Source organism: Heptranchias perlo, chromosome 2 (genome assembly GCF_035084215.1).
Source record: "Heptranchias perlo isolate sHepPer1 chromosome 2, sHepPer1.hap1, whole genome shotgun sequence".
Taxonomy (NCBI): domain Eukaryota; kingdom Metazoa; phylum Chordata; class Chondrichthyes; order Hexanchiformes; family Hexanchidae; genus Heptranchias; species Heptranchias perlo.
In genome coordinates this window covers 63,589,544-63,800,245 of record NC_090326.1, presented here as the reverse complement: position 1 = coordinate 63,800,245, position 210,702 = coordinate 63,589,544, and the positions used below count along the sequence as shown (strand labels likewise).

Here is a 210,702-nt window from a genome sequence, read left to right as displayed (position 1 = left end):
AGAGGTACTGAAATCTGCTCCTGCAGGGATTGTGGTGGAAGCAGCGCATGTTTTTTTTTCTGCATGGCAGACCCGCGTTACAGCAACACTTATCCATTTTGATTACCTTTCACGTATTCTGACACAGCGAATTCTGAAATAAATACAACTCCACACATGTTTAAAAAGGTCTGCAATCTTGCCTCATTTTTTTGTGTACGTGATAACATTTCAACCCACGTTGATGACGACTCTGCAAATTGCTTGTGAAACTGTACAGTTTAGAAAGGTGGGGGAAAAAAACTTTCCTCCCCCGCACTTTCCAAAATAGTGCCAGTTTTTAGGTGGTTTATTTATTCTAATTGCATTTCGTAATTCAGTTTGAAATTCTACCAAAAAAAATGCTTCTTGACAACAGTGAGTCCATGTCCTCGGGGGAAACTGGTGCCAAACTGACTCATTTAAGTTTCCAAATTTAAACGTCTGGAAATAATTTTTATATTACAGATCTGTGACAGAATCCCAACACCATCATTTTTGATGAGGCGTCCCACCTTCTCTTCAATGGCCTGTGTCTTTCTGCATTTTTGATTTTATTTTAGCATCTGAGTTTTTGCCTCTTCAGGCTAAATTTGAAAGTTTTGTGTGCAGTGCCATGATCAGTGATTCAGCAGCACAAGAAATGTGGCGAACATTAGGGCCAATTCCAGGATTTGGAGTAGGTGGGAAAGGGGTCATAAACCCATGCAAACAAAAATGGGGTGGAGAAACATCTGGGTCGTTCCTCCATTCCAGTGGTTCCTTTGTAGTTTGTGTCACTGATTATGTCTTTCCCTTTATATTTGCAAAGTTTAAGAAACAAGCGGGGTTAATGTGGCCTGCGACAGTCCAGGACGCTATTCTGGCTCTTATCTCAGTGCATATTATTAGTTCTTTGATTTTCTCATGAGATTTCCAAGATTGTCTTTTTTTCATGGAACATTGAATGTTGCGAGATTGGGACAATACTTTAGTGTACCTGCTTTATTCCTGGTTCTTCATATTTACTACTTGGTGCTCTCTGCCCAGTGATTTTCCATTAAAAGTATTGACTTTTTAAACTCTTCTCGTTTTTTTCTGCTCTCTCAATCTTGCCGCCAAACCCTCCTGCCCTGTTGCCGCCGAACCCTCCCATCTTGTTACTGCCCCACCAGCCTTGTAACTGCCTAGCTTGCCTTGCTTCCATTTTCTTTGCCGCTAACGTTCCTAAATAAATCTGCCCTAGACCAAAGTCTTTATGGGTTAGGATTAGGGTTGGATTGATGGTTAAAGTAGACTGAGGGTTAGGGTTGGCCTAAGGCTAGAATTGGACTGAAGACTACGGTTTTACCTTAGGATTAGGATTTGGGTGAGAGCTCTGGGCTGGAGGTCAGAGTTGAGCTGAGGGTCAGAACTGAGCCAAAGGTTAAGGTAGCCCTGCCCTAGCCCAGAACTTGCATCGTTCTCTAGTTTCTCTCCTATCTCCCCTCATGCCCTCTCCGAACCCATCTTGTCCATGAGACCCACCTCCTGCTCTCTCGTCCTATTCCCACCCAACTTCCCTTCCTGGCCCCCACACTAGCTGATATTGGTAATGGTTTCCTCTCCTCTGGTACTGTCCCCTTTCAAATCTGCTGTTATCACCCCCTCAAAAAAAACCACCCTTGATCCTCCTGTCCTTGCAAAGTACCGCCCCATCTCCAACCTCCCTTTCCTCTCCTAAGTCCTTGTATGTGTTGTCGCCTCCCAAATCCGTTGTCATCACTCCCGCAACTCTATGTTTGAACCTTTCCAAATCAGGTTTCCGCCCCTGCCGTAGCATTGAAACGGTCCTTATCAAAGTCACAAATGACATCCTATGTGTCTATGACTGTGGTGCACTATCCCTCTTCATTCTTCTTGACCTGTCTGCAGTCGTTTGACACGGTTGATAACATCATGCTCCTCCAACGGCTCTTCTCCGTTATCCAGCTGAGTGGGACTGCCCTCGGCTGGTTCCATTCTCATCTATCCAGTTGTAGCCAGAGAATCTCCTGCAATGGATTCTCTTCCCACTCCCGCATCGTTACCTCCGGAGTCCTCCAAGGAGCTATCATTGGCCCCCTCCTATTTCTCATCTGCATGCTGCCCCTTGGCGATATCAGCCGAAAACACATCAGATTCCACATGTATGCTGATGACACCCAGCTCTACCTCACAACCACCTCCCCCGGCCTCTCCACTACCTCTGATTTGTCACACTGCTTGTCCAACATACGGTATTGGATGAGCAGAAATTTCCTTCATTTAAATATTGGGAAGACCGAAGCCATTATGTTCAGTCCCCTCCACAAACTCGGTTTCCTAGCCATCATTTCCATCCCCCTTGCTGGCCAATGTCTGAGGCCAAACCAGACCGTTCGCAACCTCGGCGTCCCATTTGATCCTGAGTTGAGCTTCTGACCACATATCCGCTCCATCACCGAGACCACCTACTTCCACCTCTGTATTATTGTCCATCTCCATCCCTGCCTCTGCCCATCTGCTGCTGAAACCCATATCCATGCTTTAGTTACCTTCAGACTTGACTATTCCCATGCTCTCCTAGCCGGCCTTCCATCTCTCACCCAAAACTCTGCTACCCATATCCTGACTCATACCAAATCCCATTCATGCATTACCCCTGTGTTCACTGATCTATATTAGCTCCCAGTCCAGCAACGCCTCAAATTTAAAATTCTTATTGTGTACAAAATCCTCCATGGCCTTGCCCCACCTCCAGTCCTACAACCTTCCAAGAAAACCGCGTTCTTCCAATTCTGGCCTGTTGCGCATCCCCGATTTCTTTCGCCCCTCCACTGGCAGCCGTGTCTTCAGCTGACTAGGCCCTAAGCTCTGGAATTCCATCCCTATACTTCTCCGTCTTCCTACCTCTCTGTCCTCCTTTAAGACGCTCGTTGAAACCTACCAAGCTTTTGGCCATCTGTCCTAATATCTCCTAATGTGGCTCGGTGTCAAATTTTGTTTGATAACATTTCTGTGAAGTGCCTTGGGACATTTTCTACATTAAAGGCACCATATAAACGCAAGTTGTTGTTGTTGTTGTGGGGCTGACGGCTACTGTTGGCTAAAGCCAAGGCTAATCTTAGGGTAGGGTTGGACTTGCGTTATGGTACATTTGTTTCACGGGGCGATTTTATTTTGCTGAAGGGAATTTGTTATTTACACGGAGGAGACCCTGTACTAGTTGAATTTGCTGGACTGAGCAGGAATCCATTATAGGGACCAATATGTTTCCTAAAACTAGTTTTTATACTACTCCTGCTGGCCTTATTGCTGCCACCAGTCTCTCATTCCAGTTTATGCTTCCACTAACCCTTGGGGTCAAAGGTTGCAGGGATGAGGTGAAAAGTACCTAATAGATTAGGGGCATGGTGAGTACCACTTATTAACAAATTCCATTTTAATCACTGGATACAAGTAATCAAGAAAACACACTTGAGACTCCCACAGTTAGCAACATCTGCTACAGCACACATTTCCCAACAAATGGCTAGTATGGCAGAGTTCTTGAAGCATGCCGTTTATAATTGTTCTAGGAACTTGTTATTCTTTGAAAACTGCACAATGTGGCACTAATGCCTTTTAAACAATGCAACATCTGTCAAAGGCATTGCTTATTTAGAGTCCACAGAAGAGATCCTTGTACTCAAACCTGCAGCTGTTCGACAGTACAAGGAGCAGGACAAGGACTTGAGTGTGTGTCAGTAGTGGTACTTCAGTGATGATAGCCCACTGAGAGCTGGAGCTAGACACTAGCAATACCAGTATTCATCCATCCAGAGCCTGGGAGCACTAATAAGAGAGCCCAAGAATTGTGGCTGAGACCAGGGATTGAACAGTGGTGGCTATGATGCTAACAGCGATAACCTGTGAGGAGCTGCAACCAGAGAGCAGCAGCACCAGTGAATGCAATAAATGAGCAAGAGTCGGGGCTGGCGGCAGACACCTAAATGCAGCAGAAACACTCGTAATGGTGATAATCTGTAACCCACTGAGCTGGCAGTTTCCATGCAGAAGGCATCACTGCACTACCTCAGTTTAAGGGGTTGAGAATTGAAGAAGTTCAATCCTTTTCTTCAGTCCTAGCAATCTGGCTCCTGGAGGCTGTTTCTCTCCATCATTCAGTCAGTTGGGAAGGTGTAGTGGTATAGTGACAATTTTAGAAGAAGATAAATGGTACTTCATGGTTTATTTCACATGGGGAGGTTGAGGAAAATTTTGATTTTTGACACTTTATTTGGTGCATTTTCCAACATTTTAAAGTAAATTTTTTATACACATAAATACTTCATAATGTGTAAAAACACAACATACAATTAAAACATATAAAGCCTGCTCCCCTAATGTCACAGGGTGTTTATTCAGTGAGTCGCTGAGCCATACAGATCTAGAAGGCAAAACAATCTACCAGCCCACAATCAGCCTATCAGGCTTCAACCAGCCACCAGAAATCAGTCAGGAATCAACAGCCAGCATTAGAAACCACCCATCCAGTCATAACCAGAGCAGGTGAAGCAATAGTTTCTCTTTCCACCCCTTCACTATCACCTCAGAAGTCCACCCAAGGAACAATCCTTGGTCCTCTCCTCATCCACATGCTGTTCTTTGGCCACATCATCCAAAATCATGGGGTCAGGTTCCTCAGTAATGCCATTAACACCCAGCTCTACACCATCACTCTCTCTCCACCCCTCCACTGCCTCTGTGCTGTCAGATCACTTGTCTGATATTCAGTCTTGAATGAGCTGTAACTTTTTCCAGCTAAATATTGGGAAGATCAAAGCTGTCATCTATGGCCCCTGCCACAAACTCCATGCCCTAGCTACCAACTCCATCCCCCTCTCTAGCCACTGTCTCAGGCTGAACCAGACTGTTAGTGACTTCAGCATCCTGTTCAACCCCAATCTGAGCTTCTAATCGAATACATTCTCCATCTCAAAGACTGCCTATTTGATCTCCATAACACTGCCGAGCCCTGTTCCAACCTCAGTCCATCTGTTGCTGAAATCCTCATTCATGCCTTATCACTCAAGGTTACTCCAATGTTCTCTTGGCCAGCCTCCCATCATCCACCTGCTATAAACTTCAAATTGTTGTTGATCCTGCTGCCTGTTGTGGGTGACAGATTAAAAAAAAAATCTGGTGGAAAAAACAGCTTCAGCTCCGAACCCAAGCAAATACAGTGGAGCATGTGGTTTAGTGTTTGTGATTATACGGAACAATTTCACACTGGATTCAGACTGCTCTATTTAAACTGGGATTTAAATTCAGGTTCACATTTTTTATTACAATTTAAGCTTCCCTGAGGAGCATCCAGCTATGCTTGAACAGATGTCTGAAATACATCAGATCCCAATGCCCAACAGAAGGATTCAAGTTACAGCAACAGAATAGAAGGCAAAACCAAGGCCTCCGAGAGTGGGAAGGCCGGTGCGAGCGCAAGTTGTTGGAGCTGTTGGAAGATGGAAGTGGGTGAGTTTATTTGTAAGGTTTGTGATTGTTTTCATATTTGTTTTATTTTCTCTGTTTATTTATTGACAACATTATTTAAGGTGAATTGGGCAGTGTGGATGGAAAACCAAGATGACCACATAAAGGACTTTGTTTTTTCCAGATTTGATTAGTTGCTTTTATATGGCTATAGGTTGTTCATTGCTTGCTTTTTAGTGAATGAAAATTGTCATAAACATATTTAGTTCATAATTGTTTTTAATGAATGGGCCATTTGAACCAAATTATTATGCTTTGGTTATCAGAATGTGTTTTTTTGATTGAATCAAATGTTTTAGTCACTTAAATCTAACCAATCAATATGCTTTGCACCTTACGGACACTTTTGCCCGACTGATGTTTGCCAGAGACAAAGGGGTAAATTTTCTTTGTCACTGCATAGGCGGTAAGCTGGCAGAGCAGAGCACTCTTCCATTATAGAACCTACCCGGTTTTCAATCCAGGAATGAAAATTGGGCGGGTACTGTAACGGGCAGGCGATCGATTCAACCAGATTACCTCCCACCTGGTGAAGACTGAAAATTTACCCTAAATCCTTAATTACATAATTAATAAAACAAAAATAAAATATTTCATGCCACATGTGCAAAATTGATATCAATGGCTTATTTGTACAGGACTATTTCTAAATCATGTGGGCAATACATATGCATACCCAGTGATAGTAGCCCTTTACATTTTCTTCCAGTGCAACTTGGCACAAAGGGCTGAATGGCTGTCTTCTGTACCAAAATTTCTATGGTTCTGTGAATTATTCAATCTTTGCTACAACATTAATTTCTGGGAGGATGCTGTTATAAGTTAAAACTATGTGGTCTATGCCTATATTTTATTGCATGATATACACATTATTCAGTCTACCTCCACATTGAAGAACTTGATAGTCATCTGACTAAATCAGAGTACTTCTACACCGAATCAAGGAACATAAATCAGTCCTTTGTGATGGCATGTCCCCAAAGAAGAGGTATTAGTCCTAATTTTCTGATTATAGGAAAGATAGGATTGAAGTGACTCAATGCCCAGGCTCACCTGTACCTGCACTACACAGGGCAGACCTGGCCCAATTTAGAATTGGTTATAAGCACAGGAAAACCTTACACATAGAGCTTGGCCTCTAGCACACTTCGCTGGGGATCAGGAAATCCAAGGAGGCTTAAAGGGGAAGCTGTCGTGGGGACAGAAAAGTAAAGAAATTGATCACAGTAGTACTGTGGAGATATTTGGGCAACACTGCTCCATTTGATGGAGGTCCTGCTGCAGGAGATGCACCAAAGAAGCTTGCACCTGTTCTATAACTGGTGAGTGATCTTCAGCTTGAAGCAAGCCACGCTGTGAGAACCAGGAAATGAAGCTCATTCACAAACCACACAGACTAAGAACTGGGAAGAGTTAGATAAGATTAGTAATGCAAGTTGAAGACAACTCTCCTGTTATACAACAGGTGCAAGCGGCTTGGAGGGAGATTGTCGTCCAAGTCAATGAAATCACCCAGATCCCTTGCACCTCCCGACAAATGAGAGATGTTTACTGGTATCAGGAGGAAGGCGAAGATAAGTATTCTCCTCACTCTGGTAGGCCCATTGAAGCATGACACAAACCCATGTTGAAGACTCCCACACCCTCCGGGTGTTTGCATTGTGCACAAGCATTGGCCTGGAAATTGCTCAAGAAATAACAACGAGGCTAACAGGGCTCATCATTATTTCAGGGCAAATGGAAGAGCACGTTCTGGTAAGCGCGCATGCGCAGTCAAATGCGAAAATCCAGAAATTGCTCTTCCTGATTCCCTGCTGATCTAACAGTTTTGCGTTAGAGATATCGCAGGCTGGAATGAATGGACCAGCACGAACTTGCTCTCCTGCCCAACTGGAAACAAACTAATCTCGCCAGAAAAAAGGTACGCTGAGTTATATCAGATCTAAACTAACTTTGAATGGTGTGTTAAGTATTAAATCACTGTCAAACAACCTATTTGGCACTGAAAATTAACTTAAAAATGTGGCATCTCATTACTCATGATTTTAATAGCTTTTGGACATTTAAAAAAGTTATGTTAAAGAATTAAAAATTTTAATTTTAAAATTTTTTTCTTACTGTGTCTTTTATCTTACTCTTTTAATCTTACCCTCTCTTTATCTTGCGGTCTATTTACTAATCTTATCTAACTCTTCCCAGTTCTTAGTCTGCGCGGTTTGTGAATTAGCTTCACTTCCTGGTTCTCAGTGTGGCTTGCTTCAAGCTGATTGGTGGAGGAGAGAGAGATCCTTTCCCCGCTCTCACAGCTCAGATGGGCCCGGGAATGACCGCTGCAGCTCTCAATTAAAGCAAGTTGGCACCCAGAAGCCAGCAAGAAATGTGTGGGTGAGTTACTTATGAGCAGCGGGAGCGTCCATTCGCCACTCAGCAATTTCCAGCCCATTGTCTTTTTGCACACACTTCTTCATTGTGTCAAATCTGTAAGGCACACTTTTCTTGCAGTTGGAGGTGGCAAATATTGAACAGCCTTTTGGGGGGGGAAAAGAGAGTTCCAAATTTCTGACACCATTTGTGTGAGAAAGTGCTTCCTGATTTCTCTCCTGAATGGCCTAGCTCTAACTTTAAGATTATGTCATTGTAGAGTTGGACAAGATGTCAGAGGTTTAAGATAGCAAAAGGCGAATTTAGGACCAATATATCAGGAAATTATTCTTCACACAAAGAGTGATGAATACTGTTGGGATAATTCCTTATCCTTTTTAATAACAGATTTGAAAAGCTAGAGACAGTAATATTTCTGATAATTAACTTTGTTATTGTTTCAAAACATTAATCTTAAGACTACATAGACAGCAGTACATACAGACCAACGTCTAGAAACTTGTGTAAAAAAAAAAAATCTTCCTAGGAATTGTGTGCAATTGCCTGTCCAGGCCGTGCAAGGTACCTCGCCTTAAAAGGTGGCCAGAGTTCCTAACTAAAGTGAAGTTTTGTATCCCTCTTTGCACAACGTTAAAACAATCATACATTGTCCAATTCTTGCTGAGTTTTAACTTTGTTGGGCAGTTTATAACCCTTACAATAGATTGCTGAATGCACAATCATAAGGGGACTAATGTCTTGGTCAATATCCTGGTCAAAATCCTGTTTCATTATCATCTCAGCAACCTTTGCTTCCTATCTTTGCTCTTCCCGAACTGTACCTTTTGTCCTGGAGTATCATTGTGGTCAAAAGTTAAGATCTGCCAGTATACAGGTCAAACCAATTTTGATTTACTCATGTGGTTGAACCATAGTTGCTACATTAGCTGTTCTGTCTTTAAAAAAAATGTAAAAACATCTATATTCTTACAAAAATACATGGAAATGACTCCCAGATAGATTAGTAGAAGCAAAATCTATAGAATAATTTAAGAAAAAATTCGATGCTACAAAATGGGATTTTAGGATCTCTCGATGGATGGGCCAAGTAGCCTACTTATCTGTAATTATCTTATGATGTCAGACAGCGAGCTGCAGATGGCTCACTGCGTGAGTTGATACACACAGGGAAGATTCTGTATTTGATGGCATGCTGATGGTGGAAATGGGGAAGATGTACAAAAGACTGTTCATGCAGTGGCCAAGTTTGGCAATCAAGAAAAATCTTCTGTCTTAGTGTAGCACGAATGTGCCTTGCAGCCAGAAAACAGGTGCGGGGGAATATCAGCAGTTAGGCGCTATGCATCCCAGGTACATTCTCACCAACTTAGCCTCCCTCCATATGTTCCCTTTTCTACCAGAAAGAAAAAGTAGAGGTAATCCCTAGTGGGAAGCCATTTAATTCCCCGTATGAAGGTGGAGAGGTGGGGGTACACCCCACAATAAGTGACAGAAAGGCAGATGGCAAAAAAAAATGCAAAGATCGTCCAAAAATCAGTCGAGAAATCCAAGAATAGATTTCCTTCTGTGCCATCTGGTCGTAAAGCAATATCTGGGTGGTGCACAGGATGGAAAAACAGGTAGGGAGGTTCACACACCTATAACAAATCCCACCAGATTTTAGCCCCCATTTAATAGAAGGAAAATCAGGCAATCCTTCCTGCCTGATTTTCTTCCCTGTGTTCTGCCCATGTGATCATTCACTCACAGGTGGTACAGACAGAAATTTAGGATTCTTTACAATGTTCAAATATGTGTTTGGCTCTTCAAATTCTGGCTTTTCTCCATTTTCTAGCAACCCATCATATAAGGGCACGATTACCATCGAGTGTACATGTGGTAGTAATGACAGAAAAGTGGGGGGGGGGGGGGCGGGGGTGTCACAAGATAATTAAAGATGAGGAAGGCCATCCGGCCCATCTTAATTCATTCATCCAGAGAGATCCTAACACCTGCCTCCCCACTGTAGCATCCAATTGTTTCTTCAATGATTCCAGGGTTTTTGCCTCTGATACTCTAACTAGGAATTTATTCCACACGTTGATCACTCTGAAGAATTCCCTGATTTCAGTCCTAAAATTACCTTTTACTAGTTTGAACCTGTGTCCCCGAGATCTACTCCCACAGTTTAATTTAAAGTAATATTCCAGGTTAACTTTCTCGATACCTCTAACAATCTAAAATACCGCTATAAGATCAGCTCTCAGATGTCTTCGTTACAAGTTGAAAAGCCCAAGTCTATCCAGTCTTTCCTTATAACTCAGACTCCTGACACTGCGGGTCAAGTCTTGTGGCTTTTTTCTGCACTACCTCCAACGTTTGAATGTTTCTTTTTTTTTGGTGACCAGAACTGGATGTGGTATTCAAGGTGCATTCTGACCAGACCATTATACAGTTTGATCATTACCTCCTCTGCCTTATATTCTACTACGGTAGCATAGTGGTTATGTTACTGGACTAATAATCCAGAGGCCTGGACAAAAATCCAGAGTCATGAGTTCAAATCCCGCCACGGCAGCTGGGGAATTTAAATTCAATTAATTAATTAAAAAATTCAATTAATTAAATAAAAATCTGGAATTAAAATACTAGTATCAGTAATGATGGCCATGAAACTACCGGATTGTCGTAAAAACCCATCTGGTTCACTAATGTCCTTTAGGGAAGGAAACCTGCCGTCCTTGCCCAGTCTGGCCTATATGTGACTCCAGACCCACAGCAATGTGGTTGATTCTTAATTGCCCTCTGAAATGGCCAAGCAAGCCACTCAGTTGTAAAATCTCGCTACGAAAAGTCATAAGAAGAAAGCCGGACGGACCGCCCGGCATCGGACCACTAGGCACCGGACACGACAACGGCAAAACACCAAGCCCAGTTGACCCTGCAAGGTCTTCCTCACTAACATCTGGGGTCTTGTGCCAAAATTGGGAGAGCTGTCCCACAGACTAGTCAAGCAACAGCCTGACATAGCCATACTCACAGAATCATACCTTTCAGCCAACGTCCCAGACTCTTCCATCACCATCCCTGGGTATGTCCTGTCCCACCGGCAGGACAGACCCACCAGAGGTGGCGGTACAGTGATATACAGTCAGGAGGGAGTGGCCCTGGGAGTCATCAACATTGACTCTGGACCCCATGAAATCTCATGGCATCAGGTCAAACATGGGCAAGGAAACCTCCTGCTGATTACCACCTACCGTCCTCCCTCAGCTGATGAATCAGTCCTCCTCCATGTTGAGCACCACTTGGAGGAAGCACTGAGGGTAGCAAGGGCACAAAATGTACTCTGGGTGGGGGACTTCAATGTCCATCACCAAGAGTGGCTTGGTAGCACCACTACTGACCGAGCTGGCCGAGTCCTAAAGGACATAGCTGCTAGACTGGGCCTGCGGCAGGTGGTGAGCGAACCAACATGAGGGAAAAACTTACTTGACCTCGTCCTCACCAATCTACCTGTCGCAAATGCATCTGTCCATGACAGTATTGGTAGGAGTGACCACCGCACAGTCCTCGTGGAGACGAAGTCCCGTCTTCGCACTGAGGACACCATCCAACGTGTTGTGTGGCACTACCACCGTGCTAAATGGGATAGATTCAGAACAGACCTGGCAGCTCAAAACTGGGCATCCATGAGGCGCTGTGGGCCATCAGCAGCAGCAGAATTGTATTCCAGCACAATCTGTAATCTCATGGCCCGGCATATTCCTCACTGTACCATTACCAACAAGCCAGGGGATCAACCCTGATTCAATGAGGAGTGTAGAAGAGCATGCCAGGAGCAGCACCAGGCGTACCTAAAAATGAGGTGCCAACCTGGTGAAGCTACAACTCAGGACTACATGCATGCTAAACAGCGGAAACAACATGCTATAGACAGAGCTAAGCGATTCCACAACCAATCGATCAGATCAAAGCTCTGCAGTCCTGCCACATCCAGTCGTGAATGGTGGTGGACAATTAAACAACTAACGGGAGGAGGAGGCTCTGCAAACATCCCCATCCTCAATGATGGCGGAGTCCAGCACGTGAGTGCAAAAGACAAGGCTGAAGCGTTTGCAACAATCTTCAGCCAGAAGTGCCGAGTGGATGATCCATCTCGGCCTCCTCCCGATATCCCCAGCACCACGGAAGCCAGTCTTCGGCCAATTCGATTCACTCCACGTGATATCAAGAGACGGCCGAGTGCACTGGATACAGCAAAGGCTATGGGCCCTGACAACATCCCAGCTGTAGTGCTGAAAACTTGTGCTCCAGAACTAGCTGCGCCTCTAGCCAAGCTGTTCCAGTACAGCTACAACACTGGCATCTACCCGACAATGTGGAAAATTGCCCAGGTATGTCCTGTCCACAAAAAGCAGGACAAATCCAATCCGGCCAATTACCGCCCCATCAGTCTACTCTCAATCATCAGCAAAGTGATGGAAGGTGTCGTCGACAGTGCTATCAAGCGGCACTTACTCACCAATAACCTGCTCACCGATGCTCAGTTTGGGTTCCGCCAGGACCACTCGGCTCCAGACCTCATTACAGCCTTGGTCCAAACATGGACAAAAGAGCTGAATTCCAGAGGTGAGGTGAGAGTGACTGCCCTTGACATCAAGGCAGCATTTCACCGAGTGTGGCACCAAGGAGCCCCAGTAAAATTGAAGACGATGGGAATCAGGGGGAAAACTCTCCAGTGGCTGGAGTCATACCTAGCACAAAGGAAGATGGTAGTGGTTGTTGGAGGCCAATCATCTCAGCCCCAGGACATTGCTGCAGGAGTACCTCAGGGCAGTGTCCTAGGCCCAACCATCTTCAGCTGCTTCACCAATGACCTTCCCTCCATCAGAAGGTCAGAAATGGGGATGTTCGCTGATGACTGCACAGTGTTCAGTTCCATTCGCAACTCCTCAAATAATGAAGCAGTCCGAGCCCACATGCAGCAAGACCTGGACAACATCCAGGCTTGGGCTCATAAGTGGCAAGTAATATTCGCGCCAGATAAGTGCCAGGCAATGACCATCTCCAACAAGAGAGAGTCTAACCACCTCCCCTTGACATTCAACGGCATTACTATCGCCGAATCCCCCACCATCAACATCCTGGGGGTCACCATTGACCAGAAACTTAATTGGACCCGCCATATAAATACTGTGGCTACAAGAGCAGGTCAGAGGCTGGGTATTCTGCGGTGAGTGACTCACCTCCTGCCTCCCCAAAGCCTTTCCACCATCTACAAGGCACAAGTCAGGAGTGTGATGGAATACTCTCCACTTGCTTGGACGAGTGCAGCTCCAACAACACTCAAGAAGCTCGACACCATCCAAGATAAAGCAGCCCGCTTGATTGGTGGTGAAGCCCCCTTCACCACCGGCGCACTGTGGCTGCAGTGTGTACCATCCACAGGATGCACTGCAGCAACTCGCCAAGGCTTCTTCGACAGCACCTCCCAAACCCGCGACCTCTACCACCTAGAAGGACAAGAGCAGCAGGCACATGGGAACAACACCACCTGCACGTGCCCCTCCAAGTCACACACCATCCCGACTTGGAAATATATCGCCGTTCCTTCATCGTCGCTGGGTCAAAATCCTGGAACTCCCTTCCTAACAGCACTGTGGGAGAACAGTTACCACACGGACTGCAGCGGTTCAAGAAGGCGGCTCACCACCACCTTCTCGAGGGCAATTATGGATGGGCAATAAATGCCAGCGATGCCCACATCCCGTGAACGAATTTTTTTTTAAAAATTTTAGCTACGTAGTTCAACGTCCTAATAAATTTGTTGATTACTGTTCTGCATTGATTGGACATATTTAGCATTGACTCTTCTCTCAGCATTATCTTTGAATGTTTCAACACCACTCATGGAGTACGTGTGATGTCTATTTTTCCTTTCACTTTACACTTGTCTATATTAAATTTCATCTGCCATTGTTCTGTCCATGTGCATATTTTATCCAATTCATTCCGTAACTTCAGAGCCCCTCCTAGTTTGGTATCATCTGCAAATTTAACCACCTCGCATTGAGTTTCTGAATCCAGGTCATTTGTCAATTAGAAACAATAGTTGTCCCAGCACCGATCTCTGAGGTGTTCCACTCAATACCTCCCTCAATTCCAGCATAACTCCTTCAACAAGTATTCAATGTTTCCTACCCTTCAGCCAGTTTCTTACCCATTCCTAGAGTTTACTGTGAATCCGCAGTCACCACATAATTACCAACTGGTTTAAATACATCTGTCCATTTTATGATAGGTTCTTCCACCAAGTGCTAGAAATGACTGTAGAAATCTGGATAGGCACTAAATTGGCACAATTTTGGTATAAAAGGATTGCTGCTCCACTTCCTGCTCCTACCTGCCCACATACTGCCTGAAAGTCAGGCAGTCAGAAGAGAAAAATTCAAGTCTATTTGTATCTTTTTCCTGCCTGGCTGGAATAGTGAACGGGATGCAAGGACTTTAACTCCACGTGTTACACTTTTTCAATAGATTTATTTTTCATGTACAAAAGATGAACATAAAATCCTCTTATGGAAGCTTCTATGAAAATGAGGAAAAGTTGTAGATATTCACCATCAGGACGAGGGGTCAAATCATGCATGAACATGTTAGCAAGGATGCATCTTTGTCATACTTTGTTCTCATATTAAATATACAAACAAGTAGATTGAAGGTGAAACTCCTTTTTTTAAAAAAATGAGACACAAGAAACATCTGTGCTCGAAATTCCTAGGCCTGGGAAGTGGTATGATGCCGTACGTCGGTGGTGGTGGTGGGGGGGGGGGGGCGGGGGAGAGGAGAGGTGGCGGAGGGGTGCAGAACCTGGTTCCGCAGTGCCTCTGGCCCTTTTCCTCAATACGAAGAAATTCTGATGCAAGGGAGTGGGCCCACCTTCTTCCTACCTGACATCAGGAGAGAAATCCTGCCAGTTCACCCCATTTTCTACCCCATGGAAAGTATCATGCTGGCATAAATGAAACAATCTGGTGGATGTGGGACCCCAATGTCGCTTTTCTAACAGCAATTGATCCCAGAGTGACCAATTGTGGCTTAGAAAACTGAAAGTTGAAAATTGGCAGGTATTTGAAGGTTGGGAATTATCTTGGTGCCTAATGGCTCATCCCCCAAAGGAACAACAAGGTGCCACTTGAATATTCCTGGCCCCCTCAGGACAGATTCCCAGGGAGTGCTGGGAATGGTGTAGGCCCCTGCCTCTATATTAATGACCATGTCGTGGGATTTGAGATCAGGTTAATGCCACGCCATATTGGCGGTTAGACATCCTGCTCCACCACATTCCGCTGGCAGAGCAAAGGTTGAAGAATTCTGGCCCCCTGTATTTTTCTTCCCGGTTAACAAAATCACATCTCAGAAATTGCATGTTTTGAAGCAGTGCATTCCTATGATTTTGTTGGCCGATCGCTAAGTACAAGGTAAAATGGGATTTCCTTATTTATTTTGTTAAGAGTAATTTTACCCCATATATCTGTTTGATCCATTACAGAACTTGTACCATTCAATTGTCATTGAGCAAAGTGGGAACATGAGTTGGAGAAGAAAAAGTGCAAAAAAGAAAAAAAATCAGAATGATTCTAATAGGTCACCGTCACATGTTGAGTCAATCAAGCTGAAGGGTGATGACTACCTGCCAACATGGCTGGAACAATACTCCAGAAATGAGACCATACCTTCAGGAATTTCTTCAAATGAAGTTAGAGCAAATACATAATTCAATATGCATGTCCTTCTGGCACAGCCTCTGGATTCATGCAGGCCATATTGGCAAAGCTACCTGGCACAATAGAGCCAGGAAAGCATTTTTTAGCTGCATAAAGAGGGAGTCAGATTAATTTCCCCATGCTGAGATTCAGGGGACTTTTCACTGCAGCCCAAAATACAGTGAAGAGGGTTGTGGTCCAATTTGAAACTAATTATTTTTTTCATTCCTTTAAGGATCATGGCCCAGCACTGCTGATCCAATATGCAGGTCCGGAAGGTATATAAAAGTAGTCCAACTCCTCTATCTGCTCCAATAAATATGATTGGTTTCCAACAAAGAAGATGTACTGCAGTAAAACAAGTTGTGAGTAGAGCATGCCTGAATTTCTGATTTGTACAGTTAGCAGGCGACATTCCCCGCCAGCAGCGTGCACTTATAAAGTTACCCCCAGCAAGTAAAGCAGTCAAACCTAGACAGCAGTGCTTAATAAAAGTGCAAGGATTACTCCATTTATCAGCCTATAAATACTAACAATTGGAACCTGATTGGGAGAGGTCCAGGAAGCAGCTGCAGAATGCCCTGTGATTTTTTTTCTCTTTTCTCTATTGCTTGACCACCGGTTTACATTAGTTATTTCTTTCCTATGGCACAAAAACCTATCAAGATTTACAAAATTGAAAGACATAAGGGCAAGTTTTCTGATGGGCCGTAAACCTGGAGTGGGCAGGGTGGGGCGGGGGTTGGAAGTCAGGGCAGAGATCACACTTACCAAAATACATCACCTCTGTCCAAAATACATGTCAAGACAACTTCTCGTTGAGCAGGAAGTTCCTGCCAAAAACAGACAGGAGCAGCATTTAAATATTATAATTTTCATTTAAATACATTATAATAAATGAATGCACAGATTTTCATGTTTCATGCTGGGACTTGGATGTACCTTCATCACACCCACATAAAATGAGTTGCTATGTTTTTTCCTTAAGAGTTAAAAGCTGTACTGTCATTTTTCATCCACAGTTCTTGAGCCTGAAGTATAAGTCTATTGTTAGTGGTAGAGGTTGTTGCTGTTTATTAATAAAACTTTGTTAGGTTACATTTTGTGTCAAGGGTAGAAGCATATTGTTTGGTATCAGTTAAACTGACCATATGGATTTCCCAATGGGAATCCCTTTGTATTTATGTTATTTGGAGTAAGACTATACCAGAGGCAGATTTACCTGCTGTTACCCTCCAATTTGCATTTACTGATAGACATTTATATGGATTTCTCTCCATAGGATGCGACTGAGTTGCATTGCATCCAACCAGACTTCATCACAGGCAGGGTACTGCCAATGGCTGTCAAGGTCAATACAGCCCTGAATTTTCACATCTCAGGTTCCTTACAGAATGTCGCAGGGGACATCAGTTATAGAAATCACTCAGCAATGCACAGGTGTGTAAAGCAGGTGACCAATATGTTGTTTTGCAAGAACAGTTAATCTTATTCCCCATAGACAACCAAGAACTTAGCAAGAAGGCTAAGCTGTTTTTCCAGGTGACAGTATCCCCCAGAATCCAGGAGGTAATTGATGGCATCTATTTGGTCTTACGGACCCCTGCCCACAATTCCACCATCTTCACAAGCCACAACGACTGGCACCCCCTGAACATGCAGCTTTTTTGTAACTGTCAGCACAGAATAACACAGGTCTGCACACAGTTTTCCAGCAGCAGTTGCAATGCTTTTATCTTGAGGCAATCCATTTGAGTCTGACTTAGGAATTCAAGGTTCTCTGCTAAGTCACCAAGGTTACCCTCTGGAGCTATGACTCATAACATCGCTCAGACTGTTGCACAGTTGGATACATCATTAGAACACCAGTACAGTGAGGTCTGGCTACAAATATATTGTTTCAGTACATTGTTTCAACACATCACTATGTGCTGTATGCACAATTTTGCCACACAAGACATAAGCATGTAGCAGGTGAAGGATGACCAACCACAGCTAGGTCAGCATCATGAACAGGAAGAATCAGAGGATCTACCTGCTACATCTGTATGCCAGGCTCTCCCAGATGGAGCCTTCTCATAAATACCCATTCTACCTAAATCCTCAAGAGTCCCTGTTACATCTTCACAATGTCACGTCCGAATATACACTAACCTACATTGCTAGTTAATGCATCTAAACTCCCCCATGGATTCTATTATTGCCCTCTGCAGAACTATTATCCAACACCATAACAAAAACACCCTCTAAACACAGAATTTTCATGCAACCAAATTTTAATTCCCTCACAGTGATGTGTATGTGTGCGTGCACGTACCTATATGTGTGCTTGAGCGTCCTTTATATCACAATGCTTCCCTGTGATTTGTGTACTCCAGCTGCTAAGCTTTTGTTTCTTCTAAGTGCGCCCATGAGGTAGGAGTAAGTTAGGTTGCTGTGTGTTAATAGGAGCCTCTTGGGAGTGAGGTAGCCCTCTTCCTCCTTGAGCTGGAACTCAGCTACTACCCCTGCCACATCCACAACAATGGGATCTGCTTGGTCCTAGATGCTTTCATCCACATGTACAGGCGTTTGAGTTGGGATAGTGGGAAAGTCCAGATCCTCATCCTGAGAGATAACACTTTCATCCATACCAAACCCAGCTATGCTCCTGGGTAATGTCTCACCATGTCCACTGATCCGTATGACAGCAGACCTCCTGGCCCCAATGAGATCGGTGAAGGCCTAAATAATGTTTCATTCAATGCAATTGCCAAGCACTAGGAATTTGGTAGAGACAGCCTATTCAAGGTTGGAGCTCAAGGCTTTTATAGCAATAGTCTGAGCATTCACGAGAGATGCCATGACTGGTCATAGGACTCTGCCAGTGGAGCTCCATTGCCGGTGTCTGAGGTTGCTATGCACTCCATTGTGTGCTGTGAATCTGTCCATAATTACTTCACAGATGGGGGTAGTGGATGCTTCCTTACTTGCCTTCAACTATTGCAAGTGGTTTGGTACAATCTCCAATGACTCAATGAAGGTTCTGGACTCAAAGGACCCTTCTTTTAAAAGGAGGCTCCATGAGACCCACATGAGGATGGATGAGAGCTGGCCTTTCAAAAGTAGATTCTTATTCCTCCTGTGCTACTGCCATCTCCTCCTGCTTGACTGTTCCCTATGCACTCTCCTCTACCTCACAATCTAAATTACCCTTGAGGGTTTAAGTACTTGAGTTGTTGCTTCACGGGTAGCAATGAGTGACACTAGATGTGCTTAGCACACTTGGCCCTGACAGAGCTTACTTAGCACAGACCTGGAGAAACAGAATAGGAACTGTCTTTCAGAAGGATGTACAGCAATAGGCAAATACCATGAGCTATAGGTCCATCATGAGCTATTGAGATGGGTATAAATCCCTTCAAGGATGTAAGTGGAAGAATAGATAGAGCAGCTGGTCCAGATGATATCCACCCGAGGGTCCTCAGGGCGATGGGACACCTGCTGTGCGAGCCCCGTGCCCATATCTTTAATAGCTCATTGGGATGGTTCTCGTAGACTGGAGGAGGCTAATGAAGTCCCCATCTTTAAAAAAAGATAAGATGGACCTGGGTAGCTATAGGCCCATTAGTTTGACATCAGTAATAGGGAAAATGCTTGAGGGAATCATTAGGGTTGCAATATATGACTACTTAGATAGAGAGGGACATGTTAGGAACACCCAACATGGCTTAAAAAGGTCTTGCCTTACAAATTTGATTGTTTTTTGAAGAAGTCACCAAAATGGTGGATGAGGGAAGCCCAGTAGACATTATCTGCTTAGACTTTCAAAAGCTTTGAACAAGGTGCCACATAAGAAGCTTCTCTACAAGATCGAAGCCTATGGTATTAGTATTAATATTTTGAGCTGGATTGAGAACTGGCTGAAAGGCCATAGGCAAAGAATACTTCTAGATGGATTTGGATCTGCTTGGAGACTGGTCACCAGAGGTGTCCCAAAGGGATTGGTGTTAACACTATTGCTCTTCATTATTTTTATTAATGATCTAGATGTAGGTGTTGGGGGCATGATCTGCAAATTTGCAGATGATACTATGATTTGGGCAAGGGTCAGAACTGTAGATGATGCTTGACTGTTTTAGGCAGATCATGATGCATTGGGGGATAGGGCTTGTGACTAGCAAATGATGTTTAACTTAGAAAAGTGCAGTGTTATGCATGTGGGCAGGATGAATGCTGAACATACATACATCCTTCAGGGAAAAGCATTAAAGCAGGTGGAGAAAGAAAGAGCAGGGTGTTCTAGTGCATAGATCACTAAAGGTTCAAGACAATGCCATGAAGCAATAGATGGAGCAAATAGAGTGTTGGGGTGCATTTATAGGACAATTGACAATAGACAAAACATACTATTTTGTCTTTGTACAAGACCTTGGTCAGGCCTCAGTTAGAATACTGTGTCCAGTTTTTCATCTCACATGGTGGGCGATAGAGGTTTTGGAAAGGGTGCAGAGAAGGGCCACTAGATTAAATCCCAGTTTGCAGCATCTTAGTTATCAAGATAGGCTAAAAGAGCTAGGATGCTCACTTTAGAGAAGTGGTGATTTGATCAAGGTTTATAAGATGAAGAGAATAGATTGTGTTCGAGTAGGCCAGTGTGATTCTCTGGACTAGTTTCGATCACCTGAGGGGGTCGGAGAGAAATTTACTAGATTTTTTTTGAAATTGGCCTGGGTTTTTTAAAATCTGTTTTTTTCCCCCCCACCTCTCCCAGGAGATCACATGGTTGTGGGTGGGGTGGAGAATGTATATACACAAGCTATCACAATTGAGAGACAGGCTGGGTGGACCACAGTATCTTTTCCTGTCCATCACTATGTTCATAAGAGTTAGAAATGTAAGCACAAAGTGGCAATGCATGGTAAGTAAGGGGGTGAAACACTTTGTGCCATGCATAGTTTGGACAGCCACACCAAATAAGGCACTAATGTTATGTCCTAATTTGGCTGATCTGGTGAAGTCTCAAGTTTTAGAACAAATCAAAAGCAAAATACTGCAGATGCTGGAAATCTGAGATAAATGCTGGAAAAGCTCAGCAAGTGAGGCAACATTTGTTGAGAAAGAAAGAATGTTTCAGGTTGAAGACCTTGCATCAGAACTGGAAGATGTTAAAGAGTTAAAGTTTTTAAGCAAGTACAGAGCCAAGGAAAGGGAGGAACAAACAAAAGGGAAAGTCTGTGATAGGGTAGAGGGCAAGAACAATTAAATGACAAAAAGGGATGATGGTGCAAGACAAGGAGGATGTTGATGGGACAAGTTAAGAAACAAAAGATCAGTCTGGAGTAGCTGTAAACTTCTATCTATCTTGCAGCGCTTATGCTCAGCACTCTGTGCTACACTAAGTACTGGAATTTAAAAAAAACCCCTCTACTGCCACACTTGTTCCAATAAAACTGCCACCAAAATTTCTGGAAATGTTGGTGCTGCACCATCTCTCTCTCTCCTCCATGTGATACAAATAAACACCTCAAAAGTAGTTTTGAGTCACTTCACTAGGAGGCCAGTCTCCAACACTTGCACAAATTTTCTCCAAAACTTACGACATAGATTTCCTTTGTTAAACTTACGACACATGTTTCCTTTGTCATCTGTTGTATTTTCCTGCATTAGCATCTTAGCAACGCTATTAAATTTCAGTGTGCAGCTTCAGGAAGCAGAGGAGGGCTTTAAATTTCTTTTCTTTAAAAAAACTTCTTCAGTTGCCCCAGAGGCAGTTCACCGCGCTCCTCTGCTGCAGGCATACAACAGCAGCATTCCTCCTCCCGCACTGACAGACTCACGCTGGAAATCCGACCGGAGTCCGCTCAACAGTACTTAAATTAGCTGATGTTGAAAAATTGACCTGAATCTACATCACGGGCCACAGGCAAATACAAAGACCACCCACCACAGATCTAATGGGATTACTACCAGGATGGAAAATCTAGCCCCCCATATTATGCAGCAATGCAGGAAATCCCGCCCACAACCAGCGATGTTCCAATGGTAGACATTATTTATGGCTGGAGCTTGTTGAGAAAATTATAATAAAGTTCCAGCAGGATCAGCATCCAACCAATGCAGCAGGTGCAAAACCTGTTGCACCTGTCTCCCGCTCGGTCCGTACTCGGAGCGGAAAATTCACTGTTATAGTAACTATGAGCATCTACTTCGTGAAAATTTCTGTCCACTTCTGACTGGTGTGGTAGTGGATAAAATTATGGACAATAGTTTCTTGGCCCAAATGAAACTTAGAGGCAACTAGGGGGCATAGTCTCAGAATAAGGGGTCACCCATTTAAGACAGAAATGAGGAGGAATTTCTTCTCCCAGAGGGTCGTGAATCTTTGGAATTCTTTACCCCAAAAAGCTGTGGAGGCTGAGTCATTGAATACATTCAAGGCTGAGTTAGACACATTTTTGATCAGCAAGGGAGTCAAAGGATATGGGGAAAAGGCAGGAAAGTGGAGTTGAGGTAAAAATCAGATCAGCCATGATCTCATTGAAAGGCAGAGCAGGCTAGAGGGGCCGAATGGCCTACTCCTGCTCTTATGGTCTTATGGTAACATTTGGTCAGAATTCCAGGTGAGTCCTAAGGACTGCCCGGTGAGAATGCCAAATCAAATGGGTTTCATCTATAATAAGGGTCATTAACTGTGACACTACAAATAACAAAAGGGCAGTTTTCCACATAAGAAATTTGAGGCTAATTCTGCACCCCCATTGGACACCCATGCTCGTAGGAAGCCTGGGTCAGTGAATTTGAGCTACAATGTTGTAGCTCTATATCTGGTATAAATATTCTATATCTATTCTGTATCACTCTATATCCATATCTGATTTGTGGTCCTTCGAACATGGCTTTTTTCTTGGTCCACAGAATTGCCAAATTATTACTACAGTCATGTTTAACGAGTTTTGAAGTGGACACACATTAAGTTGCAGAGATCTGGATTAAGATCCCAATTGAAAACTAGTGATGGCCGCCTTGGGAAAAAATTCCAAGTTGCTTACATAAACCGCACGCTAACAGATGATCCTCTGATGAACGAAACTCAAATGATTCATGAAAAAGTGAAATAGCCACAATATAAAGCGAGTTGGTTTTAAACACACTCCACAAATACTAGAGATACAGATGATGGAGATGCTGCATATTGAGATACAGTGATCACAAACAAGCATTTTGTAAAAATCCTAGTTCTGAAAAGAAGTCAAAGAATTCTTTGTACTGACACTTGTGCCTTTTGAAATTCAATCTGAAAAAACATTCAATGGTACTCCAGTAAGGTGATATGGAAGTAGACATCATTCAGGTTTATGGCTGCTAGCCAGTCCACTGTATATGCCTGAATGGTCTGAGGAAGCGTGATCATCTTGAACTTTTCTTGTTTGCAGAACTGGTTTGGAAATCTGAAGTCTAGTATTGGATGGAAGCCCAGTCTTTTTAGGAACGAAGAAATATCTGAAATAATAGCCCTTTTTTTCCTGCTCTGAATGAACCATTTCTGTGGTGCCTGATACTAGCAATTTATTAAATTCAAAAGACGATGCCATTTTCATGATAAGATGCAAACAAATTACGCTGTGAAACCTTGGGGTGAAGAGGATAGTCTTCTCTGCCAATCTCTAGTACCCATGCAAATGTAATGTTATTCTCCATTTTGTCACAAATTGCTGCAGGTGTCCCATACTTGGGTCCCTGGTGAGTGGGAGTATCCAGTGTGAAAACATCCCATTGTTTCTCAATATTAAGACAACAATTTTAACGAGGAGATCGACAAAACCTGCTCACTCAAAAAGTTCAAAATAACCAAGTAGCCTGCTATCTCACGGCTCATATTGTGCCAGTTTTTTATGGCCTCTCAGCTGATCAAGAAACGTTCTTGGTAGAGGCATTTTCATAGGCATTCCTAAAATTGTCCACAAGCTCTGCTTAGGTGACCTACTTGATGCAGGTGTCCACTGAAAGCTGGGAGATGTAAAATAAATATCCCACACTTGCCTGGAAGAAATATACCTGTAAAAGTTCAAAAAACTGCACCTCATCAGCCAATGATAGATAATCCTGCACTGGAACACCTTCACATATCTACCTACAGGAATGTGTATAGTCCATTTATAGAGTCCTTTGGGAATCTCAGTCTGCGCAGGCAGCTGTCTTTGGACAGGTTCAGAAATGAGGGTCTGGCCTTGTACACATGAGTGATGGCGTAAGGACAAGTCTGAATGGAGCATCTAAACTGCAAATGCACCTGCCTGGCGTGCCTCCCATGATTGTCCTCCTCCTCCAGAACTTGCAAATAGAGAAGTATGCCTCGTTTTTATTCGTTCATGGGATGTGGGTGTTGCTGGCAAGGCCAGCATTTATTGCCCATCCCTAATTGCCCTTGAGAAGGTGGTGGTGAGCCGCCTTCTTGAACTGCTGCAGTCCGTGTGGTGAAGGTTCTCCCACATTGCTGTTAGGTAGGGAGTTCCAGGATTTTGACCCAGAGACGATGAAGGAACGGCGATATATTTCCAAGTCGGGATGGTGTGTGACTTGGAGGGGAATGTGCAGGTGGTGTTGTTCCCATGTGCCTGCTGCCCTTGTCCTTCTAGGTGGTAGAGGTTGCGGGTTTGGGAGGTGATGCCGAAGAAGCCTTGGCAAGTTGCTGCAGTGCATCCTGTAGAAGGTACACACTGCAGCCACGGTGCGCTGGTGGTGAAGGGAGTGAATGTTTAGGGTGGTGGACGGAGTGCCAATCAAGCGGGTTGCTTTGCCTGGATGGGTGTATTGTTGGAGCAGCACTCATTCAGGCACGTGGAGGGTATTCCATCACACTCACTACTTGTGACTTGTAGATGGTGGTAAGGCTTTGGGGAGTCAGGAGGCGAGTCACTTGCCACAGAATACCCAGCCTCTGACCTGCTCTTGTAGCCACAGTATTTATGTGGCTGGTCCAGTTAAGTTTCCGTTCAATGATGACCCCACAGGATGTTGATGGTTGGTGGATTCGGTGATGGTAATGCCGTTGAATGTCAAAGGGAGGTGGTTAGACTCTCTCTTTTTGGAGATGGTCATTGCCTGGCACTTGTCTGGCATGAATGTTGTCCAGGCCTTGCTGCGTGCGGGCACGGACTGCTTCATTATCTGAGGGGTTGCAAATGGAACTGAACACTGTTCAATTATCAGCGAACATCCCCATTTCTGACCTTATGATGGAGGGATGGTCATTGTTGAAGCAGCTGAAGATGGTTGGGCCCAGGACGCTGCCCTGAGGAACTCCTGCAGCAATGTCCTGGGGCTGAGATGATTGGCCTCCAATAACCACTACCTTCCTTTGTGCTAGGTATGACTTTAGCCACTGGAGAGTTTTCCCCCTGATTCCCATTGACTTCAATTTTACTAGGGCTCCTTGGTGCCACACTTGGTCAAATGCTGCCTTGATGTCAAGGGCAGTCATTCTCACCTCACCTCTAGAATTCAGCTCTTTTGTCCATGTTTGGACCAAGGCTGTAATGAGGTCTGGAGCCAAGTGGTCCTGACGGAACCCAAACTGAGCATCGGTGAGCAGGTTATTGGTGAGTAAGTGCCGTTTGATAGTACTGTCGATGACACCTTCCATCACTTTGCTGATGATTGAGAGTAGACTGATGGGGCGGTAATTGGCCAGATTGGATTTGTCCTGCTTTTTGTGGACAGGACATATCTGGGCAATTTTCCACATTGTCAGGTAGAAGCCAGTGTTGTAGCTGTACTGGAACAGCTTGGCTAGAGGCGCAGCTAGTTCTGGAGCACAAGTTTTCAGCACTACAGCCAGGATGTTGTCGGGGCCCATAGCCTTTGTTGTATCCAGTGCACTCAGCCATTTCTTGATATCACGTGGAGTGAATCCAATTGGCTGAAGACTGGCTTCTGTGATGGTGGGGATATCGGGAAGAGGCCGAGATGGATCATCCATTCGGCACTTCTGGCTGAAGATGGTTGCAAACGCTTCAGCCTTGTCTTTTGCACTCACGTGCTGGACTCTGCCATTATTGAGGATGGGGATGTTAGTTGTTTAATTGCCCAACAACATTCACGACTGGATGTGGCAGGACTGCAGAGCTTTGATCTGATCTGTTGGTTGTGGAATCTTAGCTCTGTCGATAGCATCTTGCTTCCGCTGTTTAACATGCATGTAGTCCTGTGTTGTAGCTTCACCAGGTTGGCGCCTCATTTTTAGGTACACCTGCTGCTGCTCCTGGCAGGCTCTTCTACACTCCTCATTGAACAGGGATACTCGTTGTTGCATGCAAATGAGTTAACTAACCGCTTCGGCTGTAGAAACAGACACAGATAACAGATGCACTACAGCTTTGAAAATCATTCAGGGAGGCTGCAAGGGTTTCCCCATACTTCCTTTGTCCAAGACCAAAATAGTGTTACAACAGTGAGTAGCTAAGAACTACAACAAAAACTTTAACACCAAGGACCTAGTTGAAGTGAACAGGCTGTCCAACCAGTGCCTGTTTTATTTGGGCACTTAGCCTATTTGATGTTGCTCAGGCATAGAGATCACATGATCATAACATGCATTTGTGTGTATTAGGTGCAAAGTAGATCTCAGTTCTTTTATTGTCTCAGCATCTATTTTTGTCTGATTACACCTCTGTGAAGAATCTTACAACACCAGGTTATAGTCCAACAGTTTTATTTGAAAATCACAAGCTTTCGGAGCTTTCCTCCTTCGTCAGGTGATTGAATGACGAATCACCTGACGAAGGAGGAAAGCTCCGAAAGCTTGTGATTTTCAAATAAAACTGTTGGACTATAACCTGGTGTTGTAAGATTCCTTACATTTGTCCATCCCAGTCCATCACCGGCATCTCCACATCACCTCTGTGAAGCACCTTGGAATATTTTTCAATGTTAAAGGCAGTATATAAATGTAAGTTGTTATTGTTGTCCAATAATATGAGGCTTTGTTGCCTGAAGCACGGGCTTTAGTTGACCCCATAGTCACACCATCCTGCAAAGCAAAATACCAAATCTTCCTTGCCACTCACAAGTCCAAGACGTAGGGGTGGAAATTTGCCAAATGGACGCTGCACATGGGGCACATGTTCCAATTCGGAGGCCTGAGCCATACCTGAAATTGGGTTTTGGGCCTCATTAACATTATTTGGATGAGTTTCTGATGCCTGTCATGCCTCCACAGGCAGCTCACCCATTTTAAAAAGATGAATGTCAGGCTACTTGCCTCGTTGGTAGTGGCCCGAAGATAATTTCCTGCAGGGGGGGGGGGGTGTAGCAGCATCAGGGAAGGGGCTGATTGTGAATATTGTGGAGTCAGGGCAGCACTTCTGCTCCTCCAGGCTCCACAGGAACGATTCTTGAAATTTAAAAAAATTACCTTTTGTTGGCAGCCACTGAAGAATCCCAAATGGAGCAGGCTCAACTGCTGCTCTGCTCATTGCACTCCAATTTCTGCAAGGGGGCCGAAAACAGGCATTAGTCTCCTCATTTACATATGTAAGGGGCTTAACGCCTGTTTTAGGCGGCCGCCAGAGACGCCTGAAAATGGCTCAATATCGGGTTGGACGTCATTCTGGTGTCCTATGGGTGGGAGATGTTGGTCTCTGAAATTGGCCACTGTTGCGCCCGTTTTATGCTCAGAAAACAGGCACGATGAGTGTCAATTTCTACCCCATGAAGTGCTGCTTGCTGATATAACACAGCAGCCTGTATTTAGTCTTCGATGATCACAGTGATTGACTGTGAGTGGGATTCAGGTCTGTTTTAACAACGTATATGAAATCTACAAAACTGACCAACAGCTTCAAAAAAGATGACAACCCAAAAAACAATGTCCAACTGATAAACAGCCCATGATATAGGCCTATGGCTGAAGCCACTGCTGTTGAATTCCTTTTCATTAAATTGTATTTCAGGATTTTTATTTTGGGATTATATTCTGCAATTCAGTTTGTTTTTCATAGAATCATGGAAATTTACGGCACAGAATGAGGCCATTCGGCCCATCGTGTATCCAGCCTAATCCCATTTTCCAGCTCTTGGTTCGTAGCCTTGTAGGTTATGACACTTCAAGTGCATATCCAAGTACAACAAGGGTTTCTGCCTCTACCACCCTTTCAGGCAGTGAGTTCCAGACCCCCACCACCCTCTGGGTGAAAAAATTTCTCTTCAACTCCCCTCTAATCCTTCTACCAATTACTTTAAATCTATGCCCCCTGATTATTGACCTTTCTGCTAAGGGAAATAGGTCCTTCCTGTACACTCTATCTAGTCCCGTCATAATTTTATACACCTCAATTAAATCTCCCCTCAGTCTCCTCTGTTCCAAAGAAAACAACTCCAGCCTATCCAATCTTTCCTCAAAGCTAAAATTCTCCAGTCCTGGCAACATCCTCGAAAATCTCCTCTGTACCCCCTCAAGTGCAATCACATCTTTCCTGGAATGTGACCAGAACTGTACACAGTACTCAAGCTGTGGCCTAACTAGTGTTTTATATAGTTCTAGCACAACCTCCCTGCTCTTATATTCTACGTCTTGGCTAATAAAGGAGAGTATCCCACATGCCTTCTTAACCACATTATCTACCTGTCCTGCTACCTTCAGGGATTGATGGACATGCACTCCAAGGTCCCTCTGTTCCTCGACACTTCTCAGTATCCTACCATTTATTGTGTATTCCCTTGCCTTGTTTGCCCTCCCCAAAGGTTATAAAAGGCACCGTATAAATGCAAGGTCTTTCTTTATATGTGTAGATTTAGTATAAACTAGATTCTGCAAATTTTATTGACTCCAAAATGTGTTGTGAAACCAGAAGCAGTGGAGCTGCTAAGGTCTGTCTCTGTAGAGCTAACACAAGTCCATAGTCAGATCTGTCTCTGGACACTCACCATCCATAGTCACAGTTTTCTCTGCAAGGTAAGTCTCTGCAGAATTAGTACCAGTCCACAATAAGGTCAATCTCCGCGGAACAGAATTTTTTTTTTATTCGTTCATGGGATGTGGGCGTCGCTAGCAAGGCCAGCATTTATTGCCCATCACTAATTGCCCTTGAGAAGGTGGTGGTGAGCCGCCTTCTTGAACCGCTGCAGTCCGGGTGGTGAAGGTTCTCTCACAGTGCTGTTAGGTAGGGAGTTCCAGGATTTTGACCCAGCGACGACGAAGGAACGGCGATATATTTCCAAGTCGGGATGGTGAGACATGGAGGGGAACGTGCAGGTGGTGTTGTTCCCATGTGCCTGCTGCCCTTGTCCTTCTAGGTGGTAGAGGTCGCGGGTTTGGGAGGTGCTGTCAAAGAAGCCTTGGCGAGTTGCTGCAGTTCATCCTGTGGATGGTACACACAACAGCCACTGTGCGCCGGTGATGGAGGGAATGAATGTTTAGGGTGGTGGATGGGGTGCCAATCAAGCGGGCTGCTTTGTCCTGGATGGTGTCGAGCTTCTTGAGTGTTGTTGCAGCTGCACTCATCTAGGCAAGTGGAGAGTATTCCATCACACTCCTGACTTGTGACTTGTAGATAGCGGAAAGGCTTTGGGGAGTCAGGAGGTGAGTCACTCGCCGCAGAATACCCAGCCTCTGACCTGCTCTTGTAGCCACAGTATTTATGTGGCTGGTCCAGTTAAGTTTCTGGTCAATGGTGACCCCCAGGATGTTGATGGTGGGGGATTCGGCAATGGTAATGCCGTTGAATGTCAAGGGGAGGTGGTTAGATTCTCTCTTTTTGGAGATGGTCATTGCCTGGCACTTGTGTGGCGTGAATGTTACTTGCCACTTATGAGCCCAAGCCTGGATGTTGTCTAGATCTTGCGGGCATGGACTGCTTCATTATTTGAGGGGTTGCGAATGGAACTGAACACTGTGCAATCGTCAGCGAACATCCCCATTTCTGACCTTATGATGGAGGGAAGGTCATTGATGAAGCAGCTGAAGATGGTTGGGCCTAGGACACTGCCCTGAGGAACTCCTGCAGCAATGTCATGGGGCTGAGATGATTGGCCTCCAACAACCACAACCATTTTCCTTTGTGCTGGGTATGATTTCATCCACTGGAGAGTTTTCCCCCTGATTCCCATTGACTTCAGTTTTACTAGGGCTCCTTGGTGCCACACTCGGTCAAATGCTGCCTTAATGTCAAGGCCAGTCACTCTCACCTCACCTCTGGAATTCAGCTCTTTTGTCCATGTTTGGACCAAGGCTGTAATGAGGTCTGGAGCCGAGTGGTCCTGGCGGAACCCAAACTGAGCGTCAGTGAGCAGATTATTGGTGAGTAAGTGCCACTTGATAGCACTGTTAACGAAACCTTCCATCACTTTGCTGATGATTGAGAGTAGACTGATGGGGCGGTAATTGGCCGGATTGGATTTGTCCTGCTTTTTGTGGACAGGACATACCTGGGCAATTTTCCACATTGTCAGGTAGATGCCAATGTTGTAGCTGTATTGGAACAGTTTGGCTAGAGGCATGGCTGGTTCTGGAGCACAAGTCTTCAGCACTACAGCCGGGATGTTGTGGATGCCCATAGCCTTTGTTGTACCCAGTGCACTCAGCTATTTCTTGATAGCATGTGGAGTGAATCAAATTGGCTGAAGACTGGCTTCTGTGATGGTGGGGATATCGGGTGGAGGCCAAGATGGATCTTCCACTTGGCACTTCTGCTGAAGATGGTTGCAAACGCTTCAGCCTTGTCTTTTGCACTCACGTGCTGGACTCTGCCATCATTGAGAATGGGGATGTTTACAGAGCATCCTCCTCCCGTTCGTTGTTTAACTTTCCACTACCATTTACGACTGGATGTGGCAGGACAGCAGAGCTTTGATCTGATCCGTTGGTTGTGGAATCGCTTAGCTCTGTCTGTAGCATATTGCTTCCGCTGTTTAGCATGCATGTAGTCCTGAGTTGTAGCTTCACCAGGTTGGCACCTCATTTTTAGGTACGCCTGGTGCTGCTCCTGGCATGCTCTTCTACACTCCTCATTGAATCAGGGTTGATCCCTTGGCTTGTTGGTAATGGTACAGTGAGGAATATGCCGGGCCATGAGGTTACAGATTGTGCTGGAATACAATTCTGCTGCTGCTGTTGGCCCACAGCATCTCATGGATGCCCAGTTTTGAGCTGCTAGATCTGTTCTGAATCTATCCCATTTAGCATGGTGGTAGTGCCACACAACATGTTGGATGGTGTCCTCATTGCGAAGACCGGACTTTGTCTCCATGAGGACTGTGTGGTGGTCACTCCTACCAATACTGTCATGGACAGATGCATCTGCGACAGGTAGATTGGTGAGGACGAAGTCAAGTAAGTTTTCCCTTGTGTTGGTTCGCTCACCACTTGCCGCAGGCCCAGTCTGGCTGCTATGTCCTTCAGGACTCGGCCAGCTTGGTCAGTCATGGTGCTACCGTGCCACTCTTGGTGATGGACATTGAAGTCCCCCACCCAGAATACATTGTGTGCCTTGCTACCCTCAGTGCTTCCTCCAAGTGGTGCTCAACTTGGAGGAAGACTGATTCATCATCTGAGGGAGGGCGGTAGGTGGTAATCAGCAGGAGGTTTCCTTGCCCATGTTTGACCTGATGCCATGAGATTTCATGGGGTGCAGAGTCAATATTGAGGACTCCCAGGGCCACTCCCTCCTGACTGTATATCACTGTACCGCCCCCTCTGGTAGGTCTGTCCTGCCAGTGGGACAGGACATACCCAGGGATGGTGATGGAAGAGTTTGGGATGTTGGCTGAAAGGTATGATTCTGTGAGTTATGTCTATGTCAGGCTGTTGCTTGACTGGTCTGTGGGACTGCTCTCACAATTTTGGCACAAGTCCCCAGATGTTGGTGAGGAGGACTTTGCAGGGTCGACTGTGCTTGGTTTGCCTTTGTCGTGTCCGATGCCTAGTGGTCCGTCCAGTTTTATTCTTATTATGACTTTTCGTAGCGAGATTTTACAACTGAGTGGCTTGCTCGGCCATTTCAGAGGGCAATTAAGAATCAACCACATTGCTGTGGGTCTGGAGTAAGGGTAAGGACGGCAGAGTTTCCTCCCCTAAAGGACATTAGTGAACCAGATGGGTTTTTACAACAATCCGGTAGTTTCATGGCCACCATTACTGATACTAGTTTTTTTTAATTCCAGAATTTTATTTAATTAATTGAATTTAAATTCCCCAGCTGCCGTGGCAGGATTTGAACTTATGACTCTGAATTATTAGTCTCGGCCGATTATTAGTTCAGTAACATAAACACTGTGCTACCATACCCAAATGAGAATTGTCTGTGCAGGATAAGCACCAGTCTAAGTGAGGACTATCCTCGACAATTTAAATTCTATTACCAAGGTTTGTTTTTCTCATCAAATTGCCTGAATCTCACACTGACACTGCACACATCTCTCTCTTTCTCTCTGCAGTTCCATGATTGTACATCCTCATTCCTACCTCTTGTGACTCTATTCATTGCTCTTTACCACTGTTCTGCCAGAACTTTGTCATCCGTCTTACGCAGAATTAAATGGCAACAGTCATGTGTGGAAATTAAGTCCAGTGCAGCTATCGTTGTGTCCTCACAGCATCAGCTGCTGCTCTCACTACTGCTACAGTCTCATGTTACACAGAAATCAGACTGAACTATTACATTATGATCTTCTCAAAAACAAGCCAATTGTTACCATCAGCATTTAAAATCCTGAAATAAAAATATCTATGACTAAGTTTTATAGTCTAGAATTTTCATGCTGTTTTTGGTGTAATTTCAGTGTACAATTGGGGAAAGTCGCTTTTTTGGCAGCATGATGGGACATAGTTCATTTATGCCAGTTTTCAGCTGCAAAATTGATCTCGCCCTGAATTCCTTTGTGATTTTTGGCTCTTCCCGCAATCCACCCGCTGAGTCCAGAGTAACCTCATTTAAATAAATTATAATGAAGGCCAATAGCATTATAGCTCTGAATTTCCTGCTTTTCTACGCAGCAAGCACTCAGGGTAAGTTAGACTGAGAATTCTAAGGTGCAGCTATTGCCAGGTTCGGCTGGGACATGTGAAAGTGAGGAGTTTCTGAAACTGAAGAGTGTGGAGGGTTTCAATAGCAATTTCTGCAGCTGGGAATAACTTTTTGCAGTGTTGTTTTTGGCATTCAGCCTACACAGATCTGGACTTGCTTCTTACTGCTTCCGATAGTGTGAAAACACTAGCAAATTTTCACCCCCAACCCTATTAAGGGCTTGTCAGGACTAGGTATGGGATTCCCAATGGACATATCTTTGAATGTAATTATGGAGAGGGAGGAGGAGTCACCCAATGCCACACCCTCACTATCTAATTTTCCCCGAGTGAAAATATCTGAGGTGGGGCATGTGACTGAGAAAGTAAGTGTTGCAGGGGGTGATAATGAGGAGTTGGAGCAGAGAGCAAAAAGCAGGATTCTGCTCCAGGGACTCCTCTGCAGACTTATCCTGAACATCCTCTTCCACATCATCATCCTCCTCTTCAAAATTGTCATTATCACAGACCAGAAGGAACATTTCCCTTTGCTCCTGCTCTTCCTAATTATAATAATTTTCCTCCTCCTCTTCTTCATTGTCTAACCCCCATTTCTGTGATGCATCTGCAGGACAGGAGGATACAAGGTAATTATGGGTAAGCATAATCTCCTTGGGATTAAGAGAAGGGTGTGGAAAGTTGTGGCTGTGTGCTGCTTCACAGGGATTGCATGGTGACTGTGCAGATAAGTACTCGCTAACCTGGTGCTAGCACTGTGTCACCCACCTCGCCACCTTCCACAGCTAGAGCAAAGTGCCTCCCTAGCAGTTTCATGGCCTGCTCTTCATAGTGGGTGACCCATTTAATGTTGGTGATGCCCCTTCCAGTGCCCTATCTCTCACAGGCACTGTGTGCCATTTTCTCCTGCAGCAAGATTGAATGAAATAGGGGAATGCCAACAATTGAGGAGTGTGTGCCAAAATACACGAGAGAGCTGAGGTAAGAGATGTGGGAGTATCACCATGTTAAAATGGAGGAAGGGTTTTTGGGGTTGTGCATGTAAGTCATTGCTGTTAAGGGAGATGGGTAACCATACTGCAAGAACGCAAGTTAGTACCCACCCCCCCCCCCTTAAGCAGAGTGCATTGTGTACAGCTTGTTACTTTTAGAGGGTGAAGAATGTGCTGGTGCCCAGGGTGCCCAAGGAAGAAAAGGGAGAATAGTCAATATGTTACCTTGCCTGCCTCAGTCAGGTCATTGAACTTTTGTAGCACCAATTTACAGCTCTGGGGTTGAGAGAGTTGGCACTCAGTGCCACCACCATCCGCATAGAAGGAGTGACATTTCTGGCAGGTTTCATGCCACAAATACCCAACGATCTGTTTCTACTGAGCTCAATTTCACCCAGGAGGGCTTGCGAATCAGACTGCATGAAATTGTGGCATTTTCTTCTCTGCCTCTGTGCCATGCCTTTGTCCCTCATTTGCTTGCCTCTGCCAATTGCTTCTGTGGTAGACATTCTTGAAAAATGGCACAAAAACATTCATGACAGTCAAGTAAGTGAGCCAAGCACTGTTTGTTACTTACCCACTGCTCCACCAGTCTGCTGCTGCAATCTTCAGCCAGAAATGGCTTTTTAAAGGCTGTGCTCTAATTTCTAAGCATCCTTGCAGGTTACTCCAATTTTACATGGGTTTTGTACCAATCACTACTCCAATGGATAAGCAAATGTGGTGACCCAGGAAATTCTTGTGTAAATACCTGCCCAGACCATAGGTAGGCACAGCCCTTGTTTCCTTGGCATAAAAGCATCAAAATTTGGTGCACAAATCTTGAAAGCATAGGGCGACAGTTTGGCGAGTAGTTTTCAATCACAGGTTGCTCCATCAGAACTACACTGAAGTGGATCTGCCTTTTTAAGGATAAGAGATATGGCTGAATCACATCGTACATTGGTGTTTTCATCTATGTCTGTCATATATCATGTCATATGCAAGTCAATTTTGGTGACAATTTTTGAAAGGACTCAAAAATTGTCATTGTTTTTTTCAAACTGAATTGAACTAGCAGATCAGTAATGCTCCTGTAAAGGGATGAAAGAGTCAAGCAAGTTGTCCGTATCAATGAACTGTGGGAGTGGAAGCTGACATCAATTGTATTGCTACTATTTTGTTAGTTATAGTTATTTCTTATTGACAAAGTCATAATGAACTGAATATTGTTACAGAACACGGGGCATTAATGGTTATTGGAAGAGATTGCTGTGTACAAGATGGACAATATGAAGCATTCTAAATGGAAATTTTCGAATGGCATGTGCACACTCTGTCTCATACGCAATGATAACTCTACTCCCCCCCTACCCTCCCCCTCCCTGGCTTGGTTGAGAATCAGGACTGTTATCATCGAGTAAGCTAGTTTTATACATTTTTGTGAATTAATAAATTATTTTACGTATTCAAGACTAATGTTATAAAGATATATTTCCAGCCAGAAGGTGAGAAGAAACAACAGGTAATAGAACTGATTTTAATTCATTCTGCCGGGTTTGAACACCCCAGCTTTGTGTTGTCTGCAAACTTGGGAATGTTACATTCAGTTCCCTCATCCAAATCATTGATATATATTGTGAATAGCTGGGGCCCAAGCACAGATCCCCACTAGTCACTGCCTGCCACCCGGAGAAAGACCCGTTTATTCCTACTCTCTGTTTCCTGTGTGTCAACCAATTCTCAATCCATGCCAGTATATTCCCCCCAATCCCACGTGTTTTAATTTTGTACACTAACCTCTTGTGTGGGACCTTATCAAAAGCCTTCTGAAAATCCAAATACACCACATCCACTGGTTCTCCCCTATCTATTCTACTAGTTACATCCTCAAAAAACTCCAGTAGATTTGTTAAGCATGATTTCTCTTTCATAAACCCATGCTGACTTTGTCCAATCCCATTAATGCCTTCCAAGTGTTCTGTTATCACATCTTTTATAATAGACTTTAGCATTTTCCCCACTACTGATGTTAGGCTAACTGGTCTGTAATTCCCTGTTTTTTCTCTCCCTCCTTTTTAAATAGTGGGGTTACATTTGCCGCCCTCCAATCTGTAGGAACTGATCCAGGGCCTACAGAATGTTGGAAGATGATCACCATTGCATCCACTATTTCCAGGGCCACTTCCTTTAGTACTCTGGGATGTAGATTATCAGGCCCTGGGAATTTGTCAGCCTTTAGCCCCATTAATTTCCCCAGCACTATTTTTTTACTAATACTGGTTTCCTTCAGTTCCTCCCTCTCACTAGACCCTTGGATCCCTAACATTTCTGGCAGGTTATTTGTGCCTTTCCTTGTGAAGACAGAACCAAAGTATGTGTTTAATTGTTCTGCCATTTCTTTGTTCCGCATTATAATTTCCCCCATTTCTGACTGTAAGGGACCTACATTTGTCTTCACTAATCTTTTTCTCTTGACATATTTATAGAAGCTTTTACAGTCAGTTTTTATGTTCCCTGCTAGTTTACTCTCATACTCTATTTTTCCCCTCTTAACCAATCTCTTTGTCCTCCTTTGCTGAATTCTGAACTGCTCCCAATCCTCAGGTTTGCCGCTTTTTCTGGCAATTTTATATGTCTCCTCTTTGGATCTAATACTATCCTTAATTTCTTTTGTAAGCCAAGGTTGAGCCACCTTTCCTGTTTTATTTTTGCGCCAGACAGGAATGAATAATTGTTGTAATTCCTGCACACGTTCTTTAAATATTAGCCATTGCCTATCCACCGTCATCCCTTTTAGTAAAGTTCCCCAATCTATCATAGCCAACTCGCATCTCATACTTTCGTAATTTCCTTTATTTAGATTCAGGACCCTGGTTTCGGATTCAACTACTTCACTCTCCATCTTAATGAGGAATTCTATCATGTTACGGTTGCTCTTCCCTAAGGGATCCCGCACAACAAGATTGTTGATTAATCCTTTCTCATTGCACAATACCCAGTCTAGGATCACCTGTTCTCGAGTTGGTTCCTCAACATATTGGTCTAGAAAACCATCACGTACACACTCCAGGAATTCCTCCCCCACAGTATTATTGCTAATTTGGTTTGACCAATCTATATGTAGATTAAAGCCACCCATGATTATAGTTGTACCCTTCTTGCATGCGTCTCTAATTTCCTGTTTAATGCCCTCCCCTACATCTCCACTATTGTTTGGGGGCCTATAGACAACCCCCACAAACGTTTTCTGCCCATTTGTGTTTCTTAGCTCCACCCATACAGATTCCACATCGTGATTTTCCGAGCCAATATCCTTCCTCACTATTGCATTGATTTCCTCCTTTACTAACAATGCTACCCCACCTCCTTCCCTTTTTGCCTGTCCTTCCTAAATATTGAATATCCCTGGATGTTCAGTTCCCATCCTTGGTCACCCTGCAGCCATGTCTCCCTAATCGCAACTATATCATAACCGTTAATATCTATCTGCGCTGGTAATTCATCTAGCTTATTGCGAATGCTCCGCGCATTAAGACACAATGCCTTTAGACTTGTCTTTTTAAGATTGCTAGTCATCTTAGTTTTATTTTGTACTATGGCCCTATTTGCTTTTCACCCTTGTTTTCTCTGCCTTCCACTATTGCTTCTTCCCTTTCTGTCTTTTGTTTCTATCCTTGTTTTCCCCTCCTCTGTCTCCCTGCTCAGGTTCCCATCCCCCTGCTATTCTAGTTTAAATCTTCCCCCACAGCACTAGCAAACACCCCCACGAGGCCATCGGTCCCAGTCCTGCTCCGCCCACTTGTGCTGAGCAATGAGCAGCCGAAGCAACAATCCTTAAAGTGACCGCTGCTGGCCGTTCAAAAAACAGCTCAGAATTCTTTTCATGTTATGTTTTTGTGGACCCAGAGTCCATCCTCTTGCTCCAGAAAAATACTACGGGTCACTCCTGTCCCGGCCTTGTGCCCCTTCCACATTCACCCCCCTCCCCCCCACCTTACCTGTGGGCCAGCTCATTGTCCGAGCCGCCCCATATTGTACCAGCCCGGAGCCGGCTGCCTGTTTGGAGTATGCAGGTCACTGGTGGATTGGAAATGAGGCCTGGGCTTCTAAATGGCTCAGGTCCTCCCTGGCAAGAACAGATAGGTGTTGGAGGTGCTCTGACTGCTGCCTGCCTGTTCTCTACTGGCAGATAAAATCAACCCTGATATGTCTCTGGTCTCTGGATCTCTCTTGCAAAATATTTATTACAGAAGGCAATATTCCCATCAGAAGTTATTATCATGTTGTAAAATGACTAAAGAAAAACTCCAGTCACCAAACAACTTGTATTCAATAAACAGAATGACCCTGCAAGAATTAATTCCTGCCACCAATTATGAATGTTATCATTTTTGTCTAGGCAGTAAAACACATTTCAAAACACGGTAAATATTTTCTACTCACCCAACAGCAGCATTAACTGTGTTAAAGAGATTGTTAGCAGTATTTTGTCACTGGTTGATGATGCCAAGGTGCCAGCTGACTGAAATAAATGGCAATGTAGAAATATTAATCTTTAAGCATTCCATAAGCCTGCTGAGTGAAAAGAAAATGATTAGTTTGGATACAGATACATACTGTAGACAGCAGCTGTGGGTCCCTGACATTGTCAGATGACAAAATTCTACCATCAATCTCTTCTCAGCAGATAATTTTTATTGTAAAGTAGGCAGAAAACATGCACTTTGAAACTAGTTTTCACTGTAAAGATTAAACAGTGACAATGAATCAATGCTTGGATCAGAGTATGGGAGGGACATTCTATGTATTAAATGTCCTTTGCTTTGACCTTAATTATTTCACTTCTGTTCTATTCTAATCACGTAATAGCAGAAAAATTGGAGCCGATATTTATAGGGAGGTGGAGAGGGAGCGGGCGAGTGGGTCAGTGACTGGGAAACCCGGAAATACTGGGAAGGAGGAGGTCCTGCTGAATTTAACGGTAGGACCTCATTCAAAATTTTTTACTCCGTTTCCTGCCTGGCCACTGGCCAGATTGAGAGGCTGGCCGGCTGCTGGGTGGGAAAGCCTGCTGTAGAGGGCAGCAGCCAGGGACTGCTGGCATTGGTCCCCGGAAATCGGAGAAGATTGGGGGTTGGTGGGGGGGTTCGGAGCGGGGCCGGGAGGGAGGGAGGGAGAGATAGCAGGGCGAGAGATCACAGTGGGGGGGGTAGCGATCGTGGGGAGGAGACATCGCGGGGGGAGAGATCGCAGCAGAAGATTTGCCTGAGGGGCCGCGGGGAAGCACTCCTGCTCCTTCTGGCCCACAAGCAGTGCTGGAAAAGCACTTACCTGCTGGATCTGGCAGTTCTCACCTCTCTTTAGCTGCCAGGTTTCCAGAGCCCTGGGAAACCTGGCCCGCAGACGTTAAATTCAAATGGCTCCCAAAATCTGAGGAACGGAGCCTCATTTAAATATTATAATCCCGGACCTGCATCTCCATAGTGGGTTACTTGGCCGCCCCCCCGAAAACTGCCACGCTTAAACCAGAAATAGGCGTGTTCATGGCGGGCTGGGGTCGGGTTTCACATTTTTACAAATTTAACCCCACCCCCACCCCCGACCCTCTCCCGCCGATCGTGGGGGAGGGGTTAAAATTCCTCCCTATTTCATATTGTTGGGTATTGGTTGTCTTTCAATAAAATTATAGTAAATTATTACTTATCATTTCTAAAAGGACAACTATCATGACTGTTTTTTTTTGCTTTTATGTAAGGACAGTGAACAAAGTATTGCTCAATTAGGGGAATCATCTAGGGATGAAACAATTTAAATTTAATTTTTATACAGCTGACTTTTGTTTACATTCAAAGAATTAATCAAATTGTTGTGCTAAGCTTTTAATCATCTAAAATTATTGAAAAGAAAATGAAGCTGTAATTGCAGGGTGACAGCCTGCAAAATACTCTTATCACGATTCTGTTATAGTCCAAGGAACAGACCCAGAGCATCAACTGAGTTCATTAGGGAATTTAAAATATGTGTTTATAAGCAAACAGCTGTTTGCTGCTGCTTGTGGAGAATACACGATTCCACTACCGCAAGCTAAGAGGAAGAGAAGTAATGGCAATGACTGTAATATTTTGTGCAAGAAGAAAAGTTTTCAAGAGAGGAAGGAAAGTAATTTTCTGAAGCAGCTTGGAGTTAGCAATTAAAGGGAAGGATAAAGAGGGCTCAGGTCAAGAAACATAAAAATGAGTAGACATCACAAATGGAGGCTGTAGGTTGGAAAGTAGTATTACAAAGGCTGGGAAAGCAGAGACCCTATGGGGTCGATTGTAACAGAGAGCAGTGGTGGGGGGGGGGGGGGGGAGCGGCAGAGGGTGGAGGGGAGTCGAGGCAGGCAACACATCCGAACAATGTCATGGGAGCAAGGCCTAACCAATTTTAATGGCCGGGCCTCATTTAATATGATTGGTGGGCTGGCCGGCTGATTGCAGCAGCAGCAGGCTGCCCACCCGCCTTCTTGCACAATTTCCTGTGGGAGTCCTGAGGCAGCATATTTAAAGGATGAATGCTCCTCTTAAAGGGAAGTTGTATTCATTGAATTTAGCACTGTATTCTGTTGTAGTTTTGATTCTGCTGGATTTTGGAGACGGCTGGAATGAGCAGAAAGGTTACCCCCAGGTTTTCAAATGCCTCCCAGGAGGTGTTACATAGGAACAGGAGTAGGCCATTCAGCCCCTCGTGCCTGCTCTGCCATTTGATAAGATCATGGCTGATCTGTGATCTAGCTCCATATACCTGCCTTTGGCCCATATCCCTTAATACCTTTGGTTGCCAAAAAACTATCCATCTCACATTTAAATTTAGCAATTGAGCTAGTATCATTGCCGTTTGCGGAAGAAAGTTCCAAACTTCTACCACCCTTTGTGTGTAGAAATGTTTTCTAATCTCACTCCTGAAAGGTCTGGCTCTAATTTAGAGACTGTGTCCCCTACTCCTAGAATCTCCAACCAGCGGAAATAGTTTCTTTCCATCCACCCTATCTGTTCCCCTTAATATCTTATAAACTTCGATCAGATCACCCCTTAACCTTCTAAATTCTAGAGAATACAACCCCAATTTATGTAATCTCTCCTCGTAACTGAACCCTTGAAGTCCAGGTATCATTCTAGTAAACCTACGCTGCACTCCCTCCAAGGCCAATATGTCCTTCCGAAGGTGCGGTGCCCAGAACTGCTCACAGTACTCCAGGTGCAGTCTAACCAGGGTTTTGTATAGCTGCAGCATAACTTCTGCCCCCTTGTACTCGAGTCCTCTAGATATAAAGGCCAGCATTCCATTAGCCTTATTGATTATTTTCTGCACCTGTTCATGACACTTCAATGATCTATGTACCTGAACCGTTAAGTCCCTTTGGACATCCACTGTTTTTAACTTTTTACCATTCAGAAAGTACCCTGTTCTATCCTTTTTTGATCCGAAGTGGATGACCTCACATTTGTCTACATTGAATTCATTTGCCACAGTTTTGCCCATTCACATAATCTATCAATATCCCTTTGTAATTTTATGTTTTCAGCTACACTGCTTACAATGCCACCAGTCTTTGTGTCATCGGCAAACTTAGATATGAGACTTTCTATGCCTTCATCTAAGTCATTAATAAATATTGTGAATAATTGAGGCCCCAAGACAGATCCCTGTGGGACTCCATTAGTCACATCCTGCCAATGTGAGTACTTACCCATTATCCCTACTCTCTGTCGCCTTTCGCTCAGCCAATTTCCTAACCAAGTCCGTACTTTTCCCTCGATTCCATGGGCTTCTATCTTAACAAACAGTCTCTTATGTGGGACCTTATCAAATGCCTTCTGGAAGTCCATATAAATAACATTCCCCTCACCACTACTTTAGTCACCTCTTCAAAAATTCAATCAGGTTTGTCAGGTACGACCTACCTTTCACAAATCCATGCTGGCTGTCTCTGATTAACTGAAAATTCTCGAGGTGTTCAGTCACCCTATCCTTAATTATAGACTCCAGCAATTTCCCCACAACAGATGTTAGACTAACTGGTCTATAATTCCCCGGTTTCCCTCTCTCTCCTTTCTTAAAAAGCGGAGTGACATATGCAATTTTCCAATCTAGAGGGACAGTTCCTGAATCTAGAGAACTTTGAAAGATTATAGTTAAGGCATCTGCAATCTGCTCACCTTCTTCCTTTAAAACCCTGGGATGGAAACCATCTGGTCCTGGGGATTTGTCACTCTTTAGTGCTATTACTTTCTTCATTACTGTAGCTTTACTTATGTTAATTTTATTGAGTCCCTGTCCCCGATTCAATATTAATTTTCTAGGGATTTCTGGCATGCTATCCGCTTTTTCTACTGTAAATACTGACGCAAAGTAATTATTCAACATGTCCACCATTTCCCCATTGTCAATGACAATATCCCCACTTTCAGTTTTTATGGGGCCAACACTGCTCCTGACCACCCTCTTTTTCCTAATATAACTATAAAAGTTCTTCGTATTGGTTTTGATATCCTTTGCAAGTTTCTTTTCATACTCTCTCTCTCTTACTATCTGTTTTGTGACCCTTTGTTGATCTTTGTATCTTTCCCATTCGCCAGGATCTGTGCCATTTTTTGCCTTTTTGTATGCCCTTTCCTTATGTCTTATACTGTCCCTTACCTCTTTAGTTGTCCATGGCTGTTTTTTATGGCAAGTAGAGTTCTTGCCCTTCAGGGATATAAACCGATTCTGTATCACATTAAATGTTTCTTTAAACATTTCCCACTGATCATCAATCGTTTTACCCATTAACAGATTTGCCCAGTTTACTGTGGACAGTCTCTGTCTCATCCCATTGAAGTCGGCCTTACCCAAGTCTAGAATCTTAGCAGCTGATTCACTTTTTTCCCTTTCAAACATTACATTGAACTCGATCATGTTATGATCACTATTGGATAGATGTTCACGCACCGTTAACTAAATCTGGTTCATTACTCATTACTAAATTTAGTATGGCTTGCCCTCTTGTTGCCTCTAGGACATACTGCTGTAGAAAACTATCCCGGACACACTCCAGAAATTCACTACCTTTCTGACATTGCTAGTCTGCTTTTCCCAATCCATGTGAAAGTTAAAGACTCCCATTAAGACCACTATGCCTTTGTTACATGCTTGTCTAATCTCTGCATTTATACAATCTAGCACTTCAGAGCTGCTGCCAGGGGTCCTATACACAACTCCCACTTAGTCTTAGATCCTTTCCTATTTCTCAATTCAACCCATAAGGTCTCTGTTGGCTGCTTACCTCTCGTTATATCCTCCTTTATCATTGAAGTGATTTCATCTCTAATCATTAAGGCTACTCCTCCCCCTCTTCCATTTTCTCTTTCTCTCCTGTAGACCTCATAACCCGATATATTTAGTTCCCAAACCTGACCATCCTGCAGCCATGTCTCAGTAATAGCTATCATGTCATACGCTCCAATTTGAATTTGAACCTGTAGTTCATTTAATTTATTCCTTATACTCCGTGCATTTGTATATAGAACTCTTAGTTGGGCCACACACCCTAACCTGACCTTCAGCTTTGATACTGGGTTAATCGCCTTACGCCTTCTAGTTTTCACTCTATCTGTATTGCCTAAAGTACACTTTCTTTCTGCTGCTCTACGCTTTTCCCTTCCACTTGTTCTTGAACAACTGTTTGTACTATTTGTATTATAAATTTCCCCTGGGTCTTCCCCTCTCTTGCTGCTCTCAACTTTACTCCCTTCTGACTCCTCGCTCAGGTTCCCAACCCCCTGCCACTCTAGTTTAAACCTTCCCCAACAGCACTAGCAAACACCCCCGCGAGGACATCGGTCTCGGTCCTGCTCGGGTGTAACCTGTCTCGCTTGTACAGGTCCCACCCTCCCCAGAACCGGTCCCAATGTCCCAGGAATCTACATCCCTCTGTCCTACACCATCCCTGCAGCCATGTATTCATCCTGTCTATTCTCCTGTTCCTATACTCACTAGCACGTGGCACTGGTGGTAATCCTGAGATCACCACCTTTGAGGTCCTGCTTTTTAATTTATCTCCTAACTCCTTGAATTCACCTTGCAGGACCTCATCCCTTTTTTTACCTATGTCGTTGGTACCGATATGGACCACGACTACTGGCTGTTCACCCTCCCCCTCCAGAATGCCGTGCAGCCGTTCCGTGACATCCTTGACCCTAGCACCAGGGAGGCAACATACCATCCTGGAGTCACGTTTACGGCCGCAGAAACGCCTATCTGTTCCCCTTACAATTGAATCCCCTATCACTATAGCCCTGCCACTCTTCTTCCTCCCCTCCTGGGCAGCAGAGCCACCTGTGGTGCCACGAACTTGGCTTTTGCTGCTTTCCCCTGATAAGCTCATGTAACACCCTTATTTAAAAAGGGTAGTAGGCAGAAGGCTGGAAATTATAGACCAGTTAGCCTAACATCTGTGGTGGGTAAAATTTTGGAGTCTGTTATTAAGGAGACAGTAGCGGAACATTTGGATAAACATAATTTAATAGGACAAAGTCAGCATGGCTTTACGAAGGGGAAGTCATGTCTGACAAATTTGCTTGAGTTCTTTGAGGACATAACGTACAGGGTGAATAAAGGGGAACCAGTGGATGTAGTGTATTTAGACTTCCAGAAGGCATTCGACAAGGTGCCACATAAAAGATTATTGCTCAAGATAAAGAATCACTGGATTGGGGGTAATATTCTGGCATGGGTGGAGGATTGGTTATCTAACAGGAAGCAGAGAGTTGGGATAAATGGTTAATTCTCGGACTGGCAACCAGTAGCCAGTGGTGTTCCGCAGGGGTCGGTGCTGGGTCCCCAACTCTTTACAATCTATATTAACGATTTGGAGGAGGGGACCGAGTGTAACATAACAAAGGTTGCAGATGATACAAAGATGGGAGGGAAAGTAGAGAGTGAGGAGGACATAAAAAACCTACAAGGGGATATAGACAGGTTGGGTGAGTGGGCGGAGATTTGGCAGATGCAATACAATATTGGAAAATGTGAGGTTATGCACTTTGGCAGGAAATATCAGAGAGCAAGTTATTATCTTAATGGCGAGAAACTGGAAAGTACTGCAGTACAAAGGGATCTGGGGGTCCTAGTGCAAGAAAATCAAAAGGTTAGTATGCAGGTGCAGCAGGTGATCAAGAAGGCCAACGGAATGTTGGCTTTTATTGCTAGGGGGATAGAATATAAAAACAGGGAGGTATTGCTGCAGTCATATAAGGTATTGGTGAGACCGCACCTGGAATACTGCATACAGTTTTGGTGTCCATACTTAAGAAAAGACATACTTGCTCTCGAGGCAGTACAAAGAAGGTTCACTCGGTTAATCCCGGGGATGAGGGGTGGACATATGAGGAGAGGTTGAGTAGATTGGGACTCTACTCATTGGAGTTCAGAAGAATGAGAGGCGATCTTATTGAAACATATAAGATTGTGAAGGGGCTTGATCGGGTGGATGCGGTAAGGATGTTCCCAAGGATGGGTGAAACTAGAGCTAGGGGGCATAATCTTAGAATAAGGGGCTGCTCTTTCAAAACTGAGATGAGGAGAAACTTCTTCACTCAGAGGGTAGTAGGTCTGTGGAATTTGCTGCCCCAGGAAGCTGTGGAAGCAACATCATTAAATAAATTTAAAACAGAAATAGACAGTTTCCTAGAAGTAAAGGGAATTAGGGGTTACGGGGAGCGGGCAGGAAATTGGACATGAATTTAGATTTGAGGTTAGGATCAGATCAGCCATGATCTTATCGAATGGCGGAGCAGGCTCGAGGGGCCGATTGGCCTACTCCTGCTCCTATTTCTTATGTTCTTATGTAAGCCATCTCCCCCAACAGTATCCAAAGCGGAATATCTCTTTGAGAGGGAGATGGCCCCAGGAGGCTCCTGCTCTACCTGCCTCGTCCTTTTACTCTGCCTGGCGGCCACCCATTTCCTTTCTGTCTGCGTAATCTTTACCTGCAGTGTGACCACCTCACTGAACATGCTATCCACGATAATCTCAGCATCGCGGATGCTCCACAGCGAATCCACCCGCAGCTCCAGCTCCGAAATGCGGTTAGCCAGTAGCTGCAGCTGGACACACTTCCTGCACACATGGTCACCAGGGACACTGGTAGTGTCCATGACTTCCCACATAGTGCAGGAGGAGCATATTACGGGTGCGAGCTCTGCTGCCATGACTTGCCTTAGCGTTACACTGCGTTCACCTCTCAGGCTCTCCTCCCGCTCTCGGTCTCTCCTTTTATACTGTGCTCACCTCTCGGACTCTCCTGCCTCACCTGCGACGTCGCACAGTAGTTTTCTCTTGTTGCTGGTCTGCTGCTGCTTTTATCCCCCACTCTCAGTCTTCTGCTGCTCAGGTCCGCCACCGCTCTGCGGAAAAAGTTAGGAAAAGCAAGGCAAAGCAGCACCTCCTTCCCCCACTTCACCGAAATCCCACACTCACCAAACTCTCAGCTGATCACTCTGTGCTCCGCTGCACTCTGTGCTTGGTTTGCACTAATAGGCCCCTGCTTTTCTACTGTTTGTGATTCAGATGAGTCAGGCCTGCTCCTCCTTCAGGAACCAGTTTAATCTAGCTAAACAATTAACTCACTACAGCAGCTCTCTCTGCTGAAGCCTGACAGAAACTTCAAAATTTAAACTTTAAAATTGAACTTAAACTTAAAATTGAACTTGAAATTCGTTGTCAGAGGTCAGAGCCAGGAGGGATGTGCTTTTCCCACAAAGTGGAAAAAAGATGCCCTACAGCCTTGATGGAGGTGGCAAATGAAGTGAGTTGCAGGAGCATCACCGCAAGGATCTGGATCCAGTACAGGAAGAAATTCAATGACCTCACAAGAACAGCCAAGGTGAGCGCAGCTGCTCCTTTCCCCATCTCTTGCATTGCACCTGGGGGTCACAGTCCCTCTCCTCCTTCCTCCAGCATTCAGAGCAATTATCACCTCGTATCACATCCCTCACCACCAATCACAATGGCACACTATGCTACCTCTCATTCTCACACCTAACACACACTCGCCGGCTGCTGCCTTCACTACTTTGCAGCATGCTCTCTCCTGGTGTCAATTACAGAACATGCATCTCCTCATAGGACTATTTCCTCAATTCACACAAGCCATTTCCCATTCAACAACACCGCATTCTCCTAGCATCTTGTTTCTTCTCTCTCTCAGCTTATGCACTGCATGCAGATGCCCCACACGTGTGCACTTGCCTTCTCAGTAGCCCCTCATAACTCTCTCCTTCACCTTCTGCAGGAGAAGACAGCGCACAACATGAGTGAGAGAGAAAAGATGGGGGGAGGAGCACCTGACATTATGGCCCTCACTCAGGTGGAGCAGGAAGCACTAGAAATCAGTGGGACAGCAAGAGCTAGAGGCATTGGACATGGCAAGGGTGGTAGCTTCTCTGGGCAGGGCAACTGCTTATTACTTGTACACCTTCATGTACCATAAACAATTCAACCTTCAGCCATAAAAAGTATGGCCAAACCTTTCATATGTTACTGTCCAGTCTTTCATTACCATCCTAACTCTTTTCCCTTTCCTCTTTCCTCCAGGTCCATCTCAGCAACAAGAACTCGCAAGGGGCTCCTGAAGAAGATACTTGAAGGAGGACAGCTCTCCTGAGGAACCATCATCAAGCGCTCGATCCTGCCCAAGTACCCGAGCAAAAATTGGCACCCCAGGTGGGATAGATAGAGAGTTAGAGGGGCCTGCACCTGGTGCAACACATCGTACAAGTGAGCAGGAGCAGGTAGTGGTGGCAGGGACAGTTCAGGAGATGACTCACCGGAGGGCAATGTGCGTTCCTAGTTCTGCTGAGCGGGATAGAGATCCGAACCTCCAGGGCCCAGCCATGAAAAGAAAAATGCTTGAAGCACACCAGTGATTATATGAGGTATTGGAAGACTATGAGCACCATATCTGAAAGTAAGTCTACTTCCAGCATGTGTGGAATTCTGTCGCATGGCATTTCCACCAAACAATCTACCTTGGAGCATGTGGCCACCTCAAGGGACACTGCAGCTGGGGCCTCACAATCTGTTGCTGCTTTGATGGAAGCTCAGATGGCTGCCAACCAGACTCTGGACTCCAACGTTTGCTCCACCTTGGAGGGACTAGTGTACTAGAAGGATAGACTGGTGGACCACATAAACAGGGGCTTTCAAGGCATCACTTATCTCCTGCAGTCCCCTCTCCCTCGGATCAGTGGAAGTAATGAGCCACAGCCCTTTGGGAGTGACGGTGGTGCTACAGAACAGGCAAGCATTGACCTCTCTCAGAATGGCAGCATGTCTGCTCCCTTGCTACCCCCCTCAGCCAATACCCGCCATGGTGCCTGAAAGCCAGCTCGGACAGACTGCCCTGGAGCAGCCGAGGAGCTACAGTCTGCAGCCATGCCCTTGTGGACTCGAGCTCCAAGAGATCATTGGCCACCAGCATCTCAAGGATCCCATCATCATCCACATCAGCCAAGAAACTGAACAAGGGAGCAACCAGGGAAATTAATGTTATAACTGGCCAAAAACCAGAAAGCTGAAATTGCCAATTTTTCTCCTTTTCTTGGTTACTCCCTATTTTCTGCTGAAAAAAGGAATGAAATTCATAATTTCTTTTTGGAATAATCTGCTATTTATTGTCAAGGACATTTTAATGAGCTTTAAGACATCAATACCACCCCCTCCCCCCAACTTCAACAGTTTTCTACTGTGAGAAAAGAAAATGGCCAGATAACAGCTCACCCACTTAACTGGAGTTAATTCAATAAAGGAGCAGCTAAACTTTTTTTTGGCAGAGTATCTGTTAGACATGGATTTGTTGCAATTATTAGATTACTGGTTCAGTGTTGTTGTTGGTGGGGTAGGGCTGCCTGGGAGTGCAGGTTCCACCAGAGAATAAGTATTCATTTTGCCGACTACCACTGGGGCTTTTAAACAGTTTGCTGCGGTTACCATACTTTAATCAAATAAGCAGTAATTTGCTTAAAAACCCAATTCATTGTCATACATTTCATTCACACTCATGGGAATTGAAAATCTCAAAAGTTTGTTTTAAATAACTCATTACAATTACAAATAGGCCAGAACTCACCAAGAATTAAGTTAAATACAATTTTTCAAATACACAAGTATTTTATGCACATCAATTTTAAGACTTGATTTGCAGTTAGGATCTTGGTTTTTCAAAACTCAAAAGTTGATTACACACACAGGAGCAAATACTTTGGTTCTAGTGTCTCTAGATTTATAAAACAGTGGAATTGGGATGTAATAGTTCACTGCTTTGCTTGTTTTTCACTCTCCAGAGTTATTTTTTGACTAGTTAAGGGCTACTAGGCTATTTGAGAGGCACAAAATGAATAATATTGCAGGTGACTCCTGATTGACCAGATTTCTGGTACTAAGGCTAATAAATACGATTCAATGAGCTCACCCCAAGACAGTTTATGTATTTAACATTTCTACTCATTCCCATTAAAAAAGTGTTTAAAGCAACATTAATCCCCTCCCCTCAAAAGCAGAAAATATAGCCCAGATTGGCAATTACAGGTGAAAAAAGAGTGATCTTGAAATTAGATAAGATTAAGAAGTAACAGAATATTTGTATAATGCCATTTGTCATGTTGCAGTAACTGTCACGCAATAATGTGTTACTTTCGTGGTACTTATTTGTTAATTGTTTGTGCTTTCTTGCAGTGTAGAAGATAATTGTCGTGTTTGCGTTTGCCTACATAGCGACAATAACTACGCTTCAAAGTAATTTATTGTATGTGAAGCGCTTTGGGATTTTTCTGAGAGCCACGATAAGGCACTACATAAATGCAAGGTCTTTTTCTTTCTTTAACTGGTTAAAAAAAAATAATAGTATTCGTATGGATGCCATTTAGCTCCTTGCATTTAGTAACTCGTGACAAAGCAGGATGGCTGATGGAGACTCGTATTAAGAATATTCCTATCTGAGAATAAATAATTAGTACAACAGCAGGATTTTTGAATTTACTTGCAGAGTTGCAGTTTTGACAGAGGGGGCCAAACGTACTAATTGAGCTTTACAGATATTGTTAGCAATGTAAGTGCTGAAACTGGCATTATAAGGGTTAGTTTAACTTTGTACTGAATTTGCAGCTGTTCTAGATTAAATAAGTGAAAGTTGGGAGGAAAAGCTATTCTGAGATGCATGGGAGAAACTGTACTATACACCAAGGCAGAGAACCAGAGGTGATTCAAGCACCATGTACTGAGTAAATGGTGGGAATTTGTTTACTGTACTCGTTCTGTGGAACAAAAATGTACACCTCCTGCTGCTAGTTCTAAATTGGCTCCAAATCAACATGATTTCCTATTGCTTTGTATGTACAGTGATGTTTGAATCATTCCTTGTTCTCTGCTCTGTTTTGCTGTACAACACAGCCCAGGTGCATGCATTTCATGGTAACTTTTTTACTTTTTATATTGACAAACGAATGTGAAGGGCCAAGGCCCAGAGTGGAGGACACCAACACTGAGGTTTAAAAGAGTGGGAAAAAAGGTAAGACAAATAAGTAGTGGTTAAATGATACCAAACTGGGCTTTCAAAGCCTGAAGTTTGTAGCAGAAAGGATAGACTAAGAAAGATAAAGGGCTAGATTTTCCTCTGCGGCAGGTTTACTGCTAGGAGTGCACCTGATCCCCCCTTCCGGACGCTGGTGTTACATTGCTGAGAACCAGACCAATTTTGATTGATGCACCTTCATTAAATATTCATGGTGGGCTCCCAGCAATACTTGTAACTTGTGCCTGGAGTCTGCAGGGGGTGGGTGGTGCGGGGTGGGGGTTGTGTAATCCGATGCTGCTCCTGCAGCTGAAAAGGCCAAAGCCACTTTGTGGCTGTAGTCACATAGCTCACTCCAGTGTCTTAAGTCTGGTGCTTCTTCAGAGCACTAAGCCTACAAATTTTAAAACTGTTCAGTTGTGGTGTTATTGTCTGTAAATTGGCAAAGGAAGATCCAGTGTTTTAGCCCTGAGGAAAGTAGACCCACGAAGGATATGATCTGGGTTTGTAGAAGGAGGTGGCCTTGACAGTGAGTCCCACTTCTAGCAACTCCCTCACAGCTATTCAATGCTGGAAGAAGTTCACTGACCTCTCCAGGGCAACCAAAGTCACAGTGGGCAATCATACCTTCTAACAATGCACCGTAATAAGCATCTTTCCCAGTGGCAGATACCTTGCAGTCATTGCATTGAACGCCAAATGCAACTTACCAGCAATATAGGAGGAGGTACCACTATACCCTTAGCACCCTTTTCCATCTGTAAGTGTTCAAGATTGAGAAGCAAGCGAGACTAGCCTGTGGGCTGCAGATTGTTCATCCCCACCACAAAGTATATAAGTTTGAAACCAAATGTGGCACATAAATTTTTTGGGAAAAGCAGTTTATTTGGCGATTCTGAGCTCCCAGCATGGAACCTGGCTAGATGGGAGTGCAGGTGGAAGATAGGGCTACAATGCTGTAGTCCCAATTCTCTGACATGCACTTCCATTTAGCAAGGCTCAGTGCTGGGAGCATGGGATTGCTGAATTTGCCTTTCCATTTCTTCAGTACAACAGTGACTACACTTCAAAAGTACTTAATTGGCTGTATAGCGCTTTGGGATGTCCTGGGGTCGTGAAAGGCGCTATATAAATTCAAGTCTTTCTTTTTCTTTTATAATGAACTTTAAACAGTCCCACCACCAGAAAACTTTAAAAATCAGTAACAAATAGATAAAAGATTTACATTCCTGAATAATTCTTTTGGTTATTTTTGACTTTTCTTTAAATACTGAGTAATGAGGACATAATTGGGGAACTCACTGGATAGAAATAATAGCTCAGATTTCCCAATGAATAGTGCTGGACTTTTGGGTGCTATTCGGGTGGCAGGGGCTGTAAAGGGGTGGGGGCCAATTACACCAAATCTCTGCCTATCTTAGTGCCTGCCCAATTTTCCATCAGCATTTCTGGCAAACAGAGAAAGGGGTGTCCCCTGAAATGTGTGGATGTTTTTAAAGGTGACATCATTTTCCATCATTACCACCTCATTTATGCTGAGCACCAATCATGCCTGAATAAAATGGGCAACCAACTTTCTACGTACAATGGTAGAGGCAGAACTAGATTTAAAGGACCCAGCAGGTACTTTACAATGATTCACATAAAACTCCTTTTTCAGCTGATTTTGTCTTTTTTTTCCGCTGTGGACAACTGGTTTACCTTCGGACTTTGTGACTTCTCCTGTGGGGCTCCCATTTCTCCCCTTCTGTATCTTTGTTGTTGGAAGAAGAAGAGGAGCAGTATTGGAGATAGGACAGACTAGCCAGGCACCCACCACCACAACAGAATATACAGTTTGAGGTGCTCCTGTCTCCAGTTCACCCAGCAACAGTACTTGTGGAGTCACAAAAGAAGCCATCAATGAGTTATGCCACATGTTTCACCTGATCCACCACAGGCACTGCACTGCCAGTGGATAAAAGGTCACAACCACTCTGAACTTTAAAAAAACAAGATCATTCCAGATTGCCACTGGGAACATTAGTAGCATCAGCCAATCGGCTGTGCAGAGATGCATAAAACGAGTTACAGATATTTGTTTTGCCAAAGAAAGCCAGTTCATCCACTTTGTCATAAATAACCAATAGCAACATGACAGGGCACTGCAATCTTACAGAGTGGCAGGATTTCCTAAGGTCCAAAGAGTCAGAGATTGCATATACATGGTCCGAAGTGCTCCTTCGATCGATGCCAGCAGTACCATATCACGAAACTGTATGCTCATGTCCCTGGAAGCTATCGTGACACTTTTATTTTAAGGCAGTCCACCATGCCAGGGCTCTTTGACCTAGAAAGGCAAGTCTCGGGCTGGTTCTTGAGCAATCAAGGCTACCTCTGCAGCAATGGCAGATGATACCTGCGTGGTATCCTAGGACATGGGCTGAGCACCATTATAATTGAGGACCAATCTTCCACTAGTCATCACAGAATACATAATTGGAGTATTGAAGGAATGTTTCATGTGCCTGGATCAGTCTGGGTTCGCTCTGCAATACAGTCCAACTACAGTCTGAAGGATCATTGATGTGTGCTGTCTGCTGCAGAACATTACCTTACAAAAAAAGTAGTAGCAGCAGCAGCCTAAAGAGCACGTGGAAGATAACCCATTGCCAATTACAAGGGATACCCGTGCCAATCTGATATGGGAGATCTTCTGTGATTACCATATCTGTCCAGTGCATGTGAAAGGTCCTGTCTACATCATTCCCCTTCCACCACAAATATGACACCATCTACAGACCTTCTCCATGTGCGTTAAAGTGGCACAGCTCCCATTCATCCTACCTCTTCAAAGCCATCTCTAAACCTTGCCGAACAAAATGTTTGCATGCACATTATTGCTATCATCATTTTATGTACACTCGATACTGTGTGTTTGTGTCTACTTTCTCTTACCACCATCTTCCCCTTGGTTCCAGTGTGCAGTGTTTAAACTCTTAAACCAAATCTGGTGCTCCTCCTAGGTGGGAAGTGCCTGATGGCCGTCTGCCTTGCTGCAACATGAATCTCTTGCAACTCAGGTGGCCCTCGTCAATGAAGTCTGTTTCAGGCTGCACTTCTTGTGCTGCAGCATGGGTCGCCCCACTCTGGCACCTTTCTCTGCCACACGTGCAGGCATCTGAGAGGACTGCTGAGAGGGAACATACATGCTGCTGTCCTGAGAAATGAACATTGTCATGTGAGCACATTTCTGCAATGCCATTAATTTCGGGCATTAGCTCTGCATGACCTCTGGTCTGTGGAAAAGTACATCTAACAGTATCAATGAGCTCAGTGAAGCTTATTGAGAGATACTGTCTGTATCCCAGCCCCAGTTGTTTCAAGGCTGAAGAGACAGCCCTCTACAATAGACACACCAAGCCTCTATGACAGCAGTCTGAGCATCTGTGACAGAAGCAGATGCTGCACATTGTCAGAGACAGTCCACAGTGCTTGATCCCTGGCTCACTCTCTAATGTCTAATGGATCTCTGGGCTTCTTCATGGGAGGGAGAGAGTGATTGACAGTGTCTACGATAAAGTGCTGGCAGGGCCAGAAATAGACCCTGGTTGTTCTTCTTCCTCTTCTGATTCACCTGACACCACTAGAGGAGGAGAAGATGAAGAAAAGCAGAATGTCAGAGTAAACCTGCAGCTGGCACCTGATCTTCTACATTCCCTTCTCCAACTCCTTCTATTGCCTGTCTCCCCAAGTGCTCCAAAGTTTCCCCTTTGTATGGGATGAGAGGGTGCAGAATGGGGGCGGGGCAGGTCCACCATCTGTTGTCAATCTCTCCCTCGGTTATGGACAGTCTTCGCCTTCAAAAAGAATACAACGTGTGAGAATGACTTCTGGGTGCCATGAGATGCAGTCAAACTCAAATGTCAGCGTGCAATACGAGTGATGCTTGTAATGCTGTGACTGAAGAATTATTTCCAGTGAAGGTTGTAGATGTAAAGGGCCCCACACTAGCTGCTGGGCTTTAATGGTAAAATCTTCTAACACTTTAACTCAGTGTGAGAGGAGGTCATTGTTAGTGGCAGACATTTGAAAGTATGGTTGGCTTCTCTTACCTTGACAGACTTGGTAAGGTCATTAAAATTTTTGTGACACTGAGTTGCTGTGCATGTGGTTGTGGAATTGCCACTGACTGACTGTTCTGGTCTCCTTCATCCACTGGGCGTTAGCAGATCCCTTTGGAAGCCTTTGACCCAAACAGAACCTCCCTCCTCTGTCTCGCTTAGTCCAGCAGCAACTCTGCTGCTGCATCGAAGAGTTTGATGGTTCTGTGACCTTCTGCAGAAATAACAAAACAATTTTCAGTATCAGTCTTTGCTCCCAAGCTGATCTTCGGCGTGCCTGGCCCTGTAAGCTGCTGCGGGCATTTAAAACCTACAGCAGCACATTATTTCCCAACCCAAAGGGGAAACTCCTAAGGAGAAGCATTTATAACGGTTGGAGCTCACCAGTCATGTTTTTATTAAGCTGATCACTGGTCAGCACGAGCGCAGTCAGGCAGATGGAATTACCGCTCTGCCACACTTCGATGGGGATTGCATCCATTGGAAAATCTGGGCTAATGAGTCCTGACATGGTGAGAAAGTTGAATTAATATGATCCAGTAAAATAATAAGATACCTCATGAGTTACTAACTGTAATAATATAAATCTAGCTGTCTCATAACTTCAGACTCAACAGTTCTTCTGAGAATGTTATTAACACTCAATTCAGAAAAACAGATCTTACAGTTAATTATAATCCTTTGTATCTGCTACATTTTTAAAAGAGGTGCTGATTGTGAAACCATCTTTCCCTAAAACTACATTGAGTTTATGGGTAAATCACAGCTTTAATGATGAGGTTTCTTTCTTTTTAAAAGTGAACTTTTGGAATGGACTTGTGTGAAGGGAGATTGCGTCAATATTTCCTTCTCCAGTCAAAACAATGGAAGCACTATGGTAAATGTGAAACTTATACAGCATGAAGTTTTGCTGCCCAGCTCGTGTTTCCATTCAATTTCAAAGTATTATAAGTGGGACTGATCTTAAATAAAATTGCTCTAAAGTGAATATAAATAATAGCACATTCACTGCACGATCATATAAATTATCCATTTTATTTTGCAATACACTAACTGGACCATCAGGCAGTCTGAGTGCAAACAGTTGCCTACCAACCAGATGGCTGTAGACTTGAGTCCTAGATTTACCGGTCAATCAGATTTATCTGCCTGAATTGAATGTTTTGTTTTTGAAAAAGAAATTACATTTTTTTCAGTATGTAAACTCAATCCAGTTTCCCATGACAGCTCAACAAGGACCAGCTCGACTACCTAGAAAGACATACATAATTCAACCTGCATGCACGAAAGCTGCATATTACTCTTATATCCTGCAGTCTATTCACAGCCTCCTCCCAAACTGCAGTAAAAGCAGCTATTCCTCACAATGCCTCTGGTGTCCCCATTGTGTCCACATTCTCCACCCAATGGTACAGGTTCATTCTTTGTGGTAGTCCTGATTTAAATAAGAGCGATATTGGCCAATTGTCTTGAGTTTCGAGTGCATTCATTCTAATACCTATCTGAATCCAAAACTGGAATTTTGATTTTAGGTTCCAACTGAAACTGCTGCAGTATTTACAGATTTAATGATGTATGCATGGATCTTGAAAATGACAATTATATATTAGAGAGAAAAAAGAGAAAAGCAACAAACGTGAGTCTGAGACATCGGGGGTTAAATTGGATAACCCCCAAAATCAGGCACGGGGGTCGCAGTGCACAATTAACCTGCACCCGGTCGTTGAGATGCAGGTGAGATTCGTGCTGCCTGGTGATTTACCTGATATCTGTGAGCAACCAGGCCTAGCTGCACTGTTGACTGGCTGTTCATCAGCAGGGGGCCCCAATATCGTGCAAGTGGCTAGCACCACTTAAAGGCAGCCTGCACCTCTTCTTTGAAAAATATAAGATACGGGTCTGCACAGAATCTGAATGGAGGATCAGACATCGGACATATAGAAACATAGAAAAAAGGGATAAGAGTAGGCCATTTGGCCCTTCGGGCCTGCTCCGCCATTCAAAATGATCATGGCTGATCGTCTAACTCAGTACCCTGTTCCCGCTTTTTCCCCATATCCATTGAACCCTTTAGCATTAAGAAATATATCTATCTCCTTCTTGAATATATTTAATGACTTGGCCTCCACTGCCTTCTGTGGTAGAGAATTCCATAGGTTCACCACCCTCTGAATGAAGAAGTTTCTCCTCATCTCGGTTCTAAATGGCATACCCCGTATCCTGAGACTGTGACCCCTGGTTCTGGACTCCCCAGCAATCGGGAACATCCTCCCTGAATCTAGTCTGTCTAGTCCTGTTAGAATTTTATATGTTTCGATGAGGTCACCTCTCATTCTTCTAAACTCGAGTGAATATAGGCCTAGTCGACCCAATCTCTCCTCATATGTCAGTCCTGCCATCCCAGGAATCAGTCTGGTAAACCTTCATTGCACTCCCTCCATGGCAAGGACATCCTTCCTCGGATAAGGAGACCAAAACTGCACACAATACTCTATAAAACACAGATGCAGGTCCTGTCCCTATGTTTACAAACTGTTGAGTCATGTTAAAATATTGAATAAAGGTTGCGCACTACTAAATCGCACATCCTCCAATCTGCACGCCAGACTTCACCAATCTGCCGATCTGAGTTTGTACCAGGCCTGCGAGAGAGCGTGCACCATGGTTCTCTGCTAATGCACTAGAGATTTTGGTGCAAGGGGTGGACAGAAGGAGGGACATCCTATATCCGCAGAGGGAGCATGAGGCCCCCCAAACATATGCCCAAGAGGCAGTGGGAGGCAGTAGGGGTTGAAGTCAATGCCAGGCGCATGGATGCAATGCAGGAAGAAATTCAGTGCTTTGACACGAGTGGTCAAGGTGAGTGAGGTCAACTGTCAAGTGGCATCTCCTACCAACTGCACCACTAGCCGCATCCACTGCTCCACACACTACACCCCTACCAACAAAATCTTTCAATCAGTATTCAACTCTTCCAATCAGACGCTTCCTCTCACCCTCACACATTACCACTGTTGCAAGCCGCACATCCACAACTCACAGGTCACACACACGGGCAGTTATTCAACCATGACATCACTCAAACATCCTGCAGGACACTCACCGACACATGTCCTGCTTTCTTGCAGGAGAAGGTGGCGCATAACAGGAGGCAGCAAGTGGCAGTGGCTCCATGCAACATGAACCTGCTGTCCTCTCTCAGGATGACAGCATTCCTGACCTACCCCTGCCACTCTGCCAGTGCCCTAGCTGTTGCCTGTCAGCTAGTCAGCCCACTCCCTGTAGGGTATTGGAATTTTATTATAGGAACATAAGAACAGGAGTAGGCCATTTAGTCCCTCGAGCCTGTTCTGCTATTCACTGAGATCATGGTTGATCTGTGACCTAACTCCATATACCCGCCTTAGCCCCATATCCCTTAATACCTTTGGTTAATAAAAATGTATCAATTTCAGATTTAAAATTAACAATTAAGCTTGCATCAACTGCCATTTGCAGAAGAAAGTTCCAAACTTCTACCGCCCTTTGCGTGTAGAACCATTTCCTAACTTCACTCCTGCAAGTCCTGGCTCTAATGTTTAGGCTATGTCCCCTCATCCCAGTATTCAAGTGTAGGAGACCTCCAAAAACAGGTACAAATGCATCAGCAGCCAGAAGCAATAATCCAGCAACCAACCTGTAAATCCTGCAAGGTCCCTTTAAATAGCACTGGTGGAGGGGTCCTCCGTGATGTTTACGACCTGTTTAGCTGTGTGAGGTTAAGACAGTGCATTGACTGGAGTGTTGAGTTCCAAAATCGTGCCCCAAATCTGTCCCTTTAAATCAGCGTTGCACACTGATCTACCTCATATTCTACCTACTTTACATGCTGCCAACGTTCATTATCTACGCGTGCACAAACGCCTTTACCAAGATGGTGTCTGGCGCACGTCACGCTAGAAGTGTGTGTGTGCATTCCAGATGCCGTTTTGTATCCTTAGGAAGCCAGATAGCGCCTACAAAACTGGCGCTACGTGGCCCAATTTATAGCCCTTAGACTTTAAGTTCTGAAGGAAGACCCATGGATGTATGATTCAGATTTTTAGAATGCAGAAACGAATGCTTAACGTAGATCCAAGCAGATTATTTAACTTGTACTGTGAGCATCTAATGAGAGGACATGAGTATAAAATTAACAACCCCCAGGTAAGATTTGTGATTAGAAGTATTTTTCCCCATAGCACATTGGATATATGAAATGGACTCCTGGGTAAAGCACCTGAATAAAGAAATGGGCAAATGTCTGGTATGGACAGGATTGGGGCTTGTAGAAGTAAATAAATCAACTGCAGTGCGAAACACAATGGTCCCTGAACTGCTGACTATGGAACTGCTAGGCCGTAGAAGGCAAAAGGCCAGTGATGTTGGATGTAAGGTTAGATAGGAATTCTGGAATTTTGTACTGTAGGAACTACATTGAAACTGTCCAAATTAGTATCATTTAGAACCTCTATGGCAGTCAGAGAGGTGGCTCAGCTCATCTGACTTGGATTGAAACCAAGGTCCCAAAAGGTCTTAACACAGTTTATCACTTGATTGCCAGATTTATCACTTTTTAATATTAGAAGCCCCTGGAAATTCTTTATTAATGCCACAATTTGCATTATCATAATATAGTGGCGCCATGCAACAGAAATTAAAGTGTGCTTTGAAACACCATTAACCCTAAGCCAAAATGAAGATTTCACAGCCTAGAAATTGGATCACGCCCGAATCACGGCACGATCCGATGGCTGCGCACGTTGCACATGCCTAACGAGGTCCTTGCCAGGATGATGGGAAATTGGTTCATCAGTCTCAAGAGGCAGTAAGATCATCTGACTTGGATGCCAGCTGAGGTCGTGAGGAGAGTTCAGGGGGGTGGGGGTGAGCGGTGACTAATAGCGGCCCGTAGATTTTATATGAAGTTGGAAGGAGCACTCCTGCTACTCCCGTCTCCACAATAAGGTAAGTAAAAAAATTAAAACTTACCTTTTTGATGGCAGTCTCCAGTGGTCCCTTTAAGGTCCGCTGGTTTAGCTGCCTAGCACCTGAAGAAACTGATGGTAGCATGCACGGCAGATGCTGCGGTCACGCACAATCTAGTTTTGCAAAGGAGGCCTCAAACAGGCGATAGGCTCCATATTTACATATGCAAAGGGCCAACGCCTGTTTCAGGCATGTACCCTGGACACCTATGGAGGAGTCTTTACCAATATGGTGGGCAGCGCACTTCTGAAGTAGAATGAGCGGACGCATGCCGCCTGCCATATTGGACCCTTTGGCACCCATTTTACGCCCGTGAAGAAAATGCAGCGCGATCCAATTTCTAGGCAAACATCTCCTCTTGGACCTTAAATTTAATATATTTATTCATTGCGAAATACTCTATGTGACTTGGGATTGTTTGATATGGTGCCAAAGGTAGACAATTTTTCCTCTTTCATGCATAGGGAGCCTTTACTGTGATGAAAGGAAAAAAAAACAACCTATGCATTACCAAAAGGAAAGACATTGGCCTAAAAATTCGATCGCGCCCAAAAATGGGTGTGCAAGAGGGGCGGGTCTCACAGCTGGTTCACATGGTCCCAGGCAGCAAGTAAATTCATGCTGGGACCTTAGTATAATATAACAATCCGGGCTGCACACCAGTTTGGTGGGGGAGGGGGCGGAAATCATGTGTCTCCAACACAACTTAAAGGCAGCCAGCACTTCTTAAAGGGGAGGTGTACTCTGGCTGCAAACACCAGGAATAGGAACATAGGAATAGGAGTAGGCCATTCAACCCCTCAAGCCTGTTTCACCATTCAATTAGATCATGGCTGATCTGTAGCTTAACTCCTTGGTTCCATAACTCTTAATAACCTTGCCTAACAAAAATCTATCAGTCTCAGTTTTGACATTTTCAGTTGACCTAGCCTCAACAGCTTTTTGGCGGAAAGATTTCCACCACCCTTTTCGTGAAGAAGTGCTTTCTGACATCACCCCTGAATGGCCTCGCTCTAATTTTAAGGTTATGTCCCCTTGTTCTGGACTCTCCCACCAGGGGAAATAGTTTCTCTCTATCTACCCTATCAAATCCTTTAATCATCTTAAACACTTCAATTTGATCATCCCATAATCTCCTATATTCAAGGGAATACAAGGCAAGTCTATGCCACCTGTCCTCATAATTTAACCCTTTTAGCCCCGGTATCATTCTGGTGAATCTGCGCTGCATCCCCTCCAAGGCCAATATATTCTTCCTGCGATGCGGTGCCCAGAAGTGAATGCAGTATTCCAGATGGGGTCTAACCATAGCTCTGTTCAGCTCTGACATAGCTTCCACCTCTTTGTATTCCAGCCCTCTTGAGATAAAGGCCAACATTCCATTAGCCTTTTAAATTATTTTTTGTACCTGTCCACTAGCTTTTAGTGATTTCTGTACTTGGACCCCTAAATCTCTCTGCTTATCCACAGTTCCTAACTTCTCGCTATATAGAAAATTCTCTGATCTATCTTTCTTAGGTCCAAAGTAGATGACCTCATATTTCCCCACATTGAACTCTATTCGCCACAGTTTTGTTCACTCACTTAATCTATCAATGTCCCTTTGCAACTTTCTTCTCCCATCTATACTAGTTACTGTGCCAACTAACTTAGTGTCATCAAACATAGATATACCACTCTCTATTCCTTCATCCAAGTCATTCATAAATATAGTGAAAAGCTGCAGCCCCAGTACAGATCCCTGGGGGATTTGAATACATACCAATTATCCCTACTCTCTGTCTCCTATTTCCTAACAAATTCCCTATCCAAGCCAATAGATTGCCTCCAATGCCATGCACTCTCATTTTTGTTAACAGTCTCTTATGTGGAACCTTGTTGAAAGCCTTCTGGAAGTCCATATAAATAACATCCATAGACACTCCCTTATCTACCATGTTAGTTACCTCCTCAAAAAATTCAACTAGGTTTGTTCGACATAGCTTACCCTTTACAAATCCATGCTGGCTCTCTCTGATCAGCACATATCTGCCAAATGTTCAGGCACTCTGTTCCTAATAACAGATTCTAGTAACTTCCCCACAACTGATGTTAGACTAATAGGGCCTATAATTTCCTCTTTTAACTTATGAACAAAGAAATGGCTGCAAGACCTGCCCCCAGGTTCTCTGATGCTGCTTTACAGGCCCTGGTCCAGGCAGTGGACAGGAGAAGAGAAATCCTGTTCCCCTCAGGGGGCAGAAGCCCTCCAGGCAACACCTGCGCCGCAGGTCGGAAGAGATCACAGAGGCGGTCAATACCAGGAGCTTAGCTCCAAGGACATGGCTGCAATGCCGCAAAAAGATCAATTACCTCATCGGAGTTGTCAAGATAAGAATACTGCTCTCTTAGTCTTTGCTCACACTTCCACCATCTCCAGCCTCATCTCTGCCATGAAGACAAAGCCTCGGGTTCTCTCGTCCAACTTTGCTCTGTCCATGGAGAAAGTAATGTAGCTGTTCACCTGGTGTAGAGAGCCTCGGTGGCTTCCCTGATACAACGGTGGACTGCAAACTGTGAGATGTCGCTGATGTCACCTGCTGCAGCCTGGAAGGAGCCCATGGCATAAAAGTTATGGGCCATCTTGACCTTGACAGCAACAGGCAGTGCGGTCCATGCCTTGATGCGAGGCTTGAGATGTGGCTGCAGTTGGTGACATAGCTTAGTGACAGCCTCCTTGGTGAAGCTTCATATATTGCTCCTCCAAAAAGTTGAGCTAGGAGAAGGTCTCCCTGAATACCTTCTGTGGGTATGGCCTCCTGCGCAATGCCCTCCTCCTCCTCTTCCTCCTCCTCCTCCTCCCTTATCGCAGCTATTCCTGCTTGCTCCTGTCTTCCTTGCAGCTCCCCCTTGTTGTCCAGCCACAAAGGAAGCTCTACCAGACCACCCATAACTACAGGCAAATTGTTGGGAAGGCAGCCAAAAACAGTGCAGCAAAATCTCCTTCTCAGCAGTCAAAATTAAGTTTTCAAAGTCAGAAAACAGGCCAAAAACACCCAGAGGTTAGGCAGCAGCCTCAAATTACAAACCAGCAACTAAACTGTAAGCAGTGGATGAGCCATTTAAATAGTGCTGCTGAAGGGTCCTTGCTGCTTGTTAGTGCCACAAGTTTCTGGGTGAGATTATCACATGGCGAGTCATGGCACATGGCACAGCCCAATATCAGAAAGGGGTTCGTCGAAGCCTGGGACCTTTATTTAAATATTTTAATTTTCCATTTTAATTGTTCGGAAATGTACCCTGTACAGCTACCGAGTAGCCCGATCCAATATGGAGGGCGGTGAATTTCTGGCTGGTAATTAGCGAGCGTGCCACGCCGTCATATTGGATGCTTAGGCCCCAATTTTCGACCTGAAAAACGGGTGCGGTGCCATTGAATTTCTAGGCCATTTATTCTGAGATCTTGTCATGTAATTCTGCGCATGAAGGCAACTTTTTATTGCATCTTTTCCTCTTTAGCTATTTGCTATATTTGAATGTTTGCTCTGCATGAGTCACTAGACTGAAGTCATTCATTGCGTTCCAGGAGAACACGTCCAATTTGTACCTCTGCTGTCTTGTGGGCAGCTGAAGTGTTTTGAAACATGCGTCAGGACTGAGACAACTTCCTTGCCCCACCTACGTATCACTTCTCTGCTGCTTATGTTCTCCAAAGACCCTTAAAAACAGTTTTTCTATCTGTAAAACTTTACTTTGGAGAAAAATATAATTGGAATTCACGTTAGATGTTAAATTTATTGAAATTTACTTTTTCTCCTGCATTTTGTGCAGAATGAAGAATAATTTGTTCACCGCCACATATTTTAATCCAGTAGCATTCTAGACTGCCTTGCCATTTTCTGAAGCAAAGGATTGCAAAAAAAATCATAAACGTGCTGAATTTAGTTTTGTCATTGGTTAGGAAAATATAGTAGTGCACACACATGCATACACATCCATTATTCCAGCGATACAATAAAAGTGCTATAAAAATGCTTCATTACATTATGTATAATTTTGCTTTGGGCTTTCATACTAAACATGTCTTGTGTACATCAAGTCTGCTGCCTTCACTGTGACCATTGTTCGATGTCAATTTTCTTCTTCCTCACTGATGAAGTGTTTAAGCCTTTAAGGGTTGAGTTTCCGCAGGGGTTATCCTGATTGTCCACTGTAACCTCGGCAGAAGATCCACGTTTATGCCATCTCTCCGGATTTACTGCCGAAATTATGGCAGACGATCGAGAGAACCCCCACAGAAATTCAACCCCTTTGTGTTTTCCTCCCTTGTGACTGGTTACTTTCTACTTTGTTTTGTTATACTTGTTAGTCACCAATCATTTCATGCTAAATCGCATGTTACTTTCTCTTCCCATCTTTTGAAGTACAGCCACCCCCTACCCATAAAAATAAAATGATCACATAATATATAAAAAAGTAACAAAACAATCAGAAACTTTCCCATAAACTCCCCCCTTCGACAAACAAAACAAACTCCTTTGGGCTTCTGAACATCTGGATACAATTTCTACCTCAAATCCATTTTTAAAAATTCATTCACGGGATATGGGCATCGCTGGCAAGGGCAGCATTTATTGCCCATCCCTAATTGCCCTTGAGAAGGTGGTGATGAGCCGCCGCCTTGAACCGCTGCAGTCCGTGTGGTGAAAGTTCTCCCACAGTGCTGTTAGGTGGGGAGTTCCAGGATTTTGACCCAGCGACGATGAAGGAAAGTTGATATATTTCCGAGTCAGGATGGTGTGTGACTTGGAGGGGAACGTGCAGGTGGTGTTGTTCCCATGTGCCTGCTGTCCTTGCCCTTCTAGGTGGTAGAAGTCGCAGGTTTGGGAGGTGCTGTCGAAGAAGCCTTGGTGAGTTGCTGCAGTGCATCCTGTGGATGGTACACACTGCAGCCACAGTGCGCCGGTGGTGAAGGGAGTGAATGTTTAGGGTGGTGGATGGGATGCCAATCAAGCGGGCTGCTTTGTCCTGGATGGTGTCGAGCTTCTTGAGTGTTGTTGGAGCTGCACTCATCCAGGCAAGTGGAGAGTAATCCATCACACTCCTGACTTGTGCCTTGTAGATGATGGAAAGGCTTTGGGGAATCAGGAGGTGAGTCACTCGCCGCAGAATACCCAGCCTCTGACCTGCTCTTGTGGTCACAGTATTTATATGGCTGGTCCAGTTAAGTTTCTGGTTGATGGTGACACCCAGGATGTTGATGGTGGGGGTTTTGGCAATGGTAATGCCGTTGAATGTCAAGGGGAGATGGTTAGACTCTCTCTTGTTGGAGAGGATCATTGCCTGGCACTTATCTGGCGCGAATGTTACTTGCTACTTATCAGCCCAAGCCTGGATGTTGTCCAGGTCTTGCTGCATGCGGGCACGGACTGCTTCATTATCTGAGGGGTTGCGAATGGAAATGAATTTGATCCATCTCGCTTGATACCCTTACCAAATAAAAATCTGTTGCTTCAACACTGTGTCCAGGGGAAAAGCCACAGGTATTAAGCTAATATTGGTGGGAGGCAACTTAACTTATTTTCAGTACCAAACATTTAGCTTCAACTGTGCATCCAGCTGTCAGGAGTCCAGGATGAAACTGATGCTGTTAGGTTGCATGTAATGAGGTTCATACTTTGGATCATTCACTGGAAGGAATTCAACTGTGCTATTACTGCTCACAAAATTGAAAAAGTAACCATGTGCTTTAAATCTGTAACTGATTTTGAAAAACATTTTTTTAATCTTTTTATTATGTCATGAGGGCAAAACCTCACATCACTCTCTCATTGTTCAGATGGGTTGGCCTAAATTTTAACTATGAAGCAGGACATCAGCAGGAGGGTCAATAGGCAGGTGGAAAATCTGGAAAAAATTTTTGTGCGTGGTCCTGAGAGATCACGACTCAATAGAAGCCACTTAACTGAACTTCCGGTTTTTGCAACCTCAAGCTATGCAGCAGGCATACTGTGCACCTGCATGACGCATTTAAAGCCCACTATTTAAAGGGCCACTCCAACAATGCATTTCGAGGGAGAAAGGAGGCAAAAAAGAGTAAGGAATGTCCCAGAGCCAAGCCAGTACCCAGGTTCCCAGATGCCATCCTGGAGACATTACTGGGCACTGTCAGAAACAGGAGGGAGGTGCTATACCCACCGGACAAGAGGAAGAAACCTGGTTCTGTCACAAAGAATGCTTGGCTGGAGGTGGCAGACCAGGTCAGCAGCAGAAGCACAGCGCCCCAGTTGTGGCTGCAATGCAGGAAGAGATTAAAGGCCTAGCCAGGTCAGCAAAAGTGAATACAGTTACTGTTTCACCTGCATTCTGTGGTGAACATTACAATCCCCCCCACTGCCCCTCACACTGCCATGCGAAGCCTATTCCATCACATCACTCCTCAAACCCATTTAAGGCTCAATGTCAAGTTGCCTTCACTTTCTGTGCATTTCTTCACCCCCCCACCATTTGTCCACCCACCTGTCCCACTCACCCCAATCCTGATGCAATGTCTGATAGTCACACTCTGATACATCTGCTTTATTGTCACCTGATCCAAAGCAATGCATCCATCGAGTGACCATGTCACCCTCAGTCATTCACATGTCTGTACTTTCTCCCCTTGTAGAAGAGAGCGCAAAATGCAGGGAAGAGGGCGAGGACTAGAGGGGGACCACAACAAATAGTGGCCCTCAGAGAGGTGGAGGAGGAGGCCTTGGAGATTAGTCATACGGTGGAGTGCCTGGCCGTTGGGGATGCAGAGACTGGCACCCCGCAAACGTCTGGTGACAGAACTTTAACATCCCTCACACACAACATGGATTGATGTTATCAATGATTGACCAGTTGCACACCTCAGTACGCTTTTCGCAACATTACTGCTGCGATGATTATTAATATTGCTGCATGTTTTCTTCCAGGCGCGTCATGGACAGAAGAAGTGGATGAGGGCGATTCCTCAGAGCAGCTGCCTGCATCAGAGGGCACACTGCCACATCTTGGTGAGCTATCCACCAGCGCAGATACTCACACCTCGGTGGGTCCTATTAGAGAGGTAACTGGGTGTTACCTGGTGATTTACCACATACAAGTGAGCTTGAGCAGATACTGGTGGCAGAGGCAGTGATGGAGAGTCTGTGTCGGTGGGCGCACTCCTCTCCAAGCTCTGCTCAGCTTGGCACAGGTACTGAACCCCAGGGGCAATCCTTGAAAAGGAGAATGATAGAGGTACGGACACACCTTTGCGACGTACTGGAAGACTTGCCACACTCAATCTCCACATTGTGCAGAGGCTGGAGGAGTCCACTTCCAGCATTAGTGGACTAGTGGCGCAGGTAAGTGTGGAAATGTCTGCGATGGAGAGAATGGCAGCCTCTATTGAACTTCAAGCACGGCTCACAAATGAATCTATTCAGGCCCTGGCAATGGCCATGTGGACTCAGGGTGAACAACATTCTACCATCTTAAACAGGCAGACAGATACATTAGCACTGGCCTTACAAGGCATCACACATGTCCTCCAAACTGTTGTCCACCAGAGTGGTAGGACTGATGTGGCCCTGGCGCAGGAGAGGGATGATGGCGAAAGGGAACATGAAAGTAGGGGTGCCACTCAAAGCACTTCCACGATTCACCCATTGCCCCCCCCCCCGCCCCCCACAACCGGTACCCACAATGCCGCCTCCTCTCTCTATGGCCGAACCTGCCCCTGCACAGGTCCAGGTGGTGCAGTATTTGGAGGGGCCCTCACGGGCTCCAAAACCCAGAGGGTGTAGACAAGTTGCTCATATTCATGCCCGGACATCTAAACAGTCCGGGCATGAATATGAGCAACTTGTCACTACCTCTGCTGCAGCCACAGGGGATGCACCATGTACAAGCTTAGGAAGTGGAAGGTTTTGTAATCACCAACGGTATGCACAAATATGGCTGACAGACTGTCATGTTTTTCATTTATATTTGTTTTTTGTTAAATTCACATAAAATGTTATAATTCTCACCACCACTGCCACGTCTTGCCCATTCTTGAGTCCCTTTTGTGAAAGCGCCCTTTCATGTGCTTCATCATGAACGGTGAGACTTGCTTCCACCCATTAGGTGCGTTCACAATGGATCTATGTGTAGTTGTAGGACTGTTTTGTGCAACCTTTGTGGGGGGGAGGGGGTGGTGGTGTTGGTGGTCATTACAGGTCGTTACAGGTGGTCGGAGTACTTGACTATAATCACTTTGCAGATCTCCCTTTGAGAATCTATCAGATATGAGTGACTCCCTGGCATGACGAGCAGCCAGGTGAGACGCTGCTCTACTGATGATTTGCCCATCGTCGTCCTCCTCCTCCTCTTCCTCCTTGTCTTCTTCTTCAATGTTGATGGCAGGTGCGGCTGCTTCTTGAGCGCATGGGACCTCATCTACCTGTAACCCTCTCTGTTGAGTGATGTTGTGCGGGATGCAACACACGACTATTATTCTACACACCCTCGCCGGTGGGTAATGAAGGGCTCCCCTAGATCGATCCAGGCACCTGAAGCGCATCTTCAGTATTTCTATGACTTGTTCAATGACAGACCTGGTGGTGATGTGACTGTCGTTGTACCATTGCTGTCCCTCGCTGGTGGGGTTTTTCAAAGGTGGCATGAGCCACGTCTGTAGGGGGTATCCCTTGTCTCCAAGGAGCCAGCCTTAAGTCTGTCGTGTGCATGGAAGAGGGCTGGGATGTTGGATTCACTCAGAATGAAGGAATCATGGCAGCTGCCAGGGAATTTGGCACACACCTGTGGAAACCTCTTCCGGTGGTCGCAAACCAGCTGTGCACTGATGGAGTGATGTCCCTTTCGGTTGATGAACATTCCTGGCTCATGTGGAGGTGCTCGGATTGATACATGTGTGAAGCCAATTGTGCCCTGTACCCATGGGAAGCCAGCCAGGGAGTGGAAACCCACTGCCCTCTCAGTCTGGCTGATGTCGTCGATGGGGAAGTTGACGTAGTGCGATGCCCTGGAAAACAAGCCATCTGTGACATGTCTTATACACTTATGTGCAGACAACTGAGACCATGGCGATATCACCGGTGGCGCCCTGGAAGGATCTGGAGGCGAAGAAATTGAGGGCAGTGGTGACTTTAACTGTAATGGGCACTGCATGGCCACCAAGCCCATCCGGGAGCAGTGCTGCATGAAGGAGCCTGCAGATGTCTGCGACCACCTGGCGACTCAATCTGAGCCTTCGTAGGCACTGCTCCTCAGAGAGGTCCAGGAAGCTCAGCCTCTACCTGTAGACCCTCTCATGTGGATAGGGTCTTCTGCGACGTTGGCCCCTCTCTGCTCTTCTGTAGGTCCTTGTGGTGCACCTCTGCCTTATGGAGCTGCAACTCCCAGAACTGCATGCCGTGCTGCCGCGGATGCTGATATGCCGCCTCCTCAAATGTACTGCTGAATACATCCATTGTGCCCCCCATCCTGATGGTGTCAGTTTGAGGGGGTCTAAAATGTAGGTAAATATGTCCGAACACAAGACTTCTGAGTGTGAAGAAATCTCAGTCTCAACACAAAGAACTCCCAGCCAAAAGTTTGTCTGAAAGAACTGATTGCCCTGCTGCAAAACTCACTTTTTATTCCCATGTGTCAATCACTGGTTTAGAGGTCCAAATGGCTCTGCCGGCTTCAAATTGCTCCGTTTCCATGGTGTGCTTCAGAGGCCACGGGAGACATATTCAGGTAGAGTTAAAATTGTTTGTCTGCCTCAAGCCAGAAAAATTTAATTGAGTTAACTACTTAAACAATCTTAATTGTCCCTTTAAATGTCATCTTGCTGGCTTTAATTGCCGGCAGGACTTCTGCATTTCTGAAGTGCACGCACCTAGATGCGTCTGGGTGAAACGCGTTTCTGGGTTGCTTGGAGCCAGGATTCGTTCCCGCTTCAAGCTATTACAATTTTTACTGCCGCCCCCACCCCGTTCTTCCGGGTTAAAATTTAGGCCGTTATGTTTTGCGGCAAGATGACCTGTGACTGTGATTCTTCATTCCTGGTTAAATAATTTTTTAAACAGTCAATTACATTGATTTCTCTGCAGTGCAAGTGCCCTGTTGACTTGCAATACAAGGTGGTAACAAATGAGAACTGATAATAGATTAGTTTCTGAGATGTAAAGTGTAATTTATCGAAATGAAAAATTGGATAGGGATTATTGCCACCTGGTGGCTGGAAAAACATAGCAGTTTATAATCAGGAGGAAGCACGACTTTGACCTGAAAGTATCAGGAGAGGGGGTGAATATGGTAGAAAAGCTTATATAATAATAAAAAGCCTCATATTTCAGTGTTACTGTTGTGAGTGGGCCTGATGTGATGAGGCCCACACAATTATTACCAAGATATTACAGTGAAAACATGGGTAAAAAAATTGTGTAGAATCCTGGTGAATTTATTGTTTTTGCAGATTATTAGGCCACAGGTAATGAATGTCACGCATCGGGGAAATTGCTGAGTATGATTCAAATGAAGGATCTTTAATTATGTTTGGAATGGCTAGAGCACTGGATAGTTGCAAATGAAAGAAAGGTCAGTTCTTTCGTTTGGTTATCGACCTCCAAGTGTATGGCCGATTTAAAAAAAACCCTGAAAAACCAAAGAAAAAATCTTTTGAACAACTGTTTCAGATTTTAGTGATGCTGAAACCCTCATGATTGCAGATAGTTCACAAATGTAACCAAAATGAAGGGGGAAACTGCTTCCATTTATATTATTGCTTTAAAACAGCTAACCACCTATTGCCATTTTTCAAAGTGATGCTCATGCAAGATTGTTTTGTTCGTGGGCTGAGAAGTGAATCCGTTCAAAAGAAGCTTCTGTCAGAAAAAGTTTTGATTTTCAAGTCTGCTTATGAACTTGCCCAAACTATGGAAGTGACAAATAATATACATGAATAGTCAGGAAAAACAAATTCACCAGCCATTAGCATCGATATGGTTAAATTGCTGGCCCGAGAGTAACGGGTACAATGGTATCCTCCGATGCAAATTCCATTAAGAAAGGTGGATTTGAAAAAAACGTGTGAATTGAATGGAACAAAGCTGTTGTTAAGGAAGCATTTTCCCCCAACTATGACTAGTACAAATTTAAGGATGTAAAATGCATACATGCTCAAAAGTTGGATATATAGTTCAAATATGCAGAAATAAAAAGACCCCATTGGCAATTCAATATGTAGCTGATGGCACTTCCTTGGTTACCTCAGCAGCTGAAGATTTCCGGGAGTCAGCAGTGTATGGCCAGTGGGAGCAGGGGAGTAGGGTATTAACATAGAATTGCAGCTGGATGTAACACGATGGACACTGGTGCAACTGTATCTATTTTGCCAGAATATATGTGTAGACATTGCTTTTCACATAAAAGGTCTGATGTGGAGCTGGGAGGAGCAGGAGGTAATTAATCCTCTGGAAATGGGCAAGTTGCCTCAGGAGGCGTGACAGGCGCCGGCAGCTCACCCTGAGTATTCAAATGAGGCTCGAAGCCCAATTTAGGGTGAGTTTTGGGCCCCTGAGTTGGGGTGTGAGCTGTGTGTCTGAAAATAGACGACCATAACCAATTTCTACCCCAAGAAGCTTTAGATAAAGCTGTTGTGTAGTATTTACAATTCATTGGTAACAATCGAGGCTGCTCTCTGCAATACAATTTATCTATTGCAATGAAATTGGTCAAATCATCCTAAATTAAATTTTGCTGATATTTATAAAATGTAGTATTTATGATTATTAAAATTATTTTGCACAAAATTAAACCACATTTCATTGTAATTAACTAATAATTTATTTTGAATGTAATTTTTTTTAACACCAACTAGAAAAGTGAGCAACAGAGATTATTTTCTTTCTCTTTTCCACTCCTCTGTACAATAGTAATGGGGGAAGTCTTGAAAGGAATTCTTTGAAAAGGAACACACAAAAAAAATATACAACCATACATATAGAAAATCAATAATATTATTTTACAGACAGCTCTTGATCTGTGTGTTGCTCACTTGTCTTATCTAAATGCAGTGCACCAAAATAAATAGTATCTGGAATAACATGCCTGAAAATTACAGAGTAGTAACACTCCTATGTCAAACTGAGTAAAGTCTTCAGAGTCTAAAGTCTGTGTCACAGACTAACTTGCATTCCCAGACAACATTCCTGTTTTGCCATTCAGCTCACACAGTTTTGCTCTATGGGCTTCCATTTCCATTAAAGCAAACCAATTTCATCATATCGATTACTATCTTCCATTCCTTCAGTCGAGTTTTGTTGTAAGATGAGATAGTGAGACAACTGTGAACAATCCCAATTATACGAGACAACAGCACGTAATAGGAAAAGAAGTCAAGTTATTTGTTACTGTCCATTTTAGGAATTTTATTATCGACAGCAATACCGTTTTGTAGTTGCAAGGAGCATAGCTAATCTTTGTAATAAGAAGAATTGATTAAATCAATCGTTTGACTGTATCGCAGAATGTCTACATATAAAGAACCATGTTGTAGTTACAGTTTTTACAAAATTCTGTTAAAATGGGATCTGGATACAAATATCTCATTATAGGCTAGATTTTCCACCCATTAACTATGAATGGTAGAAAATCTAGCCCTATATTCGCAGTATTTGGCATTTCAATATAGGAATGGTATTAAGGCCTTTCTTGACTTTGGATAGTCTTCAAACTTTTCCAGATACCATCTGCAATGAAAAGATAAATTATATATTTTGAAGAATAAACAGAAATGTTTCAGAACATTAAATCATCAGATTTCAATAATATTTTCAGTATCATTATTTTTTACATGTTTCAAACAGTTGGCATTGTCTGGGTTTGATTAAAATTTACTAAACCCTAGTTTAAACTCAAATAAAAATTTGTACTGCACAAAAATCAGATATGCATACAAGGCAGTGGGCAACACATGGGTCTATATCCAGTGTAGCTGCTTGAAGAGTCTTCACAAAATAAGATCTATATCAGCTTGAAAAATTATGTTATTCAGGGAGAAAGTTTTCTTTTAAATATTGAAAAATATTGGTGAAGGGCCAAGGTTCATGGTGCAGGACACCACTAAAGTTGAAAAGAATAGGAGTGAAGACAGGATAAATCATGAAGCAATGGTTGGGCAACAATAAGCTTAATACTCTTTTGGAAAGGATGGGAGAAGAAAAGAAATTCCAGTTTTAAGGTCCTGAGAAAGAGTTAGTTAGTTAGTTAAGAGTAGGAGATAGTACGATAATTCTTCACTTCAACACTGCTGAGGATTAACAAAGGTTGGCGTTGACTTTCAGGTTTGATGCGCATCGAGTGGGCAGTGTGTGGACCACCTGCCCGATGACACCAGGAAAAGGCCCAACCCATTTACATGGTGGGGCCTCATTTTTATAATGCCAGCAAGCTGGGAGCTCTGAACCAATGCTCACAGGCAGCTTGCCGATTCGGGGTGGCGGTATGTGGTAAGAAATCTGGCGGTTCATTCACAGAGCCAAACTGGAAGTTAAAGGGTGGGGGGGGGGGGGGGGGAGGGAAGCAATTGCTTCTCCTCGCTCCAGTAAATCATTAAAAAAACATGCTTACCTGGATTTGGAGTGGCCTTCAGTGGTCTCTTTAAGGATTGGTGGTTAGGCTGCACTGTGCCTAGTACCAATGGATGGAGCGTGTGTGGTGCACACTCCACCCATTGGCACCTGAAAATTTTATCAGGTTCCAACAATTGGTGTCGGACCCTGATTTGCAAATTTGAGTCAGCTCACGCCTGTTTTAGGCAGAAACATAACTCGCCTATTTTGAGGCCTGCTCCAAAATTGTGGCGGGACAGATGTAAGCTGGAATGGGACGCTAAGTGTGCACTGACATTTTCGGCTCACTTTTGCCCCACTGCATGTGTGAAGGAATGAATATTGTGTGCACTGACTTTCATCAGACTGCATACAGAGTGTGGGAATACCTCAGTTGATGAAAAAGAGGTAGAGACTGACCCATTTACTATAGTGATGTTCAAGGCAATTCATTTAGCATTATCAAAGTGTTCAGAAGCACAGCCAGGTAACAGGGAAAATCAATGGTCAAATTGCCATGCTGAGGGCCATACTGGCACAGATTAGACCAAAACTTCAGAAGTGGACAATTTAAGAGTTAACACCAACTTTCATAATTTTAGAAAATTCAGAAGTAAGGTCAACGAGGTAGATGTTGAAAGAGGAAGAGGATTAGCCATTTTTCTTCAAATATTGATCCAACTTTTCCTTAAAGATCATCTCTGCCTCAACCATTCCATGCTCCAATAATCCTCTGCGCAAAGAAATTTTCTTCTAACCTTTCTCCTCAATCTCCTAGTGATAATTTTACATTTCCTCATCACTGGTTCCCCAACTAGAGGAAATAGTCTTTTCCTGTCAAAACCTTTTATAATTTTAAAAGCCTCCTTTAAATCTCCTCTTAGCCTTCTCGGCTCCAGTTGAAATAGTCCCAGTAACTTAGGTTTTTCCTCATTTCAATAGTTTCCCATCCATGGCATCATCCTGGTGAGTCTATGCTGTATACTCTTTACGGATTTAATGCCCTTTCTATTATGGAGGCACCCAAAACTGCACACAGTATTCTAACTGTTGCTTAACCAATGTTCTGTACAAATTTATTAATACTTCTTTACTCTTATACTCTTTTCACTTTCAATATGAATTCGAACCCCTAGATCTCTCTATTCATCCGCATCCTTCAAATCTTTCCATTGAATTATATACTTGTCCAATATGTATCACCTCATACTTATCCACATTAAATTGCATTTACCATTTGTCCGCCCATTCTGCTAACCCTGTCTAAATTCTGCTTTCAGGCGGCTGCCAAGGATTCCTAAAAATGAGGACCGATATGGTGGCAGCCATGCTGCTCGCACCCAGAAATTGGTATACGTTGTGACCGTTATAGTCTAGAGGTGACAAAAGAGTAGATAAGGGTTGTAGCAGCACTGGGTGAAGTGGGGCAGAGGCAGGCAATATTGCGGACGTGCTTTGGTGATAGTTATGATGTGATTCTTCCCAGCAAAACATAGCTGAGGACAGGAACCTAGCAAAACAAGGGGAATTGAACCTGTGTCTTCCCCCTTCATGTGTCAGGTGCCTATTGCATCATTACACCAAACTGGAGGTAGTGCCCCCACAAACATAAAGCAGAAACACAGAATATAGGTGCTTTCCAGTTCGCATTGTTATTCAACTCTCACTTAAAATAATTTGAACTAAACGGCAGAAAGGATACTGAATTTAACTTGAACCTTACCGGTGATGTTGTGTAGCCCGAGAAGTAAGAACCAAAAATCCAAATACAGCGAAGGCTGCACTCGGCAGTGACCAGCAAGCTATGGCAAATCCAATCCATTCCACTATTTCTCCAAGAAAGTTGGCACCAGACACATATTCAAACATTCCCCCTTTAAAAATCACCAGAGAAATATTAATATTTACAAAAATATATAGTACAACTTACCATTAACAGCCAAATAGAATTGTTTTTTTCGAAAATCACTCACCCTGTGGGATCTTATATCCCGTTTCACCAGGTTTTCGAAGGTTTCGGAGGATATGGTCAGAGTGCAGGTTTATTAACAATCCAAAAAACCAGAGTGTGAAGCCTAAGAACATGTGTTTGCATTTAATAGTTACTTCAAATTTCTCTCAACCAGTCACAGTTTCTATTTTGTTTAAGAAATAAGGAATAGTCAACAAGAAAAAACAAGGGTTAAAGATGGTTCTAGAAAAGTCAAAATAGGATGTACAAGTATTTATATAATTGAGCAAATTTTAAACACTAATGTCACTTCATTGGGTCTAGCAGAGGGTACCAAGTATTTAGAAACCGCTCCCTTATTTGTATGGTTACAAGGAATGTACCCATGAGGCAAATAGATTATTTGGAGCATCTTACAGACATTTCCCAATCAAAACAATTAAACAAACTGGTCAGTAAATTTACAAGAATATGAAAAAATGATTCCTATTATACAATTCTATGTAGATTTTGAATATAAAGGGTCAACTTTAGAAATGTAGAAAATTTGCAGCATAGGAGGCCTTTCGGCCCAACGTGTCTGTGCCGGTTGAATCAGCCTAATCCCACTTTCCAGCATTTGGTCCGTAGCCTTGTAGGTTACGGCACTTCAAGTGCATATCCAAGTGCGTTTTAAATATGATGAGGATTTCTGCCTCTACCACCCTTTCAGGTAGTGAGTTTCAGACCCCCACCACCCTCTAGGTGAAAACAATTTTCCTCAGCTCCCCTCTAATCCTTCTACCAATTACTTTAAATCTATGCCCTCTGGTTATTGACCTCTCTGCTAAGGGAAATAGGTCCTACTTATCCACTCTATCTAGGCCCCTCATAATTATATACACTCAATTAAATCACCCCTCAGCCTCCTCAGTTCCAAAGAAAACAACCCCAGCCTATCCAATCTTTCCTCATAGCTAAAATTCTCCAGTCCTGGCAACATCCTCGTAAATCTCCTCTGTACCCTCTCTAGTGCAATCACATCCTCCCTGTAATGTGGTGACCAGTACATAGTACTCAAGCTGTGGCCTAACTAGTGTTTTATATAGTTCTAGCATAACGTCCCTGCTCTTATATTCTATGCCTTGGCTAATAAAGGAAAGTATCCTGTGTACCTTCTCAACCACCTTATCTACCTGTCCTGCTACCTTCAGGGATTTGTGGACCTGAACTCCAAGATCCCTCTCGTCCTCTACACCTCTCAGTATCCTCCCATTTATTGTGTATTCTCTTGCCTCGTTTGATCTCACCAAATACATTACCTCACATTTCTCCGTATTGAATTCCATTTGCCACTTTTCTGCCCACCTGACCAGTCCATTGATATCTTCCTGCAGTCTACAGCTTTCTTCCTATCAACCACATGGCCAATTTTTGAATCATCTGCAAACTTCTTAATCATGCCCCCTACATTTAAGTCTAAATCATTAATATATACCACAAAAAGCAAGGGACCTACTACTGAGCCCTGCGGAACCCTACTGGAAACAGCCTTTCAGTCACAAAATCACCCGTCGACCATTACCCTTTGCTTCCTGCCACTGAGCCAATTTCAGATCCAACTTGCCACTTTCCCTTGGATCCCATGGTCTTTTACTTTTTTGACCAGTCTGTCATATAGGACCTTGTCAAAAGCCTTGCTAAAATCCATGTAGACTACATCACACGTACTACCCATATCGACCCTCTTTTTTACCTCCTCAAAAAATTCAATCAAGTTAGTCAGACAAGACCTTTCCTTGACAAATCCATGCTGACTGTCCTTGATTAATCCGTGCCTTTCTAAATGACCGTTTATACTGTCCCTCAGGATTGATTCCAATAATTTGCCCACCTCCGAGGTTAGACTGACTGGCCTGTAATTACTCGGTGTATCCTTTTCTCCCGATTTAAACAACGGTACAAAGTTAGCAGTCCTCCAATTCTCCGGCACCACGCCTGTAGCCAGGTAAAATAATTGTGCTTCTGTCATATGAAAGACTGAAACACAATTGTTGTTGATATTTTCCAGTATGTTCATTTTAACAAATTTACTAACATGTTTATGAATAATATAACATAAATTACTTAAAACTAAGACAAAGAGAAAAATAAAATGGACTAATTTAAAATAAGGAAAAAAATTGATCAGCAGGACAGGCTTTTTTGTAAGATTACTTTAGTTGGAGTAATTGCTCGAAGTTTCAAGCTTGCTATATTTAGAAATGTTTTCCTCTCTAGAGATGTATTAGATGACTCTTTAAAATGTTATTTGTGATAACATGTAGTACAAAGTGCATTACCAGGCAGCAACACATTCAGCGGATGAGATCTCATGATATTAAACCACAAGAAAGAAACTCAAGCAGTTTACCGATGTCATATGAACCCTGGGTGCTCACCCCAGCCTGTTAGTCCAAATATAAAAGTATAGAGGACGCAGAATTCTTAAACTGCATTCAGAAGAACTTTTTTTAGCCAGTATGTAGCAAGCCCAACAAGAGGGGGGGGGTGGGGCGCAGTTCTGAATTTAGTTTTAGGGAATGAAGCTGGGCAGGTGGAAGGAGTATCAGTGGGAGAGCACTTTGAAGGTAGTCATCATAATTCAGTTAGATTTAGCGTAGTCATGGAAAAGGACAAAGATAGACCAGGAGTAAAAGTTCTAAATTGGGGAAAGGCCAATTTTACTAAGCTGAGATGTGATTTAGCAGAAGTGGACTAGAAACAGCTACTTGAAGGTAAATCAGTGTCAGAGCAGTGGGAGGCATTCAAGGAGGAGATAGTGAGGGTTCAGAGCAAATATGTTCCCGCAAAGAAAAAGGGTGGGACTTCCAAATCTACAGCCCCCGGATGTCAAGGAGCATACTGGGTAGGATAAGGCAAAAAAGGGAAGCTTATGTCAGGTACTGAGAGCTCAGTACTGCAGAAAGATTATTTTTTTATTATTCGTTCATGGGATGTGGACGTCACTGGCGAGGCCGGCATTTATTGCCCATCACTAATTGCCCTTGAGAAGGTGGTGGTAAGCCACCTTCTTGAACCGCTGCAGTCTGTGTGGTGAAGGTTCTCCCACAGTGCTGTTAAGAAGGGAGTTCCAGGATTTTGACCCAGCGACGATGAAGGAACGGCGATATATTTCCAAGTCGGGATGGTGTGTGACTTGGAGGGGAATGTGCAGGTGGTGTTGCTCCCATGTACCTGCTGCTCTTGTCCTTCTAGGTGGTAGAGGTTGCGAGTTTGGGAGGTGCTGTCGAAGAAGCCTTGACGAGTTGCTGCAGTGCATCCTGTTGATGGTACACACTGCAGCCACAGTGCGCCGGTGATGAAGGGAGTGAATGTTTAGGGTGGTGGATGGGGTGCCAATCAAGCGGGCTGCTTTGTCCTGGATGGTGTCGAGCTTCTTGAGTGTTATTGGAGCTGCGCTCATCCAGGCAAGTGGAGAGTATTCCATCACACTCCTGACTTGTGCCTTGTAGATGGTGGAAAGGCTTTGGGGAGTCAGGAGGTGAGTCACTCACCGCAGAATACCCAGCCTCTGACCTGCTCTCGTAGCCACAGTATTTATATGGCTGGTCCAGATAAGCTTCTAGTCAATGGTGACCCCCAGGATGTTGATGGTGGGGGATTCAGCGATGGTAATGCCGTTGAATGTCAAGGGGAGGTGGTTAGACTCTCTCTTGTTGGAGATGGTCATTGCCTGGCATTTGTCTGGCGCGAATGTTACTTGCCACTTATCAGCCCAAGCCTGAATGTTGTCCAGGTCTTGCTGCATGCGGGCACGGACTGCTTCATTATTTGAGGGGTTGCGAATGGAACTGACCACTGTGCAATCATCAGCGAACATCCCCATTTCTGACCTTATGATGGAGGGAAGGTCATTGATGAAGCTGAGGATGGTTGGGCCTGGGACTGAGATGATTGGCCTCCAACAACCACTACCATCTTCCTTTGTGCTAGGTATGACTCTAGCCACTGGAGAGTTTTCCCCCGATTCCCATTGACTTCAATTTTACTAGGGCTTCTTGCTGCCACACTTGGTCAAATGCTGCCTTGAGGGCAGTCAATCTCACCTCACCTCTGGAATTCAGCTCTTTTGTCCATGTTTGGACCAAAGCTATAATGAGGTCTGGAGCTGAGTGGTCCTGGCGGAACCCAAACTGAGCATCGGTGAGCAGGTTATTGGTGAGTAAGTGCCGCTTGATAACACTGTCAACGATCACTTTGCTGATGATTGAGAGTAGACTGATGGGGCGGTAATTGGCCTGATTGGATTAGAGAAGTATAGAAAGTGCAGGGGTGAAATTAAAAAGGAAATTAGGAAAGCAAAGAGAGGGGATGAAAAAATATTGGCAAATAAAATTAAGGCAAACCCAAAAATGTTTTATAAATACATAAAGAGCAAAAGGATAACTAAGGAAAGAGTAGGGCCTATTAGAGGCTAAAAAGGTAACCTATGTGTGGAGACGGAAGACGCGGGTTTGGTTCTGAATGAATACTTTGCGTCTGTCTTCACAAAAGAGGGGGATGATGCAGACATTGTAGTTAAAGAGGGGGAGTGTGAAATATTGGATGGGATAAACAGAGTGAAAGAGGAAATATTAATGAGTTTAGCATCTTTGAAAGTAGATAAACCGCCAGGCCCGGATGAAATGTATCCCAGGCTGTTAAGAGAAGCAAGGGAGGAAATAGCGGAGGCTCTGACCATCATTTTCCAATCCTCTCTAACTACAGCCGTGCTACTGGAGGATTGGAGGACTGCTAACGTTATACCGTTGTTTAAAAAGGGAGGAAGTAATAGGCCGAGTAATTACAGGCCAGTCAGTCTAACCTCAGTAGTGGACAAATTATTGGAAAAAATTCTGAGGGACAGTATAAACGGTCATTTAGAAAGGCACGGATTAATCAAGAACAGTCAGCATGGATTTGTTAAGGGAAGGTCGTGTCTGACTAACTTGATTGAATATTTTAAGGAGGCAACAAGGAGGGTCGATGAGAGTAACATGTTTGTAGTAGTTTACATGGACTTTAGCAAGGCTTTTGACAAGATCCCACAAGGCAGACTGGACAGAAAAGTAAAAGCCCATGGGATCCAAGGGAAAGTGGCAAATTGGATCCAAAATTGGCTCAGTGGCAGGAAGAAAAGGGTAATGGTTGACAGGTGTTTTTGTGACTGGAAGGCTGTTTCCAGTAGGGTTCTGCAGGGCTCAGTACTAGGTCCCTTACTTTTTGCGGTATCTATTAATGATTTAGACTTAAATGATTAAGAAGTTTGCAGATGATATAAAAATTGGCCATGTGGTTGATAGTGAGGAAGAAAGCTGTGGACTGTAAGAAGATATCAATGGACTGATCAGGTGGGCAGAAAAGTGGCAAATGGAATTCAATACGGAGAATGGAGGTAATGCATTTGGGGAGGGCAAACAAAGCAAGGGAATACACAATAAATGGTAGAATAAATGTAGAAGAACAGAGGGACCTTGGAGTGCATATCCACAGATCCCTGAAGGCCCCATGACAGGTAGGTCAGGTGGTTAAGAAAGCATACAGGATACTTTCCTTTATTAGCCAAGGCATAGAATATAACAGCAGGGAGGTTATGCTGGAGCTGTATAAAGTACTAGTTAGACCACAGCTTGAGTACTGTGTACAGTTCTGGTCACCACATTACAGGAAACATGTGATTGCACTAGAGAGGGTACAGAGGAGATTTACGAGGATGTTGCAGGACTGGAGAATTTTAGCTATGAGGAAAGATTGGATAGGCTGGGGTTGGTTTCTTTGGAACAGAGGAGGCTGAGGGGTGATTTAATTGAGGTGTATAAAATTATGAGGGGCCTAGATGGAGTGGATAGGAAGGATCTATTTCCTTTAGCAGAGAGGTCAATAGCCAGAGGGCATAGATTTAAAGTAATTGGTGGAGTTGAGGAGAATTCTTTTTCACCCAGAGGGTGGTGGGGGTCTGGAACTCATTGCCTGAAAGGGTGGTAGAGGCAGAAACCCTCATCGCATTTAAAAAGTTCTTGGATATGCACTTGAAGTGTTATAAGCTGGATAGCCCAGTGGCGAAAGATCGAATATTAGAGCCTGGTCTTCAACTGCTTCCAAGCCTTTATTCACAGAGCTCCATATTATACACATCACACCCTAGATAAGCTCGCTTGTATATGGAAACAAGAGAGCCCCAACTGATACACACCACCTGAATATAATTAACACTAATTGTTATAAATCACAGATACAATTAACATGAAGTGCCGTAACCTACAAGGCTACGGACCAAGAGCTGGAAAGTGGGATTAGGCTGGATAGCTCTTTTTTGGCTGGCAGACGTGACGGACCGAATGGCCTCCTTCTGTGCCGTAAATTTCTATGATTCTATGATGCAGATGTCACGATGGATGTTTACAGACCTCAGTGAGTCACAGTACAATTGTACTGCAGGAATTGAACTACAGTGGGGTGATTTTATTTCACAACATGTTACAAGGGGACAGTACATCGTCACATATCAGAAAAACCACATTAGCTCACATTATCTCGATATACTCAAGTGCATAAATTGTTTTATAAACCTGTGACTAAAAATATATGTTCTTGCTCTCTCTTAACTGTAAATTTACTTTGCGATCTCTAAAGCAGAGCTCACATTGAAGGTGGCTGTGCTCAAAAATCCATTATCCTGTTTGTTTTGCTACACAGCAGTCAGGCCGTTTCGAAAGGTTTCCACAAGATTCACAACCTGATGGCTCAGTGTTCCAGTATTCAATCTCCTTTATGTCATTCTGGACATTAGTACTGCTTCAATACCATTCACCTTTACTGCAAATAAAACTGCCATCAAAATTCCACCGCTTACAAAACACCTTTTAAGTTCGACCCCAGTCCAAACCATGTTATGTTAGTTTTGATCAACTGAGAGAGGAAGCTGCTGACTCAAGGTCAGGCTTTGTATCCCAAAGCCTCTTATCGGACTAGATACTCAACAGAAAATAAATGTGTCAAATCCCTGTCATTCAGCAAAGTAGTGACAGCCACATGTGCTGGCTGGTAAAAATGTATACCAGATTCAGAAGGAGCTATGTGGCCTCAATGGAAGCAAACATTAACAGAGACCACAAAGCCAGTAATAATAATTTTTAAATCTACAGTTAAAAGTGAGAGAACATACATATTTATTGTAAACAATTTTACAACACCAAGTTATAGTCCAACAATTTTATTAGAAATTCACAAGCTTTCGGAGGCTTCCTCCTTCCTTAGGTGAATGTTGTGGAATTTCGCAGCAAATTACCCAGCTTTCAGGAGAACAGCGTCCACGACACCACACAACCCTGCCATGGTAACCTCTGCAAGACATGCCAGATCATCGACACAGATACCACCATCACACGAGAGGACACCACCCACCAGGTGCATGGTTCATACTCCTGTGACTCGGCCAACGTTGTCTACCTCATACGTTGCAGGAAAGGATGCCCCAGAGCATGGTACATTGGCGAGACCATGCAGACGCTGCGACAACGGATGAACGGACACCGCGCATAAATTGCCAGACAGGAGGGTTCCCTCCCAGTCGGGGAACACTTCAGCAGTCAAGGACATTCAGCCACCGACCTTCGGGTAAGCATACTCCTAGGCGGCCTTCGAGACACACGACAACGCAAAATCATCGAGCAGAAATTGATAGCCAAGTTCTGCACCCATAAGGACGGCCTCAACCGGGATCTTGGGTTCATGTCATGCTACACGTAACCCCACCAGCGAACAAATGTTATCTGTTTTTAATATAACGGGTCATGTGCTGTCTTTTCTAAATTTCTGCCTCTCGCCCTCTTTTTTTTTGGAGGTTTGTATATTCGGTGGGCTTGTAGGTAACACCTCTCTGTCTGCACACTGTGATTGCCTTGGCAACGGGCAGTTGGAAAGACTATCTGTAATCACCAAGTATTGTTCTGTGATTTATAAATACGAAGGGTTCGAGGATTTCATTTCCACAACATTCACCTGAGGAAGGAGGAAGCCTCCGAAAGCTTGTGAATTTCTAATAAAATTGTTGGACTATAACTTGGTGTTGTAAAATTGTTTACAATTGTCAACCCCAGTCCATCACCGGCATCTCCACATCATACATATTTATAATCACAGATTTATAAAATGTGCAAAGACAATGGGCTGAATGACCTGCTTCTGTGCTGTAAATTTCTATGGTTCCACGTGATCTTTTTTGTGTTTGTGCATCTGCAGTGACAGTGTCACCATATGCCTTCAGGGTCACTTCTGAGCTTTCTGATTGGTCTAATGTGTTTTATTGGCATGGCTGGTGACTAATGAGATGAGAAAAGCAACACAATCCCAGTATCCTGCTCCTCCTGGCCCACAAGGAAACTTAAAAAAATTAAAATCCATTTACCTTTCTGGGTCTCCTGTGGTCCCGGCTCCTCTTGCCACCAGGTTGGCCTAGTGGGGAAACCACAACAGCTTCCCTGCGCAAGGCTACGGTTAAAACTGCAGTCAAGCCCCGAAGACATCACCAGAGCCTGAGCTGTATATTTAAAGAAGGCCCCGCTGCCTTCGGGCAGATGTCTATCTCGCCTGCACAGAAGAGCAGGTCAAGATCGCAACCCAGGGGCAGGCAGCAGGATCAAAGCCGCTAACTCACACAAGCCATTTTAACTGCCCGCCCGCTTAGTTTCCACCTGACAGGCAGGGTAAAAGTTGACCCTTTTTATGTCTAAATGTCTGAAGTAATCATGTGTCTGGAGGGGTAATTTTTATACTTACCAATTTGTCCAATGCATTTTACAGACAGGGCTGTTAACGAATGAAAGGAGATGTGACAAAGGCTGAACCAATGTTTGAGCTTTCTGATTGGTGCACAACCTGTCAATGAAACATGTCGGACCAAATTGGTCCCCAAACTAAATTTCAGTGTCACTACAGTTGTCCATTGTCTGAGCTCAACCCCAGCCATATTATACCATCTCCCACTGACCTTCTACTCACTCCTGGACTTCTCTCTGTCTCAGCCTCTCTGTTACACAGCTTAATTTTCCTCTCAGCCTAAGTTATGGGCCATCTCCCTCTTCCAGTCTCATATGGGCATGCTGCTAAAAGGGTGAGACAATGGTACACCGTTGCAGATCAGGTGTGTGGGTTTTATGTAGGCATTCAGGATCGCTCAACGTCAATACTTGTAGCAATCGGGCAATAATGGCTATCACATGACCATCCATCCTCTGCGCTCCAGACACCGCTCGATCCATTGCGCAGTTTCACTGGTTAGGACTGCATTACATCTTGGCCATGTTGCCGCTCTGCTGTTTATTATGAGTCTGGTTGGAGCGATTTTTCTCCCAGATTGCTTGTAGCAGCTTCCAGGTGATTAAATCTTTAATTTTGGGAGACTTCAGGTTTATCTGAGAGGGTTGGCAATCCTATAGGCTGGATTGGATGGAGAAAAGAATATTCTCTGTTTTATATAAAAACAGAAAATGCTGGTGAAGCTCAGCAAGTCAGGCAGCATCAGATGAAAGGTCTTTGACCTGAAACGTTAATTCTGTTTCTTTCTCCACAGATGCTGCCTGACTTGCTGAGCTTCTCCAGCATTTTCTGCTTTTATTTCAGATTTCCAACATCCGCAGTATTTTGCTTTTGATCCTCTGTTTTATGCCTAACAAGTTGACCTCTGGCAACAAACAGGTTTAGTAACCTAACAGTACTGCATAATCTCCCCCTCCCCCAAAATACATTTTTACATCAAATTAAGATGACCTGTGAGGAAGCGTGGATCCGTTATCCAGTCTGAGGGGTAGACAGCATACTTGCTGAGGTATCTGGCCTGCAGATATCCATTATATAAGCAAAACATGAAAGCCATTACAAAAGGAATGAAGGGTGTCGCCTTTCCTCCTCTAATTAAAAAAGGGAATATCAGTGACCTGTAATGAACAGAGAATTGTTTAGCACTTTTTTTCTCCAAAAGAAAGTAATGAATCTGGGTAAGTAGTCTATCACAATATTTCTAAGCTCTCATAATCTACAACGTGTATGGCTGTCCCATTTATTGCTCTTCATTTTCATACTCAATAGTTAACAGTGTTCTTATTTCATGTTTTCTCTTGTTATCAGATGTCCTCCCAATTTGCCCTTGTTTGATTTTCACAGCAGTCTGGAGAGTCTTGGAAAATTCTAAAATTAATCTCTGAAGCAAAGGTTTGAATTTTTTTAAATTCATTCATGGGATGTGGGCGTCGCTGGCGAGGCCGGCATTTATTGCCCATCCCTAATTGCCCTTGAGAAGGTGGTGGTGAGCCGCCTTCTTGAACCGCTGCAGTCCGTGTGGTGAAGGTTCTCCCACAGTGCTGTTAGGAAGGGAGTTCCAGGATTTTGACCCAGCGACGATGAAGGAACGGCGATATATTTCCAAGTCGGGATGGTGTGTGACTTGGAGGGGAACGTGCAGGTGGTGTTGTTCCCATGTGCCTGCTGCTCTTGTCCTTCTCGGTGGTAGAGGTCGCAGGTTTGGGAGGTGCTGTCGAAGAAGCCTTGGCGAGTTGCTGCAGTGCATCCTGTGGATGATACACACTGCAGCCACAGTGCGCCAGTGGTGAAGGGAGTGAATGTTTAGGGTGGTGGAAGGGGTGCAAATCAAGCGGGCTGCTTTGTCCTGGATGGTGTTGAGCTTCTTGAGTGTTGTTGGAGATGCACTCACCCAGGCAAGTGGAGAGTATTCCATCACACTCCTGACTTGTGCCTTGCAGATGGTGGAAAGGCTTTGGGGAGTCAGGAGGTGAGTCACTCGCCGCAGAATACCCAGCCTCTGACCTGCTCTCGTAGCCACAGTATTTATATGGCTGGTCCAGTTAAGTTTCTGGTCAATGGTGACCCCCAGGATGTTAATGGTGGGGGATTCGGCGATGGTAATGTCAAAGGGAGGTGGTTAGACTCTCTCTTGTTGGAGATGGTCATTGCCTGGCACTTATCTGGCGCGAATGTTACTTGCCACTTATGAGCCCCAAGCCTGGATGTTGTCCAGGTCTTGCTACATGCGGGCTCGGACTGCTTCATTATTTGAGGGGTTGCGAATGGAACTGACCACTATGCAATCATCAGCAAACATTCCCATTTCTGACCTTATGATGGAGGGAAGGCCAAGCTTTCGGAGACTTCCTCCTTCCTCAGGTTAAAGAACATTTACCTGAGGAAGGAGGAAGTCTCCGAAAGCTTGTGAATTTAAAATAAAATTGCTGGACTATAACTTGGTGTTGTAAAATTGTTTACAACTGAGGAACTCCTGCAGCAATGTCCTGGGGCTGAGATGAATGGCCTCCAACAACCACTACCATCTTCCTTTGTGCCAGGTATGACTCCAGCCACTGGAGAGTTTTCCCCCTGATTCCCATGGACTTCAATTTTACTAGGGCTCCTTGGACATAGGAACAACCTCAAGCAATTTGGCTCATAAATTAAATGGGCCGTTAGCAGGTCCCTTCCTTCGAGAAGGAGCACAAGGCAGGGGTGCCAGCTTTTACCGTGCTTTGTGCTGGTAGTAAAACTCCTGACCAAGGGAGTGGCAATACGGTCGTGAATATTTTTTATGCATGTGCTGCTCCATCAGAACCCCCACTGTGGAACTGTCTTTAACCTCATGGCCCGGCATATTCCTCACTCTACAATTATCAACAAGCCAGGGGATCAACCCTGGTTCAATGAGGAATGTAGAAGAGCATGCCAGGAGCAGCACCAGGCGTATCTAAAAATGAGGTGCCAACCTGGTGAAGCTACAACTCAGGACGACATGCATCCTAAACAGCAGAAGCAACATGCTATAGACAGAGCTAAGCGATTCCACAACCAATCGATCAGATCAAAGCTCTGCAGTCCTGCCACATCCAGTCGTGAATGGTGGTGGACAATTAAACAACTAACGGGAGGAGGAGGCTCTGTAAACATCCCCATCCTCAATGATGGCGGAGTCCAGCACATGAGTGCAAAAGACAAGGCTGAAGCGTTTGCAACCATCTTCAGCCAGAAGTGCCGAGTAGATGATCCATCTCGGCCTCCTCCCGATATCCCCACCATCACAGAAGCCAGTCTTCAGCCAATTCGATTCACTCCACGTGATATCAAGAAACGGCTGAGTGCACTGGATACGGCAAAGGCTGTGGGCCCCGACAACATCCCGGCTGTGCACGGTAAGCACGGTAAAAGCTGGCACTCCTGCCTTGTGCTCCTTCTCGAAGGGAGGGACCTACTAACGGCCCATTTAATTTATGAGCCAAATTGCTTGAGGTTGTTCCAATGTATTTAGGACCCATTTGGTGTACTGCTGAAGACTTGTGCTCCAGAACTAGCTGCGCCTCTAGCCAAGCTGTTCCAATACAGCTGCAACACTGGCATCTCTCCGACAATGTGGAAAATTGCCCAGGTACGTCCTGTCCACAAAAAGCAGGACAAATCCAATCCAGCCAATTACCACCCCATCAGTCTACTCTCAATCATCAGCAAAGTGATGGAAGGCGTCGTCGACGGTGCTATCAAGCGGCACTTACTCACCAATAATCTGCTTACCGATGCTCAGTTTGGGTTCCGCCAGGACCACTCGGCTCCAGACCTCATTACAGCCTTGGTCCAAACATGGACAAAAGAGCTGAATTCCAGAGGTGAGGTGAGAGTGACTGCCCTTGACATCAAGGCAGCATTCGACTGAGTGTGGCACCAAGGAGCCCCAGTAAAACTGAAGTCAATGGGAATCAGGGGGAAAACTCTCCAGTGGCTGGAGTCATACCTAGCACAAAGGAAGATGGTAGTGGTTGTTGGAGGCCAATCATCTCAGCCCCAGGACATTGCTGCAGGAGTTCCTCAGGGCAGTGTCCTGGGCCTAACCATCTTCAGCTGCTTCATCAATGGCCTTCCCTCCTTCATAAGGTCAGAAATGGGAATGTTTGCTGATGATTGCACAGTGTTCAGTTCCATTCACAACCCCTCAAATAACGAAGCAGTCCGAGCCCGCATGTAGCAAGACCTGGACAACATCCAGGCTTGGGCTCATAAGTGTCAAGTAACATTCGTGCCAGACAAGTGCCAGGCAATGACCATCTCCATCAAGAGAGAGTCTAACCACCTCCCCTTGACATTACTATCGCCGAATCCCCCACCATCAACATCCTGGGGGTCACCATTGACCCGAAAATTAACTGGACCAGCCATATCAATACTGTGGCTACAAGAGCAGGTCAGAGGCTGGGTATTCTGTGGCGAGTGACTCACCTCCTGACTCCCCAAAGCCTTTCCACCATCTACAAGGCACAAGTCAGGAGTGTGATGGAATACTCTCCACTTGCCTGGATGAGCACAGCTCCAACAACACTCAAGAAGCTCAACACCATCCAGGACAAAGCAGCCCGTTTGATTGGCACCCCATCCACCACCCTAAACATTCACTCCCTTCACCACCGGCGCACTGTGGCTGCAGTGTATACCATCCACAGGATGCACTGCAGCAACTCACCAAGGCTTCTTCGACAGCACCTCCCAAACCCGCGACCTCTACCTCCTGGAAGGACAAGAGCAGCAGGCACATGGGAACAACACCACCTGCATGTCCCCCTCCAAGTCACACACCATCCCGACTTGGAAATATATCGCCGTTCCTTCATCGTCGCTGGGTCAAAATCCTGGAACTCCCTTCCTAACAGCACTGTGGGAGAACCTTCACCACACGGACTGCAGCGGTTCAAGATGGCGGCTCACCACCACCTTCTCAAGGGCAATTAGGGATGGGCAATAAATGCCGGCCTCGCCAGCGACGCCCACATCCCATGAACGAATAAAAAAAAAGAACTGCTAGTGTGCTGCACCTCATAAATGCAACCCAAGAATTTCTGTGAATAACGTGAACTGGGCTTAATTGGAGGTAGTAACCTTTAACAGGAACTATACCAGTATGGATTCTGAAGGGGACCATTATTTGCATAGGTACCAGGAAAGATGAGATAACTAAGAATTGTAACTGCAATAGATACGGTTGTAGTTTCCATTGATTATTTTACCATCTATCTGTAATATACTAAAAATCTGCACACACTTCCTGTCTGTGCTACTTGACTTCCTGTTGTCACATACTTTGTCTCATCTTTTTCCCATATTATAAATTCCTTTTTTTATACTTATGGGTTTTGCCTGTGTGTACTTGTCACAATGTAAATACACTATCTGGTTGCTTTGTGCCCAGTTTGTGAACATCTCAAAACAAATCCTGAGCAATTCTGTTTCACCTGCAGGTAAGTTTCTGTTTCAGGTTTTAGGCTTATCATCACCATTTTTTTCTATTTAATGGAATGTTTCAGCTTATTCTCTTCCTTTTCAATGTAACTCAGTTCTTTCCCCAGGAGCTTTGCAGCTTGCCTCTCTCTAATCATAGCATTCGTACTGTCTGCACAGTCATGGCATTCTCAAAATGGATTCACTGACAAGATTGCCACAGGAAATGATGTAATATAATATGCTGAAATGTTTTCAATTCTGATTAATCTGATTATAGATGTCAATCTCTCATGGTCTAAGCTGACGGCACTCCGTGACCGTGATCTCTGTTGTGACAGAACAGCCGATGTCATAAGAACATAACAAATAGGAGCAAGAGTAGGCCATACCGCCCCTCGAGCCTGCTCCACCATTCGATCAGATCACAGCTGATCTTCGACCTTAACTTCACTTTCCTGCCCAATCCCCATATCCCTTTATTCCCATAGAGTCCAAAAATCTATCCATTTCAGCCTTGAATAGTCTGTCATCTCCATTCCCAGGTCCCAGTGTGTTTATCAGTCAAAAAAGTGCAAGCCCCATGGGATCCAAGGGATAATGGCAAGTTGGATCCAAAATTGGCTCAGTGGCAGGAAGCAAAGGGTAATGATCGATGGGTGTTTTTGTGACTGGAAGGCTGTTTCCAGTGGGATTCCCCGGGGTCAGTACTAGGTCCCTTGCTTTTTGTGATGTATATTAATGATTTGGACTTGAATGTAGGGGGCATGATTAAGAAGTTTGCAGATGATACAAAAATTGGCCGTGTGGTTGAAAGTAAGGAGGAAAGCAGTAGACTGTAGGAAGATATCAATGGACTGCTCAGGTGGGCAGAAGAGTGGCAAATGGAATTCAATCCGGAGAAGTGTGAATTAATGCATTTGGAGTGGGCAAACATGGCAAGGGAGTACACAATAAATGGGAGGAGACTGAGAGGTGTATAGGAACAGAGGGACCTTGGAGTGCATATCCACAGATCCCTGAAGGTAGCAGGACAGGTAACTAAGGTGGTTAAGAAGGCATATGGAATACTTTCCTTTATTAGCCAAGGCATAGAATATAAGAGCAAGGAGATTATGCTGGAACTGTATAAAACACTGGTTAGGCCACAGCTTGAGTACTATGTACAGTTGTGGTCACCACATTACAGGAAGGATGTGATTGCACTAGAGAGGGTACAGAGGAGATTTACGAGGATGTTGCCAGGGCTGGAAAATTTTAGCTATGAGGAAAGATTGGATAGGCTGGGGTGGTTTTTTTTGAACAGAGGAGGCTGAGGGGTGATTTAATTGAAGTGTACAAAATTATGAGAGGCCTAGATAAAGTGGATAGGAAGAACCTATTTCCCTTAGTAGAGAAGTCAATAACCAGGGGGCATAGATTTAAAGTGACTGGTAGAAGAATTAGAGGGGAACTGAGGAAAAAAATTTTCACCCAGAGGGTCTGGAACTCACTGCCTGAAAGGGCGGAAGAGGCAGAAACCCTCAACTCATTTAAAAAGTCCCTGGATGTGCACCTGGAGTGCCGTGACATACAAGGCTATGGACCAATGCTAGAAAGTGGGATTAGGCTGGGTGGCTCATTTTCAGCCAATGCAAACACGATGGGCTGAATGGCCTCCTTCTGTGCCGTAAATTTTCTATGATTCCATCATTCCTGGCCACAGTCGGCTGATCACATGCCATGAATGAGAGCACCACTAAACTAGTGAAAACAGACAAAATGGGTCTGAAAAATAATACCCACATTTATAGCAGCCTTGGATTTTGAGGTAATGTATTGTATCTGAAAAATGCTTGCATTTAATTTACTATAATTCTCAATGGAAAGAAATATTCCATTAAGCTCCTGCCTCCCTCACACAGAAAGGGGAAAAGAGAGAGAAAGAAAGAAAAGATATAACTTGCATTTATCTAGTGCCTTTCACGACCTCAGAACATCCCAAAGTGCTTTCCAGCCAATAAAGTACTTTTGAAGTGCGACCATTGTTGCAACATAGGCAACATAGCTGCCTTTTGCTCAAAGCAAGCTCCCACAAACTAAATGACCAGATCATCTGTTTTAGGTGTTGGTTGAGAGATAAATGTTGGCCAGGACACCGGAAGAACTCGCCTGCTCTTCTTTGAATAGTGCCGTTGGATCTTTTACATCCACCTGAGAAGGCAGACCGGGCCTTGGTTTAACATCTCATCTGAAAGACAGCACCTTTGACAGTGCAGCCCTCCCTCAGTACTGCCTGGATTATATGCTCAAGTCTCTGGAGTGGGACTTGAACCCACAATATTCTGACTCGGAGGCGAGTGTGCTACCACTGAGCCATGGCTGACACGAATTAAAAGAAGGAAAAGAGAAAGGGGGAGGGGAGAGTGAGAGGAAGGGGAGGGTGAGTGGAGGGGGAGGGTGAGGGAGAGAGTGAGGAGGGTGAGGGTGGAGGTGGGAGAGGGTCCATCAAGCCTGCTCCATTGAAGTCCATGTATGATTATTCTATCATAGACTCACCCCGCCACCATCTTAATCGCCTAGTTTGGGAGACACTAATTTCCTTCCCTGAACTCCCCTGAAAAAAAATCAAGCTGTGCTGTTAAATATCTCTATAACCCTCAATCCCACTTTTCAACAGTTATTGATCAAGCTCATTTTTAAAAGGTGCCAATTGATTCTGAATCAGCTGCAAACTATAAGAATTTGTTCCACTTATCAACTATCCTGTGGGGGAAAAAGTGTTTTTGTAATCTCTAATCTTGCTTCAGGCTTGTAAATTTTCTACTATGTCCTCTAGTCTTATGCTTGCTGTCCAAGATAAATAGATTACTAATTTCTACCTCATTTGTATGTTCTGTTATTTTGAGGACTTGCTTCATGTCTTCCCTCTTTTATCCTGGAAAAATATGTTTCATCATGAGCCTTTCTTTATAATTTAATCCCCTAAAGCCTGGAATCATTCTGGTCTCTGAATTGTTTCTAAAGCATCTATATTATTTGAGATAGGAGGACTAAAAATGCATGCCGTACTCCAGAAATGCCCTCAATAACTGATCTGTATAATCTCAGTACAACTTGTTCTGACTTGTAGTCCAAAGTCCTCCAGTACCTGATTTGGCTCGTTAATATCTGTCTTATCCTGCATTCAATGTATGATCAATGATCACTCCCAAATTCTTTTCCTTTACATCCTACTCAGAATTTGATTTTTTCATGTTATCCCAGATGAACCTTGAACACCAACATATGGGGGTAAATCTTCATCTTCACCATCTGGGCAGTAATCTGACAGAGTATTGATTTCAATGGAATGAAAATGGATGGGTTCTACTTCGGGCAGGTGATTTGCTCCAACAGACTACTGCCCAGGCGGTGAAGACAAGAATTTACCCCATGGTTTCTACCTTTTTGCTAGGTGCCATCTGTGACCGGTGAATTTTTTGTTTGATTTCCCCCAGCCGTACCATTTTATTTTAGTTATTTTCATCTGAAAAACAGTTTGGGTGGGCCAACCCATCTCTGCAAATTCTACTGGAGTCACCTACTAATGACCAGCACTTCATTGCATCCCTGTGAAGCTGGACATATCTGGCTCCAGATAGTTCTGATTTATATCATTTTAATTATTTTTGTTAGTTTATTTTTGTTTGGGACCAGTTTGTGTGGATTTGCCCTCTTTGACACTTTAATGGCGTCACCCCTTTGGAGAGGCACCTGTTGCATTCCAGTGGCGCTGCATTTAGCCCAGTGCCACTATTCCTAACAGCATATCTTAATTTTCATGTTAAGATTTTAGTTACTTTTGTTAGTTTGTTTTGTTTGAAAATCAGTTTGGATGAGTCATCCCTCGCTGGAATTTTAGTGGTGTTACTCTTTTAAGGAGAGGCGGCTGTTGAATCCTGGTGAGGTTGAGCTTTGCCCAGTTCTAGAGTCCCACTGTTTCATGTTACACATGTTTACTGTTACCTGTTCCTAAATGCTTCACCCTGCATTTATCAAAATTGACATCCATCAGACATATTTCACTCCAGCTCCATAATTGGTCCAAGTCTCTCTGGAGACAGTGAATCTTCTTTCTGCTTGTTACCTGCTCACAGAGCTTTTTGTCAATGGCAAATTTAATTCAACTGCTACAGATGCTGCATATTATTCACAAATATTATAAATAGCAGGTGTCCCAGAACAGATCAACAATGGAACTCCACAGGTTACATTTTCCCAGACAGAATATTTTCAATTTAAACAGTGTCCTCTGTATTCTGTTGCGAGCCAATGTTCGATCAATCTGGATGATTTGTCAGCTATTCCTTGAACCTTAAGCTTCCTTACTATCCTTATGTGTGAAGCTTTGTCAAATGCCTTTTTAAAAATTCACAGTAAATTACATCTACTCCATTGCTCTTGTCCACCAGCTTATTTACTTCCTCAAAAAATTATTTGTTTATTATTAGCATGATCTATGACTTCTATGTTACATCAGCTTAACTCAGTTTGTAGCACTCTGAGTTGGAAGATTGTGGGTTCCAGGACTTGAGCACATAATCTAGGTAGACCTGTGTTGTTGAAGGTGGCATGACATATTTGAATTTCTACATCACACATTTTTTATTCACGTCTGTACGTTCCATGAATCACTTAGCCCCATTTACTATGAATATAGTCCTTCTTTGTGAAAATTGATGGGAAGAATCCATTCAAAATATTTACTATATCCTTATCATCTAAAGCAGCTTAGCCCAATTTATTACTTAACAAACCCACTGTTATTTAACCTTTCTTCTACTATTAACATAGTTGTAAAACTTCTTTGCGTTCCTCTTGCTGCCCTCTGCAATTGGCCTCTACTTCTCTTATTTTTTTTCTTCAGCTATCTTCAGTTTCTTTTTGTTGGAATCCCAATTCTTCCTTTTTTTGTTTCCTTGTATCTCTTAAAGTATATTTGCTTGTCTTTTATGTTCTTATGCTTTCTTTCCTCATCCTGTATAATAAAACATATTTGGACCAGATTTTCCTTCAATGGCGAGATCCGTGGCCTACACCATAAATGTTGCCATCTAGTGTGCCGATCTCGCCGTTGTTAACTGCCTCCATATTTTCCTGCATTCCTAATTAGAATATGCCACAGTGAGCATGGAGGCAAATCAGAAGCGGTGTGGCCAATGTTTGACATTAGGCACCCTTCTGTAACAATTCTTGAAATTAAAAAAAAAAGTTGTTTAATCGAAAAGAATCACCTCATTGCAGCAGTTTAGCCTTTAGTATCTATTAACATATTTGTGAGGGGCGGGGGGTCAACCATTCTCGATAATTTCACTGAACATTGTTTCTGGGTCTTTGCAACCGTCTAATTTTCTTTACAGTTTTTATGTAAAACCGTGACCAAATCAAAGTCCCGACTTCTCCCTTCTGGCCTCCGAAGTTGATCAATTTTAAATCGCAGTATGCGAATTTGATGAAGCAATAACCCGCAAAATACCATTCAAAAAGGTGATGAAACTGACAGAAGTTGTTGTCAGTTGAATTATATACTGCATGACTGTGCTTCATAAATTACAGCTCGGAATTTTCTGCCCTGTGAACACCTTCCAGGTCCTGTAATCTCAAAGTGATAAATAACCATTAACTAGATGATTTATGATCATGGCTATTTACTAAGCTAACGTGATTCAGGTCTTTGAAACTTAATCTGCTACGATTCATTCTGTTGCCTCAAAACAACGCACAAGTTATTTTCCTCAAAGTATTAAAAAATGGCCCAGATGTTCCTGCAATGGTGAGATACACCATAAATTTCATCATCGAGTAAGCCAATCTCGCCGTTGATAACTTACACCAATAAACTAGACCTCGTAGCAGCTAAGAGATAATGGCCCATAATTTGCTGGGGCAGGCCATCTCGTGGTGAGTGCCGTGAGTTGGATTTTTTTCCTCACTTTTCAGCTCCAATTAATTTTGCGCCGCAAATTGCTGGAAGTGCGAGTTAATAACGGCGCACCTGGGACCTTAGTGAACGATGGGATCAATTGTCTATCTCCTTAACCAATGAAATTTAAAAGATAGAGAATGAAACAGAGTGTACGGCGGAGAAGGAAATAGGGTGAATTAGAGTCAAATTAGATACAGGAAGAAAGAGAGAAAGAGAGAGAGAGGATTAAGAGGGAGAGAAAAAAACTGAAAGGGAAAGTAAGAAAAAAATTTTAAAAATTAAAATTTTAAATACCTCTAGGAACAATTTACTATCTGTAGGAGTGAGACTCCATGGTATCAAGTGTTCCCTTTCTGGGCCTCTGAGGTTGACTGGCGATGCAAGAACAAAAATCTTGTAATTAAAGGGGCCCTTACATCATGAAATACCAGCCCTGACTTTCTACGGTGAGTTAAATTCGTTTCTTTCCACACCCTTTAGCTCAAAATTTTTTTAGGAACATAGGAACAGGAGTCGGCCATTCAGCCCCTCGTGCCTGCTCCGCCATTTGATAAGATCATGGCTGATCTGTGATCTAGCTCCATATACCTGCCGCAAATTGGTGGAAGTGCGTGCTGATAACGGGGCATCCAGGACCAACAGATGAACGACGGAGAAGGAAACAGGGTGAATGCGAGTCAAATTAGGTACAGAAAGAGAAACAAAGAGAAAGATTGGATTATGAGAGAGAGAAAAAAAGACAGAAAGGAAAAGGATTTTTTTTTATTTTAAATTTTAAAAACCGCTAAGCACAATTTACTACCTGTAGGAATGACACGCCACAGTTTCAACTGTTCCGTTTCTCGGCCGGAGAGGTTGAGCGGCATTGCAGGAACATAAATCTCAACATTAAAAGGATCCTTACGTCGTTAGGTAGCAACCCTAACTTTCTGCAGCAAGTTTAATTTGTTTTAAATGTGCAAATGCAGCAATTTTTTTTGAAACTTATGGGGAGGTTGACGGCGAGCTCCCATTTTCGCAAGGCTAACAGCGGAGTGGCGCAAATCGTCCAGAAATTTGTGGCAATTCGCAACTCATGGGGTATCTCTTCCTTGGCACAAATTGCTGGGTTGTTTACACACTAATAACAGGGTGCACAGTGAACTCACCGTTATTTTGCCAGCAAATTCTGGCCCAATATAACTTGGCTTACTCATTTTCATTGATATAGTAAAGTTATGAAACATGCACCCACCTTACCTGTGGATGTAGTGGCAAATGAACATGCTGAGGAGGAGCTGGTTGGGAAGTTGCAAAGGCCTCATGTCTGTGCTGAAAAATACCAGATAGAGTGGCACTGCCAGGGCAGGGATCTCCTGGACAAACCAAGCAACCTTCACATTGATTGGAAACCCGAATTTACTGCAAGCATATCTCCCATAAGGCACATGAACGAACTGCAAGACCAAGAAAGAACAGCCTCCCATAAGGAACATGAGCCAGGACGATTCCAACAGCAACTCGTTTTCATTGTCCACACTCAAAAAAAACCGAAACATCGACTGCGAGAACATAGTGAAGGAGGAATGCCTTTATTTACTCTGTAGACTGTGTGATCACAACTAAATCGTTACTGCGTCTCTTGAGCAAAAGGGCGCACCTTGGACCTAATTTTTGGAGGGGGAGGAGAAGATGTTGTGATTGACTTTGAGATCAACCATTCAAGAGCGGTGCTGTTTAGAGCTACTCGGTGACGCTCTCAGAAGGGGCGAATTGCACCAGAGCCATGGTCCCAGCACCATGTAAGTGACAGTGAGACTGACCATTCAGAGGCAGCAACCTGATGAGGCGACTTTGAAAACAAACGATCAATTTCTAGCCCTAATCCAGGAAGTTTTTGTTTAAATCAGTTAGTTATTTGATGAAAGTGTAAACATTGAATTTTTAGCCAATCTTGTTCATAAGCATTTTCACACTGCTTGAAATTAAAACCTCACAGATTTGCAAATTTTGCACTTCAGTTTTTATATTTTGTAAATGCCAAAAGGTTCTAAAATTCAATCATAAAATCATCTACGTTGCATAAAAATATATATTTTTAAAAAATTGTGGCTTGAATGTTGGTTCACCTTGCCCAATTAATCTCAGTGAAATTCTAATTAGTACCTTGGGGACTCTAACGCACATTACTTTGATACAATTATAATCTAGTCCGGATTTATACTGCACGCTGTGTGTGAACTCAAACCAGTGTGAAGTGACCTCGAAGCAAGATGGGGAGTCTCACATTCAAGGGTTTGTTGTGTTCTGTAGTCTCCTTAGTTAGATTATCACTTTTCCATTGACTCAAAACCACTTCACACTGATGCAAAAATGGCAATATAACTGCATATATGATGATGTGGAGATGCCGGTGATGGACTGGGGTTGATAATTGTAAACAATTTTACAACACCAAGTTATAGTCCAACAAATTTATTTTAAATTCCACAAGCTTTCGGAGGCTTCCTCCGTTCACCTGACGAAGGAGGAAGCCTCCGAAAGTTTGTGGAATTTAAAATAAATTTGTTGGACTATAACTTGGTGTTGTAAAATTGTTTGCATATATGATGACAGTATTTCTAGCATTTTCTGTTTTTATTATACATGATGACAGAGGTTGGTGTGGTGTCCTTTCGCTTCTAAGATTTAAGTTCAGCCCAGAAGCAGGACATTAATCTCTTTTTCAATTGCTGAAAAGCAGCTTTTTACAGTCTCAAGCATGATCTCACAGTGTCTTAAGAGCCTTGGGATGTTTTACTATGTTAAAGGTGCTATATAAATGCACGCAGTTGTTGCCTTGGGTGAAGGCTGTGATTTCCTGCCTAATATTTTCCATAGTGAACAGCAATGAACAAAAAGGCTGTATTTGTTATACCAACTGTTTTGCACTTTGGTAAAGCTTCATTCCATACATGTGAGGATGCATATATACAAGTAATATTTTAAATCAGGAACGAACAGAGGCAGCATGTGGTGTTCAGGACAGCGGTAGTTTCAAACTTTCTTTTTAAAAAGGCATTTCTAAATTGAGGGGGCTGAGCAGGAACATGGGAGGGGGGAGCTGTTCGATTTCTACTTGAGCTATTATGTAGGCAAAGAGGCAAATGTGGCCTCAAATTCTGGAAGTTTGAGTTAAGCCCAAACAGTACCACGGTGTAACATCTGGTCCACTCCAGCTGTTTGAATGCTGTTAGAGGTACTGACATCACAAACTTCTGCCTTTTGTCTTTCAAATTACTGCATGCGCACAGTGACCAAAAAGATGGGGCAGACATGTGGCTTTGGTTTCAGAAAGGTTTTTTGTAAAAAAGCATTACATAAAATTCACAACTTGGAAACTGTTCAAATTAATTTTACAAATTGCAGCAACCATACGTACCTGTTCTATTTGTCCACACGTCATTTCTGACTTGAAAGTAAGAAAATCTTGTGAACAAGGCATGTTGAAGTCTTATCTAGATCTGAAAAACATACTTGCCAGTGTTTCCTGAATAAAAATCTGGATGAATAATGAGGTGCACCCAGACTCCCTGCCTCTATCAATCAGGTCTACCAGTCCTCCAATCATCTTGTGATCTTGTATATTGTTAGGTAATTCCCCACATTCCCCTTGTTAAAGTAAAATTTAAGCTGTTGGGTTAAAGGCAAAGATGAAGTGACTATTGTGTGCATGGCTGCGGTCACTGCCCCGAGACCACACTGAAATGCGCTTTGCGCAGACCAGACTAACCATAATTAAAAGCTTAAACATAACATATGACAAATTAGTGTACTACTAAACAAAATGGATTCTGCTCAAGATGGACTGTGTGAGAAGACATTAAAAAATGCTGAGCTTGTGTGTTTAGAAAGCTGACTTACAGTCTGGAGTTACAAAGACATTTCACAACGAGCTGATAAAAACTACAGAACCAGACTGGATAGATAAAGACCATACTGTCTTAAATTGATAACAGTTGTTTTAATGTGATTGGAGGTCAATTGTTGCTGTGGGGGCCTAATTGGCTAATGTGTAACTAATCAAGACTAATAATGTAATAGCTGCTGAAAGTCTGTACTTGAAAGGTATAAAAAAGCGCGACAACCATTTTAAAATTGAGAAGGTGGCTGCGTACACTGCGGGGTGTCCAGTTTTTCTCCCAAAGTACTTTGTCCAATAAACTGCATGTCGAATCTTTAAGTCTGACTCCGAGTGGTGATTTTCCCACAACACCCTCATTGGAAAACAACAGTAAGCAAAAGAATGTTTTCGAAGCAAGGCTAACCTTGTGAAAGCTTTCTACTAAAACTCCAGGTCTTTATAGTTTTAAGAAGGATTCTGCTGTGTTTTAGATTCCACATCTGTTTCTTGCTTACATCAAAAACAATTGCAATGAATGACAGACAGGCAGTGAAGAAAAGTCCAAAAATAGACAAAAAGAAAAAAAAAGAGAGAAAAATGCCAGGGAGCAGAAGAAAGACGATAGAAAAAAAGCATTAATGGCACTTGGTTGTCCCTCGCAGCCCATGTGACCATCACAGCTTACAGCTTATAGCGATGTTTGTGTTCTTGATATGAATGAGTGTCTCGGATGTGCACTTGTGACAGAAATTCTTACACCTAGGATTTGTTGAATGTTGATAGCTCTGTTAAAAGTAAAATGAAAAGACAGTTTCAGCACAGTTCCTAGTGGGTCCACAAAATCAAACTGCATATCATTTTGGTAATAGCAATGCCAGCTCATTCTGTGTAAGTTTTAAGTATGAAGCCAACTAACACTGTACTTTATAACTGTGTGGGATGACCTTGAGAATACAAAGGGCACAATGGCTACTTCATTATTGTAAGATTATTGCAAAACAATTTGAAGTTCAGTTGATTTGTCAAAAAATTACAGGATCACTATAAAGTGATGAAATACATATTCTGTCATTTATCAGTTACGTGGTCAATCCCTATAATTGAAATAGAAGGTGTATCAAATGTTACCCTCATCCGTCATATGTTAGATGCAGTAAAGTTTATTTGATTGGCTTTCTGTAATATTTGTCAGCATTCTGTGTGTGTTTGTAATAATTGTACATACTACTTGTTTTCAAAATCAACAATATTTAATTATACAAAAATCAATGTAGGGCAATTTCACAGTTAAGAGATTGAGAAGTAGTGTTGCGAACCCTCCCAGATTATCCAGGTGACTCCAGGAATGCAAGATTGATGTCCCAGCCATTGCTGCTACCAACCCAGGAGAAAGATACTTTGCATATAAAATTCTAACAGGACTAGACAGACTAGATGTAGGGAGGATGTTCCCGATGGCTGTGGAGTCCAGAACCAGGGGTCTCAGTCTCGGGATACGAGGTATGCCATTTAGAACTGAGATGAGGAGAAATTTCTTCACTCAGAGGGTGGTGAACCTGTGGAATTCTCCACCACAGAAGGCAGTGGAGGCCAAGTCATTAGATGTATTCAAGAAGGAGAGAGATATATTTCTTAATGCTAAAGGGATCAAAGGATATGGGGAAAACGCGGGAACAGGGTACTGAGTTAGACGATCAGCCATGAGAGTTTTGAATGGCGGAGCGGGCTCGAAGGGCCGAATGGCCTACTCTTGCTCCTATTTTCTATGTTTCTATGTTTCATTTGCAAATTCGCGCCTATGTACTCTTACTTCTCGCATGACAGCTGCTGGTGTGAAACCCTTCCTGCCTCCACCATCATACCTGTCTCCCTGGCACTCGAGGCTCCACAGTCACAGGCTGTCTGTCTTCTGTTGAAAGGTTCCCAGCCATTCCCTGCCTCCCATTTCAAGAAACGGCCTGGAATTCCCTTGTAGCTGGTCCTACTCGGTCACCATAGCTTTGTTGGCCATGCCCATGGTTGGCGAAGTGATGGCGGTGGACGGAGTGGGACCAGCCATGAGAAAATTCCAATACTATACTTGCAAGAATTTCAACTGTCTGACTGTGTGCAGCCTGCAACTGCTAAGCAAAGTTATTATTCTGAATGTAAAAACATTAGAGATGGGGCCTTTATATGCAATCTGATCTGACTATTGATGTGCCAAAAGCCTACATCTCCAAATTGGTCACTGTCTAATAAACATGCTTCTGGAGTATGTTATGTGCTAGGCTCCAATTTGAAGTCAATTTTAAATGTCCACCTAGTATTGTGTTATTTCTATTATGCTTAGTCTAAAAATTTAAAGGAAAGAAACTGGCTGTGAGACAAACAAATGTTGCCTCCATGGAGTTGCCCTAACTGGAGAGAGCATTACAATGGTACAGCTCCTCTCAGCCAGCCTACATAATAACTTGCATTTATATAGCGCCATTAATGTAGTAAAACATCCCAAGGTGCTTCACAGGAGCATAATCAGATAAAATTTAACACTGACCCACATAAGGAGATATTAGGATAGATGACCAAAATCTTGGTCAAAGAGGTAGGTTTTAAGGAGTGTCTTAAAGGAGGAGAGAGAGGTAAAGAAATTTAAGGATGGAATTCCAGAGGTTGGGGCCTAGACAGCTAAAGGCACAGCCACCAATGGTGGGGCAAAGGAAATCGGGAATGCAGAGTTCTTGGCAGGTTCTAGGGCTGGAGGAAGTTACAGAGATTGAGAGGGGCATAGATTCATTTGCTGAGCCTGGATTAAGGAGCCAAAGTTCTACATAAAAAAGGCCCTTTCTCTCACATTTTTACATTGAAGATGTGGAGATGCCGGTGATGGACTGGGGTGGACAAATGTAAGGACTTGCACAACACCAGGTTATAGTCCAACAGTTTTATTTTAAATCACAAGCTTTTGGAGCTTTCCTCCTTCGTCAGGTGAGTGAAGGGTTCTAAAAACGCATAGCATATATAGTCAGAGAACAATGCCTGATGATTACAGATAATCTTTCCAACTGCCCCCTATCACACCTCGGCTGGGAGACGATCACAGCAATCAAAGGTGTCGTTGGTGTTCAGACAGGTTAGCCACGGAAAAATTACACCCCAGTATACTGAATACACAATGGGTCAGATCACAAAGACAGAGAGAGAGAGACCCGAAAGGCAGAGAGAAAGAGAGAGAATGTCCAGTTGTATTAAAAACAGATAACTTTTTTTCCTGACATGAACCCAAGATCCCGGTTGAGGACGTCCTCATGGGTGTGGAACTTGGCTATCAATTTCTGCTCGACAATTTTGCATTGTCGTGTGTCTCGAAGGCCGCCTTGGAGAACGCTTACCGGAAGATCGGAGGCTGAATGTCCTTGACTGCTGAAGTGTTCCCTGATTGGGAGGGAACCCTCCTGTCTGGCAATTGTTGCGCGATGTCCGTTCATCCGTTGTCGCAGTGTCTGCATGGTCTCGCCGATGTACCATGCTCCGGGGCATCCTTTCCTGCAACGTATGAGGTAGACAACGTTGGCCGAGTCGCAGGAGTATGAACCATGTACCTGGTGGGTGGTGTCCTCTCGTGTGATGGTGGTATCTGTGTCGATGATCTGGCATGTCTTGCAGAGTTTGCCGTGGCAGGGTTGTGTGGTGTCGTGGACGCTGTTCTCCTGAAAGCTGGGTAATTTGCTGCGAACGATGGTCTGTTTGAGGTTAGGTGGCAGCCATGCGTTTTTAGAACCCTTCACTCACCTGACGAAGAAGGAAAGCTCCAAAAGCTTGTGATTTAAAATAAAACTGTTGGACTATAACCTGGTGTTGTGCAAGTCCTTACATTTTTACATTTAAGACTAGTTTAGTTTATAGCATATGACATAATTGTAAACCAGACAGCCACAACTAAGTAGTTCTTTGTATTCTATGCAAAGTTGCTGATAAATATGGGTAGTTTGCTATAGATTGTGTCCTTGGATCATTCAAATCCTGGCACACATAACATGATTCCAAAACATTTCTGTCCAAATTGTGCATCTAGTTTTAAAAAAGGTAAGATAAATGCGATAAGATTTGCAAACAGTGAGCAAATGCCACGTGATCAATTTGCCAGGAATATGTCCAACCAGAGTTGGCAACCTTATTGAGAAGCCAATTTCTAACCTCCCAGAAATGTTGTCATAATTTTAAAAAAGGCCCCCACTGTGCAGCATTGCAGATATGAATTTAACATCTTAAAAACTACAAGCAGATATTCTCCCACCACACATATAGTGTAAAATGACTAATGGTAATTGAAAAACCGACTGGTTTATATATATATATATATATAATATCATGAACAATATTACACAATATTTAGAGTTGTACACATGTACATGTCTTGTATCACGCGAAAATGGAAAGAAAGGGTGCCCGAGGTATTTGCCAGTGACTATTTGGGCCGCGTGTTAAGAGTTAAGTTTGACTGGTGCGGTGTGAGCAGTGACGGGGCGGGATATTAAGTCGCAGCTCCCACAGTATCTTTCATTTTGCTACATTGTGCTGTCGCGGCGCGTGGCTCTTCCCGGGCTGAGTGAAGGAGGTCCCCGGACTGCACGCTTTGCAAAGTGCAGGCGGCTGCAGCGTTGGGCTCGGCTTTCTCCCGTGTGTTTTTGTAGCCCCAGCTCCAGCCCCAGCTCCAGGCTTTCCTTTTCCCAAGCGGCGTGTCTCTGCGGCTCAGGCCCGGTTTCTCTTTACTTCCATCCGCGATCGGCGGGGGAAGAATCACGTTTTTTCGGTTCTTCGCCGTCCTCTGCACCATGGGCAGACGAAAGAACAGACCTAGAAATCGCGACAGGAATGAAAACACCAGCAGCAAACCCGTGGGTATTGAGTAGGACTCGCGGCCCAGCCCTTTTCATCAATCAATCAATCAGTTTTTAAAAAAAAAATTGTAGCTAAAAGTCCGGCTTGTGTTGGACCTGACTCATTTTAAAGTCTGTATTTTCTACCGCTCTGTTCAGATAGCTTTTATAGTTTCCTGACATCAGTGTTAAAGTCTACGTCGTACAGAAAGGCAATGCAAATGGCCCAAGATTTTTTGCTTTATATGATTCTTAAGCGTTTTTTCATAGGCCCCTTATAGATTAAAACCATATTGCTGATACTAATTGATCTTGGTGTTGTGATTTAGGATTTATTCTGCAATGAGGCAACGGCGCTAAGAACAGCCCTTTCCAAACCTGCAGGGCAAATCAGCAAATACTTTAATAAATATCTGCAAAATGGGACTGAATGGGCTGGGCTTTGCGGGCCACATTGCCAGGACTCCGGGGCTGTAGTTTGGATAGGCATGTTGTAAATAACCCACGTTCATGTGCGAAAGGGTGGCACGAGGGCCAAGCCTTTTACACGATGTATATATTTTCTTCACTTGGTAATATATGGTACCATGTAGATGAGTTTAGTTACACCATACTATGGTAAAGGTTGTAGTACTTGACCACATCTTGTTTAACAGTTGAATAGATATTTTTTTGCCTTAAGTTTTGTTCTCTGCATGTACAGGGTTGGGGAGCTGGTTACCAAGAGATAATTAAAGAAAACAAACTGTATGAAGAATATTACCAAGGACAAAAGATTGTTCCTGATGGGGAATGGGACCAGTTCATGGCAACCATGAGAGAGCCATTGCCAGCTACTATTCGGATAACTGGATACAAGAGGTAACTGAGTGAGAACTGGATTAGATGATAATGTACCAGTGGTTTAAAAAAAGGAACGAAGCTGCATTTATATTGTGACTTCCATGTCCTCCATATGCACCAAAGTGTTTCACAGCCAATTAATGACTTTTGAAGTGCAATCATATTTGTAGCGTAGACAAACACAGCAGCCAATTTGTGCACAGCAAGATCCTACAAACAGCAATGCTGATCTGTTTTGCTGCTATGGCTGTACCAAACAAACCCCTCCCCCAGCAGGCTGTGCTCTTCGAAAGCCAAGAATGTATGTCTTGGATTGAATAGCCATCTGCGAACAATTACCCTATTTTGAAGTGACATTGTATATTGGGATTTGCATATTGTCACTGTCTTTTAAATAGCCAGGCAAATGCATTTTCACTTAATTTACAGATGCAGATATTGTAGCACAATGTGGTATTTTTATACATCTTTTATACCGAGACAATTAAAACAGCAGTGTGTTATGACTGCTTTTCCTTTCATAGAAATGGCTTTCTGTGGCCTTTTGACATAAACAATTCAGTGAGGTTTACCTCAGCTATGTGCTTCAGTTCCATGAAGCCTCTTGTTTTGAAAATAGTCTAGTATTACACTTCTGTTAAGAGTTTCTTCCTTGTACGTTCAGAATGAGAGAGAACACTCCAATCGATGGAAGTTCTGTTTTAAGGATATTTTTCTCCTTGAAACTAAGATTGCCCATCAAGATTATTTAAATTGAAAATTTAAAGTAAGGATGTATTTTTGCCCTGTGACAATACAGGCTCTCATAATATTTACCTATGATTAAAATGCACTATTACAGTAATATAGATGAAACTTTTTAAAAATGCAGTAGTATAATTTGCGGTACAATTGTCAGCTGCTGACATCTTGCTGATTTAATTTGTATGTTAAACAGACTGTTCCCAATCACTCCTGGGCCAAAATGTCTTTATCATAACTAATTCTTGATCAAAAAGAATCTGCCTGTACTCTTAGCATGACTGTCTCTGGTCATCAATTTTTTTTTATAACTTAAGGAAAGAACAGCTTCCATTTTAAACTTGAGCTAATTTTGTTTTTAAAAAGTACTAGATGTAAGAGTCTACTGAACAAAAACTTTATTTTTGGCATGCACCCTGTGATGTGTATACTTGTGTGTTTTATAAACATTCTGGGAAGCATAGGGCAAAGTAGGTTTTCTGCTTCATGGAAACTTACTTTACTCGCACAAAAACTTTTAATTTTGGTCACATTATTTCCTTTGTTCAGAAATTGTTTGATCTTTTGCCTTTTCTTCCCTTCCCTGTTTGTTTTGTAAAGTCATGCGGAAGAGATTTTGCATTGTCTAAAAACCAAATACTTCCAAGAACTACAAGACTTAGAGGTGGACGGGCAAAAGATCGAGGCCCCACAGTCTTTGAGCTGGTAAGAAAGAGACACAAATTAGTGGGATTGAAGTTGTTCTCTTAAACAGTTGGGTTAAAATAAAGATTTCTCTCGCAGGTATCCAAGTGAAATGGCTTGGCATATTAACATCAGCAGGAAGATGCTAAGAAAATCACCAGTCTTGGAGAAGTTCCACCAGTTCCTTGTTAGCGAGACTGAGTCGGTAAGTATTCAGGGATGCTTCACTTAAGAAAAACAATGTGGTAAAATGATGCTGAAAGCTTTCACAGATAAAAATGCAAGAGAACCAATTTCTGTAATCTACTTCGTAAATGTTTCTGTTGGTTTATTAATGGATCTATATCTTAAAATAAAGATATTGTGCGATACTAATAAATAACATACTGGAACTCAGAATATATTTGTGTTGGATATCTCTACCTGCTATTTATTTATTTTCAACTTTGGTATTTTTTGGTGTGACTATTGTAGGATGCGAAGATACTAGCATAATTTTTTTTTAAATCTTAAAAATTTCCGCAGCTAATGGAAATTTTATTAATTGAGAATTTTTAACCTAGAAATATTGTCATTACTTGTCTTACCACTGTAACTATTCAATTTCTACTAGCTGGTGTGATTTATTAAACTTTTAGACATGCACAAACTCTAAATATTTGAAGATTTTCTTAAGAATTATTCTACATGTGGTAATTTTTTGCTTAAAACTGTGCTGTGTACCTAATCCAGCACAGTTCAAATCCAGTTTGCTGCAAATTATTTTGCTATTCCTTTATAAATTTGCAAGATTAATTACATATGGAATGTAGCAGCGTTCATGTCATGCCCAAATTTTTCCTAATAGGTCCTTCATTTTTAGGTAGTGTAGCTAGCTGTCTTGAGTTATAGTCCTGTGTCTTTTTTACTTTAAATTGTAGCAGTTTAGGGCTGTAACATGCTTTCAGTTGCATAATTTTTGCTCTTTTTCCAGGGAAATATCAGTCGCCAGGAAGCTGTCAGTATGATCCCTCCTCTGCTGCTTGACATTAAGCCTCATCATAAGGTACAGCAGGTGTTTTTGCTATATAGGTACAACAGATTTGTACAGAGTAATAATAGAAAATTGTTTAATTTTCTGCTTTGTAGTCAGTATTCCAAAAAAAATCAGCTGAGTTCAGCTGTTTACTAAAATCACTAGAAGTTGCAGTTGTACTACTTTTGCATCAGGCGTAAAGTAGTTTTGAGTGGACATTAATGCAAAAGGGGCAGCATAACTCAGCACTGAAGCCCTGAGGTGTGTGACCCCTTCTAGGAGGTCATTGACACTAGTTCGAGTTTGCACAGTATTACTTTAGACTGAAGCAATTTTATTGGTACAGTTGACTCCACTTAAGTGAATCCCTCACAGGAGAGCACTTTTAGAAAAATGCAGGGGATTTTTAATCTGCACCCATTGTATACTTTGTGATTACAGAAGTCACCATATTTGTAACTTAGCTTATTTTCTGTGGTTACCACAAGCTAGCTGTACAGACCAGTTTACACTTTGGATAAACTATTGTGATTTTGTGAGAAATGAGCACAACTTTCTGGAAAGTAGATTCTTAAAAAGCATTTGGCTTTATTCTACTAAAGGCTTGTTAGGGTGCTTCGGAGGACATTAAGAGTTAACCATGTAGCGTAGCTGGAGTTGTGTTGAGGCTAGACCAGATAGCTTCCTTTCCCTGCAGGACATTAGGTGTAAACCAGTTGGCTTTTTACAACAATTTAGCAGCTTTCAGGTTCACTCTTTTTCTTTCTAGTGCTAGCCCACAAATTAGCAAATTGTTTTCAGTATCACAACTTGCCATGGTGGAATTTTAGTGCACAACCTCTGGGTTGCTAGTTAAATACCATAAATGCTACACTAGCGAACCCATAGTCAATGGCACAAAGGAATCGGGGAGAAAAATTCAGAGGAACGTTGACCAGAGTAGCATCAGGGCGGAGGAATTAGACGCTGGAAGTTAGAGGCTTGCCTATCAGAAGTGTTTTTTTTTCTTTTGTATCTTGTTAATGAGTGCAAGGGGGATGCTGGAGTAATCTCCACAGATATGAGAACAGCATTTAAGTTTAGAATGGGCTTGGGCTTTATAGAAAGTTGGGAAGAATTGAAGTGAAAAGTATTTGGCACGAAAGAGGAAACCAAGCTTCTTGGAGGAAACTTCAGCAATGAAGGAGATGTGTAAAATTCTATGGAGATCAGAGCAGGTAGTGAGCCCAAGAGTGTGGAAGGTGAAGGACTGAGGCTAGAGCTGTCAAAGGTAAGAGGTGGAAGCTGTTGCTTAGACTTGGGAGATATATAAAATCTGTTCTTACTGTTTGTCAAAGATAAGATTTTAATTGTCCATTTAAGGGTATAGGAACATAGGAACAGGAGTAGGCCATTCACCCCCTCGTGCCTGCTCCGCCATTTGATAAGATCATGGCTAATCTCTGATCTAGCTCTATATACCTGCCTTTGGCCCATATCCCTTAATACCTTTGGTTGCCAAAAGCTATCTATCTCACATTTAAATTTAGCATGGAGATTAGGATGCAGTGATTTAGCCATTCCCTTAGAAAGGAAGTGGATCAAGGCCACTGATTTAAGGTTTTTATGAAAAGCAAATAGAATTGTGGAATTCCATTCCCAAAATCCATTGCCATAAAGTAGTATTTGACTTAGTCATCTTAAATCAGTAGCCCTGAAAATGATGTACCCCAGTGATATGTAAATTATAACCCATAGGGCTACATGTAGTCCCTGAACCGCAGCATTCTGAGTCCTGGCCTTTTCTGTCTAAATCTGTTCTGAGCTCATCTTGATGTGATTCTTCAAGATTTACTCCATTTTCAAAATGATAATAGTGATCCTCTTCATGTAAAGAAATTGGGATGCTATCAACTAAAATTTATTCTCCATCCCACAAAAGTTTTGCCTTTCAAAATATAAATTGTTGCATTTTATTGTATAGTATTTGTGTGGGCATCTTCATAGTTGAATTGTTTCAAATTGGGTGAACGTGTGATCCATTGTGAAATGCTTTTGTTCCTTAGATTCTCGATATGTGTGCAGCACCTGGATCAAAGACTGCTCAGCTGATTGAGATGCTGCATTCTGACATGAATGTTGCTTTCCCAGGTAATTGTCCTTTCTCTGATGGGAGGACATTCAAACTTTCCTATGCCAAAGGCTTCACTTCAGCACATTTTTATTAGAGACCTTCAGAGGAGTGCTACTCACTCCACTGATACCTGTAAAAAGCAAATCTGCTCATTTCAGCGACCTGACTTAATTAGAAGTGAGATGTCTGCTAATCCCAGTTTAGCATGAATGTCCAAGTCTTTTTCAAGTGGATCCTTACATTATGAATTTGATTTGACTTGCCACTTGTGTCATGATTGCACATTGTAGGTTATTTTGCAGATTGATTTCCCTTTTCAAAAATTCCAATGAAATTGACATCCTTAAAATGTGAAGTACAAAGCAATGGGACAACAAAGACAACCAAATGTAAAATGCTGTATTTCCCTGAGTTGAGGTTTCTGACTTTTTTTGAAAGTTATAAACAAGTGGGAGAAATGTGCAGTTTTAAATCTGTTTCAGGTTTTTAAATTTTTTTTTCTATTTGTGCACTTTAAATTTTGCTACTATTTTTTTTATTCGTTCACGGGATGTGGGCGTCGCTGGCAAGGCCGGCATTTATTGCCCATCCCTAATTGCCCTCGAGAAGGTGGTGGTGAGCCGCCTTCTTGAACCGCTGCAGTCCGTGTGGTGACGGTTCTCCCACAGTGCTGTTAGGAAGGGAGTTCCAGGATTTTGACCCAGCGACGATGAAGGAACGGCGATATATTTCCAAGTCGGGATGGTGTGTGACTTGGAGGGGAACGTGCAGGTGGTGTTGTTCCCATGCGCCTGCTGCCCTTGTCCTTCTAGGTGGTAGAGGTCGCGGGTTTGGGAGGTGCTGTCGAAGAAGCCTTGGCGAGTTGCTGCAGTGCATCCTGTGGATGGTGCACACTGCAGCCACAGTGCGCCGGTGGTGAAGGGAGTGAATGTTTAGGGTGGTGGATGGGGTGCCAATCAAGCGGGCTGCTTTATCTTGGATGGTGTCGAGCTTCTTGAGTGTTGTTGGAGCTGCACTCATCCAGGCAAGTGGAGAGTATTCCATCACACTCTTGACTTGTGCCTTTTAGATGGTGGAAAGGCTTTGGGGAGTCAGGAGGTGAGTCACTCGCCGCAGAATACCCAGCCTCTGACCTGCTCTCGTAGCCACAGTATTTATATGGCTGGTCCAGTTAAGTTTCTGGTCAATGGTGACCCCCAGGATGTTGATGGTGGGGGATTCGGCGATGGTAATGCCGTTGAATGTCATGGGGAGGTGGTTAGACTCTCTCTTGTTGGAGATGGTCATTGCCTGGCACTTATCTGGCGCGAATGTTACTTGCCACTTATCAGCCCAAGCCTGGATGTTGTCCAGGTCTTGCTGCATGCAGGCTCGGACTGCTTCATTATCTGAGGGGTTGTGAATAGAACTGAACACTGTGCAGTCATCAGCGAACATCCCCATTTCTGACCTTATGATGGAGGGAAGGTCATTGATGAAGCAGCTGAAGATGGTTGGGCCTAGGACACTGCCCTGAGGAACTCCTGCAGCAATGCCCTGGGGCTGAGATGATTGGCCTCCAACAACCACTACCATCTTCCTTTGTGCTAGGTATGACTCCAGCCACTGGAGAGTTTTCCCCCTGATTCCCATTGACTTCAATTTTACTAGGGCTCCTTGGTGCCACACTCGGTCAAATGCTGCCTTGATGTCAAGGGAAGTCACTCTCACCTCACCTCTGGAATTCAGCTCTTTTGTCCATGTTTGGACCAAGGCTGTAATGAGGTCTGGAGCCGAGTGGTCCTGGCGGAACCCAAACTGAGCATCGGTGAGCAGGTTATTGGTGAGTAAGTGCCGCTTGATAGCACTGTCGACGACACCTTCCATCACTTTGCTGATGATTGAGAGTAGACTGATGGGGCGGTAATTGGCCGGATTGGATTTGTCCTGCTTTTTGTGGACAGGACATACCTGGGCAATTTTCCACATTGTCGGGTGGATGCCAGTGTTGTAGCTGTACTGGAACAGCTTGGCTAGAGGCGCAGCTAGTTCTGAAGCACAAGTCTTCAGCACTACAGCTGGGATGTTGTCAGGGCCCATAGCCTTTGCTGTATCCAGTGCACTCAGCCGTTTCTTGATATCACGTGGAGTGAATCGAATTGGCCGAAGACTGGCTTCTGTGATGGTGGGGATATCGGGAGGAGGCTGAGATGGATTATCCACTCGGCACTTCTGGCTGAAGATGGTTGCAAACGCTTCAGCCTTGTCTTTTGCACTCACGTGCTGGACTCCGCCATCATTGAGAATGGGGATGTTTGCAGAGCCTCCTCCTCCCGTTAGTTGTTTAATTGTCCACCACCATTCACGACTGGATGTGGCAGGACTGCAGAGCTTTGATCTGATCCGTTGGTTGTGGAATCGCTTAGCTCTGTCTATAGCATGTTGCTTCCGCTGTTTAGCATGCATGTAGTCCTGAGTTGTAGCTTCACCAGGTTGGCACCTCATTTTTAGGTACGCCTGGTGCTGCTCCTGGCATGCTCTTCTACACTCCTCATTGAACCAGGGTTGATCCCCTGGCTTGTTGGTAATGGTAGAGTGAGGAATATGACGGGCCATGAGGTTACAGATTGTGCTGGAATACAATTCTGCTGCTGCTGATGGCCCACAGCGCCTCATGGATGCCCAGTTTTGAGCTGCTGGATCTGTTCTGAATCTATGCCATTTAGCACGGTGGTAGTGCCACACAACACGTTGGATGGTGTCCTCAGTGCGAAGACGGGATTTCATCTCCACGAGGACTGTGCGGTGGTCACTCCTACCAATACTGTCATGGACAGATGCATTTGCGACAGGTAGATTGGTGAGGAGAGGACGAGGTCAAGTAAGTTTTTCCCTCGTGTTGGTTCGCTCACCACCTGCCGCAGGCCCAGTCTAGCAGCTATGTCCTTCAGGACTCGGCCAGCTCGGTCAGTAGTCGTGCTACCGAGCCACTCTTGGTGATGGACATTGAAGTCCCCCACCCAGAGTACATTTTGTGCCCTTGCTACCCTCAGTGCTTCCTCCAAGTGGTGTTCAACATGGAGGAGGACTGATTCATCAGCTGAGGGAGGACGGTAGGTGGTAATCAGCAGGAGGTTTCCTTGCCCATGTTTGACCTGATGCCATGAGATTTCATGGGGTCCAGAGTCAATGTTGAGGACTCCCAGGGCCACTCCCTCCTGACTGTATATCACTGTACCGCCACCTCTGGTGGGTCTGTCCTGCCGGTGGGACAGGACATACCCAGGGATGGTGATGGAAGAGTCTGGGACGTTGGCTGAAAGATATGATTCTGTGAGTATGGCTATGTCAGGCTGTTGCTTGACTAGACTGTGGGACAGCTCTCCCAATTTTGGCACAAGTCCCCAGATGTTAGTAAGGAGGACCTTGCAGGGTCGACTGGGCTTGGTGTTTTTTTGCCGTTGTCGTGTCCGGTGCCTAGTGGTCCGATGCCGGGTGGTCCGTCCGGTTTTATTCTTATTATGACTTTTCGTAGCGAGATTTTACAACTGAGTGGCTTGCTAGGCCATTTCAGAGGGCAATTAAGAATCAACCACATTGCTGTGGGTCTGGAGTCACATATAGGCCAGACCGGGTAAGGGCGGCAGGCTTCCTTCCCTGAAGGACATTAGTGAACCAGATGGGTTTTTACGACAATCCGGTAGTTTCATGGCCATCATTACTGATGATACTAGTATTTTAATTCCAGATTTTTATTTAATTAATTGAATTTAATTAATTAATTGAATTTAAATTCGCCAGCTGCCGTGGCGGGATTTGAACTATTGCATCTACCCAAAAGTGGAAGGCAACTGAGGGGGTGGGGAGGCATGTGCGCAAACCTGAGAAACTTTAGCTGGGCTCCCCTGATGGAGCTCTGTTTAATTAAAATGCTTATTAGCATGGTGTGCTCTTCCCCTGTCTCTAGCAAAGTATGATGTATGTTTTCAATCAGCATTGCTCACTGTTCTTACAAAAGTGTAGAATGTAAATTGTTTTTGTGCAGCAATTGTTGATGGCTGGTGGGAGGCTTAGCTTGCTGTTCATATGTTGCCAGAAGGATGTCCTAGCTTGATGATGCTATTAGAAAAAAAGATTTATAGTTTTCCATCAACATATTATCCCTAGTAAGGGAGGTTATGGGTGGAGGGGAGTGGGGAGTTGAAATGCATACTTCAGCATGAAGGAGGGGGTACTGCTGAAGCATATGTACACTTTTTCAATCATTTACTGATTACAATGTCAGATTCTATAAACACAGAATATTATCGAGAATTTAAATCTGTTTCTGAGTTAAAGTAAGTTGTATTTGAGGTTGGAATTGTTTTTCTAGGACAGTGGAGATCAACTTTGGGGGTGGTTGGAAAAGCGAACAATTGGGTTGGGCCCATGAATTGCAATTTTGGCACTCATGATTTATGGCCAACCTCAAACTCTGCTATTAATTTCTCTCACAATTCATCTTATAGGGGCTTCTGCTGTGGAATAATTATAGCAAAGAAGTTATAAAATGTAAAATAAAACTTCTTTGTTTTCTACTTTGTGGTGTATAACCTGTCTCATTCTGCTATTTTATGTTGGACTTGAAAGTTTCCTTTTGACAGATAGAATAATATTACTAGGATTGTTTGAAGGCTGCAATAATCAATGGATTCAGACTCTGCAAAAAAAAAAGTGAAGCTTGAGCAGTTTTTTAATGACCTTCCAACCCTGTGATTTATGTACTCAGTAGAATAACTTGCATCTTTTTTCATATTATTCACTAACTTGATTTTTTTTTTCAGTCTTTCATCACATCTCAGTATTGGAATTTTATACTAACATTTTGTTTTCTTTGTTTGTAGAGGGTTTTGTAATTGCTAATGATGTTGACAACAAGCGGTGTTATCTGTTGGTCCATCAGTCAAAGCGCTTGCACAGCCCTTGCATTATGGTAGTAAATCATGATGCATCAAACATACCAAGATTACAGATGATGGAGGCTGATGGCCAAAGGGACATTCTCTTCTATGACCGGATTTTGTGCGATGTGCCATGCAGGTACAGTAGGTCTTCATAGCAGGCACACCACGCAAAATAATTTATTTAGTAGTTGAAAGAGATCCCTTCATTACAGCTAAATATGCAGCATCTGGCTGCATGTCATTCACTAATGCAATTTTGCACATTGATTCATGCTAATTTGCTATTATCCTCTTCATCTGTACATATGGAGATTAGCTCCTGTTATTACAAGGAAGGAATGTAAATCGAAGTGTATTTTGTGTAGTGTAGCTTGCCCTTTTTATTATGTTTCATAATTGGACACTAGGAACCGTTACAAACTGATGCTTTCTTTGGGAGGTGAACTTTAAATGGTGAAAGACAGACTGCCAGCATTTAGAGTGTTGTGAGTATGTTAATGTGACTGAAACAATGATGTTGAGGAATAATTAGCTGCTGCGGAACATTTAAGATCTACTTCAGTGGTTTGTTTTTGTGTATTTTCAGTACATTGTTTTAAAGGAAGGTGACCAAAAGTAAAAACACATCCATATAAGCATTTTGTAGGAAAGGTTAAAATTTAATAGTTTCTTTTAAAGTGTTTGGGTGTGTGTATATTTGATATATACACCCAGACCTCTGTCAGTTACACATTCTAAAGTAGATGCTAGCGTGTGTGTAAGAGTAACCCAGATTTTATTTTCTTTCCCTTCACTATGGAGGAAGGTTCTTTGCCTCTGCTCGGCATGTCCTCTGGTACATTGCAGTGAAAGGGGAATTTCTCTTGTATGAACCCATGTCTTGCCACTCTTGTAACCCATTAATGCTACAACAAGCTCTGCCATTGTATTGCTGTGACATGGAGTTACTTTTGGAAAAGTAGTTTAAACCATATCGGCCACTGATAATTGAGCTTTTAGCATTTGGCTGCTTGAGGTACTGGATTTGAACTTGCTTTTAAACTATACTTTTTTCCCCCCTCCTCATGTTAAACTTGCATTACCGCCACTCTCCATGAAGGTAGGGCTGCTTGAGCCATGGACTTCATCATGCAATTTGCTGCCAGACACTGCTTTCCTGTCGTGCTGAACTCATTCTGTGAGTTCTTGTTCCCCGTTAAGCTGCAGCACCCCAGTCCATTGAAGTTCTTAAATTAGTGGATTATCAAGCGCAATCTTGTCCAGTGAGTGGAAATCAAATAACATGCAAGGCTAGGTTTTAAATTTGACTATCTGCATATAAGTCTGAATATCTGTCAACTTGCCTTTCTGAATTTTGAGAATGTGCTTCTTGATGATTATAGTGGTGATGCAACTTTAAGAAAGAATATAGACGTGTGGAGAAAGTGGACAACTAGCAACAGTCTACAGTTGCATGGGTAAGACTATTAATTATCTTCTATATTATGAGAAGAGCAGCTTGTGTCTTCTACATTTATTTCTTAAGGAATTGGTCTGTTTTATCGATCCAATGCATTATTGCTTTCTTTACAGTGACAAACAAGAACTAACTGTAATGGATTTCTGAGTTCCAGCTGCTGTAAATTAGAGTCTAGTTATAGAGAGCTAAAATGGGTGCAGAAGGGACAGGTTATGTCTGTCCATTTTAATGGAGTTCTTTTGAGGAGTTTACTGTTCTGGTGGATATGGGTGAGGCAGTGGAGGATTTCAGGATGACATTTGACATTGTCCCACGTAATTGACTGATTTGCAAGGTGTGAGTTAATGGGATAGACAGCAAATTATTAGGGTGGTGGTGTGTGGAAAGATGTCAGGGTGGAAACCAGTTATCTGTGGCGTTCCACACGGGTCAACATTGGGGCCACTGTTAATTTTTCTAACTGAGTTAAGTGTATAATGTGCAAGTATACTCACTGGTTCAGCAAAACTAGTCTCTCCTGTAAGCAGACCTTGCGTCCCCTATGATCTGGAGTGCACTATATATATTTACCAATATCTATTTAAATGATAGAACCGTTGCTCTTTATTTCAGCAACTTAAATATTGCACGTGACGCCATATAGTGGACTGAATAAGACTCCCATCAAAAAAGGCATTAGTGTCAAACTATTAGCTAGTTCACTTTATGTGCAATATATGAATGAACATTATACAGTTTCCACAGTGACAAATCAATTTTCCTACACATCAGTTATGAAACATGAAAACAAATTACAATCTCTAAATGAAGGCTTACTTCTCTAGCTAAACTATTCAAAGTAAAGCTAGCTCAGACTTTTAAAATACTAGCAACTTTCTTTTGCTGCCTGCTAAAACAGTTTGCCTTCTGTATGTGAGAGAGGGGGAGACTTCTATATCCCTTGCCTTAAGATTATGGTGTAGGCAATATATCGTTAATCTGTAATGGACATTCCACAAACATTGAAGACAAAAGAAAAAACTTGAATTTGTATAGCACTTTTCACATCCTCAGGATGTCCCAAAGTGCTTTACAGCCAATTAATTGCGTTTGAAGTGTTGTCACTGTTTAAGGTCCCACAGACACGTCCAGTTAATCTGTTTTTAAGAGGTGTTGGCTAGGGGAACAGGAGAACTCCCCTGCTCTTTGAATAGTGCCATAGGATCTTTTACGTCCACCAGAGCAGGCAGACAGGGGGTCGGTTTAACGTTTCATCATTCCTCAGTACTGCATGTCTGGCTAGAGCGAGGATTCAGCCAACGATTAGGAATGTGTCATTGCTTAATAATTCCTGTTCACTTTATTGTAGCCAGTTTTATAAAAGAACCAGTACTTGGTGTGCAAATGTACTTCTGGTGCAATCAAAATCAGTTTGTGTATGGTATTTAGGAAGTACACATTTATTATTTTTGAAATGATTGGCATAATTGTGAAAGTTTGTTACATCAGAAAAACTATCTTGTGTCCAGCCTGTCATCTTGTGGTTTGGGAGTCTCTGGCTTCTTTTTCCTGGAACATCTGGCCTTTGTTATAGAAGTCTTTATCTTGCCAAAATTAGCATGCTCCAATTTGTGTTATCTTATCATTTTATGTATTTGCCCTGAAAAAAAAATTCAAATTCTGATCTACTCAGGCATTTTGTGGAACAAAATTTTGGTCTCCTTTTTAACTTCCATATCTTCCAAGTTTACAGCAGAGAATTGCAATCCGTGGTGTGGAACAGTTGACAGTTGGAGGCAGAATGGTCTACTCTACTTGTTCTCTGAACCCCATTGAAAATGAAGCTGTAATAGCAGCCATTCTTGAGAAGAGTGAAGGTAAGCATGTCCAATGTTTAGGTTTAGTGTATTTTTGTTTGTTAAAATAAAATTGTGAAATAATGAGACCGTTATGGATTGGTCCATTTTCAGTGAAGCACAATGGTCCTTTAATATGTGATAGCACAAATGGTGTATGTGTAACCTGTATTAGTTGCATTGGAGCTTGACTTTAAAATGACTGTAATCAAAGTGGAACGCTTTAAGAGAATACCTACATGTAAAAACGTACTGTTACTCTAAAGTGCTGGAGACACATTTTAATTTTAATTTCACTTCTAGCTTGGTTTAGGAACTTCAAATTCTTACAAAAGCTGGCGTTTTTCATTGTTGGTTTGAGGTAGGGGAGGGGAAGAATTATGTGAGCCATATGTTAAACTAATTTATTTGAATTATCACTTCTTGGGGAGATGCTAGACTTTGCACTCAAATAAATTTAACTTAAGAATATTTAACGTGGATGTTTGAAGATGCTGATCCAAAGCTCCAAATTAGTTGACAATATGGTGATTTGTTGCAGGAACTCTTGAGTTAATTGACGTTTCGTCCGAGTTGCCAGGGTTGAAGCGGATGCCTGGTTTATCATCGTGGAAGGTAATTCTTTTGAGCTGAAACTCTTCCTTTCATCCTTCCTTCCCCTGTCCAAGATTCTCTAACACCATGTTTTTTTTCTTAACTGTAGAAACATTGCAACATCATCAATTTAAATCTTTCAACACCCAATTGAAAGTGAGCTCAATCAAAATTTGCCACCAAATGGAAGGGCTTGGGTTTGAATTCCTATCTTGGCTAACTTTTGTACATGCTTCTTCTTCTCTCTCCACTTCCCCTTCTGCAATACTGAGTTTACTGGTCTTGGCTAGCAGTGAAGTTTGGGGTGGGGGAAGAGATGAGACTCTAGATCCTTTTTTTTATTCTTAAACTGACAGCTGTGATATTCATAGAATCATACAGCACAGAAGGAGGCCATTCGGCCCATCGTGAATGTGCCGGCTCTTTGAAAGAACTATCCAATTAGTCCCACTCCCCTGTTCTTTCCCCATACCTCCTCAAATTTTTCCTTTTCAAATATATATCCAATTACCTTTTGAAAGTTATTATTGAATCTGCTTCTAACACCCTTTCAGGCAGTGCATTCCAGATCATCATATCTCACTGCATAAAGGAAATTGCTCCACATCTCCCCTCTGGTTCTTTTGCCAATTACCTTAAATCTGTGTCCTCTGGTTACCAACCCTCCTGCCAGTGGAAACAATTTCTCCATATTTACTCTATCAAAACCTGTCATAATTTTGAACACCTCTGTTAAATCTCCTCTTAACTTTCTCGGTTCTAAGGAAAACAATCCCAGCTTCTCTAGTCTCGCCACGTAACTGAAGTCCCTCATCCCTAGTACCATTCTCCTCTGTACCCTCTCCAAGGCCTTGATATCCTTCCTAAAGTGTGGTGCCCAGAATTGAATACAACACTCCAGCTGGGGCTTAACAATTGATTTATAAATGTTTAGCATAACATAATATTGAATTGGTGCACAAGTTGAATGAGTTGTCTTTTTCTTTGGTTGTATGATCATAAAATCTATTTACTGACAGGTAATGACAAGAGAAGGTCATTGGTATGCTGAGTGGTCAGAGGTGCCAGAAAACAAACACACCCAGATCCGCCCTACAATGTTCCCAACCAAAGACCCTGAAAAACTCAAAATAATGAATATGGAGAGATGGTTAGTTTTGATGGGTTCTTGTGATATTACTAATGTGTTATATACAATATTTAAACTTGAAGGAAAATGATTTTAAAAAAAATGATAATCAATTTAAATCACGGAGCCTCCTAAGTAGGAATGTATAGTTTATGTTTTATGAATTTCTTTCATTTAATTGAGCTTGAGAGCTTGCTAATCATAGACGTGGCCAAATCTGAATATGGCTGCAAGATTTTCTTTCATGTGAACCAATGATTATGCAACATCAAATTATACAGTGCGTCTTTTCAAATATTTATAATCCTACAAAAAACTGCTCCAAAAAGAGAGTGGATTCTGTTTTACAATCAAAATGGCAAGAAAGAGGGGCAAGGAACCAGAGGTTTTGATATTTTGGCAGAGCCAGAAGGCTATTTCTTACCCCCTTCTCAATTTTCAGTTTCCTTCAATTTGGCAATCCTGACCAAAACCCAAATTAAAGCTAATTTGCCAAAATATTTGTCCATGTCTATGATTAGCAAAAGCCTGAACCGATTATTACAAAATTTACAAAGGGTTTTCTTCCACTACGGCTTGTTAACCGTGTCAATTCTATACTGCATTTATTTTAAACCACTGTGGCAGCATATAGTGGTAATAAAAAAGGTACTTTATGAAAATATAATATTACTCTGAAATATGAGACAATATTAGCTCAACTTTTGTTAACTTTTAAATATTCACAAACATTTTTTGTATAATTTTTTATGCATGTAGCTTTGTTAATTTGTAAAATTGTCCTAGGTTCTAGTTTGCATGAACTGCAACCTTAATGGTAATATTTTGGCAAATTAGCTTTAATTTGGGTTTTGGTCAGTCTTGCATATTGAAGGAAACTGAAAATTGAGAAGGGGGTAAGAAATACCCTTCTGGCTTTGCTAAAATATCAAAACCTCTGGTTCCTTTCCCCTCTTTCTTACCATTTTGATTGTAAAACAGAATCCGCTCTCTTTTTGGAGCAGTTTGTTGTAGGATTATAAATATTTGAAAAGGTTCGCTGTATAATTTGATGTTGCATAATCATTGGCTCACATGAAAGAAAAACCTGCAGCCATATTCAGATTTGACTCTCATCTTATATGACTGTCCAATTTTTACAGCATTAGGATACTGCCTCATCATCAGAATACTGGAGGATTCTTTGTAGCTGTTTTGGAGAAAAAGGCTCCAATGCCATGGAACAAGCGAGAACCAAAGGTAAGGTGGTTTGCCTGTTAGTAACATTTGAAGTTTTTCTGTGCTTGAAATGATCCTATATTTTTCGCTTTTTATTCCCAGCTTTCACTGTTCCACTAACAAATTTTATGCATTATGCACTTAGAAACATAGAAACACAGAAAATAGGAGCAAGAGTAGGCCATTCGGCCCTTTGGGCCTGCTCCACCATTCAAAATGATCATGCTGATCGTCTAACTCAGTACCCTGTTCTCGCGTTTTCCCCATATCCCTTGATCCCTTCAGCATTAAGAAATATATCTATCTCCTTCTTGAATACATCTAACGACTTGGCCTCCACTGCCTTCTGTGGTAGAGAATTCCACAGGTTCACCACCCTCTGAGTGAAGAAATTTCTCCTCATCTCTGTTCTAAATGGCATACCCCGTATCCTGAGACTGTGACCCCTGGTTCTGGACTCCTCAGCCATCGGGAACATCCCCCCTGCATCTAGTCTGTCTAGTCCTGTTAGAATTTTATATGTTTCAATGAGATCACCTCTCATTCTTCTAAACTCTAGTGAATATAGGCCTAGTCGACCCAATCTCTCCTCATATGTCAGTCCTGCCATCCCAAGAATTAGTCTGGTAAACCTTTGTTGCACTCCCTCCATGGCAAGGACATCCTTCCTCAGATAAGGAGACAAAAACTGCACACAATACTCCAGATGTGGTCTTACCAAGGCCCTGTATAACTGCAGTAAGACATCCCTGTTCCTGTACTCAAATCCTCTTGCAATGAAGGCCAACATACCATTCGCCTTTCTAACTGCTTGCTGCACCTGAATGCTTGCTTTCAGCGACTGGTGTACAAGGACACCCAGGACTCGTTGCACCTCCCCTTTTCCCAATCTATCACCATTCAGATGATAATCTGTCTTTCTGTTTTTACAACAAGTGGATAACCTCACATTTATCCACGTTCTACTGCATCTGCCATGTTCTTGCCCACTCACCCAACTTGTCTAAATCACATTGGAGCCTCTTTGCATCCTCCTCACAGCTCACATTCCACCCCAGCTATGTGTCGTCTGCAAACTTGGAAATGTTACATTTAGTTCCCTCATCCAAATCATTGATATATATTGTGAATAGCTGGGGCCCAAGCACTGATCCCTGCAGTACCCCACTAGTCACTGCCTGCCACCCGGAAAAAGACCCGTTTATTCCTACTCTCTGTTTCCTGTTTGTCAACCAATTCTCAATCCATGCCAGTATATTCCCCCCAATCCCATGTGCTTTAATTTTGCACACGAACCTCTTGTGTGGGACCTTATCAAAAGCCTTCTGAAAATCTAAGTACACCACATCCACTGGTTCACCCCTATCTATCCTACCAGTTACCTCCTCAAAAAAAACTCCAGTAGATTTGTTAAGCATGATTTCCCTTTCATAAGCCCATGCTGAATTGATTGAGAAAGTAGGCAGGTGCCCTGCTCATAGTTGCCTATTGAATGGAGTGATTTGCAAGGAGTTGTGCAAGTGCTGTTTGGGCTAACTGTATTTATTTTCCTCCTCTTCCCTGCTTCCTGTAAGGAAGCGTCTTTGTCGTACACACCCCGCTGTGATCATTTAAACAACCTGTGCTGATACGATGTGATATGACATCACTAGGTTATCCTAAAATTGTTTTTGTTCTTTTCATTAAACTGCCTGTTTGGTGAATTTCAATTTATCCTTAAATGTTGTGCTTGGCAGAAGTATGTTTTTGTGTGGCAGGGGGGGGGGGGGGGGGGGGGAGATTAAAGGGTAAGATCTATGATTAATCTTTTCAACTATGTAGTGGCCTGTTTGAGAGCAATCTAATCCCATTTTATAACTAGGATTACTTCTTGTAACTGACATCTGTGTATTTGAATCTTTGAGCCAGTGAATCAGAGGGGAAATCCAACTCTCCTTTTCATTTACTGCTGAAACTGAGTAAATATTAAGCTTTATGTTTGATCCTAGAATTTAAAATAATATCAAGTATTCTACTGTATTCCACCTGAATCCATTAACTGGAAAGACTTGTCCAGTTGTTTTTGGCTTGAGTTGCAAGTGACAGGTTTTCTTTTTGGGGGGGAAAGAAGTGATCTGAGTGGATAAGCAATAGACCTGCTATTTAGCCTCTGGCAACATAGCTCCACAGCCGGCCACTAGGAGATGCGCAAAGGCAATTGAGAACTTCCTGGTCCTCAGCCAATCTGTGGTCAGTACTACACTGAATTGAGTACCTAATTGAAGTTGTCCATATGCATGATAGGTTTGTGGTTTTCAAAAAGACTGGACCCAGAGTTGATGAATGCAATCCACAAAATACTGGCAAAAAACTGTGGAACCTTCTCTGTTAAAAATGGAATTTGACTTTTTCCAGTCACCATAAACCACTGGCTCTGTAGAGAGTCTATTTGAAGGACTGGGTTGATGGGCCAGACAGCCTTTCATCTCCCCCCACATGTAATATTAAATCTTAATAAGCCAGATACAGATTTCTTTCAAACAATGGAATGTTATGTCTACAAAGTTGAAGGTATCAAGTCTTCAGAATAGCTGAAATCCATTCTTGTTTTCCTACTCTTTGAACAAAAAAGATTGCAAGAAGCCGCCCGTGGGTATAGAGAACCATCCTTTCAGAGTTAATTTAGTAACAATTTTAATGTTTATTTTTGTCAGTTGAGACATAAAACGGCAGCAGTTGATGCCCCTGTTGAAGGTGCTGAAGAGGAAGTTGCAGTAATGGATGAAACTAAAAAAACCGATGATGCCGAAGAATCATCAGCCAGTAAAGATGGTATCTGTTGGTAAGTTAGACAATGATATGTGGAGCTCACCGAGCATTTTGTTTCAATATCACTTGCCTCTTGTGTATAATAAGACTGCCCTAGTTCAGAAGTGGCAGTGTCTCAGTCTATCAAGGGCTTCTGCTCTTGATCCTCTGTGGTGAGCTACTTCTGGTTAGCCATGAAGCTGGGGGGAGGCAGAGGACTGGTGCTTCCATATAGTGAGAAAGGAAAATCTGGGGTGAGTTGTTTCTGGGCTGTTTTGCTGTACTTAGTGGCTGATTTCAGAGCATTGTTAGTGTAGGCATTGTGCACGTTGCCCATCTAAGTATAGTTTGAGTTCTGATGCAACGACACCCAAGAAACTGGAAGATGGGATTTTTTTTTACCTTTCCATTTCCCCTCCTCTTTCTCTTTCCCCCCCCCCCCCCCCCCCCCCCACTTCCTTCCCACCTCCAAATGCCATTTTCACTATAATTATCTGTTGGGTTTTTAACTTTCCTCGCTGACATTGGCCAGTAAAATAGGGTTTGAGAAAAGCAGTCGAGCCTGTTTAATATTTATGAAGTAAAAGTACTACTCTCATACGATTTGTAGCTCTTCCTCTCGGTACCTAGGTTTAAATGATCCATTAGCAAATTTTAAAAAACCTGTCTGGTTCTTCAAATATTTTTGAATGCTTGATGCCGTTTGAGTATCTCGCAATTTTTAATTGCTGCCATAGAAGAGGTGAAAAGTGATGGCATATCCCAAACCGAAAAGGATGAATTGGGATCTGAGTATCTTCTCTGCAATTTCTTGTAAATATTGCATCAAAGTAATTCTTGTGTGAGAACTCAATTTTTAAATTATCTTTTCTTTAGTCCACCGCCATCAAAGAAAATGAAACTATTTGGATTCAAAGAAGATCCGTTTGTGTTCCTAAGTGAAGATGATCCAATATTTCTACCAATTCAGTAAGCTTTCTTTGGCCGTGTCGGTCCTGTTTTGCTGTCTGAGTGGGAATGAAAAGATTTAGCACTGGCCAATGATCAAATTCTACTGTTTTGGGTCGGGCTGCATTTTCATGTCCATCTTGGTCACATTATAGTTGTACGTACTAATATTAACAGAGCCTAGCTTGTTTAACTTCAGTGCATAGGAACATTAGATCATGGCCGATCTGCACCTCAACTCCATTTTTCTGCCTTTGCTCCATATCCCTTGATACCCTTACCTAGCAAAAATCTACCTATTTCTGTCTTGACGGCTCCAATTGCCTTAGTGTCCACAGCCTTTTGGTGAGAGTGTTTTAAATTTCTACTACCCTTTTGAGTGAAAAAGTGCTTCCTGATTTCACTCCTGAGTGGCCTGGCTCTAATTTTAAGATTATGGACAGTAAGAGGCAAAGGTAAGCCTCAAGTAGGATGTATCGTTCCCAGCCATTTATCTGTAAGTCCTTGTATCCTAGTAAGTTCATATGCACCCTTTTGAAATACAAAGAGCACACGGAAGTCCTAAAACTAAATTAAAAAAAAAATTCTACCTTGTCTGTTCCAGTATAGTTATGTGCTTATACTTTGTGAATTTCATTGTGAAGTGTTATGACAACTAGCAGTGGCTTAAAATTAATGAAAAATGAATTTAATAAATGTAGCAATTTGGTAGATCCAAGGCTGAAAATCTTTATCAATATAATCTAAGAATATTCAGTGAGTGACAAGCTAATTAATCCAGAAGCATTGTAGCTTTCAGATCTGAGGAGTGCACAGAGTCCTCTAGCTACAATGTGTCACTGTATTTTCTTTCAAATGGAGTGTTAAGTGGAGTGCCACTTAAATTAATGAGTCATATAATACTATGACAGTGCCGCCTACATGTAGAAGGGTAGTGAGTTTGGGTTTAATGAGTAGGTAGGTAGTGAATAATGGGAGAAAGTGAATCTGACGGTGGGGTGAGCAGTTTGGATGGTAGGCATTGGGGGTAATGGATATTTGAGTATCAATTGGTAATAGAGGGAAGGGTATAGCTTGGAGATGAGAAGCAGTAGATATGTGGGGTGGCAATGAACAACAATAAGGTTGTTGGTATTGGAGGGGCTAGGGCAGTTCATGGAGGTAAAATGTAGGATGAGACTGCAGACCCAGAAACTGGATTCCAGGAATTAGGCCATATCTACTTACTTAATTAATTCCTGACTAGCCTGCTGATCCAAAGCCTTAAATTGTAGCAACCCGGCTCCCATGAAGCCCAATCTCGTTTGTTCGAGCAAAATTTGTTGATTTCATTTGAGGATGACCCCAAAAGTTCCATTAATTTTTTTAAAGCCCAAAAAAATTTAAAGGTACCTTCTATTTAATGGCAGGACAGTTGCTTGTGGATAGAGCTGGGATTTAGACTTTGAGGTGCAACAGTGTCATCTATGGAGGACTGAAAAGGTAAATTTATATAGGGAGTAATCTTAAAATTTGAGCGAGGCCTTTCAGGAGTGAAATCAATTAGCACTTGTTCACACACAGGGTAGTGGAAAGCTGGAACTATCTTCCCCCAAAAAGCTATGTATGCTGGGTGAATTTAAATTTTCAAGATTGAAATTGATAGGTTTTTGTTAGGTGAGGATATCAAGGGGTATGGAGCAACTGGAGTAGAAGTACAGATCGGCCATGATCTAATTAGGTGTGAGAACAGGAATTTTGCTCTACATGTATGTGTGTGTATAATGTATTTTTATGTGTAAGTTAAAATTCAGTACTTCAATCTATGGCTCTGTTGACCTTCAAGAACAACTTGTACTTCATTCTTACACTTTGTCTTACTACTGCCAAACTGAATTGTCTTGTAATAGCAAGTCATCTGCAATCCTTGTGTTACTGAGACTAATCTGTTCCTTGCTCTGTTGAACTAATTGCGTCTTTGTGCACTGCAAAGTAGTAGTCAGAGATGCAGTTGCGCTAATCCTTTTGTGCCGATGTATGCCAATTATGGCACAATTAATGTATCTTCTGTCAAAAGCTTAATAGTGTCTAGATTCCTCATTGGAACAGCTTTTGAATTACAGAATCTCTAGCATGCTGATTAAACTAGTGAAGGCTTTATGCTACACAGTATATAACTAATGAAACTGAGGAATAATTGAAACATTAAATGTACATATTGAACTTGCAAGAACATGTCTAATAAATCTAAGTATTTGAAACATACTTAACTATGCCAATTTTGCAGGATGTAATTTTCTAGTGGGCTTGCTTAGTTTGTCGATACTGGTGTCCTGTTATATTATCTGTTGTATGAGAAAAATATAACGGACAATTTTATCAAAATACTGAAACAATTTTTAATAGGAAATTTTATCAATTGGATCCATCTTTCCCAAAGTTGAATGTCCTCACTAGAACGCATGAGGGAAAGAAGCGTCACCTCTATATGGTTTCGAAGGAACTAAGGAATGTGCTTCTCCATAACAGTGAACGAATGAAGGTTGGTTTACAAAGTTTCCTATTGCATTTTTAAAAAATTATAGCTTGTACTGTAATGTTAGGCTTTGGGAGTCATCGAACATTCTCATTTGGCAAGGCCTCTTCCTAGCTTGTCATGCTTTTACAAAGATTGACCTGGTCTATGACCGACAGTCAGTCAGATCAATCTTCAGACTTAAGACTTTTGCTTTTTAAGACGTCTGCTTTTAAAGCCAATTTTAAGCCACTGAAAACCCTTTTTTATAAATATAAACTTTAAAAATTCAGCATTATAAAGTTAGAAATGAATTATAGATGGAATAAAGTCTAATAGTTTTTTTTAAATGAGGGGGAGAATAATATATGGCAAGCAGAATTGAAATGCTTTAATGTTACTGTAATTATATGGATAATACAAGAATAAAGCTATTTTAGAGTTATTTTATTCCTGTAATATTTTTTGCTCAACATCATGATGAGCTGAAAACTCAAGCAACCAGCTGGCCTAGGGAAGCTGTCATTTTCTGGCTAATGCCATGATCAAATACCACCTAATTATTCTGTGTGCAATTTGATCACGAATAAATTGTTATTTATATTTATACTTTGTATAGCTGTAGCAGAACTTCTACCCCCTTGTATTCTAGTCCTCTAGATATAAGGGCCAGCATTCCATTAGCCTTTTTGATTATTTTCTGTCCCTGTCCATGACATTTTAATGATCTATGTGCATGGACCCCTAAGTCTCTTTGGATCTCCACTGTTTTGAGCTTTTCACCATTTAGAAAGTACTCTGATCCATTCTTTTTAGGTCCAAAGTGGATGACCCCACACTTTGGACCTAAAAGTGTGGTCCAAACTTTTTTGGACAACCTCCTGCTCCAGGGTGTCATAGTTAACATTCTGACTGTCCTTCCAACAGTCGTTATCCTTATCCTCACAGGTAGCAAGTACATTGTACCTATAAGATAGGATCAGTTTCTGCGGATCCTCGTTCTCTATCTTTTTTTCCCTCTTTTCCCCCCCCCGGCGCCCCGAATCCATTCACCCCTACCGTTGATGGCAGAGCCTTCAGCTGAGTCTGCTCTCTGGGACTCACTCCCTAAACCTGTCCCCCTCCATTTCGCTTTTAAAAAATGTCATTAAAGCCCATCTCTTCAACCCTTCGCTTAATCTCTTATAATCTCTCTCGAGGTTCAACATCTTTTTTTTTGGTGTCTATTTGAAGTGCTTCTTCGCATTAAAGGTGCTGTATAATTGTTACTACAAACTGTTTTTAGATTTTTTAATTTGAGCATTTAACTTTTCCTGTTTAATATTTGGAGGTGCTATAATAAATCTGATGTATTCTCCTAGGTTATCAACACTGGAATTAAAGTTTTAAGTCGCAATAATGATGGGGAAGAGTTTGGCTGTGCCTTCAGATTAGCGCAAGAGGTAATATTAGCTTTGTCATATTTGAAGATTATCTGTGGTGTTAATACTGCTGTTTTTTTTAAAGGTTTTAATATGTAAATAACTTGCTTTTAACATTTTGAAAATGGACTTTGTAGTGCAAATTCTTGTTGCACAAATTAGATTTTTTTTTCCAAATAGAAAAATACTAAATGATTTTTAAGCTTGACTTCCTAAAAAAAAATGAAGAACACTTTGTCCTATAAATCAAGCATATTCAGATACACAATCTTATAATTCAATACTATCCATAATCAATTTGATACATGGAGTGTGCATTCCATTGAAAACCTATATAATCAGCTGTTATGGGAAATCTCACATTTTGCAATTTTGCCTGTAAGTGGCATTGTGATCGGAATTTTAATCTTGCCTGTAACATGACAGCAATTGTTTGTGAGGTTCCTGTAGGGTCCTCATCTATCTTTCCCCAAAAATCATTCAAAATACCTTATGGGGAAAAAAATTATCACTTTACTTTCTTAAACAAAATAAAAATTCAAAATTGCATATTTCATAATAACCTGATCAAATTTATCCACTGAATTGTCTTTTATGTTTTTTAATGCTTTCAAGTTCCTACTTAAAGGCCTCAGCCTCCGCCTCTTCCAAAAACCTGGGCTTCGACTAGATATTTTTGCCCAGAGTTGTAATGTTAGCTGAGTTTGGATTGTGCATAGACTCATAGAAAGTTATGGCACAGGAGGAGGCCATTCAGCCCATCGTATCCGTGCGGGCCAAAAAAGATTTATCCAGCTTAATCCCACTTTCCAGCACTTGGTCCATAGCCCTGTAGGTTACAGCACTTCAAGTACACATCCAAGTACTTTTTAAATGAGTGAAGTCTGATCATGTGCAGTGTATGCACTTTCCCAGGGTGCATCAGTACTAGAACTGCTGGAATATTTTTCTTCTAGCTTCTCGGTTACTTTTCAAAATTATTTGAAAAACTGGAGTATAAATTTCAAAAATTTTATTCAGGCAAAGTTCAAATTGGCATTTTTAAAATGTGCTGTGTTTTATGCATGTGAAAAAAGGACATTGCTGATTTATACACCTAGCTATTGTTTTGTATGGTATAAACGTCAGAGCGCATTAAGCGAAGAGAGAGACACAAATGTCCTCCCTCATCTTAATTTGAGTTCATTTTTCAAAAAATAAATTAGTTGATTTTTTTTTAAAGCAAAGTTCCCCCCTCTGTTACCATGATTGATACATAAGATTGACAGTTAGAAAACGTTCACAGAATTATAGAACGGTTGCAGCACAGAAGGAGGCCATTTGGCCCATCGAGTATGTGCCGGCTCTATGCAAGAGCAATCCAGCTAGTCCCACTCCCTGTTGTGGGAAAAAATCACCACTCGGAGTCAGACTTAAAGATTCAACATGCAGTTTATTGGACAAAGCTTTGGGAGAAGGACTGGACACTCCGTAGCACCGCAGCTCCCTTCTCAACTTTAAAATGGTTGTCATGCTTTTTTATACCTTTGAAATACAGATTTCAGTAGCTTTTACATCATAAATCTTGATTACACACATTAACCAATTAAGTCCGCACAGCAACAACGGACAGTTTATACATTAACCAATTAAGTCTGCATAGCAACAACAGACTGCTTACGCATTACCCAGTTAAGTCCGAAGAACTGTTATCACCTTAAGACAGCATGCCTTTGTTTTATGCAGTCTGGTGCTATAGTTTTTATCAGTTCGTTATGAAATGTCCATTGTATTCTCAGACTGCAAGCCAGTTCTGGAATGTACAAACTCAACACTTTTAACTGTCTTTCCCACAGTCATAGAATCCATTTTATTTAATAGTGTCCCTTTGTTAATAGAATCCATTTTGTTTTAATAGTGTCCATTTTATTAGTAGTCAAGCGTTATATTTAAGCCTTTAATTAAGGTTAGTCTAATCTACACAAAGCGCATTTCAATGTGGTTTTAGGGTAAATACCACTGTCATGTACCCATAAGTCACTTCATCGTTGCCTTTAATTCAACAGTCCAAAATCCACGCTAACACTCCCCCATCCCCATAGCTCTACAAATTTTTTTACTTTCAAGTACTTATCCAGTTCCCTTTTGAAGGCCATGATTGAATCTGCCTTCACCACCCCCTCAGGCAGTGCATTCCAGATCCTAACCACTCGCTGTTTTTTTTTAAAAAGTTTTTCACCTTAAATCTATGCCCTTTGGTTCTTGACCCTTCTGCCAATGGGAACAGTTTCTCTCTATCTACTTTGTCTAGACCCTTCCTGATTTTGAATACCTCTATCAAATCTCCTCACGACCTTCTCTGGTCCAAGGAGAACAACCCCAGCTTCTTCAGTCTATCCACTTAACTGAAGTCCCTCATCTCTGGAATCATTCTAGTAAATCTCTTCTGCACTCTCTAAGGCTTTCACATCTTTCTTGAAGTGCGGTGCCCAGAACTGGACACAATACTCCAGTTGTAGCCGAACCAGTGTTTTTATAAAGGTTCATCATGACTTCCATACTTTTGTACTCTATGCCTCTATTTATAAAGCCCAGGATCCTGTATGCTTTTTTAACCGCTTTCTCAACCTGCCCTGCCACCTTCAACGATTTGCATACATATATCCCCAGATCTCTCTGTTCCTGTACCCCTTTTAGAATTGTGCCCTCTAGTTTACATTGCTTCTACTTGTTCTTCCTAATGAAATGTATCACTTTGCATTTTTCTGCGTTCAATTTCATCTGCCATGTGTCCGCCCATGCCACCAGCCTGTCTAAATCCTCTTGAAGTCGATCACAATCCTCCTCACTGTTCACTACCCTTCCAAGTTTTGTGTCATCTGCAAATTTGGAAATTGTGCCCCATACATCCAAGTCATTAATATAGATTAAAAAAAAACTGATCCCTGGGGAACACAACTGTATGCCTCCCTTCAGTCCAAAACTCAAACGTTCACCACTACTCTCTGTTTCCTGTCACTCAGCCAATTCTGTATCCACATTGCTACTGCCCCCTTTATTCCATGGGCCGCAATCTTGATGACAAACCTATCATGCGGCACTTTTATCAAATGCCTTTTGAAATTCCATATACACCACATCAACTGCATTGCCCTCCTCTACCCTCTCTGTTACCTCATCAAAAAACTCAATCAGGTTAGTTAAACACGATTTGCCTTTAACAAATCCGTGATGGCTTTCCCTAATCAATCACACTCGTCCAAGTGACTGTTAATTCTGTCGCGTATTATTGTTTAAAAGTTTCCCCACCACCAAGGTTAAATGGACTGGCCTATAGTTGTTAGGTTTATCCTTACACCCTTTTTTGAATAAGGGTGTAACGTTTGCAGTTCTCCAGTCCTCTGGCACTACCCCTGTATCTAAGGATGTTTGGAAGATTATGGCCAGTACGCATCCCATCCGGACTGGGTGACTTATCTACTTTAAGTACAGCTAGCTTTTCTAGCACCTCTATCAATTTTTAGCCCATCCAGTATCTCAACTACATCTTTCTTTACTGAGATTGTGGCAGCACCTTCTTCCTTGGCAAAGACAGATGCAAAGTACTCATTTAGTACCTTGGCCATGCCCTCTGCCTCTATGAGTAGATCTCCTTTATGGCCCCTAATCGGTCCCACCCCTCCTCTTCCTAACCGTTTATTATTTCTATGCCTGTAGAAGACTTTTGGATTCCCTTTTATGTTGGCCACCAGTCTATTCTCATACTCTCTCTTTGCCCCTCTTATTTCCTTTTTCACTTCCCCTCTGAACTTTCTATATTCTGCCTGGTTCTCACTTGTGTTATCAACCTGACATCTGTCATACGCCCCTTTTTTCCGCTTCATCTTACTCACTATCTCTTTTGTCATCCAGGGAGCTCTGGCTTTAGTTGCCCTACCTTTCTCCCTCGTGGGAATGTACCTCGACTGTACCCGAACCATATCCTCTTTAAAGTTCAATTACAGTTTCGCCTGCCACTCTTTTTGATTCCAATTTACCCGGGCCAGATCTGTTCTCATCCCATTGAAATTGGCCCTCCTCCAATTGAGTATTTTTACTTTTAGAGTGGTCTGTGTCCTTTTCCAAAGCTATTCTAAACCTTATGATACTATGATCACAGCTCCCTAAATGCTCCCCCACTGACACTTGCTCCACTTGGCCCGCTTTATTCCCCAGAACCAAGTCCAGCAATGCCTCCTTCCTCAATGGGCCGGAAACGTACTGGTCAAGAAAGTTATCCTGAACACATTTCAAAAATTTCTCCCCCTCTTTGCCTCATTATTATTATTATCCCAGTCTATATTAGGATACTTGAAGTTCCCAGTTATCACTACTCTATATGGGTTTTGCACCTCTCTGTAATTTCCCTGCAAATTTGTTCCTCTATATCCTTCCCACTAGTTGGTGCCCTGTAGAATACACCCAGTAGTGTAATGGCACCTCTATATTGTTTCTTAACTTTAACCAAATAGTTTTGGTCCTTGACCCCTCCAGGACATCCTCTCTCTCCAGCACTGCAATATTCTCCTTAATCAATACTGCCACCATCCTCCCACCCCCCCCCCCCTTTCTTTCCTTCCCTATCATTCCTGAACACCTTGTATCCAGGAATATTTAGTACCCAATGCTGCCCTGTTTTGAGCCAGGTCTCCGTTATCGCCATGATATCGTATTCCCATGTGGTTATTTCCGCCTGCAGCTCACCAGCCTTGTTTAGCACGCTTTGTGCGTTTACACACATGCACTGCAATCCAGTCTTAGACTTTCTTGTACTCTCTCTTAGTCTGGTCCCATCTACTACCGTACTATTTCTTGTTCTAGTGCTATCTTTCTCTCCCGATCCTTTGTGCCCCTTGTTTCTCCTTTCCATTGCTACATCCTGGTGCCCATCTCCCTGCCAAAACAGCACTAGTGAACCTTCCCATGAGGACATTGGTCCCAGTTCCGTTGGGGTGCAACCCTTCCGGCCTGTACAGGTCCCACCTCTCCCACACCTGGTCCCACTGCCCCATGAATCTAAAGCCCTCCCTCCTGCACCATCTCTCCAGCCATGCATTCATCTGCTCTATCCTCCCTATTTCTATACTTGCTAGCGCATGGCACGGGGAGTAATTCAGAGATTACTACTTTGAGGTCCTGCTTGTTAATCTATTTCCTAACTCCTTAAAATCTGTCTGTAGGATCTCATCCCTCTATCTATGTCATTGGTACCGATATGGACCACGACCTCTGGCTGTTCACCCTCCCGCTCCAGAATGTTCTGCAGCCGCTCAGTGACATCCTTGATCCTGGCACCAGGGAGGGAACATACCATCTTGGAATCACATCTGCGGCTGCAGAAAAGCCTGTCTACTCCCCTAACTATGGAACCCCCTATCACTGTTGCTCTCCTTATCTTTCTCCTCTTTCCCCCCCCCCCCCCCCCTGTACAGCTGAGCCACCCATGGTGCTGTGGACTTGGCTCTGGCTGCACTCCCAGAGGAACCCTCTCCCTCCGCAGTATTCAGAACTGAATACTGGTTAGAGAGTGAGATGCCCTCAGGGGACTTCTGCACTAGTGTTCTAGTTAATGACACCTGCCAGACGTAGACAGTGAGTCAAGAGAGAGAGTATTTAGCTCCTAAATGGCCTAGCTCTAACTTTAAAACAATATCTCTTTCTTTGCTGGATTCCCCCAGCAGAGGAAATAATTTCTCTGTATCTACCCTATCTAATCACTTCATCAGTTTAAAGACCTTGATTAGATCACCCCACAATCTGCTGAAATCAAGGGAATACAAACCAAGTTTATGCAATCTGTCCTCGTAATTTAACCCTTAAAGTCCCGGTATCATTCTGGTGAATGTGCGCTGTACCCACCCTCCAAGGCCAATATATCTTTTCTGAGGTTTGGTGCCCAAAACTAAATGTAGTACTCCAGATGTGGTCTTGCTGGTTGAAAGTTGAAAGTTGAAAATTAGAATGTTAAGACTTCCTTACAACTCAGAGCGAGAGGAAGAGACGCATATACAGAGATACATGTCCAGGAACCAATCATAAAACATTAAATTCATTGTTTGCAAAGACCCCCTTTAAAAGTCACCAAATTAGCTCTGCCAAACATTGGAGCCCGCACCCAATGTTGTCAAGCCCAAGCCCTTGCCCTTCCCCTTCCCTCTTTGCTGACACTCTAGCAATCCACCAATGATCCAAACCTCACACTCTGACCACAGTTGTACCAAACTTCAGGTTTGCCTTCCACAGTTCTATCAACCTTAGATTTCCCCCTGTGCAATGATGCCAAATCAATATCTTTATAAGTGATCTGGAGCTCGGAGTCACAAGCATGGTGTCTAAATTTGCAAATGATACAAAGCTAATGAAGGTGGTGGTCTCTGAAGCTGAACAGGATAAACTACAGGAGGATTTGAATATACTTGGGTATTGGGCAGACAGGGATTAATAAAAATGGGATTTGACATAGTCACAAAATCAATGACCCTGATCTTATTCCCTACATGACATAAACATCTCTTGTTATAAAATAGCGAAATCGCTGACTCGCTGTGAGGAATGCCAAGGGACATGTGGTTCTCTTCAGTATCTGTGATTTAACCCTGAATACCATTTGCATTATCTGTCCATAATTTAGCACCTGCTTACAGTTTTGCACGATGGACTCAAACATAACAGGACCTGGGTTGAGACTGCCCAAATTCTTCTCACGTGGGGCCCTAACAACCAGCAAAGAAAGGAGACTTTGTGTAAGAAAGATTTGAACCCATCCTCGTGGGTACAAGGAGACTGTGCCAGAGAATCATCAATCATATTATGCCTGAGGAAAACTTTGTAGCTGCCACCTTGAATGTACCTATCTGGTTACGGTGGATGCAACCAGCCATTATCCCCTACTATTTCCCGAGTTTAACACTCGAGATAGCTGCTGATTTGCATTGTCTTGGTGTGATACCACTGTTGGGACTGCTGAAGAATTAACTTGTTAAGTGGCTCTGACTTGCACGTTCTTACTTTTCAAAAGAAGTTAAGTGTTGATGTAACCAGGTCAATCTTTCAAGCCTGCAGCATCAGTTGGTGGGGGGACAGGGCATTTTTTTGGAATTTACAACTAATTAGAGACAAATTGTAGATGCTCCAGACCTCATTACAGCCTTGGTCCAAACATGGACAAAAGAGCTGAATTCCAGAGGTGAGGTGAGAGTGACTGCCCTTGACATCAAGGCAGCATTTGACCGAGTGTGGCACCAAGGAGCCCTAGTAAAATTGAAGTCAATGGGAATCAGGGGGAAAACTCTGCAGTGGCTGGAGTCATACCTAGCACAAAGGAAGATGGTAGTGGTTGTTGGAGGCCAATCATCTCAGCCCCAGGGCATTGCTGCAGGAGTTCCTCAGGGCAGTGTCCTAGGCCCAACCATCTTCAGCTGCTTCACCAATGACCTTCCCTCCATCATAAGGTCAGAAATGGGGATGTTCGCTGATGATTGCACAGTGTTCAGTTCCATTCGCAACCCCTCAAATAATGCAGTCCGAGCCCGCATGCAGCAAGACCTGGACAACATCCAGGCTTGTACTGATAAGTGGCAAGTAACATTCGTGCCAGACAAGTGGCAGGCAATGACCATCTCCAACAAGAGAGAGTCTAACCACCTCCCCTTGACATTCAACGCCAAATTCCCCACCATCAACATCCTGGGGGTCACCATTGACTAGAAGCTGAACTGGACCAGCCATATAAATACTGTGGCTGCAAGAGCAGGTCAGAGGCTGGGTATTTTGCGGCGAGTGACTCACCTCCTGACTCCCCAAAGCCTTTCGACCATCTACAAGGCACAAGCCAGGAGTGTGATGGAATACTCTCCACTTGCCTGGATGAGTGCAGCTCCAACAACATTCAAGAAGCTCGACACCATCCAGGACAAAGCAGCCCGCTTGATTGGCACCCCATCCACCACCCTAAACATTCACTCCCTTCACCACTGGCGCACTGTGGCTGCAGTGTGTACCATCCACAGGATGCACTGCAGCAACTCGCCAAGGCTTCTTTGACAGCACCTCCCAAACCCGCAACCTCTACCACCTAGAAGGAAAAGAGCAGCAGGCACAAGGGAACAACACCACCTGCACGTTCCCCTCCATGTCTCACCATCCCGACTTGGAAATATATCGCCGTTCCTTCGTCGTCGCTGGGTCAAAATCCTGGAACTCCCTTCCTAACAGCACTGTGGGAGAACCTTCACCGCACGGACTGCAGCGGTTCAAGGCGGCGGCTCACCACCACCTTCTCAAGGGCAATTGGGGATGGGCAATAAGTGCTGGCCTTGCCAGCGACGCCCACATCCCATGAACAAATTTTAAAAAAAGATAATTTAGGCCCCACCTCAAGAATGTGTGTTGGAACCTTGGAGGCTTAGGAAATAAGTAAGACTGGATAAGCAGAAATTAGGTGTTTAAAACTGTAAGAATGTGGACCCTATGCTAAAATGGTACTAATACTGGATTTTTAGCATTCGGGGTCTGTGAGCTGGAATAATTTTTTGGAATTCTCTGGAACTGCTGCTACTCATTGCGGTAATTGTATTTAATTTTAACAAATCCATCCAAGACATGTGCTACTGGAGTTGTTTTACAGTATAGCACTACATGGGCAAACCAAATGTTGATGTAGAGCAGGTGCATTTAAATTGCAGCCCATGGGCTACTTACAACCTCCAAGCCCTGGCAGTGTGGTTCTCGAAGCCCAGACAGCTCAGTCCTATTTGTGCTTGCATTTCTTATTTCATCCTGTGTGAATTTTTTGGCCATCGAAGTTTAGAAAGGGCTTTTTGCAATGCTGTTGCCCCATTGGTGGATACGTCCTAAATCACCAAAATCTGTTGGCATCAGCAATTGATGTTTAAATTAATGGGAGCATGGATTTAAACTTTCTTTTATGGAGCTCTAAGGTTCCACTGAACACAGTATGTGGTCCACTGAGACACAAGTCTGGAACAACTCTGATATAGGAGAACCTGTGTTTGCAATGCTGAAAGAAAGATTCTGATTTTGTTGTGTGGGGTGAGAATTTCTTGTATTATGTTAGTAGTCGGGTATGACCAGTGTTGATGCATCTTGTGTAGATATGCCTGTTCTTCAAAATCAAATATAAGCAGCTAAAAGTAATTGTATGTTTCTTCAGGGCATTTATACTTTAAATCCATACATCAATGGAAGAATCATTAAGATTTCTGTTGAGGATGTTATGGTGCTGTTAACGCAAGAAAATCCATTCATTGGCAAACTTACAAGTGACCCACAGAAACAGGCCAAAAAGCTGAGTAAGTTACAATGTTTGGCACCTTTCTCCTTAAACGAGAGGACAGCTCTTTATTATGGCGGTAGGAATTAACTGTGTTTCTGTTTTTTTGTGTAGCATATTTTTACTGCTGTTGCACGTTAGTTTTTACATTGCTCACAGATATGGCATGTTAATTTAATCATTGCTTATTTTATGGAAATTGGGCTCCAGCTTACAATATTAAAAATAAAATTTAGATGCTTAGTGTGGAAAAAATGCCAGGTGTTTGATCATGAGCTCACTTATTGCATCATACAATTCCCAGTGTGTTTGCATCTGAAATTCCAGTCAGCTGTGGTGCTTTAACTTGCAGAATATGATTTAAAATCTGCAGGTACCATCAGCGTTCCCTTAAAGCAGCCCTTTTTTACTCTGCAGCAAACAATAAATAAGTGAAGCCGGCAAATTGGATGACTGAATTGCATGTATGCAAAACCTGCTGATGGCCATTTCACGTGTTTGCTGCCTACTGCTCATTTGACTTTCCCAGATCACACTAATCCTCAGAATATTGAATTTTACTTGACATATTCATATGAGAATTAGTGGAGCTATTTATTAAGTTGTGGCAGTCCAAACCGGTGTATTTATGTTTAGGTGCAATGTTTATAGATACTAAATTGCAAAGAAAATGTAACTTAATGAATATAATGCACAACAGTAAGTATAGCATTAAGGCATTTTTTCCACTTGTCTTCACTTTCCTGAATGCTGTGACTCATTCAGGTTGAGAGAAGGCCCTGTAACTGGGGAGGGGAAGAGCATGAATTGTGACTCGGGTGGATTGAGGGTGGTCTGTGACTTGAGATTGGTGGTCCCTGAAGTTGATATTCTGGTCTCTTGCAAAGTAGTGTTAGTATAGTATTTCACTTACACTGAAAAGCCACAGAAGTAATTTAATACAATAAGCAGCTGTGTCTTTTCATAGCACTAGAATTCTTGTTACTAAAAATATTTAACAGCCAGTGGATTATTCAATAGAAAATTGAGATGCTATCTTAAAATTACTCCAATTGAGTTTATGAATAATCAAATAATTATTCCCTTTATTTAAAAAAATGCAGATATGGGGAGCATTGTGCTGAAGTACGAACCTGATCCTTTGTAAGTTTCTCAATAAATTATTTGTTTATTTTCAAGGTCACTTTGAATGTTAAAGTTAGATTATGTATCTTTTTTAATTTTTTCAATTTTCTCCCCTCCTTTTACTGAAGGTGCTGACTCTTGCTGAGGTAGGGTTCCGTGAGCACCAGCAGCACCTCCAGTACCATGCGAAGTTGCCAGTCTTAATTAATGAGCATAGGCTATTCCTTGATGTTTAGCCACGTGCCTTTTCCCAGAGTTTTCCATCAATTAGAGAGATTTTTGTCACTCCACCATTGGTGGCCATACTTTCAACAGTCTAGACCCTAGGCTCTGGAATTGTCTTCCTAAACTTCCCAGCCTCTCTACCTCTCTCCTCCTTTTAAGACATCCTTAAAACTTACCTCTTCGACTAAGCTTTTAGTCACCTGTCCTAATATTTCCTTATGTGGCCTGTTGTCACATTTTGTTTGATGCTCCTGGGAAGTGCCTTGGCTCGTTTTACTACGTTAAATGTGCTTTGTTATTGCAAGTTATTGTTGACTTTAAGCCAACTGTAGCTTGGTAGCTGTTGCCCTAACTGAGCAGCTAACTCAGTACCTTCGAGGAATTGAACATGGGGTCTAGGGTCTGCATAACTTAGTGCTTTTTAAAAAAATTCATTCTTGGACATCTTTACTTTCTCTGAGGACATTGAGTCATTCTTATAGTATGGGACTGAGTCACATGTAGGTCAGACTAGGTAGGGGTGGCAGGTTCACTTCTCTGGAGGACGTTAGTGAACCAATTGGGTTCTTACAACAATCCAGCAGCTTTCTTCATCATTGTGCTAATCCACATTTTAAAAAAAAATCACAACCGGTCATTCTAACCACTAGACCACTGTAATGTACTGGATAGTTCCTTTATCCATGGGCCATCAGGGGATCTTGGATTAGTATTTTAGGGTTAAACCTCAGTGATTTTTTTTTATATAACTTATTCCAAAAAAAAATTATCTATTCTCTACAAATCAAATACTATACTTAATCTAGCAAGAAAAAGACTGATTGTCAAATTAACTTTCCCAACCTCTTCCTACATCCTATCCATTACCAACAATGCTTTCATCCATCTCTGAAATATTGCCTGCATGCACCTGACCATTGCTGAGATCCTTGTCAGTACATTTATCTCGAGGCTTGACTTCTCTGATGCTCTGTTCTCCTTGCTGATTTTTTTTTTCTCTCTCCTCCCCCCTGGAACTACACAAATTATACATTATCCAGATTTCTGTGGTCCGTGTGCGTACTGCACAGTGTTCCACAAGCTCCACTGGCAAACCTAATGGATTGGTTTATAAGATCCTCGTTCACGAGTTCAAATCCCTGCAGCGTCTTGTCCGACCTTACTGTGCGATCTCCTATATCCAACTGTCCTTGTATATAAACTTCCACACCTCTTACACTGGTTTACTTTCTGTTGTCCTTTCCACCACCACTGGCCATTCTTCCAGCCATTATGTTCCTGTTCTCTGGAAAAATCTCCCTAACGCCACTTTCCACTCTGCTTTCAAAAGTCCTTAAAACCTTTCTCTTTGACCATGCTTTTGCACCTTTCTCTAATCCTTGTTTCTTTTCTCTCTTTCCTCTTGCTTGGTGTCCACCTTTCTGTAAAAACATTCTTTGATGCTCTCTACATGAGGAGTGCTGTGTTCTTGTCCATTCAGTGTGGGAATTAACCTATTTTTAATCATCAAACTATCCTTGCTGTAGACATTTAGAACAAATCTTCAGTAATGAATTGTGGATGAAAAGTAGTGATTATAGTTATGGCTGCCTTATGGGCCAGTGGTCAATTGCTCCAACTCGGTCATGTGGAATAGTCCTAACTCCTTTCATAAACACTATTGCCGTTACATGTCTTTTTTGTGATTGACCATACTCTCATTTGTTGGTACTCCAATGATATATTCCGAAGGTATGTGTGGGATAAATAAATTCCATTAAAAGACTGGGGAAGATTGTCCTGAAGGCAGGTAATTTTTATCTTTTTCAGTTGTTACCTGAACTAACTAGGAATCTGTGTGCTGGTCTTAAATATAGCTTTCCCATGGTTAGAAATGGTGAGCTGTTTATTTGGGAAAAATCCTTTGAAATAAATAATTCTGGGTGATTTTTCTGCTCAACAGACAAAAAAAACGTAATGACTTAATTCTGATTGATTGATTTATTTATTTATTGCTCACTTCTCCCCCTTGCTCCCCCCCCCCCCCCCAATCCAATTGTATTTACAGAAACACCGAAGGTCCAAAGTGTCCTATTGTACTGTGTGGTTGGAGGGGAAAGAATTCAATTCGTGCCTTTGTCGCTAGGAACGAACGTTTCCATTACCTACGAATGTTGGGAGTAGAGGTTTTCAGAGACAAGAGTAAGGGTGAAGGATCAGACAGTGTGGCTGTAAATACTGAGAAAAATGAGGAACCAATGGAAGAAGGGGAATTGAATGTACAGAGAGAGGTTGAAAAGATGAATGAAGAATCTGAAGAAAAATCTGATCAGATCCTGGAGGCCACAGAAGAACCTGAACAACATCAAGAACCTGTACAGCATGCAAAGTTAGAAACTAATAATACAAAAAGAATGTCAGAATCTATCGATTCATGTTCAAGAATTGAAAGCTGTGATGATGCTGAAGTAGCATGTTCTGATGCAAATAAATCTAAGGTTTTGACTTAGAAAAAATGGCAACTGTGGACTGATATAGATTGCAACACAAGTGATCTTATGACTAACTGTTGGATATCAAGTGCTGCCAAACTGTTTCAGGAGGAAAATATAATTTACTTACAATTCACACTTCAACATTTCATTGTGAATGTACACAGATCTTTAGTAACTAGAAATATAGGCTTGAAAAATTACTTGATCTCACTATCAGAAAGCACGAATCAACCACTTTCTGATTTGAATATCATGATTACTTCATTCGCAAGTGATGATGATGCATTTCAACCCCATTCATATGATTAAGTTGTGTCTTTGCAAATAGTTTGACAAACCATTCTCATGGAGACAATAACCCTTTTAAAATGGGCATTTTTAAGTTTGTAACCTGTTTGGTGCCATTTTTGTTATGCAACTAATTGAGCTTTTTTTAAAAAGAACTTCTGTAAATCCCTTCTTTTGAAAGGTGATTTAAAGTTTTTACAGTTGAATTTATAAACCTGAAGTGCTAACTTTATTTTAAAGCATCCTGATAAGTTTTATGGTAATTTTCACCTTCAATGCTTAGACAGTAAACTGGCGGAGCTGATTGCCCACCCACTATAGAGCCTGCCTGGCTTTTCTGCCAGTTTACTGCCCAAGTGGTGAAGGTGATAATTACCCCTTAAATTCAGAAAAATTATTTACTTTGCAAAATCTGTGGATATACCAAAGGGAACTGTTCCACGTTTGTATTAAACATGGTTACAAATGTGAGGTCATCTGGTTTTCAATCAAGGTACCATATTTTGCCCAATAAAAAGGCACTGAATCTTGCAGTTTTGGCGTGTTGATTTTGTATCCCTTTTTTTGTATGTGCAAGGTTCCTGGTGAATATAAATCAGTTGAATGTTGCTGTGATGGAAACCTTGCCAATGTGTAGCAGTAATGGTTTTAAGGACTGCAATCCCAAGTTCCCTCTCAAAGAAGTCTATTAATTTTGTGCTTGAAACCCTGTCAGGTGGCTGCTGGAAATTCCCATTTACATCAAAATTGGACTAGTGTATCCACACTTGTTTACATCAGGCATCTGAACATGGAAGTGTGCTGGCTGGGTTGGGGTAATGAAGTATGGAAGAAAAGAGTAGACCAGGATGTTCAGAGTAGTCCAGGATGTTCAGAGGTCCAGTGTGGGGTGTTTGTGTTTGGGATGGGGGAGAAAGATAGAACTGTTGGATCCAAGTTAATGAGCAAAGTTGCTTTGATGAATTTCCTGTTTTATGATACAGTGGAGTGGGGTGAGAAATTCCTGGAATTTTCTTTTTGGTAGAATGTGATTGGGGACAAAATTAAATTTGTGGAAAAAGAATTTGTGTAATGATTAGAATCATAGAATCATAGAAGTTACAACATGGAAACAGGCCCTTCGGCCCAACATGTCCATGTCGCCCAGTTTATACCACTAAGCTAGTCCCAATTGCCTGCACTTGGCCCATATCCCTCTATACCCATCTTACCCATGTAACTGTCCAAATGCTTTTTAAAAGACAAAATTGTACCCGCCACTACTACTGCCTCTGGCAGCTCGTTCCAGACACTCACCACCCTTTGAGTGAAAAAATTGCCCCTCTGGACCCTTTTGTATCTCTCCCCTCTCACCTTAAATCTATGCCCCCTCATTATAGACTCCCCTACCTTTGGGAAAAGATTTTGACTATCTACCTTATATATGCCCCTCATTATTTAATAGACTTCTATAAGATCACCCCTAAACCTCCTACTCTCCAGGGAAAAAAGTCTCAGTCTATCCAACCTCTCCCTATAAGTCAAACCATCAAGTCCCGGTGGCATCCTAGTAAATCTTTTCTGCACTCTTTCTAGTTTAATAATATCCTTTCTATAATAGGGTGACCAGAACTGTACACAGTGAATAACTAAAGTAGCAAGTTAATTGAAGAAAGACAAACCTTAGCAACTCGAGGAAGAAAATTGACAAACTTGATGGCTGTAACATAGGTAACAATTATTGTTTTATAAAGATGTAAATAATTTTAGATGCGTTGTGTGTGATGCAAGACTGACACAACTTTTTTGAGCACAAGACTTCTTTGGGGAAGTACTCTGTTTTACATGCTCAAACACGTCTCAAATGACCCATGATTTAGTTGACTGTAATTTAAAAAAAAAATTAATATTTAAACAGGAAAACATTGAACAACCAGTAGTCAAGTTACGAAGAAATAAAAACATAAACTAATCTACATGTTAGTGTAGCTTAATAAATCAACAACATAATTGTGATTCTTTAATGAATAAATTGTTCAAATTGGACTGTTACAATACCATCTAGAGGTATATATATGCCAGTGCTGTAAAGCACAATAGCCTGGGTTTTGATTTTTTTCTTTACATACTAATACATCTCCTATGATGTTGCTGATGGGTCATTTGGGACCTAGACTATTTTTCAAGTTTACCATAGTCCTTTTGCAGCCTAAACAAAACAGTTTGACATTGCTTTAATATAGTAGATTTCTTTTAGGAATAAATCACATGACTGACTTTTATGGAAAAATGTTAACGCTGATACAGATTTGATATAGGTCCTCAGATATATTATCCTACCACTTACAAAAGCAAAATACTGCAGATGCTGGATCTCTGAAATTAAAACAGAAAATGCTGGAAAAGATCAGCAAGTGAGGCAGCATCCATGGAGAAAGAAAGAGTTAATGGCCCCGATATTAGGAGGGAGGCGGGTTGGCAGCGGGGGGTCGATTGGGTGCGTGGGTAACACACCCGGTGAAATTGGGGTGCTGCACACACAATCGCAGCTTAATTGAAGGTACTTACCTTGGCTTCCCGGTTTTCAGTCCTAGACCTGCGCACCCGCATCACAGGTTGTCAGCAGGAGGGACCCTATTTAAAGGGGCAGTCCTCCAATGCTCCTCCTGCAGCAAACAACCAATTTAGGAGCATGGAGCAGGCCAGAGGCAAGGCTGCTCCAAGGTTTTCTGACTCCTCACTCCGGGTGCTGCTCGATGGGGTGAGGAGTAGGAGGGAAATCTTTTTCTCATCGGATGGGAGGAAGTGCCCTCCCTCCACCACCAAGAAGGCCTGGCTGAAGGTGGCCGAGGAGGTCACCAGCAGTGGCAATGTGTCCAGAACTTGGGTGCAGTGCAGGAAGAGATTTAATGACCTAACCAGGTCAGCCAAAGTGAGTATACTTACGCATTCTCGCACACTCCGTCTTCCACATCACCTCCACCACCACACAACCCCTTCTGCACTGCCACCACAACGCTCTCTCATCACTCCTCACATCCACTCAACTATCATCCTCACCTTGCCTGAACTTACTCACCGTCCCAGTTCCCATTCGAACACTACCACGCAACCCAATCCTCATACAATCTCATGGCTATGTCTCACACACACCCTCCCATGCATCTCCCTCATGCTCATCCCCACCCACACCAATGCATGCAGCGGGTCACCATGCAACCATCACTCAATCATGCCTCTGCGTTTTGCCTTGATAGGGGAAGAGATGCCAGAATGCCCAGGAGAGGGCAAGGACCGGAAGGGGCCTGCCACACCAGGTGGCATTAACAGATGCGGAACAGCAGGCACTCGAGATAAGCCGCACACTGGAGTGCCTGTCCGTGGCGGATACCGAGACTGGGATTGCACAAGTGGCTGGTGACAGAAAGCTAACTCTCAGCACTCATGATAGCGAATGATCTTAGCATCACTTGGCATCTGCAGCACCTCAACATCTGTCCACATGCTTAATATTGCTTTCTGTTCTCTTGCAGGGCCATCTGCGACTGCCGTGACTGTGGAGGGCGATTCCTCAGAGGACCTGCCGGCCTCGGAGGGTCCATCGTCACATCTGAGCCATCCATCCACCAGCGCAGATATACACACCTCGGTGGGTCCCCATCCTCACTTAGTTGGGCTTGCACATGGTGAGTCACTACGCACATATGAGCACGAGCAGACCCTGGTGGCAGTGTCAGCCGTGGAGCGTCCACGTCTGTGGGAGCACTCTTCTCCAGGCTCTGCTCAGCTGGACACAGATGCTGAACCCTGGGGGCCAGCCGTGAAAAGGAGAGTCATCGAGGGGCAGCAGCACATTGGCGAGGTACTGGAACAGTTGCCACGAGCACTCTCCACAATCGCGCAGAGGATGGAGGACTCAAACTCTTGCACGAGTGGAATATCGTCACAGGGATGTGAAGGCATCTCTGAGATAGTGTCGCGAGTAGGTGCAGGAATGTCTGCGATGGTGGAAAGGCAAGCCTCCATCGAGCGTCAAGCAAGGCTCAACAACGAGTCCATTCAGGCCCTGACAACGGCCGTTCGGAGTCAGAGTGAGTAACATTCTGCCGCCTTAAACAGGCTGACAGATACCTTACAACTGGCCTGCTAAGGCTGCACACAAGTCCTCCAAACTGTCGTCCAACAGGGTGGAAGGAGTGATGTGGGCCTGGGCCAGGAGAGGGATGATGGTGAAAGGGGACATGGAAGTGGGGACGCCACTCAAAGCGCTCCCACATCTCACCCGTTGCCCCCCTCTCAACCAGTACCTGCAATGCTGCCCCCTGTCCAGGTGACCCACAGGTGCAGGTGGAGCAGTCTTTGGAGGGGCCCTCACGGGCACCGAAACCCAGAGGGCGTCCGCGCAAAGCATCTCATCGGTCAGGGCATGGACAATAGCAACCTGCCACTACCTCTGCTGAAGACACAGGGGTAGCACCACGTAGGGGTTCCCGTAAATGCAAGGCGAAGGTTTTGTGAGCACAAAGGGGATGCACAAGGATGTTTGACGATTTGTCATGTTTTTTATTTATATTTGTTTTCTTCCACATTCACAATAAATCTTATTATTATCACCACTACTGCCACGTCTTGCCCATTCTTGACTGGCTTGTGGAATAGGTCCCTTTCATGAGGTTCACCATGAACATGCACACTTGACGCCACCCATTGGGTCATTCTACAGTGGGTGTAGGTGTAGTTGCACCACTTTTGTGCAGGGGGCAGGGGAGGGGGCTGGTATGGCCGCTCCTCTGTCCAGGTGATGACGACTGGACTCTTCACACAGTCTGATGTTAGGAGAACCGTTCACATATCAGTGACTCCCTGGCCTCACGAGCAGCCAGGTGAGCCGCTGTTCTGCTCATGGGTTGTTCCTCCTCCTCGGCCTCCTCCTCCTCCTCAATATGGGTGGCAGATGTGGATGGGGCCTCCTCCAGTGACACCCCTCTCTGTTGTGCCATGTTGTGCAGGGCTCAACGGACAACTATGATGTGTCCCACTCTGCGTGGCGCGTATTGAAGCGCTCCCCTAGAATGATCAAGGCACCTGAAGCGCATCTTGAACAGCCTATAACCTGTTCAATTGTAGACCTGGTAGCGATGTGGCTGTCTTTATACCAACACTGTGGCTCAGTGGTGGGGTTCCTCAGAGGTGTCATAAGCCACATGTGCAGGCCACTTGTCCCCGAGGAGCCAGCCCTTGCGGGTGTTGGGTGAGTGGAAGAGGGGCGGGATGTTGGACTCCCTGAGGATGAAGGAATCATGGCAGCTGCCAGGGTATCTGGTGCACACGTGAAGGAATCTCTTGCGGTGGTCACAGATGAGCTGAGTGTTGATGGAGTGATAGCCCTTCCTGTTGATGAACAGTCCTGGCTCGTGTGGAGGTGCTCGTATTGCTATATGGGTGCAATCGATTACACCCTGCACCCGTGGGAAGCCAGCCACAGCGTGGAATCCAACTGCCCTCTCCAGATGGCTGAGGTCATCCATGGGGAAGTTGATATAGTGCGAGGCCCTGCAGAACAAGCCGTCGGTGACCTGCCTTATGCACTTTTGCGCAGACGACTGAGAGTCCCGGGTGGCACCCTGGAAGGATCCGGAGGCGAAGAAGTTGAGGGCAGCAGTGACTTTGACAGCGACAGGTAAGAAGATGCTGCTCAGTCCATCTGGGAGCAGCTCGGCATGAAGGAGGCTGCAGATGTCCACGACTACCTGGCGACTGAGTCTGAGCCTCCATATGCACTGCTCCTCAGAGAGGTCAAGGAAGCTGAGCCTCGGTCTGTAGACCCTGTGGTGAGGGTAGTGCCTTCTGCGACGCATCTCTCTCTGCGGTTGCCCTCCCTCCTGCTGTGTAGGTGGATGTGTCACAGCACTGTGTTGTGGAGCTCCACGTGTCAGAGGTGGACGGCATGGTCGGCGATGCTGTTCGTCCTCCGAGGAGGCCATGACTGCAGCTACGGCGGCCCCCATCCAGAAGATGTATGTTTGAGGGGGTCCGCAAGGTAGGTAAATGTGTCTGCACACCGGGCTTGAGGATCCAAGTTGGTGAATTTTAGTGTTAGGATGAGGGTGGTGGAGGCCAAACTTTGTCCAAAGTGACAGAGTGGCCTCCTGCAATGACTGAGGGTCTCTTTTCCCCCCCCACCCCCATCCCCCCCCCACCTGTCAAATGGACCGTTGCAGCTCCCACAGGCTGGTGGCTGCAACACGTCCGTTTCAACTGGGAATGTTTCCCCCAGTACGGGAAACAGTCTCAGTTGATTTGAAAATCCCACCCCTCTTAAAATATCATGTCAATCAGGTCTGAAAACGACCTGAAGTACCTACTTAATTAGTTTAAGTGGCACCCCGCCGGCAATTAAAGCTGGCGGGAGTCCCGCATGCGGGGGCTGCGCGCGCATGTAAGTGCCTCATAGGGGAACCCGGAAGTGGGCGGGTTAGAGCCGGGCTCCGGACCCGCCCCGAGAATCCACGATTTTTGGAGCCCCCCTGCCACAAACCCGCCGGCTCGGAGGTCCGAAAATCGAACCCAATGTTTCAGTTCTGACGAAAGGTCTTTGACCTGAAATGTTAACTCAGTTTCTTTCGCCACAAATGCTGCCTTACCTGTTGAGCTTTTCCAGCATTTTCTGTTTTTATTCTACCACTTATAAAGTTTGCTTAAGGTGCAAGTAATGTTCTTCCCTCCTGAAAACCTGTTCCCCTCTGTTATCTACATTACTGGTTGATCTATCATGGTATTGCACACAGTAGTCTAGATCAATTAGAATTTTTCAGGTCAAGCAGGTTTAGAGGGTGGATGATAATGGAACCAATGTGGGGAAAGCGGAGGGGGGGGGGGGCAGAGGAGGCAAAAAGGAGGGATGAGGGGAGAAAGACTGGGGAGGAGGATGGAGGCAGTTCTGAGGAAGGGGATTGAGGCAAAGAATATTGAGGAAGGAGAAATATAGCCAGCTCGAGGCAGCTTCTGTGGATGGGAAATTAACTCTGATTACATAAAAGAAGAAACTAAGTGGGGTAGGGGTGACCTTTAAGAGGGAACTGCAGATACTTTGGAATGGTAGGGGTGATGCAACTAGTGCTGAATGAATAGGAATTTGAGCCAGGGGGGAAGAATATAATCCATGACTTACTGCTTAGTGGAGGGGGTGATGGAGTCCATGATTCCTGCTTAGTGTGGTGGTGGGGAAAAGGGGCGGTGACAGAACTTGCTTATCAGGTCACGCCAGGCGATGACCATCTCCAACAAGAGAGAGTCTAACCACCTCCTCTTGACATTCAACAGCATTTTCATTGCTAAATCCCCCAACATCAACATCCTGGGGGTCACCATTAACCAGAAAGTTAACTGGACCAGCCATATAAATACTGTGGCTACAAGAGCAGGTCAGAGGCTGGGTATTCTGCGCCGAGTGACTCACCTCCTGACTCCCCAAAGCCTTTCCACCATCTACAAGGCACGAGTCAGGAGTGTGATGAAATACTCTCCACTTGCCTAGATGAGTGCAGCTCCAATAACATTCAAGAAGCTCAACACCATCTAGGACAAAGCAGCCCGCTTGATTGGCACCCCATCCACCACTGGCGCACTGTGGCTGCAGTGTCTACCATCTACAAGATGCACTGCAGCAACTTGCCAAGGCTTTTTCAACAGTACCTCCCAAACCTGCGACCTCTACCACCTGGAAGGACAAGGGCAGCAGGCGCATGGGAACACCACCACCTGCACGTTCCCCTCCAAGTCTCACACCATCCCGACTTGGAAATATATCGCCGTTCCTTTATCGCTGCTGGGTCAAAATCCTGGAACTCCCTTCCTAACAGAATTCTGGGAGAGCCTTCACCACACAGACTGCAGCGTTTCAAGAAGGCGGCTCACCACCACCTTCTCGAGGGCAATTAGGGATGGGCAATAAATGCTGGCTGTGCCAGCGATGCCCACATGCCATGAATGAATTAAAAAAAGATGGAGTGGAGGGAGCAGTTTTTGTTTCCCATTTTAGACAGACTATCATTTTGCTCAGATACTGGGACTTCCATTGCTGCTTCAGGGATTTTAGATACTAACTGGGAACATGAACTCACTTTCTTCCAGCCATTGTCCTCCAAGACTATTTGAGGGTGCTCCATTTATGTTTCTTCATTTTGGGGAAGTGGGTGTGTCCTGATGTATGCTGTTTGGAGAAAGGGAAGAGTCGGGCCACAAATGTGCAGCGTGTGGAAGGGGTCAAAATATTCACGGGGAGGAGGAAGGAGCTGAAATCTTGTTCGGTGGCAGGGGGATGGAATCTTACACGGTGAGTTGAGGGGCTAGGCTATAAATTGTCTATCTTTGTGTGTCTGAGATTGTATGTCTCCCTCTGCCCTACGAGTGAAAATTAAACATTAAATAGTTGTTCAAATTTGAAAATTTACCCGAATAAAACTCTTAAAATCCATTCTTCAGCTGCTTTTCAAATCATTTTTTAAAAATGAAAGAATTCAGCACAAGGACAATACCTGGATAGTTGCAGTGAGTGGATTGTCCTGATGCACACTCACACCAAGAACTATAGCATATACCCAGGCTGGAGCCTAATCTCTTTTTACTCTTTTCAACTTTGGTGGAATACCCCAAAATATACTACTGTCTTGGAACCATCATGCCTGTGGTGGTTTATATGATTATACAAGTTTAATCATTTTTATACATTTTTTTTAAAGCCAAACAAGCCAACAAATACCTGGATGGGGTATCCATGTTTCTCCAACCAGATTCATACTCCAATAATATTCTACCACACTTGGTTAAATGACATAGACTGTTTTTAACAGCAATTATTTTGACTTTACTTCTACTTTGGGCTAATCAGTTCAATATCCTTTTGTAGGGAGAAGTGCTTTTCAGTGTTGTGGTGATCCATTAATTTCTTTTTTTATTTGTTCATGGGATGTAGGCATCGTTGGTGAGGCCAGCATTTATTGCCCATCTGTAATTGCCCTTGAGAAGGTGGTGGTGAGCCGCCTTCTTGAACCGCTGCAGTCCGTGTGGTGAAGGTTCTCCCACAGTGCTGTTAGTTAGGGAGTTCCAGGATTTTGACCCAGCGACGATGAAGGAACAGCAATATATTTTCAAGTCGGGATGGTGTGTGACTTGGAGGGGAACGTGCAGGTGGTGTTGTTCCCATGTGCCTGCTGCTCTTGTCCTTCTAGGTGGTAGAGGTCACGGGTTTGGGAAGTGCTACCGAAGAAGCCTTGGCGAGTTGCTGCAGTTCATCCTGTGGATGGTACACACTGCAGCCACAGTGCGCCAGTGGTGAAGGGAGTGAATGTTTAGGGTGGTGGATGGGGTGCCAATCAAGCGGGCTGCTTTATCTTGGATGGTGTCGAGCTTCGTGAGTGTTGTTGGAGCTGCACTCATCCAGGCAAGTGGAGAGTATTCCATCACACTCCTGACTTGTGCCTTGTAGATGGTGGAAAGGTTTTGGGGAGTCAGGAGGTGAGTCACTCGCCGCGGAATACCCAGCCTCTGACCTGCTCTTGTAGCCACAGTATTTATATGGCTGGTCCAGTTAAGTTTCTGGTCAATGGTGACCCCCAGGATGTTGATGGTGGGGGATTCGGTGATGGTAATGCCGTTGAATGTCAAGGGGAGATGGTTAGACTCTCTCTTGTTGGAGAGGATCATTGCCTGGCACTTGTGTGGCGCGAATGTTACTTACCACTTATCAGCCTAAGCCTGGATGTTGTCCAGGTCTTGCTGCATGTGGGCTCAGATTGCTTCATTATCTGAGGGATTGTGAATGGAACTGAACACTGCAATCATCAGCGAACATCCCCATTTCTGACCTTATGATGGATTCCTTCTGACAATGGTGCAAATTCTGAGAATTATTGTAATTGACCACATCCAAGTAACACAAATTGCAGTAAAGCAGGAGCCTTTTAAAAGGGTTGAATAATTCTCCCTTTATTTGTAGCCTTTTAGCAGCCTTCTCTGTTACTCTGCTGTAATGTCAAGGTGAAAGCAGGTTTAGAATCATCTGATGTCTGCAGTGCATCTGATATCTCTAGTATGCTGCATCTGCCACAGGCAGTTATCTGATTGAATAAACACAAGGTCGCTCTCTACCCACAGCCTTATATAATGTGATGATGCTGCTTCAATCTACATCAATCTACAAAAATGTTAGACTTGTTCACTATGGGTTTAATGTTAAAAGGACAATGGATAATACAGCCAGAATTGGAAGACCCATTTCTACCTTAATAAAAGTGGCATCACAATTACTATGGTATAGTGACTTGTGGGGATGTACATCATGTGTCAAACAACAATGCAGGACTGTCTAGCACTGCTCCAAGGAAGTGCTTATCCAGGCTAATGTTTTAGCCAGAAATAAATTGAACTGAAGAAAGTAGAACTAGTGATATTTTTCATTCTGTCGTTATATAATACAGCCAAAGGTTGATATTTATTTTCATGGACCAAACATTTGCAATTACTTCACTTTATTTAGGGTCACTTAAAAAAAAATGTTGGTTGAGGGGAAATGATGGCCCACTTTTAATATCACAGTTGAGACAGATGGGTAGATTTCCAGTGAACTACTTAAGTACCTATGTATTCCCATAATGCATAACACCGATCAAGCATGAAGTATCAGTGCACGTTTCATTTAGCACATTGAATCTTGTTGGTTTAGTATCATCTTTTGCATACCAGTAATATCCAAACAGGCTGAATTGGATAATGAGTGATTTAAAGGTGTTTAGGTACAAAATTACAAATTGACAACATTTTCATAAACCAATAGAATTTCTGATCCAGACAGAGTCTTTCTTGACAATGCCATTGTGTATAAAAAAATGTTAAGGTGCCAACTAAAAGGTATAAACAACTGTCATTTTGTTTTCTCCTTTCTCATTAAATTTCTGTTCTCGTAAAGCCATTGACTTCCTGCCAGGACACGATTCCACAGGTGATAAATGGTCATCATGCAATTCAGTCACAACAGTGAGTGTCATCAGGCTATTTTGTCAAGTGGGGTGAGAGAGCCTTTGGCTTAGTGGTAGCATTCCTGCCTCTGAGTCAGATGTTTAAAACCTGCTCTCGATAGTCCTGGCGAGTGGAGACTGACTTTGAATTCTGGGTTGACATCCAGTGAGATACTTGCATTCGATGGGTGTTCACCACCGCCCCCCCCCCCCCCCCCCCCCCCGCCCCCTGCATTGTATGATTTGTAGGAGCCCATAAAACCCTCCTGCTGTATAGGACTAACTGCCCTATTGGCTGGTATAAAAATGGTTTTGACCATGGAAGGAGCGTTCATGTTGTGGCTGTTAACCAGCCTGAAAATTCTTCTATTACTTCACACTATTCTCCAAGGGAAGCCTGTGAAGATATCAAAAACAAACAAACCATGTGGGATGTTTCAGTTGAGTCGGATCCTGATGTGCACACAGAGATGTTTCCAGCAGGGGTCAGCAGATAGCAATCAGGAGCTCTGGTTGATTTTTATTCCCCTCGAACTCAGGGATGCCGAAGTCGGTTGTAGCCCTCCCCTCTACCATTCTCAGGCTGAGATCAACTAACTTCGTACAAACCGGGGCTCAAACCTACGATCCATATTTTCTTCTGGAAAAAAAGATGTTGATATGTACAAATGTCATGAGTAAGCTACTGTACTATTGGGTTCCAGGAAATATTGTGAAAATTGATCTGTCTGGCTCCAAGAAAAATTTGTGAATCTGTATAATCGGTAAGAAGACTTCTACAGTGACTGCTAGTGATTTTTTAGACTAGTTAAATTGAAGATTAATGTCAATCAAATGTTACAGGTGGGAGTTTGGAGAACCAGATTACTTCAAAGTGTGATTGGCATTGGTCTACACACTTACTTCCTGAACTTAGATTTACAAAAGAAAGTTATTTCCATCCCAAAAGCTCTCTCCATCTCTACCTCATTCCCACTGCTACTGAAACCCTCATCCTCCCAACTATTGAAGCCTCCCAAGATCCAAGCTTCACTCTACACAAATCCCAACTCATACAGAGCTCTGCCACCCCCATCCTACCCATCACTCATATCCTTGCTAAACTTCACTGGCTCCTTATCCCCTAACATAATAATTTCAAAATCCTTGTTTTCATCTGCAAATTCTTTCATGGCCTCACTCCACCCTACCTCTGCAACTTCCTTCAGGCCTATCTCCCAGCTTAGACCCTCGCTTTTCTGAGTCTGAATTATAGTGGCATTAGCCCCATTCCCCACACCATTGGTGACAAAGCCTTCATGCATCACAGCCCGGCATAAAATCTACTTCTTTGGTCTTGCCTCTGGCAGTTAGCTTGTGTACAAGCACAATCTTTTAATTAAATAAAAATGAATGCCCTGCAGGTATGAATCTAAAATTCATTTGCTTACCATGATACAAATGGTAGAATTCAATTTTCTTGGCATTTATTCCTGTTTTGATTTGAATAAGTGATAAGTTTTAAATATCGTAACCTGGTTGCAAACTTGGCCTTTTTCATTTTCTGTCCATAATATGTGGATAATTTTGGCTCATTTGTCAACATGGGCTGTGGTAGCATAGATGATATGGAAGTTAACTTTTAAAGTTGTTCTTTGTTTTATCAAAATTTACCTATATAGGACAGAAGCTAAAGTTTCTGAAATGTAGCAAAGTTTTTTTTAATACCCATTTACTGCCATAGTAAAGCAAGTGTGCTGCTGCATATCAGTGAATTTCAAAAGTGGTAGTTGAAATTAGAAACCACGTACAGGATATCCATCCTGGCACTGATGCTTATTCATTTATACTTCACTAAGCAAACTGAGAGTGAATTACTTCTGAGCTTGCTTTGGGTTTGGAGATCGGATTTACACTGGCCCTTCTAAAACACAGGGTATAATTGTAACCTAACCCGCTGGGCGGGAAACAGGTGGGTTTGGATAGAACTCTAGTTTTACATGGCGCCCAATTGACTTCAATGGAAAGTAAAATTGAGGGGGGGTGTAAAGCGGCCAGCCAACCCGAACCCACCTGTTTCCCGCCGGGCGGGTTAGGTTAAAATTACCCCCACGGTCTTACTTCTTCAGTTTCAAATCAGTCTGAAACCTGCTGACATTATTATGTTACAGTGTATGCATGTTGGTGTCAGGATGCTCAGAGTGCATGTGCATATGATAGTTTGTACAATTTGCCAAAGTACTTCACTCACTATGTCTAGGAGAGCCAACCATTGGAAATTTAACGAACAATCTTACCTGCCTTACTGACACATTTCCAGGCATACCCTCATTCTACTGCACACATTCTTGAACCAGAACTGCAGAAGACTGTGTTTATGCTGTAATTGGAATCTGTAGTTTGGGTGCAAAAATCCCAGCTGCTTGGGGTTTCACTTCAGCACAAGTGATCTCTGTGAAATCCACTCTGAAATTACTTGGTTAGTCTCTGTTTGCAAGACAAATCACACCGCAGCAAAGTGGAAACTGCTTTGCTGTGACACTAAAGCTGCCATGTAAATACACCCTAAACTATTCGGTGCCTATGCACGTAATAAATTGCTTTGGAGTACGTGCTTCTGAGATTCATTTTCCTTAATCTACAGCTGGGCTTTTGGATGAAAACATTTTCTTTAAAATTGCAGTTAGTAAAAATGTTCAAAACTGAGACAAAAGAAAGTTCTTGAGCCATAAAGGTGATTTTGCAGCAGTTGAATGCAAAGGTGTTAAGAGCAAAGCATTTAACCATTCATCACCCTTGCTGAGTACAATAGGTGCAGATTAGCTTATTAACACACAAAAAAATAAAGTGAAGGCAGTTTTAAACCCTCTGCCAAAATAATTCCGATGAAGGGTCTACTCCTGAACTATTCACCTGCCTTTTCTCTTCTCAGATGCTGACAGGTCTGCTGTGTATTTCTAGCATTTTTTGTTTTTTTTTATTTCTAGTATTTGCATTTTTTTCTTTTTATCTCTATGCTGAAATGTTTATTGATTTAAGTAAAAAAAAAAATCAAAAATTACTAATTGGCACATGCAGAATGCAGTTGGACTATTTGATGTGTTCTGTAAAAGATTCTAGTGCATCACAATCCAGATTAAAAACAAAATGTGATTATCTTTTTAATAAGAATAAAAGGAGTGTTTATATTTCTTAACCAGCTCAACAATGTTGAATGCTCCATGATAGTCTAATTTTCTTATGAATGTAAAAATTTAAATTGTTTGAAAACAAATGCTACTTAAGGTAATTAAACAGGAGTACAGTTGACTTTGTGCTATCTATTAGGATAGTTTGTATGTCCTTGTTGAATCCATGAACAGTGGAACACCTTCATGGCCTACACCTGCTCTATGCTTGTTGTGATTAATGATTGTGCTTCCATTGAATATGGGACCATTGGCCTTCAACTAACCTCCAGCTGTAGATTGGCTTCAGTCTGGCTAAGCTCCAGTAATGCTGACGCACTTAGGTCTTTCTGCCAATAATAAAATCAAGCCAATTTTAAAAAAAATCCTATTTGGCCAAACTCTGTAGTTACAGCTTTATTTCCAGATGATACCCAATATAGTATTATAGGTGCTTGAAGATGAGAAATGTTTCAAATGACTGAATGCTTTTCAAGTTCTAAAATTATGTTAGGAAAGCTGGTTGCTACAGCACTGTAGTGTTATATTCAGCTGGAGAGTCCTATTTTAAATTCCAGTCTTGATAGCCATTCTGATTCAAGTTTCTACATAGGAGATAGGTTTGCCAGTCTTGGATATGTTATCTGAGCTAGGAAGAGAAAACTGCCCCAACCCTGTCGCTCAGGCTTCTAGTGAGTTCAGCCATGGCATCAGATCAATATAATTGTGAAAGTACTTTACCTGCATTATCACAGCCTCCCAACCTTGGACAAGAATATGGATTACGAGGGTTAATGGCAGAGGGGAAATTTCTGAAAATCTTTTAATAAAAAATTAAATAACATCAGAAACTTACTATATAGTATCCTCGACCACTGAAGTAATCTTATCTGGTACTACCGTAGATAGGTAAGAGTGATAATCATCCTGCCTGTGTTACAGGCAAGCTCCTAAGAAGATAACCATTTGGGATTAGGTAATACAATGCAAGCTGACATAAAATGGATTCTATGGTAGACATCATCATTTATAAATATAAGGAATAGAGATGATGAAGAGGAAAATAAGCTATGATTTGCAAACTTATTGCTTTCATTTTTGTTAGGTAAAGTCACTCAGCTAATTTACAATCCTAATGGGTAGTTTTTGCAAGTTCAGAGGAGAGTATTGCATACTAAAGTGTATATAGAAACAAAATAATTCTCTATTCTAAAATAAAGGTCAAAGTAACTTAACAGTTTGATGAAATGTATAAACTAGGTTTTGAATTCAAATTTATAGGGTAAGGATAACCTATACACATGCCATAGAAATTGGACACTTGCACAGTTTCTATGCATTCCTAATATTGATTAAAAATTGCTCATTTGTTTCATTAAAAAGTATAAGATGTATACTGGATATGAAAGACATCATGTCCTTATTGTTGTTAAAACTATAAATGCACAATGACTATCCTTGAAAAAATTTGGTGGACTGAAGTATTTTAAGTACAAACTATAGCATTTAGTTTGAAAGAAATGGTAGATTATCCTTTCTAGGACATGATTTTTGAAATATTTATGAGCAAATAGAACTGATTCTATCTTAGTTACAGTTTTCTGGCTGATTCTGAAATTATCCTCCCTTGACAGAGTAGGATTAGTGTTTTATTTAATAATCCAAATGCTTTAATCCTGACTTTATAGGGAGCTACAAAGTAAAGGATGAAGGATTATTGACCAGTTATATCATTTTTAACATAAATTTGCAATAAAACCATAGTTTTAAAAAGTGTGTTTTGTTACAAAATATAAACATTTCAACATGAGTTGCAAATCAATATTTGTGACTGGATAAAATTAGTAGCTCAACTTGGAATGTGTGTGGGGGATTGGGGTTGACATTAGTTAATGTGAGGGTCACCACTGCTGACTCTAATGAGGATCGGCCCCATTACTGTCATGCTTTCAAGAATGTCTTACACAATCAAAATGTTGGCATCTCTTAACAAAACAGGGCAACAGTACCAGTGCTGGTGTTGTGCATTGTTACAGTAACTGTCGATACATAGGAATGAACATTATTCCAGATATGCTCAAGAAAATATAGTGATACATTACTTATATGTACCCTTTTCACTTCTACATGTGAACCGTGACCATCTAGAGCCTAAAAACATGCAGCAAGACCTTTAAAATAGTCATTACCGATTTTCACTGATTATATTCCCAGATATTTTGGGGGTAACGAATTGGTAAAAACTGAAATTTGCCATTGTTTTCTCACCAAAAGTCAGGAACGGACATGTGCACGCATCACGTCCGCAATGTTGGGATGCATGATGAAAAGCCTTGATAATGATTACAGCTATGCTATCAATCAAAATAGATTGCATACAGTGCTCGCAATCTACTGTTGATAGCACATTATGTAAAACTAAACTTAAGCATCCACTATTTCATATTGCAGCCAGACTTTAAAAATATTTGTGCTGCACGATCCTAAGGTGGTGACGTGTTACCTGTAGCATACGTTTTAACAATCAATATTTTGCAGTACACAGTCCATTCACAAACGCAATAAACGTATGTTACTGCTAAAAAAAAAACTGACAGTATTTTGTGGTCATGGAAAGTTACATTATTTTTGGAAATGCCATTGAGACCTGGAAAAGTAATGTCTGTGAACTGTGTAAATAATTGTGGATTGTCAATTAGCTTAACTGTGCCTTGTTAATCTCTCATTTTCTTGAGATTTAATCATATTCAAAACAAAAACTGATTTTTACAGATTTTCTCCAAATTTACACCATTCTCATTTTTCTGCCTGGTTTTTATTGCTAAAAATAAAAAAATGAAAAATACCCCAAAATACCTGGGATTTTAAATTGGAAATAAAAACTGACATTAAAAATCGTGAAACACAGCATGGCACACTGCAACCGAGTGCCCAGACTGCCACAATCCACACAGTAGTAAGTCAGTGTAAAATTAACGACAGTCATAGCACCTACCCCTTGATTCTTTGTCTTTTTTCATAATACATCCTTTAATTATCTCTGCATGCTTGATGGATATTCAAGCTGTTTTGACTGGACCAGGAATTTATTCATTTGTTAAGAATTTAACCCATCTGCTATTTCTTGCTCCTTCATAATCTTACTATTTATTCCTTTAATGACCTGTCTGGCTTCTAAGAGTCTCTTAGCACTGTTAAAGAAAAAGTTTCTTGTTGTTAACTGTACTTCACTTTTCTGTTGCCCATTTATGTTACTAATCCCCTTTAGATATTGTCATTTTTTTTTTGCTTGACTCACAGCCTTCTCTGTGAAATTGCTTGTACGATCACTCTCCCCTCTGGTTGTCCCTGGCGATTCATTTCACCTATGGGGTAGTGAAATCTCTGACATTATTATCAATACAATTCACTGCATCCTCTCTTGTTTAAACAGCTCATTTCATCACATAGAGCTGGCAGTTGCCAACTATTTTTATTGCCCTTGTTGCTAATTTCTACCTCTATTACTTCTGCCATCTCCATACAATGCTTGTGATTGCTATTCTATCAGTTCATACCAATAATACCATTCAGGCAGGGCTCTTGATTCGCTGCAGCCCTCTATCATTAACATATAGTCAGAAACTTCTCACAGAATTATATTGGCAGCCCACAGATAGATTTCAGACAGAGCTGTCAATGTTCGAAATTCGTAAGACTGAGGACACTAAATTGGGCCATACAGTCCCATTGTTTCGGTGCTACATGACCTCTCCAACATCCAAGATGGCGACTTGGCTGCGCACATACGTTTCCAGCGTGACGTGCGCCGGATGCCATCTTGGTATAGGAGTTAGTGCAGGCGCAGATAAGGAATGCTGGAAGCATGTAAAGTAGGGAGAAAATGGCTACAATCAATGTGCAACGCTGATTTAAAGTGGTAAACACCATTTTGGGACTTAACGCTCAACTCAACACACAGTCTTAACCCTGACCATCTGAACGTGTCTTAGAGTGCCTGGAGGACCCCCCACCAGCGCTATTTAAAGGGACCATGCAGGATTTACAGGTTAGTGGCTGGATTATTGCTTCTGGCTGCTGAGTCATTTGTAACTGGTTTTGAAGGTCTTTTGTACTTGAATACTAGGATGCGGGGACATAGCCTAACATTTAGAGCCAGGACGTGCAGGAGTGAAGTTAGGAAATGCTTCTACACATGGGTGGGAGAAGTTTGGAACTCTCTTCTGCAAAAGGCAGTTGATGCGAGCTCAATTGTGAATTCTAAATCTGAGATTGATAGATTTCTGTGAACCAAGGGTATTAAGGGATATAGGGTTAAGGCGGGTATATGGAGTAAGGTCACAGGTCCACCATGATCTCATTGAATGGCGGAACATGCTTGAAGGGCTAAATGACACTGCCACTTGCTGCCTCATGATATGCGTCACCTTCTCCTGCAAGAAAGTGGGACATGTGTCTGGCTGATGTGCCTGTCATGGTTGAATAACTGTCAGTGTGTGTGGCCTGTGAGTTGTGGGTGTGCGGCTTGCAATAGTGGTAATGTGTAAGGGTGAGAGGAAGCACCTGGCTGGAAGAGTTGAGTACTGATAGAAAGAGTTTGTTGGTATGTGTGTGATGGGGGTGTAGGAGACGCCACTTGACAGTTGACCTCACTCACCTTGACCACTTTTGTCAAAGCATTGAACTTCTTCCTGCACTGCATCCATGTTCATGATGCTGTGCACCTGGCATTTACTTCATTCCCCGCTGCCCCCCACTGCCTTTGGATATATGTCTGGAGGGCCTCTTGCACACCCCCTACCCCCGCGGATATAAGATGTCCCTCCTTCTGTCCACCTCTTGCACCAAGGTCTCTAGTGCATCAGCAGAGAACCTTGGTGCACACACTCTTGCAGGCCTGGTACCAACTCAGATTGGTGAGGTCTGTCGTGCAGATTGGAGGATGTGGGATTTAGTAGTGCGCAACCTTTATTCAATGTTTTAACATAAATCATCAGTATGTAAACATAGGGATGGGACCTGCATCTGTGTTTTACCTGTGCGATGTCTGATCTCCGTTCAGACTCCGTGCAGACAGTAGATTGTTATTTTCAGCAAATAACAGGTACCAGCTACCTTTAAGAGATTTCGAAGAAACATCCTCCCTTTAAGAGATTGGGCTCCCCCTGCTGGTGCAAAGTGCAAATTGCATTGATTCCACGTCCAAGGCCCGGAATGGAACACTGATTGCAGGTTAGTACTCAGGCCGACCGAAACTCGAGTCCTGCCTGTGCAGGGGTCATTGGTCATGGGGTAATAGCGCATCACGCTACCCGCGCCCAAAAACGGCCCTTATCCAATTTTTTCCCCCCAGTGTTTCTTAAGTTAGAGCTGGCCGGGCCAGGGAGTCAGGCTAGTGTGAGTTTACAGTAAATGGACTCCCATTTAAAGCTCCATGTTGCAAAAGAAAGTGAGCTGCATCTTTGTTGTTTTATATATCGAGGAGTGTAGGGAAATATATATTTTAATGCATTAATCTCTGTACTGTTCATTCATATATCATATGCAAATAAAGCCTGTGCCTCGAATTGGTAAGAATGTTTATCCAGTCTGCCATTTGCAGAGAGAAGAATTTACAAGTTGTGACATAATATATTCTGGAAGCCATTGTACAGAGTAAGGGTTCTTTCTTATGATAGTTGCACCATCTAGCTAATGTACAGGTAAAGGTGAACTCCAAATCATAGGGAATGTGAGGTCGGCCTATGGGACTGACCAGCAATATTGAACCTGAGAAAATATCTAATGTAATAACCCAAAAATGTGACACATATACACCGTTAATGTTTTCTTTGTTTTATTTACTGTTTTACCTTCCTTTAAATCCCAGGATTAATTTCTCCTCACTGTGTTCTTTAGGTTTGCCAATTTTTTCTCATCTCCTGGAAGCCCTGGCTCTTGCTGCAGTATAGTTCACAGCTCCTGGCAGCCCTCTGGTAACTCATGTAAGTGGCCATTCTTCATGTGTGAGCCAGGATGATGAATATCAGCATGGAGCCAGCAGTGGGAGAGGGAGAAGACAAAGCAATGTGTTATAACTGGAGTACTGGGGAAGAGAAATAAGGGATTGGAGGAAGCTGTAGGGTCAGGTGTTATGGAGTCTAATCAGTGGAAAAGAAGCAGGGATGAGGAAAGTTTGTGATGCGATGACTGGCCAGAGAGGCTGAAGAGGGAATGAAGGAGCTTCTGGGACTTTGTTATGGTGAAGCTGGAGAAAGAAGGTATAAAGGAGTCAGGGTGTTGGAGAAGGGGTTGAAAATGATGCAAAGCCTGGGAAAGGAATGAATGTGCGGCTTGAAGAGCAGGGGAGTTCTCCCCAGTGCTCTGGCCAATATTTATCCCTCAACCAACATCACTAAAAAAATCAGATTATCTGGTCATTATCTCATTGCTGTTTGTGGGACCTTGCTGTGCACAAATTGGCTGCCACATTTCCCACGTTAAAACAGTTCGAAAAACTACACTTCGAAAAAAGTACTTCATTGGCTGTAAAGCATTTTGAGACGTACTGAGGTTGTGAAAAGCACTATATAAATGCAAGTTCTTTCTTTCTTTTGAAAGGAAGTTAGAGCGTGGGAGAAAATGAACTTGGAGAATGAGTGACACCAAGGCTTGAGTGTGGCTTAAGCGTTTAGTGAACAGTCATAAGGGAAGTGGGGAGTGGGAGGTGAGTGGTTGTGAGGCCTACAAAAAAGCTGTGGATAGATGCAACTTGGAGGCTTATAAAGGCAGAGGAACCAGGAGAGGAGTGGCTGTGGGACTTTAGAAAGTGGGAGAAAACAAATTTAGAGGGTAAGTGACATCAAGGTCTGAGGGAAGCATAAGCAGGTTACTCAGCCCAGGCAGAAAGACCCACAATAGGCAACAAGTGTAATTTCTTCAAGTACACAGTGAGTTATTGTTTGATTTTTAAAGGTTGAAGGTTGGAACTTACTGTTAGGAGTTCCTTTGTCACAGCTGTTTACAAAACGTCAGGTCTGGGAGTTGTGGCTAGGAGGACCAGGCCTGGGAGCCAGTCAAATTGGGAAAAATGAGCCAATCAAAGGTAAATAAAATACATTTAGAGTTTCGAATAAATTTGGGGATAATTATAATAAATTTTACGGTGTGAATGAGAATTTTATAACAAGTGTGTGAATTTTAATGTATCAATCGATATATACAATCAAGTGGACACACTCTATCAATATATTGTTTACTCTTAACATATTCCTAACCAATTTATCCAGTTACTCATACAATGTTTTGTTTCCCCTACTGACTACAGATACCCTTTCAACAATTGCTTCTCTCAGCAACAAAGCAAGTTTGACTGTGCAGAGCGGGAGAATTGCATCAGCTGCAGACTTTTTGCTGCAGGTACAAAAAAAAAGCTGAGCATATGTATCTGACTGGTAATTTAATGCTGTCTAGCACATGAACTGAATCTGTGGGCAGGTGTAAGTATAAACCTCAGGGGATCACAGGCGGTTTCAGCCTGTTCTGATTTAAACTGAACGTAATGATCTCCATCAGGACCGCAGCTTGAACTGGGTTCATTAGAATGTTATTGCTTAGCTTCAGCACATTGTTTGATAAATTTAACGATATTTAAATTGTAGCCCGGTTGTCTCAAGATGTCCTATTGTGTGCTTAAAATAATTATATTCACCATGCAGAAAGTGCACGAACCTTGTGCAAATCTATTGGAGTTTTGTGTAGAATAATATGGCTGAAGAGCGAGTGTCACGATCAGTGCCCTTTTTAAAAATCAAATGGTTACAAATAATTATCACTTTCAGCATCCTTTTACTTCTTTCTGTCCTTTTGGGCTTTGTGTGAGAAATGTCACTGTTAGGTGAAAACAAAAGTGGGTGATCTATAGAGTTTGCCAGTAACTCAGGCTTCTCACTAGTCACTATAATATGCTTCTCCTTGCTGACTGCCAGTTCAACCCAAAAATCCAGACAAGTGTGTGTCCTTTCAGAGGTAGACACAAACTGTGTGACCCTTCCTACATGACGCAAAGTAGCACCCTCAGGCAGCCATATTCACTCCTTTCTCCCACAGTCAGAAAATATTGAAAACCTTATAACAAAGAAAGCATCAGTCAGATGATCACTGGTTGTTCGAAATCCCACTGGTCTTTTCTCCTCGGATGTTTTCCTTTTATCAGTGGTGTATTTCTGCAGAGGTTCTACCGTTCATCGACCGTAACTTCGGCGAGAGAGTCGTGAACAACCCGGATAAATGGTGTAAACAGTTGTGGCGGACGATTGAGCGAACCTCTATGGAATTTTGCCCCCATTGAGACTCCAGATGCAGTACGCATTTGCACATTGGAAGGGCAGGCTGGAGAGCTGGGCGCAGATTTTCAGGATTGGCAAACATCAGGCGGGCAGCGGGCGGAGCAATTGCCTGATGCTCCTCGACGAGAGGCATGAGCCATTTTAATTGTGCCTCTTTAGGTTGGAATCGGCGATCTGCAGGCGCTGAACCAGTACTCACGGGCAGCTCACCGATCGGGGATCGTGGGTGGGAAATACAGCTGCTCCTACGCAGAACTGAGTCAGCAGTTGAAAGGGAGAGGCAATCACAGGAGGCAGGGCCCGGAGGGACCGACAGCGAATGGGAAGATTTTTGTGGGACAAAGAGGTTCATTCATGTTTCTCCTGGACTCACCAAAACCTTTTTAAAAAAAAAACTTACCTTGGCCATTTTTCTGAGCATCCTCTAGCAGTCCCTTCAAGTTACTAGTTAGGCTACTCTACAGCAAGTGCTTTGACCTATTGGTACTTCAAAATTGCGTCAGGGTCCTATGTACATTATAGGATCCTGAGTTGAATATTGTAATGAAGCTCCTACCTGAAATAACGGGTGCCTGAGCTGAGAGGAGCCCAACTCAATTGGTGGTGGTGGATTGGAAGCAGAAATAAGGCGGTACTGTCCTGTTCCTGCAAGGTGGAAGCAGTCAAAATTAGCCTCCTGATCTCAGACCTTTGTCAAAGCTGGTCTACCGTTAATCATCAAAAGGCACAGAAGAGACAACTTGGGTTGACGCGCCCTAGAATTGTTTTCCTTCCTTCCTGCAGGATAATGCCTGGGTTCTGCTCAGCACATCCACTAAAGGAATTGTGGGTGTAAATCTCCATTCTGCCAATCCATGAAACATTGAGTTTGAGCCTAAATAAACTGCTTCTCAGCTCCGATAACTCATCTAATAATGAAGAAAAATAGAGAGGAACCTGCTTATGGTTGGGCCCTAAACCTATCTTCCTCGGACAAATATTCTCTCAATTCATCCAATTTGCAGGTGCAAGTAAAACAGACTCAAATCAACATTGGAGAATTGCATTGAATTGAATTACATGAAATGCAGTTACTTGAGGGGACCCTCCATTCCCATGGCAGCATAGCAGATTTATTTCCCAGTACTTACAAATGACGCTTCAGAAGCTGTAGCTTAAACATCAGGAGTCCAAGTTGGTATATGCATGCCTCAAATGGAGCAACTTCCCCTCCCTCACAACATAGCCAAATAGCCATTAACCACCATGGAGAATATTTGCACAATCCTGGAGTAGATTTCACAGCATTCCCTGTGTCTTAGCGTATTGGAAATGAAAATCAGGAGAGATATATAACAGGTGAATGATTCGATATCGCCCGCTTTACACTATCGGCCAAAGTCAAAATTACACCAGTGGCTCTGTGAGGGAATGCATGTTCCATTATGTGTCTGTTGAAGAACTGGAAGAAGCTTTCTAACATCTATGGTCCATGTAACAGGAATCGAGCCTAGTGTGCATCATTTAAGAACATAAAGACCATAAGTAATAGGAGTTGGAGTAGGCCATACGTCCCCTCAAGCCTGCTCCGCTATTCAATCAGATCAGGGCTGATCGTCAATCTCAACTCCACTTTCCTGCCCGATGCCCATATCCCTTGATTCCCCTAGAGTCCAAAAATCTATCCATCTCAGCCTTGAATATACTCAACGACTCAGCATCCACAGCCCTCTGGGATAGAGAATTCCAAAGATTCACGACCCTCTGAGTGAAGAAATTCCTCCTCATCGCAGCCTTAAATGACCAACCCCTTATTCTGCGACTTTGCTCTCTAGTTCTAGAAGGTACAAGAATTTGGATCGTTCATTCCATATAGGGATGGGCAATAAATGCTGGCCTTGCCAGTGATGCCCACATCCCATGAATGAATAAAAAAATACTGACTATCTATATAACCCCTGTTACATTCTGGAGGGTTTATGAGGAAACTGTTGACCTTCATATCTTTTGTACGTGCCCAAAATTCCAACCATGGGGGAAAGATTTCCTCTGTGTGCTATCTGTAACAAAATTGTAAGTCTGTTCATTATAAATGAGACACTGATTTTGTTACACATAACGCACAAAGGAAATCTTCCCCAATATTGGGTCTCAGCTATACGAAGAATCTTTTTGAAATCCATACTGTAAGCTGTAACAGGGATTATCAGAAAATTAAATGTACTGCTTCCTGAGTTCTTAGTGGAAATCCCTTTCACACCAATATGACCTGATTCTAACTGACCACCTTTTATGTGCCATTTGCCAGTGTATCACAATCACATGGCACCTCCATGATCATCCTGAATCCGGATGCTGTGGAAGAATTGCCCAGCCTGAGAGGTTAATTCGGCCTCAGACTATGTCAAGAATGATTTCTGCAGATGTGGACTCACTTGCTGAAGTCCAAAAGTAGCTTTCAGCCAATGAATTGCTTTTTTGAGGTGCAATATTGTTGTAATGTAGACAAATGTGGTAATCAATTTGCATACAGCAAGGTCCCACAAACAGCAAATGAGATAAATGACCAGTTAATCTGTTTTAGTGGTGTTGATTGAGGGAAGAATATTGGCCAGGATACCGGGAGAACTCCATGATCATCTTTGAATGTTGCCAATGGATCTTCTACACCCACCTAAACATGCAGATGGGCCCTCTCATCTCATCTGAAATACAGAACATCCAACAATGCAGCTCACCTCAATACTGCACTGAAGTATTGGACCTAGATTATATGCTCAAATCTTGCAGTGAACTCAGAAGGTTTAGTTATCTTTCTGGGGTGGGGGTGCACTACTTCACTTGCTCATGATACAGTATATACCTCATATATTTCATTCATACAGCTTGTTTTGTTTGGATGGATATTAAATAGTGCAACAATAGCCAGTAGCTGTAATAAGGCCAAATGTCCCTTTGTTCAATATTGTGTATATTATACTCCCCCTTTTTTATGTGGCAATGGGGATTTTGGGAGATTCTCAACAACTTACATTTCCGTAGTACAAAGTAAAAGCAAAAAAACCTGCAAATGCTAGAAATCGGAAAGAAAAATACAAAGTACACAACATCTGTAAAGAGAAAAGACAGGTTCTGACATTTCAGGCATGTATTCATGAGAATTGAAGATTAAAAGAACTGCAGGAGATTTTAGTATGATTGAGAAAAATAGAGAAAGTGGGAAGGAGAGTCAACAGAATGCCAATCATGGAGTGGCAGAGCTGGATTAAGAATTCTTGGGGGCCCCGGGCACTAAGAACATTCGGGAACCCCTCTATATCCCAGAACAACAAACATATAGTAAAATGCATGAAGAAATAGGCCCATAGAACGTTTGCTGAACTTACTTCAGTGCAGAATTGAGGTGAGCTGCATTGTCGGATGTTCTGTATTTCAGATGAGATGAGAGGGCCCATCTGCATGTTCAGGTGGGTGTAGAAGATCCATTGGCAATGTTCAAAGATGATCATGGTGTCCTGGCCAATATTCTTCCCTCAATCAACACCATGAAGACAGATTAGTGCAGAACTGAACTAATAATAAAGCAAATCATATTACAATATACTGTACTATTCTTAATTAAATTACTTAATGTTGTCACACACAATAAAATAACAGCTGACTGTAAATTCTATAAATTTGATATCCAGGTTCTGTTATATCACAGAAATTATCTACTATCAGCATCTAATTATAATTAAGGATACAAAACACCAAACCAGTGAATATTTCAATTGCAGTATTTTCTCAGTAAGAACAATCCAAGATATATCTGCTACATGCATCATCTCCTCAAAATAATTGAATTGGCCTGCTATCAGATACATATTTCAACACCTTAATTTAGCAGGGAAACATTTTTTGGAGGAAGGACAGGAAGGAAACAAATGTGTAGCGTTTATTCAACATTAGACTGGAATCCATCAAGCGACAGAAAATACTGTAATTACAATGAATATTTAAGTTTGAAGTAACTGCAGTACCAATATTTTAGCATATATATATTTGCAACCTTTTGTGAGTTTTCACGAGACTGGTGGTGGGAAGGGTTTGGTGCCAGAAGCTGTCGTGCCTCGTGTGAGAAGTGGGAGGCCACTGTGAGCAGGCGAAGAAAGTCCACAGGAATCGCAAACCACAGGCGCAACGTGCAAACAGCGAACTTTACTTCCCTATTTTCTCCAGCGTTTCTCACAGCAGTGCCTAGATGCTATGTTTGCGTCGGGCCTCTATGCACTGGCCCGTGCAAATGTCTGTCCTGTGGAGAGGGAGTTAATGGGCTGAATGATCTGCAAGGTGCCACAGAGATGTCAGGCAATATAAAAGATTATCAGTGAGGGGATGACAACACATAAAAAGGACCAACAAATGTGCAAATATTGGCCAGGTGAAAAACTTGGGAGAGACTCATGCAAACAAAAAGCTTAGAAAATGGAGAAAGAAAAAACAAGACTGAAAATGCAGCAGAGAGAGCCACAGTTGCATGAAGCTCAGGAGGACATTCAGCCCATAATGTCTATGCCAGCACTTTGCTAGAGCAATCTAAAACTAATCCCACTGCCTGTTCTCTCCTCATAGCCCTGTATCTTCCTCTACTCTTCCTTAAAAACTGTAATGGTCTCTGCCTCAACCCATTTCCTGTAACATAGCTTAACATGCTCTAACAAATTTTTGCATAAAGAAATTTCTCCTGACCTCTCCCCTCACTCTCTTAGTAACAATTTAAAATTGATAACCTCTCATTAATGATTCCCCAATCAAAGGAAATAGTATCTCCCTATCCACCCTATTAAAACAATTCATAATTTTTAAAATCTTATTAAATTTTCTCAGCCTTATCCGCTACAGTGGAAATGACTTGTTAAGTCAAGTGTCTCCTCATAACTTTAGATTTCATCTTTGGTATCATCCTAGTGAATCCATTCTGTACAGTCTCTGACTTTAATATCTTTACTATAATGGGTACCCAAAACTGCTCCTAATATTCTAACTGTCGCCTTACATTGCCATGTAAAAATTTATCATTACCTTTTTGATTTTGTTCTTCATGTTCCTTTTTATAGAACTCAAAATGTGCCTTTCTCTACCCGCACTTGCACTTTCAATGGATTCTGTATTTGAATCCCTAAGTCTCTCTGTTCCTCCAAATCCATCAACGTCTTTCCATTGATTGTATATTTCCATTCCTTGTTTTTCATCCCAAATGCATTATTTCACATTTCTCCATATTAAATCACATCTAACTCTTGTCTGCCCATTCTGCTAAACTGCCTGTTCTCCTAAAGTCTTTTACAGTCTTCCTCACTGTTTGCCAAACCCCGACGTTTGTGTCATTGGCAAGTTTCAATATTGTGCTCCATACACCAAGTCTAGAACATCTATATGAATACAGCACTAACCCCTGGAGTATACCACTTCCAACTTTTCTCCAATCCAAGTAACACTAATTATTCCAAACCCTTTGTTTCCAGTCCATCAACCAACTTTCAATCCATGCTGCCACATTTCCTCTCCTACCATATGCCTGAATTTTATAACAAGCCTCCTATGCGCTACCTCATCAAATGTCTTCTGAAAATCCATGTACATGACATCTACCGCATTCCCTTCATCTATACAGTTTGTCACTTCTTCCAAAAATGGTATTAAATTCATCAAAAAGGATTTACCTTTAGCAAATCCAGATTGGATGTCCCTGATTATACCACGCATTATGCTCACTAATTTGATTTCAAATTGAACATTTGCTCAAAATTGACATTAGACCAACTAATTTTCCCCCTCTCTCTCCCTCCCTACCGATCGCCTTCCCCCCCCCCACCTCTCCTCGGACCTATCAACAGGCCGCTGCCAGGGAGGAACCCAGCCAAGTTCATCCTCATGGAACTGGCGAGCTGCTTCTGGACACTCGATTGGTGTCTGCAGCAAGCCGATAATATGCTGATGAGGCCAACTTTCGGGTGAGCCTCAGGGGTAAAATGAATTTCCACCCTGTTGTTCCTCTCTGAACTCCTTTATAAAGGCAGACTATTTTATCCATGATATATAGACTGTACCTTGAAATGAAGAATGATGACTGCTGTATCTAAGCTCACTGATCGAACTTTTCATTATTTAACATTTGTTTCTATGTCATACTGCTACTTTGAAGTAGTATTTGAACCTAAACTCATTTTTTTCCCACCTGTTTATAATTTTCAAACATTCACATTTTACATGATTTTACTGCCTCTAAAATCAATTTTTTTTTAGAAAATGTTACAATATATAGTATGTTTAATTAAGTACATGTTGAGTACATATTGAGTGTTTAATCTGCTAGAAGTGCATTTCCACATTTTTTTTTTATTCGTTCACGGGATGCGGGCGTCGCTGGCGAGGCCAGCATTTATTGCCCATCCCTAATTGCCCTCGAGAAGGTGGTGGTGAGCCGCCTGAAGGTGGTGGTGAAGCACAATGGAAATTAAACAGCTGCTGTGATGCAGAAAGAAAATAGCCTAAAAACTATAAATAGACCCTGGATAATTCAAAATGAGTAGAATTATATTGATTTCTAATTTAATGTTTTTTTAATTCGTTGCTGTAATTAGTACAATAAAGTTTAGCTATCTGAAATGGTGCCAAAAAAGCAGACCTATTACTATCAAATACTGACATTGGTGATCTGTCACATGTCCTTTCACTTAATATTCAGAGCCGGAGCCAGAATCCTGGTCTGTGCATTAGTAAGCACCCTTTCCTTTTCATTCAGGCTTTTACTCTCATTGTTAAAAGAATAAATTCAAAATAAAATAGAAGAATAAATTGATTTTTCTCTAATAAAAAAATCTGAATATGCAATAATGTGCAACATGTTGATGGTTGCATGATCGTTTACATTTTCTTTCAAATAAGTTTTCATATAGATTAGAGTACAAATCCAAGTGAAGACAAATATAATGAAAATTACTAATGTGCTTTACACTTTATACACTTTCAAGCAGGAATCATTGGATAGTCTGATCACTTATTGCTGCCGAGATAGCAATTCTATTACAAATGGAAATGTCACTCCTAATCAGCCTCAAGATGCAGTGACCTGCATTTAAATCGGAAACAAAAGCAATGCACAACCTTAGTGTTATTGCCAGAGGATTGTCAATGTTAGGGTGAGTCTACTGCTACTTATGTCCATTCTTCTACTTTGGCAATCACCTAATCTAAGTGAACTGTTCATATTTTGCAGATATACACTCACTCACTATCCTGTACATGTTTATTTTTCTTTCTCCCTGCACATGCCACTCCCCATGTGAAAGAACAGAATTAATCCTTAAAACCACATGCTTCTGGCCCAAAGCATGTTTTTTTTAGAATCATAGAATCATAGAAAGGTTACAGCATGGAAGGAGGCCATTTGGCCCATCGAGACTGTACCATCTCTATGCAAGAGCAATCCAGCTTGTCCCATTTCCCCGCCCTATCCCTGTAGCCCTGCAATTTTTTTCTTTCAAGTACTTATCCAGTTCCCTTTTGAAGGCCACGATTGAATCTGCCTCCACCACCCCCTTGGGCTGAGCATTCCAGATCCTAACCACTTGCTGTGTAAAAAAGTTTTTCCTCATGTCACCTTTGGTTCTTTTGCCAATCACCTTAAATCTATGTCCTCTGGTTCTTGACCCTTCTGCCAATGGGAACAGTTTCTCTCTATCTGCTGGAGACCCTTCATGATTTTGAATATTTCTATCAAATCTCCTCGCAACCGTCTCTGTTCCAAGGAGAACAACCCCAGTTTCTCTAGTCTATCCATGTAACAAAAGCCTCTCATATCTGGAATCATTCCAGTAAACCTGTTCTGCACCCTCTCTCAGGCCTTCACATCTTTCCTAAAGTGAAGTGCCCAGAATTGGACACAATACTCCAGTTGCGGCCGAACCAGTGTTTTATAAAGGTTCATCATGACTTCCATACTTTTGTACTCTATGCCTCTATTTATAAAGCCCAGGATCCTGTATGCTTTTTTAACCGCTTTCTCAACCTGCCCTGCCTCCTTCAAAGATGAGTGCATGAATACCCCCAGATCTCCCTGTTCTTGTACCCCTTTTAGAATTGAACCCTCTAGTTTATATTGGCTCTCCTCGTTCTTCCTACCAAAATGTATCACTTCACATTTTTCTGCATTAAATTTCATCTGCCACGTGTCCGCCCATGCCACCAGCCTGTCTATATCCTCTTGAAGTCTATCACTATCCTCCTCACTGTTTACTACCCTTCCAAGTTTTGTGTCATCTGCAAATTTTGAAATTGTGTCCTGCACAACCAAGTCCAAGTCATTAGTAAATATCAAGAAAAGCAGTGGTCCCAGCCATGACCCCTGGGAAACACCACTGTACACCTCCCTCCAGTCCGATTACCAACCGTTCACCACTACTCTCTGTTTCCTGTCCCTTAGCCAATTCTGTATCCATGTTGCTACTGCCCCCTTTATTCCATGGGCTGCAATCTTGATGATAAGCCTACCATGTGGCACTTTATCAAACGCCTTTTGAAAGTCCATATACACCACATCCACTGCATTGCCCTCGTCTACCCTCTCTGTACCTCATCAAAAAACTCTATCAGGTTGGTTAAGCACGATTTGACTTTAACAAACCTGTACTGGCTTTTCCTAATCAATCTACACTCGTCCAAGTACTGTTAATTCTGTCCCGGATTATCGTTTCTAAAAGTTTTCCCAACACAGGTTAAACTGACTGGTCTATAGTTGCTGGGTTTATCCTTACACCCTTTTTTGAACAAGGGTGTAACATTTGCAATTCTCCAGTCCTCTGGCACCACCCCCGTATCCATGGACATTTGGAAGATTATGACCAGTACCTCCGCAATTTCCACCCTTACTTCCCTCAGCAACCTAGGATGCATCCCATCCGGACCAGGTGACTTATTTACTTTAAGTACAGCTAGCCTTTCTAATACTTCCTCTTTATCAAATTTTAGTCCATCCAGTATCTCAACGATATCTTCCTTTACTGAGACGCTGGCAGCATCTTCTTCCTTGATAAAGACAGATGCAAAGTACTCATTTAGTACCTCGGCCATCCCCTCTGCCTCCATGAGTAAATCTTCTTTATGGTCCTTAATTGGCCTTACTCCTCCTCTTACTACCCGTTTACTGTTTACATGCCTGTAGAAGATTTTTAGATTCCCTTTTATGTTGGCCGCCAGTCTATTTTCATACTCTCTCTTCATCCCTCTTATTTCCTTTTTCACTTCCCCTCTGAACTTTCAGCTTGGTTCTCAGTTGTGTTATCAACCTGACATCTGTCATACACCCCTTTTTTCTATTTCATCTTACTCACTATCTCTTTTGTCATCCAGGGAGCTCTGGCTTTAGTTGCCCTACCTTTCTGCCTTGTGGGAATGTGCCTATACTGTGCCCGAACCATCTCCTCTTTAAAGGCCTCCCACTGTTCAATTAGTTTTGCCTGCCAATCTTTGATTCCAATTTACCCTGGCCAGCTCTGTTCTCATCCCATTGAAATTGGCCCTCCTCTACTTGAGTATTTTTACTTTAGAGTGGTCTGTGTCCTTTTCCATAGCTATTCTAAATCTTGTGAGACAATGATTGTTGCTCCCTAAATGCTCCCCCACTGACACTTGCTCCACTTGGCCCGCCTCATTCCCTAGAAGCAAGTCCAGAATTGCCTCCTTCCTTGTTGGGCTGGAAACGTACTGGTTAAGAAAGTTATCCTGAACACACTTCAAAAATTCCTCCCCCTCTTTGCCCCTTATTATCAATATTATTGTTGTCCCAGTCTATATTAGGACAGTTGAAGTCCCCAGTTATCACTACTCTATGGCTTTTGCACCACTCTGTAATTTCCCTGCAAATTTGATCCTTCATATCCTTCCCACTAGTTGGTGGCCTATAGAATAGGCCACCAACTAGTGGGAAGGATATGAAGGATCAAATTTGATGGGCCGAAGGGCCTCTATCCATGCTGTATAACTCTAACTCTATGAATACACTCAGTAGTGTAATGGCACCTCTTTTATTTCTTAACTTTAACCAAATAGATTCTGTCCTTGACCACTCCAGGACATCCTCTCTCTTTAGCACTGCAATATTCTCCTTAATCAATACTGCCACCACCCCACTCCTTTCTTTCCTTCCCTATCTTTCCTGAACACCTTGTATCCAGGAATATTTAGTACCCAATCCTGCCCTTTTTTGAGCTAGGTCTCCATTATGGCCGCAACATCGTATTCCCTTGTGGATATTTGCGCCTGCAGCTCAGGCTCAACTTTAAATGTTGCAGGTAACAAATTGTTCAAGATCAGCAAAATTTAAAAATCACATTGGCCCAGAATGTCCTCAGTGCTGTTCCTGCTTCCCTGCTGTACCTTTGCCAGTTTCAATGGAATGAACATCGGGTGGGTTCTATAAAGGGCGGTGATCCACTCCACCAGATTACTGTTCATCTAGTGAAGACGAAAATCTACCCCAATGTATCTGCAATATATTAAAAATCTTGTGTCTGCATGCACATCTGGTCTATAAAACCTTACTTCCTGTTGTCATGTTTTTCTCATACTTTAGTGCCATCTTATTCCATAATAAATTCCTTTATCGACATTTATAACGCAAACTGCTTATGTAAATTTGCCACACTGTAATGATACCCTTCTGTCACTGGTGTTGCTGTAGCACCTCAGTTTCCTGTCTCACAGCTCTTGCATTGCACTCCAGCCAACTCTACTCTTTTTCCAAAACTGCAGTGAATTTTGTTGACTATACACAATAACATTAAATCAAATATTGTGTTAAAATAGGAACAGAGGTATGCCGTTGAAAAGGGGAGTCAATTACGTCAATGCACCCTGGTCCATTATCCCCCGGCCTCTTACTCTGCTTCACCTGAAGACTACACCTGGTTCTGACTATGTGCCAATTAGGAAGGCCTGGTGATACCAGAACACATGACTGCCTTACCAAGACCAACCCTTTTAAGTAACGACTTCCTAGATTGCATATAATGGGTAGATTTTCATATTCACCACATGAGGCGGTAGTCTAACAGGATGGATCTCAGGCTCTTTATAGAACATGCTTGATTTTCATTCCATTGAAATCACTGGAATTAAATTCAGCCGGGTTCCATAGAGAATGGGAAATCCGCCCCTCCAGATGACCACCCAGGTGGTGAACATAGGAACATAGGAACAGGAGTAGGCCATTCAGCCCCTCGTGCTTGCTCCGCCATTAGATAAGATCATGGCTGATCTGTGATCTAACTCCATATACCCGCCTTTGGCCCATATCCCTTAATACCTTTGGTTGCCAAGAAGCTATCTATCTCACATTTAAATTTAGCAATTGAGCTAGTATCAATTGACGTTTGTGGAAGAGAGTTCCAAACTTCTGCCACCCTTTGTGTGTAGTAATGTTTTCTAATCTCGCTCCTGAAAGGCCTGGCTCTAATTTTTAGACTGTGCCCCCTCCTCCTAGAATCCCCAACCAGCGGAAATAGTTTCTCTCTATCCACCCTATCTGTTCCCCTTAATATCTTATGAACTTCGATCAGATCACCCCTTAACCTTATCATTCTAGTAAACCTACGCTGCACTCCCTCCAAGGCCAATATGTCCTTCCAAAGGTGCGGTGCCCAGAACTGCTCACAGTACTCCAGGTGCGGTCTAACCAGGGTTTTGTATAGCTGCATCATAACTTCTGCCCCCTTGTACTCTCATCCTCTTGATATAAAGGCCAGCATTCCATTAACCTTATTGATTATTTTCTGCACCTGTTCATGACACTTCAATGATCTATGTACCTGAACCCCAAGGTCCCTTTGGACGTCCACTGTTTTTAACTTTTTACCATTTAGAAAGTACCCTGTTCTATCCTTTTATGATCCAAAGTGGATGACCTCACATTTGTCTACATTGAATGCCATTTGCCACAGTTTTGCCCATTCACCTAATCTATCAATATCGCTTTGTAATTTTATGTTTTCATCTACACTGCTTACAATGCCACCAATCTTTGTGTTATCGGCAAACTTAGATATGAAACTTTCTATGCCTTCATCTAAGTCGTTAATAAATATTGTGAATATTTGAGGCCCCAAGACAGATCCCTGCGGGACTCCACAAGTCACATCCTGCCAATGTGAGTACTTACCCATTATCCCTTCTCTCTATCGCCTTTCGCTCAGCCAACTTCCTAACCAAGTCCGTACTTTTCCCTCGATTCTATGGGCTTTTATCTTTGCTAACAGTCTCTTATGTGGGACCTTATCAAATGCCTTCTGGAAGTCCATATAAATAACATCCATTGACACTCCCCTGGCCACTACTTTAGTCACCTCTTCAAAAAATTCAATCAGGTTTGTCAGGCACGACCTACCTTTCACAAATCCATGCTGGCTCTCTCTGATTAACTGAAAATTCTCGAGGTGTTCATTCACCCTATCCTTAATTATAGACTCCAGCATTTTCCTCACAACAGATGTTAGGCTAACTGGTCTATAATTCCCTGGTTTCCCTCTCTCTCCTTTCTTAAAAAGCGGGGTGACATGTGCAATTTTCCAATCTAGAGGGACAGTTCCTGAATCTAGAGAACTTTGAAAGATTATAGTTAGGGCATCTGCAGTGTGCTCACCTACTTCCTTTAAAACCCTGGGATGGAAACCATCTGGTCCCGGGGATGTGTCACTCTTTAGTGGCATTATTTTCTTCAATTACTGTTGCTTTACTTATGTTAATTTTATTGAGTCCCTGTCCCCGATTCAATATTAGTTTTCTTGGGATTTCCGGCATGCTTTCCTCTTTTTCTACTGTAAATACTGACGCAAAGTAATTGTTCAACATGTCTGCCATTTCCCCATTGTCAATGACAATATCCCCACTTTCAGTTTTTAAGGGGCCAACACTGCTCCTGACCACCCTCTTTTTCCTAATATAACTATAAAAGTTCTTCGTATTGGTTTTGATATCCCTTGGAAGTTTCTTTTCATTCTCTCTTACTATCTGTTTTGTGACCCTTTGTTGATCTTTGTATCTTTCCCATTCGCCAGGATCTGTGCCATTTTTTGCCTTTTTGTATGCCCTTTCCTTATGTCTTATACTGTCCCTTCCCTCTTTAGTTGTCCATGGCTATTTTTTTTCGCAAGTAGACTTCTTGCCCCTCAGGGGTATAAACCGATTCTGTATCTCGTTAAATGTTTCTTTAAACAGTTCCCACTGATCATCAGTCATTTTACCCATTAACAGATTTGCCCAGTTTACTGTGGACAGTCTCTGTCTCATCCCATTGAAGTCGGCCTTGCCCAAGTCTAGAATCTTAGTAGCTGATTCACTTTTTTCCCTTTCAAACACTACATTGAACTCAATCATGTTATGATTGCTATTGGATAGATGTTCGCGTACAGTTAAGCCGTTAACTAAATCTGGTTCATTACTCATTAGTAAATCTAGTATGGCTTACCTCCTTGTTGCCTCTAGGACATACTGCTGTAGAAAACTATCCCGGACACACTCAAGAAATTCACTACCTTTCTGACAGTTGCTAGTCTGCTTTTCCCAATCTATGTGAAGGTTAAAGTCCCCCATTAAGACCACTATGCCTTTCTTACACGCTTGTCTAATCTCTGCATTTATACAATCTAGCACTTCAGAGCTGCTGCCAGGTGTCCTATACACAATTCCCACTATAGTCTTAGATCCTTTCCTGCTTACCTCTCGTTATATCCCCCTTTATCATTGAAGTGATTTAATCTCTAATCATTAAGGCTGCTCCTCCCCCTCTTCCATTTTCCCTATCTCTCCTGTAGACCTTATAACCTGGTATGTTTAGTTCCCAATCCTGACCATCCTGCAGCCATGTCTCAGTAATAGCTTTCATTTCATACCCTCCAATTTGAATTTGAACCTGTAGTTCATTTAATTTATTCCTTATACTCCGTGCATTTGTATATAGAACTCTTAGTTGGGCCACACACCCTAGTCTGACCTTCAGCTTTGATGCTGGGTTAATCACCTTACACCTTCTAGTTTTCACTATATCTGTATTGCCTAAAGTACACTTTCTGCTGCTCTATGCTTTTCCCTTTCACTTGTTCTTGAACAACTGTTTGTACTATTAATATTGTAAATTTACCCTGGGTCTTCCCCTCTCTTGCTGCTCTCAACTTTACTCCCTTCTGACTCCCCGCTCAGGTTCCCATCCCCCTGCCACTCTAGTTTAAACCTTCCCCAACAGCACTAGCAAACACACCCGCGAGGACATTGGTCCCGGTCCTGCTCGGATGTAACCCATCTCGCTTGTACAGGTCCCACCTTCCCCAGAACCAGTCCCAATGTCCCAGGAATCTAAATCCCTCCCTCCTACACCTACGCATTCATCCGATCTATTCTCCTGTTCCTATACTTACTAGCACGTGGCACTGGTAGTAATCCTGAGATCACTACCTTTGAAGTCCTGCTTTTTAATTTATCTCCTAACTCCTTAAATTCACCTTGCAGGACCCCATCTCTTTTTTTACCTATGTCGTTGGTACCGATATGGACCACGACTACTGGCTGTTCACCCTCTCCCTCCAGAATGCCCTGCAGCCGCCCCGTGACATCCTTGACCCTAGCACCAGGGAGGCAACATACCATCCTGGAGTCACGTTTGCGGCCGCAGAAATGCCTATCTGTTCCCCTTACAATTGAAATCCCCTATCACTATAGCTCTGCCACTCTTCTTCCTTCCCTCCTGTGCAGCAGAGCCACCCGTGGTGCCACGAACTTAGCTCTTGCTGCTTTCCCCTCATAAGCCATCTCCCCAAACAGTATCCAAAGCGGTATATCTGTTTGAGAGGGACATGGCCCCAGGGGACTCTTGCTCTACCCGCCTAGTCCTTTTACTCTGCCTGGTGGTCACCCATTTCCTTTCTGCCCGCGTAATCTTTACCTGCGGTGTGACCACCTCACTGAACGTGCTATCCACGATAGTCTCAGCATCACGGATGCTCTACAGTGAATCCACCTGCAGCTCCAGCTCCGAAATACGGTTTGCCAGTAGCTGCAGCTGGACACACTTCCTGCACACATGGTCGCCAGGGACACAATAGCGTCCATGACTTCCCACATAGTGCAGGAGAAGCATATCATGGGCGCGAGCTCTGCTGCCATGACTTGCCTTAGACTCTCAGATTCTCCTCCGGCTCTAGGTCTCTCCTTTTATACTGTGCTCACCTCTCGGACTCTCCTGCCTCACCTGTGACGTTGCACAGTAGTTTTCTCTTGTTACAGGTCTGCTGCTGCTTTTATTCCCCCATCTCAGTCTTCTGCTGCTTAGGTCCTCCACCGCTCTGGGGAAAAAGTTAGGAAAAGCAAGGCAAAGCAGCACCTCCTTCCCCCACTTCACCGAACTCCCACACTCACCAAACTCTAAGCTGTATCACTCTGTGCCCGCTGCACTCAGTGCTGGTTGCACTAACAGGCCCCATGAAAAATCTACCCCCGTATGTTTAACAATATATATCTTTTTGTGGCATGGTGATTGGAACTGAACACAGCATTCCAAGTGTGGTCCAACCAATGCATTATAAAGCCTGTGAATGCTTGCACTCTATTGGTCTAGCTATATATTTCACAATTCTATTAGGTTTACTAATTGCATCACCACATTGTCTGGAGATTAAAAGTGATGAATCTAGTGTTAGTTTACGTATCCTTCTAAGTCTTCCTGTGCTAATTTAATTTCAAGCATTTTATACTTATGATCAACATCCTATACTTTACATTTATCTGCATTAAATTTAATTTATCTGCCTAATTGCATAACTGAGCTAAATCCTTTAGCAAGTCTTTAGTTGCATCCTGTCTCTAATGTTCTTTCTTTTTTAGTGTTGTCAGTAGCCAGGTCTTTGATGATCAGAAACAACAGAGATCAAAGCACTGATTCAGAAGGACCCTATGCAACACCTCCTCCAGTCTGACATTACACCTGTGAAACTCTCTGCTTCATATTGTTCTACCTTGTTTTTTACCTTGGATTCCCGCGGCTTTCAATTTAATTAGAAAACTTTCATCTGGAACTCTTTTTGAAAGCCTTCTGAAACTATGAATAAACAATAGGGAGTTCCACTTTCTTCTTTACCTGTAATGATCTCATCAAAGCAGTCAAGGAGGATTGTGAAGCAGAATTTTCTTCTAATTTCCTCTGTATCTCTAGCAAGTGAAACACAGTAACCATAAAGTGCTCATTCAAAGCAAAATTTTCCCACAAATGAAACAGTTGCAAATCAAGGGGGTAATTTTAACCTAACTTGCCCAGCAGGAAACTGACGGGATCAAATTGGCCACTCGTTTTACACCCCCAGCTGGCGCCGTCTGCCTCAGTGCAAGTCAATCTTGCAGTGGGTGCTTCTAACAGGTGTTAGGCACCTTATTTGAATATGTGAAGTGCCTGCATTAGGGTTAGGGTTAGGGTCCGGCACCTTATTTGAATATGTGAAGTGCCTAACGCCGGTTTCACGTGGGGGCACTGCACAGTGATTTTTTTGATCTTTAACAATATGGCGCACTTCCGGCTCGTAATGAGCGTGCACTTCCTGCCCGCCATATTGGAGTCTTAGGAGACCATTTAGCACCGGAAAAATGGGCGCTGCTCGTCCAAATTTCTAGGCCAGTATTCTAACTGCAGCCTTAGCAATGGTTTGTATTGGGGTTTAGCATTGTATCTTTGTTTTTATGCTCTGTACTACTATTTATAAAATCTAGGATCCCATATGCTTTTTTTTGCAGTTTTATCAACTTTGGTCTTCCTACTTGCAAATGATTTGTGTAACTGAATCGTTAAATATCTTGGATCCGCTACTCATTTTTACCATTTAATGTATATAATGAAGAAATCAAAAAAGATGTAAAGACATTTAAGATAGAAAGGGGGGAGATAATTGATAAATTAATCAAACTGAGAGAGAATAAAACCCCAGGTCCAGATGGATTGCATCTGCACACATTAAAAGAAGTTAGGGAAGAGATAGCAGAGGCACAATTACATATATATAAAAACTCATTAGAAATGGGAATAGTACCAGAGGACTGGTGGACAATTAATGTGATTCCTACATTTAAAAAGGGAGATGGAACAAGTCCAGAGAACTATAAACCAATTAGCTTAATGTTGGTGGTAGGAAAGATTATAGAATCCATATTCAAAGATGTAATAGAGAAACAACTAGAAACCAAAAATATAATAAAGAGTAGTCAGCACGGATTTCATAGAATCATAGAAAGTTACGGCACAGAAGGAGGCCATTCGGCCCATCGTGTCCGTGCCAGCCAAAAAAGAGCTATCCAGCTTAATCCCACTTTCCAGCACTTAGTCCGTAGCCCGGTAGGTTACTGCACTTCAATTGCACATTCACGTACTTTTTAAATGAGTTGAGGGTTTCTGCCTCTACCACCCTCTCAGGTAGTGAGCTCCAGACTTCCACCACCTTCTGGGTGAAAATAATTCTCCTTAGCTCCCCTCTAATCCTTCTACCAATTACTTTAAATCTATGCCTCCTGGTCACTGACCCCTCTGCTAAGGGAAATAGGTCCTCCCTATCCACTCTATCTAGTCCCGTCATAATTTTATATACCTCAATTAAATCTGCACGCAGCCTCCTTTTTTCAAAAGGGAAGGTCATGCTTGACCAACCTTACTGTTACTTCTTCAAAGAATTCAATAAGTGTAGATAACTGCAATGTATTAGATGTAATATATTTGGATTTTCAAAAGGCCATCGATAAGGTACTGCATAGTAGACTCACGTTTAAGATCAGAGCGTGTGGAGTCAGGGGACAAGTAGCAGTATGGATAGCAAGCTGGCTACAAAACAGAAAACAGAGTGTAGGGGTTAAAGGTAGTTACTCAAACTGGCAAAAGGTGGGAAGTGGTGTTCTACAAAGATTGGTCTGGGACAATCGTTGTTCACCATATACATAAACGATTTGGACTCAGGAATCTGAAGTGCAATTTCAAAATTTGCAGACGACACCAAATTGGGGGGTATAGTTAATATTGAGGAGGACTGGGACAAAATACAGGAAGACATTAATAAACTTGCAGAATGGGTGTGTAATTGGCAAATGAATTTCAATATAGATAAGTGTGGTACATTTTGGTAGGAATCATAAGGAGGCCACATACTGCTTGGAAAATAAGAGTCTAAACTGGGTAGAGGAGCAGAGGGATTTAGGGGTACAGATACACAAATCATGAAAAGTAGCGATGCAGGTTAATAAGACTATTAAAAAAAATAGCAAACCAACAATTGGGGTTCATTTCTAGAGGGGTAGAATTGAAAAGCAGAGCAGTTACGCTAAACTTGTACAGAACCTTGGTTAGACCACATTTGAAGTACTGCGAGCAGTTCTGGTCACCACACTATAAGAAGGATATAGAGGCACTGGAGAAGATGCAAAAAAAGATTTACTAGGAAGATACCAGAAATGAGAGGTTATACCTATCAGGAAAGATTGAATGGGCTGGGGCTCTTTTCTCTAGAAAAGAGAAGACTGAAGGGTGACCTGATGGAGATCGTTATGATTATGAAAGGGTTTGATAGGGTAGATTTAGAAAAGATGTTTCCACTTGTGGGGGAGACCAGAACTCGGGGCCATAAATATAAGATAGTCACTAACAAATCAAATAGAGATTTCAGGAGAAACTTCTTCACCCAGATAGCGGTAAGAATGTGGAACTTGCTACCACAAGGAGTAGCTGAGGTGAATAGCATAGATGCATTTAAGGAGAACCAAGATAGACACATGAGGGAGAAGGGAATAGAAGGATATGTTGATAGGCTTAGATGAAGAAGGGTGGGAGGAGGCTCACATGGAGCATAAACATCGGTATGGACCTGTTGGGCTGAATGGCCTGTTTCTGTGCTATAATTCTGTGTAATTCTTCGTAATTTGGAATATTTCCTCTCCTTATTCATCCTCCTAAAATGTATCACCTCGCATTTCTCTGCATTAAACTTCATTTGGCATCTATCTGCCCAATCTGTTACTCTGTTTATGTTCTTCTGAAGTCACTCACAATCTTCTTCACAGTTAACCATGCTCCTATTTTTGTGTCATTTGCAAATTTTGATATTGTGACCCATGTGCCCAAGTCCAGAGTATTTATCTATATTGAGAGATCAATGGTCCCAACACTGACACCTGAGGATCACCATTGTTTACATCCCTCTAGTCTGAAAAATATCCAATAACCACTATTATCTGTTTACTGTCCTTTAACCAATTTCTATCCTTGTTGCCACATTCCCTTTAATACCATAGGATGGAAATTAATTTGTGGCATCAGTTAAGCTCAAGGCCTGATCGATATTGGACTTCAGGCCTCATTTTAATAAGACAGCTGAGCTGCGGACACCTACCACGGGTCCCCAGCCAGCTCCCCGATGAAGCGAGGATGAATGTCGACCGCTGTGACACTGGCAGTGGCCCTCAGGTAGGACCTGAGGGGGAGGCAATTGGGAAGGGGAGCTGAGAGGGGACTGGCAGTGGCTCATGGCAAACGCTAAGGAGCCGGGAAGAGCACTCCTTCTCCTCTTGGCTTCACATTAAGGCAAGTATTTTTTTAAAAATGTCGCTTTTTGGTGGCGACCTCCAGCGGCCCCTTCAAGGTCCCTTAGGCTGCATGTAGATCAAGTAATCCTGAGCGGAGCAGGCAAATTTTTGGAAATAAATTTCTGTAATGGGTCCTAGTACAGACATTAGGCCCCTTATTAGCATATTCAGGGGACCTAATGCCTGTTTTAGGCCGACGCCAGGGATGCCTCTACAGTCGTGTTGCTAACCCTCCAGGATTGGCCTGGAGTCTCCAGGAATTGAAGATTAACCTCCAGAACACTGCAGTGAGCAACCCAGGAGAAAAATTGTACGTTGTTTTCATTTTCTTTGAGCACTTTCATTTATTAGTTGTAAAAATATTGGAGATGGGAAAATTGGCTGTTTGACTGACAGTTAAGAATCATCCTATAAAGTGACTGAGTGTGTTCACTTTACACTTGGTATGGGAAGGTGGTGTGTTGCAAGGATGGACGTGTTTGGCAACAATGGTGGCAATGTGGGGATGAGGAGATTGGGGGCGAGAAATCATGCGATGAAACCTCCAGGAATACATCTAACCGAAGTTGGCAACCCTGCTCTACAGTGGCTGAACCGATTAACTTTATATAAACTGATGTTCATTTGCTAATGTTACCAACAGCAAAATTTAAGCTTTGGTTTCAAAATAAATCACTGATAACATAATAGAATAACGTAAAAATAGCTCCTTATCACAGTAATTGCCACAGATCCTTACAATCTTCAACAGAAGATGTCTGCCTATATCACTTTGACCTTGTGTAATTTGCTGTACTGTGCATTTGGAGCCATGATGTGATATACTTACATAGACTTACATAGAATGTGCAGCACAGAAACAGGCCATTTGGCCCAACAGGTCCATGCTGGTATTTATGCTCCACACAAGCCTCCTCCCTCCCTAATTAATCTAACCCTATTGGCATATCCTTCTATTCCTTTCTCCCTCATGTGTTTATCTAGCTTCCACTTAAATGCATCTATGCTAGTCGCCTCAACTACTCCTTGTGGTAACGAGTTCCACATTCTAACCACTCTCTGGGTAAATAAGTTTTTCCTGAATCCCCCATTGGATTTATTAGTGACTATCTTATATCTATGGCCCCTAGTTCTGGTCTCCCCCTCAAGTGGAAACATCTTCTCTACGTCTACCCTATCAAACCCTTTCATAATCTTAAAGACTTATCAGGTCACCCATCAGTCTTCTCTTTTCCAGTGAAAAGAGCCCCAGCCTGCTCAATCTTTCCTGATAGATATAACCCCTCATTTCTGGTATCATCCCAGTAAATCTTTTTTGCACCTTCTCCGGGGTGCCTCTTTTTTTTTGCAATATGGAGAGCAGAATTGTTCACAGTACTCCAAGTGTGGTCTAACCAAGGTTCTATACAAGTTTAACATAATTTCTCTGCTTTTCAATTCTATCCCTCTAGAAATGAACCCATTGAATGGTTTGCTTTTTTAATGGCCTTATTAACCTGCGTCGCTACTTTTAGTGATGTGTGTATCTGTACCCCCAGATCTCATTGCTCATTCACCCTATCTAGTCTCTTATTATCCAAGCAGTATGTGGACCCCTTATTTTTCCTGCCAAAATGCAATACCTTACACTTATCGTAATACCTCACTACTTCTTAGGATCCCACATGGGAAGTGATGGTTCATAGCTTGAGTCTGGTTGCATTTGAGATGTGGAGTGCTGTGGTATTGTAATTTCTTTTTATTCTTCATCATAATTATTCTGCCCTACATTAATATAAAATTCTTCAAAATTGAGGTTTGATCAAAGCTGAAAGTGAATCAATGAGCTCACTGTATAATTTCATTTGGAAAAAAAAGTTGTGAGCCTTTACATTTGAGGAGGGATAATAGGTTCAAGGATGAGATGTACCCAAGACCATTAATCAGATTTGTGTAATTGAATGGGGGAATTAATGAATTTATGGGTCACATACTATTCATAATTATCAATTTAATAGTGAGTTGTGGATTTCTTGTCAGGCAACATTAATAATACTTAATTAAATTTATGAAAGAGACTTTTTTGCCATGAATGAAGCAATGTATGTGAGAACGGATTGAACATAGTATGTAATGTTAATGGGAAATGTAAATGAATGTAGGTTATATATAGTATACATGATGATGATGGGGATCAGTTATGAATGAGGTTTCGAAATAGTGTGTATGTGATAGATATGTTGATGAAGACTAAGCATAACACACTGGGGATTACATTGGATAACCCCTGAAAACAGGCTCGAAGAACCAGCGTCTGTTCATTGTGCTGCATGCAACCTGTTAAATTGGTGCTGCTTGCTGATTTCCATGATTGGGAGACCCCAATAGAGCAACGGATCATGTCAACAGCTGACCCTGGGTCTACCCCAAAAAGTGGCATAAAAGGAGCGCCCTGCGATGATATCAGATTGTAGAGACTTGGCAGGAGTAACGACTGGTAGCATTGGAGACCAGCCAAACAGCTATTCAACATTTCAACAAACGACCCGGATCAACAGAAATAGCTCCAGGCGGAGCAGGACTGAGGACGAGAAGTCAAGAGGTCACCTGAGGTGGGGCAGAAGACATGAGAGATAACCAATCGACAAAGGTAGCCCAGGCGGTGTGGAAAGCACGCTTTCTTCAAGACTCCTAGACAGACACGACTCTACCCAGTGCAGAACGGGTGATATGATCTCTTGCTCTGTGTTGTAAATCACTGCCCCAACACTGCATGTGTTGGTCCTTTTTTGAATTTCAATAAAGCACCTTTTTACCAAATTGGAGTCATATCAATTACCGGCAACTGAAAGTAAAATCTCACCTGTCTTCACAGTAGAAGACACAAAAAACATACCGGAAATAGTGGGGAACCAAGGGTCTAATGAAAGGGAGAAACTTAAAGTGATTGAGTTTAGTAAAGAAAAAGTTTTAGAAAAATTACTGGGACTAAAAGCTGACAAATCTCTTGGGCCTGATGGCTACATCCTAGATTTTTAAAAGAGGCGGCTGCAGAGATGGTGGGTGCATTGTTTTTGATCTTCCAGGATTCCCTAGATTCTAGAACGGTCCCCGTGGATTGGAAGGTAGCAAATGTAAACCCGCTATTCATGAAAGGAGGGCGAGAGAAGACAGGTAACTACAGGCCAGTTAGCCTGACATCAGTAGTAGGGAAAATACTAGAATCTATTATTAAGATCATAGTAACAGGGCACTTAGAAAATCATAATATGATTGGACAGAGTCAACACAGTTTTATGAAAGGGAAATCGTGTTTGACAAATTTATTAGAGCTTTTTGAGGATGTAACTAGCAGGGTAGATAAGGGGGAATAGTGGATGTAGTATATTTGGATTTTCAATAGGCATTCGATAAGGTGCCACACAAGAGGTTGTTACACAAGATTAGGGCTCGTGGGATTGGGGGTAATACATTAGCATGGATTGAGGATTGGTTGATGGACAGAAAACAGAGTAGAAATAAATGGGTCATTTTCAGGTTGGCAAGTTGTAACTAGTGGGGAGCTGCAAGGATCAGTGCTTGGGCCTCAGCTATTTACAATCTATATTAATGACTTAGATGATGGGACCGAGTGTAATGTATCCAAGTTTGCTGACGATGCAAAGCTAGGTGGGAAAGTAAACTGTGAGGATGATGCAAAGTGTCTGCAAAGGGATATCGACAGATTAAGTGAATGGGTAAGAAGGTAGAGTATAATGTGGAAATGTGAGGTTATTCACTTTGGTAGGAAAAATAGAAAAATGGATTTTTTTTTAAATGGTGAGAAACAATTAAACGTTGATGTTCAGAGAGATTTGGGAAACACAGAAAGTTAACATGCAGGTACAGCAAGCAATTGGGAAGGCAAATAATATGTTGGTCTTTACTGAAAGGGGGGTTGGAGTACAAGTGTAAGGAAGTTTTGCTGCAATTGTACAGAGCTTTGGTGAGACCACACCTGGAGTACCGTGTGCAGTTTGGTCTCCTTATCTAAGGAGGGATATACTTGCCTTAGAGGCGGTAGATTGATTCCTGCAATGAGAGAGTTGTCCTTTGAAGAAAGATTGAGTAGAATGGGCCTATGCTCTTTGGAGCTTAGAAGAATGAGAGGTGATCTCATTGAAACATATAAGATTCTATGAAGGCTTGACAGGCTTGTTTCCCCTGACTGGAGAGTCTAGAACTAGGGGACATAGTCTCAGGATAAGGGGTCAGACATTTAGGACTGAGATGAGGAGGAATTTCTTCACTCAGAGAGTCATAAATATTTGGAATTCTCTACCCTAGAGGGCTGTGGATGCTCAGTCGTTGAGTATATTCAAAACTGAGATTGATAGATTTTTAGACTCTAAGGGAATCAAGGGATATGGGGATCGGGGGGGAAAGTGGAGTTGAGGTCGAAGATCAGCCATGATCTTATTGAATGGCGGAGCAGGCCCAAGGGGCTGAATGGCCTACTCTTGCTCCTATTTCTTATGTTCTTATGCACTACACTCCCATCACCCACCTACCAACAATCTTCACCACACGGACTGCAGCGGTTCAAGAAGGCGGCTCACCACCACCTTCTCAAGGGCAATTAGGGATGGGCAATAAATGCTGGCCTTGCCAGTGACATCCCATGAATGAATTAAAAAAATCTCTTTCAATCCATACTCAACCGTTCAAATCATATGCTTTATCTCACCCTCACACATTACCACTGTTGCAAGCCTCACACCCACAAATCACAGTCCAAACACACTGGTAGCCATTCAACCATGACAGCCACATCACCCAAACATCCTGCAGGACAATCACTGACACACTGCCCTCTTTCTTGCAGGAGAAGGTGGCGCAGAACAGAAGGCAGCAAGAAATAACTGGGGGAGGACAAGCGCGCCTACACGTCTTGACTCCCATGGAGGAGACAGTGCTGGCCATCATGGGAAGGCCATTGCTGAGGCCTTGGCCACTGGCAGCTTTGGAGTGATTGATGATGAGGGTTTCTGCATACCTAATCCTCCTTCTCTCTTCCCATTTCTCCTTCATCCACCAATCTTTTCTGACTCACATGCTGCCGATGGTGAAAGCACATACTTCTTACATTTTCCTCTCTCCTCACCACAACCCAACTCTTGTCTCTTTATCGTTTTAGATAATCAAGAACTGGAAGCTTCCCAGTCAGAGGAGGGAGAGGAAGAAGACAATGGTGATGAAGAGACACGGTCAGTAGATCTTACACTCACAGCCACCAGTTCACAGACTGACACTGCACGTAGTATAGAGGCTAGGATAGAGGAGGGATCTGCATGTGGTGAGACACCGGGCACAGGTGCGCAGGAGTCAGGGTGGGGGAAAAGAATATTGCAGGTGCCAGCTCGCCGGAGGGTGAGGTCACTCACTAGTTCTGCTGCAGAGGAGTCAGATGATGACTTTGATGGGCCAGGCTACAGAAGAAGGCTGATGGGTGTACAAAACCAAATGATTGGTGCACTGGAAAGCCTGCCAGAAAGCCTGCGCACAATGTCAAGGGGCATGGAGGAGTCCAACTCCAACTTGGCACAGGGCTTTGCGCAGAGCTTGGAGCCCATCCTTTCCAACATGGAACGGGTGGTCACCTCCATCAGCACACCTGTGGAACCCACCAAAATACAACGCCTGATGACCGATGTTACAGTTTCCATTGCAGCACAAACAGCTTCCATCAAAGGCATGATTGCTGCCTTGGAAGCTCAGACTGCTGCCATCATGGCACTGTGTACCACTGTTTCCAGAGCATCACGGCAGTTGAGCAATTTGTTCTTCAACAGATCACCAGAATTGCTGAGGTGCTACCCCGGGAGAGTGGCAGTGGCATGGAAGACCAACCTGCTGTCCTCTCTCCGGATGACAGCATTACTGCTCCCACCCCTGCCACTCCGCCAGTGCCCTTGCTGTTGCCTGTCAGCCAGCCAGGCCAGACTGCTGTAGCCCAGGCCAGATGGTGCAATTTGAGGCCGGGCCCTTTCAGCCCAGAGCTGCTTGAGGTCATCCTCCAAGGCCATCTGCAGTCTCCTCAATTGAAGATCAGCAGCCTTCCACCACCCATGTTCCAGCCACTGAGGATGCACTCGTAGGAGCACTAGGAAAGGAAAAGGCACACGAACAACAGGCACTAAGGGAATGCACAAGGGTGAATAGTCTCATTTTGTTTGCATAATTTCATGTGTTAATTTATAAAAGTGGATTTGAATTTGCATTTGGTGGTGGTTTTTATTTCTGCGATGAGCTGAGGGAGGAAGCAATGTGTAATCATAAGGAGGACGATTTGATGGTCATGTGAGAGAGGAAAGGTAAGGAGTGTGGGACTGTTGGTGAAAGGGGAGGTGTCGTTGAGGTTATTGGTATCGCTAATTAATAATCTGATCACATAGAGCCCTAGCAGAAAGGGCCTGTCAACGTTGTTGTCTCCCTGCCTCTTCCTCCACATCCTGTTGCACTTCCTCCTCCTCTTCCTCCTCCACTTGCTTCTGCTCTTCTGGTCTTGCCTGATAGGCAGTGGCAAGGGCTGTTTCCTCATAATAGCCAGGTTATGCAATATGCAGCATACAACGACAAATCTTGATACCCGCTCCACTGAGTACTGCAGGGCTCCTCCAGAATGGTCCAGGCAGTGGAAGCATTGCTTGAGGATGCCTGTGGTGTGCTCTATGATGTTCCTTGTGGCAGAATGGCTCTCATTGTAGGCCTGCTCTGCACGTGTGCATGGGTTCCTGACCGGAGCCATGAACCACGTCATGAGGGGATAACCCTTGGCACCCAGTAGCCAACCTTTGACTAGCCGTGTTGGTTGAAATATAGGTGGAACAGAGGACTGCCGCAAAATGAACAAATCATGACTGCTGCCAGTTTAGAGGGCATTCACATGCATGATGCGCTGCCTGTGGTCGCGTACCAGCTGCACATTGAGGGAATGAAATCCCTTTCTGTTCATGAATATGCCCAAGTTCAGATGAGGTGCATGAAAGGCAATGACTGTGCAGTCTGCAATGGCACCCTGCATCATGAGGAAGCCTGTAATGTGAGCAAAAACTTATCCATGCTCCTCCTGTTTGTTTCTGGCAAGAGAGAATAATTTGAATTTGTCTTTCATTGTATACAGAGCCTCAGTGACCTCCCTTATACTGCAGCGTACTGTAAACTGCGAGATGTTGCTTATATCTCCAGTAGCAGCCTGAAAGGAGCCAGCACCATAAAAATTAAGAGCCACTGTCACCTTGACAGGCATAGGCAATGCTGTCCTTTCCCTGCTTTAAGGTTGCAATTGTGGCTGTGGCAGTTGACAAATTCCAGACACGACCTCTTTTGTGAACCGAAGACATCTGATGCACTGGTCGTCGCTGAAGTTGAGGTAAGACAATTGGTCCCTGAAGACCCTTTGCGGATATGGCCTCCTGCTGAGTGCCCTGCTCCTCCATCTCCTCCTCCCTCTTCTAGCAGCTTGCCCTACTCTGCATGGCCTCTTTTCATTCTCCCAGTCATGTTCAATTCCCAGAGGAAGACCCACCATGCCACCCATGTCTGGAAGCAACTTTTTTTGGCACAATATTTTAAATGCCACAAAGAGTACAGCAAAACCAGCCAGACTACTCTTCCTGTAGAGTATTGAAACTTTCTCCAAGTATGGGAAACCTCCAAAAACATGAACAATTGCACCAGCAGCCAGAATAAATAATCCAGCAACTAACCTGTAAGTACTTCATGATCCCTTTAAATAGTGCTGGTGCAATGCTACATGGCACAATTTCGCCCCCACTATATTTAATCCTCATTCATACCATAGCCTCTAAAAATAAAAAGTATACCCTGAATTACATACTGCTAAAAGTGGGATTACTCTTGTTTCCACAAATACTCTATGTATCCTCTACTACACCTCCTATATTTGACCGTGGAGGGATCACACCCAAGCCTGATCCCAATGTTCACACACGCACACTTCTAGCAGGGGTCATTGGGTAGAGATCAGGAGTAGAAGCCCTGGATGATTTTCCCCTCCATCACTTTGGGGCGATGAGTCCAATTGTTGTATCTACTAATGCTGCCTTGACTGAGTTTGGGTAACTCAGCACAAGACAGGGAATAAAGCTAGGACCTTCCTGGAATTTATGACCAAGTTACTCACTCACTTAACCTACTGAGTTATCTAGGAAACTAGATTCTTGTTTTTTGAAGCTTAGAGTAGAATCCTAAAATCAGGAGGCTGATTTTAACTTAGCCAAATCGCCATTAATGGAGCAGCGATGACCTCAAAATGGGGTTGGTAGACTTACCATCCTGTTAACACGACGGTTCGGCTGCTGCCATTTTAAAAGGGGCCTTCCCTTGAACGGCTGGAGCGTCCACCCAGAACTTTTCTGGGGTTTTTGGAGTGACCAGTCCCTTTAAGAACTGCTGGTTAGGCCGCTCAACCCATGCTTCCCTCAAAATTTTAATCAGGATCCTAACTTCTACATGGGATCCCAATTTGCATAATCAAGAGGTCTATCACCTGAAATAGGCTCTTATATCTAGAAAAGAGAAGACTGAGGAGTGACCTCATAGCGGCCATTCAGATTATGTGAGGGGTTGATAGGGTAGACGTAGAGAAGATGTTTCCACTTGCGGGGGAGACCAGAACTAGGGCCATAGATATAAGATAGTCATTAAGAAATCCAATAGAGAATTCAGGAGAAACCTCTTTACCCAGAGAATGGTTAGAATGTGGACCTCGCCACCACAAGGAGTGGTTGAGGCGACTGGCATAGATGCATTTACACATGAGGGAGAAAGGAATTGAAAGATATGTTGATGGGATTAGATTGAAGAAGGGTGGGAGGAGACTCGTGTGGAGCATGAACACTGACATGGACTGTTGAGCTGAATGGCCTGTATCTGTGCTGCACATTCAATGTAATTCTATGTAATAAAATCAACCCCCTGACGCTTCATCGTTATATATAACAATAATATCCAAGTGCAAATTGGGCCTCTGATGTACTCCTTATTTATTAAAACTCCACTGATGGTCCCCTAGTCACTGATAAAATAAGTTTGCCAGAACACAAGCTATAGACTTTCTGTTTAACCCTTAGAGCGTCAATGTCCAGTTTCCAACCGCTTGACTGCCAAATTCAAGTCAGTTTTATAAACTCAGGTCAGCTAACATTTAGAAGATAAGGTCAGCAAACAATCATTGGTACAAAATGTTAATCAGATTGAAAAGAAAGATCTTCTGTTTAATGCTGGAAGGGGGCCTTGAATCTAATTAAAGCATGAGTGCACTTCATCCCCTGCTAGAACATTCATTATCAATAGAATAAAGGACAATTCTGAACGTGACACAATGCCATAATGCAATCAAAGAGCTAAGGCAACATTGTTGGCTGTAAGAGTGAATTTCAAATGATTTATGAAGCCGTCTGACCCGTGGGACTCTTTTGCAGCTTTGTACCACACTGGCGAAGGCAATTTTTTGTCTTGATGATTGGCTTTGTATCTTTTGCTGCTGGTATGTTTTGCTATTGTGGTTTTGTTTCTGTTCAGAGTGGGGCAGTATCACATGACAGTAAGAGACGACAGTTATTTTCTGCCCCGTCGCCAGAAAATTCTTTCATATTCTTATTGCAACCATATCATACAGGCATATAACTATTATACAGCTATTTTGAGCACGAACCTAAAAACAGTTGACATTCTGCACTTCTTGGACATTTAACACTGTGGCCTAGAAATTGGACCGTGCAATGCCCATTTTTCAGATGAAAAACAGGCGCTGAAGGGCCCAATGTGACTTGCGGCTTCTGCATTGGGTATGTACCGCACACCATATTGGTTAGGGTGCCCTGTAGCTGTCCAGGGTGCTTTCTTGAAACAAGCATTAGGCCCATTGCTCCTCCTGGCTCCAGATTAAGACTGAGGGCTGCTGCCGGCCACCGCTAGCCCACCGCCCCCCCCCCCCCGATCTGGTCCCCCCTCTGGCATCATGGTAGGTTTGGTGCTGGTGTCCCCACCGGCCGATCTTCCTTTTCTTTGCGATTGGCGCACTGCCTCTTGGGCCGCGACTGACATCCCCAGCATGTGTGGTCCTCTTGCTCATCAGTTCCATCACAGACGTTCATGTTTGCCACTGAGTTTGCACCTCAAGTCCAGCGCAAACCAATTTCTAGGCCCATGTTCCTTCTACGAACTCTTTATCACTGAGTGTATCTTTGTGCAGTCTGATAAGTGAAGTCCAAATTAAGATTAACCTCAGGAGATAACACATCCTTGTCCATCTGCACAGGTCGAGCTTCTAAGTCATGGCGACGTATTCGAAAGGTTTTGTTGGAGACAGCAGAATCGTACACATTTTCTTTAACTTCAGCGGAAGGTTAACTAGTGCTACAGGGGAGTTTAAACTAATATGGTGACGAAAGGCAAAAACAGGTGAGAAAGCAGAAAGAAGAGCAAAAGGGACAAGGAGCGCAAGAAAGATTAGAGAAAAATAAGAGAATGGAATAAAATCAGTAAGATTGCCAAAATAAACTGAGGCTATTTTGAAATAGCAGGGAAAACAATTTCATACTAAAGCATTAAGCAATGCTAATATTGCACAGCATAATTTCTTAAAATTAATGGCGCTAAATTGGGCCGTGTAGCTCCCATTGTTTTGGCGCTATGCGGCCTCTCGAACATCCAAGATGGCGTCTTGGCTGCGCACGCACGTTTCCAGTGTGACGTGTGCTGGACGCCATCTTGGTATAGGAGTTAATGCATGTGCAAATACCGAATGCTGAAAGCATGTAAAGTAAGGAGAAAATTGATGCAATCAGTGTGCATTGCTGATTTAAAGTGATGGACACCATTTTGGCACTTAACGCTCAAGTCAATGCACAGTCTTAACATTTGCAAGAGGTGGACAGAAGTAAGGTCATCATATATCCGTATTGAGGGGGGGGTGGGGCAAGACGCCGTACAAACATATGGCCAAAAGGCAGTGGAAGGCAGCAGGGGTCAAAGTCAATGCCAGGCGCACAGCACCACGAACATGGATGCAGTGCAGGAAGGAATTCAATGCTTTGATACGAGTGGTCAAGGTGAGTGTGGTTAACTGTCAAGTGGCGTCTCCTACCTACTGCACCATTAGCCGCATCCACTGCTCCACGCACTACACCCCCCATCACCTCCTGACTCCCCAAAGCCTTTCCACCATCTGCAAGGCACAAGTCAGGAGTGTGATGGAATACTGTGGCTTCAGTGTGTACCATCCACAGGATGCATTGCAGCAACTCGCCAAGGCTTCTTCGACAGCACCTCCCAAACCCGCGACCTCTACCACCTAGAAGGACAAGAGCAGCAGGTACATGGGAACAACACCGCCTGCACGTTCCCCTCCAAGTCACACACCATCCCGACTTGGAAATATATCGCCATTCCTTCATCGTCGCTGGGTCAAAATCCTGGAACTCCCGCCCTAACAGCACTGTGGGAGAACCTTCACCACACGGACTGCAGCGGTTCAAGAAGGTGGCTCACCACCACCTTCTCAAGGGCAATTAAGGATGGGCAATAAATGCTGGCCTCGCCAGCGACGCCCACATCCCATGAATGAATTAAAAAAAAACCCACATACCAACAAACTCTTTCTATCAGTACTCAATTCTTCCAATCAGATGCTTCCTCTCACCTTTATACATTACCACTGTTGCAAGCCGCACACCCACAACTCACAGGCCACACACATTGGCAGCTATTCTACCATGACAGGCATATCACCCAGACACACGTCCCGCTTTCTTGCAGAAGAAGGTGGCACATAACAGGAGGCAGCAAGTGGCAGTGACATTTAGCCCCTCGAACCTATTCCACCATTCAATGAGATCATGCTGGATCTGTGACCTAACTCCATATACCCGCCTTAGCCCCATATCCCTTAATACCCTTGGTTCACAGAAATCTATCAATCTCAGATTTAGAATGCACAATTGAGCTAGCATCAACTGCGGTTTGCAGAAAAGCGTTCCAAACTTCTACCACCCTATGCGTGTAGAAACGTTTCTTAACTTCACTCCTGCGCAGCCTGGCTTTGTCCTCGCGTTCTAGTATTCAAGTATAGGAGACCTTCAAAAACAAATGTATTGGCAGCCATAAACAATAATCCAGCCACTAATCTGTAAATCTTGCATGGTCCCTTTAATCAGCAGAGAACCTTGGTGTATGCACTCACTCAAATCGGCAGATTGATGAGTGGCATGTAGATTGGAGGATGTGGGAATTAGTGGTGCGCAACCTTTATTCAATGTTTTAACAAAACTCATCAATGTGTAAACATAGGGATGGTACCTGCATCTGTGTTTTATGTGTGAGATGTCTGATCTCCATTCAGACTCCGTGCAGACAGCAGACTGTTATTTTCAGCAAATAACAGGTACTGGCTACCTTTAAGAGATTTGAAGAGACATCCTCCCTTTAAGAGATTGGGCTCCCCCTGCTGGTGGAAAGTGCGAATTGCATTGAATTGACATGCAAGTCCTGGATTTCAATGCAGATTGACAGTGAGTACTGAGGCAGGACGAAGTTCTCCTCCTGCCTGCATAGGGGCCATTGGGTGCAGGTTAATAGTGGATCACGCTACCTACACCCAATAATAGGCCCTATCGAATTTTTCCCCCAATGACTTGTATATACAAAAATGCACAAAGTATTGTGAATAAAATTGGTGAGCTGGAGGTACAAAGTGTTCTGGGGGGTAACATATGATAGCACTAAAACCGACATGGCTTAGGCCAGGGCAGGTCTGAAAGCTGTACGTTCCTGGTTACAAAATATTCAGGATGGATGTAATAGAAAAGAAGGGAGGGGGATAGCAATGTTAATCAAAGATGCCATTTGATCACCAGGACATAGATGACACAGGAGATGGTGCAAAAAGCTAAACTTATTTGGTTAGAATTAAGGAGGCAGAAGCGAACTGTTACTTTTTGGGACCACTGAACATTAGAGAGGAGGTCGAGGAGGAAGTGTGGCGACATAATAGTCAAAAGTGCAGGAACAACATTGGGCCGCAATTGCCATTTTGGGAGACACCTGGTGGCATATTCCCTGTGCTGGCTCCGGTCAGTTTTACCCGGCGGTAAAGCCGAAGAAGATCAAAAACAGTAGGTTTAAAATGATTTTTGTTGTGGCATGAGGAACAGGAGTGCTCCACCAGAGTAATGTGGTTAGCAGCTGCCCCGGGCTCTTCCCCTCTCTCTGCGATCGGCGCCTGCCGGATCCAACCTTGTTGCTGGCCAGGGGTCGGTTGTCGGGGCGTCAGTTTGAAGTGGTCCAGAGCCAGCGAGCTGCAGCGAAACAGCCACTTGGGGAGAACAATAAAAGATTGAGAAATTTGACTGGAAAAGGCCAGTTTCGATGAAACGAAAGGCAAACTAGCCCAGATAAACTGAAAAGAAAAGTTGGCACTTTAGAACAGGGCACAGGCATAAAGGTGGTGCTGCAAAAGCTGAAGACCCAACGGCCCGACTTTTATCATCGACTTACCTATCAGCTGCCTGGGGACCCGCAGTGGTGTCCGTAGCTCGCCGGTCTTATTAAGATGAGGCCGGAGACTAGTGTTGCCAACTCTGGTAGGACATATTCCTGGAGGTTTCATCCCATGATGTCCTTTCTCCAACTGCCCCACCCAGTCAAAACAATTTCTTTTCCCATCTCCAATATTTTTAAAACTAATAAACAATAGTATTCAAAGAAAATGAAAAAAAATACACTTTTTTCCTAATGCCTCTGATTTTTCTCCTGGATTGCTTGTAGTACTATCCAGGAGATTAATCCTTAATCTCTGGAGACTCCAGGACAATCCTGAAGGGTTGGCAACCCTACCGGAGACCCAATATTGATCGGGCCTCGGGCCTCGGGCCTACCTGATCGATGCAGGGTTCGCTCCCTGAACCTGGTTTGTGCCGGTAGTTGAATCCACCACCAAATTCTACCCCATTGTGTCCAGTTTGGGTGCTTTACTTTAAGAAAGATGTCAAGTACCTGGAGAAGTTGCAGAAGAGGCACTCTCTAACTGAAAGCAGGAAGGTGATACCAGAGATGGGAGACTTTTATTATGAGGAGAGACTGAAGAAACTGGGGCTCCTTTCACAGGATCAAAGAACGTTAAGAGGATTTGATTGGATAACTAGGAAAATCTACTTCCACTAGTCATTGAGCTGGTAAGTAGATGGTGTAAATTAAGGATCATCATCAAAATAACAAAGGGAGAGATTACGTGAATTATTTTTTACACGTAGGGTTGTTAAGACATGGAATGCCCTGCTAGAAACCATGGTGGAAGCAGAATCCATAATAGCTTTTGAAAAGGAAGCAGATAAATATTTAAGAGAAATTTAAAAAGGTCTGGGAAATGGGTAGGAAAATGGGATTAAGTGGATAGCCTTCTTCAGACACGATGGGCTGAATGGCCTCCTTCTGTGTTGCAAAATTCTATGGCCTTGCCCAGCAAGAATGGTGCATGGGAGGGGTTAAGATTAGGCCAAGTCCCCTTACCGGCCTGAGGTTGCTCTGTTCCCACTTGGTGACATCATAACTTCACCGACTTTGAAGTCGGCCGAGGCTCCCGCTGCGGGTAAGTGAGCGCCTAATTTAAATTCAAAAGTCGCAGCCGATGACATCATCGATTTTCACGATGAGTCTGGGGAGGCCTGCCCAGTGTTAAACCTGCCAAAGAAACCTGACAAGTTGAAAAAAATTTCTATTTTGTGAAATCCTTGTAGGCCAGGAAAAGCAGGCATGCTCCCCCCAGGCCCCGCAAGGAGTCCTTGGGCCTCCTCAGTCCCGGCCTTGCCTCTCCCTCTCCGCGCTGGCATCGGCTGCCAAAGCCCTTGCCCAACGCTAACTTTATGATGAGTACCGTTCCTGTGGGTTCCCAGCATCGTAAGGCTCCCAACCCGATTTCTGCTCCTGCCCGCCGCCCTGACATCAGTCCTGCCAGTTTTGGGAGGGAGACTATCCTGCATTATTTAAATGAGGCCCAGGAGTTATAATGGCATGGGCCTCACGCAGAGATCCCCATGGAGGTTTCTTTTCCACCGACACCCCTGCCTGTCCTGAACGTTATCCCCAGTAAAAATCAAGTCCTGTGATTCTACCTAAACTACATGAGCAGTTTAACTGAAATCAGTAGCATGTTACATTTCAACAGGTATGGTAGCATGGAGGTTATGTCACTGGACTAGTAATCCAGAGGCCTGGACTGATAATCCAGAGAATATAAATTCAAATCCCACCATGGAGTTTGTGAATTTGAATTCAGTTTAAAAACTGTTTAAACATAAAGCTGTTATCAGTAAAAAGTGACCATGAAGCTGTCTGATTGTTGTAAAAACCCAACTGATTCATTAATGCCTTTTAGGGAATGAAACCTGCCATCAGTCCCAATCCCACATCAGCGTGGTTGACTCTTAACTGCTCTCTGGAGTAGCCTAGTAAGGCATTTAGTTGTACCACCACCTTCTCAGGACAACCAGAGATGGGCAATAAATGCCGACCTTGCCAGTGACGCTCACACCCTGAGAATGAATATATTAAAAAAAAATCATGAATGGTGCATATTCAGTCCCTGTGGTCTGCATGAAAATTGAAAAAGTAATTTTTGTGTAAGGAGAGTCATCATATAATCTGCCACTACTGTACGATTCAGAATGCAGAATGCGAGCAAAAATAACTAGTTCCCAGGTGACCAAGAATTAATTACACCGAACAGCAGGTTAAAAAGAGCATTTATTTTCTGTCCAATATGATATTTTCTTCCACTCTTCTGTCTTTCTTTGCCTTTTACATGCCTCTCCAAATACTTGGTCACAAAAGAACTATACGAAGATACCAACACAAGTGCGATTGATCCCACTCAGACACTTTGATCAAACTTGGTTCCTTGAAGTTTTTTCCCTTCGGTCAGAATACCCGTCACATGCTCAAAAGGCTATGTATTTGGCAAACCACAAATAAATTAAACAAAAAAACACAAATGTCATTACCACTTGACAAAATGTAATAGCTCTTGACACAGAACAAATGACAGCAACATTCTTTCAGCAAACTAGCAACCACTGATTCCTTAAACATGCAGATACAGTAGGAATTGAAACATCTGAATCATTTAAGACATTTATTTAATGCAGGATTTTGAAATGTATCTCTGCAGTGTCTTAAAGCTACTCCTCTACAATCTATCATGAGCATGTTGCTTTCCTTACTCCCACACACATTTGATGTACAATTCTACTATTAACCCTGACATTATTTACCACATAGGCACATTAACCCTGTGAGATGTTGGTTTGAATGACAGAGGTGACACCCCCTGCTAAAGACTGTTTTCATAAATAATGTACAGTAACGCCAATCAATAACGATTCTGAAACACGTTACCCCTCCTACTTTCATCTCACTGGATTTGAAGTTAGAACAATTTACTTTCAGTGATCAATGACCAGCTACATGACATGTAGAATTTTAATTTTAGCCACAATAGAGCACAGCTCCACAGAAATTACAATCTTCAAGTTGCATTGACCATTGACCTGTGAAAAACAGCACAGCAAAATGTCAACCTATGCTTGCCACCTGGGTATTAAATATTAACTGCTTCATTTAAATTTAAATTAGTGGAGAGGCAATGAATGGAACATATGATGCCATTTGTTTATCATTAGCATGGAGAGAAGCATACTAAAGTGTAGTACGATGGGTAACTGATGCAAACACAATGCAGCACAACCAAATTCAAATGAACTCCATCCCAGTGATGAAACAGGTTTCTCCCCCCCACCCCACCCCAAAAAGAAATCCCATTAGGCATTTATCCGTAAACATCTCTCTTCATAAATAACGTAAATGTCTCCTTCGTATCGCCATGTCTAATTGAAGCTGGAATAGAAAGAATGGATCGTACACAGCACTGAGAAGATGAAAGTGTTTTTGTGGTTGAAAACGTTGGGAGCTCTGTGACTCAGCCATCGGATACAGGTGGAGTAACCCAGCCATATTTCTCATGTGTCTTCACCAAACTTTTAAATGTTGCTTCAGCTTCTTTGCGAGTGAAGGCTTTCTTTGTCTTCCCCACTTTTCTGCAAATTCGACCCTATGTCAGATGAAGAAAACACAAAATAAAATGGATTAGATACTTTCGTTCACAGAAATGATAGCAAGCAACCAATTTCCACATAATGTTTAACACGGCACTCTCATCATGAAAAAGTGTTTGCAAACGAAGCTTGGTCAAACATTTTCTCCAGGAGATGGTACTCCTCTAAGCCTAGCAGCGACCCCTGAAGACAGAGGGGCGATTTTGATGTGTAGCGAACATTGGGCGGGCAGTGGGTGAAGCGATTGCGATGATGTCACCAGCGAGAGGTTCGGACCATTTTGATCTCGGCCCTCATTTAAATTTGACAGGCAAGCTGTCCGTCTGTTTCCAGCGCTGATAGGCAGCTCACCAATCAAGAGGATGCCCATCCGTGGAGCCAAGCCAGCAGAAGACACTTAAAGGGTGAAGGGTAGGCTGACCTGGGGGGGGTAGGAGGGGGGGGGGAATAGCTAGCAGAAGGTAAGATATCAATGGAATAATAATCGGGCGGATGATCTGCTCTGTCAGATTACCGCCCAGATGGAAATCTACCCCAGAATCTGTAAAGATGGTAAAATTTCCTTAAAAAGCAACCGTTGTAGTTTGTAAAATCAGCAGTGAGCAAGCTGCAGCAAACTCATACTTGAAGCTTCCTCTGATAACCTATAATTAAATATATTGAAAAAAGAAATGAATTAAAAAACTGAAATTAAAATCAATGAATCTGTATTAAACTGCCATTTATATGAGGTGGAGAAGTGGCATAAAGATTCACACTATTTTTCACTTATGGATTGTTCATTAAAACGCACCAGCATAATAGTGGATGATGTCTTTCAGGTGCTGATGCTGCAGTGAGGCAAAAGAGGCTTGACCTTGTTGGCACTCAAGGGCACTCTCCTTGAAGAGGAATCACCTGAAACACCTGGAAAGACTGGGGGCACAATTTTAATATGCCAGCAGGAAGAGTCCGGCAGGGGTGATTTGCGGGCGCCAAACCCAGAAGGGAAGTAGGCGGGTTTGCAACCCTAATTAGGCCAATTAAAGCCTCTTCCGAGTCTCGTGCACGGCAGCCAGCCCGATTGACAAGCTGGCTGCCGACAGGAGCTGCACATCTGGTGGGGGGGGGGGGGGGGCGGGGGTGAGAAAGAGAGAGAGAGAGAAATCTCATCAGCCGCTGGGAGATAGATAATCTGATTATGGATTGTTTCCAAAGCACCTGGACTTGGCTGTCTTCTTCATGCATTATTTTCCTCATACTGTTATCATCCTGGCACAAGAAACTTGCCACGAAATTGTTCTGAAACAAAACTAGTGTCCAGGCTACACTTGTTTTTCTGTTGGGATTTTGTACTTTAGTGCTGGGAGTTGAGTCTTGGTCAGCAACAAGAAAGAGAGAACTTGCGTTTAAAGAATCCTGACACATTTAGGATTTCATAAATACTTGGCTATAGTCATATAATGTGGTTAATGGACAGTTTATTAATTTTTCATAAAATATGATAAATTTGTGTAGATATTGCAATGTGTATTTTTTCCAGAAGTACTAGGCCAAGTCTATAAAAATCTTACGGTTAACATATATGCTGTAATCTGTCATTCTTGTAATATTTCTATTCCCCATAGCCCCAGTGCATTAATATGATGCTATGTCTTCTATCACTGGGAGAGAGATGGTGGGGGGGGGACAAAGATCGGGGGGGAGGGGACATCGGACATCGGGGGTGGGGGGTGCGAGTGACATCGTTTGTAAGGTATGTTTATTTATTTTTTTACAATGGGAAATGTAATTTTATTTAATTTATTTTTCACTGATCCGGCCCTTCCAGTCTGGTTTCACCAGGCGTCAATCGGAAGTGGTGGGAAAGCTGCCCAGGTAACATTAAAAAGATTTTAACTGTCCAATATGCAAAAAATAAACTACCTTAAGTACCTCAATGAGGTACACTTGCTCCTTTAATTATCAGCCTGCCGGTTTTAATTGCCGGCCAGACTTTCGGGTTCGGGAGCGGCGCGCGCACCCAGATGATTCTGGGTCGTGCACGTTCTTCAGTGTGTTGGAGCCGGGGCAGATAGCAGTGGATTCACCTTAGGGATGCAGATAAAGGTGATATTTTCCTTGTACCTGGTCTGTTCCTTGAAGGACATCTGGATACTCTTTTTGGAGTTTTCCAGTGAAAGTGGCTTTTTTGCTTGTGGCTCTAAACTTGCCTTAACTGTGGTAGCAAGTATACTTTTGCACTAAAACTTAACTAGTTCCATTTGTTGGATTGCTTTGCATCCATTCAAAGGTATGCTCTTTGCTATGACCACAAATTCTACGTGGTACTTCTTACAATTGTTTGGGTTCACCAAGTTTACTTTTCAACATTCCAGCAGCTTTACAATAGCTGTGTTGTACATAGATCCTGATGTGCCTCTTCAAACAGATATTTGCTAAGATCTCCCAACAACTTGACTTTGACTGCATTGCCCATTGCATTGCAGTCTAACTGGTCTGCTGTTCATTTATCTGCCTGAATAAATCCAGCTGGGGAAGTGGTTGTCACTAAGAATATTCACCTGCCCTTCTTCTGGAAATAAGGTTACTGGCTTAATAATCTCTAGATTTTGCTTACTGTTCATTCCTGCTATCGTATGAATTTTGGCCTCTCGTTAGTTCTTGGCATAACACTACAGAGCAAAATGATTTAAATTTTCTGCAGTTCTTGCATAGTTGACCAAACATTGGCACATTTTTTTATCATGGTCCAGTCCTACAGTACTGGTATGTCAACTTGGCACTACTTCTTAGGCAGTCTCATTTTGGCAGATTGCAGTCTCACCTTTTACTTTACAGCATGAACTGTTTTCTATGTATTCTCTCAAGAGTTCTGCTGCTCCGGACACTTGTAAACATGTTGTTAAGTCTATGTCTGTTTTGCTAAGAAGTCTCTAATTCTCTAACATGATGAACCTATGTCTGATCAAAGATTAATGCAGTTCTCTGAAATTGCAAGTAGCTGCTTAAATTTCCAGTTCAATTAGATACTTCTTCACTTTCTCTTTTAGCTTTTGGTTGCAATTTTAAAAAAAGTGACATTCAACTGTCTTTTTTAAGCTTACAGTGCTCACCAAATTCTAGTATTACCATAGTGAGAGTTCTCTTCTGGGCCTCCTTTATCTTGATTTCTGATTGCACTAAAGGTTCCATCTGTCTCTAACCTCAGTCTGCAGGTGTTGATTAACTTTTGATACTTTCAGTATGCTTACTGCAAAACTGCATTAAAAAAAAATTCAAAAAAAAAGTTCTAAGTGAGTTTTTTTCAGTGTTTTCTGCATCTGAGAATAACTGAGGTCTCAGCTTTTAAGCAGTTCAAAATAAGCTCCCATACAACCTCAATAAGTTGAAATTTTGTTCCTTTTGGTCTTCTCTTGTATTTGCATGAAGTCAGAAAAAAACACTACACTTCTGACACCATGTTTTACCTAACTGATCATTTACATCATGAGCCAGAGATATCAGGCTGTATTTCCAACATGAGAACATTTTACTTTGAACATCACTGCTTGCTGAATCAGTTCCCAGGCTTCACAAAGGTTGGCGCCGTGCACAAGATGGCTCTGTTCTTTGAGTCCATATCTAAGCTCACTTACGCTACAGCTGGGGAACTTTTTAAACTTAAATTTTGCTGTTAGTAAAGAGGTAATGCTCCCAGCTGATCTCTTAACATTAAAAATGTAATTGGCATTCAGCAGCTCTGTTGTTGCTAGATGAGAGGGACATAAGAGTAACTTGGGTTTGTGGGCTTCACATTGCACTTGGTCTGAGTCTTGTATCTATAATATAATTGGCCCCAAAGTGTCAATTAATACAGATACATGGTCACTTTTGCACTGTGGATGTATGCCCTCTAAGACCTGGAATTTTTGTACTGTGGCCGCGTGCCCTCTAAGAACTGGAATTAGCTGCCCAAACTAATTTCACACAGAACGCCTACAGCTAACAGACAGTTGACAGGCCTTTTAGTATGGGTTGGAATTAAACTCAGCAGAGAAAGGAAAATCTCTAACCCACTGCACTGCCCAGTAGCTGCATAATATATTTGCAATTGTTTGTGTACATTTGATCTCTATCCATCTGCCTTAATTGCAAAAACAGTGTGTGCATAATGGGGGAGAGGTAGGAGGGGGTACTTTGTGGTAACCCTGTATTCCCGTGCTATTATAAAACTAGTCACATGCAAAATTTCAAATATTAACTGCTTTTGTTCCCATTTTCACCAACTGAAATCATCCATGCAAACCAAATATGGTGCAATTTGTTTTCCATGTGGAGAGCAAAACAGACTTTTTATTTTACAACTTCCCCTATGTTGTAAAATATAATATTTGATATGCCCACATGAAGATCATTACTGCCTTTAGAAATAGAGCCAGGCACAGCAGAGGGACTAAGAAACTGAATAGACTTAATCATCATCATGTGACTTGACCAAACATTTTAGTGGGCTGCTAATTTTCATAAGTAGGAAGTCCAGCTCACGACCAACAACACTAATTATTACTCCACTATTCTAAATAGGTGATGCTACGTGGTATCCACTCCTCTCCCCCTCAAAAAAAAAGAAAATGACAGTACTCCATGTCCTTGCTGTGCCACTGTGGAGGAGGTAAGAACGAGTAAATCATTACAAATGTGGTGCAGTCAAGAATCAACAATGGTAATTTTAAATTGCCAGTGCACAGACCTCAGTTCAGTGATAATGCTGCTTTAGAGATCGAGAATATATATTTGATTTATATATGAATTCCCCACCCTGATGGGGTTCCAAACTAACTTGATAATGGAATCCTTCTGTTAAATGTCTTTTTTAAGAAATCATCTAATGGGGCAGGAGTGAAGAGATCTAAAAGATATTTTAAAATGACAGTCTCATGATAAGGTCAATCAAAATTCAAATTTTAATCTGCCAATGCTAATATTTACTTTGTTGAAATTGATAAAATAGACTTTTAGCACTTAGGTAGTAATACTATCTGGAACTAGGGGGCGTAGTCTCAGGATAAGGGGTTGGCCATTTAGGACTGAGATGAGGAATTTCTTCACTCAGAGGGTTGTGAATCTTTGGAATTCTCTACCCCAGAGGGCTGTGGATGCTGAGTCATTGAGTATATTCAAAGCTGAGATTGATTATATTTTTGGACTCTAGGGGAATCAAGGGATATGGGGATCTGCAGGAAAGTGGAGTTGAGGTTGAAGATCAGCCATGGTCTTATTGAATGGTGGAGCAGGCTCCTGCTCCTTTTTCTTATGTACTGTTACTGATGGCACTAAAACCAATGATAATAATTAATCTAAAACCTTACCCTACATGTACTATTCTCCTACTATGTTATATTTTATTGTAAATTTACTTTGAGTAAAAGTCTAAACAAAATTTAGAGATGAGTTTGCCAAATATTTCTTCCATTCGCAGTGCAAAACAGAGTGTCCCATCATAGCCCATCATTTCATTCAGTGCCTCACTTCAGAACCAGTGAGAATTGCTCTCAATCAGATGCAGGTGAACTTGAGTGATAGGCAGCCTGGGATTCGAACCATCTGGATAGGAGGCAAGCCAGCCATTCATGTGACTTTGATTCAGTGCTTTCTGGTTGCGAAGTAGGTGCTCTACTGCCTGTGCTATGAGGCTGCCCTGATGCATTATTCACTTTTTTATTTAATTAACTACAATATGATTTAATCAAATTCTTACAATTAGTTTTTTTCCACATTTAATCAATTTAACATATTTCATTTTAAGTGCTCTACTGTATGCTTCTCCATAAAAAAGTGAATGGTGCACTTTAGGTATTGTATATTCAACTCACACAAGCTCATTCTGCTTCACAGACAACTTTGTGTGGTTGTAAATTGCTTCATCAAAGTACTACATTTGGTCTTAAAAGGTATTTAAAGACCATCAGGACCCCTTTTAAAAAACAGTTCCAAAAAATTATGAATGTTAACATTTTTCTATTTGTCTCTTTCCTCTTGATTTTTAAATATTCCTATTTAAGTAGGGAATGTTGTTGAGATATTTGAGGGGACTTGCTAAGACAGGTTTCTGATCCTGACAATGCAGGGGAGCCAAATCAATAGATACGCTCATTAACCAGATGTGCTTCAAAGCTTTTATCATTTAGTATGTTAACTCAGCTCCTCACAATTAGGCTAAAGCTAATTCCCTTGCATATTAGTACTTGCTGTATTAGCATAAAATTGCAAAAATATTTTGTATCCATAAAATGAAATGAAAGCATGTTAAACTTCATGATTTTTAAAAGTATTGATGGAAAGACCTCTAAGTAGCTTCAAGAAAGAAAGAATGAATGAATGAACAAATTTGCATTTATTTAATGCCTTTAATGTAAGCAAACTTGGCAGTTGTTTTGTGCACAGCATGGTATTGAGATGAAAAACCAGTCAAACTACTTTTAGTGGTTTTGGTTGAAGGAAGGATACTGGGAGAAATCCCTGCTCCTCTTCAAATAGTACTACCAAAGATAGGCAGATGGAGCCTCAGCTTAGCATTTCATCTGATGTGGAGATGCCGGTGATGGACTGGGGTTGACAATTGTAAACAATTTTACAACACCAAGTTATAGTCCAGCAATTTTATTTTAAATTCACAAGCTTTCGGAGATTTTCTCCTTCCTCAGGCAAATGTTTCTCAGGAGCTCTTGAAACATTTACCTGAGGAAGGAGAAAATCTCCGAAAGCTTGTGAATTTAAAATAAAATTGCTGGACTATAACTTGGTGTTGTAAAATTGTTTACATTTCATCTGAAGGGCAGCACCTTGAAAATGCAGCAGTGGGATAGTGATCAGGGGTAGGAACTCCAGCTGCTTTATCCATTGGACCTTGCATTAAAAAAGGGATTCCGAGAGGTAAGCAATACAATCTATGCAATAGCAATGGACTCAAAAGGAAAATCAGTCACTGAAAAGGGTAAAATGTAATGAAACAAAATTAAAAAGCATTTAAACCACAAACTAATAAAATGACAAGATACTGGCCTGGATCTTCCAAACTGGTGGGATTCCTGGAAGAACATCAGTGGTGGACAGGCTTTGCACCCACCCATCTCACTGTGCCCTAACTCTGGTGGGTCTTCCAGGATCAGACTAATTACATATTTGTGGAAGGCTTCTTCGACAGCACCTCCCAAACCCGCGACCTCTACGACCTAGAAGGACAAGGGCAGCAGGCAGATGGAAACAACACCACCTGCACGTTACCCTCCAAGTCACACACCATCCCGACTTGGAAATATATCACTGTTCCTTCATCGTCACTGGGTCAAAATCCTGGAACTCCCTACCTAACAGCACTGTGGGAGAACCTTCACCACACGGACTGCAGCGGTTCAAGGTGGCGGCTCATCACCACCATCTCAAGGGCAATTAGGGATGGGCAATAAACGCTGGCCTTGCCAGCGACGCCCAGATCCCATGAACGAATAAAAAAGGCATTTCCAGTTCCACCATTTGCCCACAAGGATGATACCAGAGCTGAGAGCTTATTAGGAAAGGCTGAACAGGCTGGGACTCTTTTCTTTGGAAAAGGGAAGGCTGAGGGGTGCACTGATGGAGGTGTTTAAGATAATGAAAGGGTTTGATAGGGTAGATGTAGAGAAAATGTTTCCACTTGTGGGGGAGTCCAAAACTAGAGATCATAATTATAAAATAGTCACTAATAAAACCATTAGGGAATTCAGGCCAAACTTCTTTACCCAAAGTGTGGTAAGTATGTGGAACCTGCTACCACAAGGGGTAGTTGAGGCGACTAGCATAGATGAATGTAAGGGGAAGCTGGATAACCACATGAGGGAGAAAGGAATAGAAGGATATGCTGATAGGGTTAGATGAAGTAGGGAGGAAGGAGGCTTGTGTGGAGCATAAACGCCGGCATAGACCAGTTGGGCCGAATGGCCTGTTTCTATGCTGTAGTTTCGATGTAACGCCTTGATTTGGGGGGGGGGGGGAAGAAAATTTGGCAGTGCCGGTGGCAGGGAAAAATGTTTCTTGGTTTGCATAGTACAATTGATCACTCATCGATTGGCTGCACTAGTCCATGCTGGCATTTACATTTTAAATTCACCTCTGCTGCTTTAGCAATCTGGATACCAAGAATTTGATAGTATTCCCAATGCTGAGTGTTGCTAAGGCATTAATGGAAAATACTTCTGGCATTAATATTTAATTCAATTGTATTCAGTGTCTGCTATCCGTTCTGGTGGGAAATCCAGGAAGTGGAAGCGGAGGCGGGGAAGTCAGCAGAACAGCCCGCTCTACATTTTTTGAATCCAACAACCCAGAAACCACCCTAAAACACGTGCAAAATATTGGAAGACCTGGGCCACTGTCTCCCAAGTTTGATGCCGTGATTGACCTGATCTCCACAACAGTGGCAATGAGGACACCAGCAGGGCCTCATTTTAAAGAACGATATCACCAACAATGTGGCACTGAAGCATCAGTCCAGGTTATGTTTCAAGTCCTAGAATGGGGCTTAAACCCACAATCTTCCGACTTAAGAGTAAAGAGTGGTACTTACTGAGCCGAGCCAGCAGTAGTGCACTGGACTCCTACATAAAGGAATTGCAGTTGAGGTTTACTCAGCTACCGTATAACTTTTTTGTCAGGTTGTTAGATGGAATGCAACCTGGAACCAGACCGATACAGTACTTCACTTTGGAGCAGAAAAAAAGATCAGCAGTGATGCTTTTCCTGCCCAGCAATAGATGCCTTCTGCTGCCTAATCAGGATTAGTGACAATGGTCATAGATATGTCTGCAAACTGACGGCCCTGCCCTGCTAGCTAAAGGGAGCAGGAAATCGGAGATGGGGGAAAAATAAGTGGACTGAAACAACAAATATGCGAGACTACAGTTTTTCACACAATATTCATACTTCTATCATGTAACTACTTCCAGATTGGGATATCTTTAGTCCTTTGATGCAAATGCCAGGTTAGAAGGAAAATGTGCCAAAGTACTGAAATGACCCAATCTGGAAAACAGAATTTTGTTGCAGTATTAATCTTTTAGTAAAAATCATTGAATTTTAATAAACAATGTGCATTTTAATACAGTACTTTACAGTTGCACACCGCTTGTGTATTGTAGGTTGGGGGCAGCTTTTAATCTATGCATTAGCCTGGATTCCTCTTGGCTGATAGTACAGATAACCGCCAGGAGTAAGTACATCGATATACCACTCAGTACATTTTACACATCGGACAAATTAAAGTATTCAAAAGGACCCAGTCGACCCTGCAAGGTCCTCCTTACTAACATCTGGGGACTTGTGCCAAAATTGGGAGAGCTGTCCCACAGTCTAGTCAAGCAACAGCCTGACCTAGCCATACTTACAGAATCATACCTTTCAGCCAACGTCCCAGACTCTTCCATCACCATCCCTGGGTATGTCCTGTCCCACCGGCAGGACAGACCCACCAGAGGTGGCGGTACAGTGATATACAGTCAGGAGGGAGTGGCCCTGGGAGTCCTCAACATTGACTCTGGACCCCATGAAATCTCATGGCATCAGGTCAAACATGGGCAAGGAAACCTCCTGCTGATTACCACCTACCGTCCTCCCTCAGCTGATGAATCAGTCCTCCTCCATGTTGAGCACCACTTGGAGGAAGCACTGAGGGTAGCAAGGGCACAAAATGTACTCTGGGTGGGGGACTTCAATGTCCATCACCAAGAGTGGCTCGGCAGCACCACTACTGACCGAGCTGGCCGAGTCCTGAAGGACATAGCTGCTAGACTGGGCCTGCGGCAGGTGGTGAGCGAACCAACACGAGGGAAAAACTTACTTGACCTCGTCCTCACCAATCTACCTGTCGCAAATGCATCTGTCCATGACAGTATTGGTAGGAGTGACCACCGCACAGTCCTCGTGGAGATGAAGTCCCGTCTTCGCACTGAGGACACCATCCAACGTGTTGTGTGGCACCACCACCGTGCTAAATGGGATAGATTCAGAACGGATCTAGCAGCTCAAAACTG

General features: G+C 43.0%; 3 protein-coding genes and 1 long non-coding RNA gene across 4 annotated transcripts in view; 2 read left to right on the top strand and 2 right to left on the bottom strand.

The window, feature by feature from the left end:
* Positions 1-71,129: 71,129 nt before the first annotated feature.
* Positions 71,130-96,748, bottom strand: srd5a1 (steroid-5-alpha-reductase, alpha polypeptide 1 (3-oxo-5 alpha-steroid delta 4-dehydrogenase alpha 1)). The gene is made up of 5 exons (XM_068001913.1): positions 96,337-96,748; positions 84,660-84,826; positions 74,893-74,994; positions 74,643-74,793; positions 71,130-72,058 (listed from the first exon to the last, which is right to left on the bottom strand). Exons 1-5 carry the CDS (start codon positions 96,648-96,650, stop codon positions 71,992-71,994), a joined length of 801 nt encoding a protein of 266 aa, XP_067858014.1. The 5' UTR covers positions 96,651-96,748; the 3' UTR covers positions 71,130-71,991.
* A 6,705-nt stretch (positions 96,749-103,453) lies between these two features.
* On the top strand, positions 103,454-141,974 carry nsun2 (NOP2/Sun RNA methyltransferase 2). The gene is made up of 19 exons (XM_068001912.1): positions 103,454-103,836; positions 104,522-104,679; positions 106,003-106,107; positions 106,186-106,291; positions 107,060-107,131; positions 109,147-109,231; positions 114,077-114,272; positions 115,519-115,593; positions 117,321-117,451; positions 117,972-118,045; positions 119,044-119,174; positions 120,296-120,392; positions 123,065-123,192; positions 124,035-124,127; positions 126,492-126,627; positions 127,962-128,042; positions 137,212-137,350; positions 138,435-138,474; positions 140,729-141,974. Exons 1-19 carry the CDS (start codon positions 103,774-103,776, stop codon positions 141,168-141,170), a joined length of 2,352 nt encoding a protein of 783 aa, XP_067858013.1. The 5' UTR covers positions 103,454-103,773; the 3' UTR covers positions 141,171-141,974.
* Positions 141,975-153,002: 11,028 nt separating this feature from the next.
* Positions 153,003-183,654, top strand: LOC137333657 (uncharacterized). The gene is made up of 5 exons (XR_010965956.1): positions 153,003-153,201; positions 161,482-161,567; positions 162,890-162,981; positions 170,909-171,073; positions 179,802-183,654. It is a non-coding gene; the product is annotated as an uncharacterized lncRNA (long non-coding RNA).
* Positions 183,655-199,292: 15,638 nt separating this feature from the next.
* The window catches only part of ube2ql1 (ubiquitin conjugating enzyme E2 QL1), an 18,164-nt gene continuing 6,754 nt past the window's right edge, over positions 199,293-210,702 (bottom strand). Inside the window, exon 2 of the mRNA XM_067997911.1 lies at positions 199,293-200,673. Within this exon, the coding sequence (XP_067854012.1) occupies positions 200,542-200,673 (132 nt within the window). The 3' untranslated portion in view covers positions 199,293-200,541. The remainder of the gene's footprint in view (positions 200,674-210,702) is intronic.

Bases quoted from the DNA above. Each gene is read 5' to 3' on its own strand.
- nsun2 (XM_068001912.1), top strand. From the start codon at position 103,774: ATGGGCAGACGAAAGAACAGACCTAGAAATCGCGACAGGAATGAAAAC. The intron at 106,108-106,185 runs GTAAGAAAGAGA...TTTCTCTCGCAG, and splicing joins GCCCCACAGTCTTTGAGCTG to GTATCCAAGTGAAATGGCTT. The intron at 117,452-117,971 runs GTAAGCATGTCC...GATTTGTTGCAG, and splicing joins CATTCTTGAGAAGAGTGAAG to GAACTCTTGAGTTAATTGAC.
- srd5a1 (XM_068001913.1), bottom strand. From the start codon at position 96,650: ATGTTCTCGCAGTCGATGTTTCGGTTTTTTTTGAGTGTGGACAATGAA. The intron at 74,995-84,659 runs GTCATCTTAATT...ACATGTTCTTAG, and splicing joins GGATCCACGCTTCCTCACAG to GCTTCACACTCTGGTTTTTT. The intron at 74,794-74,892 runs GTGAGTGATTTT...TGATTTTTAAAG, and splicing joins GGGATATAAGATCCCACAGG to GGGGAATGTTTGAATATGTG.